The sequence below is a fragment of the Zosterops lateralis genome (genome assembly GCF_965231275.1).
Source record: "Zosterops lateralis genome assembly, chromosome: 24".
In the NCBI taxonomy this organism is placed as follows: Eukaryota; Metazoa; Chordata; class Aves; order Passeriformes; family Zosteropidae; genus Zosterops; species Zosterops lateralis.
The window spans coordinates 1,106,151-1,330,600 of NC_139784.1; the positions used below are offsets into that span (position 1 = coordinate 1,106,151).

The 224,450-nt window shown below is 50.6% G+C and overlaps 5 protein-coding genes across 7 annotated transcripts; 4 read left to right on the forward strand and 1 right to left on the reverse strand.

Annotated features, from left to right (window-relative positions):
* Positions 1–3,581: 3,581 nt before the first annotated feature.
* FZD2 (frizzled class receptor 2) lies at positions 3,582–6,271 on the forward strand (the record flags this gene model as incomplete). Its single annotated transcript, XM_083877401.1, has 1 exon — positions 3,582–6,271. One exon carries the CDS (start codon positions 3,582–3,584, stop codon positions 5,253–5,255), a length of 1,674 nt encoding a protein of 557 aa, XP_083733527.1. The 3' UTR covers positions 5,256–6,271.
* A 6,984-nt stretch (positions 6,272–13,255) lies between these two features.
* On the forward strand, positions 13,256–32,257 carry PSMD11 (proteasome 26S subunit, non-ATPase 11). Its single transcript, XM_083877529.1, has 14 exons — positions 13,256–13,365; positions 15,165–15,266; positions 20,263–20,387; positions 22,516–22,587; positions 22,897–22,954; positions 24,789–24,983; positions 25,474–25,618; positions 25,854–25,914; positions 27,472–27,534; positions 28,134–28,259; positions 28,801–28,836; positions 30,740–30,791; positions 31,733–31,875; positions 31,992–32,257. Exons 1-13 carry the CDS (start codon positions 13,275–13,277, stop codon positions 31,873–31,875), a joined length of 1,269 nt encoding a protein of 422 aa, XP_083733655.1. The 5' UTR covers positions 13,256–13,274; the 3' UTR covers positions 31,992–32,257.
* Positions 32,258–35,979: 3,722 nt separating this feature from the next.
* CDK5R1 (cyclin dependent kinase 5 regulatory subunit 1) lies at positions 35,980–38,329 on the forward strand. The gene has a single exon (XM_083877446.1). The coding sequence runs from the start codon at positions 36,000–36,002 to the stop codon at positions 36,891–36,893; it is 894 nt and encodes a 297-aa protein (XP_083733572.1). The 5' UTR covers positions 35,980–35,999; the 3' UTR covers positions 36,894–38,329.
* A 996-nt stretch (positions 38,330–39,325) lies between these two features.
* MYO1D (myosin ID) lies at positions 39,326–194,069 on the reverse strand. Of its 3 annotated transcripts, none has more exons than XM_083877442.1 (22): positions 193,850–194,069; positions 158,104–158,312; positions 157,180–157,273; positions 156,182–156,347; positions 154,397–154,450; positions 153,444–153,539; positions 152,230–152,346; positions 150,848–151,051; positions 149,539–149,684; positions 149,343–149,457; positions 148,539–148,709; positions 143,847–143,917; positions 141,931–142,005; positions 140,357–140,489; positions 130,274–130,440; positions 126,265–126,472; positions 110,833–111,056; positions 109,358–109,502; positions 108,791–108,895; positions 101,605–101,718; positions 95,303–95,457; positions 39,326–41,010 (listed from the first exon to the last, which is right to left on the reverse strand). In XM_083877442.1, the coding sequence occupies exons 1-22, from the start codon at positions 193,942–193,944 to the stop codon at positions 40,854–40,856; spliced, it is 3,021 nt and encodes a 1,006-aa protein (XP_083733568.1). In that variant the 5' UTR covers positions 193,945–194,069; the 3' UTR covers positions 39,326–40,853. The 3 variants fall into 3 exon arrangements, with proteins under 3 accessions (XP_083733568.1, XP_083733569.1, XP_083733570.1); XM_083877443.1 differs by lacking the exon at positions 193,850–194,069 and adding an exon at positions 171,083–171,331 and having other exon boundaries at positions 39,327–41,010; XM_083877444.1 differs by lacking the exon at positions 193,850–194,069 and adding an exon at positions 171,247–171,265 and having other exon boundaries at positions 39,327–41,010.
* A 2,563-nt stretch (positions 194,070–196,632) lies between these two features.
* LOC310918582 (uncharacterized protein) lies at positions 196,633–197,315 on the forward strand (the record flags this gene model as incomplete). Its single annotated transcript, XM_083877482.1, has 2 exons — positions 196,633–196,800; positions 197,115–197,315. The coding sequence occupies 2 exons, from the start codon at positions 196,633–196,635 to the stop codon at positions 197,313–197,315; spliced, it is 369 nt and encodes a 122-aa protein (XP_083733608.1).
* Positions 197,316–224,450: the final 27,135 nt, after the last annotated feature.

Sequence of the window (224,450 nt, forward strand, 5' to 3'; positions counted from 1 at the left end):
GGGGATGGTGGTACCCATGGGTGTCCCCCTGGGGACCCTTGGGTGTTGGGAGCAGGGGACTGGCAACACTGGGTGCCTACAGCATCCCCCAGTGCTGTACTGGGATAAAGTGAGAGTAGATCAGTGGGAGGATTGCCCCACCCTGAGCAGCTCTGTGAGGACACGAAGGGGGCCTGGGGGGAAGAGCTGGGTTTGGCCCCATACTCCCCGTAAAGCCCAGTCTGGGCAGCACCCACTTCGTGCAAGGGTTGGTCCTTGTTTTCACAGTGTCCCCTCCACCCAGGACAACACCCCAGACCCCCCTGGGAAGTTTTGGGGAGAGGGCAGCACCCCCTACCACCCCTTATGCCCCTGACAGGGCCTGGGGATGGGGCTGGGCACCTGGTGACAGGGACATGTGGTATTAACAGGATTCCCTGGCCACCCTGAATGTCCCTGTGAGGGGACACCCCTGACCAGGCAGGACCCCACTGGCTGCTTCCCTGGGGTGGCCTCTGACACCCCCAGTCCACTCAGGGGCTCCTCTCAGGCCTGACTGGTGGGTCTGCTCTGGATTTTGCCCTCCCCAGGAGGGCTTGGCATCTACTCTGGGTGGAACCATGTCCCAGTGTGTCCCTGGAGGCTCTGGGGAGTCTCGTCCTGAGCCACCAGCACCCAGGAGGACAGGGAGCAAGTGGACAGCCTCTGTAACCCCTTCCGGTAGTGAAATCCCCCCATCTCCGGAAAGAAGCCAAAATCCGAAATGTTTAGGAAGCCAAGATCCACGTGGCTGTGCAGACACTCTTGCACCCCTCTGTCCCTGTCCCTGCGAGTTTGGGGGTCACCAAGCAGACCCTGCTGCCACAGGGCCGAGAGGAGCTGCGGCCGCAGCAGCCACCCCGCATTCCCACTGCAGTCAGGGAGCGGGAATGGGAGCGGGAAGGGGCCGGAGGCAGCGCTGGCCGGGCCTCCGCGCTCGGCCCCCGCCGCCGGCGCTGTGCCAGCCTCTCTCCGCCGCCTCCCGCCCGCGACCACCGGGCACCCACCGACCCCGGCCGTGCCCGGGCACACGGCGGGGCCTAAAGGCAGCACCCCTGGGTGCCCCATCGGGAACACCGGCCCTGGCTTCCATCTCACCGCGTCACCCCACAGCACCTCCGGAGCCTCCGCCATCCCCGGGAGCGGAGAGAGCCCCCGCCAGCCCCGCCGGGACACCCGGCACGTCCGGGCCGGGGAGGCTGGGGGGGAGCGGGCGCCGGCAGCATCGTGTGTCCCCGTCTTTCCCCCCAGGCTTTGATTTTGGAGCCCCCCCCCGCCCTTCCCCCTCGGCCAGGAGCCGCAATGGTTTCAATTACGCTGTGAAAGGCGGTGGGGCCCCCTCTTTTCACGGCAGCCCGGGTCTCCTGCTCACAACAAAAGCTTAAGTTACAGGAAAGGGAGAGAAAGGGAGGGACAACGCGGAGGGAGGGAGGAAAGGGGGCTGCTAGAAGCCCCCCAGCCCCCCAAAACAGAGCGGATGGGGGCAGGGGGCTCCCCACCATAGCCCCCCCCCGGTTGCCCTTGCCTTGGGAAGGGCAGCTCCCCATCCTGGTGCGGAAATTTGGGGTGATCGCCTACAGTTTTTTTCTCTGATGAGGGTCTCTAGTGCGTCCCAGTCTCTCCCAGTGTGTCTCAGTCCCCCCAGTGTGTGCTTGACTCCCTGGTGTGTCCCGTGCCCCCCGTGCTTGACCTCCCCGTGTCCCAACACTGTCAATGTGTCTTGGATGGCCCTAGCACGTCCTGGATGTCCCTGCTGTGTCCCAGTGTCCCCCCTAGTGTGTTCCAGTGTCTCAGATCCCCCCAGCGTGTTCTGAATCCTCCCAGTGTGTCCTGGTTCCCTCCAAGCATATCCCTGTCTGTCTCTACCATGTCCAAGACCCCCCCAGTATGTCCCCATCCCTGCCAGTGTGTCCTGGTCCCAATATGTGTCCCAGTTCCCTCCAGTGTGTCCCAGTCCCCCAGGCCTCTCCCACTGCCCTGTTTTGGAGGACAGAGGTTCCCTTCACCACAACCCCAGTTGGGCTGGGAGGTATGGGATTGGAGGGAGACAGGGTGCAGGATGTTTCCCACCACCCCCCAATGATTTGGGAACATCCCTGGCTGTGCAATGGCCTTTTGGGAGTGCAGCACCCCAGGGCGGCCATTGACAACCCATGGGGTGGTGGCACTGCCTGACTAACACCTGAGGACATGGGATGTTGGGGCCAGTGCACCCTGTTCTGGAGGTCCCCACAGGGGCATGGGAGCTAATCCTGCTCCACTGCACCCTAAAGTGGGACCTGGGGACAGTGGGGGACCCCCTGCAGCACGACAGGGGGGAAGAGCCCCACAGGTGGAGGATCATGGTGGGGGGATTAGGAGACGAGCAGCGGAGAGGACATAAGGGGGGCACAGGAGACACAGAGGGGGCAGAGGACATGGAGGGAAGGCAGAGGCGACAGCAGGGCTAGGGAACAGAGTGGGGGATCCAGGGGACACACGGGCAGGGGACATGGGGGGTGCACAGCACTCGGGGGGCACATGGGAGGCGCAGGGGACAGGGGAGGGGCACAGGACAGAGGTCCAATGAACACGGGGGTTGGCAGGAGGCACGGGAGAGAAGTAGGGGGCACGGGGGGACACAGGACAGCAGAGAACACAGAGCGGGGACACAGGGGACAAGGGGGGGGGCGTTTCCCCGCGGCCCCGGCCCGACCCCACCCGCGGGGGGAGTTTGCCCGACTCGGAAAAAGTTTGCGGGGGGGGCGGTGACCCCCGGGACGGGGGCGTGACCAGATGGGCGTGGCCAGTGGCCGGTGGGGGCGTGGCGGCCACGGTATTTGAATGTGATTGGCTGAGCGGGCGGGGCGGGCCCGAGGGGGGCGTGGCGCGGGGCGCTGGCTCCGCCCGGCGGGGACGCGGCGCTGCCCCGCACAAAGGCGGCGGGAGCGTCCGGTGCGGCCGCTCCGCTCCCCGCGCCCCGGGACCCCGGCACCCCCCCCGGCACCCCCCCGGCACCCTCCTCCCGCCACTCTCCCGGCGCCACCGCCCGCCCGCGGCTCCGGGACTCGGCACCGGGAGCAGCAGGAGCGCCAGATTCGGGCAGCGGGAGCAGCGCCGCGAAGCACCGGGAGCGCCACGTCCGAGCACCGGGAACCGTCCCGCCACGCACGGTAGATCGGGACGCCGGGAGCCGTCCCGCCGGGCACGGGGTAGGCGAAAAGCGGCCAGCGGGAGTCCTTCGGGCAGCGCCGGGTACGGGGGATCCGGCACCGCTAGCCATCCAGACGGGACCTGAGAATATCCAGTCACCGGGGATCGTCCAGCCAGCACCGAGCACGGCAGAGTTGATCCCTGGGAACCATCGAAGCAGCACCGGGTACGGCAGATCAGGCCACCGGGAGCCATCCAGGCGGGACCCCAGTCTATCCAGTCACCGGGAGCCATCCAGGCAGCACCGGGCACGGCCGATCCGGCTGTGGGAGCCATCCAGGCAGCACCGGGCACGGCAGACCCGAACGGGAGGACTGGCCGTCCGGCTGGGGAGCGGACACGGTAAATCGGGGCACACGGCTCGGGGCACCATGGGCCCCCCCGGCGTGCTGCCCGCCCTGGCCTGGCTGCTGGCGGGGCTGAGCGTGCCGGCGCCGAGCCGGGCCCAGCTGCACGGTGAGAAGGGCATCTCCATCCCCGACCACGGCTTCTGCCAGCCCATCTCCATCCCGCTCTGCACCGACATTGCCTACAACCAGACCATCATGCCCAACCTGCTGGGTCACACCAACCAAGAGGACGCGGGGCTGGAAGTCCACCAGTTCTACCCTCTGGTGAAGGTGCAGTGCTCGCTGGAGCTGAAGTTCTTCCTGTGCTCCATGTACGCGCCGGTGTGCACGGTGCTGGAGCAGGCCATCCCACCATGCCGCTCCATCTGCGAGCGGGCGCGCCAGGGCTGTGAGGCCCTCATGAACAAATTTGGGTTCCAGTGGCCGGAGCGGTTGCGATGTGAGAACTTCCCCCGGCACGGCACCGAGCAGATCTGTGTGGGGCAGAACCACTCGGAGGACGGCGGCTCCCCAGCACTGCTGACCAGTGCCACACCTCTGGCCGGCCAGGGCACCCCTGGCGCACCCCGCTATGCCACCCTCGACCACCCCTTCCACTGCCCGCGGGCGCTGAAGGTGCCCAGCTACCTCAACTACAAGTTCCTGGGGGAGAAGGACTGCGCAGCGCCCTGTGAGCCCACCCGTCCTGATGGCCACATGTTCTTCAACGAGGACGAGATCCGCTTCGCCCGCATCTGGATCCTCATCTGGTCCGTCCTGTGCTGTGCCTCCACCTTCTTCACCGTCACCACCTACCTGGTGGACATGCAGCGCTTCCGCTACCCCGAACGACCCATCATCTTCCTCTCGGGGTGCTACACCATGGTGTCGGTGGCCTACATCGCCGGCTTTGTGCTGGAGGAGAGGGTGGTCTGCAACGAGCGCTTCCAGGAGGACGGCTACCGCACCGTGGTGCAGGGCACCAAGAAGGAGGGCTGCACCATCCTCTTCATGATGCTCTACTTCTTCAGCATGGCCAGCTCCATCTGGTGGGTCATCCTCTCCCTCACCTGGTTCCTGGCCGCTGGCATGAAGTGGGGCCACGAGGCCATCGAAGCCAACTCCCAGTACTTCCACTTGGCTGCCTGGGCAGTGCCAGCCGTCAAGACCATCACCATCCTGGCCATGGGGCAGATCGATGGGGACCTGCTGAGCGGTGTCTGCTTTGTGGGCCTCAACAACATCGACCCTCTGCGGGGCTTCGTGCTGGCCCCGCTCTTCGTCTACCTCTTCATCGGCACCTCCTTCCTGCTGGCCGGCTTTGTCTCCCTCTTCCGCATCCGCACCATCATGAAGCACGGCGGCACCAAGACAGAGAAGCTGGAGCGGCTCATGGTTCGCATCGGGGTCTTCAGCGTCCTCTACACCGTCCCGGCCACCATTGTCATCGCCTGCTACTTCTACGAGCAGGCGTTTCGCGAGCACTGGGAGCGCAGCTGGATCAGCCAGAACTGCAAGAGCTTGGCCATCCCCTGCCCGCTCCACTTCACCCCCCGCATGACCCCCGACTTCACCGTCTACATGATCAAGTATCTCATGACTCTGATAGTGGGCATCACCTCCGGGTTCTGGATATGGTCGGGCAAAACCCTGCACTCCTGGAGGAAGTTCTACACTCGGCTCACCAACAGCAAGCAGGGCGAGACCACGGTGTGACCCCCCGGCCCCGCTGCCCTTTGGCCTGAAATATTTTTTGGGGGGTGGGGGGGAGGAGTTATTATATATTTTTTATTTTTAGATTTATTAACGTCTAAGGGGTGTCTCTCTCTTTGAATTTTTTTTTGTAATTAAACCTGTAAATAGCATTTGTAAATTTAATTACATATTTCTATTTAAAAGTGTGAAAAAAGAGAGGGAGAAAGTAGGAGGAGAGGGAGGGAGAAATAGGAGGAAAAGGAAGGGGGAAGAGGGGAGAAAAAAGGAGGCAAAGGGAGAGAACAGTGGAAAAGGGAGACAAAAAGAGGGAAAGGAAAGAAAAAAGGAAGGATAAAAGACGGGGAAAATGAGCAGCAAAGGGTGAAGAAAGGAGAAAAGCGAGGAAAAAGGGGGGAAATGAGAAAAAAAGGAAGAAGGGGAGGAAAACAGGAGAAAAGGGAAGAAAAATGAGAAAAATTAGAAAAAAAAGGAAAGGGAGAAAAAATAGGAGAAAGAGAGAAAAGAGAAAAAGATAAAAAAGTAGGGGAAGAGATAAAAAGGAGATTTAAAAAACGAGGAGAGAAAAAGAATTGGAGAAAAGAGAAAGAGGTGGGAAAAAGGACAAAAAAGGGGAGAAAAAGGGAAATAGCCTTGCCAAGCCTGGGAGAGGACCCTCGGCCCCCTGCTTCCCCCTTCCTGCTTCGTCCTGGCTCCCCCCAGGCCCTGCTTCCCTGGCCCCTCAAAAAAAGGTGAAAAAAAGGCAAAAAAAAACCCAGTAATGAGCCCATCTTTCTCACTCTCCTTTCGAAACTCCCCAAGAAAGTGGATTTTTTCTTCCCCACCCCTTTGCTCCCACGAGACCCTAGGCTGAGGCTGCCTAGGGAAGCCTAGGAAGGCCAATGACTTTTCCTTCCAAATCCCTTTTTGAACAATCCTTCTCAAATACAAACGAATCAAAAATTGTCAGATTATTCCTGAGGGCTTTTTTTTTTTACCCAAAAAACCCCAATAATTAAATTCTTGGGATCCCCATGGGTTCTGCTGGGCCCCCCACTTCCACCAGCCCGTGGGGATGAGCCAGTGCCTCCCTCCAGCTGGAACAAACCACTTTGAAAGGGGAAAAAAGATACTTTTAACCCCCCAAAATGAGGAATTTTCAGTTTGCAGTGAGAGGGGGGCCCTCTCCTGTGCTTCCCCCCCCCCCCCCCTCCCCGGGAGGAAATAGCTCACATTTTCTTTGGGATTAGGGGTTTGGCTGGGGTGGGCCCCCAATCCCGAGGGTCCGGAGAGAAGCGGGTCCCGACTCCAGTTCGATCTGTCGGGATTTGGGGGATGCTGGAGGGGGGATGGAGGGGAGTTTCAGCTGGAGGGGGACAAGCTCAGGGCAGGGAGCGGGGGTGGAAGGATGGATTTAATCAGCTGGATTTAATTGGAATGAAAAAAAAATACTCTTCCCAAAATGGAGAGGGAGACCTGGCCGCGAAGTGCTGGCCCCAGGGGTGCCCCAAAACCGGCCCTGGGGAGCCTCAGCACTTCTTGTCTCTCTCATTCCAGGGGATTTGGGGATCCCTGGAGCACAAAGAAGAATTGCCAGAGCATTGCACCATTTCCCTTCCCCCAGCAAAACCCAGGAAAATCCCCAAACCCCCTTAAAAATCCCAATCCTGCGATGAGGGCGAGGCGGGAGCCGAAGGGGTTAAGGCAGCGCCTCTCCAGCACATTTTGGAAAGGAAAAACTCTTTGGATCCGGTTTAATTTTCCAGCGATGACTTGGAAGGGGGAGAGAAGAGGGGGAGAAACTTATCCAGGACTTCTTTTCCCCCTCCTCTGTGCTTTGGAGAAGCAGTATGGGGGTCGGGCTGGGCTGGTCGAGACCCCCCCAGCACCCCCTTGGCACCCACGGCATCCCCCAGGACACCCCAACACCCACTGTTACCCCACCCCCGGCCTTGGGAGCCTCTGGAAATGGGAATTCAGGCGGGGTGATTCCTGCTCTCTGTTCTGGTGGTAGCATGGGCAGGATGAGCCTCTGCCAAGGCGTCAGGGGATCCCCCTGCACCCCTCAACCCCACCCCAAGGCTGCTACTTCAGGGGGTCACCCTTGCCATGGAGGTCCCAGGCCTTATCCATCCCTGGCTCTGGGTGCTTCAGCTTTGGGGCGCTGCCCTCAGGGTCCTGGCTCTGGCTGGAGCGTCCCACTCCCCAAAAAGCAGGTCCCCCCCAAGGCTGCTTTGTTTTCTGGAGGCGAAGCGCAGATCACGGGGGATGGGGGGAATGTAAACTCTCCACCCAGGAATGCAGGAGCTCCGAGAGGAGATTTTTTTAAAAGGATTCATGTCCTGGCTTTGGAAAACAGAGCTGGGATCTGGGATTGCCGGGCCTGCTGAGGGATCTGGGGGTTCTGGGCACCCCACAGGCACTGCTGGGACCCACTGGGGGTCCTTGGCCCCCTCCCTGGCCCCACGGGCTCCTGGGATGGAGTGGGAATAGGAGGAACTGTGCCAGGTCTGTGCCATGTGGCCCTTTCCAAGCAAGTTTTGTGGGGTTTTGGAGGTTTTTGGCTCTCAGGGCTGTTTGCAGCCCGAGCAGGAGGAGCTGGAGGGTGTCTGCAAGCAGCGATCAGTGCATGTCCCCTCTGTTCCCTGCTCTGACACCCCAGGGATGGGGCATCTTGGAAACCCCAGGGACAGGTCTCCCGAAAGATGGATCTCTCTGGGAATGGATCACCCGAGGGATAACTAACCCTGAGTACAGGTCACTGCGGGAATGGGTGACTCTGAGGATGGGTCACCCCAGGAGCCGGCGATCAATCCCTGGGGAGAGATCACACCAGATCCAGCTAACCCCAGGGATGGGTCACCCCATGTCCAAGGAACTTTGGGGATGTCACCCAAAGAAAGGGTGCCCCCAGGTGTCACTAACCCCAGGGACAGGGGACGAGGGCCCTCCCTCCTCGCTGAGCACGGCTGTCCCCAGGCCGGTGACTCCCTTCCCCTTTTAAGCCAAGTGAAGAGGGAGCAAACGCCAGCGGTTTGAGCCGTGTCCCCGCCCGGCCGTGCCGCGGGGGGGGGGGGGGGGGGCAGTCCTTTGATCTCCCCTAATGAGCCCCGCTCTGTTTTCACAGCTGCCACCGCCGCGGGAGTCAATTAACGCCCAAACCCGGCCCGGCCCCAGAGCACCCTCAACTCATCACACCAGTGCCACCAGTGCTCGCGGGGCTCGTGCTCCTAGGGATGGGGACAGGGGTCAGGTCAGCCATGGGGTGACAGCCCTGGACTGTCCCAGCACAGGGACAGCCCCGGCGGTGAGACCACTGCAGGGAAGGGAGAGAAGGAGGAAGGAACGGGGAGAAGGGTGGGTCATGGGGTACCCCCAGCACTGGTTGTCCCAGTGCTCCTGGGACCCAGGCCGTGGTCACTCCTGTCCCCTCCTGCTGGCTGTCCTGTCCCCTGGGCCATGGGCTGTCCTGGCCACAGGCTCTCTTGTCCCCTGTCCCACATGGGGCTGTCCTGTCTCCTGGAGCTGTTCTGTCCCCTGTCCCCATGGCCCCCAGGTCCCTCTGTCCCCAGACTGTCCCTTTCTCAGCCCTGGGACACAATTCCCTCAGGGCAGTGGGATCCCCTGTCCCCTCCCCTGCCACTGCCCCTCTTGTCCTGGTCTCCAGCAGTGACACGGAGGTGGCAGAGGGAGGTGACAGGGCGAAGGGATGTGACAAGGGACATCTCATCTCCTTGCTACAGTTCACGTATCTCCATGATCACTCGGTATGACAGGTCCTGAGACTTTGTGGGGACACCTCTGGCTGTCCCCACCTTCTGGCTCCATGTGCCTTCACCTCCACGGGGACAGAGCCAGCAGGGACGCAGGGGAGCAGCACCAAACGGTGCCAGCGGGGCCCCGGGTGTCCCTGACCCCCCCCGGCCCTGTTGTCCCCGCCGGGCGGGCGCTGGAGCGGGATCTGGCTGCGGCCGAGGCCGAGCCCTGGCCGGACGCCAGCGGGGACAGGCGGCCGGCGGCTGAATTCGGCTCCGGCCGCGCGGCTCTTAAAGGAGACGGAGCCGCCGGGATGGGACCTGCGGGACTGGACCCGACACCTCGGGGGGCCCTGGCGGGGAGGGTCTCTCAAGGCAGGCTCAGGATCCCGTCCCCACCCCGCAATCCTGCCCAGGTGTGTGCGGTGGGGGTGGGATCCATCCCTGTCACTGTCCCCGGAGCCGTGTGGGATCCTGGCTCTGTACGGGGTCACACCTAAAGGGTGGGGGAGTGGGGAATGTGGGGCGGCCTCCACATCCCAGCATTGTCCTGGAGAGCTTGGCATCAGTGGGCGTGATGAGCTGTGTTATTCCGTGTCCTCCCCTGGACCCAGGGATGTGGTGTCCTGGCTCCATCCCAGCACTCCTCCTGCAGGGTAGGGGATGGATGGACAGAGCTGGAGGGGCCTGGGATCCCATCTCCATACTGGCTAACTACTGGAGAACCTGGGATGGATGGACACACCCCAGCACCCCTCCTGAAAAATAAGGGATGGATGGATGGATGGATGCAGGATGGGTGGGCACAGGCTCCCATCTCTATCCTGGTGCACCTCCTGGAGAAGCTGGGATGGGTGAGAGTGGGACCCCACCAACATTCAGAGCTCATCCAGAGAGTGGACAAGGGATGGATGGGCATGGATGAGGGGATGGATGGACACAGGGTGGATGGACACAGATGTGATGGGTGGACATGGAATGAGTGGATGGATGGATGGACATGAATGTGGATGGACACGGATGGGATGAGTAGGCACAGAATGGGTGGACACAGATGGGATGGATGGACACAAATGGGAGGGATGTGTGGACATGGATGGATGGATATGATCTCCCCCAGCCCCCCCCCCCCCCCCCCGCCCCCCGGACCCCTCCCTGCCCTGTCCTGCAGGGCTCTGCCCCGGGCTCTCCCTCGGCCACCCATTTCCGCAGCTGCCCCTGCCGGGGAAGGGTCCGGCCGGGGGGCCCAGGGGGGCTCCGGAGGAGGGTCAGGCCAGGGGGCCCAGAGGGGGTTCGGGGGAGGGTCTGGGCGGGCGCGGGGGCGGCTCCGGAGGCGGCGGCGGCTCCGAGTGCGGGAATGTTTGTGCAGCTGGAGCCGATTATGGGGCGGGAGCGGGAGGGGGGGCGCGGGGGGCGAGAGGGTCGTGCAGGGGGGAGAGGGATGTGCCAGGAGAGCAGAGCGTGTGTGCAGGGGGCTCCCCACCTGTGTGGAGCGTGTGTGGAGGGTCCCCGAGCACCCCCGTGCCCACATGGGGTGCCACCCACCCCGAACTGTCCCGTCACAGGCACCCCGCGTGTGCCCTCCCCACACGTGTGCAAACCCCACACGCCAGGGGCACGCCAGGGGCACGCCAGGGGCACGCCAGGGGCATGCCAGGGGCACACCAGGGACACGCCAGGGACACGCCAGGGACACGCCAGGGACACGCATTCACACCCTCGGGCTGTGGATGCCCCCCAGGAGCTGCGGGGGTCACTCCATATGCCCCATACTGGGGTCCCCAGCCCGACCCCAGTGTGGAGTTCTGGTTCCTGTGTTCACTCCGGTCCCTGCTGATGCCCCGAAGGCTCTTGGGGAGCGCAGCCACATGCGGGCAGCGAGGTCTAAAGGCCGTTGATTGTCCCTGTCCTGTCTGGATGGATGAAGGAGCCGCCACCAGGGACATTGAGGATGACCCCTCGTGCCTGCCCAGTAACAGGAGAAGGGGAGGATGGCACCCTCAAAACAGAAAATTTGGAGTGCCCTCCCATGGCACCTGGGGCCACCCATCAGAGGACACCCAACACCCTGCATCCCCCCATCAGGGTTTAACCCCTGCACTCCCAGGACCATGGTGCTGCCTGATCCCTAGTCCCCATCTCCACTCACTGCTTTTACCCCAAAACAGCTGGTTCAGGTTGTATAAATTATTCCCTTGGTCCAATCTCCCAATCTTGGCCCATTATTCAATATTTTTTATTAATTGTTGTAATTCTTATTAATAAAGGGAAATAAATCACCCCTCAGCATGGCAAATGACCTGCTTGCCTTTGCCTGCCTCCTCCGGGAAGGGAGGGATGGATGGATGGATGGATGGACGGATGGATGGATGGACCATGTCTCTGCCTGCACCACCCTCTGCCACCACACTCACCCTGTGCCCACTGGGTTTCAGGGGTGAATGTGGTGTTCAAAACTTGTTTAATGTTCTTTTTTGGGGGTGGATTTATTAAATCCACTGGCTGGTTCAGTGCCAGGGTGGGCAGAATGCCAGGATATGCCTGGTGCACATGGACTCCTCCTCATGAACCCCGAGGTTCACCCTTGCTTTTCTTTCATCAAAATCCCTGCTTTATTACCCACTTGAAGCCTCCTTTTGGGGTTTTTATGCATCATCCTTCAATTTTTGAGAGTTTTCTTCAGTGGTATTTGGAGGAACACGGGGCTGGATCCACCCCGGTGCTGCAGGATCTGGCTGCCATCAGTGTGATGAGTTGGGGTTGGGTGGGTCAGGTCTCAGTACCAGCGATCCCAGTGTCTGCTCCCCTGGCTTTTCCCACTGCAGGGAGGCAGAGGAAGGGGTTGAACGGCCCCCTCAGCTCCACACAGACACCCCGACCCATTAAATCTCACCTACTGGGCACCAAAACTTGGATGCTGAGGGGGGCATCAGTCACTGCTTTCGTGCCACCTCCCTGCTCCGTGTCCCCAGGGCTGGCATCTCCAGGGGGATCCCACTGTGATATGACTTCCCAGAAACAACCAGGAGCAGAGTTCTGGTTTTATTCCCCATTTAATATAAAACTGACCCTTTCAGGCAGTAAATTGGCTTTTCCAGTGACAGAAAGGTGCTGGTCTGGGGAATGCTTGTCCTGACTTGCTGGGGACAGCAGCAGGACAGGGTGGGGCGTGGTGGGTTTGGGGAGCTCAGCGGTGATTTGGGGGGCTGTTTTCTGACCAGCTGAGGTGCCCCAGCCCAGCCCGTGTGTGCCCCTGCTGCCGGCAGCGCTCCTGGAGCAGGATAAGGCTGGGAGGGGAGGTGTGAACAGTGTGGGAACACAACGGGAAAGGCCTTTCCCACCATGTGCAGCCTGTGAGGGTGGATCGGGCAGTGGGATGGGGACAGGGTCCTCCTCGGGGACACAGGGACAGACTCCCCTAGAGGTGCTGTGGCCCTGCTGGGCTCTCCTCCTTTCCCGAGGGTGTCTGGGGCGCTGAGGAGGCGGTGGGGATGTGGATCCTCGGGGACCCTCCAGCAGGACGTGGCCATCCATGTGATCCCTACACTCCAGCCCCCTCCAGCATTGGGCCCACAGCTGGGGAATGTTCCGGGTGGGACCCCCACGCCCCCTCCCAGCCCCAGCGGCTCTCCCGATAGCCAGGACCCCGCACAGGTCAGCTCGGGGCCCCTCGGCCCGGTGTCCCCCGCTCCTTCCCGGGAACGGGACCCTCGCGGGACGCACCAGACACCGCCAGGCCCCCGAGGCGCGCCCTATTGGCCGCGCCCATTCAGAGACCCACGCCCACAATGACGACACCCTTCCAGTAGACCACGCCCACATCCTCGGCGGCTCTACAGCCTATTCAAAGGCCCCGCCCCTCCCTCAGACCACGCCCCTCCTCTCGGTATTTGCCTGCTACGCCCCCTGGCCACGCCACGGCCCCACCCCGGACCACGCCCCAATCCTATCACTGTGCCCGGCACAGGCCCCGCCCCAAGCCCCGCCCCGCCTCGTCCCCGCTCTCCCCTCCAGACCACGCCCCGTCTCAGACCACACCCACCCAACTGCCAAAACCGCTCATTAGGCCACGCCCCTTCCTCTCACCCCGCCCTCAGGGCTGACCACTCTCTCCTGCCATCGGCGCAGGCGTCGTTCAGCAGTCCCGCCCCAGCCCCGCCCCCTCAGCAGTCCCCGCCCCTTCCGCCGCCCGCGCGCGGGGACTGCAGTTCCCACCATGCCGCGCGCGCGGAAGGGGCGTGGCCGCGGCGCCGCTTCCGTGCTGGCGGCGAGGCGGAGAGGCGGCAAGATGGCGGCGGCGGCGGTGCTGGAGCTGCAGCGCGCGCAGTCCCTGCTCTCCACCGACCGCGAGGCCTCCATCGGCATCCTGCACTCCATCGGTGAGCGCCGGCACGCCTCCCGCGCCGCCCGCGCCCCGCCGCGGTCCGCGTCGCGCAGAGCCCCGCGCCGCCGCCGCTGCTGACTCACCGTGCGCGCCGGGCGGGAGCGCGGCCTGGGCCCGGCCCCGCGGCGCTGCACCGCGCCGGGACGGCACCGGCGGCGGCCCCCGCGCGTGGGGGCACGGGCGGCAGGAGCTGTTGGTGCGGGGCGGAGCGGGGGCCGCGCTCCGGGAGCCCGGCGGCGGGGCCGGTGCCCAGTGCGTGTCCGCCGAGCCGCTCAGAGCAGCCCCGGAGCCGGGCCGGCCGCCCCTCCCCGTCCGGCTGGAATGAACCTGCCGGCCCGAGATCCCCGATCGGCGTGTGCGGGCCGCGGCGGTGCCGGTACCGGCGGCGTGTCGCGGCTCTTTGGGTCGGGGCGGTTCGCGGCGTGTTTAGGGTTCGATGTCACGGCCCGGTCCGGCCGTGCTCGGGGCAGGGAGCGCTCCGCCGGCAGCGATGTTTCCTCCCACAGCGCTGACATTCCGCCCGTGCTGACTCGCCGTTCCAGCGCTGCTGTCTCGGAGCCGGGGGAGGTGTCCCGGGTGCCGCGGCCGAGCTCCGCTCCTCGCTGGAGAAGTTCCCTCGGGGTTCGCGTCTCTATGTCCCAGCACAGCCCTCTTTGGGCTGTGGTGCCGGGGAGGTGTCGGTGCTCTCAGGGCGTTCAGAGGTGCTGTGGGCACCCTGCCTGATCTGAGGGTTGAGGCTGGGGCGTGTGGCCTCGAAACTGCTTTTTAAACCAGAAGTTGTTGATTCTTGTGCTGTGTGGTGACCTCTGCAGAGATGCTCTGACCTGCTGTCACTCGGCTGTGTCGGGAAAAGTTTCTAGAGTGTACCTGTTAGACCTTAGAGGTGCTGTGAGGGCTTTCAGAGTTGTTTGTCCCTCAGTGTTTTGCTGGTTATTCAGTGGGCGGTGCAGACCTCAGTCAGGACTCACGGAGCCTGTTGTGAGTTGGGAGGATCAGGAGTGGCCCAGACAATGTTGCTGTGATGCTTTTGTCCTTGAGAGCAAAGTTCCCTCACTTTTAGTAGGGAATTGCAGGGGATGAGAGCCACAGTTTCAGTTCCCTAGAGCCGGGATTTTGGCTCTGTTTATGTGGAAGTTGGAGGAGCTCCCTGCGTTGGGGGTGGTAGCAGGGAAGGAAGGGCACTGTGTGATGGATAATTCATGAAACTGGTGCTCTGCTGGGTTGTGCTGCTGGCTGTCGTTTGTCCCTTTATCTGCCTCGGAGCAGAGTCACTCCCTGGAGCAGAGGGTGGTGGCACTGCCAGGACTCAGCACTGGCAGCGGGTGTGACACCAGAGTGGGGAGGGATGTACCCACCTCACTGCTTATCTGTGCTGCATTTTGTCCACGGGATCTCAGCTTAATACACAAAGCAGCAACATCAGCAATCCCAGAGTGGAGTATCCAACCCCAGAAATGCCATTAAATGTCTCTTATTTGGTTCTGTGGCTCCAGTGTGGTCTGGTGTGTGGGGCTGTTTGTAAGTGACACTTGCACAGCTGGGCAAGCTGAGATTGTTCAAACCTGGAGCTGGAGTGAGCAGGAGGGTCTGTGGGCTGGTAAAGCCGCTGTGGAGCACAGACAAAGGACTGTAAACTTCCTGCACTGGATTTAAACTTCCCAGACCTCTTGGGCCAGGCTGAAGTCCCTGGTGCCGTATGGAGCAGGTCCTGCTTTGGGCACCTCTCTGGGAGCTGTGATGATCTTCTACCTGAAACACCACTGAAGGCAACTTTCCTGCTCTTTTTCTTCCCAGTGAAACGTGATGTCCAGGAAAACGATGAGGAGGCGGTGCAAGTCAAAGAGCAGAGCATCCTGGAGCTGGGGTCACTGCTGGCCAAGACTGGGCAGGCAGAAGGTGAGCCTGAAATCAGGAATTGAAGTAACAGGCAGGAGATCCTGCAGCAAATGGATTTAGTCTCCTTACTTAGTGAGATAGCTGGAAAAACAGCTTTTGGCAGGAAACGTTCTCTCAGAGACAAGACAGAAACTGAAAACTAAATAAAGAACATAAATATTAATCTGGTGTTGCTTGGCCCAGTGTTCCAAACAATGCACAGTTCAGTCTGTGGCTCTTTGATGTGGGGCTGTTTCAGTATGAGTGACTAAAGTTTTGCTAAGTTGTTATGTTTGACATGAGAGGTGTTGCCTGGTTGGTTTCAAATGGGAAAGTTTGTCCCATAAAATACTTTTTCACCAGCAGCTCCTCTCACAATCAATTGATTTATCTGCTGTACCATTACATCAGCAGCCCCTACCCAGCTCTGCATGGGACAGTCTCTCTATTGTGAGTGTGTGAGGGGACAGGGATGCAGTCGAGTTCTCTGTTCAGTGCTGATTTTGAGTCTGTTCCTGTTTCCTGGAGAGCTCAAGGCAGCAGTTGGTTGTTTTGCACTCAGCAGTTTAGGGCTGTGCTGTGCCTTTCCCCTGGAGCATTTCAGGATACTCTGTGTCTGTACTCAGAGTGTTCTGTGGTTGGGTGCAGCCCTGGGCAGTGGGAAATGTTTGCTTGCAAGTCTGCACAGAGTAGGGAGAGCACCCAGCAGAAGGTTCAGTCCTACTGGAAGTGTTGAGACACCAGGCCTAACTTTGGAGTAGCTCATGGACAGCTCTGTGAGGGCTCAGCCACGGGTCCAGGTCACATTTTTTATCTGTTGTAAAATGTCCCTTGGTGTCCCACTGGGCTTGGGAAACTCGTGTAGGGCTGGGCCATTTCCCCGCTGTGCCCACATCACGTGTGCTGGAATGAGCATTCCACTGATCCCACTGTGGATTGCAGCTGGACAGGGCTGGGGACAGTGGATGGGTGGCCCTGAGAGTGTGCTGGAAACAAAGGTGCTGTTCTTGTCACCTCACTTAGGTGCCCACCTCTCATTCCTTCTGGGGGCTGCTTTTAGAGTCCCTGGGGAAAAACAAACCCTTCCAGCACAGGATTCAGCTGCTCCTGCAGCACAGAGGAAGTGCAAGTGCCCCTTTCCTGGCTGAGGTCAGGGAGCTCAGTGAGGGTGTCTCTGCTGTGCCGGTGCCCTTTGCACCCTGGTGTTTGCTCACCAGAGATCACCAAACATGGCTGGGCCCTGCAGCAGGGGAGATGTGTGTGTTTGGGTAAAAAGAGGGAAATCCGAGTATCTTCAGGTCAGTGTGGATGTGCTGCTGGTGAGCAGAACTTGAGGGCAGAGTTCTTGTGACCTCCTCACCTCTGCAAAGCTTGGGGCAGTGTTGAGTTTAAGCTGAAGTTTGGCACAAGGATAAAGAGCTCCAGGGTTTTCCCAGAGGGTGGTAATTGATAGATTTATTTTCTGTCAAGGGGAAGGCTGAGGAATTGAAAATAACAGTGTTAACTCATCAAACTCAGGGTTGTGAGAGGGCAAATGTGGAATGTATTTGTGGTCTATTAAAGGTACCACTAAACTGCAAGAGTGAGTGTGTTCTGGAGGGAAGAAAATGGACTTAGTGCCATTCAGAAGCCAGGTGTGTGTGTATGTGCAGCTCAGAGGGAGATCAGCAGGATCTGGCAGTGTTTTCTGGAGTTGTGGAACTGGGAGATGAAGGAAAGGGTATCCTGGCTTAAGGTGGTGCTGCAACTGTGGGAAGGGCTCTGTCCCTTCTCCTCCTGTCAGCTTTCTGGGTAGGAGTGACAAGTCAGGGGCAGCAGCACTATCACCAGGTAGAGCTGCTCTCAGAGACCCCAGTGCTGGGCAGACACTGGGATTTCATCCTGTGCCTTTCACTGCACAGGGTTTGGGTTTAGTCAGTGGAACTTCTTGCACAGGTTTGAGTGGTTCCAGTGCCCAAAGAGATGGTGACTGCATTGTCCCTGGAAGTGGATATTGGGAAGGAATTGTTCCCTGTGAGGGTGGGGAGGCCCTGGCACAGGGTGCCCAGAGAAGCTGTGGCTGCCCCTGGATCCCTGGAGCTGTCCAAGGCCAGGTTGGACAGGGCTTGGAGCAGCCTGGGACAGTGGAAGGTCCCATGGCAGGGATGGCACTGGATGGACTTTAAGGTCCTTCCAACCAAACTATTCTGTGATTCTGTGACTCTACTGAACTGCAGTCCTTGTTTACAAAAATGACAATAATACAAGTGACCCCCTTAAATCCTTAATCTTTATCAAGCAGATAAACTTGTAGATGGGTTAGTTTTCTTTATGACAGTTCCAGATTTTTATAGCATTTCACAGAACTATAGGGTTGGAATAACTTGGATCAGGAATTTGGATATGTGGAGTGTTACCTGGTGGAAGCACTTCCCTGAGGATGAGCTGCAGGCTTCATTTTCCAGAGCTGCTGCTCATCACTCCTGCAGAGCTGTCAATCCCACCCATTTACCAGGCATTGCATTTTCTTTAGAAAAATAAAATCCTAAAAATAGTTGGTGGTTATGTTGGTAGGAGAGAGAAATTTCTGTGGGAACTTTGAGGCTGCTTGGCTGAATGTGGAGTTTGCAGAGTGCACAGCTGCATTCCAGCTGTTGACTTGGGATCTGCTTTCTGGGGAGTTCTGGGGCTGCTCTGGAGTACATCAGGGGGATGATAAACAGTGCAGTGTGTTCCACTGGAGTTTTCCTTCTTTGTTCTGAAGTTCCTATGGGAAAGAGTGTGTTGGGCACTGATTCCATGGGTCCTGAGGAGCTGGTGGAGTGCAGGGATGCACAGGAGGAATGTTCTTAGTAGTGCTTGAGAGCTGATGGATCTTGGAGAGCCTCAGTAAGACAGATTCAGAGTCCACCTTTCCCAGCTCCCACTGAGATGCTGGAGAGGAGTTCTGTGCAGGTCTGATATGTTGGATTGTCTGTGGTTGTCTGTTTGCTGTGTGCGAGACCAAAGTGTTTGCCTTGGATTAAAATGATTGGGATTTGCATCCAGGAGTTGTACTGGAGATTAAATGGACCTCAGAACAGGATGGTGTGAGAAAAATCATGGAGCAGCAGGTTCCTTGTGGAGGGAAGACTGTCAGCCTGCAGGTTGCACTCTGAGATGTTAAAGTAGCTGCACCTTTAGTGTAGAAAAAGCTGCCTGTTTATGCTCTGGCAGAGAGAAAAGCAAACTTTTATGGAAGCATCCTGTGATGTTCTTGTACTGAGTCCAGGTGTTCTGCTGGGGTCAGAATCTGTGGTTTGCTGGGATTGGGATCTCCTGCACTGCAGTTTGGGAAATAAAGGTGAGGATCACACTTGAGATAAGTTCTGTTTGTTCTAAATCTGCACTTTGAGATGTTTGGAAACCTTCCAGTGCCTTGAGGAGCTCTAGGAGTTGGAGAGGGACTTGGAGAAGGGCCTGGAGGGACAGGACACAGGGAATGGCTTCCCACATCTAGAGAGCAGGGTTAGATGGGAGGAATTCCCTTACTGGGAAGAAATTCCTCCCTGTGAGGGTGGGGAGGCTCTGGCACAGGCTGCCCAGAGCAGCTGTGGCTGGCCCTGGATCCCTGCAAGTGTCCAAGGCCACGTTGGATGGGGTTTGGAGCAGCCTGGGACAGTGGAAGGTGTCCCTGCCCACGGCAGGGGTGGCATTGGATGGGCTTTAAGGTCCCTCCCAACCCAAACTATCTTGGGATTCTATGATCACTATGAGTGATTGGAAAAAAGTGAGTTCTACATGTTAAGAGTGTGATAAATGAGGTGTATCAGGCTAGATTAAACTTAAAATAAATAGGTTAAAAAAGTAAAAAATAGGAAGAATAATTTTTAGATATTAATAAGATGTTGTTAAAACAATTAGCATTGTTCAGCATTACTGCTAAATGAAATACAGAAGAACCCTTGTTTACATTTGTTTTTATTGGAATCCTTCCAAACTGAAATTCTCCTGATACTCCTCCATATACTAATAGAAATAAAATTAGACTAATCTCTTATTTTAGTTTTGATTCGGTACCAGTTTGGTGTAGAAGATTTCTGAATTACTCATTACCAGCTTTGTTTTGATTTCTCTTTTCTGTGGAATCTTGTAAACACAGTAGTGTGAGATCCACCTGATATTTGGGTGAGACTTGGAAATCTGGGGCAGGGAGGTGTGATTTCAGTGTGCAGCCCCAGTGCTGATGAGTCAGCACCGAACCCTGCCCCTCTGCAGGATCATCTTCCCAAAGTGGGAGCAGCTCTGGCCAGGACCTCCCCAAAACCACGTGGTGTTTGTTGTAGGAGACTTTTCACTTGTGCTCTGCAGTTCCAGCACGTCCAACATTCCTGAGTGGCTCTGAGTGCTGGAGCTGCTGTGCTGTGACTGCCACATTCCTCTGCTCCCTGGGAATGACAGTGTTTCTCCATTAAAAAAAAAAAATTTCTTTTTCCACCTCTTGTAAAGACAGGTTTTGTAACTGTGAATTAATGAGGTGACTTAGAAGCAGAAATGTAGTTAAGTGAGGCCAGAGCTGGTCTGGTAACGGTGAAGGTGGAGTTGGAGTGTTAAGGAATATGTAGTGGAGCACAAGGTGGATCCAACATCCTGGGCTTGGCTTAGGTGGGGCAGATTAAAGCATGAAACTGAGTAAATAAAAACACACCTAAATTATAAACTCCATCCCTTATTTTATAGAAAAACCTCAAAGCATTTACCAGAGCATTACATTTTAAAACATGCCTGAGGCAGTTACAGCTGGTGGTCACTGGGGAGCTTCAGTGACAGGCAGTGCTGTGGTGAGGCTGGAGCCCCCAGACCCCTGTGCAGGCCCTTGTTTGCTTCAGGGCTGCCCTGCAGGTGGCATTTGTTGCTCTGCTCTGTGCATGGCACTGAAAAACCACCCAGGCAATGTTTGGTGTGACGTGCCCTGCTGGTACATGTGATGTGTGGCTGCTCCAGCTTGGTGCAGCTCTTGGCTGGAGGGGTTGTGTTTCATGTTTTGGGGTTTTTGCAGAGCTGGGAGGACTCCTGAAGTATGTCCGGCCCTTCTTGAACTCCATCAGCAAAGCCAAGGCCGCGCGCCTGGTCCGCTCCCTGCTTGACCTCTTCCTGGACATGGAGGCAGCCACAGGACAGGAGGTGAGCCTGCACTTACTGCACCAGGCTGTTCCTCAAAAGCCTGCAACACCATTATCTGACCTAGTTTGCTTCTCAGTGAAGAATTATTCATGTCAGGAGGCAGACTTTTAATGCATTTGGATGTATTTTATAAATAAAACATCAGATAATTGAATTCATAACCATGTTTTTCTGCAAGCCTCTCTCTGCTGCAGGTTAGGAGTGGCTCCCACCATGGGCATTTGTCTTAGATTCATGTTGCTTCCTCAAGTTGTGCCAGGGAAGGTTTAGATTGGATATTAGGGAAAATTTCTTTACTGAATGGGTTGTCCAGCCCTGGCACAGCTGCCCAGGGCAGTGGTGGAGTACCCGTCCCTGGAAGGACTTAAAAGCTGTGTGGATGTGGCATTTGGGGACAGGGGTCAGTGGTAGCCTTGCAGTGCTGGGGGAATGCTTGGACTCCATGATCTCAGAGGGCTTTTTCCAACCTCAGTGATTGTAGGTGCAGCACTGGGAGTATTTTGTAGTGTGGTCAATGCTGGGGATGTGTTCCCAGGGAGCTTGGAGCAGGAATGGTGGGGATGGTGTGAGATGGCACAGAACTGGAGGAGCTGCTGCTGGAGGCTGGTCAGGATTGCACATGGACGCACCTGTGATGGGTGTTTTAGTGCACAGAGACAAAAGAGTTACTCGTGAAGTGGGAATGGAAAGGGTTTTGCAGCTACCAGGTGTCAACTGCTTCAGTGGATGAGTTCCTCCACCAGAAAGCCAGAGACAGCCTAAAATAAATAGTGCCCACTTAGTATTCACTCCATTCTTATCAGTTCCATAGGATACATTTGTCTTAGTTTTTCTTTTTTTTCCCTCACTTGTTGTTTTTTTGGGAGTGGGATAAGGACAGGAGCACCTTGGGAGTGCTTCCAGGCTGTGCTGCCCTGCAGAGGGTTTTGCTGGCACAGGAGGGGTCTGAGCAGCAGGTTAGTGGCAAAATCCACATGAAACCTGCACTCAGGGACTGGCAGATTGCAGGCTAGAGAGGTTCTGCCATGCTGAGGGGCAGGTGATGTTCTCATTAACCAAATTAGCACAAAATCAGCCAAATTAGAACTGTCATCCTCTAGTGCAGGTAACCCAGCCAATGCCCCTTGTTTGCTCTTCAGTCCTTGTGGCTGATGAATGGTGACAGAATGTTTTCCCCTCTTTCTTTAACAGATAAGGTCAGAGGAAGTGGGGTGGGATGTGCAGGTGAGAAGGGAGAACTGCTAAAAGTGTCAGGAGGAAATGAGCAGCTGCAGGCTTTTCTCAAGGTAATTTGGTGTAAACTGCATTTGGATGCAGTTGCAAAGGAGGAACAGGTTGGAGTACTAGTGATGGAAATAATAAAAAGTCAGTCAAAATAGTCACTTAGAGCATATTCTGAAGCTAAACCCAAAACCTTAAGGAGGCATGACATCAACCTGTGTGGTCCTTGATGCAGCAATCTTAAATCTTTTCAGAAATGTTCCAAGGATTGTCTACTTCCTCAGGGTAACTCACATCCAGAATGCTCCCAGGAGCCCAGTAAAGCAGTGAAATTGGAGATTTCTCCAGCTCCTAATGCTCTAGCTATCAGCCTGTAATAAATTGAAACTTCATAATGGCTTTTCATAAAATGTTCACGTTTAATAAGCAGTGAGAAGGAGCTGACAAGGCTCGCAGTGTTGAGCTGCAATCCAGAGGTTTTGGGAAGAGGCATTCCTGAGCCTGGCACCACAAGATGACTTACTATGTATTATTGGCCAGATAAGATACAATAATATCTAATTGAGATGGAGCAGTTCTGCCTTATCCATCAAGGGAGTCTCAGCCTGAAAAATATGGGAAGATTCTGGATTTCTTTGCAATGCTTTGAAATGATGGATGAGGCCCCCAAAGCAGACCGCAGCACCTCTGCTGCTTTATACAGATTACATGATCTATCTAGGCCCTAAAGCACGTGAAATTTATTTTTCTTTATTGAAAATACACCATGATTGTGGGTTTAAACTCTGGGAAAGTATTAATGCCTACCCCAAATGCCATTTGACACCTCTTATGTCGTTGGGAGGCATTTGGGGTGGGCACTGACAAAATGTCTAGAATTGACTGATTTCTTTCTGCTCCCTTTAAGGTTGACCTGTGTTTAGAGTGTATTGAATGGGCCAAATCAGAGAAGAGGACTTTCCTACGCCAGGCTCTGGAGGTAGGTCTCAGATCCCAAACACGTGGAACAGCATCATCCCCTTGTCACATTTAATACTTGTTAAAGTAGAGCACTTGTGTGCTGTTCAGATCTTTCTGTGTGTCAGGGGAGGGCATTAGTTACACTGAAATTCTCCGTAAAAATGCAGGGGTTTACTCCTTGTGCAGTAGGCCTTGCACAACTGGACCACACAATGTGACAAATAGAGATTAATATAGTGAAGTCTGTGCAGAGAAGAATGCAAAGCTTCATTTTACAAAACAAATCTGTTCTGGCTTTCCTCACAGCAGTTCCTTTTCTGTTCTGCAGGCGAGGCTGGTCTCTCTCTACTTCGACACCAAGAGGTACCAAGAAGCTCTGCAGCTAGGTGAGGCTCCCACTAGGTGGTGGTAAATCTTTGCTTTTAATTTACTCCTGACAAGGAAAGCCGTCGTCTGTGTCTTGTTCCTTGAGAAGTTTTGTAGGATTTGGGTCTTAATTTCTCAGTGCTGATCCAGTTCTGCCACCTTTTGCTGTAGCTGGATGATAACAGCTCTAAGAGTTGTCTTGGTTCTCGCTGTTTCACTATCCTTACTCATCTCACCTGGGCCTAAGGCCAGTTTGGATGGGGCTTGGAGCAACTAGGAGGTGTCCCTGCCCATTTGAGAGTGGAATGGGATGAACTTTAAGGCCCCTTCCTACCCAAACCACTGGGATTCTGTGATTTGTTCAGTGCAGATAATTTTGGGAGCTTTATCCAGCTGAAGGCCACAGGTTTGGCTCCTGCTGGAACGTGCTGGGATACTCTGCTGTGGCCACAGAGGCTGAAGGGAGAAAGCAGCTTTTTTCCAATTTGCTCAAACACAGCCCCAGTAAAAACAGAAAATGGCAAAACCTCTGTGGATATCATTAGCCAAGGTCTTATGGAGGCTTTAAGTATTTGCTCCTGCATCACCCGAGGGATGGTAATGAACCAGTGAACTCCTGCTCTGCCCCAAAGCAGAGTAAAACAAGGCCTCTTACAGCTCCCCTGGTGCTTTTAAAATGCTCATTTTGCATATGACTGCAGTGCTGTAAGTGAGGCTTAAGCCGTAATTGAGATTTAAGCTTTAAGTGAGGTTTAAGCTGTCAGTGGTTTAAGCTGTGAGGTTGAAGCTGTGTGAGGAGTGTTTGCACAGCCTGCACTGCCAGGGCTGAGGCTGAACTGCTCACCTGGGACCCAGAACCTCTTAACCTGTGTGGTAGCACAAGCCTGTGTCGTGTCCAGAGTCACAGTGACACATATCTCATCAAAATGCTGAGTTCATGGTACATGGAATTCAGTATGGAATTAGAATTAGTTTGCACAGGGATAGGTAATGAACTCAGGTTTAAACTGATCAGAGGCCACACTCCAAAACTGTGCTTCATTAGTTTAATCCCTTGGCTGGTGTTTGGATAGCTTGAGGAGTTGGGAAGGTCTGTACCTCTAGGGGAGGCTCTGATGCTCTGTCAGGATGTCAGTGTTGTGCTCAGCATTCCTGTGTGGCTGAGGAGGTGGTTGTGTCCATGGCTGTGGGGAGTAGGTGCGAGCAGAGTCTCTCAGGGATGTTTCCAGGGAGAAGTTCTGCAGTTTTAGATCTGATTATCAGCTCCTGAGCACAGCAAGGGAGGAGGAGGTTTTTATATCTGCTCACCCTAAGTTACCTCTTTAGTGGGGGAAAGAAGGGGACAAGTTTCCTCTGGGACTGACTCATTCTGTCCTCACAAGGCTGTGATGTGGCAGCTTGTCTTGGCATTTCTTAGGCTGTCCCTTCTTGCATCTTCAAGCTCACCTCCTGTGTTAAAATCATTCCTTCCTCATCCCATGTTCTCAGGAGTTTCTTGAGAATGCTCTGTGATGCACAGGGGGCAGTTCTGCAGGAGCTCCCTGCAGAAGGGAGAGGGAAATCACCTGGGAAACAGGTGCCGTAGTGACCATCCCAACTGCCCAGCCCCTCCAGGACACTCTGCTGCCCACACACCACCTCTGACACAAAACTGCTTCATCCTCCTGCTGTAAACTAGCACTGTCCCATTATTCCCTCTCCTGGGCTTTTTCTTGGAAGAACAGGCTGTGTGAGCCTCATGTCCCTCCCTCAAAGCCCTGACTGCTGGGGGAGGACGGGTGGCCCCTGGAGAGGCTTGGTTTGTGTGGATGCTGATGCAGAGCAGGTCACAGTTTTGTCCTTGCCCTCTGCCAGGCTCGCAGCTGCTCCGGGAGTTGAAGAAGATGGATGACAAGGCACTGCTGGTGGAAGTGCAGCTCCTAGAGAGCAAGACTTACCATGCCCTGAGCAATCTGCCAAAAGCAAGAGCAGCCTTAACCTCGGCACGTACCACGGCCAATGCCATCTACTGTCCCCCCAAGCTGCAGGCAGCACTGGACATGCAGTCAGGTGAGGCCTTGGGGACAAGAACAATGCCCAGGACTCCTCCTGACACATCACATGGCTGATACTTGTTTATTCTGAGGGAAAATGGTGCTTGGGGGGGCCTCAAGATACTGCCAGGTCTGCCTCAGGTGGTATCAGCTGCAGTGACATTGTTCCTGACACTGGTGTTTTCAGCCCATTTTTGGAAGCTGCCGGTGGTGGAGGGTCCATAAGCTCCCCAGGCGCTGCAGTTCCAGCCTCACACTGTGTTCCTGACCCATTACACGTTGCTCCTGACCCAGTTTGCAGGCACTTACCTGAAGTGCTCCAAAGTTGTCTGTCTAAATGTCCTCGTAAGAGAGGGTGTGGATTTTCTCCTGATAGAGATGAGGCAAAGGGGGGCACAGGAGGAAAGGGTTCCCTTCACTGAAGTTACAGATAAAGCACTGAACAACCAAATTGTTTTGTCCTCTCCCAGTCATGCTCAGAATTAACCTGTTTGTGCCTCTCCCAGGTATTATCCATGCAGCAGAAGAGAAAGACTGGAAAACAGCCTATTCATATTTTTACGAGGCATTTGAGGGCAATGATTCAATTGACAACCCCAAAGCCATCACTGCTCTGAAATACATGTTGCTGTGCAAAATCATGCTCAACAGGTAGGTGCCAGATGGTTCTGGGAAAAACACTTCCTGCATTTCCAGGGGAAGGGCTTTTTGTTTGAGACTCTGAACTAATGGGCTCAGGGAGTGTCTTTATCACCTGATCAATGCTCCTGTGTGGTGGTATTTGGGTTGTAGTATTTGCTCTCAGTTGGGGATTTTTGAGGTGCTCTGGGGTTTAAGTTGACCATGTTGCTGTATAAATGCTCTGCTCCCTTCCCTCTGTCTGCAGCCCAGAAGATGTGCAAGCATTAGTGAGTGGGAAGCTTGCTCTGCGGTATGCAGGACGACAGGTACATAAACTTAAGCCTTTCTATCTTCCTCTTACTTTTCTCAGTGCTGGTTTATTCTTTTTGTCAAACATATTGCTCTTTTCATACCAAAATACCCATCACTCTTCAGTGTCCTGAACAAGATCCAGAACTGATTAAATTGCCATGAGTCATTACCTGAAGTCAGTTGCCTTCAAAGAGTTTACAGTGTGTAGGAGCAACAGTGATTTTTCACAACCAGAGAATTTGGGCTGCTTGCTTCATTTTCTGTTTTTTTTCCTTCCTGCTTTTCTTCAGCTACAAACTGCCTGATGCCATCAGGTCCTGTGTCCCTGATCTCACCAGCTGCTGCAGTGTTTAAATCCGAGTTACTGTTTTTACTTCATTGTAGCCAGTCCTGAGAATCCATTCCTGGCAGTGCAGCTGAGCAGGTGGGGACCTGGAAGGCTGCGAGGTGGGAGCCAGACAGTCAGGGAGGTGTTAAATCCACTGCTTATTCTGACATGTGAACGTGCCAGGCTGGGAATGTCACCCCCAAATTAAATCCAGGGTTGCCAAGGTGCAGGGCCACACTCCAGGTGTGCCAGGGGCTGGGCCAGGCTGGGATCCTGCTGCCCTCAGAGGCTCAGCCTGGGCTTTGCTGTGACGCAGGAGCTGCTGCTCCCCTGCCCACAGGGGATTGGGAATTAGCAGAGCTCAGTGAGCAAATGTGTGTGGAAAGTCTGACGTGGGGATATCCCTCCTGGATTAGGAAGGGCAGCTCCAATCCTGCCTCATTGCTTTGCCCTGAGTGGCAGCTGAAGGCTTCTCTCCAGAGTAGGGGATCCTGGCTGTTCCCACACTGTGCCTCTGAGCCAGCATGACCAGCAATTCCCACAGCCACTGGAGAGCAGGGAGAGAGCAGCCCTAGGGCAATCCCAGAATATCCTAAGCTGGAAAGGATCAAGTCCAGCTCCTGGCTCTGCACGGGACAGTCCCAGAAGAGGGGGCAGCAGAAGCTCTGTGCACTAGAGGCACTGGGCTGTCCTTGTTCTGTCCCCCTCCCCCTAGGGCTCTGTTCTGCTGTTCCCTGCTGGGATTACCTCTGTTGGGTGCAAATGTGCTTCTTTGGGGATGTGGCTTTGGCTGCATTTCAGTTACAGGGTAGAAAAGACTCATCCCTATTTCTGTCCATGTTGGGGTGTCCATAGGAGCTGCTGCCCTGCCCCTGTCATTCAGCAGAGAAGTGGCTGTGCTGAAGGGGAGAGACTTAGCTGGATGGCCCAAAATGGCCACATTCATTAAGCAAGTGCCAAAATGTGCACTTCCCTTAAAAACAGCATCAAACTCACTCCCAGCCTGCAGCTGGTGCTGTCAGACCTGAGTGCTTTGTCTCTCTGGAGATGTTTCAGGTCATGTCCTGCAGCTGCCCAGCTTGTTCTCCCCTCAGCAGCTGCTCTCCCTCTGCCTGTGGCAGTGACAAGGAACATTCCTGGTTTGCTGTTTAAGCACGTTCCCAGGGTACTGCACAGTTGGCATATTCACCGTCAGAGGAGAATCCAGAAAAAAATAACCTCCTTTGATTCTCTTTCCCCACAGACAGAAGCACTAAAATGCGTGGCACAGGCCAGCAAGAACCGGTCGCTGGCAGATTTTGAAAAGGTGAGTCAGGGACACAAAAGGTGGGGTCTGGCTGGGCAAAAACCAGTCAGAAATGCCAGGTTTGAAAAGTTGTAGGAGCTGTTACATCCCACAGCAGGAAACCATGGAAACATTGATAGAAAGTAACAGTGCATCAAGAGAAAACCCCCCACCCAAAACTGGTTGCGTTTTCAGTGCGTGGGGAGTAAACTTGGTTGAACCCATATTTTTTCCTTTTTTTTTTTTTTTTTTTTTTTCAAGAGCCAACTCAGAAGCAGTTTTCCTTTAAGGTGCTAGGTACTGGGATGTGTATCTTCCTAAAATGTTTCCTGGTTTCAGCAGGAATTCTGCAGAGCTCAGGGAGAGGATTCCCATGTCAGGATCCAATCCTGTTGTGCTCTGCTGGCTGTGAACAGAGGCTGGGGCTCACGGAGCTCCTGGAGGGTGAAGATAAAAGATGTTGGAAAAGCTGCTGGGCTGTCGTGACCTGCTGGCTTTTAGCTAAGTTAGGGATTGGATTAGCCATGGTACTTGGCTGGGCAGGGAGGGGATCTCATCCTCAGAGGACCCTTGAGGAGCTGTTACTACCAGAATTATTTCTTCCCACCATGTCCCCACAGGCTCTGACAGACTACAAGGTGGAGCTCAGGGACGACCCCATCATAAACACTCACCTGGCTAAACTCTATGATAATTTATTGGAACAGAACCTGATCAGAGTCATCGAACCCTTCTCCAGAGTACAGGTAAATGTTTCCAGCAGCACCTGGGCGGGCTGGTCCCTCTGTCCCTGCTGCTGGGGGTGAGAGGATTGTTCCCATGAGGAACACTTCTTACTCTGAGCTGTTCAGCATTTTCAGAGCTGAGGGTTAAAATTAAAAGGGGGAGGCTGAGGAGGCCTTTGGAAAACCACATTCCAGAGTCATTGCCCTTTCCACCTGTTTCTCTTATGCTTCCTGCAAGATGACTGGCTTTTAACCCTGAAGGTGACAGCATTTGGCTTTGAAGGTCTCTGACAGGGAAAGGCTGTGCCATAGTCTTGGAGAAGACATAGAAGACTATTTCACCTTTCAGAGTAAAATGGCTTTAGGGGTTCAGTCCATCTTAGTTAAACTCAGATGTGAAACCTGAAGGACCTGAAGCTGCAGAGTGGAGAAAAGCCACTGGAGATTTTTAGGCCAGAGCATTTCCAGGTCCTTGCGCAGTTCCACGGAAGAGCCCCAAACATCTGTGTTGTGTGTCCAAAGTGCAGCTAAAGATTTACCTAAATGTTGGTCTTTCTTATAGATTGAACACATATCCAGCCTCATCAAGCTCTCAAAGGTAAGAATGTCACCAGAAATCAGTGCCATGTGTTCAGAGGGCAGAGGAGTTGGGTGTTGCTTCGCGTATCTGTCTCTCAGGCCAGCCCAGCGTTCGGCTGGACCACCCTGCTAGCTCTGATACGCCTCAACAGTACCTTTGCGTGGGTCTTGGCTCCGCAGTACCTTCACCTTCGCTGTCACGGCCATGGTTCGAAAGAGGGGACACTCGAGGCTCAGGAAGAAAGGTTTTATTCGGGGATCACAGGAGCAGTCCTTGGTCCCAGGCCTGTGCCTCAGGAGAGTGACCCAGGGCCTGGTCAGCAGGGAGTTTTTGTTCACCAGAAATCTCAGGGGTGGGCACAAGTTACAAAACCAGTGAAACAAAGCAAGGTGGCTAATGCCAACTGCAATACACAAACATCAACAAATCAGGTAAATTGGGGTGGGGTCTTTGGGTGATCCACCAACCACTGTCCGACACCTCTCCGAAGGTTTCGGGCCTGGGAAATTGATGGACAAGGGGGAGAATATACATTGGGATGGGGGAAAAGACAATGGGATGACCAAACTCCAGGCAGAGGATTAAGTTGTCTTGGAAACTCTTATCAACTTCTGATAAGAACCATTCTAAGACAGGAGCTTTACCTAGCTAGGGTTAAAGTCCAAACCACACTAAACTTCTAACTAAAATCCTATAAAACAATTCCAGCACCCTCACAGTTGGGGATTAAATAGCATTTGTCATTGGGAACTGAACATGAAGGGTGACAGATGAGATCCATAGCATTTCCAGGTGAATCTCATCCTTGGGAACTAAACTCTGACACAGGCAGCTCCTGGGGGGCACCAAGGCTTCCTGTGCTCCAAACTTTGCTGTGCTGTCCCCTTCCCTCCCATGGGTTTTACTCCCTGTTTTGGCTCTTACTTTTAATTTGAGGCAGATTTTCCTCTCCTCTGTCGTGACTAACTCAGTCTTCCCCCATGCCCTGTGTTTAATCCCCTGAGTGTTCCCAGGGGAACCTTACTTAGACCTTTAAGATCCAGGATCCAGTTAATCACCCTGCAGTGTCATTAGGGATGTGTCTGTCACACTGACTGTGCAGTAACTGCTTTACAGATAATCCCAGACAGATTCAGTTTGGGGAAAATCCGCTGTAATCCCGGCCAGTTGCACCCCAGAGTGCTGTTGTCTTGTACTGGCATTAAGGCCAGAGGTTGGGAAGTAAGCTGAGCTCAGCCTTTGTGGTCACAGAATCATTGAATCATTCAGGTTGGAAAAGGCCTCTGAGATCATAGAGTCCAAATATTCCCCCAGCACTGCCAAAACCACACATGTCCCCAAGTGCCACATCCACACATCTGTTAAATCTGGTGATATCACCTCTGCTTGGGCTGGACAACCCTTTCCATGAAGAAATTTTCCCTAATATCCAACCTAAACCTCCCTTGGCACACAGTCTGTTCCCAGACTAGCTTGTGGTGTTTAACACATCCTTAATATTCAGAGTAAAAGCTGCTTTTTGCCCCCTCTGCCCAGAGAGGAGCTGCCTCCTGTGGGCCCTCCTTGGTGCTAGGCAGGAGTTAAGCTGGGTCCTGCATGGATTGATTCAAACTTGGCCAGCTCTTGTCTAAATCCTTGCTGAATTGAGATAGAAAGTTCCAGAACCCCCGCAGGTAAAGCCTGTGTGAAGTGACATACAGTGTCCCTTGTGGGACAAGGGACATGCTGGTGCTCCCTCATTAACAGCTGCTCCCTAATTTCCTGAGGCCTCTCAAGCAGGTGTTGGTGTCCAAGCCACGTTCAGGGAGGAGGAGCTGCTTGAGCAGTGCTCATGTCCCACCAGGGCTGTCAGGCATGCAGCCGTAAAATTCATGTATTTTTGTGTTCTGGGAGACTTCTAATGTTTCTGTTTCAATTTCAGGCTGAGGTAGAAAGGAAACTGTCACAGATGATCTTGGACAAGAAGTTTCATGGTGAGTCTCTGCATCCCTCAGCTCTGCCCTGTGTTTGCATGAGCTGTGACTGGACTCCCCTTTCTCCTCTGAACCTGGCAGTCCTGCTCAGACAGCAGATGTGCAGGTGACAGTCAGGAGTGAGTCAGGAGTGACAGTCAGGAATAAGTCAGGAGTGACAGTCAGGAATGCTGTTCCTGCTGTTCTATCACAGGTGACAGTCAGGAGTGACAGGAATGCTGTTCCTGCTGCTCCATTGGAGGTGAAAGTCAGGAGTGACAGTCAGGAAGGCTCTTCCTGCTGCTCCATCCACCTTGCTTAAGCCAAGGATTAGTTTCAGAAATGCTGTTGGGTCCTTCTTGCTGTGACAGCATCCAGGGACAGTGTGGGACCCCCAGGTGGGATCCCTGGCCAGGCTGGCCTCTCTCCAGGTTGGAGCAGACCAGAGGTGTGGTCACCTTTCCCAGCTGTTTGTGTCTGGAGCGTTCTGTGGGGGCACCCCATGACCCAGTAGGGTGCTGTGGCTTGGCTGGGCCCACAGCAGCTGCTGCCCCAATAACTGCTCAAGGAACCAGCTATGCTGTTGGGTCTGTTGTCCCTGGATGTGGCTGAGCCAGGGGAATCTCTGGGAGCAGTACGTTGGGCACAGAACACTGTGGGGAGGCAGAGCCCACCTGGGCACAGCTGCAGGATGAACCAGCTGTGCTGAGCCATCCTGCTGGGCACAGGGAGATGGTAGAGGATGGGCAGGAATGCTCATCTCCTGGATGGTTTCTTAGGCTGTTCTCTGGAATGTATTTTTTTCTGGGAATGCTAAAGCAGTCCTGACCAAAATCAGTCAGACCAGCCCAACACATGAGCACTGCTGATTGGGTGTTTCTGGGGTAGATCCCTAAATTCCTGCTGTCTGGAAGCTGTGATCCATCGAACATCCCAGTGCTAACAGCAGCTTGTGCCCACAGGAATCCTTGACCAGGGCGAGGGTGTCCTGATCATCTTCGACGAACCCCCCGTAGACAAAACTTATGAGGCTGCCCTCGAGACGATTCAGAACATGAGCAAAGTAGTGGATTCGCTCTACAACAAAGCCAAGAAGTTGACATAGGTAAGTGGGACCTCCCTGGAGGCCGCAGAGCTCTGGACCCGCTGCCAGGCCCCGCTGTGTCCCTGAGCCTCTTTCCCTCTCCCGTCAAGTGACGTGTCTCTGTTTTCTCTTTGCAGAGTTGAATTTGCTAGCTGTCATTTGGAGAGTGTGTGTGACAGGAGAGTGAAACCTTTGGGAAAATGTTAGGAGACTTTTTTTTTTCTTCTTTGTTCTACTTTTCGCTCGGAAAGTTTTTAAACTTCCTCATCCGGTGCATCTTGTATTCCAGACGATGCGTGTTCCAGTTTCCATGTAATCTTTACTGGCCGAACTTTGTATCTGGGGGGGGAATATTGTTTAAACAAAGAGGGTATTCTAAATAAAAGGAAAAAGGCTTACACTACCTAAACATGTGCTTTCCACTTCCTGAGGGACGGCAGAGTTCAGCAGGGACAGCGTTTCGTTACCAGTAGGTGCCCAAAACCAGTTTGTTTCATCTCCTCCGCCCTGAAATCGGAGACGTGCTGGCGGTGTCCAAGCAGCCAACTCGATTCCATTTGTACTGAACCAAACAAACCCAAAATGTACAGACTGCTGGTTTATTTTCCACCCTCAAGGCCTCCGACCCCCTCGAAAGCAGCTCCGCGATGATTTTCCTGTGGGCCGGAGCTGTCGGCGCAGCCCCGGCCCCGTCCGGCCGCTCTCGGCGAAGGGGACGGCGCAGGTTTCCCTGGAGCCTGACTTGCATGCTCTTGTTTGCAGATAGACTTAGATTTTCAATGTTTCCTCCCTCCCCACCTGCGCTGGTAGGAGGAGCAGCTGACCGACAGAGCCGCTGTGCCTGTGCTGCAGCAGCGCTGAGCTCTGGTTCCCCACGCGAGGTGGGACAGCCTGGCCCTCTGGAACAGCCCAGTGGGAGCTTCCTCCTCGCTCCCAAAGTCCTGGGGCAGGAGCACGGTGTATTCCAGCATGCTCCATTTTCTGGTGAGGTTTCCAGTAAGTTTTAACGCCATTTGGGCAGTGTAAGCTTCTGCGTTCTCTGTCCTGCTCATCTTTATTTTTCCTTTCCCCTCTGTCTTTATTTCCCTCTCCACGTTTTTCTTACAAAATTTATATTTTGTAAAAGGATTCTGTTTTATCAGGAAATATTTTGCCTTCACGCTGACTTTTAGACTGGCTGATTTTTCCCCTTTCTGTTCACATTTTGACCTCTCCGACCTTTTATTTTATTTTATTATTTTTAATTTCCATCTCCTTCCAGTCAGTCGCTGTTTGGGTTTTTGGCACCATCAATATCAAATGTACAAACGGTTCTTGCTAACCAACACCAGGTATATCTGATGTTCAGATGAGTTCCAATAAAGAATTTTTTTTTCAAAAACCTCTGTCTCCTGTCTTCAGCCGTGAGGGCAGATTCTGGGCTGGGTGCAGCTCTCCCTTTGCTTAAGGAAGGGTGGCACCATCCCCTCACCAAAGCATCGTTAGGGAAGATGTTTTGGAGACACCAGATGTGAACGTTCACCAGAGGTTTATGGATTGTGATGTGTTCCTGACACAACAAGTTCTAGTGCTAGTGAATGTATAATAATAATTATTATTAACACTGTTATGGTGGAAATTTAATTTAATGTGGCCTCTCATCCCTCCAGCCTTCCCAATCATGCCCTTTCGCCACGCTGGAGTCTCTCATTGCACAAGGCCAGGCCCAGATTCCTTGGAAGGCTGGGGAGGAGGTTTAGGGTGTCATTGATACAATATCTTGAATTTTCATGTCTGAAACTCCTGGGACACCAGGTGTGCAGAAAAGAAACCTGCCCTCAGAGGCAGGAAAATGTGAAGGTTTTCACTGTGTTCTTACATCTCAGGCAGCAGGGAAGTGCATTTCTAGTTTTAATAAGTTTTTTTAAAATTAATCTAATTCCTGAGATAATTCCCCAGAAATCTCTGTCCAGTTCACTGTGATGCCCCTGAAGTGGCATTTTCCTCGGGGATGTGTCATTTGGATGGGATTTGTTGAATTAGGTGCTAAGTGTGGGTGAATGAAGGGAAATTCATGCATGGAAGCAGAGATGGGGCAGGGACAGGGCAGAGTCAGGGGCTGGGGTGGAGATGGACGGGGAGTCACAAAATCCCAGGAGAACCTGGGTTGGAAGGGACCCAAAACCCCACCCAGTGCCACCCCTGCCACGGGCAGGGACATCTTCCACTATCCCAGGCTGCTCCAAGCCCCATCCAGCCTGGCCTTGGATACTGCCAGGGATCCAGGGGCAGCCACAGCTGCTCTGGGCACCCTGTGCCAGGGCCTGCCCACCCTCACAGGGAGGAATTTCTTCCCAGTCTCCCACTTAACCGTGCACTTCTGTCCTGTGTGCCCTTGCTGGGGACTGTGCTGAGCTCCAGCTGTCATCCCCCAGTGGGGACAGAATTGATCCTGACCCCACAGGTGACAGTGCTGCCAGGCTCGAGGCTGAGGGGGCCTGACCAGGAGCTGGGATGATGCAGCAGGGCTGTGCTGACACCAGCTTTGGTGCATTGTGTGGGATCAGGGAGCTTTATTGAATTGGAATTGCCTTTGGAACAACAGTTTTCTGAGGCACCTCCAAGCACATTAAAATTAGGACCCAAACCCCTCAAATTGTAGAGCCTGTTCTTTAATCCTTTTGACTTAAACTTCTTAAGGCTGAACTTAAAAGCTGACTATTGCTGTGTGGATCTGGGAGATGTTTTAATGGACAAAGGGAATTCTCAACAACAGCAGTGCCCAGGCTGGGCTGTCACTGTCCCCATGGTGCAGCAAAGCCTTCTTTTGAGTGGAGAGCCCTGCAGACAGTCCTGACCACCCCCTAAAAACCACCTTCCACAGAGGATTGAATGTGCTCTGAAGGACAGGGAGGTTTTTCAGACAAGTCTGTCCTCACGGGAGATTTTCAGGTTTTTTTTTTTGAGATTTCCCTGCTGTGGGAGTGGGATTGGCAGCGGCAGGTCCGGGGCAGGGCATAAATAGGTACAAACGAATATAAATGGATTTGGGTCATTAGCGCAGGGCCGGTTTGTGCCCGACCTTTCCTTGCCGCTGCCGGCAGCAGCTCCAGGGCCACAGGGACCCCCGGGGGCGGCTCCGCTCTCCGCGGCCGGAGCTGGTCCCGGTGGCGGCGGAGCGGCCTCTGAGTGTCGCTGCAGGTCTCGCAGAGCCTGGCGGGGCCGGTGCTGCCCGGTGCCTCCCGCCAGAGCCGGCGCCGCTCCGGTCCCGGTCGGAATGGGATCCCGGTCCGGGCGGGGGGCGCCGGGCTGCGGCTCCAGGGGGACCCAGGGGACCCGGGGGGGCACGGGAGCTGCAGGCACCTTCCCCAAAACCGGCCCGGCCCCCGAACGCCGTACCGGGCATTTCATTGCCCCGGTACCTTCGGGACGAGTGGTGGCCCCCGGCCCGGAGCTGGGCAGGCACCGGCGGGCGGGGGGAGCGGCGGTGAAGGGCGGCCGTGGGCGGTGACGGGTTCCGAGTGAGGGATGTGGGGCTCAGGCGCGAACCCAGGGTGCCGGTGGAGAAGAATTTTAAATCTTAATTTGGGGATTTTAAAAAAATTATTTTCGTTGCTTTTTATCCCCCTCGGTGTCGTGCCCGGCCCCGCCCGGGGCTCGGCGGCACCGCCGGGACCCCAACGCGGACAGCGCGCGGGGAGCGGGGCCGGGGGCGGGGCTCACGTCATTCATAAACAGAGGGAGGCGGGGTCTGGGTTGAATGGGCGGGGCCTGGTGTGCTGGGGGCGGGGCAAAAGCCATTCAAGGCCAGGGGGGCGGGCCCAGAGCGGCTGGGGGCGGGGCTCTAAGCTCCGCGGCCGCGCGGGGGGGCGGGGCCTGTGCCACTGGGGGCGGGGGCCATCTTCATCAGTGGCCGCGGGGGGGCGTGGCCTCAGCTGTCGCGGCGGGCGCACGTGTCGCGCGGGGCGGAGCGGCGGGGGCGGCGGGCGCGCGCACTGCGCCGGCGGGAGCGCGCGCGGCGCGGGGCGGGTCCGGTCCGGGCGCGGCGCTGAGCGGCGGCGGCGGCGGCGGCGGAGCAGCGAGAGCGGGGCCGGCCGGGCCGGGCCGGGCCGGGGCCGGGGCCGGGGCCGGGGCGGGCGGCGGGGGCCCGCCGGGCGGCCGGCGCCATGGGCACGGTGCTGTCGCTGTCGCCGAGCTACCGGAAGGCCCCGCTGTTCGAGGAGGGGGCGGCCACGGTGGGGCACTACACGGCGGTGCAGAACAGCAAGAACGCGAAGGAGAAGGGCCTGAAGCGGCATTCGCTGATCTCGGTGCTGCCCTGGAAGCGCATCGCCGCCGTCTCCGCCAAAAAGAAGAGCTCCAAGAAGGTGCAGCCCAACGGCGGCTACCAGAGCAACGTGACCCACCTCAACAACGAGAACCTGAAGAAATCGCTCTCCTGCGCCAACCTCGCCACCTTCGCCCCCCCGCCGCCCCCCGCCGCCGCCGCCGCCGCCCTCGCCTCGGCGCAGAAGGCGCCCCCGGCCGCGCCCGCCGCCGCCGCCGCCACCCCTCGCCGGGTCGTGGTGCAGGCGTCCACCAGCGAGCTGCTGCGCTGCCTCGGCGAGTTCCTGTGCCGCCGCTGCTACCGCCTGAAGCACCTCTCGCCCACCGACCCCGTGCTCTGGCTGCGCTCCGTGGACCGCTCGCTGCTGCTGCAGGGCTGGCAGGACCAGGGCTTCATCACGCCGGCCAACGTGGTCTTCCTCTACATGCTGTGCCGGGACGTCATCTCGGCCGAGGTGGCCAGCGACCACGAACTGCAGGCAGTGCTGCTCACCTGCCTGTACCTCTCCTACTCCTACATGGGCAACGAGATCTCCTACCCGCTGAAGCCCTTCCTGGTGGAGAGCTGTAAGGAGGCCTTCTGGGACCGCTGCCTCTCCATCATCGACCTCATGAGCCCCAAGATGCTGCAGGTCAACGCCGACCCGCACTACTTCACCCAGGTCTTCGCCGACCTCAAGAAGGAGAGCGGCTCCGAGGAGAAGGGCCGATTGCTCATCGGCCTCGACCGGTGAGCGCCCGCCGCCCCCCGCGCCCCCCGGACACGCCGCGCCCGCCCGGCCCGGAGCCGCTTCCCGGGGGGATTTGCCCGGCGGGGAAGGGCGGGAGCCGCCGCCGCCCCTCCTGGGGGGACACGGGGGGGTTCGGCCGGACCGGAGCGCAGACCCCCGGTTCCCTCTCGAGCCGCCGCTTTCCAGCCGCCGCCCCCCCCCCGGCGCTGCGGGCCCGGGGATGCTGCGGCTCCGCCACCGGATTGATCCCAGCGATTCGTGGATGGGGGGACAAGAACCCCCCCAGCCGATATCCCCCGGGAGCGGAGCGGGGCTCCGCGGGGCCGGTCACCGCATCACCGACACAGAGCCCAGGTAGGGAAAAAAAAAATTTAAAAAAAGGAAAAAAAAAATCCTGTAAAGGCTCCAGCGGAGGCGGCTGAAGCGGCCCGGTCGGGACTCACTGGCAGTACCGGGACAGAGACGCGGGCACGGCCCGGGGCCCCCCCACCTCCCCTTCCTCCCTCATCCCTCCCCCCCCCCCCCCCCCCCTCTTTATTTATTTTCTTTGAAGAGACTCAAATTCCCGAGCGGGTCCGGGTGACGGGAATCACCGCTACTGTTCATGAGATCAATGTGAAATGTCTTGTTCCCATCGTGCACTGATCATGAGTATTGTGTAAAGGATCTACTTGAGTGTGCAAGCAAGGGGAGCCGCCACATGCTGCTATATGAATTCTTCTAGAACAAACCCAACGAACTGCAAACCTGCGGGGGGGAAAGAGAAAAAAACCCTTCTTTCTTCTGTCATTGTTGCTTTTCCAGTGGTATTGCGCATGCAAACAGGAGCATTTTGTGTCTTCGGGGAAACAAAAAAGGAAAAAATGCATTAAAAAAATAATAATCAAAAGAAAAACCTTAACGAGAGATGGCTGTAAAATTACACCCATGCACAAAGACCCGCCACCACCCCGACACCGCAGTCTCGAGCCGGTATTCCCGTATCAGGCCTGGGGACTGAGACCTTCTTTTTGGGTTTTATCGTTTTCTTTTCTCCGTGTGCTCAGTTCTAGTTTAGTTCTGGTCCATCGGGCGTTAAACTGGCGAACGAGAGGGAGAAATAACGTGCCATTTATTTTTATTTTTGATTTTTCACTTGAAGCTCTTCATGGCTGTACATTGGACCCTGCTAATGATACATGTGTACGTACGTTTTTTTAGTGCAATCTCTTCTGTAGATCTTTGTTGACCAAATTGGTGGGTATTGTTACTTATTAATTTATATTTGTCTCATTTTGTATGTATGTGTATAGTGTGTTTGTAAGTATGTGTGGTTTATAACCCGACCGACTGTGTCATGGGGCTCAGTGTGCCTGTAATTTAATCCCCTCCCCTTATTTTTATTTATTTTTGTACTGTGCTGATTAAATAAAAATGCACTGACCATCCATTACACGGCAGCGGCTCGTGGCCGAGTCTTTCCTGCGCTCGCAGCCCTCGGACGCCGGGAACGGGATTTGTGTTGACGACAGAGGGTTTAACGCAGCCGCCGCTTTAATCGCGTTACCGGCGCTGGGGTCACCCCGTGGTGGGAGAGCGGCGGGGCCGGCGGCGGCCCGAGGGGAAGGTCGGGATTGGGATAAACTGGAATATTGGGACACCGATCCCGCTGGGCATCATCAGCCCCCGCGTCGGCAGGAACGGGCAGCGCCATGCTGGGATGCAACTAATGGCTTTCTTTTATTATTTATTACAGTGAATTATGTAAACAAAACCCAGGTCCATTATAGTAGGTTTTTTTCTGCTCTTTTACACATAAAATACCAGCGATTTATTAAAAAAAAAAAAGTTCATTGCATTATCGCCCCCGGCTGAGAATCAAAGTTTCAATTTAGAAATAGTTAATTTATGGGAAAACCAGGAATATATATATTTTATATATTTTTATATATATATATATATATATATATAAAACCAGAGCAGGAACAGATAATATATTTTATAAGACACATCTCATCACATACAATATTGCCATCTCATGGTAGGAGAAATTTCTCAAGCCTGCAATTTGTTGCTGTCCATCCCAATTCCATCCGAGCATTCTTTTGGAAGGACAAGGGTACAAAAGTGCTGATCCCACCTGCAGCACCTGCCCGGGGTTAGCGCGGCGGGGGACGTTTGCACCGGGACACGGAAAGCGAGAAGTGCAAATCCAAAGGCACAGACCGGGGGCTTCCCTCGGAGCGGCCCCGGCAGGGCGGGAGTGTCCCGTGGCTTTGGCGTTGGCCTCGCTCCTCCCGAGGAGCCGATGGGGGGGTGAAAGGAGGCGCTAGAGGGTCCGTGGAGAGTCCGTGGTGGCCCCGGGGTGTTGTGTGAGCGTGGAGGGGTCGGCACTGCCGGTGTCACCTCCCGGCCAGCGCTGGTGCTGCCTTGGGGCGTCCCCTGCCCAAGGGCTGGGCAGAGCCCCCGGCACAGGAGCCCGCGGCCATCCCAGGGCTGCACACCGGGAGGGGGCACTGGGGGCTGCCATGGGGCTGGGGCTGCTCCAAGGCCAGGGACAACGGGAATGGGAGAGCTCCAGCGTGAGGCCTCCCTGTCATGGGCTTGTCCCAGTCCATGCAGAGCCAGAGCTGCTCTACATCCGTGTCCCGCCCTGGCCTCGGGGATGGCAGTGGGACACCAAGGCTGCAGCGACCTGTCCCCATGCCCCTTGTCCATGGCACAGCTTCAGGAAACCTTTTGTTAGTGAGGAGCCTCTTCCAGGCTTTCTAATTCCCAAAATGCTCCATTGAACAAATGCTCCCCATTTGCCAGCTGGGCTGGGACCCCGAGGTGGGGTCCCCACACAGCTCCCCCATCTCCAGGGCTGGGAATCCTGACCTGACCAGCAGTGCCAGGACAATCCCAATGCACAATCCCAACAGCCTGGGCTGCTCGGGAACCACAGCAGTGCCCAGCACAGTGGGAATAAACCACGGGGGAGGATCCACGTCCCTCTATCAAGACAGAGCTCGGGGTTATCTGGGCTGGGCAGGACGAGCCCAACACCCACAGCCCACTGCTGGGAAGAGCCAGGAAAACTCTTTGGAGGGAGGAGCCTGGGCGCTGGCAGCTGGGGCTATGCCAGGTCAATGTTGGATAGTGCAAAGCTTGGCCCCCCAGAGCTCCCCCTGTTCCTGGGCTCACCCCTGCCGTGGGTCCTACTGGCCCTCCCTGACCCCAGCGCTGGCACAGACACGAAGCCAAGTGGATCATCTAAAAATTCAGCAAGGCCACATGGTCCCAGTGGGAACCCGCCGGCTTTAGGCTCTTGGAGGGGGTAATTAAGGCAAAAAGCAATGCAGGATTAACAAAACCATGCCCTGCACTGGGGAAGTCCCCTCTCCAGCCAAGGTGCCTCGACGGGTTAATGAATTCCCGAGGGAAAGCAGCAGGTCTGGAGGTGTCTCCATGTACCTTCCCAGCCCCGTGTGCCCGGAGGGGCTGGAGGAGTGTGGAGTGTCTCCGGCGGGGGAAGCCAGCCCTCCCTGCCCAGCCTGGCTCTGGTTCCATGGGGATTTGGCCCTACAGAACCTGACTCCCTGAGCCGGGTATCTTTGGTTCCTCTGGAGGAGGCTGCATCATATTGCAAAGACTGACACGTGGGAAAGGAACAGGGAAGGGAAAATTGGAGAGGGGGTGAGGAATCAATGTGGGAAACGGAAGAAAGGGTAGAAGTACCTAAAAACTCTTTTTTTCAGACTAATTCCAAAGGAAGCACTTTCCAGATATTCCAGCCTGGTTTGTAAGATGGAGAACAGGTCACTGGCTATTTTAAGCCTTCATTCCATGTGAATTTGGCTTTTCTAAACCCCCAGATTTTGGGTTTCCCAAACCTTGAGCTTCAGAGGCTGCTTTAGGCAAGTTGCTACCGAGCATCTCCCGAGGAATCTCGGCGAGTCCCGGGCGCGGGGAGGGCGGGCCCCGGTCCGAGGGGTGGGGCCGTTAATTGCCCGGCACGCAGAGGACGAAGCCGGAGCGGTGCTTGGTGAAATCCGGTTGGGATTGATTGATTTTGGTCTCCACGGACACGGTGCATTTCCTGCCGTGCAGGCTACACTGCACTGGGTTGGTGACAGTGACGTGCAGAGCGCGCTTCTCCCTGCCAGGAAAGGGACACGAGTCAGGAGGGGTGGGATGGGATGTGATGGGATGGGACGGGATGGGATGGGACGGGATGGATGGGATGGGATGGGATGGGATGGGATGGGACGGGATGGATGGGATGGGATGGGATGGGATGGGATGGGATGGGATGGGATGGGATGGGAGGGGGTGGGGTGGGATGAGGTGGGGTGGGATGGGGTGGGATGGGTTGGGATGGGATGGGGTGGGGTGGGGTGGGATGGGATGGGATAGCCACAGCTGGGAGACGTTTTTGGCACATCCCACAGCCACCCCAAAACTCTGTGTTAAGCCAGGCCTGAGCTCTGAGCCCAGCTTTGGGCTCCTGCTAGTGAAGCTTCACACTCTGGGACTGGGATTGGTGCTGGTGGGAGGACTCAGCTCCATGGGCAGAGCACAGGCCGGGTCAAAGGGTCCAGGGGCTGCTGCCAGCTCAGCCACTGCCCAGGAAATGACCCCACAGTGACCCCTCCTAGCTCTGTGCCTGTAGCAGTGACAGGGACATCCCTGGGCTGAGCTCAGAGACTGAAATACAGCCTGGAACAGAAAAAGGAATCACACATGGAGTGATGGCTGTTCCCAAGCCCTTCTCAGATGGACTGAGCTGGCTGGGACAAAACTGTGTCCCTGCAGCTCTTGAACCCCCAAACCCAGTTTTGGCACTAAAAATGATTCCCAGGAGTGAATCAAGACTTTCTGTCCCCCATGTCAGTTTGTCTGTGGCGGTTGGGGTTGCTGCCAGTTGGGGACATGAGGACAGCAGGGCCAGGATGCCTAGCAAGAATATCCTCCTTTGTTAAAGGCCATAAAGGTCCCTGCTCTAAATCCCAAATAATGATCCTTGTGCCATAAGCAGAGAAATCATAAACCATGGAATTCTTCACGTTGGAAAAACCCTCTGGGATCATCAAGTCCAACTGCTCCCCCAGCACTGCCAAGGTCACCACTGACCCATGTCCCCAAGTGTCACATCCATGTGGCTTTAAAATCCCTCTGCCACTGCCCTGGGCAGCTGTGTCAGGGCTGGACAGTCCTTTCCATGAGGAAAGTGAAGAACCCAGTGCTGCCACGGCCCCACTGATGGCCTGGCTGCTCTGGGGGCTGGGATGGAGCTGAGGCCAAGTTGATGCCCCAGCCCTAGTCTCTTTTCCTTGGGACCAGCCAAGAACCTCTGGAGATCCTCCAAGAGAGGGGATCTGCAGGAAAAACCTGGGAAGCCACAACCAATGGGAAGAACCATCCAGGGACTTGGCCTTTGGGAATTCTCTCCTATGACCTCACCCACACTTCAAATTCCCGTATTTCCAGTATTTTTAGTATAATACTGAGTGGTTTAGAATTGTTGACAGTGACTCTGCTGCCTCTCTGGATGCTCCAAATACCCAGGGGGGATGTGCTGAGACCCCATTCCCTGTGTTTGGCTCCCAGACCGCAGGTCCTGCCTTGTCTGAGTCATTTCAGCATTTCCACTGCCACAGCCCAAGTCCTTTGTGCTGTTTTTATTCCATTTCCATCAACAGACCATTCAGGTCCTGTCACATCCTTTAAGCTGCATTTTTATGTGGTTCCCAAATAATTCAGATTTCCACCATTTCCATAACAATGCTTGGTTGGTTGAAGGAGGCTGGCAGGGTTGTCCCAGGTATTTAATGTTATTTACTCCTGCCTGGGTGAGCTGAGGCTGCAATCCCAGCTTAGGTTGCTATTTTTGCCGTGTCTTAGTGAAATGAGCTGCACACACAGAAGAGCCTTGGAGATCCCTTCCCCTTGGGAAGAACTTCAGGATCAAGTGTCCCCAACAGGGATAAGGGTGAAGGACTTTCCTCTCCCCTGCCACAAGTTCTAGGTGACTAGGCAGAGGAGCTGGGGAGAGGAATGTCAATAACCTGAATTTTGATCCCAAGCAGGACCTGGGCCTGGGAATCCAAAGGTCCTGGATACCTGTGGCTGTGGGACCTGCAGGAAGCTGGGTCAGTCTTGGTCTCAGCTCCTGCTGGGATGAGGAGAATCAACTGAACACAGGTCTGAGTGATGCTAACGCTGCCCTGAGATGGAGAGATGTGGAGAAGATGCTTTGATCTTTGCCATGTGTGACAATTCCATTAAATTGAGGTTTCCCTCCCCCTCTCTCACTTCCCAGATCCCACCCTGCCAAAGCTCCTTCACTCATCACATCTTGCTTTTCTTCATGTGAGGGTTCAGCCTCAAAGCCTTTTGCTGGGGGAGCAGGGCAGCTCCTGGATGGAGCAATCCACAGGGATCTGTGAGTGCACAGGGATGACAAACCCCTCCCTGGTGTCCCTGCTGGGCACCCCAGGACACCACCCCTGCCACCAGCTCAGGAGCAGCTGGACCTGCTGGGACCTTGGGACTCTTGGCTGCTGCTCCAGCACTTGGTCTGAGGCCAGCGAGGGAGAGGGGGCAGGAAATTCCCGTTTGGTTTCCAGCCCACCAGGCAGAGCAGCCTCGCTCCTGGAGCAGCAGTGGCAGAGGGGTGGCAGCTGCTGCCTGCCCTGGGGTCCTCAGGTTTGCTGAGGGGCCCAAGGAAGGGAACAGCTGTTGCAGCAGCTGGAAACTGGACTGAGACCTTCCCAATCTCACTGCTACAAACAGCTTGGCTGGGGAGCTGCTTCCCCAAGCTCCCGCTGAATTTACATCCCAAAGGAAGGGGCTGAGATGGAGATGGACCAGAACAATCCTGGAAGACAACAAAGTCTCATAGACAAGAGCAACGCACAACAGAAATACACTTTGGATATCAATGCTGCTCAGCAGAACTCTGATGGCAGAAAACGCAGAGACAAGTCCCACTTCCAATCAAACTTGAGCTGAAAAAGGAATTTTCATGGCATAAACCTGGCCCAGTACCTTTTGGGGACAAGGGATGGAGGGACAGGACACAGAGAATGGCTTCCCAGTACCAGATGGCAGGGATGGATGGGATAATTGGAAGGAATTGTTCCCTGGGAGGGTGGGCAGGCCCTGGCACAGGGTCCCCAGAGCAGCTGTGGCTGCCCCTGGATCCCTGGGAGTGTCCAAGGCCAGGCTGGACATTGTGGTTTGGAGCAGCCTGGGATAGTGGAAGGTGTCCCTGCCCATGGCAGGTGTGGGTGTCACTGCATGGGCTTTGAGGTCCCTTCCCAGCCAAACCACTCTGGGATTCCCTGTGGGCACCAGGCACTGCTGTGGCTGAGTCCAGCCCTGGCTGATGGCAGCTCTGGCTCTTCACCAAGCCCTGGTGTCACCAAACCCTGATGGATGTCAAGTCCATCAGGATAAAGTGATGGATGCTGCTGCCAGGCTCCTCCTGGGAAACAATCCCACTTCTTATCAACAGTAATCCCATCAGAAGTGACAGCAGGGTGTGAGTGCTGGCTGAGCACTGCCAGGGAAGGAAGTCCAGCCCCAACACCCCAGAGTGAGGCTGCTGGGGAACAGGGAAAACAGATTCTGTGGGAAGTGGGGATCTACCCCAGCACTGCTCCCATCCTGCCAGGGAACCACACGGGAATGTCTGTATGTGATGAACCATAGAGTAATTGCTGTTTATAATAAACATCAAGGTGTCAGTGTTTTCTGCAAACTCAGGTCTTCATACAATACAGGGAATATTTTTGGGTGGAAATAGCCTCTCCTGACAGCCAGGCAGTACCAGCCACAGCTGCTGATCCCAGGCTGGGGCTGCTCTTTTGTCTTTTCCTGGCTCAGTGAACCCTGCAGGACTGGGGAGCACTTCTCCTCCATCTACCCCAGCCCATCCCAGCACCCAAAGGGCCTTTCCCACCTCCCCTGGCTCTCCTGGCTCACAGGAGGAGTTAAAGGCTCTGGTGGGAGCCCCCCATGAGCAAGGTCTGTGTGTGGGAGACACATCCTACAGCCAGAGCAGCCCCTGAGCACTGCAGGAGCTGAGCAGGCACTGGGGGGACACTGGCAAAAGGAAAACCAGCAGAGAAAGGAGGACTCCAAGTGGAAGCAGATCACTGGCCCATGAAATACGAGAGTTTTGACTGAGCATTTAATCCAGGACCTCAGGGGAAACACAAGGCAAGTGGCACAGAAATGGCCACAGACATCTGTCAGAGCTGCACACAGCACAGAAACATCCACAGCACCAACGTGGTGGGAAGGAAATGGGGAAGGGAAGGAGTGCAGAAAGATCAGAGGGAGTTCTGGTGAGGACAAGCAGTGTAAGGCTGAGAAATTAAATTAATATATTGTTAGATAAATGTAAATAAGGAGATGCCAAGTTGGATGGAGCTTGGAGCAGCCTGGGACAGTGGGAAGTGCCCCTGCCCATGGCTGGGGTAGAACTAGATGGGCTTTAAGGTCCCTTCCATCCCAAACCATTCCATGATTCCGTGCTTAAGAACAAGCCCAGATGACCTGGAATGCCCCATAAGGAGCTGTTATGGGCATGAAAACACAGCAAAGACTCATTGATGAGATATTCCCCACTGGTGGCTGTGAGCTCCATCTGGGAGCACAGCGGGATGGGGAGCTGGGAACATCCCAGAGACAGCAGCACCAGCCAGGGATGGGGAGCTGGGAACATCCCAGGGACAGCAACACCAGCCAGGGATGGGCAGCTCCAGAGCTGCAGCCCTATCCCTGACAGGGCTGTGATGGAATAGGGCTTTGTGCAGCTTTCCCAGGATCTTTAAATGAGGTGCTGTCCCATGGATGCAGCCAATGCCGTCACAGAGGGGGAAATAAGCTCTTTTCAGAAGCAGAATTTGGGTAGAGATGGCAAAGCCAGCACAGTAATTGCCTGATTTTCATGACAACAAACCAGAGGGATTCCAACCAAGCGTGCAACCAAGTGTGAAATGAGGGCTCAGCAGCAATGAACCCACTGGGATGGATTCCAGAGGGGATTGCTTTAAACCTAATCAAGCTTGGTCTAAACCTTTCCAGAGTTTAGACCAAGGCCTCCTTCTGGAAAGGCAGGAGCACTGTGGGCTCCTGGTTGGTTTCCAGCTCAGGATGTTCTGTGATTCTCTGGCTCCAAGAAAAGCCTGCAGCTGCACACAAGATGTGAGGATGGTGAGGGGCAGGATGGAGAATACTCCATAATGGTAACACCTTATATAAGTCAGTGCTGCAGCCTCATCTGGATCTCGGCTGCAGCCTTTGAGAGGGTTCGGCCATGAAAAAAACATTAAAAAGGTTCCCAGATGAAGGGAGGCTGCAGAAAAGAGCCCAAAAAAGCAGCAGCTATATTCTGCATGAAGAAAACACACAGGAAGTGAGGAGAGAGAAACTCAAGAGGTCTAAAAAAAGGCAGTTTTCAAGGTTCTGCTTCCTAACAAGAGCCAAGGAGACAAACAGGGATACTGAAAATTTCAAGGAGGGTTAAATCAGCTTTCAAGGCTATCTGTGGTGTCACTGCTGGGGGGAACTCCAGGCTGTGGCGTCAGAGAGGTGACAAGCATGGAATCATAAAATCATGGAATGCTTTGGGTTGGAAGGAACCTTCAAGACCATCAAGTTTCAACCCCATCCAGTGCCACCCCTGCCATGGGCAAGGACACCTTCCACTGTCCCAGGTGGCTCCAAGCCCCTTCCAACCTGGCCTTGGACACTGCCAGGGATGGAGCATCCATGGAAAAACCTGTGCCAGGGCCTCCCCACTCTCACAGGGAGGAATTTCTTCAGCAGGGTCTAAAAAGACACTGGATATAAGATGGGTAGTAAACAAGGACATATCTGAGTTACAACAAGTGTAATTTGGGGACAGATAAGTGTTGTCTCAAGAGGGTTTAGGGCCCAGGGTGGGTGTCTGGCAGGGCAGAGATCAGGATGTATCTCACCCAACCACTTGTGGGTTTCTGCAGCTTGCAGGACAGTGATACTGAGGGGAATGGGCTCAAAGGAGAACTTAGAGACCTCACTGAGAAAATTATTCCCACAGCAGCTTCAATGGATAAAAATGGGAATAGCTGGATTCCCAAGGGGTACAGGAGCAAAACCTGCACTGAAACCTTGTGTGCCTTTTGTGCTCCCCCTGCACAACTCAGCCTGCTCCCAGGAAGGGCTCACACTCTCCATGGGAAGGACTGACACTCTTCATATGACCACCAGAATCCTCAAAGCCAATGTCCCCAGGGAGCCAGGACACAAAGGCCACCACATGTCAATAATCCTAGGTGGATATTTCATTCCAGAGTTGCAGCTCCAGCACCTCAGCTTTGCCTCTGCCTCTCCCAGGGCAGTCACATCTCAAGTGTGGCAGCTCCAAAGCACCAGGTCCCACTGCCAGAAGAGATTTACACACTCAGAGCATAAATTTCCCTATGTAAGACTCAGATGATTTTGACAGCATCATCCCTGTGACTCCTTGGCACTCTCCATCCTTCTCAGAGGGAGAAAACACCTTTCCCATCCAGCTCTTGTTATAACACTCTGGCTCTTGTAAGAGGTTAAAAGCACTGATTTACTGTCCTGTGTGATCCAGAAATGATTTAACATCCTCTTTAACATCAATACAACTGGACTGTATTGAGAACCCCCCTCCGCCCAGGCACCCCTTTTCAGGAGAGCCCCAAAGCCAGAGCAGGCAGCTCTCCTCATCCCATGGCTTTCTGAGGAGGGGAGGAGATGAACCGGGAGCTGTTTTTGGGTGCAGTTCTCTCCCCTCTGAAGGAGGCAGGGGATGCACACAGACACACAGACACACACACACACGGGCAGTCTGTGACTCACACGTGCCATGAGGGAGATGAAAACATTTGAAACCACAAGGGCTTTGCAGAACCTGCCTTGTGAAAGCCTCTCAGGGCTCACAGGATGTTTTTCTCTGAGCGTCACTGCTTCTCAGAGCTCTGGGCTTGTCGAGCTCCTCAGAGCCAGGTGGCCTTGGCAGACATCAGACATTAAGATGGATCAAAGTGATGGAAAAGAGACTACAAAGAAAGTCAGACACAAATCAAGGAGATCTCAAGTCAGGATCAAAAGGAGAATTTCCATAGTCAAAGGTCAGGCAAGTGCTCCAGGCATTTTGATGCTGGGAAAGGTCACTGAGCTGAATACAGCTGCCAGGTCCTTCCTCACTGTGTGATTTTTCTCAATTATCTGCAGTCAAGTGACAGTTGAGACACTGAAATTATTTTTTTTCCATCTTCAAAACCAGCAAATATTTACAGTATATTTCTTTTGTGCCTTGTTGTTCTGCTCAGGCAAATCACCTCTTCAGAAGCAATTTGTTAATGTGCAGGAGAAGCACCAGGGTTAACTGTGACCTGAGAACTCAACCCCTCCACTTAAGAAATGGCTTTCAAGCCTTTCTGGTTCAGCCTTGCCCATGTGTTGTCTGTACAGCTCATGCTGACACTGAGTTCCCACAGCAAACCACAGCCTGGTTTTGGGAACTGCTCAGTGACACATATTTCATCATCACGCTGCTGAGCTGTGACAACAATGCTGGTTTTGCCCCTTTAATGAGCAACAAGAATTGTTAATATGTGTCTCTTCCCAGTGCAGAGCGTCACACACATCCCATGGCGCAGGGCAAGGCAGAGCCAAGCCAGCTGCACTGAGATGGTTCCTTTGAGTTGTGTCTGAGCCGTAAAAGCCACTTCCCTGAGACGACAGCAGCTGCCACAACACTGCTGGGCCTTTTCCATTATGTGTCTGCAGCACATCCAGGTGTATTCCTTCCCCTCTGGCTGAGATGCAAACCCAGTCCATTGAGTATTTGGCTCTCTCATTCTTAAATTGCATTTATTCCCATTGATCCCTCCCATTGAGGCTGGGAGGTCCCAGAGCAGGTGGTGAACTGCACTTCCTTCCTCACTGATTTAGGACCTGGGGTGTTTGTGCATAGGGATGCTCAGGAGCCAGGGAGAGCTGGGAAATATTTCTGTCTTTTCCAACAACCCCCTTTGGTTTAGGTGCTCCTGGGCAGGGGACCTTGAAGTGATGGTGCAGGGGCTGCTCCTCCCCTTCCCAGAGCTGCTCTCCAGCTTTGGGAGCTTGGGCCAACAGCCAGGTTGCTGTAAAACACCCAAAGAGCCCAAGGGCAGCTCAGTGGGGCAGGTTCCAGCCATGGGGCTGCACCCCAAAGCAGTATTTTATGGTGGGAAAGCCCCAGAAGTGGCTCGAGACATCCCTTTGTATGTCCCTGCATGGTGTGTCCCTACTCCCCTTCCTCCAGCCTGGGAGGTGTGGGAATACAAAGGGAATGTCACTGTGCCTATTGTGTGAGATCCAAAGGAGGGATCACAGCCCCGCCCAAGCTCCATCCTCCTGAACCAGGGCCAGCCCCCACTGCCTGGATCCCCAGCCCCGAGCTGAGCCTGGTGGGGTTTGCATGAGAGGCCCTGAGCTCAGCTAAAACCATGCCTGGACCTTGTTACCCCTCTGGGTAATTAATCCATCCTAGGCCAGACTGGACAGGGCTGGGAGCAGTCTGGTCTGGTGGAAGGTGTCCCTGCCCAAGTGAGATGATCTTCAAGATCCCTCCCAACCCAAACCATTCCTTCCATGTATAAATTTACCTCTTCCCTGCCCACCCCAGCACAGGAGGCTCCAGACTCCCTCAGTTCTGCTCCTTTGGGAGCTGGGAATTTATCTTTGTCATTCAAAGAGAGAGGTCTCAGTTTTCCCACCCCTTGTGCCATCAACTTCCAGTGCCAGATGCCATTTATCCCCCATGAGCACTCCCTAAAGCTCGTCAGGGCTTTTGTGGAGGAAAAACACAGGCTCACTCAACAGGGCATTTCCTGGGAACCTGCAGTAATGAACAAGCTTTAAAAAAACAGTAATAAAAGCACCAACAGTGTGTTAAATATTTCATTTCCTCCAGCAGGCAAAACAAAAAATTCCCAACCCCAAGAGGTGGAGCTCCCAGCCCCCATGGCAGCCAGGGTCTATGGATGATGGATGGAACATCCTGGCAGAGGACCACAACCTGCCACTCACCCCCCTGGAGTGAAATCTAAAATCCACAAAGTGCTCCTTCCCTGATCCCTGTCATACCACAGCAATGGGGGTTGGATTAAATGACCTTTAAGGTCCCTTCCAATCTAAACTGTTCAATTAAATTCATTCAGAATTCAATGTAAGTTGAATTTTTGAAGAGAATGAAGAGAATGGGCAGAGTTGGGCCAGGGCACATGGGGCCTGTGGCTCCCAGTGACAGCAGGGAGGACGAGGGGACACGTCACAGTCCAGCAGCACATGCTGCTCCCCTTCACCTCACCAACCCCACCTTCCTCTCAGCACTGACAGCACCAGGGATAAACTGCAGCTTCTTCTGCAGCCTCCAATTAAGTCACATTTCAGAGCTATTCTGAGCCTGGCAAAGCTTTGGGGAGTCAGAGCTCATCCGGCTCCCGGCTCTGCTGCGGCTGCGAGATGCTGGAGTGTTACATATTTTATATAAACCACCACGCCAAAAATATGATTCCAAGTCCTTGGCTGGAGCAGAGGAAAGCAGCACATGGGGGTGATGCCAAGAGCCTGGCATTAGAAATGCACCAGCACATAAATAAAATAAGAGCACTTAGGAAGATGAACACAGAGCTGCCTCCTGTTTGGGACATCATGGACTCAATTCCTGGGCAGGTTGAGAAACAGCAAAAGTCTTTTCTTGTATTCTGTTCCCAGTTGCTAGTCCTTGCCATGGCCCAGCTGGGGGAATGCATTCACTAGCCCCATGTTTACTGGGGCACATTTGCAAATCCCCCTCTCAAACGATGGTCCCGCCCTGTTTGGCAGCTGCTGATCAAATCCTGCCAACTGAAGCTTAAGAAAGGTAGAAATTCCCCCAAAAAAGCACTTCAAAGGGAATCCAGCACCTTCCAAGCATCTGGAATGTGTTTGTTCAACATCTGCAAGACTGTGAGGTACAGGTGGATGATGGAGTGGACAAAAGTGTGGGATTATTCATCTATCTTCCACTCAAATTTACAGGGGCAACAATTTTGGAGTAGCAAGAAGTGGTTGAACAGCTGATGGATGCTTCACCCTGGAAAAAGGCAGCACAGAGAAGCTCTGCTCTTGCTTTGGTACAGAGAAAACCTCCAGCCATCCCAAGGGATGAGCAGCTCTGCTTTTCCCACTCCAGGGCTGTGAATTAAATGGGTATTTTTAGAGCCTGGCAGAGGTCTGGAGCCACAACAAGGGGGAAGCTGCCATTGAGCTTCCCAGAGATCACCCAAAATCATGACAGGAAAACAAATAGCATGGACACTTTTGAAGCTCTCTGGTTTTTTTCTCATTATTCTTTGGGATCAACCTGTGCCAGTGAAACTGCTGGGAAGCAGCTGGGATAAGAGAGAGGACAATTTGCTATGGTGAAGTCACCAGCTCGGCTTGCCTGGCTCCGGGGGCTGGGAGCCACAGGGATAACAGCAGCAGGGCTGTGCCAGGCAGAGGGGATGGGGAGCAGGGTTGTCACATCCCACCCATGGCTCCAGTTGGGTGTCAGCTCCACAGGGTGGCTGTGTGGGGACCAGGCAGATGCTGTCCCATGTCCCTGCCCCGTGCAGAGCCAGGGCAAACAGCTCAGAGCTGTTATATTCCATGCACATCCCTGCTGAGCTCATTAAAGCCAGAGCTGGAATGTGCCAGGAGGGCTCTGCCATCCTGGGGAACACCCAGGGCCAGGAGGGTGGGCACTCCAGCCTCCAGTGCCGGCCGTGTGTGCTGGACGTGGGGGGGATGGACGTGGGGGGGATGAGAGGTGGCTGGGGCTGCTGGAGAGGTTCTAGAAGGATGATGGAGAGCGGCTGCTCCCAGCGCCGCAGCTCCCGGTCGCTATAGCAACCTGGATACCCCTCATCCCATCTGATGCCTCATCGCTGCCAGCCAACCGGGGCTGCTGCAGAGCAGCGGGATGGGTTCATTTACTGTCTCCGATCGCTGCTCCCCGCACCCGGCTAAGCCCTGGACAAGCACAGTCCTATCCCAAGTCCCCTCTCGGAGGGGTTTTTCACGTGCCCTGGGGGCGGCCCTCTCTGCAGCGGCAGAGCGCGGGCGCTTTCGGGCGGGTGTCACCGTGACCTACTTAATGCAGGACGCGGTGACATCATGTCCAATTGCCAGCGGCTCCCCGGCCCTCCGCACCGCTGTGTCCAGCAGCAGCGCTGGGCTAATCCGGCCCCCGGGGCACATTCCGCCGAGGAGGCACCTCCGGCCGCCGGGGTAACCTTGCTCTGTCCGCGCGGGACACGTCTCCCCTCCGCTGGCCTGGAACAGCTGCGCTGCCTCCTGCCTCTAGTTCCAGAGTGATCCGAAAACCCAGATTCCTCTCCTTTCCTAATGGAGAGAGAAATTAGCTAAAGCTTCAGGGGACACAGAAACGGCAGGAAAACAGAGCCGCCGTTGTGCTGAGCCTCTGCTGCGGCTTTTCCCAGAGAGCGGCTCCGTCCCCGCGCCCCCTCCCCGTGAGCAGCGCGACTTCGGTCACGGCGACCCCGACCCCGGGTCACCCCCACGGGGACACAGGGACACACACACGGGCATTTCCCCACGGCTTCAGGGCCGCGACCCCCGGCTCGTCCCTGGCTGTTAACTCATGGATTCCTGCGGAACGGGAGCGCAGAGGGAGCGGGTGCTCGTGGCTCGGTGCCAGCGAGGAAGGCGGCTCCTCCTCCTCCTCCTCTCCCAGCATCCACACGGTGACACTTCAGCTGAGGGAGCTGAATCATCCTTCAGTTAATGACATTTAACCTCATGCTGAGGAGCCTCGCTGAGGTCTCTCCTCTTAAAAAACGCCCCTCTCCACGACCAGAAGGAGAATTGCGGGGACACAGCGATTGTTCCACCGCTGGGATTTCTGCTGTCCCTCCCGGAGCCGTGTGATGGGAAGGACGTGGCAGAGGGACGCTGCGGGCAGCTCCGTGCGCCCTGCAAACACATCGTCCTGGCAAAGCAAGGGCAGCTAAAAACGCGTCCCCAGCCCTGCGGAACAGGGCACGGAAGGGTCAGGACGGGGCTGACGGACAGGAAAGGGAAGCAGCCCAGTCAGGGTGACTCAGGGCAGACCTCTCATTGCTCCATCATCGCAGCCAGGGTTTAGTTCTGACCCTGCTGCTGCTTCCCTCTGATTCCTGGGGCAAGGGCACACCCAGCACCCTTCGGAGAAGCCTGAAGAGAGACAGCAAATGTGCAGGGCTTAAAAAGGGGGTTAAACACACGAGGAGGTCAGAAGAAAGCCAAGGAGCAGCTTGCACTGAGGTTGGTGCTGCTGAAAAATCCCTGAGCAGAGCCCAGGGGTCTCAGCAACATGAACCCAGACCTTGAAGTGACACAGAGCACTTGGGTTTGGCTGCTCCTGGGATGGTGTTTTAGGGATGATGTCTGAAAAGGTTACAGCTGTCTGTTCTCAGGGTGTTGAGGGCTGATGAATCTGATCTACACCAAACTTCCCCAACAATGTTGGTTTGTAAACAGTCCGAGGAAATCTGGCCTCTTTCCCAGCACAGAGGATGGGGATGGCTGGTCATTAAGGAGAATTCCACGGCAGAAAAGAGAAGAGGAGCAGTAACTGCAGCAGGGAATGAGGACGTGGGTGGGTTAAGGAGGAAGGGCAGGAAGGAAAAGTGAGGATGATTGGGCTGCACAGTCCCTGGTCCTGTAATGAAAGGAAAAGTTGCTTCCTCCACCAGGTAAAACTGTCCATGAAGGAAAGCCCAGCTCGAACCAGCACTGACATCACCTCTGGATCAGCATTACAGAACCCCAATGACACACTTGGAGTCTAATCAAATTTCAGGCATGATGGAAATCATCCCTGTTCCACTTGGGAGCACTGGGGTGAGTCAGGATTGAAGACACAAAGCCTGGGGAGAACAGAGGCTGGGGCAGTTTTGTAAGGAAGATTTTCCTTCCATCACAAGACTTTAAAGTCAAGGAACTAAGTCCTGCCATTAGTGCAGATATTTAAAAAGGTGAATTTCATTGTGGATTCCTAATGTCCTCTCCAAGGAGCAGGAGCAGTGAGATCAGCCTAAGCTGAGGTGACAGCCGGCCTGGCAGGAGAGTGGCACCAGCCACAGGCACTCCTGGAACACAGACCCAAGCTGAGAAATCCAAATCCACCTCAAACGACCAAGGGCAGACTGTTCTCTGCATTTCAAGCCAGATGATTGCTGAGAGCACCCAAATTTCCCTGTGTTTCCTTCATATTATGCATTCATGACACTGCAAGGCACCAAGGATGAGGCTCGGAGCCAGGAAATCAATTTTTTATGTGACAGCAGAATGACAGGCAGGATTTTAAGTGGATTTTGTGTATTCAGAGAGGTTGAGAAGACAATTTGGGGGGTTATTATTTCAGGAGCATTTGCTGAGATGTTCCAGAGTGGTCTCAGTATCACTTCTGCAAAGTAAAGGGCTCTGAAGCTGCAATCCCACAATGAAAACGCTGCCACTTCTGCTTCCCTTTGTTCTCTTTATTCCCTGATACATTAGCACAATTCACACAGGCAGGAAAAAAGGCAACTTGCTGTGAAGAGAGACAACTATGTCTTATTTAAATACCTGACCTATTTCTAGTTTTCCTTTGCCTCACTCCACGAGGAGTCTGGATTTGCAGAAATAGCTGAAAAAGTGTGTCGGATCATGTGAAAAATGCTCTTCCCTGTGGCAAAGCTGGCATGAAAAACAGGTGCATAACCAAAGAGATTCTTACTTACAGAAGTGCAGAGTTTGGAGGGGAAATGCACATTGCCAGCCTGATTCCCACTGTCACAGAACGCTGGGAAGGGACCTTAGAGCCCATCCATTCCTACCCCTGCCATGGGCAGGGACATCTTCCACTATCCCAGGCTGCTCCAAACCCCAATGTCCAGCCTGGCCTTGGACACTGCGAGGGATCCAGGGGCAGCCACAGCTGCTCTGGGCACCCTGTGCCAGGGCCTCCCCACCCTCCCAGGGAACAATTCCGGCCCAATATCCCATCCAGCCCTGCCCTGGGCAGTGGGAAGCCATTCCCTGTGTCCTGTCCCACCATCCCTTGCTCCCAGTCCCTCTCCAGCTCTCCTGGAGCCCCTTTAGGCCCTGGAAGGGGCTCTGCGCTCTCCCTGGAGCTTCTCTCTAGGTGAGCACCCTCAGCTCTCAGCATTTGCACAACATTTTAATTTTCTCGTTGGGTGTTACTGCAGAACAACAGCTCCATAAACACAACGTGGACACACAACACCCACATGTCTGTCACCAGCTGCCCCTCCTGGAATCAGCCAATCCCACGGGATGTGCCCCAGACCCAGCTGGCTCAGCAGGCAGCTGATCTCGTGCTGGACATCACGGGCTGAATCCACATCCCTGCCCTGTCAGACAGGGTTTTAATGATGGGAGGAGAATCTCGCCCAGTTTTTGACAAGGTGATACCTCAGGAAGGTGCAAGAAGGGCTCAGCCTGAAGGGAGAGGGACAGTGAAGGGCTGGAGACTTCCTGTGACCTGGCAGTGAGGCCACTGGAGCCTCCATGTCCCTGGAATAACCACAGAGAGCTCCCGAGCAGGCTTGGGATGCAGCTTGAGAGCAGAGCCACGTCACCAGGCACAGGAAAATGCCTTTAATGACTGTCTGGCACAGTTTGCATCCTCAGCTGCAGGAGAATTGATCCTTCTTCCTATCTCTGATTGCAGGGAGGGTGAGTTTTCCCTGAAATGCTATTTTTGAGCCTCTTCCCTTCCCACACGGGACCTGCTGCTCTGTGTGGATCAGAGCCAAGGCTGTGATTCCTGGCATTGCCACTGCTGCAACTCCAACAGCATGAGCATCATCCCAAACAACCTGGGACCCTCTGGCCCTCTGGATTCACTCCTCTGGATTCACCCCTCTGGATTTTTACCCCACACCTTTCACAAACACCCCACAGGGATTTGGTGCTGCTGCCAAGGTTGCAAGAAAATGGACCTGGTGATGTGCAGGGTTTTATGCTCCTGTATCAATTCCTCCACACACAGATAAATTTATCTAAGAATATGACACGGCATGAGATACCCTGCAGTTTTCCAGCCCAAGAGGGACACTGGTCACTTCCCAGGGCTGTGGCAAGGACAGTAACAACAATCCTGAGCAGTGTCGGATCCTGTCTGTGGTTACCAAAAGCTGGTGCCCATCAGCAGCTCCATCTCTCAGCAGGCACAATTATCACTATTTCTGCCTCCATATTTTGAAGCTGTGCTGAGAGAAATCAGCACTTCTGCACATGGCACTGAGAAATTTGCTACATCAACCAAATGCCTGCAAAGCCAAAGCCATTAACAAATCAAACATCACAGCTCAGGCATTCAGCATGAATTTATTTTGCTGTACTCATTCCAGCTGGGCAAAATATCTCCCTCCACCCCAGTTCCTAATCAGCCTCCATCCTCCTCCAGGCTCACCACAGTTAAATCTTTCACACTGCTCCTGAAAACTTGAGAAATTGAGCCATGGACAGAGAAAAATGAGCTGTGGAGCAAATGTTTCCCTCAGAAGCAGATGAACTCTTTGTTCCAAGGCTGTCATGTCAGTTCATCTGCTCCCTATATGTTTTCTGAAGAGCCTTTGCAGTGACAAGATAAAATGCCAGCACTGTGAAATAATCTCTGGGGAAAGAGCCATCCCTTGCTGCCTGAGGGCTCTGCCCTCACTGGGGCTGAGGTGGCTGCAGAGCTGGGGGGGCCCAAATGCCAAATTAACCCTTCAGCTGGACACAACCTGCATGGGGAGCATCTTCCTCCCATCAGAACTCTTCCAAACACTTCCCACTGACATCCTAGACATGGAATATTCCTCAGTCCAGCTGAACCACTGCACCTCAGGATGTCAGCTTTTCACACCTCAGGTTTTTGGTGCAGAGAGAGGCGGCTGATGGGGTTTTCAGTACAAAAAAAGATAAACCCAATCTTTTTGCGAAACTGTTGTCTCATGACTCTCCCTTCCTGTGTGCAGCACAGTGAACTGACCTCTTCCTCTTGGCAGCCCAGAGCTTCTCTGCTGGCAGCTCCAAAGGCAGAACTCAGTGATGGGAGAAGAGCTGACGACACCCAGAGCAGAGGACAAAGGGACACGGTGACACCACACTCAGACCTGTCACACTCATGAGCACAGGACAGGGAAAACAAAAACCCAGTGGGAAAGGCCAGAGGATCAAAGGGAGTAAGCACAGGTGTGACCCTTGCAAGGCAGTGCTCTCTTGGCACAGATCCTGCTCTTACCAAACACTGAGTGAGGTTCTGTTACACCACAAACTGGGAATTGAGCAACGCTCTGCCTTGCTGGGTGAACCTCCATGGCTTGGCAGGGCAAACGATTTGTTCAGATGATTAGAGAGAGTCTGCCAGACCCTGAGAGCCGGGAAAACCCTCCTTAAGTCATGCAAATTTCTCCAGCGCTAAAATCCTGCCCCAGCCCCAAAAGCCAACAGCTTCTTGGGATTCCTGAGGAACAGAGGGCACAGAAACCTCCTGCTGCCAGCCCAGGTGAGCTGCTCAGTGAGCCAGGCTCTGAAAAACCCACCTGAGAATGACCTGGCAGCTTAGAAATCCCTCCTGGTCTTTGGTGAGATGCTGCCCCACAGCCTCACAGGGAGGTCACACCTGTGGTGCAGCATCAACCTTGCAGCAGATGCTGGAAGGAGATTACAGAATCCCTCAATGGTTTGGGTTGGAAGGGACCTTAGAGCCCATCCAGAGACATCCCTGCCATGGGCAGGGACACCTTCTAGTATCCCAGGGTGCTCCAAGCCCCATCCAACGTGGCCTTGGACACCTGTGGGGATCCAGGGGCAGCCACAGCTTCTCTGGGCACCCTGTGCCAGGGCCTCCCCACCCTCACAGGGAAGATTTTCTTCCCAATATCCCATCTGGCCCTGCCCCCTGGCAGTTTGAAGCCATTCCCTGTTGTCCTGTCACTGCATCTTTTTGGACCAGGCTTTCCCAAAGGTGATGACACTCACCTGACTCTCTGGGTGGATGCATCTTCCCATGACTCCACTCAGGGAAGAACCAGTTACCCTCAAATTGCTGCCTGTAATTATTGCAGGGTTCCTGCAGCATGAGAGGGGAACAGTTGGAATTACTGGCTCCATGTGTAAACACAGTGACCAGGAGAAAGGAGCTGCTGACAGGTAATTCTGAGCTCCTTGGGCAGAGAAGACACTGAGGTCACTCACTGGAGCTGCTCTTGGCTCTTTCTGTCCCTTCCACAAGAGCTGAGCTGCTGCCAGCAAAAGGCAGAGTAATTGAGGATAATTAATCCACTAATCTGCAGTTCTGTGCTGAAACCTTTGCAAGGGTTTCCCATGATCTTAGGGAGTCTTTTCTAACTGAAATAAACCTGTCATGTTTCACATCCTCCATTGCCTCTGAGCTCTCTGTAAGTGTGACCCTCGTGTGCTACTGCAGGGGTGAGAGCAGAGTTCAGTCCTAGGGGAAGACCTGAGGATGCACGAGCAGGACCTGGGAATGTTGGGATCCCATGGAGCAAGGCTGCAGCCAACACTCATCAGCTGCAAGTATGTCTATGACTTTAAAAAGCTTTGGGTTTTTTCTTAATACGATATTTAAATTAATGCCAAGTTCTGATTTTAACCTTTGCTGTGCACACAGGGAAAAATTCCCCAGCCTGAGTCAATCACTGCAATCACTGTTTTTTTCACTTCACTGTCTGCAGGTACTTCTGTCTCACCCCAGCAGGGGCTACATTAACTCACCCCATAAATATCTTGTCCTGTGACACCAAATCCATCCGACTCTAACAGGTACTTGATGCTCTTGTGCCAAGAGGACGAGTCACACATTCAAACTCTTCCCATTATTGGGATTAAGCATTTGAAAGCAGAGATGTGAAGTGAGCGGAGGAAGAGGCTCTCCCTGAGGATTTCATGGTTGCACTTGATGATTTTAAAGGACTTTTCCAAGCTGAAGGATTCTGTGATTTTGCCCTGCCCCTTGAGTAACCACTGGCTAATTATCACATTCCCCCTACAAAGACAAACGGTGCAGCTGAACCCTGAGCACTCCAGATCTGCTCCGGAGATAACTCCCACTTGAGATAAAGGAGCAAGTGGTAACAGGAGCTGATTAACAGCCTCACATGGAAATCCAAGCAGCAGCATGGGCAGCATCGTGTCCCGGGATTTACACACTGCACTAGGGGCCCGCAGAGCCAACAGTTGGAGCAGCTGTTACCAATAGGCTCAGGAAGCACATTGAAGGGGGGGGTATTGAATTTCAAAGGCATCCTGGCTGGAATTGGGCTGGGCAGCAGCAGAGCCCGGGCTCCCGTTCCCATCAGCGATCCCCCTGGATGGGAGCACAGCAGCTGCCGGGCCGTGGGACGGGAGGTGTGAGGCAGTGAAATAAATGAGCAGAGGAAAGGAAAGTCACCTTACTGCTAATTTACACGGAACTCACTGGTACCTTACTGGTTAACTCAGAGCTTCTCTGCCCCAGAGACAGGTTTGAGAGCCCCCAGCCCCCCACCCAAGCGTTCCCCAGAAGGCAGGATGAGAAAACTCAATTTATGCAAAGCCCCTCTTTCCATGCACTATCGATTTCAAAGCAGCCAGTTGCTGTTTGGGAATGGGAAGCTCCCAAAGCAGGCAGGATTTCCCTGGGGAATTATCCTGGTGCCTGTCTCCAATTCGCAGCCAGGGGCAGGAGGCCCCTGAGTTGTCCCACAGCACTGGGCTCTACACGGACCTCAGGCTTCCCTTCAGTTCCCACCGACATTTAACAGCATCAGGGAGTGCAGGAGGGTGCAGGGAGCTCATCTTGGCCTGAAAGGTCCTTGTGCTCTCCAGCCAGAGAGCATCCCCACTTCTCCAGCGAGAACCATCCCCATTGCTCTCTTCTGGGCTGTTGGAAAAATCCCCGATGTTTCCTGCTGACTGAGCTGAGTCTGAGAGGAGAACTGGAGCCTCCTACGCTGCAGAGCTTTACCTGGAGAAGCTGCAGAGCAGCTCCTGTCCCCTCGAGCAGCAGCTCTGTGTCCTCTTTCACACAGGAAACCACAGCCCAAATTCAGCCCTGGCCGTGGACTCGCAGGCTGCAGCCTCTGGAGGCAGCTGGATCCCACCTTCCCAAAATGTCCCTGGGTATGTTTCTGTACAGGAGTACTGTAAGATCATGGAATGGTTTGGGCTGGAAGGGACCTTAAAGCCCATCCAGTGCCACCCCTGCCATGGACAGGGACACCTTCCACTGTCCCAGGTTGCTCCAAGCCCTGTCCAGCCTGGCCTCGGACACTTGCAGGGATTCAGGGCCTCCCCACCCTCCCAGGGAACAATTCCTGCCCAACATCCCATCCAGCCTTGCCCTCCCTCAGTTTGAAGCCATTCCCTTGTCCCATCACTACAGGTGTGATCACTGCACTATTGCTCTCATTATCACCATCACCCCACTACAGATGTGAGCTGGTAAAACTCCTGCTGCTTCTGACTGTATCTGCCTCCACCTGCTTCTCCTCCTCAGATTTATTTGATGAGGGAAAGCCAGAAGGCAAATGATGGGATGGTTTGGCCATGAACAGAATGACAACTTTGAAAAGGATTTTCCCCAAATTCCACTTTTATGTCTGAATGCAGCTCCTGAAGAGCAGCTGTTGCCTGTGAGGTGCCACTTCACAGCCTTTAGGGACAAGGAGATGTTAATCCTAATCCAGATGAATTTAAGATTTTTCTAGAGGCTTCCAGACACAGGACCACAAGACATCAACAGCTCCACAAATGCTGGAATCAGAATAGAGAGAAAAGCTCCAGGAACACCCCCCTGCACCTGGGACTGTGATCAGCTGCACACATCCCAGTCCTGGGACACAGGGAAAAGCAAAGACTGGGAGAATGGAAATGGTTGATAGATTCGCTGCTGAGCCAGGGACGCGCCAGTGCTAATTCCTGATGCCCTGAGCTCTTCCTGAAGCAAGAGCAGCAGGAAGAGCAGGAGCAGGGAATGACTGTGGTGCCTGGAAAAGGGGGACAGTCCTGGTTCCAAACCCCAGGGCAGAGCCTCTGGCTCCAGGAGCACTGCAGGACATGGGATGGTGCTGCTGGAACAGAATTGTGGCACCTCCTGCCTATGGAACTCTGGCCTGGGGCTGCTCCTGCCTCTCCTCCTTGCCTTTATCTCCTCATCTGCAGGATCCAAAGGAGAGGAAAGCCAGGGATGAGCTGTGTGCTGCCTGCTTGCACAAGGACATGGAGAAAAGGGAGAAGAGGGTGCTGTGCTATTTTGAGCTGCCTCCTCCTCAATTCCTAGGGGTGGAATTTTACCTCTGGAGTGTTGATTGCTTTGTAGGAAGGATTTAAAGACTACTTACACAAAAATGATAATTAAAACCTAAATTAAACCTAGGCCTAGTCAATACTTCCCATTTCCATTGTTCTCAAAATCCAAAATAACATTTCCAATTTGCCATAGAGATTTACTGGCCTTTTTCTACCATTTCACTAAAACAAACTCAAAATGCTGGGTTTGAAAATGATAAGTCTGTAGAAAGCTCCACTGGCAATAAACTTCCTGCATGACTCCTTAACTCTGCAGCATCCAAAGTGACTTCAAATTAAAAAAATTTTGAAGCACTGTCATTACTTTGATTATTAAATCAACAACTTGATTTAGTAAAATTACTGGCAGCTCACAAAGTATTAACAAGAACAATTACCAAGTGCTGGCAGTTATATTTAGTGTTTGGGAACTATATTTACAAGCTGAACTCAGCCTAGAATCAATACAGCTGAAATCCTAGCTCAAGCCATTCTTTTAACATTTCTGCTTTTACTTTGGAAAACCAGAAAATGCTCAAAATAAGGGGAATGTCCTCTGAAGTAGAGCCCAAACCGATGGTTGGACTCAATGATCTTGGAGGCCTTTCCCACTCTCTGTGGTTCTGTGATAGTTCAATGCTCATTATCTGGTGCAAAAAGCCTTTGGTAAATCAAGAGTCCAGAAAAATCATCTTCCAAACAATCTGTTCCAGCCCCTCTGCCCCTGTGCCAGTAGACAGAAGAAATTAAATGAATAAGTGAATATTTAGAGCTGAAAACTGGGGTCATCAGCCCCAGCAGGGCTTGGCAGGTCGGGAGTAGAAAGGGCTCTGACACAGCTCTGCCCAAGCTCTGGTTGATTTTAATGAGTTGTTGGGTTTGGATAATGTCAGGCAGTGCAGACTGTGCCTCCTTATATAATCTTAAGTGCAAACAGATTTTGTGAATAAGCACTTTCAAGTCATAAGTGGGGTTTTTGTTAATAAATGTCAATAATCAGTTGCTGTAGCAACGTGGATTGATCCCCCTGGCTGCAGAAAGGGGGGGAGCAGGCAGCTTGTTTCTTTGCACCATTTCTACCCATCTGCTCTGCCAGAAACCCAGTGGAATTGAGGGGTTCTTGGCACATGGGTCTGGGATGGCTTCACCCAAACCCTGCTGGGGCTACTGGGAGGGGATGGAGCCAATGCTCCCAGGGGTGCACCCCATGGGGCAGGAACATTCAACTGCTCCACTCCTTTCCTGCTGGAAAACTCCTTGGTGCTGCTTGGGAGCCAAATAAACCCAGAGCTTCAAGTGACACCTCACAGGTGCCAGGGCCAGGCTCATGTTTGGCTCCATCACCTTCGACCAGAGCTGCTCAACCCAAGCACCAAACCAGCTTGTGGCCAGAATCTGTTCTGGGCAGAGCTAAAGCAGCACTGCCGTGGTTTAACAGCTCAGCTCAAGGAGCTCCTCCACGGAGTGAAAATGAAAGCAGGCACAGAGCCAAGCCCTGACAGTGCTCAGGTCCATCTGTGCTCCTGCCAGCCCCAGGGCAGTGCAGCAAATACTCACAAACAGGGGTTTAGAAGAAAAGAGTGAACGTGGCTGTTGGCCAGCAGGAGATGGAGCAGAGGGCAGCAAAACGCTGTGAATGTGGTGGGAAGGAGGAGAAGAGGGACAGGGGGACACCTGGGTGGCTCCACCCCACATCCTCCCCCTCTGCTGTCCTGACAGGAGCTGGGCAGGAGTGATTCACCCTCAGCTCCTGTGGAACCACTCAGATGGCACTAGGGAAGAAAAAAAGGGACAATTTTATCCCTATTCTCCAAAGCTCTTAAGCTCCATCAGATTCTGCTCCCTCCATCCCACCTCTCCTGCAGTGATGGCTCTTCCCCACAGCCCCATTTCAAACACAAACCAGGAGGGGTTTGGTGAGGCAGCACCTCCTGCCCCTTGGTGCCTGTTCCAGAGCCAGGCACCCCCTGGAAACTTCTAAGACCTTTCCTTTGTCACCATCCCTCAGCATTCCAGGCACATCTTACCTGAATGAACAGAAAAGATTCTGCTGGAGCTTGGCCCCAAGGTCCAGCAGGGCCATTCTCACCCCTGTGGCTGTCTGACATTCCCTGGGCTGTCCATTCCCTGGGCTGCCCATTCCCTGGGCTGTCTATTCCTTGGGCTGTCTATTCCTTGGGCTGTCCATTCCCTGGGCTGTCCATTCCCAGGCCCTTCTCCACCTCAACAGCAGCAGCACATGTGGGACATACAGAACATGGGATGGTTTGAGGTTGAAAGACTGGGCAGTGAACAAAAATGTCTTGACTTTGTCTAAGTTTCTACCATGGCCCTGAAGAAATGGTGACAAATATTGGACAAACAGGGAGGATGTTTTTGTGTGTTCACAGATAACATTCAACCCAGCTGGGAGAGGAAGCAATAAACTGACAGACTGACCTGATCAAGTGCTAACATGGTTTGGTTTTCTGCATTTTAAATCACTTTTGTAGCTCTTCTGTGAAAGCATTTTCATCACATCCTTTTCTATGTCCCTCTGTGAAGAGAAGCACTCAGCCCCATCCTCTAGGAAATGTTACTGGGATCAAATACTCTGAAAATCCCCCATCCCATGAATACACAGAATTCTTTGGTCATGGTGTCAGGAGATCCTTTTTTGCACCTTGAAGTTGCAGGGGCACAATGCTGTGATGGGGAATTGCTGGTTTGAGAGATCACAGATCTCTGACCTGCCACCATTTTCCTCTTTGAGGATTATCAAGAGCTTCCCAAATCACACATCTTCCCAGAATTATCCTTCTCTGATGGGATCTCTCTGGATAATGTGTTTAAGTTCTTGCAGCTCTGTTGGCAGCATCTCCCTGGTTTTATCCTTGCAAACAGCACATGCTTTAAGGAGATGTTCTACTTAACATCCTCCTGTGATCCTGAGAGTGATTCAGGGTTGCCTCCAGACAGCCCCGAGAGATTCCCCCTCACAAGCCCTGACTCAGGCAGGTTTAGAATTTCTGATGAAATCAGCCTGAGAATGAGGCAGGAGCTGCTTCTGAAGGCCTTGGCTGGCCTCAGCTTTTGAAGGAGCTGAAGCTTTAGCAGAGGATGTTCACAGAGGCCAAGGAAGCTGGAAGGGCTTTGCTTGAACCACGGGAAGCTTTTGTTTCCCAGCCCAGGGCCTGGGCTCCTGCACTCCCTCAATCACCTCCACACATGGGACACGAACCACCCTGAGCTGAGGGACATGAGTGACCAAACCCAAGGGCTGCAGGGGACAGCTGGCACCAGGGAAAGGACCTCAGTATCATCCACCACCTTAGTCTGGGTCTGAACACAGCCGGGGAGCAGATTTTTCCTATGGATATCACCTGTGAATGCTTCCAGCAGCTTCCCTGGCTTGGAAGAGCCCTGGGAGAGGATCTCAGCTCCTTCTTCCTGCTGCCTGTGGAGCCACCTCCACACTTGTTCCTGATTCTTATGTAGAAGAAACTCGATAAAAAAGAAGTTGGAAACACCAGAGAAAAGATTTTGGCTGAAAAGCAGAACTGTGAAAGCTCAGTCCTGGAGGAGCCCAGTTGGAAATCTGGAGGCAAAGGAGTCTGGAGGGGTTTTTCCAAAGTACAGCAAACACTCCTCCAAGCCCAGATGTTCCCCAAGCATCCCCAACACATCTATTTCCAGGGTTGGGATGCTGAAGCAGTAACTCCTGGTGGGAGCACCAGCAGTGTGATATCAGAGTATTATCATTTGTTTGAAAAGAGCTGCAGGACAGGAACAAAAAGCCCCCATCAGCTGGGATTTTTCAGCCTTTCCACTTCTAATTTACTGGGAAGTTTCTGTACCACAAACTCTGCACTGATTGCACCACCAGGGATAGCTCACCAGGCTCTCAGCCCAACCTGGGAGGATTTTGTGTATTTTATATATTTTATGTATATGTATTTTAATTTCCATCATCCCAAAGATGGAAATTATCCCACTTAGTTACCTGAGAAATTGGACTTCATGAAGACACTGGAGAGAAGAAACCACTTCCTGGACATGTCTCTCCTAATGCTGGGGGATTATAAAGTGGGAATCTGTTATCCTATCTTCTTGTTTGATGCTGGTAATTAATATTTATCATATTAACTGCAGAGAACCTCTCTGTCATGTTTTACTTCAGCTCAAACAACCGCCTCCAATGCCAAGAGCTGAGGTTGTTCCAGCAGCAGCTCCCTGTGGGCTCACCCTGAAGATACCCCTGACCATCCACATGGGATTTTGGAAGAGGAAACCTCCAACCTCGATCCCAGTCAATCCAAACTGAGACTGTTGTGTACCCTGCAAACAGCCTGAGTTTGTTTCCAGCAGAAATTCAGAATCAAGGATAGGAAACAAATTTCAGCCTTTTCTGAGCTGCCCGAGCAATCCCAGCTCTGAGCACTGTACATCCCCAACTCCCCCAGGCAGGATCTGGGGAAGGAGGGAGTGTGAGCACACTTTGGGAGCTCTTTGGGAAGCTCAGAATCCTGTTTTGACCAGCTGAGCTCCTATTTGCCTCAACAAATGGACACTGGCAGTGTCCCAGGCCAGGTTGGACGGGGCTTGGAACACGCTGGGATAGTGGAAGGTGTCCCTGCCCATGGCAGGAGTGGTACTGGATGAGCTTTCAGGTCCTTTTCAACCCACACTGTTCTCTGATTCTGTGACATTCAATCATTTTTACACATTCATGTCAGTTGTTGCTAAGCAAGTAACAAAATATCCAAGATAAAATAATTTATTGTGTTTTTTTTTCAAGCCTTACTCCACTGGCAAGCAACCAAACAGATTTTGGCTGCTGGTGTCTCAAACCATTTCATTTTGGGGGTTTCTCAAAGGATCATTTTGCTCTGGAACACGATGGTGGCCCCTCGTGGTCCTCACACACAGGGTGAGGCTCATCCTGGCAGTGCTGCTGTGCCAGGGACAAGGACAAACCCCAGGGCTGTGCCAGGAGGGATGATCCAGAGAGGAGCACACAGAACAGTCCCACCAAAATCCTTCCTGGGAGAAAATAAACCCAAAGGGAGGCACAACTGCAGAGAGATCACAGTGATGGGGGGAATGAGCACTGCCCATAAAGGAAAAAAAAATCACAAAAAAGAGAACTTGGATCATCTTTAGGGGACACAGGACACTCTGCTGGAGAAGGACCTTCCACCAAGAGCTGTCCAATGGCCCTGGCTTGGCCAAAGGGCCACTGTGGCCATGTCTGAGGCAGCCCAGACTGTCCTGTGTCTCCCCACAGGATGTGCCCAGACCTGCAGCTCCAAGGGTTCCAGGCAGGAATTATGATGCATCCCAGGTGCATCCCTTCCCCTCCAGCAAACACTGCTGCTTTCATGTCACACCTCAGGTCCAAGCAAACACGCCGAGGTAATTGCAGGGACACAGAAAATCACCCAGGAAAAAGCAGTGCTTGGCCAGGGCTGAGACAGAGGTGGAGCTGTCATCAGACATGAAAATCATGTAGAGAGAGCTGGGGGCATGAGCAGGAGGAAAACCAGGACAATAAAAACATAATATGGTCTATAGAAAACCAGATTTTAATCTCATAGAAACACAGAATATCCTGAGCTTGGAAGGGACCCATCAGGATCAGCCAGTCCAACTCCTGGCCCTGCACAGACACTCCAACAATCCCACCCTGAGAGTGCTCCTGGAGCTCCCTGGAGCTGTGACCATTCCCTGGGCAGCCTGATCTCTGTTTATCTGAGCAGCAGTTTCCTCCTGGCCCATGTTTCCTCCTGCTCATGGACACAAAGCTCCCACTGAGCCAGACCTTGGGCAGAGCTGTGACCTGGGGGAGGGCAGGGAACACTTTGTGTCCCAAACAAGGGCATCACACATATGGAATGAAACAGCAGCAACACAGGGAGGAAAATATTTCCACCCTGAAACTCAGAATCCAAGTGAAAAAGAGAAATATTCCTACACCATAACCTGCTGTGAGGTCTGGGCCATGGCAGGGGACAACGGGGACCAGGAGCTGGCACCCACAAACAGGGAGGAGAGGGAAATTTGTGAATTAAAATCTCTTTAGTCTTAGGCCTGAGACTGAATTCTGAAGTGAAATAAGTCAATTAAATAGAGTTCAAAGTATTTATCCTGTCTTAGCCTAAATCAGTTTTAATAACAGGTTTGTGTGCCAAGGGTTTAATGGCTTCAGCAAAAATATCTCCAATGTACCAGATGAAATAACTCTGTGTAGGAGCCCTACAAACTCCAACCCACCTTCTAATAATAAACTGTTTCAGGCTTTCATTTTCTAAATTGTTCTGTGTCCTCTGGAGAGGTTCCCTTGAACCTGCTGCATAATGAGAGATTGCAATAAATCTTGTCAAACCAGACAAACACCACGAAATTTTAATTTTACTTTTAAATTGCAGCTGAGTGCTCCAGTGGATGTTATTTTTTGGTAACTGCCACATAACTAAGGCGGAGGAGCTTGCTTATTTTTAACAGGAGAGTGTTATTGTCTCCATGTGTTAAAATATTTAGTTGTCTATAAAAAATTCAGCCTTTATAGATGCAGAGATGGATTTGCTTCCCCTGCTGTAGGCCAATAAGGGAGAGAAAAAACAGGAGATAATGGGGGAAAATACAATAATTGGAAAGGATGCTTTACTCCTGTGGTAAGAGAGGCTTCTTTTTTTAATTTGGAAATTTTTCTGTACCAAAAATCAGATTTTCAGCATGGAAAATCCCTCCACACCTGTCCCACCTGTGGTGCTGCACAGCCTGAGCCATGGCTAAAGCTTGGCAGGGGGCTGAGAAGCAAAATTACTTTTGTTGTTAAACCATCACTACAAACCCCTCCAGATTGTTGGGACTTGTCAGAAATGGGCTTTTTGGTGCTGTTCCCCCATTTCTGCTGAGGGGACTTTGCAGAGCACTGAGCAATCTGCACACTCAGGGTTTCTCTCCATGCTGAGCACATGGAGCTAAAAATAAGGGACAATGCCCTCCCTTGGAACCCACGAGGATTCAGGAGGGCACCTCCTCCTCCTCCTTCTCCTCCTCCTCCTCCTCCTCCCCCTCCTTCTCCTCCTCCCCCTCCTTCTCCTCCTCCCCCTACCCCTCCTCCTCCTCCTCCTCCTCCCTGCTCTAGGAATCCCATGTGTGGCTCCCCATGGAATAAGGGGAGCAATAATAATTGTGCAGCAATGCCCCAGCCCCTTGCCCACCAAGAATTTCCATATTATTATTGTTATCATTGCTACTGTTAAGGATTTGGAGATGAACTCATTCAATCACCGAGGCAGTGTGACAGCGACTGCCTGGGATGCTGCTACTGTTGCCATGGTGACTGTGCCTGCTCTGGGGACCCCAAAATCCCCATCAGCCCTCCCAGGCACCCCTGTCACCGTGTGCTGCACAAAGGATCCCATTTCCCCTCCTCTTTGCCACGGGAGAAGCAGATCTGCGCCCCCAGCCCCTCTGTCCCTCCGCGTCCCCTCTCCCATCCCGTCCTCCCTGGCTCTGCTCCAGCTGTTTCCTAGAAAGGCTGAAACAAAAGCTGCTCTGGCTGTCACAGGAGATCCCTGCAGGGCATCACCCTTGGCCCAAGTGACAGGGTCACCCCCGAGGCCACCAGCAGCCATCTGACCCCCTGGGATACCTGGAGGAAAACATCCTGAGTTTTAACTGGCATGGCCTGACCTCCTGTGTCTGCAGAGTTAGGAAAGCTGCTTCAAATATTCCACAATATTAAGCTTTTTTATTTTAAAACCCCAAACAACCAAGCACAACTTGAATTTGTGTTTACATTTAAGGGACCCTTAATTGAGTCACTTCAATGAACCTGAGCTCCCCTGGACTGTGCTGGGATGCTGTGGCCATTCCAACACATCCCTGTGGGCAGGGGAAAGGACAAATGCTGGAATGGTCACACTGGAGAGGAGACTGAGCTGGGCAGGACAGGCAGGGCCAGAGCCAGGCATGCTGCAGGCAGGACAGCAGGGACAGGCAGGGACAGTGAGGCACAGGCAGGGACAGACAGGGACATTGCAGGCAGGGACAGTGAGGCACAGGCAGGGACACTGCAGGCAGGACAGGCAGGGACAGACAGTACAGGCAGGGCCTGAGCCAGGCTGCAGCTGCTCCATCCCAGCCCCTGCCCAGCCCAGCTCCCATCTCTGAGCTGAGTCAAGGCTGTGAGAGACAATTCAGTACAAGAGAGGAAGAGCAAATCCCATCTGTAGGGGCTGATCCCCAGCCCTCACACACTGTGTGACAGCTAACAGCTGGCCTGGAGGCCTCACAGACACAAGTGACTTGGACTTGATCAGCCTGTGCTCCTGAGCACCAGCCTGCATATCAGCCTGTTCCTTAGGGAACCTTAGAAAAGGAATTTGCACCTGTGTGACAAGGGACTGGTACCCGTGAGAACTGATTCTGTACCACGAGACAAGAATGTAAACATCTTTAAAAGAGAAAACCTTTAGCAAGTACATACATGAGAAACTACTAACCAATGAACTGAGTAGCAAAAAGTTACTAACCAATTAGAATTAAACACAATGCTTTTATAAACTATATAAATATAAATAATAAAGTGGAGCTATTTGTTGCATGAAAAAAAGGTGTCTTTGTCTGTCTCTACTGCGACACCAAAGGAGTCAGCCCCACGCCAGGCTACAGCTCCAGCGCCTGCCTGGATTATTCCCAGAGCTCAAGGGCACTCTGGCTCTCAGTGAGTGGATGTGAGGAGCTGCTCACAGAACCATCTCCGGTGCTGGCCTCGGTGAAGTCACCATATGAGGAGGAAGTGAAACATTTGCATGAGCTAAAAATGTTTTCCTTTGCTGTGCGAGGCTGTGGAGCTGCAGCACGCCCCCTCTGCCACCCTCCTCACCACGGGAACGTCCTCTCCTGGCTGGATCATTCCTATTTGTGCTCCCAATCCCCAGGTCTGAGTCATGACAGAACAGAACAGCCTTTCTTTGCAAAAATATATTTCTCCAACACATGCAGTTACAGGATGTGCCCGACTCCACAACCTCCCTGAATACTTTTAATGATGCTGAAAGGAATCATTAAATCTGGAGTTAGGATTAGGATGCCCTCATTCCTAATTCTCACTGTCAGGCAGGCCTTGACCTCCAGTTCCTGCTCTCTCAAGCTCAGCTGACAACACTCAGCAAACCCAGCAGGATGTGGCTGCTGTCAGCAGGTGAAATGAAAACAACCCCCCAGGATTCCTCAGAGGTTGCTGTTCAGGAGGGAATTTTAAGACGTGGCAGGGCCTGGGGTCACTGTGCTGCTCTCCAGGGTGGTGACAGCCCCTCCTCGGCCCAAGGCAGGAGCAGGCAGCAGCCTGGCCTCAGCCTGGCTCTCTCTGCACACTGAATCTGGTCACTCCCTGACTGAACAGCCTCTTCCAGCACAGCAATGCTGCAGGGCTGTTTGCTGGAGGATGCTGCTGCAGAGGGATCTGTGCCTCCCTCCCAGCTCCTGGGGGAGGAATCTCTTCAAATGAATATTTAAACCCCTGGAAAGCCCAGGATTGATTCCAGAGTCATGTCTGTACTGCTGTGATTGTTATTCCAGCAACAGATGGAGGGAGCATCTCTCAAAGGCCTGTGCTAGCAGCCACAGTGCAACAGCAGCCACCACTCCTTCTCCAGCCTGATGCTGCTCCCCTGATCCTCTCTTCAGCACCTTCGGTGAGCCCAGTCCTGGATGTCCCTCAGCACTGTGAAATCCCCAGCCTCAGTTACAGTCACTCCTGATGGATCTGTCCTTTCCCGAGCTGCTGCTCCTCTTCCAGGCTGGGCTGCTGCCTTTCCCCAGCCTGCTGAAGTACCTGAGGATTTTAGGATATTACAGCCTGTCTCCAGATCCATTTTATTTCTCAAGACAAAAGGTTTTCCACTAATTTGTGCTCTCCTCCCTCCCCTACCTCCTCACTCTCATCATTTCAGCCTCTGCAGACCACGTTACACAAAAGCAAGGGACTAAAGCCGTGTGTGAGGTGGTTTGTGTTTAATGCTGCTGTATTTAATTGCTGCATCCCAGGGATCAAAGAGGCTGCAGTGGGAAATCCAGGAGGCAGCAAGGAAGCGTCACCGTAATTTGATGGCTGACTTTCTGCTCATTAACCCAATTCCTTTGAACTCAAGCAGGAGATGCAGTAACACATCACTGGCAACGACCTCGAAGGGATGTCAAAAGGGATGAGTCCTGGGTGAGCTGCAGAGGGGCGAGCTGATGATGCTGGAATTTCCCAGCCTACATGGAGGAAGATTTCAGGAGTGCTGATCCAGTGTCAGTCTGTCCATGGGGAACCTCACACCATCCCTGCATTCCAGGGACTCTCCTTTGCATCCCCATCTCTTTCTTTGGAAAAGAGCTTGTAAATTTGATAATCAGATTTATTGGTATTCTGTATCCTCATCTACAAAAAGGCTGGAGAGGAACACTTCACACGGACTTGAAGGGACAGGACAAGGGGGAATGGCTTCTCACTGCCAGAGGGCAGGGTCAGATGAATATTGGGAAGGAATTATTCCCTGGGAGGGTGGGGAGGCTCTGACACAGGGTGTCCACAGCAGCTGTGGCTGCCTCTGGATCCCTGGGAGTGTCCAAGGCCAGGCTGGACAGAGCTTGGAGAAATCTGGGATGGTGGAAGGTGTCCCTGCCCATGGCAGGGGTGGCACTGGGTGATTGTTCAGGTCCCTTCCCACTCAAACCATTCCAACACCCTGTGAGATCAACAACCACTGTTGAAAAGTGATTTGTGAATCCCTGCAGAACTGGCCCCACTGCTCTCTCTGTACCTCAGGGCGAGCACTGCAGGCCCAGCCAGGCCCATGAAATTGTGCAGAAACCTCCTTCCTCCCTGTGACACTGTCCTTGTGTCCCTTTGGTCTGAACTGTGTGACACAGACCAACAGGAACCCACAGTGGTGCTAAAACTGTCCTGCATTCTGGGAAAAGAAATAGGATTAGAGATTGGTTTTCGAGTCCAAGATCATTTAATCATGGAACCCCAGACTGGTCTGGGTTGAAAGGCAGCTTAAAGATGATCAATCCCCACTCCATGCAATGAGCAGGGACACTTCCCACTGGACCAGGCTGCTCCAAGCCCTGTCCAGCCTCGCCTTGGACACTTCCAGATGGGCAACTGTGACTTGGCATGATCTGCCCTGGCAACCTGGCTCACTCCACAGGATCAATGGCCAGTCTGGGATGCCAGTGGGAAGGGGGCATGCAGTAAGGTGTGGCTGGATAAAGCTATTTTCCTTTCAACCACTCTGCAGAAAATGTCCTCTTTATTTCTCTGTTTGAAATTCATGACTTGGCTAAACCAGCAGAACTGCTCTGCACAATCCCCTGCCCACAGCTGAGGGATGAGCAAAGCCCACAGTCAGCACAGGGGTGACACAGAAAACAGTAGCTCATTAGCACTGAGGGTGCTTCAGACCTGGAGAAAGGGCACTCACACATCAGGGATCTCTTTGCTTCTTTGCTCACTTTCATTTCATCACCTGCCACCTCTTCCTTGGCTTGTTTAAAAATTTATACAGGCCCTGCTTAAGCATCCCTTGTGCTTTGCTTGTAGGGACTGCAGAGATGTGGCTTGGGACTCGATGCATATTTAGGGATATTCCAGCTGGGCAAGTACCTTGAAAAAGCAGTTCTGAGTCTGCTGGAAACAAAACAAGGAGGATGACAGTGCTTTAGGTGAGACAAGCAAACCCAGCCCATTTGGGCTCTGTCAGCAGGGCCTGGCTGAGGCAGGGCACACCTCAAAGGAGCCGGGGTGAGGCTGTCACCCCACAGAGCTCCAGGCAGGTCCTTCACTCCCTGCCCTCACACTGAAACCCACCCCACTCACCTGTCCAGACACAAAGATCAGGTTTATCTAACCTGGAACCAACAAATCCCATGGAGGCACCAGTTCAGAAAGACTCAGACTAAAGACAAATTTTCCTAGGAATTGCTCTCAGCAAGGAGTGGGAAGAGGCACCAAGGGACCAAAGTCGTGCTGAGAAAAGACTTTTATCCAGACACAGCTGCACTGGCAGAGCTTTTTGGAGAGGAGGAGGGAGATGTGGGGTTCAACATCTGTCCTCAGAGATAAAGGGCACAAAGAGAAAGGCGAGAGATGGATCTAGGGAGGGGTGGTTGTTGTCCCCTTCACAGCAGGGCCCCTCCACCCCACAGCTTCCAGCCTCCATCTCCCCTGACATTTACACCTGCTAAGTCACTTGGAATCCCAGCCTGGAGGCCCAGTCCCTGTCAGATCTCTGCTCTGAGAAAAGGAGATAAGCTGTGAGTGACAGGATCTTCAAAGCACAGAGAAAACTGCAGTAAGCCAAGGCCTAATGGGCAGGAATTCAGTTTAACCCCTGGGAATTCACCCTGAGGCAGCCCCAAAAGTCAAGGGCAGCTACAAGGCTGGGGAAGGCTCCAGCTGGGAGCAGGACTCTGCAGTGGATTCACAGCCTGGGACAGGAGGTGACCTTTATGAAATGCAGAGGAAAGTCAAGAACCTTCCCCTGGAAAGTTTATGGTTAAAAACAAGCTCTTGGTAAAAACCACAAAGCTGATGCACACTTAACCTCTCCCACCCCAAACTTCCTCTGCTGATGGTTGATATTTGGGACTGAAGGCAGAAATAGAATTCTGTCTTCTGAAAACAGAGGTGCATTTCAGCCTGGTTCCCTCTGCTGTCCCCACTCCACCCCCAAATCTCACAGGCAGGGAGAACACTAATAAATAAATCAAATGCAAAATGCAGTGCCAGGATACCCGAATAAACCCTCTCTGGGGAAAGGCACATCAAACCCAGCCCGTGGCTCTGCCTGGCTCCTGTCACACGTGAATTTCTCTGCACTGACCACGGAACGTAAATCCACCAACTCTTCCCTAGGAAGCTCCAGTGGGAGCGCAGCAGGGAGGAGGAATCAGCTGCTGTGCCAAGGATGGTTTTTAGAAGAAAAGGACCCAATCCTCAGGCAAGGTGCTTTCATCCATCCCCTGCTGCCGGGAGTGAGGGATGCTCTGCTGGAGAGCAAAACAAATCTAACCCCAACCTGCCCTGTGCCTTCTCCAGATTGTATCTGAATCCCTCCTCTCCTCACTCAAATCCACCTCTGACCCAAGACTGAAGATGTTTTTCTCTGGGTTAACAAGCTTTGCAGTTGGAAGTGAATTGATTTCCAAGCTCCCAAGGCTCCTGGTGTGAGTAGCCCCCAATGACCAAGTGCCCAGCTGGGGGTCACAGGGGTGTCTGTGGGGTCCAGCACATTCCTACGTGTTCCCTGAACATTCTGCCTGTCCCAGAGAGGCTCAGGGACCTTCCCAGCAGCGACAACAAAGCACAACTGGGACTAGGACAGAAGACCACTAAACCTCTCAGAGATTTCCTTCCTGTCTGCAGCCAGGTTTGCATTGAGCTAAACGTGGCTGAATTCTTTCACCAAACCTGGAGGAAGTTGCCTGAGCAGGGAACAATCTCCTGCCAACAGAGCATCCCTTGGAAGCTAAGTTGACAGGCAGACAGCTTTTATGTCTTTGACTTTTAGAAAGCCAAGCACACCAAACCCCAGAATTAGGTCAGTGGTGGCCATCCTGCTCTTTCCCACTCTATTTTTAGCTCCAGCTACAACCACAACACAACATTGCTACGAGCTACAGGAGATGTGTGATCACAACTGACATGAGGCTTGCATGACCCTACACAAGGACTCCAGAATCCCAGGGAGTTCATGGACACTGGGCCAGCAGCACTGACCCCTCTGTGTTCAGTCATTCATTTTGCTGCTTTTCTCTACATAAATAGGAACAAAACCCACCTCTGATCCTGTGGGCAAGATCATGGAATGGTTTGGGTGGGAAGGGACCTTACAGCCTATCCTGTTCCCACCCCTGCCATGGGCAGGGACACCTTCCACTGTCCCAGGCTGCTCCAAACCCTGTCCAACCTGGCCTTGGACACTGCCAGGGATGGAGCAGCCACAGCTTCTCTGGGCAACCTGTGCCAGGGCCTGACCATCCTCACAGGGGGGAATTCCTTCCCAATATCCCATCCATCCCTGTCCCCTGGCAGTGGGAAGCCATCCCCACAAAGTTCTTCTAGCACAGCTGAGCACAGCCAGTGCTGCTCCCCTGGCTTGGATTAGGAGTACCAAGGTCATTCTGAGGAGGAGATTTGCCAATGGGAGGATGAGGCAGCTCAGTGTCACTAGAGGCAGCCTGGCAGTGCCACTTAAAGGAAGTGGAACAGTTTGGGGTGTAACCACAAAGTCATCAATCACAGCAGGTGCCTCAGATTTCATGAATACAAAGGCCCTTCCAATTTATTCAAAGTAAATAATGTGGCCACAGCCTAGACAGGAATAACAGTGATGAGCCAGCCTTGCTCACCTCAGTGTCTCACCAAGGTCTGGCACACTGACACCACTCCTCCTCCTCTGGTGTGCCCTGTGGCTCCCTAAGCTGGCACTGAACAAGCCAGTTTGGCTGCTGGGGCTGCTCAGGCTGGCAGTGCTGGACTGTTGGTTGTTCTGGAGAAAAGAAGGCTCGGGGGGGACCTTGTGGCTCTACACAACTCCCTGACAGGAGGAGACAGCCGGGGGGTCGGGCTCTGTTGCCAGGGAACAGGGACAGGAGGAGAGGGAACGGCCTCAGGCTGGGCCAGGGAGGCTCAGGTTGGATTTGGGGAAAATTTGTTCATGGAAAGGGTTGCCCAGCCCTGGCACAGGGCAGGGCTGGAGACCCCATCCATGGAAGGGTTTAAAAGCTGTGTGGATGTGGCACGTGGGGACATGGGTCAGTGGTGACCTTGGCAGTGCTGTGGGAGTGGCTGGACCCAGTCTCAGAGGGCTTTTCCAACCCTGATGATTTTATCATTCAGTGCTGAGAACCCTCAGACTGAAGCCCCCAGCAGAGAGGAGTCACCAGCACTGATCCCTTCCCTTGCACTTCCTCATGTCCCTCCCAGCAGTGGGAGATCCTCGTCACTGTCACTGTGAGGTGACACATCCCAACACCTCCTGCTGCAGGGGGGTGTGAGCTACACCAGGCACCAAATCTTCCTTGAGTCACTCAGGTGTGAGGGTGCACCAGCCTGAGCTTTCTTTAAACTCACTCTCTCACTATGTTTTCTGCCTTGTTCCAAGCTCATCCTCCTCCTGTTCCTTTCTCTTGTTCAGGACTCTCCTGGCCAATTTGCAGGGTACAGCACCAGTGGAGCTGTCAGCGAGGCACAAGAGGATTATTAACATTCAAGAGTCTTCATATAATTCCTTATTAGAAAGCAAATTAATTCCAGCCTGAGCCAAGCCCAGCCCTGACGAGCAGCTGGGCAAACACGTCCCTCACACTGCAAATGTACAACTCAGGCAAACCCAGGCAGGGATGAAGGCTCTGGGAATTGGCACTCCAGTCCCACCTGCCCCAAAATGGGACCTGTTCAGCTGCTGGAGACATCTGCTCTGGTCTGGTTTGAAGGTGGATGGTGGAATGAAGGTCCTGAACAAAGAGCTGTGGTGGCATTTCAGAGACCCTGGGGACACCCCTTGTCCCCAGCTGTCACTGCAGAGGGGCAGGAGGTTCCTGCATGTCCCACCTACAGCCCTTGGCAGGTTCCTGACACACCAAAAGGGATCTAAAAATCACCTCCCCTGTTTCAGTCTACTTAAACCCTCCCTTCACACGAGTCATGCCTGCTGTGGGGATGCACCTTATGTTCCCTGGCTCTGGAAAACAGGATCCTGTCCTGCCTCACTCTCCAGCTGATGCTGAGCAAGGCAAAACACAACATGTGCTGGTCTTTGAGGTGATAAATTTATGAGTAAGTGTTTTAATCACCCATTTTACTCTCTTCAGAAAGTTCCTGGGAAGGAAATGTCACCACCTGGATTTGGATGTGAACACCAAGCCCAAGTGTGTGTATGTGGCTGAAAAGTTTGCAGCAGCCCAGGCTCACTGGGCTCAGGCACCAAAAGAGCTTTGCTTTCCTCTTTCCCGCATTTAAAAAAGGCAAAGGATTTATTCAGCAGAGGCTGCTGGATCCTGCACATGGCTGGAGGCTTCACAGAAGCATCTTTTATGCTTCCATGAAGAGCATCCTGCAAGATGTTCTAGAGTGGAGGAAAGACTACACTGTGCTTTCCCAAGAAATAAATAAACCCAAAAAATCACTCTTGACACTTCTGCCCTGTCCCTCAGCACCTTTCCTATTTCCTTTCCTTTCCTTTCCTTTCCTTTCCTTTCCTTTCCTTTCCTTTCCTTTCCTTTCCTTTCCTTTCCTTTCCTTTTTCTTGGAGGGTGAGGAAGCAGCAAGGCAGTGACAGCCCAGGGGCTGGGGACACTGAAACCCCCTGGATTGCTGAAGATAATCAGGGCTTGTCTCTTTAATCAAAACAAGCAATTTTCACAAAAAAAGTCTCACAGAGAATGATCTTCACTACATCTCTCCCTCACTGTCAGATCTCAGGATGCAGCAGCCACATAAAGCCCCGTTTCCCTGGGAAACCAGGCTAAGAATAGCAGGGCTGGCTGGGGAGACTGGGCTGGGGGTTTGTGGGCTGCATTTGGAGATGGCACCAGGGTCCAACATCCCCCTGCTGACCCTGGGTGCTGAGGGCCCTGTGGAAATCCCTGCTGGCCCTGTGTAACATGGTGGAGAACGACCCTCCTGCCTGGACAGGGAGAGCTCAGCCCCTCCAGCTTCCCTGGGGATGCAGCAGGGCTGGGAACCATCCCTAGGCCAGGCTCAGCTTCCAGCAGCTCTGGGGGGCTGAAATCCCCAGGCAGGAGCTGGACACAAGCAGAGGGACCTGGGGGGACCTGTCCCCATGATGTGGAGGAGGTGACAGCCCAGATCCTGCTGGATCCACAGCTCAGCTTCTGCAAATGTGCTTCCAAAAGCATCTCCGTGAGGACAGGAGCAAAGGATTCTCCTATACCAGGGGCTGGGGGGACTGAGGGGGTCTAAGGAGAGGTTGACCAGAGCAGCTGTGGCTGCCCCTGGATCCCTGCTAGTATCAAGGCCAGGTTGGACCAGGCTTGGAACCACCTGGAATAGTGGGAGGTGTCTGCCCATGGCAGGGGGTGGGACTGGAAGGGCTCTAAGGTCCCTTCCCACCCAAATCATTCCCTGATCCACGATCAGCACAGATGGGGTTATTTGATTGCTTGGCTGTTCTCTAGCTGTACATCAAGGAAACATCACTGTCAGTGAGCTCCATCCCTGCAAACACAAACAAAAACACAGCCCTGGCTGCAGGAAGGGTCCCCAAGGCCTGGCCATGAACATTCCCAGGAGGTGGCACAGGAATGGAGCCAGCCCTGTAAATCTTCCATAACTGCCCTTCAGGCTGCCAGCAGATACCAGGCTGGGGTGATGCACAATGAAAACCACCTTTCCTTCTCCAATATCAGCTCATCTGAGTTCACACAAGGAAAACCACGAAGGGGAAAAAATAATCATCTTTTGTGCATTAATTCAGAATCTAATTACTTGGTATAAATTAGTCAGCTGGCTTCACCTCAGCTCTGCCATGCAACAGCTCATGAATCACAGCTCTGTTACAGGATGTATGGTGCCATTTGGATGTAAAAATGCTTTATGGAAGGCACCCTGTGGCCTGGGAATATTAATTTATACCACAGGCTCTGGTGGATGAATTGAAATTAAAGCAGATGAAGAGATAAGACACAAGCCTTGATCAATATCTGAAACTGAGGAACAGGCTCTGGGTGCTTTGTAAGGGGGAATCAGCCCCTGGAGCTCATGGACAGCTGGGACATGTGGAGATGGTGGCATTAAAATCCACTGACTGTGACAAAGACTCTCTGGACAACAATCGTCGTGGTTTCCTTCTCCTCCTTGTTCTGTGTCCTTCTAAATATTCCATTTACAGTTCCCAGATGAACTCCCATGGACACAGACCTGGACAGACAATATTCCTCTCTGTAATCCCAACTTCCTACCAGCGAGCCACATTCTGTGGCAAGAACTTCTCTGGCAGCTCTTCCAGCCAATCCCAGTTTATTTCTGTGCTTAGTGAGGGGTGAGGGGTCATGGCTGAGAACAGCACACACATCCCAGTTTCCCCAAGGAGGCAGCAACACCCACTCTAAAGGCTCCAAACTCACTTTACAAAGCTCAGCCATCACCTGGGAGTTATCCCAGCTGGAGGGGACCCCGTGGCCATGGACTGAGGGGACACCAGGGATGAGTTCCTCCTCCTGAAGTAGCACTGAGCTTTTCCCATGTTTATGCTCTTGACCAGCTCCTCCTCACCACTTAGAGGAGAACTAAACATCACTTACAGCCTCATTTGGAGGCAGTGCCCTGAAGCCAGAGACTGAATTAATTTCCACAGACACTGAGTGGTTTTACAGTGGAGCTGATTCCCTCTTGTCCTGCCTCCTCCATGGTTACTGTCACCTCTGTGGGGACAACACAGGGTAAGGTCCTGGCCTGGGGAGGGAGCACAGGGCACTCACTCAGAACTGGCTGGGAGAGGGTGGCAAATGTTCCCTCAGCACCTCCAATTCCCTGGCCAGCCTGCGAAAATAACCCCCAGGGCAAGAGTATTTGCTGAGAAAACAGGAATTATCTGAATTAACTGAAGAATATCTGAACAGGCTGCCCAGGGCAGGGCTGGAGTCCCCATCCATGGAGGGGTTTAAAAGTCCTGTGGATGTGGCACTTGGGGACGTGGGTCAGTGGTGGCCTTGGCAGTGCTGGGGGAACAGCTGGACTCAGGTCTTGGAGGATTTTCCAACCCAAATCTGTGATCCTTGTGGACTTCAAGAACCTGAGTTTGTTATTTACACCTAACCCCAGAGCTTGGCTTGAATAACACAGTTCTTAGATGTCAGGAAATGCAGAAGACATGAAGTAGAGTTTATTTTATGCATTTTTATCTAGGAATTCTGCTTGGATTGGTGGTCAGGAAATTTAGGCTGGCATGGAAACACAGCCTGTTCCATATGACTGGGGTATAAACCCAGAAGGATTCTGGAGTCACCAGAAAAGAACATTTCAGGTGTGATCCCTTATCCACAGATTCAGTGGATTCCAACATCCTGATATTCATGGAATTACAGAGCCATGGACTGGTTTGGGTTGGGAGGGACCTTAAAGCCCACCCAGTGCCATCCCTGCCATGGGCAGGGACACCTCCCACTGTCCCAGGTGCTCCAAATCCCATCCAGCCTGGCCTTGGACACTTCCAGGGATCCAGGGGCATGATATTCTTTGCAAAGGTAGGATTAATTTACTTTTCCACAGGCACACTCAATCCTAAATTCCCAAATTAGAGCAAACACAGCCCCGTCCTTCCAACCATAGCAACCATAGCAGAGCACTGGGGAGTGAGTAGGAACATCCAAACCTTCCTCTAAATGAACTGGTAAAGAGGAAAACCAGGAAGACTTGAGAGGTCCAATTAAAAAGCTGGAGTGAGTCCAGGTAAGATCACAAATCTGCTCCAAGGGTTGGAGCCCCTCTGATCTGGAGCCAGGCTGGGAGCATTGGGGTTGTTCAGCCTGGAGAGGAGAAGCTCAGGGAGAGCACAGAGCCCCTGCCAGTGCCTAAAGGGGTTCCAGGAGAGCTGGAGAGGGACTGGGGACAAGGGACGGAGGGACAGGACACAGGGAATAGTTTCCCACTGCCAGAGGACAGGGATGGATGGGAGATTGGGCAGGATTTTTTTCCTGTGAGGATGGTGAGGCCCTGGCACAGGGTGCCCAGAGCAGCTGTGGCTGCCCCTGGATGTGCCCAAGAAGCTGCCTGGGATAGGGGGAGGTGTCCCTGCCCACGGCAGGGGTGGGAATGGATGGGCTTTAAACTTTTTTCCCTCCCTAATCACTCCATGATTCTATGAATATGCAAAATGCTGATGACTTCCCATCCTGCACTGCAAACCCATTTACAACAACCCTACAAAAATGTACCAGAGTAGGTGTAAAGGGTTTGTTAAATAAATAATCACCTCTGCTGGAGTATTCTCACCAGAAAAAAAAAAAAAAAAAAAAAAAAAAAAAAAAAAAAAAAAAAAGCTCAACCTTTGACAACACAGCTCAGACTCTCCAGGAGAGAGCTAAAAGCCTAATTTTCCTGAAAAACAAACAGAAAATTATCAAAAGATGAAGGCATCCCATGATTTAATGGCATCACTTCAAACAATAGCACTGCCTGCAGTCAGAGCACGAAGCAGGGAGACCAAAAATGGGAATAATACATCACAAGTAGGGGAGAAAAAGGAAGTCTAAATGATGCAATAAAAAATAAACCATGTCTTTGAGAGACTCCAGTTAAACAAGCGAGGGGCCACGTTGTGCATTCATTATCATTCCAGCAGCAATTCCCTGGAGACTCGAGCCAGCAGCACTGCAGCACACACCAAAGCAGCAGGAAAGAGCATTTTAAGTAGGTCACCAGTAAATATGATCATGATGGAGCTTTTTTTGTCGTTGTTGTTTTTTGTTTCCTGTCAGTCACTGGGGCCCTTAACTGAGGGAAATGCTGGAGAAGGAAAGAAATGATGGAACAGCAGCATGATGGGCAGAATTCCAGGGGAAAATGTGTGGCAGCTTCCTGAAAGCAGCTGTGTACTCCTGGGATCACCACCAGCACCACACAGAGCAGCTCCCAGTACAGAACTGGGTGTTTAGAGGAAGGATAAGGACAGTGGGGAAATTCAGGTTGGGATTTTAAGGCTCGGGAATTTAATGGAATCAGAGCATTATCCCCCTTCCTTTCAGATTCCTTTTCCCACCTCTCAGGATTTTTGTGGTGAGGAAATCAAATTCAAAGCAGCGACCCCAGTGATTCCCTGTTCAGTTCTACAGTGGGGTTTGGGGGAAAGAAAGGAAGGAAGGAAAAGAAGGAAAGGAAGGAAAGGAAGAGAGGAAGGAAGAGGAAGAGAGGAAGGAAGGCAGGAAAAGAAAGGAAAGGAAAGGAAAGGAAAGGAAAGGAAAGGAAAGGAAAGGAAAGGAAAGGAAAGGAAAGGAAAGGAAAGGAAAGGAAAGGAAAGGAAAGGAAAGGAAAGGAAAGGAAAGGAAAGGAAAGGAAAGGAAAGGAAAGGAAAGGAAAGGAAAGGAAAGGAAAGGAAAGGAAAGGAAAGGAAAGGAAAGGAAAGGAAAGGAAAGGAAAGGAAAGGAAAGGAAAGGAAAGGAAAGGAAAGGAAAGGAAAGGAAAGGAAAGGAAAGGAAAGGAAAGGAAAGGAAAGGAAGCTGCCCTTTGGAGCTTTGGGGAGCATCATGTGCTGTGTAGGGATGGGACAGAAATGGGAGAGGCAGAGGAGGATGCCTGTGGCCCCATGTGCTGGGAGGCCAAGGCCCAGGGAGGATGGCCAAGGGCTGCAGGGTGTCCCAGAGCAGAGAGCCCCAGTAGGGCAGTGCCCCATTCCCAAAGCCCACCCCCTGCACTCCTGGATCCAAATGCTGCTCCCTGTTTGGCACAGGATCCCACTGGCCCCAAAGCAGGACCCCCATCCACAGCTGCTCTGGTCCCACATTTGGGTCACTGCCCCCAGCCCTGACACGGCTCAGCTGGAGCAGGACCTCCAGAGGGGACAGAAGGGGGAACAAAGGGAGCAGCAAGGGGACACCAGCTCAGTGCCACTGTTTGACACCCACAATTTAACTTATTCAGTCCTGCCCTCAAAACCAAAGCAGCTCTTTGCTTCCAAGCCTTGCCTGGAGGAGCCTGTGAACAGCCCCGTGCTGGCCCTCAGGGACATGAGCAGAGACGGACCTTCAGAAAGTGATGCTGCTGGAAAGCTGGAGCATTTCAGGAGTTTTCTGGAACATCTGGCTGTTCTCCACACCTGGTGCATATCCAGAGCTCCTTCCACCCCAGCATTCCCCATTAGTGGGAAGGAAAACAGGCCACTGACAACACAAAAGCACATCCACCTCTGAGGCAGAGCCCAGGCTGGATGGATCTGGATGTGGAAGCTCTTTGGTGCTTTTTGGGCTCTTTGGGCTTTTCCTAATTTGGTTTCTATCACTTGATTTACATCTCCCTCTCAGCACTGCAGCTCCCAGATGAAATCCTTGAAGGAAAGGATGAACTGAAATGGGATGAAATCTATAGTGAAAGCTACTTCCTCCACATCCATTCCAGCCACAGACTGTGGGGAGGTGAGGGGCCCACAAATAAACTCATACCTGTGCCTGCACGGGCAAAAAACCTTAAACTCCCCAAGGAGCTGGACTTGATGATCCTCCTGGCTCCAGTTCAGGATATTCTGTGATTTTGTGACCCCAAGAAGCTCCTTTTGCCAACTACTTATCAACCCAGCGAGGGTGGCACAGAGATAATGGCTCATTGTTCTCCCTGGCGAGGAGCTGAGGGCCGAGCACCCTGGAGGTGCTGGAAGCATCTCTGATTGCAGGAACCCCTCAGGGACCCCCAGGGAAAGGCAGGAACCTCATGGGGACCCCCAGAAAAAAGCAGGATTCCCAAATGACCTCCAGGAGAAGGCAGGAATCCCAAATGACCCCCAGGACAAGGCAAGAACACCACAGGGAACCCCAGGACAAGGCAAGTTGTTCCTGAGTGCCCAGAGGACACCAGGGAGCTGTCCCAGAGCAGGGCTGGGGCTGGTGAGGAGATGAGTTGCTGCAGCCACACCAAAGACCAGGATGTGGATGTGGCACCTCCTGGCAGCAGCTCAGGTCTGAGCCTGGCACTTTGATCACTCCCAGCCTTGCCCTGTCCTCAGCTTGGTGCCAGCAGCACTTTTCCAGGCCAGATCCTTTCAGGTGACATTTTCCACCATGGAATTGTTTCTGGGTTTTTTTTTTTTTTTTGTTTTGTTTTGTTTTGTTTTGTTTAAACCACCTTGAAGGGATCCTAGAGCTCAGCCCAGCATGGCGCAGAAACTGGGAATAACAGTTATTCCGGTTCCCAGAGCTTTCCTGGGAGTGGGACAGACAACAGCACCATCAGGATCCTGCCACCACATTTGGTGGGGAGAGGAGCCCAAACTCCAGTTGGCTGCTCTGAGTGGGAATTATCCCAGAACCTCAGGATGGGAAGGGACCTTAAAGCTCATCCAGTGCCACCCCTGCCATGGGCAGGGACACCTTCCACTATCCCAGGCTGCTCCCAGCCCTGTCTAACCTGGCCTTGGACATTGCCAGGGATTCAGGGGCAGCCACAGCTGTGCCAGGGCCTCTCTCACCCTCCTCTTTTTTATTAGGGGAAAAAACTGGGGAAAAAAATTAGGTTTTCCACACCAGCACTCCCCTTTGTTGTTTTTTTTTTTTTTCCTCACTTAATTCAGCACTAAAACATCATATTTGGATAATAAATTGTTACAGCCAGCTCCTCAGCCCTGGGCAGGAGCAAAGGCTCTCAGCCTGACTCCAGGAACAAAGCAGATTTACAAAAAATTTGCCTCGGCTCATCCTCAATGCATCTGTTTTCAAAAGAGGGGAAAAAAGCAATGTTTAAGCAACAGCAAATCAAAAGTGATTTAAGGATCTGAAGGGCTGAAATGAAGCCAACACATTAAAACTCACCACAAAATTACCATAACTGCACTTATGCAAATCTTTCTTATATTACATCAAAAACCCAACACAGCCTAATTTAGGAATTTGGCAGAGCAAAGGGGAAAGAGGAGAGTCATGGACCAAACACACTCAGAAATCTGGGTAAGAAATGACAACCTGGTGTAGGAGGATTTGTACAGAGAGCAGCACTCCAGGCTCAGTAGATTAAGTTGATCTACTTCAGTTTTTACACCTTCCTGTTCAGTTTACAGGAATAGGATTTTTTTTTTCCAGCCTGGACGAGCCTTAAACCTTTAGCTCACAGATTCAGTTCTGTATCTGTAGCTAAAAACAAAATAAAAACTCTAAAATCTGTCAAGCAATGAACAGTTTTGCCTTTTTTTTCCCCAGTACAGCCACATTTAAATTCTAATTTATTTGACCTCAGCTTCAGAAGGAATGGTTGTGAGCCAGTATATTTGTCAAATATTTAGTATCTGATTAAAAAGGTGCTCAAATATTTCCAAAAATGCCAAACCCCAAGCTCGGGCTCTTCAGCACATTCAGATTTTATCAGTGAGATCCTCCACACCATCCAGAAAAAAACCCAAACCCAAACCTCCCCTCTCAGCATAACACTTGAGTTCTGTGAAAAATCACTAATTGAACCACTAAACAGACTCAATTCATTAAAGAGAATAATTTTCTGGGATCCCAATGACTTCTGACAGAGCAGTCACAGAAACACCAATGCCTTTTGGAGAACAACTCAAATCTGACCTCAAGAGATGCAATGAGCTGGGTCAGGGAACAGTGGGAGGAAAGGAAGCTGAAAAGAACAGTTTTGGCTCTGCTGAAGATGCCACAGAGCAGAAGAGCAGGAAAGCTTTGTTAATGTGTATGTTCATGACACTTTGTTTTATGTAAGAATGTAAAAAGTGGCTGGAACAAATATCCAATATATTAATCAATATCAACAATTAATATTCCCTTGAATATTAAAGAGAAAAATGGATCATTTCCTTATTGTTTCAAACATGACCAACCTACTGATCCTCTTTATTTTATTAAATTTTCATGTCCCTAAAAATGTTAAAGCCTTGAAAATCATTGCTGACCTTGTTTTTACAGAAATCTCTTTGGGACTGATACTGAGAGCTCTCCCCAGACTGAGGGAGTGCAGTTAAAGGCAAAGCTTTTCTAAGCTTGGATCAGGCTCTGGCCCACGGAGAACACCAAGACCTTTATTGGGAATAATGAGAGCCAAGGCGGGAAACCAGGGTGGGAACCCCAGCCTGGAGTGTCTCACTGGGAACAAAGGGGCTGCACAACTCCTGGTAATATTTGAGCATCCCCCACGAGCAGCTCCTGGTACTGCCAGCCCAGCCCAGCCCCTTCCCACAGGCCAGGGAGGACACAGGAACAGTCTGGGCTGGGATCCCACAGCAGAAGCTGCAAAGGTTGGGAGCTTTGTGTTGACACCAAAATCCACCTGTGTCCATTTTGGGTCCAAACCTGGCTGTTTGCAGCAGCAGCTCAGAGTTGCACACCCAGACTGCAGCCAGGGGGGATTTTCCCTCTCCAGGAGATGCTTCCCAGCTCAACATCCCTCTGCTTCAGCACAGAGGGCACATGGCAGGAACCTCAACCCAAATTAACCCAGAACATCCACGTGTGGCTGAGCTTTGGGGCAGTGCCCAGCCCATGGTGCCAGCTGGGCTGTGCCAGCCTGGCAAGGCTGCAACCAGAGCCAGGGCAGGGCAGGACAGCCAGGGCAGGGCAGGCAGGGCCATCTGCTCAGGGAGGGAGAGGCTCTGGAGCTGGCCAGGGCTGAACCAAAGGCAAGATCAGCACCATGGACACCCCTCACTGGGGCAGCCACACACAGAATCCACCCCGGGGGCTGCTGGGGTACAGCTGGGCATGGCCCAGGACATGGGGACAGGGACTGTGCCTGCTAAGGTGAGACCCCACCTGCAGAGCTGCCCCAGCCCTGGGCACAGCACAGGAGGGACCTGGAGCTGCTGGAGAGAGCCCAGAGGAGGCTCCAGGATGATCCCAGGAATGGAGCAGCTCTGCTGGGAGGAAAGGTTGGGAGAGCTGGGATTGTTCACCCTGGAGAGGAGACCAGGGGTGACCTCAGTGTGGCCTTGCAGGGCCTGAGGGAGCCAACAGCAAACATGGAGAGAGACTACAAGAGCCTGGAGTGACAGGACACAGGGAATGGCTTCAAACTGCCAGAGGGCAGGGCTGGATGGGATATTGGGAAGGAATTGTTCCCTGGAAGGGTGGGGAGGCCCTGGCACAGGGTGCCCAGAGCAGCTGTGGCTGCCCCTGGATCCCTGGCAGTGCCCAAGGCCAGGTTGGATGGGGCTTGGAGCACCCTGAGACAGTGGAAGGTGTCCCTGCCATGGCAGGGGTGGCACTGAATGAGCTTTAAGGTCCCTTCCAACCCAAACCATTGTGGGATTCTGTGATTTTGGGATGCAGCAGAGGATCTGGGGCTATGTTTGTACCATCCAACACTTTCTAGGAGATGCTTCCTGCTTCTGTCAGGTTGTTAAAGGGGGTGGGGTGATGGTTTATGGAATCACAGAATCATTAAAGCTGGAAAAGACCTTCAAGATCATCAAGTCCAACTGTCAATCCAGCACCACCACCCTGTTCATCACTCAAGTGCCACATCCACGTGGCTTTTGAACATTTCCAGGAAAAGAAAAAAGTGTGGATTCGTGTCAAACTTTCCAAGTGTTGAATGAGCACCGAGAGCTGCGGCTCAAGATTGAAAATAATAATTTGTGATAATGAATAAATACAGTGAACAGAGCCCAGAGCCAGAAAGAGGGTTGTAATACCATAAACTTCCGTTTTCCTATGCCCACATCACTGCCTGTGCTGGAGGAAATCCCCAGTTCCCAGACCAAAAGAGAAGCTGGATTGGGAAGGGCGGCTGTGGGATGTGGGATGCAGGAATTCCAGATCCTTGGGGGTGATTACCTTGATTGCTTTAATTTCTGATCATAAATATCTCTAGGAGAGCAGGGAGCTGGACAAAGCCTCAGAAAATGACACAGAAATTGTTGAGAGCTCTAAAAATAAAATGTTCATGTTTAGGGGTCTGAGGCTTCTGAAACCCTGAGGGAGGATCAGGAAGAGGGGAAGGAGGAGAAGGAGAAGAAGGAGAAGAAGGATGGCTTGGATGGCTTTGAATTTTCTACTCTAGGATTGTCTCAGCTCTTCTGATAGTCTCAATGCTGTTTTTTCCCCCCAGATCCACAAAAAATCCAGTTTCACCCTAGTGCTTTAGCTTGTCCAAGGATGGAAAGGATTCACCTGTTCAACCCAGCAGATCCTTCAGATGGAGACAGGGAATGAACTGGGAAACTCAACTCTGCAAAAGGTCAGGGAGAACAAACATCATTTGTATAATATCACTCTGGGGTGGTGGGCTGGAGAGGATTTCTGCATCTCTGGGGAGCACCTTTGGACACTGGAGAGCATCTCTGGTCACTGAAGAGGATTTTTAGATCACTGGAGATCTATTTTCGAGGAATTACAATTACTGAGGAAAACTGGGTCCAAATTCCCAAAGTAATCCACGATTTTGAAGTGCCCTGGGGAAGATTTCCTGAACACAAAACAAGTCCAGGAAACCCCATGGGAATATCAATTTCCTTCAGCACCTCAAGCCCCAGTAACTTCATTTTTACCAAGAGCTCTCTCCCAGGAGGACCCTGGACAAGGAGCTTTAGCATCCAGAAGCTGCTTAGAGAAGGGAAAGCACCAAAGTTACACAGGGATGCTGGAATAAAAGATAAAAAGGAATAAAACAAAATCCTCTTTCCAGAGGGTTTGGGGCAAAATTGGTGCTGACACTCAGTGGTAGCAGGGCACAGGCAGATTGGGGAAGGAAAACTGACCAATAAACCTCTCTGGACTCAAAAGAAGGTCATGAAATACAATTAATTGTTACTGTTTATGTTATCAGACACAAGAATTGACTTGTAGATGCAGAGGCTGGGACTCAAATAAAGGATTCACACAAACTCATGGGCTGGTGAGAGCCCAAAGCCCTCCCTTGAGCTCACTGTGTTCTCAATATCACAAATCCAGGACTGAGGGAGACAAATATTTTTTTCCATGACAGGAACACATTGAGAAGTGTAACAAAAAACTACTTTTCCACAGGAATATCAGCTGGGGAGGCTTCCCTGGCCAGGGACCCACTCAGAAAAGGAGGATGAGCACCAGCAGCAGGGGGAAGATGAGTTTTAAGGAAGGGAATGATCCTCTTCCAAGTTCCTTAATGAGTTCCCTTCCCACAGGACAAGTGCTTGGAAAAACTCTGTTGCAACAAGAGTTTTCCAGGATGTAAAAGAATTAAACCAGAGACAGAGTCTCATCAGGGTGCTGTAATTCCACCTCTTTGTGCCCTGGAGTCATTCAAAACAACAAATCTTTAATTTGTTTTCCCAAGGAAAACTAATTTCTCTCATTTCTGTAACCCAAGTTCCAACTGTGAGATTGACAGAAGAATTCCCAGAGATGATTCTTGGGGAATCATGGAATGGTTTGGGTTGGAAGGGACCTTAAGGATCACTCAGTGCCACCTCCTGGGAGGGGCAGGGACACCTTCCACTATCCCAGGTGCCTTCAAGCCCTGTCCAGCTTTATAAACACCATCAACCAAAGGGAAATCATAGCTAAAGCCTAGAAATGTTTTTGAAGTCACGAAGACAAGCAAGAGAATGAGGCCATTTTTCCCACTTTGTTTATTTCCCCATTTGTTCTGTATAAGGAAACTTTTCCCTTTGCCATTGCCCTTCTGCAGGCTCCAGTACCTGGTGCTTAAAAGCTGCTACCTGGGGGTTCAGGCTCCCCCCAAAACCCAGCAGAACTTGCCTGAAAATGGATTATGATTAAAAATGACCCCTCAGCCCTGGCTGTGACCCCATCAGGGATCTCCTCAAAGCTGAAGTGACAGATTAATGTGATGGCCAGGGATACCACCCCCCTCCTCTGAGGGCAGGCTTTGCCCCAGGACATGAATATTTCCTCAGGGAGAGGCTTTGGGAGCCGTGCTGGTGTTCTCCTGAACCAATCTGGGCTCCTCCTCCTTCCTCTGTCCCAAAAATCCATCATTAATTTCCCCATGGTCCAGAAGATGCTGGCTTAGCTCCCTGAATATCAGCAGTTAATCAAGGTTCCTACCAGAGAAAGGTAAACAGCTTTAAAAGAAATGAACAATCTTAAAGTGATTTAAATCAGCCCAGTTTTGATAAAAAGTATCTTTATATAACAAATTGAAGGTTTAACCCCTGATCATCTGATTTCTGGGCCTGAGCCAAAGGTTTGTCTCTCCACATCAGTGGGAAAATAATCAAATAAAAAAATCTTGAATCTATTTTAATCAAATTATTTGTGTTCTAGATCAGGCTCATCATCGAGCTGAGCAAATTTTTCCTAAACAATCAAAATCACCCCAAGTTGAATCTTCTCTGACTTTGTTTACAGACCCAAAATGTACCAAATGCTCCTGCTCCTGCACAGTGGGCTGAAAATGGGTATTTATTGGCTGTTTGTCTCCATCTCCCTGACAAAACCCTGGAAATGGGTATTTATGGGGTGTTTGTCTCCATCTCCCTGACATACCTCTCTGCATTCAGACTAAATAACAAAATCACTGCTCAGCTCTGGGAGCATCACCTCAAACATCACCTCTGAGATAATGGCAACATTAAACCCTCACACTTCACCGTAGAAGACTTGTTTGCCACCACTGGTGCAAAGAGCAAAACAGAAAAAACCATCTGTGAGTTCTTCTCTTTGTACCAAACAGATCCAACCTCCCCAAAGTGCTGCAGTTCTGGGGAGGATTTACCTGACTGACCTCTGCAGCTCAGGGTGTGAGGGGAATAAAGCTTCATCCCCAATCTGCAGAAGTTCCAGCTCTGTGGCTGAAGCTTTGAATACCAGGGAAGCAGTGAAAGTGCTCTTTTTTTCCCCTAAAAAAAGGCATTTCTGAATGTCCTGAGATGTCCCCTCCAGCCCCACCTCAGCCTTGGGTTTCCCTATACCCACCTCAAGGGAAGAGCAGCCTCTGGTGACCCCACTGAAGTGTGACCCCACTGAGGTGTGAACTCTCTTCTCCCCTCCCAGGCTCCTGGTCTGCTCAAAACTGAGAAGAAAAAATTTCAAACCCAGTTGTATCCCCGTGTGCTGAGGGAGGCACAGAGGTGCTTTGGGATGTGCTTCCCCAGGCAAGTCTGGCTTGGAAGGGAAGCCTGGGAAACCTGGGAACCTTCCAGCAAACTTGAGCCTGTTTCACCTGGTTTGGAAAGGCTGAGGGCACAGATTTCCCCCAGGTTTCTTTACATCTTTGTACATAGATGTACATACATAGAATTTCCTACATTTATAAATATAAACATATTTTTCCCCAATTCTTGCAAATATTCTAGGCACTGGCACAGGGTGCCCAGAGCAGCCGTGGCTGCCCCTGGATCCCTGGAAGTGCCCAAGGCCAGGTTCGACAGGGTTTGGAGCAACCTGGGATAGTGGAAGGTGTCCCTGCCCATGGCAGGGGCTGGAACTGGATGGGCTTTGAGGTCCCTTCCACCCAAAGCATCCCAGGATTCTGGGGTATGTGCCTATCTCTGTATATACATGGATTTACCCCGATTTACATATGTAATTTATGTATAAATTCCCCTGCACAGCCATTCCTGTGTTACAGTGACACACGTGCAGGTGACACTAAATCCCACAATCCAAACCTCTCCACTTCCCCAAGCAGAGAAATTGCTGCTGCCTCACTCATGCAATGAGATGCAGGGATGGAGCACAAGGACAGCACTTAGGGCAGGAGGAATGTGCTCTTCCTGAGGATCACCAGGAGCCCTGTGTGCAGCAGGACCTGCAGCCACAGCCCCTAGGGCAGTCTGAGATCCCTCTGTGGGAATTCCTGCTCCATCAGCACCAACGCTCCAGGGTAAGGCCCCAGAACTAAGGAAAATGAATCCAGGGCACACTAATGATTAAAACTGGCTGACAGGTCCCAAAGCGCAATGGAAAATATAAAATTATCCTCAGGCAAGTGATTTTCTGCTGGAGTTCTGCAGGGATTGCTTTTGACTGCTCTTTTAACTCCCCCTTCCCTCCAGGAATCCTGGGAGGAGCCCAAGGGCTGTGGCTGCAGACAATGTGGGGATTAGGGAACAGAGGGCACTGGAGAGCAGGGCAGTGCCTCCCTGATCCCAGCGTGTGGGCAGGCAGACAGAACAAATCCTGCCTGCTCCCTCCAGGCAGGGAATGACCCCTGGGAACAGGATGTGCCTTGGGCACCTTCCCTGGGGACACCTGAGCACCCCCAGGGTTCACATCACCCACACAAGTGGGAGCCACAGCATGGAGAAAGCACAGGGTGGTGATCATGGTTGGGTCATTTCAGGTGAAGGGCACCCAGAAAGTCCTCAGTGCCCTGCACTCATCACTCCAGACATCTTCTAGAGCCTCAGGGGCTGTGAGGATGTCAAATGGAAAGGGGAAATCCCTTTCTCCCAAGGCACAGCAGGGCAGGGAGGCTGTGGCCACACCCAGAGCTCCCAGAGCACTCAGCCTTGGCAACCCGAGGACCAGGGCACTGAGTTACTGCACAGCACCTTTCCTTCCCGCTGGGCACCAAGGGCAGGAACATGCTCCAGAGTTCACACACCTGCTCCTGCAAGGGACCACTGGGTCTTCCCAGCTATTGCAGGCACTCACTGGATCCCAGCTCTCCTCATCCCTGAGGTGGAGACAGCCAGGAAACGCCCAGGGGAGCTCAGGCTCATGGACACCACACACTGCTCTGCAGGCAGACATGAACTTACACTGGCACTACACCAACACCTCATCCAGCTTCCCATCATTTCTATTGGGAATTCAGCTGCATTGTAAAAAAACCCAAATCCAGCTGACTCAGGAGGAGTGTGACTTGAACTCCTGTTAACTCCATTAAAAATGTTACAGCTCACAGAAGCCTCATGTTAGTTTTCCTCTGTATAAACACTTTGTTGTGAACCACAGTCTCAAAGTAAGACAATTCCTATCAGGAATAACTTTAAAAAGACACAGCTTCATCAAGCTTTCATGGGTGATGCAAAGAAATGTGAACTCAGACAAAACATTCCTAAATATGAAGCCTTTGTGCCAAAAGCAGGTGCAGAATGCAGCATTGAGAGATGTCACCTCTGTAATTGTTCTAAAATGTCCAAGCTATTTCCTGCTAAAAATGTCTGAAATTCCCAAATAGATGTATCAGCATTGAAGTTCCTAGTTCAAAGAGTTTGGAATAAAGAAATAGAAGCTGATAGAAAGCATCTGAGTGAGAAGGTTTGGGTGTCCCCAGCTCAGGTGCCACCAGCAGCTTCCTCCCCTTTCCTACAACACAGAATGGCACTGAACTCATATGATTTTATTACACAGATAGTTAAAGGATCACTACCCACCCACACAACCACAGGTGCCTGGGACACCTCAGCCCTGCTGAAAGCTCCCAGGGGTTCAGGATGGGTGCTGAGATGGCTGAAAATTGCTCTGAATGTTCAGAGAGGACCCTGGAACCCCCAGGAGCTGCTCCCACAGCCCGGGTGGTGCAGAGCTTTTAAACTCCACCATGGGTGGGATCTTCCAAGCAATTGAACTTTCAGACTCGAGATTTTCAGTCTGAGCTCACAGCGAGCACCTCCTGTGCAGGACAGAGAAACCCGAGCCCTGCCCGAGGCACACGACCCGCGGCTAATCCCGGCTAATGAGGAATTCCCCCAGCTCCTCTCCAGCCAGGGGTCAGCTAATCCCATTCACTGACAGGAGGTTCTGATGCCAGGAAAATGGTACATGATGGAAAACATGAATATATTCCTGAATGGTTTGATTTACAGATATTGCTTTGAAGAGAGAAACCATGACATTTATATATTTGGGAAACTAAATGCAAGTTGTCCTGTGCATTGCCCTTCATCCAGGAACTTTTATTGGATGTTGGAGGAAAATGGGCTTCTACACCAGCTCTCCCATTTAGCCAGCTGTGCTGATATTTGTCATTTGAAGCACTAAAATAATGCTAATATTGTGTTAAGTGGAGCTGATCAGCCCAGATGTGTATTTAAGTGCCATTCTCCTATAGACAGTGATTAGATTAAACCTAATTATTTTTAAGGATAGAAATGTCATTGTTTAAATCCGTGTAAGAAACTGGAAATCAGCAGTTTCCACCCTTAGGATAGTGGTGCAATGTTTCAGGCTGATGGTCACAACATCCTTTTTTAAAATGAAGCCTCTCTGCCTGAGGACACAAGGACTGGTGCTTCGGGGACCCATCTGAGCACAAGGAAAAGTAATTTTGGGTATTTGGACACTGTACACGGGAGCTGGAGTGTCACCAACAGTGTCACAGCCTGTCCCCACATCAGAGACCTGGCAAGGCCCCGAGGAGCATCAGCCACATGAAGAACAGCAGGGACTTTCAGGATTTCCAAATAAAGTGCATTACATTACAGAACCTTCTGAGCCTGCAAGAGCAGCTGCCTTTGACATGAAATGATATTTCAGTAAAAGCAAAACCAGAGAATGTTTTCTGTTGTTTTGCAGTGCTGAATTTCCCCAAACAGGTTACACCAATGCTGAGAACTCATTTCTATGGACTCAGCCCCTGCCTCTGGAAGCTCAGCCAGTCCTGAACTTCACACTGTAGTAGTGAGAGGAGGCTGGACCAGCACAATTTTCTCAAATTCATGGAAAAATATCCAGGGACCTAAAGTGACCAAAATCCCCTCTCACTTTGCTGCCACTCACAGCTCTGTATGAAGATTTACCCATAAAGACTCCACTTTATCACTCCTGTGGAGCTTGTGAACAGCAAAGCCAAGGCTGCACATGCTGAGCAGCATCATTCCTCCTGGGAATCTCCTCTGGAGGAGCCAGGGAACAACCCAAAGGTCTGCTCACTCCATGCCCTGTTTCTCCCTGGAGTTCCTTTCTGTGGCTGCAGTGCAGCCACTGCCAGGTGCTGGTGTGGGCAGCCTGAAATTCACTCCTGGGATCCAGGTGACTCCTGCTGCTCCAGGAGCTCAATTCCAGATATCCCCATACCCAACCACCAGCTCTGGCTCAGGGATTTACAAGACAGACAGACTTCAGGGAGCAGAGATGACATTGCACAGCTCTAGCAATAAACCACCTGCTGGTACTGGGGCAGGGGGGAAATCTGAGCAAAGAAGATTGAATTCTTAATTTTAAATATGAAGAGTTTGGCTGTAGGAAGCCCTCAGGAGCCATTGTGACACACTCCAAGAGCACCTTCAGTGATATTTAACCCCCAAACACCTGTGGCTGTCACACACATACAGGGAAGGCAGAAGAGACAATGAAGTGTTGTAGGTAAAAAGTATGTCCCAAAAACGGCAGGAAAAAGGTCACTCTGGTATCCCAGGACTGCAGTGAAGCACCACAGTTCCAGCTGGAGCCCAGCACCAGTGACTCCAGGCACTTTGGAGTGGGTGTCCAGCAGCTCCAGCCCCAGCCCCAGCACTGACCTCTTGAAGTGACTGGCCAGGACTCCCACGAGCTCCCCAATCCTGCTGTCGTTGGAGGGGTCGTTACTGAAGAGACAAACAATGAGATCCTTGTTGTCTTTGGTGTGGAACACCACGAGCTGGTCCTTCCCATTGGAGACACTCAGCCCCACCAGCTGTGGAGAGAAAGGAGGACAGTGTTGGGTGTGCTGATATAAAGATGTTGATGCCCCATCCATGGAAACATCCCAGGCCAGGCTAGACAAGGCTTGGAGCACCCTGGGACAGGGCAAGGTGTCCCTGCCCATGGCAGGGGTGGCACTGGATGGGCTTTGAGGTGCTTCCAACCCAAACCATTCCATGATTCCATGATTCCCTGTGCCTTTGCCACTGCCAGGCTGGTTCTCTCCAGGACACTCCCAACCTCCACCATGGAGCTGAGGGGTGGCAGTGGGTGGGTGCCCCCCAGCACCTGAGCAAGGTGAGACAACAGTGGCTTTGTGGAATTCAGCAGCCTGAGAGGTGGGAGGGAGTGTCCCCACCCAGCCTGGACATGTCACCCCCAGCGTGAGCTGGCTCCAGCAGCTCCTGTGTCCCTGCTGTGCCCCTCTCCCTCCCCAGGGCCATGGGGCACCCACCAAGGACGGCACCAGCTGCTCTCCCAACAGCCCCAGGTAAAAGCTGTGCCCAAAACCTCCTCTGGATGACACCACTGAACCCCACATTCATCAGGAGTCTGCCCAACAGCATCTTCAAACCCACACATGCTGGGAAACCAAAGGGATCTGACAGCCTAAGGTTGTGCCAGGGGAGGGTCAGGTGGGATATGGGGAGAATTTCTTCACTGAAGGGGCTGTTCAGCCCTGGCACAGCTGCCCAGGGCAGGGCTGGAGTCTCCATCCCTGGAAGTGCCCAGAAAATGTGTGGATGTGGCACCAGAGGATGTGGTTTGGTGATGCTGCTGATGAGCTTGATGATTTTACAGGTCTTTTTCAAGCTGAATAACTCTGTGCCCCTGTGATGTGCAGGTAACACAAGAATTCAGGAAGAATTTGAGTTGCAAAGCCACAATGATTACCATGTTTAGGCATGGATTAAGGTCTGGCTGTTCTGACAAAATAAAAAGTTGCAAGGGTTTGGGTTTTTTTGTTTGGTTGTTTTTTAATTTTCTCGCATTTTCTTTTTGTCTGTTAAGTAACTGCACTTGGCTCATCAAAAGCTTTGTCATCATCTTACAAAGGAAAAAATATAATTTTTAGGAGGAGCAATTTGGGACCATAGGTTACTCAGATGAATATAAGAGAAAGGAAAAAAAGGATCTGTGCTGGGGAAACAAAGTGTGAGGAGGGCAAAAAACACCTCAAAAGGCAAATACAGCAGAGCAGAGAAAGGAGAAAGGAAAAAAAAATAAAACAAATAGAATATAATAAATGGGATAAAATGCATAGAATATAACACATGGGACAAAATAAATAGAGAGAGTATTTTACAGAGTAAAACAAAGTAAATAGAATATAATGAATGGGATAAAATAAAATAAAATAAAATAAAATAAAATAAAATAAAATAAATAAAATAAGGTGAAAGGATGATAAGTACAGAAAGAACAGAGAGGACTTCTGTCCATTAAAGGCCTCCTTTGAGCCATCCAGGGATTTGCAGAGGGAAACCCCATTACCCCACAAGTGAGAGGCAAACATAAACCATTTTATTGAAATTAAAGTCTCATTACTCCCTTGTTTAGGGGCAAAGGCTCCTGTGTCCCCCAGAGCTGTGTGAGCGCCAATCCAGCTGGAGATTCCTGACCCCTGTCAGCTCACAGATCCTGGGGGCTCAGGCTGCTCCCTGTGTTTGCTTCAGCAGTCACAACGTGTTATTTCCAAGGAAGCTGTTCCTGCAGCTCTGGAGGCCTCACACATCCCAGGAAAGCTCAGCCCACAGCTGTGTGGTCTGTGCCCTATTTTTGGGATGAGGCTCCACACAAGGTCCAGTCCCTGGGATTTTGTTGGTTACCCCAGGAACTGAAGGGCAGCAGCTGCTGATCCTGGAACCCTGGGCAGGGCCCTCCTGCTACCAGTTGCACCAGCACAGGTGGAGTTTATTCCCTGTTCAGGCTATTTTGGGGTTATGAAATGCTTTCCAAACAAGCTCCACCTCATGCACAGGCATTAACAGCTGCCTGGCTTTATAGTGTCCCTTAAAATTAATTTGCATGCTTAAATACCCTCCTGTGAGCACAATAGCACCACAGGGACTGCTGCCATCAAGGTTTTAAATGTGCAGCCAGTGTGAAAGATGAACAAGTCGCAGTGTCGGATTTGAAAAGGCAATTTAAACATTAATTATTCAACAGAACCCTGTTAGGAGGCCAAGAGCCCTTCAAAATCTTCCCATTTCACCCCTCCCCACAGTGAGCAAAGACTCTGTGAGCGAATAAGTGCAACACAAAAGAAATCATTTCAGAGAAGGTGCTTATCTCAGTATTTACCAACATTAATATTGGCCCTGCTTGAAGAGCAGGAAAAAATCCTCAGCTTCTGCAGAACATCCTTTATTACATTCACCACTGCAGGGGAGACGTGGCTGCAAGAGCCTTTCTGTTGCTTGGGTGCCTTTTAATTCCTCTCAGCCATTACCTGTTTGGTTTTAATTCAGGTAAGAACAAAAAGGTCACAGTGTATTGGCACTCTGAGGCAATGTCACAGTGCTGGCAGATGAAAAATCCACACAGAGAATTCCCCAAAGCAGCATCTCCACATGGAGAAACCAGCAGGGCTGGCAGGGAAGCTGTTGTTTGTCAGGTTGTGTAGAGAATGACACATTCCTCACCCAGAGCCCATGGGATGCTTTGGGTGGAAGGGACCTTAAGGACCACCTAGTGCCACCTCTGCCATGGGCAGGGACACCTTCCACTGTCCCAGGCTGCTCCAAGCCCCATCCAACGTGGCCTTGGACACTTGCAGAGATCCAGGGGCAGCTACAGCCGCTCTGGGCACCCTGTGCCATGACCACCCTCACAGGAAAAACTCCTTCCTTCCATCGAAGCCAAATCAAACATGGTTTAGTTCCCAGCCCTTCCCCCTGTCCCAGTGCAGGGACTCCAACCACGGCCAGGCAAACCTGGCTATGGGAGATGGGAGTGATTTCTTTGGCTGAAAACAAGTTTGTGTCTGTGCAGCCATCAGCTGACTGTCTCCATGAGATCTCCATGGAAACACCACTCCTGAGGATGCTGCTGTGTTGACAGGGTGCTTCTGAAACGCTGACAGGGAGCAGCAGAGAGAGCAGCCAGAGGATTCCAGCTGGGTTCACCTCTGTGCATGGGCAGGATGATCCCTCTTCCCACAGAACACTCATCCACACGTAGGACAGGGCTGTTCCATGGATACACATCACTATTGATGTTATTACTGTCCATTTGCTCCTCAAAAAACCTTCAGAGCATTTCAAACCATCGCTCTTTTCCCAAAAAGGAGGACTTTCTGTATCACTGATCAGCTCCTTCCACCTCACATAGTGGAAGGGCTTCTATGAAAGGAGGGATCAGGCACAGAAAAATGGGGAGAGTGTGCAAGGCAGCTCAGGAGTGGAAAGACAAGACAAATATAAACATTAGGTAACAAATATAAAATGTAACTACAATAAGGAACAAACAACTGCTCGATGGGATTGACTGCTTGCCAGAGCTCAGTCTGAGAAATCCTGGCAAGAGCAATAGAAATGGAGTGGCTTCAAACTGGAAGAGATGAGGTTTAGATTGGATATTGTTCCCTGGGAGGGTGGGGAGGCCCTGGCACAGGGTGCCCAGAGCAGCTGTGGCTGTCCCTGGATCCTTGGCAGCGTCCAAGGCCAGGCTGGACGGGGTTTGGAGCAGCCTGGGATAGTGGAAGGTGTCCCTTCCCATGGCAGGGGTGGCACTGGATGTGCTTTAAGGTCCTTTCCAATCCAAATTCAATTCCATTATTCTATGAAATATTTTGTGTCCTGTGTATAAACCAAAGACACCCCAAACTCTCTTCCTGTCCCCTTCCTGCAGCTCAGGGGACTCTGGATCCAGCAGCAGGATCAGTGCCCACCCCAGCCCTGGAGCTGGGCACGGGCAGGGCTGGGGCTCTTCCCCAGGACACAGGGCAGGAACAGGGAGAGGCTGTGGCCAACAGAGCTGCAATTTTACACCACAGAATCTACCAAAGCTTGTTTTAATCAAATTTCCATCCTGGAATGTTACCTTGACAACCTGTATGGGTCAGCAGAGGATCTCCTGGACCCACTCCTCCTGTGCCAAGCACTCCAAGAGCCCTGGAATCTCAAGGACTCAGGTCGAAGAAACTGTCTGGCCAAGAATCCCTGTGGTAGGTTACTGAAGGGAATAGCTGCAGATCTACCAATAAAACTGATTTATAGCTGCAGAAATGTGAGAATTCTCAGAGCAAGAGACCTATCTGCACAGACCATTAACTGCTCTTGTCCTGAGGAACTGCAAAGCAGCCACATGACCAACACAGAGCCAAAATTCAGCCAAAAATACAACAAACATTGAGCCAAAAATACAACCAACACTAAGCCAAAATACAGCCAAAACAGCCAACACATGAACACCACAGAGCCTGCCCTAGGGGTCTCTGTAGGAATGGATATTCTATTTTAGACACACCTTTTATTGATGAAAAAGCAACAATAACTGCCATTTCTTAGTAATAGATATTCTATGAGTAACCTGAAATTGTACCTGACTTGCTCACCTTTAATTTTTAAGGCATTAAGGCATTAAGGATTTAAGAGGGAATGTTCAGGTGACCAACAAATGATCTGGTCTTATACTGTCATAAATGTACAATGTGCACCTTTACACCCATCAGGCACACAGGTAAAACAGACATTGTTCTAAACCTGTGATAAACACAGATTTATCTCTCATTAGTCCTGCAGTCAGCGAATTTCAGTGACCTGAACACTCTGGTTAAGGTAGAGAAACCAACAGTAAGAAATCCTGATGGACAAAATCCCACCTTGTCCACATCACCTGTCTAGGAACACCTGGAAAATCATGTGTGGAAAACCCCTCTGCTAAAAGACCGTGAGTGTGTCTGAGCTCTGCTGGGAGGATGGGGGTGTTTGCACCCAGGTTTTCACCAGGCTGGGGGTGTTTGCACCCTGCTTTGCACGGGCACACAGCCCCTGGGTACACAGCAGGATGTGCTGCCAGCCCCTGTGAGCACGGAGACACCAGTGCTGGGACAGAACAGCAGCCAGGAAAAGCTTCCACAGCTGCTCAGGGCAGCTTCCTTTCAAAACAAGAGGCACTGCCATGGAGACACTGCCTGCTGCAGCCAGGATTCCTACTGGGAGTAGCTACTCCATGGATATGCTGTGCTGGCTGCCCAGCTGAGGCTGGTGCCCAGCAAGGAGGGCAGGAGGAGACTCTAAACCCAAAATTATGGATGCAGTCAGAGCTAATCATCCCCTCCACATCTGCAGATGAGATTTCACCCTCACCCTAATCCCATCTCTGGCCTCCCAGCAATACAGAAATGCTGGGTTTGTAATTTCTCCAAAAGCAAACATCCCAATAAAAACGTGCAGGGCATTTCCCAGCAGCCAGGCAGGCTCTGGAGGTTGGAGATAACCAGAGCACTGTCACCTCAGGCTCAGGGAGATGAGCAGGCAGCTGAATCCCGGCTCCAGGATGCTGGGCAGCAAAGCTGAGGTGCTGCCCACCCCCTTCCATCCCTGATAATCCACTGGCAGCTCCACCCTGCTACCCCCAAGGCCAGACCTCACCGTAATTCTGAGTATAGCTTTGGCAAGATTTACATCACACATGAACAAATAGAAAAAAATAAAATAAATACATTTGAGCATGACTGGAAGGATCAAACAAACCCTCAGAGACACGGGAATAGTGCCATAAGCTGCTGTGAGATGCCAACCCCTTCTGGGCCAGGATCCTGCACACAGCAAAGGAAACTGAAACAGAGGGAGCAGAGAAGTGTAAGAGTGTTTGAGGTTTAGCTTTTATTTAATGCACCAAAATTAAAAGCTAATATGATCATAGAATCATACAACCATGGAATATCCTGAGTTGGAAGGGACCCACCAGGATCATCCAGCCCAACTCCTGGCCCTGTCCAGAACACCCCAAAATTCCCACCCTGATGCTTTGGTGTTGCAATAACTGCACTGTAATTGTTATAAAGACATTAAATATATTAGAAACTGCAACCCAAGGACTTTTTCCATTTTATGGATATGAAAATGGAGCTACAGAGTAAAGACACTGCCCTGAAAGAGGCCCAGAGGAGGATCCCCAGTGCTGTACTCACGTTGTAGAGGGGGATGGTCTTCATCACTTTGTACTGCTTCATGGGGTCCATCTTGTACAGGTGTCTGTCAGTGATGAAAATGGCCCTGTCCTCCACCTTGTTAAAGCGATTCACCTGCAGAGAAACACCTTGTCAGTCCCACTGATCACTGCAGGAACACAGGAAACCAAACTGTGCAGTGCTGAGTGCCGAACTCACACAAAAATGTACAGTAGTACAGCAAACTCATACAAAAATACCCCAAAGTCACAAAACGAACATCCTAAACTAATACCCCAAACTCACACAAAAATGCCCCAAACTTACACAACCACAAACTTGTACAAAAATACCCCAAAGTCACATAATTAACATTCTAAACTTACAAACAGCCAAAACTCACACAAAAATACCTCAAACACATAAAAATACCCCCAAACTCAAAAAACATAACACCCTAAACTAACAAATACCTCAAACCCACACAGCTCCTAAACCTAAATCTGAGGTTTTCTCCTCAGATTTTGGACTGGTGAAAAGGGAACATGGTCCCTGTAATCCCATTTTACAAACAGACAGAGAAGTAACATTCCCAGGTATCCAGCAGAGCTGTGGCACCCTGGGAAATTCCAGGGCTTTGCTCAAACCAAGGTCAGATGCTTCCCCCAGCCATGTTCAAGCCCTGTCCAAGTGGAGCTCAATCCCAGGCTGCTGTCCCATATTATCCCTGAGCCTTTGGAGAATCCCTGAGCCACCACAGGCTGGGACAGTCCAGACCTGAAGCTTTGGGCTACCCTTGTTCTGTGTCCTGTCCCTCCATCCCTTGTCCCCAGTCCCTCTCCAGCTCTCCTGGAGCCCCTTTAGGCCCTGGAAGGGGCTCTGAGCTCTCCCTGGAGCTTCTCCTTTCCAGGTGAGCACCCCCAGCTCTCCCAGCCTGGGAGAGCTCCAGCAGTTCCACCTCACCCAGGCTGTTGGATGCCCCTGAGCACTAAACACTCACCATGAAGGATGCAAAGTTTTGGCAGAAGTGTGTAAGAAAGTAGGACACAAAGTAGAAATTGTTTTTTACTGAAGCAAAACCAGAGTCATCAGTGTATCGCAGTCACTGAGATATTTATTAATCAACTGAGAAGGGGAGACAAGGGTAAGATGTGACGAGGAGGATGAACATAAATAGGATTTTCCAGGGTGAAATCAGGAGACAACGGGAGAACTTAAATATCCTCAGTCAGGAGGCAGCAGAGTGACAAAGTTCAGAGCAGATAAAGGCAAAAAATGCAAATTGGGGAGCTCTGTGACAGCTTTACATTAACGGCACTGACTCAGAAAAAGCAACCGAGGATGATTTCAGACAGCTCTGGAGAGATCTTGGCACAACGACATGAGGCAGCTCAGAAAAAGCAGAATGTTGGCATAGGCAAGGAATAACATGGGAATAACGTCCTGGGAGCCATGGGCTCACCTGGAACAGCCTTGTGAAGGACCAGGGTGAGTGTGAAGGAGATCCAGGGGTTCAGAGAAGACGAAAAACATGATTGAGGGCTTGGGAAGTATCACAGGAAGAGATGCTGAGTAACCAGGATTATTTTAGGAAGCAGATGAATGGAGAAAAAAGCCTAAAGGCCAAGAAACACTGAATGGCCCAGAGAAAGTAGGTTAGGAGTGCCTGGTGCCACATATCGGGTGCTGGAGCAGAGCAGCACCGGCTCCTCGGCCATGATCTGGGGAAGCTCTGGGCTCTCCATGCTCCACATCCTGGGAGTTGAACCAAAGTCCAGTCCCTGGGGCTGGATCTGCCCCTCAGAGCTCAGATCAATGCTGGGGGCATTGATTTACTGTGATTTGTTTGAAGTCTGACACAGTGAACATTCCCTGTGCACTGCCATGACCCTGCCTGGCTGCTGCCCACGCTCACCCCCAGCCCTGACCCCAAGTGACAAAGGGAGTAGATTTCTGGTGCTGTGACACCAGAGCCACCCCAGGACAGGAGGTGCTGTGGCTGCTGCCTGGGAAGCAGAGATGGGAAGCACACTCAGTTCTCACAGAGTCAGAAGGGCTGGAGAAGCCCTCTGAGATCACTGAGTCCAACTGTTCTTCCACTGACCCCTGTCCCCAGGTGCCACATGGCTTTGAAACCCCCCAGGGATGGGGACCTCCTGAGCAGCTGTGCAAATGCCTGTCCACTCTCTCTGTGAAGTAATTTTCCCTAATATCCAACCTGAGCCTGCCCTGGCCCAGCCTGAGGCCGTTCCCTCTCCTCCTGTCCCTGTTCCCTGGGAGCAGAGCCCGACCCACCCCGGCTGTCCCCTCCTGTCAGGGAGTTGTGCAGAGCCACAAGGTCCCCCCTGAGCCTCCTTTTCTCCAGGCTCAGCCCCTTTCCCAGCTCCCTCAGCCTCTCCTGGGGCTCCAGCCCATTCCCAGCTCCATTCCCTTCTCTGGGTACATTCCAGCCCCTCGATGTTCTTATCATGAAATGTCCAGAAGTGATCCCAGGGCTGGAGGTCCCCAGCAGTGCCAGCTCAGGGACAGTCACTGTCCTGCTCCTGCTGCCACACTATTGCTGATACGGTCTAGGTGTCCTTGGTCTCTGGGAGCCTGGACTCACCTTCAGCCACTGCTGACCAGCACCCCAAAGGTGTATTTCAAGCCAATGCAATATTGGGGGAGTTCTACAGGCATGTTTTAAATTCCACTTCTTTTTCATGGCTCCCCTCTGGTTTTAGTTTTAAAATTCAGCTAAAGAAATGTTCCAAAGGAGAGGCCCAGGACTTCATCTCACCTGAGGACCAAATTCTCATATCCTTCCAGCACTTCCCACGCAAAAGAGACTTCAGGTGCCTCGTGCACCTACAGTGAATTTATGTAAATAATACCTGCTGTGGGATAAAGTAAAAACTGCCCCACTGGGGAGCAGGCACAGAAGGGACTCATATCAGTGCAAATCCCATTACTGGGCTTGTAGGAGTAAGGACAGGCCTTCTGTTCTCAGCTACAGCTCATTCCCTTCCAGAGAACAGCCCTTCCTAGTATTGTGGTCTCTGCACCTTCTGGGCATTCCGTATTTCTATATTGTTCATCCAAATGTGAATCAGTCCTAATTTAGTTTCCTGACAAGCTTGTGGGGGAAATGAAGGTTTGGCCTAGAGCTGAAAAATCTTCAAGGCAGTTTTTCAGGTCTCTGTCAGTGGCCTCTGGACATGGCAGGGCACTGGCCTTTGGAAGAGATGAGCCTCTCAAGGGAGCTTGGTGCCACAGGTGACAAGGGAAAAGTGGAAAGAAAAGCCTTATTCTAAAGAAAATAAAGAGAGAGAGTTGTTTCCTAGGTGATCCAACAAAATCTGGAGGTTTGCATGAAATATGCATTTGGTTTCTCCTAAGGCAAAAATCTTGAAAATTTCCTTTGAAAAAGTGAAGTGCAGCACAATACTCAGAAAAGATAGATTTTTCTGTAGGCAGGAATGACCTGCTTCTACCTGTACCTACTGCAGGGGAGCAACCACACAGTCCATTCCCCTCCCCAAGAGGCTTCAAAGCCTCTTCACAGCCTTTCTGTAAAAACTGCTCCAAACAGAGCCCCCCATTATTATTCAGCTCAAGCTGCTGAGATCAGGCCCCCACACAGGCGAAGAAAACTTTACCAGCAGCTCGAAACTTGGAGGACAGTTCCTGGAATAAATTTACTTCTTTGACTTAGAAACATAAAATTATTGAGGTTGCAAAAGCCCTCTCAGGCCAATCTGAGTCCAATCTGTGCCCAAAGCCCCCGTTGTCACTAGCCCAGAGCACTGAGTGCCACATCCAGGTGTTCCTTGGGCACTGCAGGGATGGGGACTCCAAACCTCGCTGAGCACCCTCTTCTAATGCCTGAGCACCCTTTCCAGGAAGGGTCTTTTTCCTGATCTAGAATATTCTAAATTCTTCCTGAAGAATTCATTAGATCCATGTCAGTCATCAGCTAAAAAAAAATCTGTCTCAACATGTAATGAACCAATATCTGACAGGTCACAGGCTGTGCTCTACTCATGAATGTGTTTAAATAGGTGAGCTCTGGGCTCAGTCTGTGTCTATTCAGGTTGCCCAGTATTTATGCCTTCAATGTGTTTTCTGTGTGAAGAAAGAAGTGCATCAGACTGAACATTTCCAAGAGCTGACACCTGACATTGCTGTTCACACGTGGTTTGGTGACTCAGTACCTGAAGAAAGCCACAAAGGAAGGCTGATGCTGCTTCAGAAATAAAACATTCAGCCCAGCTCACCAAAGTGCCCTTTAACACCTTCCCACTAAGACCTTCCTGCCTCAGGGAAGAGCAGCAGCAGCACAGTTTTTGTTCAAGAATCCTCAAATAAGCTGAATCATGAAAACACACCAGGCATGAACTTGAGCAGCCTTTTTTTGTGAATTGCTGCTTTGTTCAGGAGAATTATTTAAGGGAAGTGATGAAATCACCTGATAATTACAATTTCATTTCTATAATTCACACTTCAGGCCCCTGTTAAAGCTTCACTTGAACCAATTTTCAGCAGAGAACAAACACAACCTGCAAACCCACAAGGAACCAGGTTTAACAAGAGATGTGACAAATCTGCCCTGAGCCCAGGGCCAGGCTGCATGAGCCAGCACCAAGTCCCACCCTGGGCCAGTAAGGTTTGTTAGGACATGAGGAAATCAAGGCTAAAGAGAAGAAAGAAATCTGATGATTTGTTTGTTAAAAATTCAAAGAGAAGAATGCAGCAATGAGGGGAGATTCCCTCTGCCCCAGCACTGAGGGTCACCCAGAGACTATCCTTACTCTGGGGTAAGAGACAGGATGCCAAAACTTCTATTTCTGACAAGAAACATCTTAATTTTAAACAGCTTAGGATGGAAATAGTTTGCTGTGAAGGGCAAAGGGAGGCTGAGGCTGTTCTCAGCCTGTGCTCCTGCAGTCAGAGCGTGGAGTCACCGCCCCAGTCCCACAGCTCTCACTGGTGCTTAGTCTGCAATCCAGTGCTCAAGCCAGAACCTCAAGCCAGATGACCTGAGGAAGTGCCTTGCCTGGAAAGGGAAATGCTAAATTCTCAAATGTCAAATCCTCATCCTGTTAACCTTTAAATTTCAGCATTGTTTATGTTCCCTGCTCTGTTCACATCAGGGTCGCTCAGACATTTCCTGGCTGTACAAGCAGGAAGACAAAGGGTTCCCTTGAGGAGGGGCAACATCCAAGAGTGGGTTTGGATAGGATTGTTTGCATTTGTGATGTGGAGATGCCCTGGAATCACCAGGCTCACACATCCTTGACAATGGCACAGTGCTGCACTCTTGTCCTCAGCAGTGCTGAGGAATCATGGAGTGATTTGTGTTTGGAGGAATCTTAGAGACCACCCAGTGCCATCCCTGCCATGGCAGGGACACCTTCCACTGTCCCAGGGTGTTCCAAGCCCTGTCCAGCCTGGCCTTGGACACTTACAGGGATGGGGCTTCCCTGCTGATGGCTCCAAAGCCATGCCAGGAATCCCTAACTGAGCAGGGGATCAAGTCCTACCTCTCTGTGAGAAGAAAGCAACAACAATTTAACCTTTCAAAAGTTTAAAGAAGTTAAAAGATAATTTAGAACCCACAAGGCTGCAAGTGTATTACCCTGCAATATCTGTGATTTCAGCTGAGCTGCCTTTTTAATGCACCCACAGTCAGCTAAAGCTGTGCCTCTGAGAGCAGTGAAAGCCTTTCAGTCTCAGGAGGAATCCACTTTATGGTGGGTAGCACCTATTCCATCCCCATTCTGCTTCTACTATTGACGTGCTGGCATCTCAATGTGAAAAAAAACCACAAAAAAAGGATTTCTCCAGCACAGTCACAGTACAGAAACATGGCCTGTTGGAATGCTCAGGGATTCCTCCATACACCAAAATCAACAAATGCTGCTCTGGCACTTGTCTGAAGACAGGAGCTCTATCCTGGCAGAAACAGGATAAAACGTGGATCGGTGAATCTGCTTTGCCCTGTGCTTGCACAGGAGATTGTTCTTGAGAGCTGAACCAGGAGCAAGAGAAACAGAAGGGACTTAAAGGCTGGAGAGCTGCATAACAATGAACAAGATAAAACTCCCACACCGCGTCCATCACACACAGACCCCCAGGGATTCCCCTCACCATCATTCCATTCCCATCCAAACTCACAATTCCCATCACCACATCTCTAACAACTGAATATTGTCCTTTCTACAGTTATCCCAGTTTAGCCAGAAACTGCAACTGGCTTCAGCTCATTAAATGAGTAAGAAGAGGAATTACTTTGTTTTCAGACTAACCTGAAAAAAGCCAGAGGATTCTGCATTTCCCTGGCCCTCAGGGAGGTTCAGCCCAAGTGCAGTGAGGTTGTAAAGAGAAGTTTGGATTCAGACTCTCCTGCTCCTCCTTTAATCCTGACACCACCACTCACCCAAACCACTCACTGCAGCAGTGAACCCCATCCTCACAGAGAACGTGGTCACAGCAGCATCAAACTCCACCGAAATATTTTTGCTTGGAAAGCAATTAGAGATTTCTATTTTTATAAACACGAATCACTGTTGAATAAACAATACAACTCACTACCACTTGCGAAGTTTTACTTTAAAGTGAGATTTTGTGCCGCAGAATGAATTGTGTAGATCTGCAGAATCATAAGGAACAACCGTGCATGTGGGGGACCAACTGCAATATTTACAGATAAAAAGAATATACAGCTTCTTAAAAACACCTGAACATCCACAGTGCTGGCCTGCCACTAAAACTGGGTTTGTCTGTTGGCTTTGTAAAGTTCAAAATATTCTTCTCTGACAGATATTTCAAACCAGCATCGTTAGCAGCTGCCTACAACAATTTAGCAAGTCTGGTTTTTTAATTAGTTGCTTAAACCTTCCAACCAAATTAACAAAAAAACCCATTCTGCTATGAAAAATGTCAGATCCAAACCAGTTACGCAGAATGAAGTGATTTTATCATGAAATCATGGAATGCTTTGGATTGAAGAGTCCTTAAAGACCATTCACTCCCAACACTCTGCATGGGCAGGGAGTCTACAATTTACTTGGGCCTCTGACACAGTGAGGCCCCAGCAGCCACCCAACCTTTCCCCACCCAAAATTCCCTGATGTAGCTCCTTGGAACTGCTCTGAACTTCTGCCCAAATACCCCCAGGGTCAGCTCCTGGTCCCACTGGACAGCCAGGCCCCCCCAGCCCTGTTACCTTGCGCACGTGGCAGGAGAAGAGGATGTTCATGTACTTGTCCTTGCGCTTCAGCTCGTTGGCCACAGGGGTGAAGGAGCCTGAGTTCTGGGGGCTGTCTGGTTTCTGGAAGAGCAGAGACAGGCTCAGGACTCTCCTTGGGCTGAAGGAAGAGGGACTGGCAGAGGCATGGCTGGAACATGGCTCCCTCTACCCTTCTGTGCTTTGGGGAACCAAACCTTGACACACCAAAAAGCTCCAAGGAAGGATGGAGCAAAGGGAAGCAATCAAACCCGCCCAGAGAGAATTTCTTTGTTCCCCTTCTGTCTGCTGTTTTCCATTCTATCCAGCATTTTCATCTCCCAGTGAAGTCTGGCTCTGCCTGTTTGCAGAGCCAGCTGATGGCAGTGCTTTAATGTTGCTGGTGCCGCTCAGGATTCACAAAAATCACTCCCAGTGCAGTGGAAGTCAAGGATTTGAACCCACATAAACAGGAAATTTCCAAGTACTTCTCCTCCCCCAAAACCAACACTCATTTCCCCGAGTTTCCCCCTTTCAGCACCCTGAGCCCAGGTCCCCCTCACTCACCAGTGCGATGTAGTTCCCCTGCCAGGCTCTCTGGAGACCAATGTCAGCCCTGTGGCCCTTGAGCAGCTCCATGGCAGCGACCTTGGCCCTCAGCTGAGGCAGCACTTCTGGGGGCACACTCCGGATGAGCTCGGCCGCTCTCCACCTGCCACCAAAGCAAGGCCTGGCTCAACCCCACAGCCTGGAGCTCGCCCAGGAAGGACTCCTGCTGCAAGGGCAGCACCACAAGGACACCCTCAGAGTCCTGCCTGGGCATTCCCAAAGCTGCAAAGGTCACTTGATGGTTTAAAGTCACATCTTACCTCCAACCCTGACAGGCCTGGGTGCCACACTCCCCACCCCACACCCACAAGTCAACCACTGGTGCATCTGTTTGCAATGAAGTGTTTGCAAGCCAAATTTTGGGCTCATTTACAGCACCATTCTCCTCTAACTGCTGAATTTGGCCCCTCAGTTCCAACTTCCAACCATGGAAGAGAGCAAGGCAGCCCATCCATTGCTCCACACCCCAGCCTTCAGCAGGAGCACCAGAGCTCCAGGATTAATGCTACACAAAGACTTTTTAGCAACTAAAATTCTGTAGTTCTGGTAACTGAGCTAATTCTGAAAGCAGGACTCTCTCCCCAGACAGGCTGTGGGTGGATGGATGTCTCTCCTGAAAGAGACAGCTGGGGAAAATAACAAAGCTGACTTGATCTAGAGCTGCTGGAACCGTCCTGCAAACTGATGGCTGGACAGAAGGTCCCTGAAAGCCCCTCCAGCCAACATTTCTCTTGTTCCTCCACTTTCAGATGTCATCATTTCTCAAACTGGAATGGTAACTAGTTTGCCTACAGCTTCCCAGAGAAAAAAAATCACCAGCCTTTAGATATTGGAAGGTTTAATGAAGGTACAAACACCTGTTCTGCACACAGAACATGGGTGACAAGGGAAACATCGCTCACTTTACTGCAGAAAAACATTGGCTTACTATGAGAAGCCTTAAGGAAATCGAGAAGGTTCTTTTTCTCCTCCCTCTCATCCAAGAGCACCTGCTCTTTCTTTTCAAAACCAGCCAAAAAGGCCAGGAAGGGGCCAAGGAAGGAAACACAATGTTTATATCACAATGGAACAACCTGGTCTGACAGGAGGTTGTAGAGTCACCATCCCTGGACATGTTTAAAAAAAAGACTGGATGTGGCACTTGATGCCATGATTTATTTGAGGTGTTAGGGCTGGGTTGGACTCAATGACCTTGAAGGTCTCTTCCAACCTACACATTCTGTGATTCTGCGATTCTGTGAAGGTGCCTTTGCCCATGGCACGGGGTGGAACTGGATGGGCTTTGAGATCCAAACCATCCTGGGGTTCTGTGAGCCAACAATAAATCTCTGGATCAGAATTATCTACACGGTCAAGGGAACAAAGCCAGCGACACCCACCCAGCTCACGGCGCTGGGACAAGCAGCGGGTGTGACACGGGGCAGGGGCAGTACCTGTGATAGATGTCCTGCAGGGCCTCCTCGAAGCGGTGCAGCACCTTGGGCGGGGTGGGCCAGGCGATGCTGCGGCCGCGGTCGGGCAGCCGGCGCACGTCGCGGAAGCGCCGCAGCACCTCGCGCAGGTACGCGCGCACCTTGTGGCGCCGGTAGTGCTGCACAATGGTCAGCGCCGCCCTCGTCCGCCGGTAGCGCAGCCGGGCCAGTGTCCCCCTCCACACCTGTGCCGGGACACAAAGCACAGCTTCAGTGCGACTCTCGGCTTGCCAGACTCTCCCTGTACTACGTGGGTTTATAGTTTTGTTTCCAGGGAAGGGGCTTCCCAGTGCCAATCAAATTCAGGTAGAACATGACTTAAAAACTTTGTGTTTATGACTGAGATCCCCACATGAGAAAGGCATGGACCTGTTGGAGCAAATCCAGAGGGGGCCATGGAAATGATCAAATGGCTGCTCTGGCTCCCCTCTGCCATGGAGCCAGCCTGGGAGAGCTGGGAATGTTCACCTGGAGAGAAGCTCAGGGGGACCTCAGAGCCCTTCCAGTGCATAAAGGGGCTCCAGGAGAGCTGGAGAGGACTTGGGACAAGGGATGGAGGGACAGGACACAAGGAATGGCTTCCCACTGCCCAGGGCAGGGCTGGATGGGATATTGGGAAGGAATTGTTCCCTGGGAGGCCCTGGCAGAGGGTGCCCAAAGAAGCTGTGGCTGCCCCTGGATCCCTGGAAGTGTCCAAGGCCAGGCTGGACAGAGCTTGGAGCAGCCTGAGACAGTGAGAGATGTCCCTGCCATGGCAGGGGTGGATCTGGATGGGCTTTAAAGTCTCTTCCAACCCAAACCATTCCATGATTCTGCACTAATTGAGAACAATTATTGAGAAACAATTTTAACTCTGATTAAAGATTGCTCTGAAAATATCCTGGGGAATATCTATTCTGGTCATGTGTGGAAAAACAACCAAATATGCAAACCAAAGGATGTCCCCCAAATTTCTGGGATGGGGTCCAGCTTCTCCAGTGTCATAATGAGTTGTGTTAATGCCTGGAGAGCACTACAAGCAGAACACACAGCAGCTTGTGGGCTTCTCTTGGCACCCCCTACCAGGGGACACTCTAGGAAGTTGTGCTGGAAGGCTGCTGCAGTGACTGTGACAGTGACAGTGCACAGCACCAGCTCTCAAGGAGGAGCCCCAGGCAGGAGGAAGGAGGCAGGTGCTGCTTGCATCCTATAACCAGAGGAATGGGCATTCCCAAGCACCTTCCTTAGGGATCCCTCCCCCACCTACACTCACCCTCCAACACAACCCACCAAGCAGAAGACTGTATTTTTTTTTTCCTTGCAGAATTTAACTGGAAGGATAACGAGTCTCCTGCACCTGCCAAGATCCCCCCTGCTCATCCACAATCCTGTCACAGACTTTATTTTTCTCTGAGAAAGATCCCACAGCACTGCTGGTGCACATCAAGCCTTCTATTTACAGAAAGATTAATTAATTACCCGAGGCAGTTTTCAATACCACAGTTGCTTTGTGAAGCTGATGTCAGAGGTTCACCTGACAGCTTCACTGGCAATCCTGCCATGCAGCCGAGAAAAGCTCATGCAGCAACCAGTGCAGAGCTGTGAGGGGCTGCTCCTCTTCAGACATTTCAAAGAAAGAGAAATGCAGAGATTTGGGGTCCCAAAGCCTTCAAAAGCAGAGAACTCTCTTCTTTCAACCTCTGTCAGAGTTCTCTCCTCTCTTTCTCCTTTGGCCTTGTGCTGTCCCTGTGGGGAACGTCTCCCATTCCCTACAGACACAACCCATGGAGCTCTGACAGACCCTGGGCAGTTGCTTGAGCACCCAGCACTTTATGGAGCATCAAACTCATCAGTGGAGCCCATTTCTGCTCTCACACACCAGAACAGAGCCCAGATCCTGCACAATCCTGCCCACACAGAATCACAGCATTATAGAATGATTTGGGTTGGGAAAGACCTGAAAGATCCTCCAGTTTCCACCTCCTGCCATGGCAGTCACACCTTCCACTATCCCAAGGTGCTCCAAGCCCTGTCCAGCTTGGCCTTGGACATGCCAGGGGCAGCCACAGCTGCTCTGGGCACCCTGTGCCAGGTCCTCCCCACCCTCCCAGGGAGTAATTCCTTCCCAGTATCCCATCTCTCCCTGCCCTGTGGCAGTGGGAAGCCATTCCCTGTGTCCTGTCCCCTCTATCCCTTGTTCCAGTTCCCTCTCCAGCTCTTCTGGAGCCCCTTTAGGCTGGAAGGGCTCTGAGGTCTCCCTGGAATCTCCCCTTCTCCAGGCTGAACATCCCCTCTAGTGGAAGTGGTCCCTGCCCATGGAAAGGGGTGGGACTGGATGGTTTTTACTGTCTCTTCCAACCCAAACCACTCTGGGATTCTGAGCACAACCCAATACACTCAAGGTGACTGAAGGCAATGAGCTCCACCCCAGCGCCAGCCCCAGCCCCTGCCAGGGCCATTCTCCCAGGGAGGGTGTAGAGAGCATTTCAGAGGCTGAGGGAAGAGCTGGGGAAGCAAGGCAGGACATGGGACAGTGAAGGGAAGGGCAAGAACAGGAAGCACAAAAGCCACAGCAGAAACCACAGCAGCACTGGACTGAGCACAACAACCAAACCCAGGGAGCTGGGACTGAGAATCTCATCCCTGTGTGCAGATAAAATAATGAACAACACATTCCTTATTTATTCCTTGAGGCCATTAGACAGGGGGAAGGCAGCAGCCCCTGCACACGTACTGTGCTCAGCAGTCACTACTATCACATTCAGTCACCACTGTGGTTTTAGCTCAGTTCTGGTGCAGCTTCAGCCACGCAAAGGCCCTCAGAGATGCTGGGAAGCTCAAGGCTCAAAGATTCCTGTCTAAACCAGACTTGCACAAGGCCTGGATTTCACCCAAAGTGTGTAAGTCTGGATTAAAGCTGACATTTCCCTGTCTGGGGGCAGAGCAGGCTCTGAACTCTGAATCTGACAGAATCACCAGCTAAGATCCAAAAACGGAGCATCCAAAGAGTACTGGGATTTTTATTTTTTTTTTAAGGAAAGCAAAGAAGATTTGGATTGCTTGAGATAGTTAAGCATAGATTGAAGAGGCATAAAATGTACCTCTAAGGGATGTATGGACAACAAACAAAATCACCTGGGCAAAACCCTACTGCAAACTTCTCATTTTTGAATTTAGTAAGAACAGAAATGAGGATCAAAGGGCTCCAGGCCACAGTGAAACAGTCCTTGGGCATTACAGAGGGTCTCAAGAAAAGAACACACACAGTAAATCTGTGTAAGCTGCTCAAGACTTCGCAGAGCTTCACTTCTGTCAGCTGTTCCCTGGATCATCTGAGACACAGAACAAGGTCTTGATTTTGCTCCCTTGGGCTGGAAGCAGACATGCTGTTGAGGGAAGTCTCTCGCTGTGGTTACTTTTTCCACCAGTCAGACATCCCTGGAACAAAGGCTGGAAAAGATTGCCCCCATGTTGTATCAGCTGCATGGCTGCAGAAATTGGCTTCACAGCAAGAGGTGTCACAATTGTACAAACACTGGCCTCCCAAATCCAATTATCCAGCCCAGGCATGCCCCTGGCTACACACACAGCAAACTATTAATGAAAAGCATGTTCTCAAATCAAGTTGTCATAACTGGAGAACCCCCTGCCAGTGAGGACCTTCCACAGCACCACGGCAGAGCCTCAAAGGTGAGGAAACAAAGGAAAGGACAAACTTCTCCCAGGGAATGGGGGACAAATATTTTTAAAATTCACTGTTTTTCTGGCTTGGTGGTTTTGTTTTCCCCTGCAGGGCTTATTGCAGCTCAAAGCAGCCCCTCAGTAATGCTGAGCTGCCATGGTGACGTGGCTGCCTGATGGACTCATGGAGCCTTCCAGAAACAAGGAATGGTCAATCCCAGGGATAAGAGGAGGTGTCAAAGCAGGAAACTCCCTGCTGGGCAGGTACTTTGTGTAGCTGTGAGCAGCAGGATATAGACCAGACAAACAAGGATCACAGAATCTTGGAATCACAGAATGGTTTGAGTTGGAGAGACCTTAAAAATCATCCAGTTCCAACCCTCTGCCTTGGGCAACCTTCCACTATCCCAGGCAGCTCCAAGCCCCATCCAGCGTGGCCTTGGACATTTCCAGGGATCCAGGGGCAGCCACAGCTGCTCCGGGCACCCTGTGCCAGTGCATTTCCAGAACAGTTCCAGGATGCTGGCGTGCTCCTGCCAACTCACACCTTCTTCAGGTTTGAATATGGGGAGAGCTCTACCTAATGCACCTTTTCAATTCTCCCCCACCTCCAGTTCATAACTCAAGAACACTGAGCCCTGTAAAATGAAATTGAACAATTGCATTTCCAGAGGGAGGTTTGTTCACACAGCATGTAACAGATTCTCCTGTTGCAAAGGTACTGCTCAGATGGATTTGTGCATCCAGGATTCTGCTTCTCTCCTTTATGCCTCTGCACCCAAGGTAAGATCCAAGGGATTTTCATGCCCATTTCCAAAGGGATTCAGCAGATCATCCCTCTGAGACCTGACAGCCACAGGCACCTCCTAATTCCCACTTCAGTCCGGCCACATCCCAGCCAGCTGGGGGCTTCAGAACTGGCATTTAGTGAGTCCTTACAGCCAGAGTAAACCAGCCTGGGATGGCAGAGGCCTGTGTCATCCCTCCTACAGGCAAAAATAAATCCATACTCCCCTTTCCCCCCTGCTGTGGCTTTCCCTGCTGGTTAACCTGATTTCCCATGGGAATGAGACTGAAGATCACCTTGTCCTTGCCTGACCTCCTGAGATTGCCCTGACAGCTCCTGAATCCTGAGCCAGCTCCCACCCAAGCTGACAGAAGAGCTGGAGCCTCCAAGAGGCAAAGTCCCTTTATCTTTCAGGAAAAAATCAGCCACAGGGCAGAAGGAGCCTGAAATCAGAGTGACATTGCTGGAACGGCTTCAGCTCCAGTTCCAGAGCCATCTGCCTCCCCAGATCCCAAATCCCAACCAGCAGACACAAAGCCACTGACTGCCAGCCAAGTGCCACAGGCAGAGGAGCCCAGGAGGATCTGGCAGCTTTCCAGAGGGATGAGGAGGTGGAAATGTGTGTGGGGCACAAGGGAAGGGGTGGAGGATACCACAGTTCCCAAAAAAACAGTCTGATGAGAGTTTTAAAAGTGACCCCTCTGGAGCAGACTCCAAGGCAGTCGACTGTGCCATGGATCAGAACCAGCCTAGGGACTGAGCAGGAACAGAGGGACAGGACATGGGATGGATTGTCCCTGTGAGGAGAGCCCAGGGAGACAGGGCAGGGGAGGGATGGACAGACAGGGCAGGGGAGGGAAATAACCAGCAGCATGTGCTGATTCCTCAGTGTGAGCAGGCAGGGAAGGGCCCATGAGCATCCACAGACAAGAGCAGAGACATAATGATGATTATATTGAAAATGGAAAGAAAATGAGGTGGTTTTGGCTTAAAAAAAACCCCAAAGAGCACCATAAACCAAACAACAAACCAAACAACATTCCCCCATCCAGCCCCCACCCATGGTCTCTCCTCTCCTCTTTCAATACTTTTGCCTTCTCTATGCTTTGTCCTCCTAAAATGCAGGGGTGGAAAAATTAAGAGGGAAATTGGAAATCAGGACTAAATGGCTAAGAGAGGGATAGAGAGAAAGGAAAAGGTTGGAAAAACAAAGTCTGAACACAGCTCAAACTCTTGACCATTACAAAGAATATTTGTTTCTACAGCTGCTCCCAGTCAGGAAGTTCTTTGCTGTTTTTTCTTCACTCTCCAGAGACCTCTACCAATTCCGCAGCCTTTTAAATGGGATGTTTCATAGAAACATCAACCATGGAATCCCAATCCCCAGCTGGAAGAGTCCTTCAAGCCCATCCAGTCCCAGCCCTGCCATGGGCAGCTTTCACTATCCCAGGCTGTTCCAAGCCCTGTCCAACCTAGCCTTGGATACTCCCAGGGCTGGGGCAGCCACAGCTTTCCTCCAGCCCCTTTTATTCCCTCAGTTAAGGCTACCCAAGAGGTGGAAGTGACCCCTGGGGACATGAAAAGCTCCAGACCAAGGGCTCTACTCCTGCACAGCCCTGGGTTCAGTGATCCCAGCAGTGTTCTGAGGGATGATCCCACTACTCCCAGTGCAGCAGCTGCTTGGGCAGCTTCTAAAACAGGGACTTGCACAAACAGCACTCAGCCAAAGCAGGAGACACATCCCAGCTTAAGGGATGCACTGATTTTTTTTTTTTCTAAAGAATGTTTAATTTGCGTGTTTTTTGATTAAAATTTAATAAATTAAAATTCAGATGAATGGCAGGGGAGATCTGAACACACCTTTAGACACTATTTAAAAACCTCATTGAGCTTCCAACAGAGTTTCTAAGATTAAAGAAAGCTCACCCAGATCACATCCATCACCTCAGCAAAACATAAATCCTTCACACCAATCCTATGCATTACAACCTTATCTGCAGGCTGTTCCATGCTCTGAATGTGCCATTAAAAAAATGAGAAAAAAAAAAAAAAAAAAAGAAGAAGAAATAAATGAAAACAGTTAAATAGGCCTTGCAGAGTAGAGGGAAAGGCAGCAGAGCAGCCAGGGTGGGCCCAGGATTCAGTGACTGCCTTGCCTGTCCATCTCCCATGGAAAAAGGGATAATCTAGATTTGACCTAGATGCTGCAATCCCTGCGAGTGCAGAAGAAAACCCACACAGCTCCCAATCCAAACACATGAGTGAACAAACAAATGCCCAAGATTCAGCAAACAACCCCAGCCTGGCTAAATTAAACCCCAGAGTTTTATTTTGGAGCAGTTCTGCAAGGAAACAAACCTTGGAAAACTCCTCCATTCCGGCTGTACCACAAACACCTCCTCCCACCACCCTCCTTCGGCCCAGCCCAGACTGCTCTGTGATCAATATTCCATGTGCCCCAGCCCATGGTTTGCCCTCCAGGCAGCCCCACTGGTGAGATTCAAACAAACCCCACAGCTCAGGCAGGCAGAAGCTCCCTGCTCAGCTCTGAAGGCTCCCACATGGGCAAGGCTGTTAAATATTCATGTGCGAGTGCAGGGGAGCCGCACGTGGTGGCCATGGGCCTCGAGAAATGCTCCCATCTTCAGTGATCCCAGTCCTGATGCTCCAAAAGGGTCACCTCATCCAGAGCAGGGCTGTGATGGAGCGGCTCAGACCTCACTCACAGCCCCAGTTTGTGATCTGCCTTTTCCCACTTTGAGGAAATGAGGATCCCATAAATGTTTGAGGCAAAGGGTTTAAATCAAAGGCTCCCTGTTCTCCCAGGTCACCTCAGAGAGCAGCAAGGGGCAACAGCTGCTGCATTTGCTGAGAGCTGTTTTCTCTTTTCACAGAAATCAGCTGAACAATGTTCATTCTATTGCTTTGCTTAATAGCAACAATATTCCACAGGCTGGAAAGAGAGAAAGTTCCCACTCCGAGATTAATTAGCTGGCACTAACAAGGTGTGTTCAATAATGAACATAACAATCACCAAAGGAGCCACATTTCAGCAGGTCCCAGGTGTGGGATGCAGCCACATCTCAGCTCCAGGTTCCTCCTGCAGCTCCTTCTGCAGTTCAGCCACAGCTGCAGCAAACGTCCCCCCGTGCTCTGGGACAGGGATGAGATTCCCGGCCCAGGGAAAGCTCCTGATCATCCCCCCACATGGAGCTGCTGGTCCATGGGTGCCCTTTGTGGTGTCCCATTGGCCTGACAGGGCACCTCGTTAATTCTGGCTGCACCCTGCAGGATTTCCTGCCTCTGGCAACATCAGGAATCACAGAATCTCCTGGAGGAGTCCACAAGGATCGTCCAACCCTGCACAGACACCCCAACAATCCCATCCTGTGCATCTCTGAGTGTTGTCCAAAAGCTCCTGGAGCTCTGGCAGCCTTGGGTCTGTGACAACCTCCCTTCCAGGGAAGGAAAATGTGGTGGATTTTATGCCTCAATGCTGTCACTGGAAGCAGACAGGGATGCTCCTGGCCCAGGGAAGGGGAGAAGCACAGGAGGAGACGTGGGATCAGTCAGTGTTTGTGCAGGGGACAGAGCCAGCTCTTCCTCCTTCCCTCCACCTGGTCCTGGCAGCTCCCAGCTCCTCAGCAAGGAGCCACAGCATCTCCTATCACAGCTCCTCCCTGCCAGGGGAAGGAGAAGACAACTTTACACCAACAGATTATGGGAATTGCCAAAGCTCCAGCATCAGGGAAGCAGGGAAGTTTCCAATCACCAGAACAAAACTGCTGCCACTAAAATGAGGCAGGAACATTCTCTCATCCCCCAAAAATTCAAGGGAGAGTTTTTCATGTTGAAGGTATTGAACTACAGCCCATCTTCCCACCTTCAGTGTTTAGTGCTGGCAAAGGCTGCAGGGACAACCAGAAACACAGAACAACCTCCAAACTTGGAGAAATTAAATTACCTGGAACACTTCTCATGGGAAGAGAGGACTGAGAAGGGATATTACAGATGTCCACAGAGACATGGAATCACAGAATGGTTTGGGTTAGAAGGGACATGAAAGGCCACTCAGCTCCACCCTCTGTCACAGATAGGCACATCTTCCACTATCCCAGGTTGCTCCAAGCCCTGTCCAACCTGGCCTTGGACACTTCCAGGGATCCAGGGGCAGCCACAGCTGCTCTGGGCACCCTGTGCCAGGGTGTGTCTCCATCTTCATGTCCAATATAATTCTTCTCTCTTTCAGCTCAAAGCCATTCCCTTTTGTCCTGTCACTCCCTGCTCTTGCAAAAAGGCCCTTTCCAGCTTCACAATGGGATTGAAGCTGGAAGTCCCTCCCCACCTCCCCTCTCTTGCACAGCTTCCAGTCCTGAGTGAAATCCTGCTGTGTTGGGGCAGGACTGAGCAGGTGCCATGTGAGGCTAGTGCCTGCAGGGACCCAAACTTAGCCAGCTCCCTCCCTGCAGTGTCCAGCTGAGCTGGCCAGGGGTGGCTGCAAAACCTAAAACCTGGTGGGACACATCTGCAAGCTCAGGGAAAACAGAAATCCGGGGGGTGATGTTGAATGGAAAAACCCATCCCCAGCTCATGTAATCCCGAATCCAGATATCCAGTGGGACTGAGAAAGTGCCCAGAAGAGACGGTGCAGCCTGGCCCTGCTGCTCTCAAGGCACTGCCTGGTTGTTCCTCTTGGAGACACAACCATGGTGTCCATGGACCTTCCATCTGACAGCAGCTGTAGCAGCCTAAAACCTGCATATACTGTGGGAAAAACCCTCACCCACTGAGGGGAAAATTCTACATCTATTGAGGGAAAAACCCTCATTCATTGAGGGAAAAATTCTACATCTATTTAGGGAAAAACCACACATGTATTGAGGGGAAAACCCTCTATCTATTGAGGGAAAAAATCAAACCAAACATCTATTGAGGGAGAAAAAGAAAACCCTATATCTCTTGAGGGAAAATACCTACATCTATTGAGAGAGAAAACTAAACCCTGTATCTCCTAAGTGAAAACACCCTTGAGTGAAGCAGTTGAGGATTCAGCTCCACCTCTGGAGCTGTGGCAGCCCAGCTCTGGGGAGAGCTTTTCCAGAACAAAGCAAACACAGGGAAACCAACCATGCAAAGACCTGGGAAATGTTACACAAACACCACTAAGACATGCTCTGCTGCTGTGGACAGCAGTTTCAATGATGGGGAAAAAGAAATTAAACCCCCAGAATCCCAGAACAGCTGGGGTTGGAAGGGTCTTCTGGAGATCATGCAGTCGAACCCCCCTGGAACACTTCAGCAAACACAGATCAAGCACTATACATTTATTTTTCCCTCAAAGCCCCATAATGAGCACAAGCAACAAACTCCCTTCCAGCGACTGTGATTTATCCCTAAGTGTCCTGTTGGGAATGAAGATCCACACAGAAGTGATCTTGTTACAGGTCCCCCTCCTGTGACCCTGGTATTTTTGCTATCCCCTGGAACCCAGATCTTTCCCAAGTTCAGGTCACTGACTCCTAATTGTGCTTTTTGCCCTTTTTTAAACCCCCCTGGCAGCTCTGTCACAGCTCAAAACAGGTTTAAAGACACCTTGAGGAGCAGCAGATCAGAATCTTTGAAAAAGTGGGAAGCTCAGGCACAACCAAAGCTCATTCCCTCCTTCCATGATAATGATGTGGAAGCATCAGCAGCCATGGCTGAATCTGCTCTTCTCTCTTTGCCTGTGGTACATGTGGATGAGTATGGGAAAAATCCTCTCCAACTGTGAAAGGCAGAGATAGAACCTGGAATGATTTACAAGATCAGAGCCACCAAAGGTTGGTTTAGCCAACACATCAGAGCACAAATGTTCTCTCTGATGCTGGCAACAGGCTCAGGGAAGAGTCTGGGGTTTTCTTTGTGTTTTGTTTTCCTCCACCTGTATTGGAAATAATAAGCCAAGCTTTAAGGTGACTCCAACAGCCATGAAGCTCCAAGGTGGGACACCAGACCCTGGAACAAGCTGCTTCCCTGCTCTCCATACTCTGTATTTTACACAGTGGTGGACACCCACAGCACCCTCTCTCTTTCTCTCCTGCTCAGCAATAATGGACATTTACACTTGTTTAGGTTACAGAGTGTTTCCACAGCATTTCCTGCAGCAGAAGGACATCAAGAAGGTATCCAGGTGTCTCCAGGCACCTGCTACTGAAAGGGCAGGATATAGCTCTCCTGCTCTTCCCCCACAGGCAAGTCCCCAGTTCTTGCCAGTAGGACCATTCCTCTGAAGGCAGCTGAGTCGTTGTGGGGCTAAACTGGCAGAAAATTCCCTCTTTTCTTTCAGTTTTTTGGTAAGAGGTAAAGCATTTTTAAAGTGCTTTGGCATTTTCTGAAGTGGGCAGGGTGGATTTTTTTGCCTCAATGCTTTCACTGGAAGCAGACAGGGATGCTCCTGGCCCAGGGAAGGGGAGCAGCACAGGAGGAGCTGTGGGATCTGTCAGTATTAGTGCAGGGGACAGAGCCAGCTCTTCCTCCTTCCCTCCACCTGGTCCTGGCAGCTCCCAGCTCCTCAGCAAGGAGCCACAGCATCTCCTATCACAGCTCCTCCCTGCCAGAGCCTCTCCAGATTAAAGTCTGGGTGCAGGACACAAATCCATATATCATTACAGACCTGTTCCTGCTGCTAGTCAGCACACACAAACATTGCCTCGGGATGGAAAAAGCCTGGAGCCCAGAGGCAAATCCACTGCATCCCCTTTATCTGGGTCACTAGCCCAAGCCCCCACTGGATTGCTTCTGTCCCTCCATAACCTGACAGGAAACACCTCCTGTGTCCATGGAGGAGCTTTCCTGTGTCCCAAGCTCCCAGGGCTGGTGGGGCTGGAGCAGGAAGGTGAAACACAGAATGATGACACATCAGCCACGGCTCTGTGCTGCTCTCCCTGCGGGTTGGGGAACGTTGCCATGGTGATGGCAGCTCCTGAGCCTCTGCAGAGACCATCCAGGCTCCACAGACACACTGGGATGCCCGAGGACACCTTGGGATGCCCGAGGATACCTTGGGCTGCCCAGGGCACATCCCAGGGCTGGCACTGCCCCTCCCAGCTCCACTCCCCCCGGGCTCCCCCTGCTGCCTCCCGGGCTGTGTCCCAGGAGGGGCCAGGCTGCACTCAAGGACATTCCTGCTGCCTCCATGCCAGGCAGGAAGATTTCAGGAGCGATTTCCATACGCAGCTGTGCCGGCCTGATAAAATGACACGGAAATAGTGCAGTAAATTATAGTGACAGGAGCCATCATCTGCACAGCCCGCACGTGCCGCCTGCCCAGGCTTTCTTCCCCGAACAAAGCTCTGCTCTGCACAGCTAATGAGCCTGTGGGAGCCTTTCCAAGGGCAGCAAAAGCAGCAGAGCTTCATGGCAGCGTGTTTTTTTTTATTTTTATTTGCATGATTAACATTAGAGCTGCTCCATTTGCATTCAGGGTAACAATCACAGAGCTGGCAGGAGCACAGGTACAGCAAATAAACCCTAAAGCACCACGGGAAGCAACCTCAGCTGGGGCTTCAGGAGTGACCCTTTGGTGTGATGTCCCTGCTGCCATATGGGGTTTGTGACACTGGACACAGCTCTCACTTGCTGAATTCTCCTGGAGCCAGCAAGTTGCCACGGTTAAATCACATCACATCTGCTCACTGACTGCGTTGGGGCAGAAGGAAAATTACAGCCTGGAATCTCACTGACATTTTACCACGGAAAAAAAGGAGTGTGAAAGATAAATCTAAAGGTGAAGACACCCAGAGATGTGGAACAAAAGAAAGTAAAATTATCTATTTAAACTAGAAGTCAGTTTTAATTCAATTTAACCAAACTCGTAAGCACCATTACACAAAGGCAGCAGCACTGTTTGAGGGTTAAGGGTCACTGGATGATGAAGCTCTCCAGATAATTACTGAATCCCTTCTGGAAAGCCTCGTGATTTGCAGGAGAGCAATAAACCACAGAATACACATCATTAGAAAAAGAACTGCTAAATGTGGTTTCTTTCACTTACACTCAATCCAGTGCAGAGGAGAACACCCCTGGGCCCCAGGCTGGGATCAGCTGCTCTAAGGCTGCCCCTCATATCTGCCTCAGCTTGTGTCACATAAATGCCCGTTGTCACAACACCACATTTCATCTCCTGTTGTCTTTTCCTAAATTCAAATTTGAGGAACTCCAATGCAACAGAAGGCTCAGTTACTTAAAAGAAAATCAAATCCTTCTAGATGCGCTCACAGTTTGCCTCCCTCAGCCTTTGATGCTCACAGGCAAAACTACAGAAGGAAAAAGGAGCACGAATTACATTTCCCTGTGAGTTGTTAATGAACAATTGAAAGCAAGTTGAGAACAGAAATGACAGGCAAAATTGCCTTGATGCTTTCAGAGCTCAGAGAAGGCCTCATCAGATCCCTCCTCTGGTTTGATGTTTGATTGCTGACTGCACCTTTCCCAGCACTGCCTGACTCCAGCGGCCCCATCTGCCGGCAGTGGAGCACGGGAGGGATCCCAGCCAGGGCTGGCACCAGGGTTAACGGGAAACAAGAGAAACACTGAAAATGGAGACAAAGTTAAGCTTTTTCCAGGTAGATTAACACTGTACAAGGTCTCTAATCCATACCTATAGATACCAGCTCAACACCTGCTTTTTAGCTGATGGGCTGTTTAATAAGCATTTAATGATTCATTGAGTGTTTCTTGGTTTAGCTGCAAGTTCCAGGACTCTGAAAAGCTTCTCTGCATGGTTGAAGAACTTCCAGTGAAAGCAGAGAGGGTTCAGCTACAGGAAAGGAGCTCCAGGAGGACATCCAGATTTCTACAGAGTCCTCAGTGCCTTCAGCACTGGAGAAGGAGTTTGTCTTTTCCCCACAAATCCTTTATGAGGTAAATTAGAACTCCTTGAAGATTTCTCACAGAAGAATAAAAATATGCCTCCATGTCCTGCTTCAGTCCTCAGGCAGACTCATATTGGTTCCTCCCCACCCCAGGGAGACCAGAACACAGGACAGGGAGGATTGTGAAGCCACAGGACAATGTGTACCAGCATTTTAATTTCTATCACTTTTGCTGACTGTGGCATCAAGGAAACCCCCAGAAGCACCACAGTTATTTTATACCTGATGCCACACAAACTCACTGCAGCAAAGCCCTTCGTGGAGCAAAGGAGTTGATCCATTACACCTAAGCAGGTATTTACCTCTGAAGGGCAAAGAAATCCTTTGCCCTGCTGTCTGTGATGCTGAGCCCACTCCAGATCCCAGCCCAGACAATGTTATTCTGGAGCTGGCAGCAAACTCACAAAACTGCTGAGTTGCTGTTAAAATTGTGTCTCTCACTGGATTTATCTGAAGGAGGAGTTTGGAGCTCACTGGGCCATGATCTGCTCCTGCAGCAACACAGCCCAGGGCTCTGAAATTATTCTCCAGTAGCTGCACCTTGCAAAAAGGTCACCCCTCAATTGTTCCCTGGTTTAATATGAAAGCTGGAGTCACCTGGGAGCAAGCAGTCCTCCCTGCAGCTTTATTCCACAAGGAGCTCATTAGCTCACCCCACTCCTTGGGAAGAAAGAGACTCTGGGTTAGAGCTGTGACCTCCCTGAAAGCACCAAAGTGGCTCCAGGCAGGAGATTCCTCCTCATAACCCTGGTGAGCACGGGGGAAGCACAGCTAAGGATCCAGGAACACCTCCCAGGGGGTGTGAGGACCCCACAGATTAGCATAAGAGAATAAGCCAGATGAGCTTCTGGAAAAGTGCTCCCCTTTCCAGGGAAGGAAGGTAGGAGAAGATGTTGAGTAGTCCAAGGAAGCTCAGCAGCAGGACATGCTCAGAACTGGGAACAAAAATCAACCACAAAGCTCAGAGAAAGGCAGGGCCTGCATCCTCCACAGCTTGAGCCTGGCCTTTCCAGAAAAATTCACTGCACACAAAACCTGCAGAATTCCCCACCAACGACAAACCATTCAGCACAACAAATACCAAGAGACCAACCCTAGACTCGACTCTTTCTGCTCCCACACTGGTCAAACTGGTTGGGTTTCCAAGAAGGGAAACACCCTATGCACTGCAGACACCACAAGTGTGAGTATTCCACAGAACTCAGAGCTTCCAGTGGAGAACTTTCCTTCAGGCTCTTCCCCATTCAGTCCACCAGGTGTGGAGAGTTTGTGCAAACCTGTGTTCCCTGGAGAGCTTTTGCTCTGTCAAGTTTTTGTACTCATCTGTCAGCAGTTTCTATTTGTGAGGGACAGGAATGGCTTCAGAGGTTCTGTTCTTTCCCAGGTTCCAAGAATTTCACAGAAGATAAGCATTTTAAGAAATTTGTTTCTAAAGTCTTGAACTAATTCACTTTGCCTAAAAGGGCCAAGTCAGCCCCACCATTTCTGCTCTTTCCCAGACACATCTCGCTGGGACAGACAGTTTTCAGCAAGTGCTGACATGTAGAATCATGGGATGGTTTGAGTTAAAAGGAACCTGAAAGCTCCCCCAGTCCCATCCCCTACCATGGACAAGGACACCTTCCACTTGACCTCATTCAGCCTGGCCTGGGACACTTCCAGGGATAGGGCAGCCACAGCTTCTCTGGGTATCCTGTGCCAGGGCATGGTTGGGCTAGGATTTAAAGTCCCTCCTGATCCAAACCAGACTGGAATTCTGTGATTCCACACTTCAGCCATGAAAGTCCCCACGCTCCCAGGCATCCTCATTCCACTGAGAAAAGAATAAGTTTTGAAACAGTGGTGAACAACTTTTTAGGTGCCAAAGCTCCCACCACACCAAGGCCACAGAGAGTATCATGGAAAGAGCCCTGAAAATACCCAGCAGTGAACAAAGTGCAGAAGTCTGGAATCTGTGCAGCAAGAGAGCCAGAAAGGAGACCAAGGGTGGTTTAAGGATCTTGAGCTGAATTTCTGAGGCAGATGAAGCTTTACCTTCTGCAGGAAAAGGACGATCCTGACGAGCATCTTGGCGTGCAGCTCCTCCAGGGTGAACAGGGTCCGTGGCGTGCGGATGAAGAGTTTGGTCTTGCCATAGGCCACGTCGTGCTGGAAGCCGTGGACCTCAATGAGCTTCTTCACAGCGTCCTTGTCTGAGGGCAGGTCGTGGTTGGGCCAAGTGAATTCAGATATCATCTTGTACCTGGAATTAAAAGGTACCATTTACAAATGTGAACTTGACACCAAGGTGCCCGAGAAGGCCAAATTTCAACCCGTTTTAGAATAAATTATCAATTAAATTGTAATAAAACTGAGATGGAAGAGTCTGAAGATGTCCTCTGTAGGAATCATGATCCTCAAAATACAAGGAAAATGACTAAAGGAGATGCATGATTTTGTGAGATGCTGTAAAATAACATTGAGAGGAGCTCAATTCAACAGCACTGGACTGATGCAAGGGGACAAACTCAGCAATGGCCTCCTGCCATTGTCTGTTGTCTGTTGTCATTTGTCTGTTCCATTTTTCACACCTCCAGTATCCAATTTTGATTTTTATTTGTTTGCTTGGGTTTTGTTTGTTTGGTTGGTTTGGTTTGGGCTTTTTTTTTGTAAGGAAGGAAAGCTTTGTTTTGTTCACATTCTGCATGAGAAGCCACCCGCAATCAATTGCTTTGTCAGAAAACCTCGATTTAAAAATTCTGCAAATAATTTTTTCCCTATGAATCACTTTGGGAGTAATTTCTACCAAACTCTGTCTTTTCCCTGCCCAGCAGAGCTTTGGCTGCCCCAGTCTGTGCAAACACTGCCTGTAACTGTGGGCCAGCCATTCCTCCCATCCTCTCCACCCAAACTCTATTTTCCACTACAGAGAAATGCAGACGGCAACTAAGACATCTACAAATCAAGCCCAATGTACTGGGATCAGCCCGAGCTCTGTAAGATTTACCAACCCAGGAAATGCTGATTAGGGGAACAGGCGTTTGCAAAAAGCAACAATGAATTTTCTGCAGAAGATTTATGGACACAATAAGAACTGTAATAGACGTTTCCCCTGGAATGGAACCTGCAGCAGTGTTCTAAATAAAACAAGCACTCAGCGAGCTCAGCCACTTCGTACTTCAAAGCCCCCAGCCAAGGCAGGCATCAATCTCAAAGCTTCAGACACTCTCAGCTCCCAGTTACACTTAAACAGCCTCACAATCACCCTTTTCCTGGGAGCAGCAGCACCGCAGGAGGCTCAGAACAGCCTCAAAGAGCCTGAATGGAAACACATCCCAGTGAGTTCATTCATCAAATTAGCCTTTGGAATCTGCTGTGCAAGAGGGGGAAAATGGAGGTGCACACTGCGCCTAAGCAGGGAACACCATCCCCGGGGGTTACAGGGAACTCACTGACAAATAAAGAGGATTAAAAACTTCCCTTCAGACTCCCAGGAGAAGATTTAGCACGTGCTGGCAAAAGCATTCCTGCTCTCACACACATGGACACACGAGACATCAATCCAGCACACTGGATTCTCTTCCCTGCTCTCATCAGGAAAATGTTCCTGCAATAATTCACTCACTGGGAAAAAGCTCTCACCTTGAGACAGTTATGTTAGGAAAAAAAAAAAAAAAAGAGCAAAGCAGTGGAAGTGCAACCCCCAAAGCTGAGAACGAAGCTGGGAAAGAGGCTGGAACAAGGCTATGGATCAGGCTGGGATCCAGGCTATGGAAAGGCTGGGTCCCAAGCTATGGATCCAGGTTATGGATCAGGTTTGGATCCATGCTATAGATCACGCTGGGATCCAGGCTGTGGATCATGCTGGGATCCAGACTATGGATCAGGCCTGCCCCATCAAGTAGCTCAGGAGAGAAGGGATGTCATAGTACCAAAAACCTGCCCCAGATATTAAGCCCCCCTGCTCTATTCCACAGGCATTAAAGACACCCCAGTGCTGATGCCCCCCTCCCTCCCAGGCACAGCAGGTGGAATGTCCCAGCTGTCTGGCTGCTCCTGTTGTTCCCACATGTGTCATACAATGCCACCAACTCCTTCCCCGCAGCACAAGGGCATGGCCTGGATACCACAGCCACTCACGATCCTGGCCTGGTGCTAATTATAGCCAGGCAGAGTCTGGAATAAATCTGCTCCCTGACACCACAGCCTTGCCCCTCTCCTGCCTGCGGATCCCCACATCTTCCAAGGTCACTCAGACACGGAACACCCCCTTCCACACAGCTTTGTGTCTCCTTCCCTGCTGTACCTCCCTATGGAAACACCCAACAGGGATGAGGCTGCTCCTGGAGTTAACATTTCCCAGTCCAGCTCTCCTAAGGACCAAGATTTCAGCAAGCCAATAACTGGTGAAGCTTTAATGAACAATACTGGGTGTGCAGCTGCAGCTGGGCCCCACGGGTCCTTCGCAGCCTGCTGTTCACAGCTCTCACTGTTGATTCCATGCTATATTTGACATGGTCTGGGATAGGCATATGGATACCTCCGTGTGGAAAGGGTTGGATTACACTCACAAACCCCTTCCTGAAACCCAATCAGCTTTTTTTTTTTTTTTATGGTAATTTATACATTAAACCAAGAGAATGCACCCCATCTGTGTAAGTGCCACGTGTGTCACCTAACTGGACGCTGCCGTGACTGCATGAAGGGACAACTTCTCCCGGTCCAACAGAAAATATTTCACATTAGAAAGGGCAGCCTGGCTTGCACAGAGCTCAAAGGAAGGTTTTCTTTATCCAAGGAAAGCTTGAGAAGGACATTTATAATGGTCTTAACTGTGCTTCACTTCATTCCCTACTAAGAGAGAGGAGATATCAACTACCATATAGGATTTAGGGCTAAATATCAACAAACTCTTCTCCTACAGAAAGAGAAGTTACTTTTCTGGTTTTATTTTTTTCCTTTTTTAATTTAGAAAAGCCATTGCAGACCAGGCTTGGAGCAACACCACACACAAACAGTGTCTGATCCCTCACTCTGGATGTCAAATCCCACTCCAGGGCTGGGCAGGACTCCTGCTCCAGCAGCCCAAAAGCTGAAGCAGTTGCCATGAGCTGATTTGGTTTCCTGGCTGCAAACACTGTGGGGCTGCAGCTCACGGGAGCTCATCAAACATTCATTAAAAACAAAGCAGGTGTTTATATTAATAGTGATTACACAAATTTTAAGAGTAAATTGTAATGAATTCCACATGTGAGGTGAAAGTACACTCTATCCACTGGTTCAGGAAACTGATCCCCAGCGCTGCAGACTGGATTTAAGAAGTCAGAGCCTTTCATTCCACCTTGGGTATTATGATATATCCAGGCAAATCTCCACTGTGAACAGCAAAAGATCTTTCACCAGCACTTTGTTTCTTACTCATCCCACCTGCTTGGATAGTTTAATTTTTTTCTACTCTCACAGCCCTTTTCTCACCTGGTTCAATAACAGAACAAAAACTCCATTCACTGTTCTATCAGAGCAGATTGAACTCGTAGGGCCCACGTTAATTTAGTGAAGCCTTAAGAAAATTTTCAATCTAAAATATGTAATTTGTCACAAATCTGGTAGGAATTAAGAGGGCAAGAAGAATCAAAAACACATTTAATGGGGTCATGATACCATCCCCCTTTTCAGACTTCCATTTTTAAAGTCCAGGGATTTTTCCCACATAATGCCACCATGTGCCATCGCATGCTCCCCCAGACACACCACGGTCTTGCTGCAACAATTAGACAATTCAGAGAGAAAACACCAGTTAATTAGCTGAGGTTTTAGGGTGATACCCAGGGGAAGCTCCTCATTACATATTACTGCTGCAGAGTAACACAGCCAGCGAGTTTCAGCAGACAAGGAGTTGAGCCTGAGCAGCACAAGCACCTCAGCACAGCTGAACCAGAGCAGCCACCTTGGCACAGGTGAACCAGAGCATCCACGCTCCTGTGGGATCTGTTCCAGCTTATCCAGGAGCTGATTTAAAGCAGCCCCAGCCCGAAGGGCCGGGCAGGGCGTGGCAGGCTCTCACCTGTGCAGGAACTTCTCGTAGGTCTGGCGGTAGGCGAAGCCAGCACGGCGCACGCGCACGTTCTCCAGCAGCCCCAGGTACTCGACCTGGTGCCGGCACCGCTCCTCGTCAAACACCTGCGGGGACTTCTTGTCGTTGGGCTTGATGCAGCGCACGTAGTAGGGCTCCTGGGGACAGAGCACAGCACTGTCACCCCGGCAGGACACTGCAGACACAACCCCTCTGCACTGCCGGGAGCCCAGCCCACCAGGCCTGCCTGCTCGGCAGGAATCACAAGGTGAAAACAGAAGGGACAATGACAGTGTTAAAGGAAAGCCTGGATGTGGCACTCAGTGTGTGGTCTGGGTGACAAGGTGGTGTCAGGTCATAGGTTGGACTCCATGATCTCAGAGGTCTTTCCCACCCTGGCTGATTCTGTGATTCAATGTTCCCCTCCTTCACACCCTGCCATCACCTCTTACAGGAGCCACATGTTCCCCACTGGAGCTCCACTGGCCTTTGCTGTGCACCCACCCAGCACCACATGCCCCTCCTCCCCTACTGTGAGGATAACAACATCAGTCCTCAGGAAAGATTACAAACATGAGGAATTCATGGAATTCACTGCTCTGTTGGGTATGGCTTTGCCTGCAGCACCTCCAAAAGCCTCCTGGTCACTCCATCACTTTTATCTATGCTGAGCCAAGTCAAACACCCCCAATTCCAACATGGCTGAATGATGGAAATGATGGAGCCTCAAACTCAGCTGCCTCCAGCCCACCCCTTCCTCAGAACAAACACAGGCCACCAGGACATGGGTTCCTCTTTCTGCACCATCTGGGACTTGCAGGGGGTAGAGAAGGTGGAATGAGGATGGGTGGCTTTACTCCACCCTGCAGAGGTCCTGCCCTGTGCTGGGGCTGACCCTGAATCTCCAGGAGAGTCCCACAGGGTCACACTCCTTTCCCTGCCAGCCCTTCTGCACACTCAGATAAGCCCCACACAGGTCTGTTGGACAATTTTGACATTTCCTTTCATTTTTATGAGATTAAAGATAGTTTTTGTTTAGACCAATATGATCTATAACCAGCATCAGCCTGTGAGGGGTGGCTACAAAGCCTTTAAACTACTCTACTTTCACCCTACCGGCTTTTGGAGTTCATTCATTTCTTCCCACCACAGCTTTTCAAGTTGTATTCTTCTAACATTAATAGATAAAACTTTTTAAGTAGCCCTTGCAAAAGGAGTGGCACAACCTGCAGGCTGGCAGAGCCCACCCAGCCTCAGACAGAAGTCCAAGAGGACCCCAGTGAGCTCAGAAGGTCCCAGTATGGCCAGAGACCTTCAGAGGACATCACAGATACACACAAACTGCAGCATTCCAAAGGCAGTTCTAACATGGGGATAAAGGGAGAAAAACAGCCTGGGTGACATCTTAACGTGACAAAATGTGACCTTCGATAACAACAACTGATAACCAGCAATGACCTTTCAGCAATCTGGACCAGATGAAGTAAATGGCTGTGGAACCACTCTAACACTGCCCTGAGGAACCTGAGGGATCCCAAAAGGGAAAGCCCAGGAATTCTCCAGAGCAGCCTGTTCTGTTCCAGCACTCCTGGATGGCCTCAAGAACCCACAGTGGTAACAAAGGGGAGGAATGGTCTGGAGGGAAAAAAAGGGATTAATTTAGTGAGGACAAATGCAAAGTTCCACATTCAGCAGAAATAGTTGGCTAATAAAGAATGAAAAACTGATTCGACCCTGGTGTTAAAGAGATCCAGGAGCTCCAACTGATGTGAGGCAAATCTATGTTTCCATGTTTTCTAGGAAGGGGCACAGGAACAGGAAAATTGCAAGACAAAAAACCCAACACATTTCTAGTTCCCTGAGGGCACTGCAGTTCAAGTGGGAATGTGAATCAGGGCAAGAAAGAACAATAAAGATCTGTAAAGATCAAAAATCCAGCAAATGTGACTCAGGAATTGCGGGTTTAGCCTAGAAGGACCAAGGAGGCGCAGAACCCCCCTGGTGGAAGAATTCGTGTATTTAAAGGATAGATATGAGGAATGCAAACTTTCACCTTTAAGACAAAGAAGTCATGGATTTAACTACGTATAAAAATTCAAATTAAGGTCCAGGAAAACAAGTAGTGGGAACAGAATGCCTGTGGGAAGGAGGGAACATCCATCAGTGGGGAGAAGAGCCTGCAAAAGGAAGATACAGGCAGAGGTATCCTCAAACAGGAGGGGAATTAGGTGCACTCCCAAGGTCCCCCTCAGCCCTATTTTCTATGCTTTATCTATTCAGCCTTATTTCTGTGATTTGAGGTCACTTACCCAATCTCAGGATAATATGAAAGGCCCCATATTGCCATTTCCCTTCAGTAATGCTGAGGGAACAGGATCATCTGTGGCTGTCCTGGCTAGTCCTGACACAACCTGAAGCTTTGAAGCACCATGGACCAGCTCAGGTATCAGTGTGAGCCATGAATGGGCCAAGAGAGGGAGGCCTTGGAAAGCAGAGCCTCCTGTCCTGAAAGCTGACAGAAACCACTGGATCTTCCAGGGGAGCAGCTGGGCTGGACGGTTTCCCTGCTTTCCTAAGGATGGGCTCAGCAGCACCAGCTGTGATTTCTCCACGAGGGCTGTCCTTGGGGTGGGAATAGACAGCAAAAGCTGAGCCAAGCACCCACAAGGAGCTGGCAGCACCCTGGCACTGCCCACCCTCCCAGCAGCAGCCCAAAGCAGGGATGGGTGTGAGGAGGGCAGGAGGAACAGGAGGGTGTGTGGGCAGCATCACACAATCTCCTTCCTGCACCATCTCCCTTCTCCCAGCAACTCCAGTGCTCCCCAAGTGTGTCAGGACCTGCTCATCTCCAGCCTTGTCTGGCTCCTCTCCCTCACACAGGGCAGCAGTGCCCAGTTCCCAGCTGAGCCCCAGGGCAGTTCTCTCCCCCTCCTCAGAGCAGAGGGTTTGGGTGAGGAAGGAGCACCATGGACACGCCTTCCCCAAGGCGAGGCTGCACAGGGCTTGGAGCAACCTGGTCTAGTGAAAGGTGTCTCTGCCCATGGTAGGGGGTGCAATGAGATGATCAGGCACTGCAACACCCCCCCAGGGAATGGACAGGGCCCAGGGAGCTCCAGGAGCATTTGGATAACACTCTCAGGAATGCACAGGGTGGGATTGTTGGGGTGTCTGTGCAGGGCCAGGGGTTGGATCAGTGATCCTTGGGGGTCCCTTCCAACTCAGGATATTCCATGATTCTGAAATGAGCTTGAGGTCCCTTCCAACCCAAACCATCCCATGATGATTCCTCAATGTGACACCATGCAGCTGAGGGACAGCTCCATTCTGTGCAAGGTTACCTCCAAGGTCAACACCACTGAGCACTTTCCTCTGCCACAGCAATCCACAGACTCAAAGAATCATTAAGGTTGGAAAAGATCTTTAAGATCATAAAATTCAACTGGTGACCCAGCACCACCATAGTCAGATTATCCCTTTTTCTGACCCAGAGATGGAGCTCCTGAAAGGCATTTTAAAGAAGAGTGAGACAATACAGGTGTTACAATTCACACCATCACAATCAGAAGCCAAACTATTTCCTAATTACCATCCATTATAAGTGTTTCTTGGCCTATCAGCTGTTGCCACACAATGCTGTAAATGCCTTAAAGCAAATAATCTAAAATCACCCCTGTGGGTCCTACTACAATGCCTCTTTCATAGTTTTATTTCTCTAAAGTATCCAGTCTTACTTGCAAGGCCATCATTTGAAACTTGTCCATTTCTCTCTCAATGTCCGTCCTATTCCATGGCCTTTCTAGCTCAGCATGTTTTATCTCCAAGTTTGCATACAGATACAGACTATGTGAGCCTTCTTGTCAGGCTTTGAGAATTCTCTACAAATCCATTTCCCACACACCATCATTCACCACAAAACCACGTCCTCATGTCCCACATCCACATGTTTTTGACCACTTCCCGAGTTGGTGACTCCACTGCCCTGGGCAGCTGTGCCAGGGCTGGACAACCCTTTCAGTAAAAAAGGTGAATGGGCAGCACTTTTCCCCTTCCTCTCCTGCTGATCTTCACTCTGGGCCACTTCCCTATCCACACCACAAGGGAAAAACCTCTCTCCATGTCAGGAGCAGGGTCACCAACACCAGATGGTGCCAGGCCAGACCCGCCCTGTGCTGCATCTGGGGGCAGGATGAATATAAATCATTTAAATCCCTTGAGGGGATTGATATCACAAATATTCCACATTCAATCCACAAGAACAGCACTGCCTTGGGAACAGAGCATCCAAATTAAAGAACCATGGAATGGTTTGGGTTGGAAGGGACTGTGAAGATCACTGAGAGCCACTCCCCTGGGCAGGAACACTTTCCACAATCCCAGGTAGCTCCAGCCTGGCCCTGGACACTTCCAGGGACGAGGCAGCCACAGCTTCTCTGGACATGTCATTAGGAGCATGAATTCCAGGAAGTGTCACTGGTTCACTGCTGACACAAGAGCAGCCAGTTCTCAGCTGTTCCTCGGTGCTCAGAATCCCCCAGCACAGCCTGGGCTGTCAGGCACAGCTCTGCCACTCAAAAATGCAAAATCCCTCAAACCTCCTCAAATCTGTGACTTCAGGTCCAGCACAAAGGGCACTGAATGTGCCTGCATTTGATGTAAAAAGGCTGAAATCCTTTGGAAAGCAGGAATTGGAAGTGCCTGCACAGACAGGAGATCATCTATCAGAGCAATTACAGTGTAATTAAAGCCTCTCAGAAACGACAGCTCCTGAAGTAAATTCTAAAGTAGATTATTCCATGCTTCCAATCCCCCCAGCCCCAGCTCTTCAGGGGGATAATTATGCAGCTCCCATTCTTGCTGTCAGAGAACTGCAGTTTGTAAAGGGAAGAACTGAAATGCACAGACACAAAGGCCCCAGCTTTGAAAGCTCTTTAGATGTCTAATTGCAGCAATTTTATTTTTTTCAATCAAGCTGAGCAATTTTTAGATTTTTAAGTGTTAAAAAGAAACCAAACCAGTTTTAAACCATTGCATGCTAAACAAATTCTTTCTTGAGGGGTTTCTTTTCTGTACTTTATAGCTCCTTACATGAGAGAAGGGATGGGACAGGACTGACAAATCTGTGCTGGATGTGTCCAATCCATCACAGAGGTGACATTGTAACTTGGCAGAGGTGAAGCCTGTCAGCCTGGATAGGAGAGGGGAGAGATGGAAGGAAGAGTCAAACAAAAGGAGTTAGAGAGGAGGAAGAAAAAAAGGGAAAAGAAACAAGGAGGAAATGTATGTCCAGAGAGTTCCCAGAGAAGATCATCAGTCACAGCTGAGGCAGCCACAGGGTTTCCCCTGTCAGGATTTATAAAACAGCCACCCAAAATAATCCACCACAGAGAAAAGAGCTTGGGCAGTAAAACATGTTCTTGAGAAATGGAACATAGCAACTGGAAAAGCCAGTTTTTGTTTTGAGTGGTTTGGTTTTGGAAAAAACATAGCACTTTTTTCTACCTATGGGAAGTTTTGCCTAAAAGATTCTGGAGATCTGCAGGATTTCAGCAGCATTGAGATATCAGTGCTGATAAGCATGATTTAAACTCAGTATTCTCCAAAACCAGATTTCATAGAGTCACAGAATTCTTCGGGATGGAAAAGCTCTCTGAGATCATTGAATCCAGCTGATCCCCAGCACTGCTGAGGCCACCACTGATCCCTGACCCCAAGTGCCACATCCACATGGCTTTTAAATCCCTCCACAGATGGGACTCCAGCACTGCCCTGGGCAGCCCCTGCCAAGGCCTGAGCACCCTTTCCATGGGTAAATTCTTGCTGATGTCCAACCTGAGCCTCCCCTGGCCCAGCCTGAGGCCATTCCCTCTCCTCCTGTCCTTGTTCCCTGGGAGCAGAGTCCAACCCCCCCCGGCTGTCCCCTCCTGTCAGGGAGTTGTGCAGAGCCACAAGGTCCCCCCTGAGCCTCTTTTTCTCCAGGCTGAGCCCCTTTCCCAGCTCCCTCAGCCCTTCCTGGGGCTCCAGCCCATTCCCAGCTCCATTCACTTTTCTGGGCACGTTCCAGCCCCTCAGTGTTTTTTTTATGGGAACCCCAAAACTGCCCCAGGACTGCAGGTGTGGCATTTCCAGCCACATTTCCAGTGTCTCCATATGGGTTTGTGTTTGCAGAAGCTGAAATTAAAACCAGATTTGAGCACAGCCCCTGCACTATTAACAACACCAGTGCCATGGCACTGACCCTAGGAAAGCTCCTGAGACACCCCAGTAACCACAACACCTGCCCCTCCCCTCAGAGACTGCAGAGCTCTGCTTCACCAGCAAATTTCAGGTTTAAACCAGAGTTGCAACAAAAGAGAATTTTAAAGGTTGTAATTTTATACAGCAGAAAAGTTAAATAACCACTAATGCTGCAGCTACTGTAGCCACAGACTTTGATATTCTGGTGGTGCTGGGCTGATGGTTGAACTCAATGATCATAATTAAATGTCTTTTCTAGCCTTAACAATTCTAAAATTCCAAGATTATTGTTATTGCTGCCCACCAAATTGGCACTTTTGGAGACTATTCCCCCAAAGGACAGGTTCAAAGATACTCTTGCTACAGCCAAAAACCTTGCAGCTCCCCAGGGAGGCCAAGCATGAATATCAGTAAAGAGGAGCTCTTGGGCTGCATCCTGTTTGAGGATTACAGAAATTGAGCACATAAATGTGGTCTGAAGGAGTTTTCAGAGAAGCACTGAGGCAGAACAGCCCAGGTGAGACAAGGAGCACTGACTGCACTGGGCACACCAGGTAATGTCAATAAACCATCAGCTCAAGCAGCACAAAACTCAAGCCTATCTGAAACTTGTTTTTTTGAGAAACAGCTGAGAATAACATGACCTGGTGTTACCTCCTCTGAAGAACCTAATTCCTCTAACATCCCCAGACCTCAGCAGTTTGTGCAACCCTATGTTCAGAGCTATTTCCATCAGTTGTGACCACAGGCTTCCCAAAAAATCCTGCAGGGTCCAAGCCACAGCCAAGACACATGGAGTGTCACTGTTGATTCCCCACTAGTGCAACTTCATTCCCAAATTCAGCACAGGAAAAATGAGTAACAGCCCCAGGGAAGGATGAGTGCACCTGGAACTGCAGTGATGGTGTCCCCAAAACACAGAGTGGCTTCACCAGCCCAGCAGAAGAAGAGCCAAGTGTCCAAACTGGCAGTGACCTGAGGCAGAGCATCCAGTTCTTTGTGCATAACCAGCATCTTGCTGGCATGGCCTGAATACCCAATTATTGGCTTGCTAATGACATGTGCATATCATTAACTGTCCCAAAAGTCACCTCACAGAGATGTTCAGGGTGGAGCAGCCAGACAGAAGCTCTCTGCACTCTGATTTACTGCTTGAAGTACACAAAGGTTGTGTTCAGGAGCCTTATCTAAGGAACCTTCCCAAAATTTAGACCCTCTAAAGTGACACAAGCCTGGCTGCAGGATGGGTCTCACCAACACAACTCCCTGACAGGAGGGGACAGCTGGGGGGATTGGGCTCTGCTCGCAGGAAAGAGGGACAGGAGGAGAGGGAGCAGCCTCAGGCTGGGCCAGGGGAGGTTCAGGTTGGATACTGAGAAAATTTCTTCATGGAAAGGTTTGTCAAGCCCTGGAAGAGGCTGCCCAGGGCAGTGGTGGAGTCCTCATCCCTGAAAGTGTTCAAAAAAGGTGTGGATGTGGCACTTGGGGTCAGGGATCAGTGGTGGCCTCAGCAGTGCTGGGGATCAGCTGGATTCAATGATCTCAGAGAGCTTTTCCAGCCTGAACAATTCTGTGACTCCATGGAATCTGGTTTTGGAGAATACTGAGTTTAAATCATGCTTATCAGCACTGATATCTCAATATTAATGAAATCTTCTTTTGTTCATTGCTACTTAACAGAAAATCAGGAAAACACCAACAGCTTCAATATAAGTTTCTCAATGGAAAATAGGACAGGTAAAGAATGGGAAAGGACTATACAGACTCACACAGGAAACTCCTAGTGATTTGACTTGGAAACAGCTCCTGGTTGTGCCTACCCCTGGAAAAGGCTGGTATTTGTGATGGAGATACTGATGATAAATGGATTGAAGTAAATTAATTCCACCCAAGCCAGGCAGCCTTCAGTAAGCATTGCTGGTACCCCACTGATTCAAGATGGATAAGGTGGGATTTAAACTCTCCATGCCCTGCTGGGAGCTGCGGGGATTGTTCAAACCACCACAGTGCACAGCTTTCTCTGGACTATTCTATTTTTACACCTACCAGGTGGCCTGGAATAATTTTTCCAATAAACAAGGAAAAAAAGATTTTCCATGGATGCCTGCTGAACCTGCCCGCTCCCAGCTCCCTGCTGTGGCCTGATCATTGCCGTCCCCACAACACCCCCAGTGATTTTTGCTGTCCTGAACCCCTCCTGGGTTGCCTCAGGCTCCCCACATTGGACTGCTGTAGGACCAGACCTGCAATAACACAGCCAGCAGCACCAAGGAGAAACTTTTCCGTCCACAACTGCTCCTTTCACAACACAAAGCAGCTCCCTGGGTTCCTGGCAGCTCCTGACACCTGTACCAGACTCAGGTCAGGGCCAGCCAGCAGATTATTTGGAAGACAGACAGATCAGACCAATCTTGACTCCTTGGGAACCAGACTGAAGTTTGTCCCCATCCCCACAGGGTCACAGCCACCTTCCCAGCTCCCACCACTCATGATTTGTCATCCAGGAAAGTTCCTCTCTGCCTACACAGGCACTCTCAATTTTGACTGCTGGTGCCTGTTTTAGCAAGGCCTGGCCTTGGGCTGGGCTCACAGGGGCATCTTCTCAGGTGCCCTGAGGCAAAACATTCTGGGGGGAGCCCCAGGGCTCTGCTCCCCTCTGGGGTGGCTCAGCTGGTACCTCCAGGCAGCTTTGGGGGGTCCCAGACCCTCCTGCAGAGCTCTGATCAAACCCACTCCAGCACAGGAATGCAAAAATCATGGAATCACAGAATATCCTTAGTTGGGAGGACCCCCAGAGATCATCCACTCCTGGCTCTGCACAGACACCCCAACAATCCCACCCAGGGCATCCCCGGGAGCATTGTCCAACTTCTCCTGGAGCTCTGGCAGCCTCAGGGTTGGAACCACACCCTGGGGAGCCTGGGCAGTGCCCAGCACCCTCTGGGGAGACCCTACAAACCAGGTGTGATTTCATGTCCTAACTCTGGAAACAAGAAGTGAGGGCAGCTGTCTCCCTGTGCACAGCCAGCACTGGGTGGTCGTGCTCTGACCTATTTGCTTTGCTCCCACAACCCCTGAGCAGACACTCAGAGCACTTTGCTCTCCATTGCTCAATTATTCTGAATGTGACCACACCTCAGCACCCTGGGCTCTCTGTTCATCTCTCGTGAGCTGTACCCCAGAGCCAGGACTCCAGCAAGGCCACCCAGCTCCAGTAACACCCCAATATTCCTCAGGGATCTCAGCTCACATGAGGGATCCCAGTGCTCACTCAGCTGTGCTGCTCCAACAGCCCCTTTCCAGAGCATTCCCTTCCCCACCTTCCATCATACAATGTGGTGCATGCCCAAGCAATGCCTTCCTACCATAAAACTGAAATATTTGGTGAAATAAAAGCTTTCCATCCTCACCCTCTGGCATGGCAAAGAGGAGGAAAGAAGGAACTCACACAGGTCTGTCTGTACTGTATTCCCATTGACATGGGAAGCCAGAGAGAATCTCTCCACCATGAACAGCATCCTCTGTGCCCTCTGCCCAAAGAGCTTTGCTAAAGGTGATTTGATGTAATAACTATTACCTAGGACAGACTAGCTTTCCTATGAGTGAAAGATGCACTGGTCATTGAGGAGGCAAAAATCCACCTTCTTCATGGGGGCTGGAGGTGACCCTCCCTCAAGACCTGCCCAGCCAAAAGCTTGTCTGGCACAGACAAGGCCCCTCTGCCTTTGACCAGCTCAGCTCCTGATGGATGGCAGCAATGGGAAGGTGGGAATCTCTCCAGGGAGAAGCCACACTCTTCTCATCAGAAGTCAGAATCAATTTTGAAACGGGAATCTTTACCTTCAGTGTCAGGTTGTCCACCAGTGCAATCATGGAGTTCTTGAACAGAGTAGCTGCTGTCAGAGGTCTCTTGGTGACCTCAGTGATGCTCAGTTTCCCTTCAGGCCACATCATCTTCAACACAGGGTTGGAGCTACAAGAGAGTCTCTTTAATTGCAGTGTCCCATCACTTCTACCCCACTGACAATCCAACAGCTGGCTCCTACCCAGAGCCACTGCAGCTTCCAGCTCACAGGGCACCACCCAAGCCAGGGTCACACTCATGGGCACAGCATTTTGTGCTCTTCAGAGCAAGTTCAAGCTTACAACTGAACATTCTGGAAAAACAACCAGCACATTCTCCCTTCAGATCAGGGCGTGCAGGAATAGGACAGTGAAAATCCCACAGGGTGATGCATCAGAGGCAGGGACTGCCTCACTGGCACAACAGAAAGAATTTAATCAACACAGAGGAGAGCGAGACCCACACCACCCTGCCTTAGAACCTATCACCTGTGTTCAAGCTGCATTTCTCCACCTTTCCTGATATATAAAGCAATTTATACACTTTAGCCTGTATTTTTGAAGGTTTCAGGCTGAGGTAAACTGGCCCTGATGGATGGCAAGAGTTCAGGAACAGACAAAAAATAAGCACATTTACAGCAATCCAGTGGCCAATCTGTCACAGGCTTTAATGTGCTGGAAGTGGTGTTTGGGAACAGGATTTTCCAGAGACTTTACAGAAAACAGGCTAAATTTGATAAAACCACACAGCAAATATTTTGCAAGGCTTCTGGTCAATGGGAAGTGTTGAAAACAGGAACAGTGAGACTGCTCAGGGGAGCACAGCCAGTCAACCCAAAGGACTGCAGACAAATTTAACAACTGCACAGGTCAACAGTGCTCACCACTACAGGGTGTTCGTGCCCACTGTCCTCCGAGCAGAGCCCCTGAAAGCTGCAGATTACAAAATGAGGACATGTTTAATGCCAGGTGAAGAAAAAAAAGCTCTGTGAGCACTTCCACCCACATTCTGGTAGGATTTCAAATCTGCTTCTCAAGGCAACTTTCGCTTGCCCAACATGTGACCTCACGGTTTGCACTTGTCACATCACTGCAGACATGAAAGGATTCAAACAGACCTCCCTCCCCATTTTCTTTCAAAACAGGGTGGTTTAGGTGAGGCCAAGGATATCTGTTGTTGACCAAAGCTTCCCAGTATCTTTAGCACTGATTACAGACAGAGCAATGATGGTAAATCTGCAATGGGTTAATGACAAATCAGGCAGCACAAGCAAGCTCTGCACTATCTTGATTGCACAATCAGTTGGTTTCAAAAAAACCCACTTTAAATTCTGTTCAATTAAAGGCTGCATCAGAACAGAAACAACATGTACAGAATAAGGACTTTAACCTGAAAAATCCAACTAACAGCCTCTGGGTCACAGATGTACAAAGATCAAATCCCAAAGCAATGTGTTTATTCACACACACTGAAGACAGAATCACTGAAAACCTGAGTCTCTGACAGCATCACTCCACAAAAAAAGGATTCCGACAAATCAAACTAAAATTCACCTCATTAACATTCTTACCTGTTGTACATGAGGCGTTTGAAGTCTTGAAATAAAGTGTCCTTGTTTTTGTCAATAAATCCAGTGACTGAGTAACTAAAAAATAAAGGAAAAACAGAGTTAACTGCAAAGTAACAAAGTCCCTCTGTGAGCTGCTGGTAACTGTGGAATCAGCATCCCTGCACTCCTATAGACACAGCAGATCCTAATCCAGCCCTGCTCCCAGCCTATCATTAATTGCTGCAGGAGCAGAGTGAGAGACTTGGCTCCTTGGGCCCAGCTCCCATCTCCAGCACAGGAACAGCACACCTGGCTTCAGAGAGCTCCAGGTGCTGCCTGAGACACCTCACAGCAACTGGACAGGGGCTGGATGGCCCAAATTCAGGAGTTACACTCAGGATTCTGTCTCCAAACTGAGTGTGTGTGTTTGTGTTAAATCCTAGAGAAATGCAGGTTTGTTTTTCAATCTGTGCAGTCTGCCCCTCTCTTGGTGGAGAGAGTCTGAATTCCAGAGCAACCTCTGAGTAGTGACTGGGAAGCTCCCCTGGAAATCAACACACAGAGAAATACACACACTTTAGATTCCTTTCTTCCTCTATTCCCACAGGAACACCACTCCAGGAGGTCACTGTTTCAGGGTTTCATCTCTTCTCCAAGTATCAAGGCAGGCAGTGCTGTGTCCTCACAGAAAAGGTCCAAAATCTCCCCATTCAGTGACTCCCACACAGATGATTCCTGAGCTCCAGATCCCACCCTGGAAAGCTGCACCCAACCTGCAGGTTTGGGATCAACCCACAAGCTGCAAATCCCTGCACAGAACCATCCTCAAATCACAGAGTCGTGGAATAGGACCTTTTAAAAGGCATCCAATTCCACTCCCTGCCATGGCAGAGACACCTTCCATTATCCCAGGGTCCTCCAAGCCCCATCCAAACTGCCATTGGACATTTCCAGGGATGGGGCAGCCACAGCTGTGCCAGGGGAGGGTCTCCCCACCCTCAAGTCTTAGGGCTCCATGTAAGATCTGAGCCTGAACTATCTGTGATTTCTTCCACATTTCAATTTTCTTTTACACCATCTGTCAGCCACTGGCAGTTCAGAAGGTTCAACCACTAAGACAGCACCTTGTATTTTCTCCTCCAAAACCCCCTGAAATCAGGAATGTCTGTCAGGAATTGCTCAGCAAAGACTCCAGAAGATAACCTGCTTGTGCTACATGGGCTCCAGTCTGATCGCATTAGCTGTCCTTGGAAATTAAAGGTTAAAATAATCCCAAGGTAAAAGAAATCATGAATTATTCCCTCAGTAGCTCCCTTTCTTCTGACATGGCAAGTTATACAAATCCTAAACCATTAAATAACTCCAGTGATATTCCACACAACAGCTTTCCCAGCAAATGGTTTCTACCACGTGCATCCTTCATTTCCACTCACTCTCCCTTTCCACTGCTGTCACCTCCTGCACTTGTTCCTGCAAGCTCCAGGCAAGCACTTCCCAAGCCTCCTGTCCTGATCCCTCCTGCAGGTTATCACTCCCCTGTGCTTCCAGCCTGCTCCAACTGATTGGAGAATTTAAAGCCAGAGTTATATAATCACACCAAACAGATGTCTAAACCAGATTTTATTAGCTCAGTGTAGCTTTCTTGCATAAACATTGATGTCTTTTTTCCCTTTTTTTTTTCCCCCTGGAGCACTGCTCTCCCCTCACCCCCCATGCCTCGCTCTCCTTTTGTTTCACTCCAAGTACAAATTCCCACTCTGTAGAGAAAGGCACCAGCAGAAGATTTAATTGATAAGCAAGGGCAGCACTCTGTAATTGTGTGTGACAGCTATTCTGGCTTGCACCAGAAGCAGCAGTAAATCAGAATATTGTACCACTTCAGAGCTGCTGGGAAGACAAAAATAGAAGGTGCAACTTTATTTCTGAAGGAAACTCACATCACATCCCCGGCGTAGTGCCTGATCCGGAAGTCTCTGTCGAACTCCAGCGTTTTGTCCGTGGCACAAAGCTGAAATAAATTCACATACATTAAAATACCACCCATGGAATGATATTAAAACACCACCCCGGAATTTACAAGCTCCATGGAAGAGCAACCTGCCCTCAAAATAGCACTGGGAACTACAGGAATTCCATTTTCTATGTGCATGTGCAGAGTGAAACCCACTGCTGGAAAATGTTTTCATGGATGCACTGTAAGAACATGTGCTTTGTACAAATGAAGCTGCAAGAGCCTATAATTTAATGAAGAAATTGATATTATCTCAGAAACACCATTATGCAAAAAGAATACTCATGCCTGTAGAGAAACATTGCACCCACGACTTTTTTTAAGTCTTCCTTTCTGTTTTTTTGCCATTGCAGTGTAATTCCTCTGCAGAGAAATGGGCCAACTGCTGTGACAACAGCAAGGCTTGTTCAGTCCCAGATCCCTCCTGGTCATCTGACACCCCTCAAACAGGGACCCCCCTGCAGATCCACTGCTCCAGGCTCAAATTCCCATCCCATTCCTTCTGTACAACAGAAGATGTCCAGTGCCCACATGGCAGCTGTTCAGCTGTAACACACTCATCCCTTCAGGAATAGCAGGAGCCAAAAAATCCATCAGGGTTGGCTTAATTAAAAAAAGTGTATGAGATAAGAATGAGGATTTTGTTATAGGCAAAAGGAGCAGGAGATGAATTAAGTCTTTGCAAGCAGCATTTAACAACACCGAGGGCTATGAGCAGATATCTGCTATCCACAAAAAGTCTTGGAGAAATAAAAGAGGAAATTAGCATGGTTGAAATGCAGAGCAGGAGGAATGATTATGAATAGGGAGATACACTCCAAAAATTCACCTGTGTCCAAGAACATAAAACAGATTGGCTCAAACTGTAACAACAGGTGAAAAAAGCAGAATTTATTTTACACAGAATTAATCACACAGAGGAGCCTAAGGAGTGTGAGTACCAAGGGCCCCAGGAGGCCCCAGAGGTGTGGAATGTCCAGCATGGCAGGAGCAGGGAGCACCAGGAGCTGCAGAGCTGATGGATGACCAAGGTGCAGCAGAACACAGAGGAAATGAAGAAACGAGGCAATACCAGGAAAAGAAAGCCATTTTTCTTGCTGCAGCTTTGTTCCCAGCACAGGGCTGGGGAGTGCCTTCTTCAGCCACCCAAACACACAGCTCAAACCAACGAGTCAATAAAAGGGGTAAATACCAAATGGCAAAAGAAATGTGTCTGTGCTACCAGACAGGGCACAGCTGGCAGCACAAGCTCCTCCTAAAGGTCACACAGCTCTGGAGAGGCTGGAAGGAGTCATAACACAACAACCAGGGATTTTGTTCTTTGCTGGTTTGGTGTTTTCCAAAGGAGTGATTCTCTCCAAACCCTGTGTTTCCTGGACAAAGCAGTTGAAATTAGCGAAAAAACGACCAGCAAGTCCATTGGATCATCTGTTTGGGTTTCTATGAGCCCTTCCATGAGGCTCCTCACTGACAGCTCACAGCACTGAGGGTGAGTAAAGACAGGAGAAAAGTGTTGGAAAGATGGGAATCCTGTGGGAGCCTGCCCTGAGTCTGTGCTTTCACAGTATCTGAAATGAGCCATAATCTGAGAGCAATAGGAAGGTCGTGGGGCTGGGTGGGGGCACTTAATCATTGAGGGGTGGCTGGGAAGAGCTGCAGGAGACACCCGGAGCTAAATGAGGGCAAAGCAGAGCAAATGAAACTCCTCAGCACGGCAGGGATTCCCACTGAGAAAGGGCAAAGTTCACAGGAACTGATGGGCTCCAAACAGTCCCTTCCTGACTCAACAGAGATCTTAACTACCCTCCTCCATCTCAAAAAGGACACAGAGAACTGGGAGAGGCTTAAAGGGCAAAACCCATCCCCTGCCCTGAGATGGGTTGCCCTGAGAAGATGGGGCAATGAACTCAGCTTCCCCAGGTTAGGAAAGAAATGCCCAGAGATGACGGCAAAAAAAGTGGAGATGATGTAGTGGAAGACAAAGAGAACTGTGTTTTGCCATTTAAAAACTAGGAGACAAGAGGTGTAATCTAAAATGGAAAAGAGAGGAGGGAGGGAAGCAGGGAGGAGGAAGCTCTTCACTTAAGTATCTGAGCTATGGAATTCTTTGTCAATTTAAAAACCAAAAAAACCAAAAAACCAAGACTCCTGGTTTAGAGGTCACCCTAGGACACCATGCAAAAAAAAACCAAAAAAACAACTGTTAAGGAGACCAAGAGGTTCCTGGGCTGCAGGGCCCTGGAGAATGGGCGCATGCCAAGTTATCAGTACACATTTGTCCCATATTGGGCTCTCACTTGGGCATTCACCACTGTCCAGTGTCTTGGGAGACACATCAGGTGGACTGGAATGGACCTTCTGATACTCTTCCCTTTACAACCAGTTTGTTGAGATTGATGCTCTCCACAATTTGAAGATTGAGGTATTCACAGACTGTCACTACACTTGATCCTTCCAAAGTATAGTATCAACAGAAAAGAAATAGAACTTGGAGAGGTTGAGGATACAAATGGTAATGTTGGGAAGGGCCTCCAGAACAGCTGGCACATCTGCACATCCAGATTGGCATTAGACAAATCCGAGGAGGACATCCCAAGCTCCAGGAACACAACACTGTGCCACAAATTCTGCTGGTGGAAGTGTTAACCAGAATTCTCTGGGCTCATTTGGCCTTCCCCAGGACAAGGGCACCGGCAGCACGGAGCAGCCGGGTACACAAAGTAGGACACGACTATTTAGGGCACCACAGCCCCCTAGAGCTTCTCCACATGGAGCCTGTGTGCAGCAGGCTCTGTAGGGAGCAGTGGAGCATGAACTGGGCTGAGGGATGGAAGCTGCTCCCAACACACACACTTTAACTCTTCGGGAACAGCTCCTGTCTGTGTGGAACTTTACAGGATCTGCATGGAACCACTGCAGTCTGCAAAGGCAGGGCACGAGATGGAATCAAGTCCTTTGTTTTAATCCAGGTTAGAAGAGCTGGCTCAGAAAGCTCAGGCTTCCCACAGCAGTTTTGGGTGGGAGTGAGGAAGAGCTCCGAGGTGCTGGGACGCTGCAGAGATGCAACGGGGAGCAAAAATAATAATTATGCTGAGAGGTTTATGGATCAATGTTTTTGAGGTTCTATTGATTTAACTAGAAATTAGTAAGCCAGGCAGATCCATCAGCCCCTCCATATACATTATTTATAGCAGGATTCCTTGTCTCCCTCTTAGCCTGTGCAGGCAGTTTGTGACAATGCCACCTCCTGCTGAGGAACACTGCAGCTGGCAATGCTGCCCTTTAATGTCTCCTTGCTGGGAGGGGACTCCCGAAGGCAAAGACTCGAGCAGATTTTATTTTTAAATGTTCATTTTATAGCCGCCCATAGCACCTCCTGAAATTCCATCCCCTTCTGCCACTGCACTAAAGGACCACCTGCTCCCTCTGTGGCAGAGCCCCTTCCCCTGGGCAGATGTGGGAGCAAAGGCAGAACAGAAACCAAACTTCTCTCTCTACATCCAGTGACCAGACAGCTCCAGAAACTGGACCACTCCCCCAGCACCACACTGCAGAGGATCCCAGACTCCATTCCACCAGTACTAGCACTGAAGGAAGCAGTTTGCATTCAAACAGAAACCCAGGCCAGGCCTCACACTTGTTTTCAAGTGGGTTTTCTCAGAATGTTCCATGTCACTGCTTGGGCACGTGAAATCTGGGTCAACACTGGAATCAAGCTCCCTGTCCCCCTCCCTGAGCTGGTGTGCACGTGGCAGGTGAGACATCAGGTGTGCTGCAGCAAAAGGGCATTTAAGGAGAGCAACATCTGGGAGGAAAAAGTGGTTTTGGTTTACTTTCATCCTGGCCTCTTCTCAGACAGCCCCAGCCAGATCCATTGTTTATCCCAGGCCTCCCCGAGGCAGCCTTTAGCACATATCTTACACAACCAGGCTAATTTGGTATTTCTGACCTACATAAAATATTGTGCTGGGGTGGGAGGGAGCAGGGGGGACCAGCACTCTGAGCCATACATTTCAGACAATGTTTCTGAGTAGAGAGACATCAATAAACTAAAGGCCCTTATTTGATTACTCAGTGTGAAAGATTCTCAGATTAATCAGGCTGGTGACCATTTTGCAATCTGCTGCCAAGTGAGGAATAAATGAAGCCTTTTAATTTGCCCATTGTAACCCAGACAAAGCCAGGCGAGGGGCCTGGGTGCTCTGAGGTGCAGTGGGAGACGAGCATGTTCTGCAGCCAATGACGATGAAAAAAGCCCAAATCACAGCGCTGTAATAATGCAGGAGTGTGAATAATTTCACTGTCACTATGTATTAGAGCAGCCTGGGAAGAACAACACGTGGGCCGAGCCGGCGCATCGATTGGTTCCAGATGACATCATGATATGTCAAGGCACGAGCTCAGGCTCCTTTTATCCCGGAATAAAAGGGATGAGGCACTGGACGTGCTGGAGCTCCCTCTGCCGGGCTCCTCTGTGCCTGGAGCTGCTCCGGGCTCCTCATCTCACACTCAGTCGTCGTGATTACAGCCCACCCAACACTAAACCCCTCTTCCTCATTCCATTCCACCTCAGGACATGGGGAAGGGATGGCAGAGGAGAGGAGGTTCTGTGGGTTACCTTCCTGCTGGAGAAGTGTGCATGCTTCCCCAGTTTGTTGTTGAGCGCCTCGAGGAACATCTCATCCGTGACTTTCCCCACATTCATGCAGGCATCGTCCAGAATGGCAATGATCCCTTTGTGCTGCTGCTCCACCAGGTCCACGATAACCTGGTTGTTGAAGTAATCAATCTGCAGAAAACAAAGGACAGAGGTATTGGTGACCTTGGCTGCAGAAATGGGAGGGTCCCAGTGCTGGTCATAGCAGCCAGTGTGACAGCAAGGAGCAATCAGCTCTGAATGTGCAGATCTCTGATTCCAGATAAAGCAGGCTGCTCTCCTACACTGAACAGCAAAGAAAGCAATTTTTCAAACCCGTCAGAGACATCTCAAGACCTCTGCAGAGGTCCTTTATGCAGAATGCCCTTTAAAATGTCTTTTACAATTCAGCAGTGTGCAGTCACCACAGTGACACTGCACATCCTGTCCTTGGCATTCTGAAGAGAGTTGAACAGTAAAAGTCAAGATTTTTACATGTTATTATCAACAACTAGAAAAATCCATAAGCACTCAGCACAGAAACCCACAGTAATGTGAGGCATCACTGAGGTGCCACAGTAGGTTTCATCCCAGACCTGGAGTCCCTTATTTTCCCAAGGAGACACGTGGTGAGGTGACTGGGGAGCTCCTGCCTCAGCCTGATCCCAGGCCTGGCAGGGACACAGATGTCCCATCGACTGTGCATGTGCAGCAACTTCAGATCTGGGACTTGTGCTGGTACACTGACCTCACACCGACCTCTCCCTCCCCTGCCAAAGCACTCACATGCTTCCAGGGAATTCCCTCTCGCTGGTACTCCTCCTGCTCCTGCTTTAGAACCAGCTGAATGAAGAGCTGCTGCAGCTTTTCATTGCAGTAATTAATGCAGAATTGTTCAAAACTGCAAAAACATGAGAAGAAAAGGTGATGAGTGTTCTGGGAAAGTCGAGGGCACAACACTGGGCTTTAGAAGGTGGTTCACCTGTTATTGTCAAATATCTCAAAGCCATAGATGTCCAGGACCCCAATGACTGTGTTCTTGCCATGCACTGTGGTGTCGTAGTTCTTCACCTCGATGACATCGTTGATGTGTGTCACAATCCAGCAGAAGAGACGCTCGTAAATGGCCTGCAGGAAACACAGACTGAGGGCTCCTGCCTGCACCTGCCTCAGCTCTTCCCAGGAAATTTAACACAGCTCATTCCAGGCCTCCACCAAAGCCGCAGGTCATGTTCTGCTGAAAATCAGCAGCTACTGACTGCAGAAAATATTCTATGGAAGTATTTCTTTTCTTTCTTCCAAAACTCATTTACACCAAGTCAAAATCCCAGTGAGGTCACTGGGTGCAGCAGTTCCCTAATTTGATTCCAGTCAGCTTTTCAGCAGCCTAATAAGTACCATTCCTGAGAATTATTTAACAATAGGGAAGAGCAAGAGAGAGGTCAGTCGTAGAAACCCAACAACTGAACACAATGACAGGAAAATAATCCTGTTCACCTTTCACAAAGATCATGTTCTGTAGGCAGAGGTGTCTTCAAAGTCTTCATGTTCAAAATGTGCTGTGAAGCTGGATAAATACATTATCTCAGGAAAAGAAGTCAAGTTAATAATCAGTAACCTTCACAACTTCATCCATTCCTCCCTTACAATTTGATTTCTTAGCAGAGGAGGAACAATTGTCACTCCTGCCATCAGCACTCACTTTTCCTGTGGAAGGTGCACATGGCGCACATGGCAGGGGGTTGGAACAAGATGGTCTTTAAAGTCCCTTGAACCCAAACCATTCTACAATTCTTTAAAAAAAAAAATTAAAAATAACACTTTGTGTTTCCAACCTGAATTCTAGATGTTACAGTTCCACTCTCTACTCCTTGATTTTAACTTCAAAATGAAGTTGAGGATCCCATTTCACAGCAAATTCCTCCCTGTATAACCAATTTGCAGATGCCAGCCCAGCCTGCAGCCCATCCCCTCCTCAGTGTGCCTGGCACTGCTGGCTGTGGGAGCTGGATCCTTGCTGGAAGGTGCTGGGGAGCTGCCACAGACCCCTAGAGAACACAGGAGCACATAGATTCAGAGAGAAATATGCAGGATGTACAGCAAGGCCTGTGTTCACTGACCCACCCAGGAATCCTCCTGGGACTGAGCACTGCAAAATGTGCAGTTCTGGCAGCAATGCCTCCCTTGGGCACGGCCGTGCTTTGCTGCATAGCTCAACCCACGGGCCAAGGCAGCAGAGATGTGTGTGGGTGGGTGTCACACTCCTGTGCACAGGAAGGGACAGAACTGACCTTGGCAAAGGCGTCCCTGCCATAGGTGGCCTCCTGCTCCGTGTGCTGTTTGTCGATGACGTCCCTGCCCGTGGCCACCGTCCGGAACAGCAGCGCCTTCTCCACCAGCTCGGCCTTGGTGGACAGGAGCTCAGCGATCACCGACACCACCTTGCTGTTCTCAATGATGGGAGTGTCTCCATCCACTGAGAACTTCAGGTTCCCCTGCAATCAGCAGCATTTCTCCGTCTACCCTTTACTAACAGGGATCAGCACACCCCAAGCCCATCCATTTTCTACCTGCTATTCCAGGCTGGAAATCTCCTGCCACCCTGGAAGGTGGGTCATGCATATCTCCACCCTCAAACCTCCCATGTCAGTGGCAGCAGCAAAGGCCTTTTCAAAGCAAAGCCTTCCTGCTCAGTATTGAGCTCGGCTTTTGGGACAAATGACATCAAACACTTCCCAAGATTTAATCAAACACCATCCCAAGATTCAGAGTCCAGGGATAGGGAATTGCACTATGTATGCAAAGGCTGGATGTAGCATTTCTCTTCACTGTAGCTCACCATGAAACCACTGGCTGCAGTTCCCCTGGCAGTGCTACTGCCACAGAGGGAGTGGGAATGGCACAGGGAAGCTGAGAGGTCAGTGCCAGTGAGACTGGACTGGCAGCACCCCACAGCTCTGCTCCTGGGTACCTTCTGTGCCAGGATTAAGCAGTGGCACCCCTTGGAGATCCACAGCAGAGGGTTATCCCCCAGCCTGCCTGAATGGCCCCACTCTGCTCTGTCTCCCTTCCTTCCCAGCACTGCCATCCCAAGGAGGAGAAGGAACTGGAACAAAGTTGTTCTTTGCTGCTCTCCTCCTGCCCACCTCCTTCCTCAGGGAAACACGAGAGCTGAGCTACAGAGACACTGTGCAGGGGAGGAGGCTCTGTGGCTTCCAGGAGGATCCACGAGGAAGAAGGATCTCCTTAGCCTCAGAACACAAAGAATTAAGAGGTCTCCTGTGTTTCCTGTGCTCAACCTTCACCACAAAGTGAAGCAGAATCATTGTGGTGAAGGTGTGAGACCTCAAAGGGACAGAAGCTCCCTATCCCCTCACTGCCAAACCCCAACAGTTTCTTCTTTTTCAGAACATTCAACAGCTCCCAATACTTAGTGGTCTGCCTGGTTTGGGATCTGGAACATGCAGGAATACATGTGATCATCACTGCAGTGCCCTGCTCCAGCAAGGACTTCCTCTCAACCCTGGAGCTGTGAAATGGACACACCTTCCCTACCACCAGAGCTTCCAAGGGCTTCTGCAGCAGGAAAATCAGAGCTGCTGGCAGTACAAGCCCTCCTGAGGAACAGCCCAGGGATGGATTCAGGAATGGATACCCATGGCAGGGAGCTTACCAGGTGCAGAATGGCTGCCACGATTTTGTAGACAGTCTGGATCTCCTCCTGCTTGAAGCCAATCACCTTCATGGCATCAGCAACTGCCTTGAACTCAGCCCCGTCATTGATGGAACACTGAGGGAAGAGAGGCGTTTGGGATGAGGGGGTTTAATGGAAGTCAGCTGTGAGGAAGCAAGGATTTCACAAGCCCATGGGAAACAGATGCACTTTGATGTTTCATAGAGGCAAGACACTGTCATGAGGTTTCCCAGGTTATTCCAACGCCATCTTGCGTGCTTGGACACTGAACCCTGCATTTCACACACGTATTCTGGCAGCAGGAGACACAGAATTCCACCATAGCACAATAAATTTCCCAGTGGAATTTGCTGAGAAAGAGTTAATTTAAAAATCCCAGAAGAACAGGGACAATTTATGCAGTCACAGACCCTCTGAGCAGAGGCTGCAGAACACCAGCAGGAAATCTCTGTTCTCCAATTCTCTCAAGATCAGCCTCTCTCTCCCTCCCTGCAGCCTCCTGGGTTTGTTTTCAATGCACATTTTCCTCTCTTACAGAGAGAATCATCTGGCATGGGAGAAGGTCTCTGGGTTTCTGTAGCAAAGTGCATCTCACAAAAGCACCCAGGAAATCAGGGAGGCTTTGGTCTAGACCCTGCTTCAAAGAGACAACACTAGGGACAGCTCCAGGTATATCTGAAGTGTTCAGGATCTTGCTGTCTAAAACTTTATGGGTTTGTTCCCTTCTTCCCTGCTCAGAGTTCCTCCTTAAGGACAAGTCAGAATTGAAGACTCAGTGTTTCAGTTACTCAAAGACCCTGCTTCAAAAAATGAGTCCTTCTGACTTTTTGCTCCAGAAGGAAATTTAAGGTACCCATTAAGGAGCATGGAATTTCTGCCACTGGTAATGGGTCAAATATCCATACCTGCATTTATTAACAAAACATTTTATTGCTGTTTATAAGCAGACACATGCAGCACGCACAGGTGTATTTGTATATTTTAAGCAGCATAGAGGTATATCTTTTCTATGATTCTAAGTACACTCATGCTTTATCTGTTAGTGCCAGAAATTTCATTACAAACAGCACACCAGTGTCACCTTTCCATATTCATCCTCACTGATCTCAACTTCTGCTAGCTCAGCAGTGCTTGGAACATTTCCAGCAGCACTTCCAATGTTAAGCTGTCCCTGGGTCCCTCAGACCCCTCACCTTGAGCTGTGCCCCAGGGCAGATGTAGCTGTAAGCTGATGGATCCTTCTGGAGGTGCAGAGAACGCAGGAGCTGCTCAGAACCTCCCTGCAGGAGCTGCATGAAGAGAGTTTTAATAAATGGTGACTGAAAAATATAAAACCCTTATTTTTTCTGTCTCTTATTCATATGTGCTTGACGTGCAAAATAATGAAAATATTACTGCTGCAGTATCTGGAGCACAATGCGCAAGATGCAGGGCTTGCACTGGTGCAGGGCTCTGCACCCAACATCACTGTCCTTTGGAGTCACAACTGTATAAAAACCAATCTGAACCCCTCAGAGACCTGATCACACCTGTGCCATGCCACAGCTGTGCCTTGGCAAAGCACACTGCCCACACAGAGACTTTTCCTCCTGGAAATGACACATCCGTGAGGAAAGTGCTAACATGCCATCATGGAGTACTGAAAAAGTGGGAAAAAAATAAACAAACCTTCCTTTCCCTCAGTGCAGAATCAAGGTTATATTAATTGGCTGACCATAGCCCCCAAAGGACACACAGGGAAACACCACACAATGTGGAAGACATTAAAGAACATCCAAAAAACCAAAAAAGTCAACTTGGTGTCATAAAATTACTTCCATATGGACTAAAGGCCTCAAGAGAAAATAGAGGGATTAGGCTTGCTACAAATAAAACAGTGAGTCAAAGTCCAATGCCCTACCATATTTGTTTAGTCAGCCTCCCTTTCAGTTTAGAAATGTGTTAATACGGGACTGGAGGACAGAAAACAATCCATCTTCCCAGGCTCCCTCCCAGCCCAGGCCCCCGCAGAGGAACCCAAGATCACCCAAGATGCTGCAAAACGGAACCCTCTGCAAAACACATGAGAGGGAGAGAGCCATGAGTGCTCTGCACAAAGTGTCTGGGAAACTGGGAAAAGTCACCACTCCAGCAAAGGAACACACACCTGGTAGAAGGAGTGGAAGCTTCGCTCTCCAGGCTGCTGCACAATCACACGGGACTGGGGGAACAAAGCACAGAGCTGGGTGTTAGTGGGACATCAGCACCTCACCTCAGACACCCACATCACCAGAACACCCCAAATCCATCCCATCTCACACTCAGCCTCTTGGGAACATCATCACACATGTGTGACCCTGGAGCTTGAGGACTACAGTCAAAAGCACCAGCTTGTGTAACAGCTGCAACATCCTACCTCCACCCAGGAATCCCATGTAAGAACCACAGTGTTGTGTTCATGGAAGAGTAAAATAAAACATCATTTTAGCTTTAGAATGAGTTAGTCACTGGAAATGAAAACCAGGACTCTGTGACTACAAATAAATGCTCAGGGCCTGGTGGTCACTACTCCTACACCCCCAGGACAGGCTGCCCACAGCACCCAGCTGTACAAGGGAATGCTCTGACACAAGGACCTTGTTTTTGGGAGCTACAGCTCCATTCCAGAATCCTCATTCCAGATCAGAGTAAAACATCACAAAAAAGGGTTAAATGCAGCAGACATTCAGTCAACAAGCAACGTGTCCTTATTTCATGAAAGTTTGAACTATGAAGAGTGATGAGGAACAAAGCTGTCTTGGGGAGGTTTAGGCTGGATCTCAGGGAAAAGTTCTTCCCCTAGAGGGTGCTGGGCACTGCCCAGGCTCCCCAGGGAATGGTCCCAGCCCAAGGCTGCCAGAGGTCCAGGAGTGTTTGGACAGCACTGCCAGGGATGCCCAGGGTGGGACTGTTTGGGGGCCTGTGCAGGGCCAGGGGTAGGACTGGATGATCCTGGTGAGTCCCTTCCAACCCAGGATATTCCATGATTTGATGTGTTCCTGCTGTAAAGCCACTGTCTGTTACCACTTGTATTTGGGCCAGAGCCTCCACTGCTTTCAAATGGAAACAAATTTAACTTAGGAGAAGTCAAGAATATGAAATAAACAACCAGGATAAATAAATCATCAGGATTTAAGTCACTGCAGCTGCAGTCACAGTCCTCTTTTTACATCAAAGTATCCCAAGTTAAATGTTTGGGTTTGTTGTTTTGTTTTTTTAAATAAAGTGTTTATTCTGAAAATAGACTTCAGGGAAATTAAGGGAGAAGTAAAAAAGAAACACAAACAAAAAAGGGTGTTGGCAGATGTGGTCAAACACATAATCAAAGCCAGACGTGTCTCACACAGCAGAACTGTTAATGGCTCACGCCTGAGTTCTCCAGTTTTGCATATTCCAATGTTTTCAGACACCACTTAACGACACGAAAAAAGTAATTATGCTCAGGATCACTTGGAATATATTAAAACAATGCTACCAACAGCTCACCCAAGGCTATGGTGATATTCCAAAATAACACTTCTCAAGCACACTTGCTCCCTACAGCCTTGGAGATCTCCTTCTCCAGGGAGAGCTCAGCACAGGAATTACAAAGCAAGAGCTGTGTGGAGGGTAAATTGTATCCAAAAGAATAACTGAGATTAAACTTCAGACACCCACACACATAAAATCCTTTGGGTAACACAGCCCCATTGCTGGTGAGCTCTGGAAGTTGTGGTGCTCCAGGAGCAAAGGGCTGCCAGCACTGCAGTGGCTTTCCTGACTCCTGAGGAACAATTAAGCCCTGGATTTATTTTCCATGCCCTCATACTTCACCTGCTGGAAATGTTTGACCTGAAAACTTTCTACTGGCAAAGCCCAGATTGCAAAAGTAACTCCAGCAAAGGCTGTAACTGTGGAAGGGAGAGTGCCTTACCTTTTCTAGCAGGTAATTATTGATGTGCCCTCCTATGGGGTCTCCCTTGAAATCAAAGTTGATGTCCATGTATTTTCCAAACCGGCTGGAATTGTCGTTGCGGTTTGTTTTGGCGTTGCCAAAGGCCTCCAACACACAGTTGGATTTCAGCAGGATGTTCTTCACTCTGCAGCAGGGATGGATGGATGGAAAAGGGAGTAGAATAAGACTTCAACGCTCACACCACAGGATTTTTTTTCACAGCCATTTCTCAGAAGAATTCAATGACAGCAGTGATGCTCTTTGATGGCAGATTTGGGCAGATGTGGATGACATCAGCAATCCCATTGGGAAATCAGCTGGGAGCTGTCAGCAATGCTCCTCAGAGGAAGCAAATGCTCTTTGCTTCAAAGACCAGACCCCACCCTGAAATCAGCACCAGAAATTCAGTTTCTATATACATTTGAATTCTGAAACCAATTTTCTGAACTGCTTCTCAAGTAATTTTCAAAAGTTCATTCCGGGTAGGTTTAAGTCTGTTTCTGCAGAAAGTCAAAGCCTTTTCTTTGTTTCAAAACTTCTACTCCAGGACAGAGAGGGACATTTTGCAATTCAGAATCATGTGAGCCTGGAAGGTCATGGAATACACTCCTTGCACTCCACATGGTGTTCTAGCCCACCCAAATTTCAGGCAATTTGCCCCAGGAAAAGCAATTTAGAATCATTTAGGTTGGCAAAGATCTCTAAGATCATTGAGTCCTGCCATTAGATGGTTGATACTGGCTGGATGATAGCTCTAGATGCTGTTTTGATTTTGAATATTTGAACTTTCAAAATAAACTTTTTAATGTGATTTCAATAAGTAAAACTGCAAAATTCCCAGAGTAAAAGCAGTACCTGAAAAAGTTAAGTATAAATCAGCATGTACAAGAGACCATCTGATAACATGGTGCTGCAGTGCCCACAGAAAGAGATCCACAAGCAGGAGAATTTCCCTTCTTTTCCAGCCCAGGCCTTACCTCTCCACCTCAGCCCTCTGCCCAGGGTTGGTGATGGCTGCTATGTACTGCATTATGTATTTACTGGCCTCAGTTTTCCCAGCCCCGCTTTCACCTGGGGGCAGAAACACCACGGTGACCAAACAGATTTTAAAAAGCAAAACAAATCATTGGACAGAAGACCTCAATTCTACCCCAACAGCGCTTGGGTGGTTTGATTTTTTTCTTTTTAAAGCAACCTTTGTGTGCACTTGGGACGTTTTCTAAACACAGCCATAACCCTGCCTGGCTGCTGTTGCTGGGCTGACTTTGAGCAATTGTGCTGTGAGATTCCACAGGTCGGGAAAAGGGCTGGCACACAGAGGATCAAAGGAATATTGTTAGAGGAGAAAGCCTGGCCTGCAGCAGCACAAGAGGCCACTGTTCAGCACCCCAGCCCGGGGCTCTCTCCTTTCAGAGCTGCCCGAGCACGGGGACATCAAGGAAACCAAGTGCCAGGATCCAGCCAGGGACCACTCTGGTACCAGCCCGGCTCCCACTGCTGGGAGCCATGGCCCTTCCAATGGAGCAGGGAACAAACAGTGGACAGTCAAGGCAGTGGCAAAAATCAGCAGCTCCTGAGGAGAGGCGAGCCCAGTTCTGCTGATCCCAGCTCTGCTGATCCCAATCCTGATCCTAGGTCACTCTCTGGAGCAGACACAAGGCTTCTGCTCACATTATCCCTCTGCAGGCACAGATCCAGCTCCTGGCTGGCACCAGCTCTTGAATGAGATAAGAAATAATTGTGCCGGTCTCCACATATGGATTCAAATGCAAATGAGCAGCTTTAAGATTAATGAAGTTTCTTTTATAAAACGCTGTCATTAGCCAAACCATTATTCTCCTTCCGCCTGGAATTTCACACAGATCAAGTGCTCATCACCATGCAGAGCCCTCCCAGCCTACCTGAGATGACAATGCAGGTGTCTTTGGATCGTCTCTTCATGGCTTTGTAAGCAGCATCAGCGATGGCAAAGAGGTGGGGAGGCCTCTCATAGAGCTCCCTACCCTTGTACTGCTCGATGGTGTCCCGCCCGTAGATGTTCAGGTTCTTGTAAGGATTCATGGAAACAACCACCTCCCCGATAAAGGTGTAAATCCGGCCTTTCTCGAACCTGTCCAGAGGAGACAAAAGGCAGAAATCAGACAAAGGCAGAGGTTCAGGACTGCCCAGGCCGTCGGGTGAACTCTTCCATCCATCACCCTATGGACACAGGACAATAAAACCCTGGCTCTGGACATTCCCCGAGCAGGGATGGTACAGCAGCAGAGACCTGAGGGTAAAAGGACAATGACCCAGGGCTGGCTTGGGTTTCCACCACTTACAAAGGACATTTCTATCTCTGTTTCACTTCCAGATACATGATATGGAATTTACAGTTTCTACAACTGACAATAAGTGAACACGAGTGTGAGGAGCACATCTAATCTGCTTCATAAAGGGGATTTACAGGCAAAATCTTTTTTCACATTCTGTGCCCGTGGCCCAGCTCGGGCCAGAGGAGCAGAAGTTCTGAAGCCCTCACTGAGAGGTCTAATCACACTTGAGGGAATTGCAGCCTCTCAGCTCCAGCAATGAGTCCTTTTGGCTGGAAGGGCACTTTGGTATCATCACTGCTGCCGCACCAGAGAGGAAAAATTCTTAAGAATGTGTGCAAACAACCCTAAACTACACCATTCCTATCCATACCCGGCTCTTCGATTCTTTCTGGAAACAAGACAGAAAATAACTTAATGCTAGTTAAAAAAAAAAAAGTTTAAGTCAGAAGATGTTTCCAAACAAACGCCCATTTTATTGAAAGTTACCTATGAGGAGAGCTCAGAATAATCCCAGGTTAATGGCTGAGGAATTCACACAGCATTTGTTTGTCAGGAAGAGAAAGGAGAACAGGTTTAGGGATCAACACAAGGCCGGGATTTCCAGCACCAATACCTGTCTGCAGCTGTATTTAAACCTCAGGACAGTAGATGGCACCAGAACCCCTCCACAGAGCCCGGGAGCCTCGAATCCTGATGGACTCCGGCACAAATTCCAGCATTATTTTATTGAATTTATTGCCACCCCCATGTGGTGACAGCCCTGACATTTTCTATTGTTCATTTGAGAATTTTCTGCAGCATCTTGGCAGCGTCAGTTTTTAGCAGGTGTAATAAAACTCAAGAAATATCATCCAGCGAGCAGCATTCCACTTTCTAGAAGTGTTGGTGTCTCCCACTCCAGCTTCCTCCTGGAACACTGCACCGGGAAGACACGAGAATTGCAAAACATCCTCTTGTTCCTACATCACTTTTAACTGAAAGTGTCCTGGTATGCACTTCCCAAAACAATAATGAGCTTAAAATGCAAAGATATTTAACATTTTTGAGATATATGCTGTTTGAAAGGTACCAGTAATGTTTTAGAAAAGATAACATCAACATAATTAGCAATACCAATACCCCTAATTTTAATTTTTTGCAAGATCCTGAACAGGTAGAAATGCGAAGGGATTAGATACCAGGCTGGGAGCCCATGAGGGACTCTACATACAGAGAGGAGAGCTTGAAAAAACAAACCCACATAACACTGTTGGTATTGAGGAGATCAAGTCACACTGGGACATCAACATGTAATGGAAACCACAAGGACATCACAATGAGCAGAATCATTCCCTCCTTCTGGAGATGGACACCCGACAAAGGTGAGTTACCCAATGGAGAACAAGGAGCCTGCTCTCCCCAGTCCCGGCCCAGCAGCACAGAACTGCTGCTCGAGGCACTGCTGATGCTGAAAATAAAGATCCAGCAGATTGTGGATGAGGTTTTAAGCCCCATGAGCAGCTGGAGGGTTCATGGCCACAGAGAGGGTAAGGGGGGTTATTTGGGCTGAGGAGAAATAAAGAAATAAAGGCCCTTCCTGCTGCAGTGTTGTGCCAAGCCACCATCATAGCACCCAATACTCTGACCTCTTCCTTAAGTAATGAATTATGTAAACTTGCATTGCCAGAGCCCAGTTTAAGTTTCCTCCCGCGATAGTACAGTGTCCCTGAGTGAATCAGAGAATCAGGGAATCCTGAGTGGGAAGAGACCCCCAAGGATCATCCAGTTCCAGCCCTGGCTCTGCACAGACATCCCAACATCGCACCCTGGGCATCCCGGGCAGTGCTGTGCAATCACTCCTGGAGCTCTGGCAGCCTCACAGCTGGGACCATTCCCTGGGCAGTGCCCAGCACCCTCTGCCTCCAAGCAGAACCTTCAGATCTGGCCCTGCCAGCCTGTCCCTGCAGAGCCTCTGCTCCAGAGGGGTTCCAGCTGGGTTGCTGGCACAGGCAGCAGACTCACATCCTGCCTGCCACTTCCCCACAGCTCAGCTCAGATGGCAGATCCCACACTCGGCCTCCAAGCCAATTTCTAAAAGGTTTTACTGGGCTCTGTAAGCTGTGTCTTCAGGTCTGTGGCAAAAGGCAGATGGAGATACGGGGGAAGATGGATCTGTCTCCAGGCTTGACAAACAGGCACCTCTCCAGCCTGCCTTTGGGGATACAGAGTTTCTGAACAAGTGACGTCCCCATTTACATCTCAGTTCATTTCTCTTTATTTCCGAGCACCAGAGTTAAAATTGCAGAGCTGTGCTCAGATGTTTTCCCCAGGAGCTCCAGCTCCTCGCCCCTCATTGCTGATAAAGCCCCTTTTCATCCCTGAGCGTGGCTCAGCACAGCAGCAGGCCAAGAACAGCAGGGCCTCTCCCTGGCTGCACAGCTCTGCTGGGAGAGACGGGTTTGCCTTGCCCATGGAGAGCTCAGGAAAGCTTAAGAAAACAACCCACGAAGGCAGTGCAAATGGGGAGCTTTGAGCTGTGTTAAACCCACAACTCCTCTGCAGGGGAAGGTCACAAAACAAGACCACTGATCCCTCTGGTGATTTTCACAGCCAGCACAAGCATTTTAGTGCTAAGGTGTAACACATAGAACTGGGGTTTCCTTAGTCAAAGCAACAACAGTGCAGTTCCTTGAACATAAAAAGTTCCTTAATAAAAGGAACTCCATGGTCCACTCTGGGGGCAATACCCCTATGGTCAAACCTTGCTTTGTATCTCATGGAAGGAACATCAGCTTGTGCTGCAACAAAACATTTCCCTGAAATAGTTCCCTTGGAATCATTTTGGTATCAATGTCATAGAATCTTGGAATATTCTGAGTGGGAAGGGACCTCCAAGGATCATCCAATCCAACCTTTGTCCCTGCACAGATCCCCCAACAATCCCACCCTGGGCATCCCTGGCAGTGCTGTCCAAACACTCCTGGAGCTCTGGCAGCCTCGGGCTGGGACCATTCCCTGGGGAGCCTGGGCAGTGCCCAGCACCCTCTAGGGGAAGAAACTTCCAAAATCCAACCTAAACCTGCCCTGGCACAGCTCCAGCCATTGCCTGGGTCCTGTCCCTGTCACAGGGGGCAGAGATTGGAGCTGCCCCTAGGGAGGAGCTGCAGCCCCAGTGAGTCTCCCCTCAGTCCCCTCTCTCCAGTAGCTCAGCAGCCAAAAAGCAATTCACAGTATTTAATCCTTGTGGGTTATTTTGAGAAGGAACATCAGCTCTTTCATGAGAAGTTTTTATTACCTCATTAAAACATCAATTGATAATGAGAAAATAAAAACCAGTGAGTCACAGAATATAAATCATTTTAAGGGAGACAAATTCTTCTCTAGGAAAAAAGTCCACTAAGGCAAGAAAAAAGCTTTTATTTTGTTTTGTAGTTTTTATTTTTAGAGAAAGGAGTTGAAAAAAAAAAAAAAGTATCTGTAAGTCCAGACAAGGTATATTCACATGCAGTTGCTCCTGGAAAATACACTGCAGAAATGGGAACACTGAAGCAGAAATCTCCACCACCAGAGAGCACTCCCATTTAGGATTTCCCCCACCTGACAAAAACTCCAGTCAAAAATAAAACTTCTTACCGAGGAAATGATGCAACTTCAAATGCACTCAGTACAAATAAAGAAAAGTTAGTTGGCAAGACTTGGAACCCACACTCCCAAACACCATCTGCAGGACCTGCAGGACGGACCGTTACACAAAGACGCCCGATGAGGCCACCCTGCTCGGGCATCAGACAGGGAATTCCTAATTAAACATTGACATGTAACTCCTCTGCTCCAGAAGCCAAAGAGCCCTTGGGGGAGCACTGCAGCCCTGAGTTGGGCAAACGACTCCTCACTAACCCAGTTTGCCCCTCCAGGCCCATCTGTCCAACATTCAGACAGAGCATCTGCTGGACAAACACGACCGGGCACTGGTTTGTTGTTCTTTAGGAGAGCTGAAGTGTAGGAATTGGTATTCTGGATCATTTTCTACTGGCAAAAGCCCTTCTCTGGTCCTGAACTGCTCCATTCTCAGCACTCCTCACAGACTGGCAACACATTCTGCTTTACAGGCACACCAAAGCTTTACCCCTTAGCAGGTGCTCCCTGAAGCTCTGTGGGATCAGCCCTTCCTGCTGCTCCACAGGTCCCCCAGGACAGACTCTGCTCAGTCAGTCACAGCACAGGCATCCACTGAGATGGGCTTTCAGTTTGGCTGGGCAGAAGTGCCTTAAAAGACAGGAAATGTTAAGGAAAAGGAAATAATTCAGGACAGAATTGGGAGTGCTACAGCTGCCTCAGCTGTGCTAGCCAGCAGCAAACCTAGTCCCACTGAAGACCAGGAGAATCAAACCTGATGGTTTCAAACTATTCTCTATTTCCAGCTTATCTGTGAACTCCAAAGCACAAAGTGAAATACTTAGTATGAGCACAAAGCTTTTTCTTCTTCCTCTGTGCTTGGGAAGAATGATTCAGGAGCTGCACACCTCTAGTATGTGGAGCAGGGACAATTCCTTTCCCTGTTCTAAATACCTCACGTGGTTTGGGTTACTCTCCCAAATGGGGTAACAAGCCTCAGATATTTTTTTCCATGAAATATATACATTATAAATCCATGACTGCAGGCTTTGAGTCCATTCTCTTTGCAAATCTGTGTGGAGACATTTAATTAAAACCTGTCTTCATGAAGAGCCAAGAATGAGCCTTTAGGTTGTGTTCACTAAGGAAGGGAATTTAAGCAGACTTCTGGCAGTGAAATCATATTTACCTGGTTTGTAAATGCAAGAATGAGTAGCTTACACTCACCCAAGGGAACAATCCCATTCTCCTCGTGCTTTGGGAAGAGAGTGACTTTCCTAAAGCAAAGTTCACACTGTGCCTCAGGTACTTGGGCCTTTCCTATGTGATACCAGGTCTCTCTACTGAGAGTTCAGTGCTGCTTAAAGACTTTATTTTATGTAAATCTCAAAATAAACTCAGCTGTCAAGCAGGACTTCAAGTCTTTCAGTAAATCATTTATAAAGTGTCTCACAGCGAATCAGCCTCTCACAAGAGCACTCAGATAAACAGGATTTGCCTTGGCAGAACTATGGCTAAAATATTCCTTCTGCTCTTGGAAAAACAGACCAAAAAACTGTCCAGTCAGTATAACCTCCCTGCACCAGGAAAACGATCCAAGTCTGTCCTGATCATGAATATGCATGTCTACAATATTCAAAATATGCATGTCTACAAGGTTCTGATCCACCCTGAGGGCCAGAAAAACTGCAATTAAATTCATGTCGGGTGCAGGTGAGGTTTTTGCTTGCAGCTGGCCTGCATGGACTTGGTGTTCAGATGCTGCCAGTTGAACAAAATAGGAAATGCCATTTGGAGCGCGTTCTGCACCACTCCTTTCCTGTATGGAGGAAGCAGACAGGGCAGGGTAAGGAATACTCCATTCATCTGTAGCCTCCAGCCAGCTTGGAAATTAGGTTAAAAGAGTTCTTTGTAATGATGTCACCTTTTTCTGAATAAAATTAGCAAACTACGAGTGACCACTGCCACATCTTCCTCAACAAACCAAGGTTTAAGCAAATTGTCTGTAATTTGATGGGACTGATTCAGTTCCAAGCCAGCTGACCCTCGAGTCATCCACTAGCTCTGCAAACCCACTGGGTAAGGTCAGAGGAAGGAAAATGGGAGATGGACGCTAAGCCAGCTCTAATGAACATTGAAAAAAGTCTAAAACTGGGAGATGTAGGACCAGGAATAACATTAAAATCCCTCTCCTTAAATATAAAGCGCTAACCTTGCACTGGAAAAACGCCAAACCACTAAACACAGGAGTCACTGAACTTTCATTTCTATTTGCGTCAGACTGGCCGAGCTCTCTCTGCAGCAGGGGAGCCCTGCACTCCTTTTCCAGCTCTGGAGCACAGCAGAAGGCACAAGCAGACTCCACACAGATAAGGAGTCAAAGGGAAGTTCTTGGAAAAGCCTCCACACAATGCTTTGTGGTTTATTCCAACCCTCACAAGGGAGGAAGTTGCTGCCAGCACAGGTAGAGGGAAGCAGTTTGCTCCCTGCGTGTGGAGCAGTAAAACACTCCCAGTTTCCACGTGAAAATCTGCCTGGGACATGGTAAAATCTGAGTGCAGTAACCACGTTGCTGTGCTCTGGGCAGGACGGTGCCCTGAGTGCTGTTCTGAGGAGGAATTATCCTGGGAGCCCAGATCTAATCAGGAAAGAGCAGAACAGACTTGGGATAGCAGCAAACAAGAGGCCGCCATCTGCCCATAATCTCTAACTTTTTATCTGCCAAATAAAAGCACATAACCTCTAAAGGGACAGTAAAAAATAAAAGAAAGCTCAGCAGTCAGGTAGGGTCTCCTCTCTGCTCCCATCACACCCAGAGCCAGCTGGAGCACTGAGCCTGTCATGCAGAGGAACTCATTTAAATGAGACTCACAAAACTACTGAGGAGGAGGAAAAAGTGGAAGAGATCACCTCTAAATACCTGGGGAGATGAGAATCATCCTGCCAGGCAGTGGGAAGAAAATATTAAACAGAACACAACACAGGCCCATACAAAAGGAAAATGGGAATGGAGGATCCTGGTCAACACAGGCTGGAGACTGTTCAGTGAAAGCTGCAGATCAGTGGCAGAGCAAAGGACCAGGGAGCCCTGATGGATATGGCTGAGCTTATTTTATGGATGTGTTTAGAAGATTTGGCTTCCTGCACTGACCAACAACTAACTTTACGATCCATTATGCTCCTTGCACTCTGATGTTACAGCACTCAGGCACTTTAAAAGGACATTTCACCTCCATTCACCTCCTCTTTCCAAACCCTGTGTCCATATTAACTGTAAGGTGCCACATCATGATTTTCCCAGTCTTCAATATTGGGAATTCAGCTTTGCATGTTGGACTGTACACCCTTGTGTTAAAGGATTTGCTACCTTCAGGCATTTCAGGGGACAAAACTGCAAAAACACCTGCCCAAAAGGCAAACACCAGGGCATTGCCTGGTGGATGGACAGATTTGCACCATGAGGAAGATCCTGACTGATTCCCTTGCCTTGGTTCAGTGGGGTGTGAATTCTGCAGCTGTGGCTTTGTCCCAGTGGTGTCCAGGCAAGCTGATGCTTCCAAATAACCTTGTGAGGGATGCTGGAAGGGCTATAAAATCCTTCAACCCAACAGAAAGAGCCAGAAACATGCAGAAAAACAAAGCCCATGACTGAGCCCCTATTCCTTGCTCCCAACTCTCCAGTAACTCAGGAAACAACAACCACTCACAAATACCATCACCTGAAACTGCATCAGTCTCTGCACTGATGATTTGCAACCTTATTTTCTAAGTCATGTTCTATCACACACCTGGTGTGCCACTTTCCCAACTCTGTCCACACTCTGGCTGAACTGGGGAAGGAGTGTTTGGTTTTAAACTATCTGGTTTAGACGGGATGAAGGGGAAGCCCTGACAGGTGTTCAGGTATGGGAAGGACCAAGCTTTGGAGAAAGGGAGAGACAAGCCATGGTGGGCAGGTGAAGGAGGAATGGATTTGTGTGGTGGGAAGGGCCCTGCATGAAGCCCTGGACAGACTCAGCCCCCTCTCCTCCTGTTGTCCCTCAAGCCCTTGGAGTGTTGCTCAATTAACAGAACCTTGTGATAACTACACCTCCTCTCACTCCACAAGCCCAAGTGCCAAGGTACAGTCCCAGGATTCCACAGGTTTTCTTTGGAAATTCCTGGAGACTCCTTTAGCAGTCAGCTGGCTGGGAGCTGCTGATGTTCAGCTGCTTCATTGTTCTGCTGGGAAGGAATATTCTGATTTGTTAAGCTCGTGGTCACTGCTGATCTGTGGATGTTACTGGAGCCCCTGAATGCAGCATTGTTTGGGACAGGGATCAGAAAACCCAAGAATCATCTTGCAGCATTAAGATACAGAAGCCCATCTGCCAGCACTCCAAAAGAATGGCTCTGTGCTCTGGTAACATTACATCTAAAATAAAATTGGTGCCTTATTTATGCAAATACAGGCCACACAAACCAGGCAAAAATAATAATGCAAAACATGCAAATAATGACTCGTGTTTCTGCACTGTTAGAGCTTCCTTTGGAGTTGTTGCAGTGATCTGCACCATGGCACCCCAAAACAAATAGTGACACTCCTTACATGGGCCTGCGCATTGCCTGGCTGCAACACTGGGCTGTGAGTGACACTGGGCTGTGACATCAGGCTGTGAGTGACACTGGGCTGTGACACTGGCTGTAATACTGGACTGTGACACTGGACTGTAACACTGGGGTCCTCCAGGCAGCCTGGCTTTCACAGCACGTGGTGGTGACTCAGCTCTGTGGTTTGGCCCACAAGCTGCCCCAGCCCTTCCAGTGCCAGCCAAGGGCTCTGCTGGACAAACCACGGAGTCTCCAAGCAGCAAAGATGAGGACATTCCACCTCCAGCTGCCCATCCTGCCCCTCAGGCGAAGAATCCCTTCTGCCACGTCTGCTGTGGGGACAATGAGGGACAGCTGTGAGCTCGACCACCCCTACAAGGCCACCAAGTCCTTCCAGACACCAACGGCCTCAGCCAGAGCACGTGGACAAACAATCACAAGCAGTGGAGGGGAAAATTAAGTTCACAAATCACAAAGCAAGTATGTTTCAACAGAATGTCCATGAACTGCTCAGGCTGAAAGGACTTTTCCCCGTGCTCCCTTGAAAGCATGGCTAGTCAGGAAAAGCTTCCCAGTTTGAATATAGATTTGGCTCAGGTTTGTTCTAAGGCTTTCTTTCAAGTATTTTCTGTTTTGTACTGGAAAAGCTTCATGTCCCTAATGGAGATTGGAACAGAACTGCACTGAAACCCCTCTTCTCCATCTCCCAGTCTCCCCCATCACCAAGAGCAGAGCAGAAGGTGCCCTGGAAGACAAAACTTCAGCTCTGTAAGGGACCAGATCACGTCAGCGTGAAAAGGCCCAGTAAACACGGAAAGTTTGTTCTTCCAATTGAAGAGCAACTAATATTTCACAGAAAGTTTGAGTGGGAAACAAAAGGGTTTTTAACTACAACCAAGTGCAGTGGCTTCACTTAAATTCATGAGTGTGACTGAGCTGGGAGATTCAGTATCAGGATCTTTCTCCCTCTCACTGAAAGTCAATTTCAAAACCAGAAAAAGAAAGGGAACAACACAGGGAATGCTTCAAACACCCTTGTGGGATATGAAGTGCAGGGCAGAACTGGCAGATAAGCAAATGAATTTGCACAGTGGCCTGAAGTACCTCACTTTACATTCTTTGCATGGAAAAGCAGCTGAGCAGCAGGAGAGCTGCTATTTATGCATTCATCATCCACTGCAAAAGGAGTGAATTCCTAAATGGCAACTGTACACAGATAACCCAGGGGAACATTAGCAAGATGGAAAAGGACTTAAAAGGTTTGATTAGTAAAACAGATTACTTGATGTACGTGCTGCTTGGTTTATCGGTTCAAATTATCACCGGAAAGATTGGGTTTATTTACTTCCCTTACATTCGACATTTTTTTTTTTCTGTCAAAGACAGCTCCCACTCAGAAGCTGAAAGACTGTTCAAGTAATAGTAATGTGAGACAGCACAAATACCACACAAATCAGAATTAACATGCAGCTAACCTGAAAAGCATCTTCAATTTATCTGCCACAAGCCAAGCTGGCTTTGACCACACCATTAAATTTTTAATCCCAGGCCAGTGGAATTCAGAGCCCTGTGAAATTATTTAAAACAGGACCTTTTGAAGGACAAATCAACCCGAGGATTCAGGCAGGCTTCTACTTCTGTGACATATCAATTGCCAGGTAATGAGCATTAGCTAATTACAATCTCCAAAAGTCAGATCAGTGCTACAGTTTATCAAAAAGTTTAATGAAGATGTTTTCGACCACTAATTATTTAGTGAAAGCACTGATTTAGCCTGGGGTGGTGGTGAAATGCCCCTCAGCTTTGGCAGACCCAGTCATACATTGAGAGCAGCATGATCCCATCCCTGTTACACAGGGGAGCCCCGCTCAGGGCAGGGCACTGCACCCTCCCCAGGGGCTCCCAAACAGCCCCTGCCGAGCTCTGACACACACGGGCAGCTCCGGGTAGCAGCTGAACACAACTGGGAGCTCCAGGAAGAGCAGCACGGGTTTTCCAATTAATTTTGCTATCAGCTTTATTTAGTTGTTTTTTAAAAGAAATTAGCTTAATTAACAATTCAGAGCTGACACATCCTCCTCCAAACACAGCTACCTCCCTCTCTCCTTCCCTCCCCTGAGCAATCAGCTGCTGAGCCCTCACAGAACAGCAGGAAACACAAAAAACACTTGGAATCAACAAGTCTGGCAGTCACAAACCGTTAATCTCTTTACACCTTTTACAAACAGTGAAAGTAATCTACTAGATGGAAAACATATTTTTGTTTTCCATATTGTCTATGCTTTTTTTAAAGTCAAGTGGTTTGTGTCAGCGTTCTTACACTCATCCCTGCTGCACAAAAGATTAATGGATATCTCATTCATATTCATATCATTGGAATAATCAAGATCTTCTTGAATTACCAATAAATATAAACACAGGAATGGTCACTCAGCTCCTCACATACTCAGTGGTCAGCCTCCAGCAGGTAATAACAAATGAGGGGAATGGCTCTACTGCCAGTTTTCCAAGGACTTCTGGAAACAATGGAGTGCTTCAGGTTTCTCAGAACATTTTCCTGTGCCAGTGGGAAAGCACTGACAATCCATACATTTAGGTGGCAATCCACAGTGGAATACAACTGCCAATCATATATCAGCACACACATCATGACATCAGCTTATCCATGATTATCCATGAGCAGCAAAAAGCTGCCACCCTCACCCCAAAGCAGCCTTTGGTGAACTTAAGAAATTCTGCTTTGAATGCCAGAATTTGAACTCACAATATACAGAACTCTTACTACTTGCATTTTAGATATTGTATAAAATGTAATGCAGCACTCACTAATACATGGCTCTCTCACACATCCCAATCCTCAAGGATTACAGCATTTTCATATTCTTTTTGTTTATTGTAGCCATGGCAATAAGGTAAAGGAGGACAGGGTTAGATGGGATATCAGAAGGAAATTCCTCCCTGGGAGTGGGGGGGAGCCCTGGCATAGGGTGCCCAGAGCAGCTGTGGCTGCCCCTGGATCCCTGGGAAGTGTCCAAGGCCAGGTTGGACAGGGCTTGGAGCACCCTGGGATAGTGGAAGGTGTCCCTGCCCGTGGCAGGGGTGGGACTGGATGGGCTTTGAGATTCCTTCCAACCCAAAGCATTCTGTGATTCCATGAGTCTTTATTTTTGATGTATGTATGTAAAATTAACTTCAAAGGTTTACGTTTACACAAGACTCTTCCTAACAAATACTGTCCACACTCCTCTGACTGAATCTGAGGAATAAAAAGGCCACTTAGACAATCCAGTCAGAAAATGCATCTGTAGCTTTGGATTCAATGGCATGACCTGATGGACCTGCAGATAAAAGACAGAGTTCAAGTGTTTCAGTCACAGCACTTTTATGCAGTGCCAATAAAATTACTACAAATCCTGGTTTTGTCAAAAGGAGAGTGGAATGTATTTATGAAATTACTCTTTTCCTCCTAAATATATTTAAGAGAGACTTACAGGAAGAGAAATAAAGCTCAGTTATTTCCTGTTCACATCTCTGTCCTTTGAGCAGGAGAACAAAGGAATTTGACACTTCATATCTACACTCATCTTAAACACCATTCTTTGGCCTCTAGCTGGGTACAGAGTGACACTGACAGTTAAGGAAATGCTCCTACATATAGAAAATCAGCAGCTCTGATAGCTGCACAGGTCATTATGCTGATAAGGACAGTTACTATCACCTTATCTACACTTCTTTCAAAGTCCCAGGCCAGAGAAGGTAAAACGGAGCTAACTGTCCCTCCTCCTTCTCTCTCACGCAAGCATGAGTCATCTTTTGAAGGTATTTGCTTGAGGAGTGAAATGTCTGTCTCAGTCCTAAAATAATCGCAGTTCAGCAGTGGAAATGCCAACAGTTCCAGGAAATGGGCCATGCAAAAACCTTCCTAAACTGTCCAGTAACCTGAGACAAGAAAAATCCTTCCCTTAGTCCAGATCTGTTGATGTAACCTCAAGCAAGACAGACCAGAGATCCAAAACAGTTTAACACCACTCGAAGAGGACTCTGGAAATATCTGGGCTGCGGCTCATCCAGCTCCAGAGAAGAGAACAACAGATCCTCACTAGCTGAGGATGAAGGAATCCTGTGTGGCCTCTGCAAGCACCGAGTGGAAGGCCCAGGACACAGGGTCAGTCTGTCCAAACAAACAACCCACCTGTGCACCCAGCCAGCAAGGAGAGCTCAGCGTTTCCCCTCTTGCACCCAAGGCTGCTTCACCAGTGTTAGGCTTTAAATTCTTTCTCCTTCCCTTTCTTTGGTGGGGATACGGGGAGGGAGCAGAAGTGGGGAGAGAAGGAAGGCTGGGGGAGAGGAGGCAACAGACAGTGTAATTCCATCAACTCACGTTTGGGGGTTTGCTTCCATTTTCAGTTTGTAAATTCAGACTTGACTTACTGTCCTCCACAAACCACTCATAACTCTACACCCCATTAACCATCTCCATTTCTTCTCATTTATCCTGCATTAAGTACAGAGACACAAATCTGTTTATAAGTATTATAACAAAACCTGCTAGTATCTTATGAAGTCATAGGAACATTTCCTCTGCTTTTTTGACTGCATCTTCTCCCACAACATCCAGGCACCTCACGCAGCTCCCTGAGCTGGTGCCTGGTGTCACACAGTTCCTGCGGTGTCCTCTCATCACCCTCTGTGCTGATCCATGACCCTGCCATTCACAGCCCATTACTCAGCTGGAAATGAATAGCTCAGCGTTCTGGATAATTGGGTTGCATCCACTGGGATCCAGCATCTTCGGCAGGGGCACCGCTGATGCTGTGAGCCTCGTTTTTACAAAAGCCACTTCAGCTTTGTGATTGCTGCAGGGGGTTCCTGTTCCCCCCATAGGCCCAGTGTCCTCACCAGCCCCTAGCCCAGCAGACACTGCCCAGCACCAGCAGCAGTCCTCGACAGGGATATGCTGGAGAGCTGTTCACAGTCCCACACTCTGCTCCCACAGGGTACCTGTGTAGGCCAGGTCACATCTCCTCCCTGTGAGTGGCCCTGCAGGCCACAGCTGGTTCACCAAACCACAGTGGAGTCCCTGCATTCCCAGCTGCCAGCCCTGCTCCTGACTCACCAGCCACAAACCCTCCCTGGGATACCTGCATTAGGCAGCTGAACTTTTGGGATTGATTTATCACCTGAACTGACCAGGTTTCCACTGACTGAAAAAGGAGATTTTAACAACAGTAACTCCTGTACAGTGTCCACACTACAGAAGTGGGGATCACCTCCTGACAGATTTCTTCTCCAGGGCTCCTGCTCAGGGAATATGGTGGCAAAAGGCCAAAACCTCTGCATAGAGCCCCCTCAGCTCTGCAGCCTCACGAGCTGGAGCTGCACAGGGTGAGGAAGCAGCTCCCACCGGGAAGCAGCATGGGCAGGTTCTGCCAGCTCCACACCTGGGCTCCTGCACCTTGCCAGGACCCAGCTGCCTCTGAATGGAGCCCACGTGCACCTTTATCAGCACTGCGGTTAATCTGCAACCAGATCATCCACTCCAGGGCAGCTGAGGATTAAATGTACAGGAAATAAAACAGATATTTCTACAACTAAACATTAACTTGCTGCTGAACTATGTTTTAAGCCACTCATCTTCCTCAGTAAGTCAGGAAAGAAGAGGGTGCTGACACCCAGGTGTTACTGAGACTGTAAAGCACCATTTCATTTCAAACAGTGAAATGACACACACAACAGCAACCATCACCTCCATGAACCAGGGGGACTTGCAGAAATGTGGGATTCTTTTTCATCAGTGATTGCCTCCTCACATACTGATCACTGCTTCAAAGTGCAGGGCAGGACTTGTATCCCTGGTTTAACTGGGTAGGTTCAGATTGTTTTGCTCCCAAAGTCCTTCCTGATGACCTGTTTGAACCCTGTTTCCAAAGAGACCTGAGAGAACAGGTACCTAAGATGCCCTGGTATGAACGGCAAGGTAAGACTGCCCTGGCTGTGCAACATTTGTGCCTCCAAAGGCATCAAAGTCTCTCCTGCTGCTCCCAGCAGCCTCTGCAGGGAAAACCCCTCAGTGCTGGGACAGCACTTCATAAAACACTGACCAGCTGCTGATACACAACCCAGCACACACATATGGCACTTGCAGAAACTGCACTGATGTGGGACTGCTTATTTAAACACAGCCTCCTGCTGCACTTTCCCCACAGCATCGATTGTTTGTAAATGTGTAATTACAAGGCAAAGGGCACGCAGGAGGTTTTCATCACAGCCTGAGCAGATAGAAGCAGTGCAGAACAAAACAAAGGGATCAGTATTTTAACAGCTTCCAAACTACAGCACCACAATGGCCAAGCAGTGGGGCCCATTTTCAAATTACAGCTTGTTGGGTGATAATTACATCAACAGCACTGCAATTACTGAGCTTGTGATCGTCCCAGTCTGATCAGGAACAGCAGCGTGCTCTGCAGCTCAGTGTTATTACACAGGTTCTACAACTGGAAAAGAGACCTGGAGAAATAATCCAAAATTCACAAGGGACCAATCCCTCACAGTCAAGCTGAAAGAACTGTCAAACATCTAACCAGACTAAAGGACCGTTATTAAAGCAATGGTATCAGCCCAGTAACCTACATCACCAGATTGGAGCCCTTTACAAGCCATTGCTCATTCATAATAGCACTTTTATTGCTGCTTCTTGAACCCTGAATTGGTTCGTGGCCCCCTCATGTTCCCACCTCTCTCTTTCACATTGTACCCAAGCTTAATTAAAAGGGGAAAAAAAAAAAAAAAAAAAAGGGGGGGGGGGGGGGGGGGAAGGTGGGGGGGGGGAATTATTAGAGACAACTGTCATCACACCACAGCTGACAGCAATGAAGAGAGCAGTCCAGCCAGGCCACGATTGTAGCCACAGTCAGCCAGAATTTGGGCTGCTGTGGCTGGTGCTCCCATCATGAAGGCGTGGTTTGTACCCGCCCCAGCAGAGGGAAGCACGGGAAGGGCAGTTTGGGAGCACCAGGACAGGTTATTTATTAGCTGTGACACAGGGCCAGCCAGGCCAGCAAGAGGCATTTCTGGCAGCACTACTCGCTCTGGGATCAAGGTATTATTTCAGCTATTGACAGATCATTCAGGGTGGCATCCAAACAAGGGCCTGTTGCAAACAGAGAGGTTGACACGGCAGCAGGACACAAGGTGCTGGCACTCCCAGGCAGAGCTGCAATTACAGCAGTGCCTCCCTCACAGCTGGCACTCAATGAATTACAGCAAAAACTAGGACGTTAAGAGCACAAGCATCCTGTATAGATGAAGGAAATGAAGATAATAAAAATAGCTGTAAACTAGGTTCAGTGACTTGTGACCACAAAACCCTCCAGCAGAAAGATTTGCACCTTCCACCACTGCAAAACAAGTGTCAGGCTGGTACCTTCAGTAAAGGGATGTGACTTTGAAAATTAACCCCTCAGCCACTTTGGCCAAGGTGGTCTGTCAGCAGTCACTGCTTTGGTTCATCCCTACACTACCTGATAAATCAGTAGTAAATACATGACAAGTATTTAGACCACGTAATACTAATCTGAGCTTTCCCAAGAGGAGAGCTGATGCCACCTCCCAGAGACATAAACGCTTTAGACAGGAAAAACACTTTAAAGCAAGTTAATTCCTGCACTGCTGGTCACATTCCCTGCTTTGTCTTAGGACTGAGAAGCTTCAGACGTTCACACAGGAACGAAGGACTGTTCTTTGTTGTCAGGACAGAGGGATCTTTGTGCCAGAGCATCCCCCAGGACTGTTCCTGCCAGGAGAGCCAGGGAGCAAGGTGCAGGAGCAGGAGGGGCTGGCTGAGAGGAGCTGCAGGGAGAGCAGCACTGAGCCCCAGGACCATCCCTATCCACTGTTATGGATGTGAATGCTGGAGAACGCAGAGGAAACCACAGTTTATTCTCAACACAGTAGTGAAACATCATGAGAACAGTGCATCTAAACCATAAAATGGCACAAGAGGAGGAAAAGGAAGTGAGTTTCCAAAACAGGATTAGAGACTAAAGTGAAACTGGGAGTTGCACTGACAAGCATAGGCCAAAGCTCCTGATAAAATCAAGCCCTGCCAAGCTCTGCTGTCCCAGAATTCCACGTTTGAGGGAGAGGGACAAAATGGCCCAACAGGGACCTGCCTTCTCCAGAGCCTGAGCAGGGCACACTCCTGTGTCCCCTGTCCCTGTGCTCAGTGTGTCCCTGCTCTGCCCCACACAGCTCCTCAGCACAAGAGCTGCTGCTGCTGCCACCTCCGAGAGCAGCCCACTTTGGAGTATTGGTTGTGTGAACTTTTGGATGACACGCAAGAAGGCAATTTACTATCAGAAAACAAACACTGAAAATTCTGATTCTATCTCAGCCTTCCCCCCCACCAATAATATCCAATAGCTCAAGGATTCCCTAAATGGAAATGCAACTAATGCAAGGCTTAAAGGTCATCTCAAAGGAAAGCTGTGTGTGACAGAACATGGCCTGTCGATTCCACACACATTATTCCAGACTGCCTCGACTGACTCCATCTAGGGCAAAGGAAAAAAAAAAAAACAACCAAGGAAAATGAAGTAGCTGCTTGAAGAGAATTTAAGGAGGTTCCTAACAATTCTTTTCAATATCAGGAAAACATATTTTAAAACATCTCAGCTGTGGCTACTGTGCCAGCAGAACCAGAGTGTTTGATTCTCTGAACACAGCTCTGGTCAGACCAGACAAAAAGGGTGGCAAAGCCACCCAAGACATTCCCCAGGGGCTGCTCTGGAGTCAACCCTGACTGTGGCAGCTCATGTCCATGAGAAGAAGAGTTGCATGGGAGTTAACAGCTGCAGCCACAAAGCCCTTCAGAAAACATGAAAAAAGGTTTTCCTGGTTGTTTTCTGATTTCTCTGCCTGCACTGAGAACAATCAGAGGCACCTGGAGGGCAATAGGACACATACACCAAGGAGCCAGAGCCGTTATGGGCACACCTCACCTGTGTCACTTGCAATGCTGCTGCCACAACACAGCCCACAGCCAGCTTTACACTGTTCCCTGGCTGAAATCACCACTTTGAGGCCAAATAATTATATCTTACATAATGTGGCCACTAGCCAAACTAACAAAAGCTTTCTGAGGAAATCAACATGCCTGAAATTAGACTTGCCATAGGATTTTAAGTAAACTGAATGAACTCTTAAGCCAGTCTGTGGGCTGTGTCAGACGTGGGCTGGGCCTTCATACCCTGTTAAAAACCAAAGAACAATGTCTGCCAGCTGGTTCTCTGCACTAGGAGCTGCAGCCATAAAATGTGACTTGGAAAATTATGTACAGATGGGCCTAGAAGTTTAGCATTTATAAGTTCTCTTGATAGCATGTATTTGCTATAGATAAAAGCAAATCACAATCTTTTCACAAATATCCTTTGCTTGAATTACTCAGAAAACTACCTTAGAGTCAACATCAATTCAGCACAAGAGCAGTGACGAGCTGAAGCACAGACAGGCCAAAAAGAAATCAAACTACTCAGGAAAATGAAATTACATCCTGCCAGACTAACAGCTCGTCTGTGTGCAGAGAGATTGTCTCAAGTCTGTGCTGCTGGGCTTTTTAAAGGCAAACACCAGCTCAGGGTTTTCAGTGGTGTGCAGTTCCTGCCTGTTGATGTCTTTGCTTTACCACAGGGTTGGAAGCAACAACAGTACTGCTCTTGCTGGTAAAGAGAAAATTAATTTAATAACTAAAAAAACTCCTATAACCACTGCCAGTGTGGGCCACATCTTGAGCAACAGCAACATGATAGAAACAGCCATTTTTAGTCCTACCTAACCATTGCAATCTGAAAGAGAGGCTGAAAGTTTTCGAGAGCATATGAAATTCAGGTTTAGGTATGTACTTTCTGCCCTGAACAGAGCCTCAGTAAAATAAACAAACTTCCGTGAAATTTATGGGTACACCAACAAAACTCACGTTGGCCAACAAGATTAAAGAAGAAAAAAATCCAGCAAACTATTCCTCGAGTTAAAACTGAATTCTAAATCAAAATATACAGAAAAAATGCTGAGAATTTGGAGCTTTTGAATAAAAATAATTCACATATTATTATTAAAATTTTCAGAGTAATCAATTCTCCTTTATCCATAGCTTATGAAGGATCTTTTAAAGGTAGATTATTATCTCACTAAATCTAAACCCCAATCGTAATCCAGTGCACTCCTAAAGAACTCTCTCAGATGAACCCAGTTACTTATTCACCTTCAGAGAGATTATAACAAGAATATTTGAAATATTTGGTCTGGCAGGCTGGTACATGACTTCATCCTGCCCAGTCTCCCAGAGGACATCGGGGATTATCTGCAGTGCCAGTTCGTAAGGTTTGGAAAGAGCACAGAGCTGTGGCTGTCCCCACATCACTGCCCAGGGACACCTCACCCACAGGTACGGGCACTGCAGTCCCCGGGGCAGGAAGCAATGGCACTTCTGCAGTTCACTGTGGGGCTGAAAAAACGTCACCCTTGACCTGGAGTGGGAATCATGGCACAGAGATGTGTAAAAAGGAGATTTCAGTGCACTGGTAAAAGTTTGAGACCGGAGACAGTGTTAGGACAAACAAAATGTGATCTGAGCACTTCAGACCAACGCTCCCTCCGTGGAGCAGGGACTTTCTCAAGTCTCCACCTGCCAAAATAAATTTGCTGCCATTTAAGGTTGTTAGATGTTTCCCCGATTAATCACCGCCGCTGAGTCCCGGAGCCGGTTCTCCTGCAGGACGTTACACAACCCAGCCGGCCATGCCAGCGCCAGGGAAGGGCAGCGGCAGGAGCCGGAGCTTCCAAAGGTGGCGTGGAGCTCAGTGCCCGGGCTGCAGAGCTCCTCCCTCCGCGGGACTCCACCGCCGCAGTCCAGGGGAGCCGGAGCACTGCTGGGCAGGTGGGATCCTGCTAGAAACCTTTCCCTGTCCAAGGAATTATTCCTGTTTCTACAGAAGGAATTTAAACTGGGAGGAGTGAAGCCAATTAGGTCACCCTGTTGCTGCAGCCCTGAGGGGGCACTAAAGCATTGATAACAATCTACTTTTAGGAAAGTAATATCTGTAAATATTAGGAAGTAACTCTATAAATTAGCAGGGGAAGTAGGGGGGAAGCAAAAGAAGCACCATAACCAGGGCAATTTCATCCTGGGAAATGCATAGCTCACGCTTTTGTTTAGCTTTAGATCCAAGTGTTTAACTTCACCCACAGAATCCGTAAGTGGAGACAACCATCTTCCATTTAACCTCGCATTTATTTCAAAAGGAATTCCGTAAACACCCGTGATACAGACACGGCAAAGCAGCTGCTCCTGGCTCCACACAAAGTGTTTAAAAAGGGCCGGAGGCCGGTGGACAGAGGTGTCAGCAACAAAATGCTGGAGAATAGAAAAGAGTGGAAATAGCGAAAAGAGTGTCTTGAGCTGAAAAAAAATTGCAGCTACAAATCTTTTCAACTTCTATTCCAGTTGTGTGAAGTCCATCACGGTTGTATTTGACAGCTGCCATCCCAGGCCCAACTGCAGATGCTGCTACTGGTGAGGAAGTTTCTGCAGGAAGATCTTGCTTTGGATAAGGCATGAGGAACTTTGCCCTCCACCTCTGCACGCTTCAGGAGATGTCGCTCTCAGAGGAGGTGGCAGCACTAATCAGCTGGGGACTATTGTCTGGTCCTGATCAGAGCAGTTCTGGCTCTCTGGGGAATCCACAGGCACAGACTGCAGACTGAGAACGTTTCCCCCGGTTCTCTCAGCCCATCCCATCAGCTCCACGGCTCCTGTGAAACGCAGCTACCACCAGTTCACCACCCACAACTAGCTCCTTGCTGCAGCTGAGGTTTTGCAAGGCGAAACTCTCACTGAAATGGAGATAACCCGGCACTATCTAGGAAATTAACACTCATTAACCACCAGGACTCCCACAGGCTGCTGCAGCAGGAGTCCCAGGCCTACAGAAACAAGCCAGGAGGCAGAGGACTGTCAGCAACAACAGTGTTGTTTTCTCAAAGGTGACCTTGGGCAATTTCCACTCCCGGTTACAAAACCAAGGCAGACTGGAGGGCAGGGGAGCCTCAACACCCGAACGGAGACACCCTCCACCCTCACACTGGGGTTCTGATGCTCTTTGGTGGACAAATAGCAAAGAAAAGCAAACTGACCCATAGAGGCTACCAGGGAAAGTTCACTGGCTACTGGATAAAATATTCAGTAGCCTAAATAATACACATTATAATGGCCTGGCTTATTTTTGCTATAGGTGGATCTGGCAAACATGAGTCATCTTTGGAGGAAATCCCAAAATGCTCCCCTACCACACAGTCATATCTGTACACAGAGAATAAGGAACTAAGTCCAAAACCAAAAAAAAAAAGCCACCTTCACATTGCCACCGGTGTTGGACAAATTTGCCAGGGAGGTAATTTCCAGCTGGAAAATTTTAAAGCAAATACTGATTAAGATCACAGGTTTGTTATATTTGGAATTAGGGGAACAAAGCAGCTAAAGTGTCTACATAAATGTGATCTAACAAATGAGTTTTCATGAAATCCCACAATACACTTGGTAAGAAAGCAAGGCATAGTGAGACAAGATGGTGTCTGCTTAATAGGAAGTGGGTTTTATTGCTATTTCAACTTCTCTGTGATGCCATTCAAGGCAAATCTTACAAGAAAAATCCAAGGCACGTTTAAGAGTGGCCAGTTACACTCTGCAAATGTGAAACCCCTGAAGCAAATGAGGGACAAACACTGCAGTGGCATCCAGAAGCACCAGAAAGTGATTAATCCTGAACATAATTATAGAATGGAAGAGCTCAGCAAGGACTGGCACTGGGGTAAGACTGTTGGGTCTCTCTGGCTCCCAGAGGAGCGAAGACTGGCTGAGAGCAGGGCCCTTCAGCCCTCCAAGGCTGAACCAAGAAAATTACGCTAGAAAGGAAACTTTAACACAATTAACACAGCCTGGGGAAGGGAAGGTTGTGTGGAGACCTCACAGCACCTTCCAGTGTCTGAAGGGGCTACTGAGAAGCTGGAGTTGGACTCTTTGTCATGAACTGCAGTCACAGAACAAGGCAGAATGGGTACAGGTTGAAAAAAGAGAAATTCAGGTTAGATATTAGGAAGAAATTTTTTCTTTGCAGATAATGAGACAGTGGAACACGCAGCCCAGGGAGGTTGTGGATGCCCCAACTGTGGAAATGTTCAAGGCCAGGCTGGATGAGGCCTTGAGGAACCTGGTCTGGTGGGAGGTGTTCCTGCCCATCATGGGACTAAATGATCCCTTCCAACCCCTTAACACTCTATGATAAAACAGCTAGAAAAGAAGGTGTCCATTGAGACCTTCTGTAAGATCTCTAATGGGACAAGTAGGAGAAGGGAGGGGGTCAGTGGGAATTGAATGTTGAGGAAGTTTTGTCACCCTGTGCCAGCGGAACCCCCAGCATCACTTTGTACCACCAGTTCCCACCCTGGAAGGCACTTGGGGATCCTGAGCAGAGAAGCAAAAGATTCTTTTCCCTGGCAAATCAGTTCCCAGGCATTAACACCAGCACCTGAAAGCACCTAAGGGCAGAGACATTCCTCCTCAAACCCCTCCGTTCTTGTGTGACAATACAATTCCTGTAAAAGGCAAGTCTGACATTCCCCACTCCATAAAAATCCATCTGCTGCCTTTACTTTCTCAGTGTTCATTCAAAATTTCTGTGGGAATGAAAACTACTCCACTTTTCCCCTCTGAATGAAAGATGCAATTTCAGAGTCAAAATCCTTGGTGTAAAAACCCCATGGCAGGAGAAGTTAATCCCAGACAACCCAAGGGGACAGTGGCAGTGGCAGCAACACTGAACAAGGAGGGAAAAACAAGTCTGAGAAATAAATTTCACCACTTGTGATTTATTCCATGTGTATCATGATAACTATTGTTTTTTCTTAAAATACACCCTGTTAGAGTAAAAAAAATACAACCACCCTCACCTTCATTAAGGGGTTTTTAGCTTTCATCACTGTGAAGTTGGAAACAACCACAGAATAACGGAAAGGTTTAAACATCAGAGAGCAGAACAAAACCATGAAATGCTTGCACGAGCCTGTGCTGTTCCATCACACTGTTCCTCCCCTGTCCTCATGGAAAAATGGATGGTTTGTAGCTGATGTGGGATTCGATGTTTTTTCAACTTGCTTTCTCCCCCGATGAAAAAAAGAAACTATTTGGCACTCACAGCAGTGGAGGGTACGAAGAGTATCAAAACCCAGGTCAAAACACAAAGAAATCTCTGTCCTCAGTGATAGAAACTTTTAGTTTGCAAAATATCCAGTGCACTCCCTTACTCAAGGAATGAATCAAAGGCTCCCACTCTCCATGTGACACCCAGGGAGGACCAGATGGGTGGGTACAGTTGGGCAATTTTCTACACAGCAAATTATTCGGGATCTGGCCATTAGTGCTATCAGTTTCCACATCAAGTACCTCATTAGGATAAACAGAGACTGCTCCTTTGTCTTAAACACGGCCAGCCAGCACATCTCCATATGAAAGAAAGGAGGTGGGGATATTTTCCCCTGAAAGCTTTCCCAGATTGGTTCTGGGGCTTACCCTGCTCATCAAGACACGAGAGAATTTGGCACTTGAGGTGAATCGTCCTTTGGCACGGCACAAAGGATGGGAAGGTGCTGTGGGAATTACTGCCAGCACAAGATTTATGTCACATAACCAGGGACAAGTAAAGAGGAGCCTTCAAAAAAGGCAGCAAAGGTGTCTTGATTAAAAAAACCCAACAAATACTGATCCGACTACTTAATTGTTTGATCTTCCCACATCCCTTGTACAACATAAACCTGACACTGACCAAGCCAGTCTTTCTGTAAGAACCTGTTCACTTATCCCTCCTGTGATTCACTGTGGTTTAAGTGCACATTAATAAATGTAACCCTGGCAAATGATTCCTTTCATTTGGTCAAGGTGCCACAGAACCTCAAATTCATCAAGTTTACTGCATTTAACTTCTGTTATTTTTTCTAGGTACAAGGACAATCCAGGAAAGGCAGAAGGTTAAAATGTATCAGATGGAATTTAACATTTTGAAATATTATGTCCCAATTCTACAGTTTCCATGATTCAGCTACAAAGTTTGCAACACAACACATTTTTGTTTGTCCACTAGAACAAGTGATCTGTCCATCTGCACTGGGTCTGCTCACTAACTTCATAAACAGCCTTTCAGGAAAGCAGCTGAGCAGCCAATTACCAATCGGTTAAAGACAGAACTCCTGGGAGAAGACCAAGACTGACACAAGTTTTTTCCCTAAATTTATTAGGAACACATCTGGGCTGGCCCTGAAGTCAATCACAGCCTGTGGTGTGAGATCAGAGCCCCAAACCCACATTATCCCCTCAGAGCAGCCCTGAGAACAGTGAACATCTTCCTGCTCCAATGGCTCATCCAGAGAGCAGAGGGTGCCACCTTGGCTCCTCCACGAGAGCATCCAAGATCCAGAAACCCAGCAGCAAAACAGGACAGAAACAATCAGGCATTCTTTAGGTTGATGAAAGATTTGTGATTTGAGGCTTCCTGCATGGCAGGACATGATACAAGTAGCATCTTTTAGGAGCTGGGTGTCTCCCATCACTCTTTCCTGGGTTTCCCACTCCTGCCAGGCATGTGGAATTTGGCACTGCTCCTCAGGGCACAAGGACTCTTATCCAAACTCCACAGCACCCACGATTCCAGCATTTCAGGTGACAGCCTGGCACCAGTTGCCCTCACTGCCTGCAGGGATGCTGGGACAGCATCAAAAATCAAACCAGGCAGCCAAGATATTTGGTGAAAAACAAGACTTGTTTTGACAACAAGCAGCGCCCCCTTTAAGTTTCCAAAAATGTAAGTCCATAATGGAAAACATGTTTTCTATCGACTGATTGGGAAAATGAAGCCAAATAGTCCCAATAATTTCAAAACTGTTTAGGTTTCCTTCAGTTTCCTACCAAGCCCAGCTCTCTGGGTTTCATACCAGGTTTCAAAGCTTTGCACTTCACACAGATCTGCCTTTCCCTGGCGTTTCCTCAGAGGGGTTTAAGTTCCGTAACCAACGCGAAGTCAGAGAAGCAGCTGCCAGACACTGGAGATGTCTAGCTCAGGAATGTCTGCATCCTTGAAAGCCAGGATGCAGCACGGCCCAAAAAACAAGAACAAAGACAAGATTTCCACTGTTTGTTTTGCTGGAGACACAAACGCTACATTTATCAGGAAAATAAGGGAAAGGGATACTTCTGTTTCTCTCCCAGTACTGCAGCACAGGCATTGTCTGTGTTCTTCTCACCTGGAACAGGTCAGAACCACACAAAGCAAAGCTCCTTTCTGACTGCGACACAGGCAAACTCAAAAAAGGAAACGCTGATTATCAAGCAGCACTGTCCGCAAAGTCAAACATCCAACCTCGGGCTTATTTTAGAAAGGCTCCCTGGTAATTTGCCTGTGCTTTTGAAAAGCAAGGAATATGTTTTGAATTATAAGAGGTTACAGGGACATTTTTGTGGTAAAGTTGGACTTTCATTTGCAAAAAAAAAACCCTCGATGCTACAGAGATCCTTTCGGAAATAACATTTTTTTGTCATTGCTAAGCACTTTTCAACAAAGTTTAACAGCTACTGTTCCAAGGAGGTGTTTACATCCAGCTTTAAAATAATCTGGGGGTTCTTCTGTGCCTGGAAGCACAAGGAAAAGCAGCACGGTGTCCTTCTGACAGTCTGAGAAGCAAACAAGGGAGGACATTCTCTGCAGGGTGCAGGGCCAACAATTTTTCTAAGCAAGTTCACTGGAAGACTCCGGTGCTCCAGGTCTGGTGTTTTGGGATTCCTCTGGGGCCTAAAATGTATTTACAGCTCTTTGAGTCTGTTTTCATTCGCTCCCCTGGTCTTTACAGCCGGCATCAAGAAGCAACAACACACAAAGAAGGTGGTATTAAGGAGCAGTGGAAGGCACCATTTCCCGCCTCGGAAGTTTATAAACTCCATATCCAGTTCCTTTATAAACAGTGCAGGGGAGGGGAGGCCTTCAAAGAGCCAGAGCTGGAGTTTTCTTTTGAAGGTGAAATTTACTTTATCATTCATTATTGTAAACAAAATAACCTATTTAGCTGCAGCTTAGCAATCTGAATAACAGCAAAAGTTTTAGTGTAAACATCTCAGCGATGTGATGTGGAGAATGAAAGCTTCATTGTGCCCTTGATGGCCGTGGTGTGAAGGCTTTCACAGCCACCGCGGTTTTTACCCCTCCAAATGCCATGGAGGAGCTCTCCCCACAGAAAGCCGTGCAGTTCCTACAGTGGGAAAGGGGATTTTTTGTTTCACTTTGTTTTTCTTTGCTGTTCATGGTGAGACAGCCTTTGCTGCCGTGCAGTAGCTGTTAAAAGATGGGTTCTCATTCCTACCCGGCTGTTGAGCTCCCTGGGCTGCAGTGAAGTGCTGGAGTCCCCTTTAGTTCCCTGCTGCGAGTTTGTCCTGGGCACCATAAACAAACCCCAGGGCAATGATGAAGGCGCTGATGCTGTAATGGGAGACAGATATTGAAAGGGAACCAGTCCTGAAAGTTTCAGCTGGTGCCTCAAAGCATAATTCATTTGAGGAGTAGCCATGCACACCTGCTCTCCATCAGAATGGGACAGAAAATCTTGATGGGGGCCCCAGAATAAAGGGATTAATTCTGTCAGAACTTCCAGTGAAACATGGCTTGAGCTGGCTTGATATGAATACAGATGCAGGGGCAAGGACAAAAATCCGTTATGTCTGGAGGTGGAGTTAAGCCCATCAACCCAAACAGCACACCCAGCCCCAGGAGCACATACACCCCACCTATTGCAGAGTCCTGCCACAGATCTGCAGTTTTTGTTTCCCAGGAAGATGGAATGAGCATTCAGGTTTCCCAAGTTAAGTTACATCAACCTTAAACAGGAACATATCAAGATACCCTGATCAGATAATTTTCTACCTGAACAACCTCAGGCAGGATAACATCGGAGCAGGCTCTGTCCAGACCCAAGAGAAAAAGAACTGTAGTGGGCTGGGATCTAGCAGGGAGCCAGGAAATGACTTGAGCAGATGGACATGATAATCAGTGATTGCAGCACTGCAAACCTCCTGCCATGGCACACTTTGTGTGGGCTCCATAATTTACACATGGAAGGAGGAGGAGGCAGTGTCTTTGCTGGAAGTTATATTTCTTGCATGCCAAAAGGAGCATCTGAGGGAAAAGCACGGGAATGCTGGTCAGAAAGTTCTGAGACAGACATGGCACAGATCAGTCCTGCAGGAGAAACTGATAAACACGGAGAGGAGATAAGCTGTTCTGAGGTGGAACAGGAGGGAGGCAAAGAGATAGGTGAAGGAGATAGAACTGAGAGCAAAAGCAATCTTTGTAGATAACTCTGAACAAGCTCTGTGGGAAAGGGGGTTTGTCAAGGCACAAGAGAAGGAATGAGCACAAAAATCAGTGTGAGGTGACTCTGGGCAAGGCTGGGCTCTGTGTATGGCTCAGGCTTGGCCTGACACACCACAGGGGAATAACAACACCTGGCTTGGGATGCAAAAGCTGGAAAGGATCAAGTCCAACAGTGCAGGTGGAACAAGGGAACTGCTGTCCAGAGGAGCTCAGTGCTCCAGCCCCAGGGAATTCCAGCTAACAGACAGGGCAAAGCTGGGAAGATCAGCCCAAATCAGAGACTACACTGAGGAGCTGAAGGGACATGAACAGCAGGGGAAAAGCTGGGCAGAGGTGTCCAGCTGCACACAGAAGGTGCTGAAAGAGGAGAGAGGAGACATTCAGGATGACCAGGAGGGTCCTGCAGTTACAGAAATATGGGAAATCAGCAGGAGAAAGGAAGGTCAGGTGGGACAACACTTCTTGGAGAGACAGTGGGAGTCAATGCCTGACATACCAGAATAGAGCAAGAAACATACAAGGCTGAGAAATTACATTGTGGCTGCCCAGGGACATGGAACTGGTTTAATGCCACATTTTCACCCAATAGTACATTTTCCTGGAATATAAAGCTCTGGATCAGACCAGCCCAACAGTCACACAGAAACTGTTCTCTGAAGTGTCACTGGGCAAGTGGCAGCCATAGGGCACGTCACTGCAATTTTTAAACCCAGAAGGGAAGGTCAGCAGCATCTCAGCAGCCAGGAAACATGGGCAACTACAGCAGAACAGGACAGAACTGATGAACAAATATTGCAGCACTGTTCAAGGAGAAATTTTGAAGTCTGCACAGAAAAATGCTCCGAAACTATTGTGGGCAGAATGGAAAATACCACCAACACCAAGAGTCAGAGCAAGAGCTTGGTATGTCCCAGTCAGTTCTGCTGCTGAGCCTGAGAAGTTGAGCACTGCAAGACCACCAATGATGATATGGTTAGGTCCTCTGGCTTATCATTGATAAGTATTTTATTTAAAAGGTCTTTCAAAGATATCCCCCTCCTCCTGCCTCGGGCTCTGACAGGACAGTATCTGCTGTCCATCTAAACCACCACCCAAAGGAACTGCTCTGGGTGCTGCCACCACACACAACTCAGAGACCAGAAAAACCTCATTCTTAGCCAAAGACAAAGGTTATCTCAGGAACAGTTTAATGGCTTAGATTTGAAGAAAAATGAAGTCTTTCAAAAAAGTTAAGTCTACCTAATGCTCCTTTTTCACTCCCAAGAACAGAACAGCCTCACAGCCAGGCTGTTTCTTTCAGAACTTGAAAACACTTGAAAACACCACAAGAGAACACTTTTACACCTAGTGCATGTGACAGCAGCATCAAGAGCTGAGATCTCATCACATCTCACCAAAGAAGCCCTTAAAGAAACAGAAATCTTCTTTACAAATTGTATTTTTGCTTCAGAGAACTGGAAATGAGCATTTACCACCAGGGGACACAGAGCTCCCCTGCTTCACACTTACAAGGCAAAACTTTGAGCAGACATCTGTTTCCTTCTCCCCTCCTCAGAATTGCTTCATTCCATAAGAAGATCCAATCATGACCAAGGGATGCAGAGAGAGATGATACAACTCCAAATACTTTGTGAGATCTGCATCTTTAAAGGAATTCCAGTAAATATCACTAAGTTCAGGTGATGTCAAAGCCTGCTCAGTCAGAAGAAATGCCAAGAGTTAAAGAAATGCAAAGACTCGTGAGTGTTAGATCAGCAAAGCCACCTGGAGAGGCAGATTTTTGAACAGAAGTCAATGCAAAGAACTCTTGTCTAAAGGAGGCCACGAGACTTACTGGAAGTATTAACAAATATTTACTGCAGGAGTTTAGCAGATCTTGGAGTCAATGTGCAGCTGGTGAAACTCAGCAGGTGATGACAAATCTCTTCAGTTAAGATGGCGCAGGTTACACGAGCCACCTCAAACATGGGGTAGGCAAAAACCAGAACAGGATTCCACTTGACAGCATCCCAAACAGATGCCCTGCAACTCTGAGGAGCACCAGGACCCACAGCACTTCATCAGAATCTACAAAATTATTGCAGAGTAAGGATGAAAGCCAAATGACTGCTGAGGAATTCCTAAATTACCAGCTGGCTTTTGGAGATATACTTTGTGTAAACAGCAGGAAAAAAGACTTTTAAAAATGCAAGAAAGAGCATTTCTTATTGACCTAATCCCCCACCGTTCTGGTTACTTCATTGATTCTGTCAGGTTTTTGTTTCACACCTGATGCCAGGTGCCATGCATGTCCCTCCCCAAGCTGCTGCCACCTACCCACAATTAAATGTTACCTGTGCTCTGGCAAGGACCAGAGGCAGCTGGAGGAAGGACCAGCAGGTCTGGGGCAGAGCATCAGCAGCCCCAGAATTTAGAAGTATAAGGCACCCTGAAAGACTGATCTCATTCATAAATCTAACCTCATATATTATTCAACACCCAGGTGGCTAAAATTATTAAACACTCCCCACCCAGCTGCTATAAAAAGACTCCCATAAAACTTCCCTCTAAGGAGGCTTTCATCAGGCAGGGAGGGCAGATGTGCTGAAGAAGGTCCAGTGAAACCAGATAAACTCAGCACATACGGAGGCCAAACAAACTCCAGGCTGGTCATCACCTCGTTCAAAGCCTGGCTCATGGGAATTCCAGTCAGGAATCCTGGAGCAGCAGCTCCAGGTGTCCATGGGCTAAGGAGTCCCTGTGGAGTTGGGAAGCTGGCCTGGATTCTCCCTTTGCTACTAGTCTGGTTGGGATTTGCTGTTCAAGTGAGATCAATGGCCTTTTCCAAAGCTGAAGATCAGGCTGGCCCCAGGCCAAGCTCATAAGTCAAATTTTGATGGACTAAGGGGAATTTTCATTCCATTCATTCCCAACTGTGACACGAGACAGCTTCTGCAGGTTGAGCAACTCTGAGGAAGCCAAGAAGGGCTGATGAGACTCAACTGCTGCTGGCCTGAGTAGAGCAAGGAGTGTCCTGCAGCACCCAGAGGCAGATGCCCCTCTCCAGGGAGAAGGCAGCCTCCTCCCAGCAGCTCTTTAATCCAACACCACATGAACAATTCACATATTTATAACTATTTAAAATGAGGAAATTAAAATGGCTTAAAGGCATGAAAGCTTGTTTATGAACCATGAATATTTCATTAGGAAAAGCACAAATGAAACCAAGCATTCACATAATATTTCCTCTGTTGGGATTAAATACGGTTTATTATCTCATGGGAAGCCAAACCTCTCCCACCGCAATTTCAACCCCAAATATGAATGTTTAAGATGGTGCTCAAAAGATAAGGAATCAGTGTAAAAATATCAGTGTAATACAGACAGCACTCTTCACTCCAAAACTGCAACTGAGGTTTATCAAGGGAAGAGCAAAAAGGGCATAATACTGAGCAAGAACAAATGAGACCCACAGCTGGGCTAAGAATTGTTCCTAATGGGTCATAGGGACATCCATTTCCTGAAAATGGGGACAAATTACAGCATTTGTTCAACCCCAGAACTTGTGCTTGCTTTTCCAGACCTGAAAAAGGAAAACAACACAGTCTGCAGATCTGGGGGACACTGAATGGCAGAACAGAAGTCTGGCCTTTCAGAAATTGAAGCTCTTCCCTGGAAGTGTCCTAGGCCAGGGCCGTGAAGCAACCTGCTCCAGTGGAAGGGGCATGGGGGTGTCCCTTAGGGTCACCTTCCAATCCAAACTATTCTGTGATTTTAGGATTCTAAAGAATGGCCTTAACTCGCCACATCATCCAGAAAAGCAACAGGGTTTTTTTGACAGAGGCCCAAAAGGTACAACCTCCACACAACTACCTCAAGAAAATTCCTTTGAGATATCCCTCTGCAGCATTTAAACCCCATTCAGTTTGCTCCAGCCTTTTTCTAGGACTCCAGCACTTGCCTCACCCCTGCCTGCACAACAAACACTTCCCTCAGCACCAAATTCTTTCTCAGGAGAACTAGATTTCAGTATAGATTCTTGATGCCAAAACTATTAATAATCATAGCAAATATCTATGATTCAAATGGACCTGCAATAAATACAGACAAAGAACTGTTGACTTAATCTGAAAATGCCAGGGTTTGTGAGATAGTTGAGAAGCGTTAGAAAAATTACTTTTGTGTGTTTTTAAGTGAACACAGAACTGTGTTTTTATGAAATGCTGCTTTGGGAGGCCAGAAGTCATGGCGTGCACAGGGAGACAAGTGCAAGGACTATTAACTCATAGTTCTTGTACCACTCCAGGCTCAGGTGAGCTGGGATGACCAGGAGCTATCTGAGTAGCAAGTACAGCCTTCCACAGCTGGTTTCATGCTGGAAGTACTTAAAGAAGAGGAAAACAACCCCAAATTCATTTTACAATCATTACACATCACCAGGTGCTCTCACTGCCTTCCTTTCACACATCCTTGAATTCTTTAATATCAGTGACACAGATCAATTGTGTTCCCGGGGGGATTTGCACAATGCTTATGAAAAATGAGCAACTCACTAGAAATCAGCAGAGGATGAGTCAGGTAGCACCCGCAGATGTGGGAACATAAACACCACGAGCACACAGCTCACATCAGACCCCCTCAAACTGCCCTGATGCTGCCCTGTGTAATTGTCTGCTTCGCCCTGCATTTCTCTGTGGTTTCCCACTCTCAGTGGGTCAGGAGTGCTGGGTTTGCCCCCACACGATCCTACTGCCCAACACAGAGTGGATGGGTCACATCTGACTGTCCTGGCACACACCTGAGACTCTGGGAGGAGTAACTGCTCTGCCAAAGGCATTGCTAAGGCTGCACAACAGATAATTCAAGAACTCCCTCTTTGCACTCCACAGATCCCATTTTTAACACTCAGAGGTTTGATCTGTTTGTAAAGGCAAATGCAAGCGGCACAGAACTGTGAGTGGTCTTTGCAGTGTAATACAAGAAATTACCTGATAAACCAGAATATTTCATACTTCTGAAAAATAAGCTTCCTTATGAGGAAGTAAATTAAAAAATGTAACTTTTACTACTTGAAATTTTCACTATGGCACGAAGAAAATGAGGTGGTGGAGTTTCCTGCTTCTCTTACTCAATAGTTTCATCTACACCACAATTTCTGCAAAAGCTAAGCAGCTCTGGCCAGACCAACACTCCTTTTCCATGAGCACCATCTCACTCCACCTGCCATGGACTAGGCACGGGCATGTGAAGTCAAAAGCAGTGAAATAAAGAGTTTTACCAAGTCCAGAGTCTTCTCCCATCACTTACAGCAGGTAACACTTGACTACAGATAAACACCTGCCTGCCAGTGGCAGGACCTGAGAGTTGCTGGACACAAAACGATTCCCTGTTATAAGGAGTCCTTCAATTAATCTGATGTCCTGAGATTGGAATTGCCAATCACTCCTGCAGCAGTGCAGAGATGAGCAGGCACTCACTGAAGGGATGATGGGCAACTGACACAAAAACCACTCAAATACAGCTATTTTAATAATTCCAACTTATGAGCATTCCAGAAACAATTGTCTGTTCCAGTTTTGGAGGTTACTATATAGAAACAAAGCTACTGAGTCCACACAGACCATTCCCACAGTCCTGCCTTTTTTTTTTTTTTTTTTTTTTTTAATTATTCTGATGACTAAGAATCACAACCAGACATTTGGATGAAGCACACTCAAGACTAAGGAATTCAAGGACAGGATGGGTTTTATTTACAATAAAGTGTAACACACAGTAACTGCTGAGTGTCCAAAGAAACGTTCATTGAGTAGCTGTAAGAAACAGCCATCAAAAGGTACTGACACGGTGATATCCCTGCTGAATCATCACTCAGACCTACAAATAACTAGGCATGAGCACTGGGTCTGGGAGATGGGTTATTAAATTCACACTGCATCACTCACCTACACAGGCACACTCATCCAGCCCATGTCAACACCACTAAATTCAAATACTACACTAATGAAAAGTGCAGCTTCACCATTCCTCTTTTTCCCACTAGAGACATCCTTGGGGAAATATCCTTGCATGCACTGAAACTGGTATGATTTCAATTCCACCCACATCTGGGCCGACTTGGGAACTAAATCCAGCACAGCCCGTCTTGGGTCAGCCAGTGACCCCAAACAAAAATAGCTCTGGCAGAAAGCCGGATTTATGGAATAGGGTGGAGCCCATCCAAGTGTAAACTGAACAAACCCTCCACGGGCACTCAGGGATGGAGGAGCAGCAAGTCGTTCCCTGTGCTCAGCACAAAGGGGACTCTGTCACCTCACAGTGACACAACCAACCCTTGAGCAGGTCCCCAGCTGGGTCTCACACAGGTCTCACGTGTCAGCACCAAGAGGCAATTCCCTCTCCAGAGCAGTAAATGTGAGCAGCAGGTGTTGCCTGAGTGTTGTAAAACACCAGCAGCAGGGTCGGGGTGACAGCCCAGGGCCACCACACAGCGCCCAACACCAGCAGAGCTCAGCAGCTTTCCTGAAAGGCCACACTCTTGGGAAATTCACATCAGCTTTCCCAAATGTCCCAGTGCACACAGACCTAAGGCAGGGGATGGCAGCACCAAGGTTATAAAAATTAACAGTATCAATTAACTTTTGACAAAAGCTTCTTCTGCCCACAGCACAGACACCAGCTGACCTTGAAGCTCAGGCAGAGCTCTCGGCTGGGTGAGAAGAACTTGAGTCTGAACTACTGTCAAGAGGATAAACCCGGGTTTGGGTAGGTTTGAGTGCCAAGGACCAAGGCACTGCAGTTTAATGGGGCCTCCACGGTGTATCAGACACAGCAGGGATGTCCTGGCAACACCCTCAGGCACCATCAGCAACAGCGCAGAGAAAAAAAATAAATGAAGTTGCACATTTATTGTAAGGATCCAGGACTGCTGGCTTGTTCTTCTCATCCCTTCATACAAAATTAGCAAAGTCTGTCTCTGCAAGGCACCTCTCAATGGATTCCTAAAGGCAACCAACACATCACATTGATTTTTAAGCTATCAATCAATTTCCAATATTTCATTTAGATTTCTAGTACACATTATCCAAAGAATAAAACCCCAAGAATAAACCATGACACACAAATTTCCTGCTAATTACAAACATACTGCATGCAAGCCCCTTCTAATACAATTACAGTGTCATAGAGTGTACAAATGAGAAACAAATTTAAACTTTTAGAGGCACTGCAAAATTAATTTAAATCTGAAATCACGTTCAAAGCTCAACCATTCTCATTACAATTGTCTTATATTCAAACACAAATGCCCTCTCTGCCCAAAAAGAAATCCAAAATATAAAAGGAAAGAAGCATAAACCATGCTGGCTGTTATTGCACCCCACAGGATCTGAGCCCTGACCCTGCAGCATCTCAGGGCACAGGTACACCCTGTAGCTCTGTAGCACAGAAACTCCTGAGCACTCAGTGGCTGAAGCAGCCAGATCTCAAAATCTACAGATTTTGTCCAGAGGAGGCAACACAATTGTCTGAAAAAGCTTAGTATTCTCCTTCCTCAATAGCCTGAAGCCTGCTGAGGGAGATTAGCCCACCTCCCATCTAATTGCCAGAGCCACTCTCAGGTGCATCCAACAACACCAAGGGCCTGACTAGTGACTCATTCCAACACCCACCAGAACACAAGTGAACAGGCAGGAAAACCTGAGCAGAACAGGGGTGAGACACAGCCAACAAATCACATTTTTATCCCAAAGGCTTCCCTTTGGCAATTATCAAATCCTTGCACAAGCAGGGGCATAGGAGTTTATCAGGAGGAGCTCCCATGAATGTTTTATAACAGAAAGTGAAAAGCAGCTGCAGACTTAGGGTCCCCCGGCTGTCCTCTATCACTGCTGCCCAGGATTTAGTTGTGCTTGAGAGGGAACAGGCAGGAAAATGTGGATCTTCCCAGCACCCACAACGTCTACAAGGGAAATAAAACCATAAAAATCACGAAATGTTAACACAGCAAATCCACAGCAGCGAGCGGCTGCAATGCCCCCCACGGGATGGAGCAACCTTGGACTTGGTGACTTTTATTGCTCTTTTTTATTTTTTTCTCCAAAGCAACTTTGCAGAATGTCAGCATAGGCGAGAACCTGGCAGAGGGGAGTGGGACAGGGTGCCCAGAGCAGCTTGGGCTGCCCCTGGATCCCTGGCAGTGCCCAAGGCCAGGCTGGACAGGGCTTGGAGCACCTGGGACAGTGGAAGGTGTCCCTGCCATGGCAGGGGTGGCACTGGGTGGGCTTTAAGGTCCCTTCCCAAACCATCCTGCGTTTCTGTGTTACAGGGGAAGATCAACAACATATTGTTCCTAAGGAAAGTCCTTAAGGTCCCTTCGCTCCTAAACCATTCCATGATCCCATGAGGGAGGTGGGCACTGAGGCAGGTGACTCCGGAGGAAGATTTCCCAGAGGGGGCACTGAGAGTTCCCGCAGCCCCCAGGGCTTGGTGCACCCTGAGCACCCGCATCTTTACCCGGCTCCTCCACTCCATAGAAAAATCCACACTTTTGTGCGGGTTTGCTCAGTCCCGGAGGGGCAGCAGGCGGAGGAGGCTCAGGGAGGGTTTCGGTTCCCTCGTCCCCATCAGACTCCATCCAGCCGAGCCGGGTGTGAGGGGAAGACCCGCCGAGCCCCGGGGCAGGGGCGCCGCGCCGCCCGCCCCTCACTCACCGCAGCCGGAGGTTCGCCATGAACTCGGGCATAGTAACGGCGTCCATCAGCACGAAGTCGGCTTTGCCGAACTCCAAACTCTCCTGCTCCGCCATGGCGGCCACTGGCACGGCCGGGACGGGGATGCGGGCCGGGCTAGGAGCGGGATCGTGACGGGACCGGAGCAGTGACCGGGACCAGGATCGGGACCGGGAGCGCTCCCGCCGCTCCCCGGGCGGGGTGTGGGGGTGTCACCTGCGGCGGGCGGGGCCGGGCAGGGAGGTGGCTCCGCTCAGCGCCCCCTGGCGGCCGCAGCGGGTACGGCGCCCCCGGGCCGGGGCGGGCCGAGAGCGCCCTCTGGCGGCGGGAGCCGCGCGCTGCAGGCGGGGATCGCGGCCCGGCTGAGGGGGATCCGGGATGGGGAATGTGTGCCCTGGAGCAGGGGCTGTGCTGCCTGGGGATCCGGGATGGGGAATGTGTGCCCTGGAGCAGGGGCTGTGCTGCCTGGGGATCCGGGATGGGGAATGTGTGCCCTGGAGCAGGGGCTGTGCTGCCTGGGGATCCGGGATGGGGAATGTGTGCCCTGGAGCAGGGGCTGTGCTGCCTGGGGATCCGGGATGGGGAATGTGTGCCCTGGAGCAGGGGCTGTGCTGCCTGGGGATCCGGGATGGGGAATGTGTGCCCTGGAGCAGGGGCTGTGCTGCCTGGGGATCCGGGATGGGGAATGTGTGCCCTGGAGCAGGGGCTGTGCTGCCTGGGGATCCGGGATGGGGAATGTGTGCCCTGGAGCAGGGGCTGTGCTGCCTGGGGATCCGGGATGGGGAATGTATGCCCTGGAGCAGGGGCTGTGCTGCCTGGGGATCCGGGATGGGGAATGTGTGCCCTGGAGCAGGGGCTGTGCTGCCTGGGGATCCGGGATGTGGAATGTGTGCCCTGGAGCAGGGGCTGTGCTGCCTGGGGTGTGTCCTGCACCCAGAGCAGCCCCCCTCACACCCCAAATATCGGGCGCTTTCTACCTCCTGCAGGACAGGAGGGAGAAAGCGGATCCTGCACCCAAGGGAAACCCCCCCCCCATGACCACACTGGGCAGGGTCAGTCCTGCTCCCCCCCACGTGGGTGCCCCCCCAGACCCCGCTCACGTTGGCGTTTACTGAAACCCCAGAACGCTCACAAATTAATCCAGAATAAACCACACAAGAAGTCTCTCTGCAACACCCAGGCACCCCAGAACCAGAACAAGCCTTGGGCTACTTCCATTGCCCTGCACACGGGGAGACCCCCAGGGTGGGGGGCCTGCAGTGTGCTCTGTGGAGGATGTGATTGAGAGTGGAACAATTCCTTCCCGGGGTGTATCCTGGACCCAGGAGAGTCCTCTCTCCAACACAGCCTGCAAAGGGGTCACATCCTGCACCTGAGGAGAGACCCCCTCACCACAGCACAGGGTGCTAAGGGCCCACATCCTGCACCTGAAAAGACCTCCAGGATGAGAGACTGCAGAGTGCTGTCCCTCCCGGAGGAATCTTCCTTCCTGGGGTGTATCCTGCACCCAGGGGAGCCCCCCACACCCCCCTCACAAGGTGCTGAGTGGTCACATTCTTCATCAGGAGAGACTCCTCCTTCCCACTTCAGGGGCAAGGCCTGCACTAGGATGTGCTACTGGGCCACATCCTGCACCCCATGGAATCTCCATAGCAGAGCAGGGCTGGATCCTGCACTCAGGGGACACCTTCTCCTTCCCCTCCCTCTGGGACAGATCCTGCATCCCAGGACTGCCCACCCCTCTCCACAGTGCCCTGCAGGGACATCCAGCCCCACCCCATATCTTGCAGGAGAAGATGCTGCACCCCAGGGACCTCCCCACAAACACCCTGCGGGGTGGGGGCTGCACCTGAGGGATCCCTCCCTCAAAACCTCATCCTCCTGAGGATGGGGCCACATCCCGAAGACAGTGACACCCTTTTGCTGTACCCCGATGCCACAAACACCAGAGAACAGTGTTCTGCACTGAGACCCCCACCAGGACAGGGGGGAGGAGGCAGATCCTGCAGCCACGGGAACTGCACCCCAGGGCCCCACCCAGCAGGGTCAGGTCCTGCCCCCAGCATTCCTGAGTGCCCCCCAACCCGTGCTCACTCTGGTGCTCGGTAAAGACCTGTAATCCCCTCAAATTAATGCAGAATAAACTACACAAAAAGTCCCCCCAGATCCAGCATGGCGGGCTATCATGAATTACATTCATGATACTAATTAAGGCAATGAGGCTGGTGGGGACCTGGGAGCAAACCCAGCCTCACATAGAAGAATTTTGGGCAGGAATGGCTGATTTGAGTGTCGGAGACAGGGTGCAGGTGTGAGGTGGTGTAGCCATTCCTGTCCTTGTCTCCATCCCTGTCTCCATCTCCATCCCCACCCGGGCAGCTGCCCCTCCCCTCCCAGCTGAAGGCAATGATCCCCCCTGGTTATAGGCAGCAGATCCCCGCTCCCTCTCTGCTCCTGGGGGAGGACAAGACTGGAGGGCCTCTCAGAGGTGAGCTGGGAAGAAAAGAAAAAATGTCTCTTAAAATGTGTTATTTGTGCTTTGCTTTTCTGATGTGTTTAGCTTTGCAGAGGGGGTGGTTTCTGGCCTTGTTTGTGCAGCATACTGAAGGGCTTTGGTGGTGTTGTAAGTGTCTAGTTTGTCTTAAGCTAGTTAGCACCCATGCAGGGACAGCAGTGTGTTCAGCCCCTGCTTGGCTCTCTCTCAGCAGAGGTTTTGTAGCCACAGGCAGTGTGTGTGACTCCAGCACTTAGTGTGGGCAGCAGCAATGGAACCAGGACCTCCTGCTATACACAGCCCCTTAGATCCTCTTGCCCTCCCTGAGCCCCCGAAGGCAGCAGAGGGATGTGCCTGGCAGAGCCTCCGCTGCCTCCGTCTCCACAGGCAGAAGAAGAAAGTGGCTTATTCTGCCCACATCTGCAAGCTCCTAAACCGGGTGAGTCCTGAGTGGGCTGGGGAACAGCCTTCTGCTTCCTGAGTTCTATCTGCTCACCTGTGTATCCCAGGCTGGGTGCTGGGTGGTGGCTGCACAGGGCAGTGGTGTCACCATCCTTGGAGGGGTTTAAAAAATGTGTGGATGTGGTGGGTTAATGATGGCTTAGTAGTGCTGGGGGCATGTTTAGATTTGCTCTTCGTGAGTTTTTCCAACCTGAGTGATTCCATGATCCCAAACTGAAGCTGGGGCTGGGCAGTGCTAGCTGTGTTGCCCTATGATGGCTGTGCTGATGCTGTTGGTTGCTCTCCCCACAGAGGTGTTCCAGTGGGGATTCCTGCCTGGTTCCATCTCTGCTGGCCTGGCTGGGCAGTCCCCAGCTCCTCAGGGACGTGGCCCTGGAGGCCTCCCGGCTGTCCCGCTATGGCAGGAGGAGCCACCTTGGCCACCGTGAAGTGCTGCTGGCCACGAAGCTGGTGCTGCTGCGTGAGCTCTACAAGCCTCCTCCAGGATCTTGAACTTGTGAGCTGAGGAATGATGGGACAATCTTTGTAGTATTTTAATGTGGTTTTGGTAAATAAAGTAATTTTTTTTGCATTGTTTAATGGAACTTCCTCCCTGGGCTGGCACTGAGAGCAGTGGGTGCAGGGCTGGGTACCTGTGTGCCCCAGGAAGGGGGTGCAGGATGAGGGTGGTCACACACACTTGCCACAAGAAGCACTCACAGGGCAGCCTCCTGGCTCTGCCGGCCCAGGCTGCCTTGGGGGAGGGGGCTGTTGGGCAGCTGGGTGCATCTTTGCACCCTCTTTAGCCAAGAAAAGCAGAAGGAGGAAAGGTGGATGTTATTCCAAGCACTGGGGGAAATGTCACCCTTGGAGCAGCATTCCTGGTGATGCTGTGCCAGGTGTTGGCACTGAATGACCTCTTTTGTTCCCAGGCTCTCCATGGAGCCCCTGCACCTGCCAGTCCTAGGGATGGCTCCAGGTGCTCCAGCTTCCTGCCCTCAGCTCCATGGGGATGGGCAGGGTATATGGCAGTGCCCAGCCACCTGCCTTCCCAGAGAGGGTTCTCACTCCCAGTCAAGTGCCAATAGCTCCTGGCAGCACTGGGACACCCTCCCTGGGGCAGCTTCTCCTGCTGCAGCCTTGCCCTCCCAGGAGCACAGGCAGGAGGCTAGAAAAGGGATGGATCCTTCCCCAGGGATTGGGCCTTGTAATGCTGGTATGAGCTGAAGGCTGTGAGGGTCCCATCTGAGGGACCTTCTGAGGTGACAGCTCTGCCCTCCCTGGAGGCTGCCTCACCCAGTGGGCACCCCTGGGCTTTGGGGGGATTTGCTGCACTATGTGGTGGCAGATCTGATACAGTGACACTCCAGTGCTGCCCACACAGGTGCCGTGGGTGTCACTGGTGGGATGAAGCTCCTGGCTGCAGCTGTTGGTAGCTCTGGCTGTGTCCCCAAGCTGTTCCTGTTTGTTCTCTCCACACTCCTGGGTGTACCCAAGGTCTTACAGTGCCCTTTGGCTGTTTCCTTGTTACATATCAGGATAACAGCTGCTCTCAAGGAGCAAGTCCTGCCCAAGGCCTGAGGGTTGAGTTTTGATGCCCCTGCTGCCTGCACTGCCCCATTGTCACACCCCCTGCTGAGGGTATGAGCTTCAGCTCAGTGCTGTCCCTCTTCTGGTAGCCCTGACTCTTTAGGTTGATTAGGATTGGCTCAAATCTATGGGTTTGGAGCCAAATCCTATGGGAAAGTCCTAGCCTTTGTAGAAATAAGAGCTGCAGCTGAACCTGAGGACACACCCAGGCTTCTGCACAGGAACAGATAATGTTTTCACCTCTAGCATTTCTGGCTGGGGTCTGTTCAACCTGCCCCAAAAACTCGGGGGAGAGTTCTGTGCCTCTGATATATCTGGTTGGGAGCTTCATCATCCTGTCAGTGTTTTCTCTTGTGTTACAGCAAGAAAAACCAAGAAAAGCATTCATTCAGTGCTTCTTGTCCCTGCTGACAGCCTGAAGCCATTGATATCTTCCTTCTCTTTATTTCTGTGTTTGGAGCCCCAGCTGCTGCTGGGAGGGTGACATGTGGAGCTGCTCTTGTGCAGTGTGGCTGTCTGACTTCTTAACCCCTGCAGAAATGGTGTGGGATCACAGCCTGGAGCCATCGCTAGCTCTCAGGGGAAGCAGCTGGAGCAGAGGAGGTGCTGGGAGAGATCACCAGGGAGGTTCCTGGCCAGGGCAGAAGATTTGGTGCTATCAATCGGGCCTTTTCCTACTTGAAAACTTGTAGCTCAACTGCGCTCTAGAGAGGCAAAGTATCAGCTGGCACAGGGTGCCCAGAGCAGATCTGGCTTCCCCTGGATCCCTGGAAGTGTCCAAGGCCAGGTTGGACAGGGCTTGGAGCACCCTGGATTAGTGGAAGGGGTCCCTGCTGTGGCAGGGGGTGGGACTGGGTGGGTTTTAAAGGCCCTTCCAATGCAAACCCTGCTGAGGTTTTCTGGTGTCTCAGGTCTATCTCTTTGATCTTACTTTGCCTCACCACTGACTCAGTGGATCCTCAGCTCTCCAGAATCTATTCTTCAGTATCTTTATTTGGTCTTTTTTTCCTGTTTATCTTATCCTTCCTTCCCCACACAACCCCTGCCGCTCCCCTTTATTTTGTCCTGATTGTCCTACTGATTTTGGAATTGAGAGTTCTTGTGTAAGAAATATCGTGTTCCCAGGGCAGTGAGGGAGTCTCTATCCTTGGGAGGATTTGAAAGCCCTGTGAATGTGGCACCTGGGGACATGGGCCAGTGGTGGCCTTGGCAATGCCACAGGGAATAGTTGGGTCTTATGATCTCAGAGGGCTTTTGCAATCTAAATGTTACTAAATAGGGATCTGAAGCACAAGAAGAATCAAGTGATCTCTAGAAAGATTTTTCTAGAGTCCAGTTTGGGGGAAGAGGGAAATCTGTTGCCACAAGATCAGTGGAGCACGAATTTCTTGTGAATGGGCAGCTCCTGGCACAGCAAGGGATGGGCAGGAGCCCCTGTGCCAGACCCCCATAAAAGTCGATATTTATGGTCTCTTTAGTACTTGCACTTTCTGTTCACGAATTCAACCTCTTCCTCCAACCTATGGGAAACACCTGGGTTAAAGTCCTGGATTAAAAACCTGAAAATGATGATTTTTTTTCCAGAGGGGAAGTGCCTGCTGAAGCTGCACACACCATGTGGATACCCTTCCAAAAACTGCTTTCATCTGTCACCCCAAAAGGCAGCTTTGATAGAAGCAGGAGGATGAGCCCACAAGCAGCTGGGCCTAAAAGGGTTTTTCAGGATGATTTTTTTTTTTGTTCATTTCTTCTAGTATCTTTTTTAGCTCTCTTGGTAATAGAGGACAGAAGCCCAGACAGGCTGAGGAAGTGGAAGGGTTGGTGCTTTTATCAGTCTGTGGATCCAGAATAAACCAGACTTCCCAGCTCCTTTGGGAGCCCTGGAGGAGGACCAAGGCTCTCATAGTTTGCTGTCCTCAAGGGTGGACTTGTGCCATTCCTGTTGCCTGTGCTCAGGGTGCTGTTCCACCCTGAAGGAATCTTCCTTCCTGGCCTTTCCAGAACCCAGATCTGAACTCAAACCAAGTCACTCGTCTACAGGACACAGATGTGGGATTTACAGCTCTGGCTGGAGGCTTGGTAGTACACAATCCTAAAAGCTTTTGGGAAACAAGGAGTGGAGCTGCTTTGTGCAAAATGGAGGAAAAACCCATTAGAAGCTGCTGCTTCTTGTCCCAAGTGTGATGAGGGATGAGGAGGTCTCCTCTCACTGGGGTGCTGCCAGTGATGGACTGAAGATGGGCTGTGGCTGATGTCCCTTTGCTCGGGCAGGACACCTGCCAGGTGTCCAAATCCTCAAGGGTTTGCTGTTAGGTATTGGATTGAGCTTTACCTGATCCCAAAAACAGTGGGGTGGGGTTGGGGCTGGGCTTGCTCTGGGACCCAGAGCAGGTCAGTGTGGGGGGTATGTGCTGGCCAGGTGTCAGCTCCAGGTAGGGCACAGAGCTGTGGCATGGCCAAAAGGTCACTGAGGACAGCAAAAGGGACATGGCTGACGTCCAGGCAATGGAAATGGGAGCCTGGCTCAGCCAGGGCACCTTGCCTCCATTGCTGTGTCCCCAAAGGAGGGGCTGTGGGGGCTCCAGCATTCCCCCCCACCTCTGATCACTGAAATCCCCCCAGACCAGGTTCAGGTGCTGGTAGGGGTGAGCATGGCCCTGCAGCAGCACAGGGCTGGGCACACGATGGCAGCTCTGTGCCAGAGTGTGCCCAGGTTCAGGTGGGACATCAGCCACTAGGGCCACCCAGCTGGGTCTGGACACCTCCAAATCACAGCTCTGGATCATGAGGCTTGCACAGACAGCTCTGGGGTGTAGCTTCTGCCTGGGATAGAAGGATGGAAATGAGGACAAAACAGATAAGCACAGATATTTCTCTGAAAAATGCTCTGAGGGCTGGAACTCCTCTGCTCTGGAGACAGGCTGAGAGAGCTGAGGGGGTTCAGCCTGCCCAGAGCAGCTGTGGCTGCCCCAGCCCAAGGCCAGGTTGGCCAGGGCTTGGAGCAGCCTGGGATAGTGGAAGGTGTCCCTGCCCATGGCAGGGGGTGGCCCTGGATAGGTTTAAGGCCCCTTCCCACCCCAACCATGCTGGGATTTTATCAGGTTGTTCTCTGATGCTTTAACTGCTCATCTGCTTGGTCTCTCTTTAAAAAAATGAATTTTGCTTTTTATCATTTATATTGATTCTTCATTTCTTCTTTCTTAGCTTCCTCTGGTATTTTTTCTATTTCATGAGGCAGGGCCTCTTCCTCCTTTCCACAATTCCCCTGCTGGTAAATGGCTCTGTGGGCTGCCTCAGCAGTAACCGTTTGTGAGGGGATAACTGTGCCCTTCCTTCTTCCCTATTTTTTCAAAAAGGGAAGTAATAAAGAAAATTAGACAACATATCAAAATTTCCAGCCAAACGCACACATTGCTGTTCTGGTCTCAAGCCAAGGAGGAGGATGTCAAACTGTAAACAAACTAAATATTCACTTCCCAGGCTTTTGTAATTAAAGTGGACACAGTATTTTCTTTTATGGAGTTTTCCAGGAAGTTTTATGAAGACTGAAATGAGACTTTCCAAGACTGCAATGTTCCTGTTGCACAAATACATGAACATTTATAGAGGGAGAACATTAACATCCCCTCTAAGGTCAGTGTGTGAAGAGAAAGATACCCTGTGAAAGAACCCAGATGAAGCGGAGTCCTCAAGGCCTTTGCTTCTCATAAGGGGAAATCTTTCCCAAAGCTGTTCCTGAGAATCCTCTTGAGGATGTTTGTCTTCCTGGGAGCAGAGGGTGGAGGAGCCTGAGGCAGCATGAATGGTTGTGGGGCTGCCGTGTCCCTCAGCAACATCCAACAGCTTTGTTTCCTCTCAAGGAAGGAATTACCCCATGGCAAAGCTTCAGTACAAGCCACTTCTATTTACATCCAGGTCTGTGATTCCCCAGGCTGACGAGGGCTGGGAATCCAGCCAAAACCACCAGACTCAGTTGAACAGAAGGGAAACATCTTGAGATGTTCACCAGGTCTGACTGCAACTGATTCTGCAGCTTCCTGGATAAAAATCCATCCCTGCTCTCCTAGAGATGTGGTGCTGAGCCATGGCCAGCCCCAAACAGCAGAAAAGAGGTTGATCAGGAGAAAAGAGCTCCAGGCAGACCTTAGAAACCCCTTCCCGTGCCTAAGGGGGCTCCAAGACAACTGGAAAGGGAATTTGGACTAGGGATGGAGTGCTAGGACAAAAGCTTCCCACTACCAGAGGGCAGGGTCGGATGGGATATTGGGATAAATAGTTTCCTGTGAGGGTGGGCAGGTCCTGGCACAGAGAGCCCAGAGAAGCTGTGGCTGCCCCTGGATCCCTGGCAGTGTCCACGGCCAGGCTGGGTGGGGCTTGGGGCCACCTGTGATAGTGCAAGCTGTTCCTGCCCATGGCAGGGGAGTGGGACTGGATCATCTTTCAGATCCCTTTTGACCCACAGAATCCTGGGATTCTATGACAAGGGATGGAAGCCCAGGCTGACCACTGAAATCTCAGGCTCCTGTACTCTGGCTTCACAGCAGAGTGTTGAGGAGTTGTTACCCTGTTAGCCCAATGCATAACATTCATTAAAATTCCTTAATGGAACAAAAAGGAAGTTTTTATAATGTGAAGATCTTTGATGACACTCACCCAGCCCTGTGGTCCCTCCTCACTGTCCCCAGCACGGTTCTTCATCCTTCCCCACCTGCCATGGGCCTGAAGCAGCCCAACAGTGCTGCTCCTGCATCCAGGCAGCTGGAAAGTCACAGGAATGGGAGCAAACCCCTTCTCCAAACATCCAAGCTTGGAGAGGAGGATCTGGTTCCAGGCCGAGGGCAGTTTGCACCTGCCTGGAGCCACAACACTGTTGGGAACAGCAGCAGAGAAGCAGAGCAAGCAGAGTTGGAGGGGTGCCTGGAGCAATTGCTGCTCACCCCGATCCAGTGCAGGGTAAGTGCAGCTTAAACTCCTCACGATTGATGTTTGTTTAATTTGTGCTCTTCCCTCCTAAAACTCTCACTGATGGAACCCCAGCACAGCCGCTCTGTCCTGGCCCAGTGCTGTGTTTACACTCAGCCAGTCTCCAATGTCTGACTAAAGCTCTCACTGCAGCCTCACTTTGTGGTTCCTCATCCTCTCCAGGCAGACATAGAGCAGTTTATTCCCTTCTTTTCCATGGCAGTCTTTTATTTATTGGAGGAGGGTTATGCCAGAAGGGCAGGAAGTGCAGCTGCAAAGGGGAGGCTGGAGGTCAGCTCATCCCCAGCTGTCCCAGGCTCTGCTCCTCTGCACCAAACAACCCAATTCTTTCACTCTTCCCTCAGAAATCACATTTTCTAGGTTTCTCTAATCCTCACTGATAGTGAAACAAGTGAAGTTTTTCAGGATATGTTGAAAGAAGGAAGGAGCAAGTTCCCATCCCAGTTCTTGGAGGTAGGATCTGCATTGGGATCTACTAAGGAATTCACCTGACATTGTGTGAGGGTTGCAAAAGCACAGGATGGGAAGCAAAGGCAGCACAGCAGTTCTGGAAGGACCAACCACCTTTGTCTAAGCTTCAGAAACCAAGAATATTGCATCATATAAATATCCAGCTCCATCAGAATTCCTCATCCCTACCAGTGTGACCTAAAGGATTCTGAGCTTGGTGGTTTTCATGAAATAGGTGATTTATTAGGTCTTCCTTGTCCATCAGCTCTCTTACTTCTGCAGCTGTCTCAAGCAATGACACAGAATGCCTTTACCTGCAGCAGCCCCCACATTCTCCTGGGCCAAGAGAGGAGGTGCCAGACCACACCATGGCCCCTGGATATGATGCTGCTTATCCTGACCATTAAAAAAAAATCAGCTTCTAATTTATCTATCAGTAAAAAAGCTTTGAAGAATAATTACAGTCTCCCTGTATTGCTTTTTTTCCCCCTGAAAGTTATTATATTCTAATTTTAATTTTAATTTAAATTTTACTCTTCTTTATTTCTCTTCTATTTTATTCTGTTCTGTTCCGTTCCATCCCATTCCAGGTTAGGCCAGCTGCAATGATGTGCCATTCCAAGTGGGAATGCTAATTTAAGGGGCAGGTTTCCAGCTATCTAAAATGCAGTGAAATGCTTGGGAAAATCCCTCACAGACACCTGGGCTCCCAATGCCAAAAGATTGTCAAAAAATCTACATAGGCATTTTCTTTATCTCAAAATCTTCAAACTCCCTGGCTCTAACACAAAGTGGCACCCTGAGCTCAGCTGTGTGGTATCAGCAGAACGCAGAGTGACAACCATGCGTTCATCATCCAACACCGTGTTATCTGAGCAAAAGGACTCCTGAGGGCATGAACTTTCTCAATCAGTCATTAAAAAATGTGTTGAAAATGTTAAAAAACTTCTTCCCAGCCACCTGAGTGCAGCATCCAGGGCCTGAGGCTCTCCTGGCTGTTTGAGAACTGTCCCAGACAGGAGCTGAACATGGCCAAGTGCACCGGAACCTTCAGTTCCTCTGTGCTCCAGTTCCTGGGAAAACTGTCAATGGCTGTGCAGAAGAGCCAAAAAAACCCAAGATCAAGGGTGGAGAAGCCCTGACACAGGGTGGCCAGAGCAGCTGTGGCTGCCCCATCCCTGGAAGTGTCCAAGGCCACGTTGGATGGGCCTTTGACTGATCTAGTCTAGTGGATGGTGTCCCTGCCCATGGCAGGGGGTGGAACTGCTGATCCTTAAGGTCTTGTCCAGCTCAGATCATTTTGGGATTCTGTGGGCATAGCTCAGCAGAGATTCTAAATAAATAGAATAGCCGAGCAAAGGTCCTGGATGACCTCTTGAGTGGTTTCCAATCAGGTTGGCTGGAAAGGGTTTTGCCTGGACCCTTAAGTCCAGGACTTGTCTGACTTCACTTCTGGCTACCAGAATTCATGAACAGCAAATATTTCTGCCTGGGCCCAAATATTCTGGGCCTAGGCAGAAAAGAGTTCTGTGGATTTAAAGTGAAGTGATCGAGGGCAGTTGTTTGAGAGGGAGCTGGGCTCAGCCTCCCCAGGTCTCTGTGTGCATGAGACAGCCAGAGCTTGCTGAAGTAAAGCAAGAACAGCGTGGCACAGAAAAGACACAAGGACGGTGAGTCTGACCTAGAAGAACCCAAGGGCCAGACGAAAATAAAAGAGACATTGAACTGCATGAAGTTCCTGTCAGCTCATTTCCTCGGGTCCCTCTGGATGGCAGCACAACCCTCTGCTCCGTCTGTGGCTCACCCAGCTTTGTGTCAGCGGTAAATGCTGTGTCCCATCTCCAGATCGTTAATGAAGAGATAATACCAGCAGGAAGCACAGGGAGAAGAGCAGCAGGTAAATGTTTAAGGTGGAAGGAGTCAAGAAGCAGGTGCTGACTTGCTGGGCTCCAAACAAAGCCAGACCCATTCAATTGTTTGGTGTATGACTCTTACTACGGCTCAGCCAGCAGCTCCTGCAGCCTCCCTGTGCCTCCCACGGGTGTTTGGGGTTACAGGGTTGGGATCTGCCGAGCTGTGATGGCAGCACAGACAGGATGGGCAGCTGACACTCCAGTGCCCTGCCACCAGTGACTTCTTCCTGGTGTCCCCATCCCTGCTCACTGCCCTTATCCTAAGGCTTGCTCTAGTCAGCGCAAGGCCTCCCAAAGAGCTCAGGAAGTCATTAACTCCCAACAAAAACACACAGGAAGTATCTCCTCAGGTTATTTCCTCTTCCTGTCCCCTTTCTCCTGGTGCCACCAGGCAGCAACGACTGGAAAAGGTTCAGGGCCCCTCCTCCCCCAACTTGCCCCCACTGCTCCACAGCTCTGATCTCCCCTCCCTACATTCTTCCATGCTCAGGGAAGCCAGGAGAGCATCCTGCATGGCTGGTGGCCTTCATCCTCATCAGAAAAGTCAGGAGAAGCTTGTGCAGCCTCTTCCTTGGCACCATCTTGCTCTGACATCCCTGGTGCCTGCAGGGATAGAAATCGTGGATAGTGGGACCTTCTGAGGGGATGAGGTGCTGAATGTGTCCTGGCCTGACTGCAGTCCTTGGTGTGGCCACCCCACTCTGACACCAGCACTGGGGCAGGGCTGGGTTCATGCTGTCCCACCTGGCTAAGGATGGCACAAGATAGAGTTGTTCCATCAGGGAATGGAGCTGGGATCCTGCCCTGGGATCTCCTCCAGCTCAGCCCCAGGGAGGGGGCTGCAGCCCAGGGCAGAATGGGGCAGTGGGGATGGGGATGCTTGGAGCTGTGTTGAATCCATGCTAGGAGGCAGCCAGAGGCTGTACACGAGACCAGGGCCACTGCTGTCACTTTGGGAGCTGGATGTGAATGAAGAGAAAGTGTTTGAGAGGGTCACACAGATGTTTATGTAGCTCAGAAAAGAAGATGATAGGCTAGGATAGGATAGGATAGGACAGTCTGAAGGGATCTACAGTGACCATCTACTCCAACTGCCTGACCACTTCAGGGATGACCAGAAGTTACAGTACATTGTTAAGGCACTGTCCAAATGCCTGAACACTGACAGGTTTGGGGCATTGACCACCTCTCCAGGAAGTCCATCCCAGTGTCTGACCACCCTCTTGGTAAAAATGCTTCCCAGTGTCCAGTCCAACCCTCTCTCTGGGCAGCTTTGAGCCATTCCCAGCCATCCTGTCCCTGGATCCCAAGGAGGAGAGCTCAGCATCTCTCTCCACGTCCTCTCCTTGGGAAGCTGCACAGAGCCACGAGGTCACCCCTCAGCGCCCTTCTCTCCATGTCTTCCAGCCCATCACCAGCTTGGTTCTCCTCCTTTGGACACATTCCAGGGTTTTCTCATCCTTCTCAAATGTTGGGACCCAGAACTGCACACAATTCCTATGTATAGGATAAGAATTACTGTATAAATTTGACTTAGGATGGGAAAATCAGGAGCTAGAAATGGGATGAGGGACCACAGCCAGCCTTAGGGAGCTCACGTCAGTAGGCTGGGAAACCTGAAGCAGAACTGGGATCCCACACCTGTGGTGCCACCCATGGCTCAGGAAACACTGGAACCCTGGCAGTTCCGTGGGGGAGCAGAAGTTTGACATGGGAGGGTTCTTCCATCTGGCAGGGAAAGGGAAGAACGCACACCAGAGCTGTTGGCCAACAGAGACATGTGGAACTGAGAAACAGCACATTCTTCACAGGGGAGGTAATTAATTGTTGGAGCCACTCATTAAGGCATTGGCAGACTCAGTACTGACAGTCACAACTGGGGCTCCAGGCCTTTGCTATAAGAGGTTTTTCTTCAAGTATGAGTAATTTCAGTGCTCTCCTGTATGACCCAATATTTTCTTCAGTCAGTCCTGCATTGGAACACCGGGTTGAAGTGTGGCCTTAGGAGCTGACCATGATGGTCCTGCAGGTGTGACACCTGAGAGGGCAGGGTGCTCCAGTGATGGCTTCAGGGCAAACAGGTCTTTACTCCATCTCTAAGGGAGGGAATCATCTGGAGTTCTCGCCTAGTCTCTGTATGGTTGTGATCAAATCCTTACCCAGTAACAGGCTGGGAGAGCTGGGGGTGTCCAACTGGGAGAAAGGAAGGATCCAGGAAGAACTTGGAGCCCCTTCCAAAGCCAAAAGGGGCTCCAAGAGACCTGGAGAGAGACTTGGGACAAGGGATGGAGTGACAGGACACAGGGAATGGCTTCCCACTGCCAGAGGGCAGGGATGGATGAGATATTGGGAAGGAATTATTCCCTGTGAGGGTGGGGAGGCCCTGGCACAGGGTGCCCAGAGCAGCTGTGGCTACCCCTGGATCCTTGGAAGTGTCCAGGCCAGGTTGGACGGGGCTTGGAGCAGCCTGGGATAGAGGAAGATGTCCCTGCCCATGGCAGAGGTGGCACTGGATGGGTTTTAGGACCCCTTCCCACCCAGACTGCTCTGGGATCTCATGACAGGTTAGGTCTTCTCTCATCTCACTCTCCTGATCCCACACAGCAGCTCCCAGTGCCACAGCAGGAACTCTTGGCCACTCAGGTCTGGACTGACCCTTGATCATACATCAATTTCTATTGTGGTCTTTCACATGTCTTACACCTGGCACCAGCAGACTTTGTCTTTACACTGGTGGCCATGGTGTACTTGGAATTCACAGGTACGGGAGCAGCATCTCCCAGGTTAACCCTTTCACTCCTCCTTTGTAAGAAAGGGAGAGAAACAAAATATTAGTGTTGTTTCAGGGATGCAAGTTGAAGCTGTGTTGGCCCTGCTCGGGCTGTTTGCAGTTAACAGCTTCTGTGTGAGTGTGAACACTCAAGTGCCACTGAGAGGTGACCTGTGCTCCCCCCACACGGAGCGGGTGCCAAGAGGCTGCACCTCGCCAAGTGTTTACAGTAATCCTTGGCAGGGACCCAGGGCTCCAACAAAGACATCTGCTAATCTACAGAGAGGAGCTTTCAGGAAAGAGAAGCTTGAGGGTTTCAGGGAAACTCTGCTCCCAGCCAGGCTCTGCGAGTTACAAACTTGCCTGTCCTGGCTGGAGAAGCACACCTGAGACTCCCGAGACTGGGATTTGTCTCAGACAGCAGTTCCCAGTAGGTTCCCTCTCTTGGATTAATTATTCTGCAGTGCTCGTGGCCTCTGTCCTCGTTCCTGGAGCCTCCTGGCTGTGCTGGGATCAAAGTGGATCCTTGTGAGACATCCACGTGGGACCTGAGCTGGGCCAGGAGCTCAGTGACTGAGCAGAGCTGCTCCCCCCTTCCCTCCCCGAATCACGAGGCTGAGGGAAAAATGGGACAAGGAATGAGGTGCTGGCAAGAACCTGGCAGCAGAACAAAGCCTGATCCTGCTGCCATGGAGCTCAGCCACACTGCCTGTCCCCATCAGAGCCAGCTGCTAGGTGCTGTATGGAGTTTGGGGCTCACCAAGACAAGATTTCCTCACATTCCCTCACCTCAATGTGCCAAGCCAGGCAGGTGCAGCCTCTCTACCTCAATTCAAACTCCCTCTTTGGAAATATCCATCCATATTTTTACAGCTCTGAGAGAAATAAGCCAATTCCCCAGGAAATGAAGTCAAAATCCAGGCAGATCTGAAGTTTTAAAGTGCTCAAAATCCAGGAAGATCTGAAGCTTTAAGGTGCTCAAAATTCAGACAGATTTGAAGTTTTAAGGGCTTTCCTTCTCTGAAGGGTGCAGTCTGCTCCCTGCATGGTGCCTTGGCAGTCCCATCTCCTGGGCAGAGTCCTGCTTGGACACCATGTCATTGGAGAGAGGATAAAGCCTTTCCTGCTGAATCCCAGCTGGCTCCTGCACAGCTCCTCTCCCTCTGGAGGAGGGAGGCTCTCAGTGTCGGGCTGGGAAATCACATGCTCAATGGCTTCAACATGAGGTAATTGTTTTTGGAAGAGACCTGGGCGCTGGTTGGGTTTGCTGGTTTGTCAGGCACACATGGAACGTGGGGCAGGGGCAAGAGTGACCAGGACCAGCCTGCCCCCCCCCCCCCCCAGGCACTGCTGGGTGCAAATATCCAAATGCTCATTTGCAGCATTAATAATTCCTGCAGAAATTGCTCAGAGGGGCTGGTGGGTGCAGTGCCACAGGGGTATCCCCCCATGGAGGTCACAGGGACCTATGAGTCCGCCCTGTGCACTTGCCCTCAAACCAGGACTTACCATGGGGGCAGCACCAGTCCAGGGACAGCAGCCCCAGAAGTGACTTCAGCTCCAGAAGGTTCTGCTGGGGAGTCCTTGCTCTGATGCCTGCTGGTGCCAAGGTGCTTTGAGGGGTGATCATTGATCTACCCCATTAATGGATCTGGTTCAAGCTGCCTCATTAATGAGCATTTTAATGTCAAATAATATGAACTGGGGCACAGCCCCCCATCTATGTCTGTCCACAGCTCCCAGGGTATTGGATGTGTTTGTCCTCACCTGCTTGAGATGTGACATAGGGGAAGCATGTCCAGGACAGCCACTGGCCATCCTTCACCTCTCTCTGGCCCAGAGCCATTGCAGTGTCCAGAAATTCAATATCCAGCCACCAAATGAACCCTCAGTAGCTGAATTAGCCCTGCCAGCTCCAGCTGACCTGTGGTTGAGATCTGGGGTGGACACAATCTCAGAAGCTCAGGCAGATTTTCCAGCACCATCCTGCCCAAATCTTCCTTAAGGATCACAGAACCATAGAAACATTTCAGTTGGAAAAGCCCTCTAAGACTGAGTCCAACTGTTCTCCCAGCACTGCCAAGGCCACCACTAACCCATGTCCCCATATGCCACATTCACACACCTTTTAAGCCGCTCCAGGCATGGTGACTCTGCCCCTGCCCTGGGCATACTGTACCAGGACTGGACAACTTTTCCATGATTAATATTTCCCCAATATCCAACCTGACCCTTCCTGGCACAACTTGAGGCTATATCTTTTTGTCCTTTCCCTGCTCCCTGGGAGCAGAGCCCGACCCCCCTGGCTGTCCCCTCCTGTCAGGGAGTTGTGCAGAGCCACAAGGTCCCCCCTGAGACTCCTTTTCTCCAGGCTCAGCCCCCCAGCCCCTTCAGCTGCTCCTGGTGCTCCAGACCCTTCCCCAGTTCTGTTCCTTTCTCTGAAATGCTTTCTTTGGAAGGTGAACCCTTTACAGTTTTTTGAGGAAAACTCAAGGCATCCTCTGGACAAACCCTTGTGCTACGTGCAGATTGGAATGGTCATAGCACAGGTGATTCAAGGGTCAAGCTCCCAGACCAGCTCATGAATCAAACACATCCCAGTGGATGATGCTGCAGGAGGGTGGGAAGAGGATCCATCCTAATGGATGCAGCTGTTTGTAGGTATTTGCTGGACCCTTCATTCTTAACTGGACAAATATAGACGTAACAGAGATGCTGTTCCCAGTGCCCAGGAGCTGAGGGCACACTCTCACTGGCAAAAGTGATCTTTGCATTTTGAAAATGGCCTGTGCAGCTTTGGTGAGACAGGCAGGGAAATTCTGCATCCTGCTGAAGGAACTTGGGACAATGCATGTGGCTTCAGGTGACAGAGCCCTGTCCAGGCTCCTTACCCAGCTGTCTACAAATGCCTCTGGAAGGGGGGGAGAATTGAGTGTCCTGTGAGCAGGAGGGGATGGAAGATTCTCCTCAGACCCATTTTTCTTAAGAAAGACATTGATTTCTTATTTTTTTTAGAAGTTATTTTTAAAAATGTGTATTTACATTAAAAAAAAAAAAAAGAACAACCTTTTCCTTAACCTTACAGGGTAGGAGCTGCTTCTATCTAATACAAGAGTGTCTGTTCTTATCTATGACAATTATTTGATCTGCTAAGACATGTCTGAGCCTGGTGCACAGAGAAGAGAATCAGGTCCCCGTCTAAACTTGGCAAAGCAGCAGCTTTTCCCCGTGATGTTGCAAGAGCATCTTGGGATCCCGTTGATGAATGAGCTCTTTTTGTGTCTGGTGTTACATGAGCCAAACTGGAGAGTTCGTCTCCGAGTCAAACCAGTGACAGTGTAACATGACACGAGTGGGGAGGGGACACAACCGTGAGCGTATCCTGTGCTGCAATTTCAGGCTGTGGCAGGAGCTGTTTATTTTAATGCAGAAATGACTGTGGGAAGTGTTCAAGCTGAGACAGACACCTAATTTTGGTTCACTGATGGAGTTAAAGTGGTTTCAATGAGCCTTTCCTGCTCTTTGTGCCAGCCTGGATTTGCCTCCTTCCTCCTACTGGCTGTTGGCATTGGTGTTTCTGTTGTTAAAATAAATGTCCCTAACATCAGAATCTCCACTGGAGAACATGATTGAGTCACTGCTTAACCTTTTCTTAGTTAAACTCAGCCTAGAATCATAAGATGGTTTGGCTGGAAGGGACCTTAAAGATCATCTTATTCCCACTCCCTGCCATGGGCAGTGACACCTTCCACTCCTGCCTTGAGCACTTCCAGGGATGGGGCAGCCACAGCTGCTCTGGGCACCCTGTGCCAGGGCCTCCCCATTAATTTCACCCCAACATCCCATCTACCCTGAGAGTGGGAATCCATTCCCCTTGTCCTGTCAATCCAGGCCCTTGTCCAAAGTCCCTCTCCAGCTCTCCTGGAGCCTCTTTAGGCACTGGAGGGGGCTCTGAGGTCTCCCTGGAGCCTCCTCTTCTCCAGGCTGAACACCCCCAGCTCTCCCAGCCTGGCACCATACTTGAGGACTTCAGATTTGTAACAGTCTGAGCTGACTCTTTCCTGCATTCATTAAGTAACCAATATTTCAGGCAACCTCCCGATGACAGATGGAAATATTTTTCTGACCAAGAGCTCCCCAGGAAGGGGAGGAGTGTCTAACCAGAAGGACATGGGTTTAGGACAGCAGAAGCCCTGGAATGGACTGGTTTAGCCCTGGAGCCAATGGTGTGTCCTGTGCAGAGTGTGAATTTGTTTGTCTGGAGACCCAGCAGATTCACCACGGGGGTCCTTGTGGTGTTTTTCCAGCCCATTACTGTTTTGTTGCTCTTGCTACTGGGCTCCTTGGGTGAGCAGCACAGCTTGTTCCCTGCAAAGCTGGGAACAGAGGGAAAGGTGTGACTTCACCTGAGTGTGCTGTGGGAAATCAACAACTGTACTCTGGGTAAAGCCCCACTGGGCTGGACTGGAACTGTGGGCTGGAATGCGCCAGCTTTAACCCATTAGGGGCGTGGACCTGCATGACCTTTATGGCCCTTTCCAAACCATTCTGTGATTGCATGATTCTTCAGAGGCACGCCCAGCCCTGAGCTTCCCTGGAAACATGACAGGTCATGGAATCACCTCTCTGGTGCATACACTGTTCCCACCACGAGCTCTCATCTGTGCAACCAACAACAATGGCAGAATGTCACACCTGAGCTCCAGAGAGCAAGTGGAGGAATCAACAGGTTCCAAAGGCTGAGACATTGCATCCACCTGGCAGGTATTGGCTGTGCTGAAACATGCCTGGGCTGTGCCATGGAATCATGGAAAGATTTGGGTTGGAAAGGACCTTTGCAGGCATGGGCTTTGCATGGGTAGATTTTGGTAGTGAGGGGCTGCAGGGATGGCTTCTGTGAGAACCTGCTGGAAGCCTCCCCCATGTCCAGCAGAGCCAAGGCCAGAGGGCTCCTTGTAGCCAAGGCTGAGCCCAGTAATGATGGTGGCAGCACCTCTGGGAAAAGAAAGTTAAGAAGCAGAGAAAAATATCCACCTGCAGAACAGCAGCCAGAGAGGAGTGGGAACATGTGAGAGGAACAGCTCAGCAGACCCCCAGATTAAAGGAGAAGGAGGAGCAGGAGCTGCTCCAGGCTCCAGATTTGAGATTCCTCTGCAGCCCACAGTGAAGCCTGTGGTGAGGCAGCTGTGCCCCTGCAGCCCCCAGAGGGCATGTGGGGTGCAGAGATGCACCCACAACCCCTGGAGGAGCCCAGGCTGGAGCAGGGGTATGCGCAAGAGAGGCTCTGTGTGAAGCCCATGCAAGAGCAGGGTCCTGGCAGAGACCTGTGGCCCTGTGGAGAGCAGAGTCCACACTGGAGCAGCTTCCCTGGCAGGACTTGTGACCTTCAAGGGGAACCACACTGGAAAAGCTGGCTCCTGAAGGACTGACCCTGTGGAAAGGGACCTTCACTGGAGCAGTTTGTGAAGAACTGCGGCTTGTGGAAAAGACTCATGCTGGAGATGTTCCTGTAGGATTGTCTCCTGTGGGAGGGACTCACATTGGAGCAGGAGAAGAGTGTGAGAAATCTTGCCTCTAAGGACGAGGAAGGAGCAGCAGAAGCAACGTGTGATAACCTGACTGTAACCCCCCATCCCCTTGCACTGCTGGAGGGGAGGAGATGGAGAATTGAGGAGTGAAGTAGAGCCTGAGAAGAAGGGAGTAGTGGGGGGAAGGTGCTTTATGATTTGTTTATATTTCTGATTTGATTTGTAACAAATTAAACTCATTGCCCCAGGTCAAGTCTGTTTTGCCCATGATGGTCCTTTCTGAGCGACACCTCCCTGCCCTTATCTCCACCCATGAGCCTTTAGCTCTATTTTCTCTCTCCTGTCCAGCTGAAGGGGAGAAACAGAGTGGCTTTGGGGACACCCAGTGTCCAGCCAAGGGCCAACCCACCATATGCATGACCCAACCCCCTGAAAAGAGCAGGGACAACTTCAATTGCATGAGAATCATATAATAGAATCATGGAATGGTTTCAGTGGAAGGAACCTTAAACACCACCCAGTTCTACCCTCCTGCTTTGGGCAGGGACACCTTCCACTATCCCAGGGTGCTCCAAGCCCTGTCCAACCTGGCCTTGGACACTTCCAGGGATGGAGCAGTCACAGCCTCTCTGGGCACCCTGTGCCAGTGCTGCAGGAGCCCAGGTATGGGGCTGTGGGAGCCCAGGTGTGGGGCTGTGGGAGCCCAGGTGTAGCCAGGCAGTCCCAGAGGAGCAATCACAGGGAGGTGGCTCCGTGTTACCTTTGCCATTTAGCTGAATTTCCTCTTTATCTCCCTACAGATCCCACCTCCAGATGGAATCCCCATCCCACAGAATGCTTTAAAGGCTTTGTTATTTTGACCAGATTATTATATAATTCCCTTTAAAGCATCACATACAAATTTCTGTTGGATTAATACCAAATATCTGATGGAATTTTTAGCCCATTTCCATTTTTACACATTTTTTACAGTCTAGTTCAATTTCATTAGAAATTCCAGTCTCTGACACTAGTTTTATCTTAATAAACTCCCAAAGCCAAGGCTGAGCTGGCTGCTATTGCTGGAGAACTGCTGCTATAGGGGTCTGTGTAAAACTGACTTTGTGCCCTGCCCCTGCTCCATCCTGGGCTCCGGCTGACCAATTCTGATGAATTGTTCTTACCAGGATTTACTGTCACAGCAGCTGAAGGTGCCCCACAGCACAGGCCCTGCATTTATCAGGTGTTGGGGTTTTGCAACCTAATATTAATTGTGATTCTGCCTTCAGCTCTGATGGATCTGTCTGTGCATATCTCCCCAGTGACCCCACATCTTGCTGTCAAACTTGGTGAAGGAAATTGTTCTCCTTTTGAGGCTTGAGGAGGAATGGCTTCTTTTGGCCTCCAGCAGATGAGATTACTTTGGACATGCTGCCTGTGTTCCAGCTCTGTGGCCCAGCTCTGGGCCTCTGGATGTATTTCTCTCCATCTCTCTTCACACATGACAGCAGAAACGAGGACCATGCCAAGCTGGGCTCCCTCCACCAAGATTATCCTTCTCCTGGGAAGTTAAAAATTAATCATAAAGAGTTAAAGCTCTGAGGTTTGTGATGGCATTCTGTCTATGGGCAGGGGAGTCACTGGGAAATAAAGGGAGGGAAGGACAAATGGATGGATGGATGGATGGATGGATGGATGGATGGATGGATGGATGGATGGACCTAAGACTTTTAACAGCAGGAAATCAGCAGAGTTGTGGGAGAGCACCAAGGAAGATTTCAGTGGACTAAGGAGCTGTGTGGGAAGCTGGGGACATCAGGAGAGGAACAGGACACCCAGAGTCAACACTGACTAAAGCTCTGGAGCTGGAATGTTTCTAAGCAGGACTGTAGTTGGGAGGAATGGAAAAGCCTCTGGTTGTTTTTTTGTTTCTGTTTCTCATTAGCCTTTCCCACCACAGATGAGAAACAGGAGAAAATTTGTATTTCCAACATTTTCTCGTATTTCTAATCAGAGAAAATTAATGACTGGCATTAAAACTGCAAACAGTGCTAGGTCCCAGGTGGTGGTGGAGGTGTTCAGGGAGGTGACAGCCTGTAGTGGGGCATCCCCTGGGAACAGGATGTAGCAGCCAGGTAAAGAAATCTGCTCGGAGGATACCGAGCATGGCAGTTCCACGCCCCTTCTGCAGCTCCGGGAGGGGCTGGGAGGAGGTGCGGGCAGAGGAACACGGAGATATGCCGAGCTCCTCACAGGGCAGGGGATGAGCACCGGGCAGAAACGGCGGAGAAGTGCCTCACACAGGCGGCAGCTGCTGGGGTTCAGCTGAGACCATCTGAATGCCTGTAAGAGCAAAGAGCTTCTCGGCTGCTCGCGATTTCAGACGGTTCAAGTGGAGGCCAGAGGCTGGGATGAAAGGGGACATTCCAGAGGGGAGGCTGCAAACAGCAGCTGCCGACAGCTGCCCCCGCAGGGCTCCCTGTGCCGGCGCTCTCGGGATTTCCTCTGCTCTTGTTCCACTCCGCTGGGGCCGTGCCCGGCGCAGGGAGAGTGTCCTGCTGCCCACCCTGTGTGAGGGCCCGGAGCATCCCAGCCTCGCAGGAAGCTGAGCAGGGATTCCAGGAACCTGGGGCAGGTTTCCCCGACAAGGTGAGAGGGTGTGCACAGGCAGGGGATCCCGCACACCTGGCAGACACAGAACTCAGGACGTTTCGCAACAGGATCTCACATTCTGGCACAGAGGCGGAATGCCTGGAGCTGTGTGGGCTCAGTCCCGCGCTGTTTGTCCATCTGAGATTTGTTCCAAAGCCCACATCTGCAGTGCTGGGAGCAGAGGGGTTCCCAACGCCTTGTCCCAGAGCCAGCCCTGCTGCTTCTCCAGTGTAAGCAGGGGATGAGTGAGGGCTGAGCTCAGCCTGACCAGGAAGGGAACAGCAGTGAGAAGGATGGTGGGCTCTGGTCACGGTGCATAAAGCCCCAGCCCAGGGCAGCTGCCCTGCCCTGCCCACAGACACAGCTGGGTCTGACACCCAGGGCACCCCACACTGCCCAAAGCTGCCTCCTTCAGCCTCTGGGCTGGGGCTTTGCTCCAGGTAACACCAGCCCTGCACACCTGTCCCTGGGATCCTGTCAACCACAGAATCCCAGAACGCTTTGGGTGGAAAGGGTCCTAAAACACCATCCAGTCCCACGCCCTGCCATGGGCAGGGACACCTCTCACTGTCCCAGGCTGCTCCAAGCCCTGTCCAGCCTGGCCTTGGACACTTCCAGGGATCCAGGGGCAGCCACAGCTTCTCTGGGCACCCTGGGCCAGGGCCTGCCCACACCCACAGGGAAGAATTCCTTCCCAGTATCCCGTCTATCCCTGCCCCCTGGCAGTGGGAAGCCATTCCCTGTGTCCTGTCAATCCAGGCTGTTATCCCAAGTCCCTCTCTAGGTCTCTTAGAGCCCCTTTAGGCACTGGAAGGGGCTCTGAGGTCTCCCTGGAGCCTTCTCCTCTTCAGCTGAACCACAGCTCTCTCAGCCTCATAGGAGAGGTGTTCCAGCCCTTGGCTTCATTGTCCAGCAAGAATCAGTCCCAGTAAGATGACAAAGTCTTGTCTAAGATGCAGGAGCACAAATGTGATGTTGTTCACCTTCCTGCCCTCCCTCTGGACTGAGGAAGGAGAGAAATGGACACGAAAATGGTAATTTATTAATATATTGTGTCATTATTGGTGATATGTATTCATATAAATAATATTTGGACATACATACTTTGAAACCCAAGTAAGCCACTCAGTTTGTGTCCTCATCCTGTGGCCTTTAAAAATGGCTAATTGGATTAATTCTTGCAATCAAATGTGCCTGTACCCAGCCTGCCCAGTGAGTGCTGTCTTGTGCTGTGGAAGGAACAAACCAGCTGTAGGGAATAAACCCAGTGCTGTCCAACACGAGGAGCTCTGCAAAACTGTGTGGCTGCAGCCAGGTAAGGATCAGTCCCTTCTCCCAGGCAACAAGTGATGGGACAAGAGGAATAGCCTCAGGTTGTGCTAGGGGAGGTTTGGGTTGGATATTAGGGAAAAGCTATTCCCAGAAAGGGCTGTCCAGCCTTGGCACAGCCTCCCCAGGCCAGTGGTGGAGTCCCCATCCCTGGAGTGTCCGAAAAGCGTGTGGATGTGGCACTTGTGCCTGTGGTTTAGTGGTGACCATGGCGGTGGTGTGGGGTTGATAGCTGGACTTGATGATCCTAAAGGTCTTTTCTGACATGAATGATTCTGAGATTTTGTGAAGTGCTGCCACAACCTTGCAGTGGAAGCTCAGCCACCATCTCACTCAGATGAAACATAAAGCCAAATTCCTTTTTCAGGGTGTCTTGCTTGCAACAAGCCGTGGGTTATTTTTGGAATGACCTGCACACCTTGGCTTGGAATCCCAGCAAGCCAGGGTGGCTTTTGGACCCTGCCTGGCACTTCTCAGCTCAGCTGCATGTGACATTGACAGCAAACTTTTTATCTGCTCATAGTGAAACCACAGTGGGATGTGACCAGAGCAGCTATCTAGGGACAAAGTTCTCTTTGTACACAGAGCAAACCTGCAGGGAATGTCAGCACTGGTCCCTCCTGCTGCTGAAATACTCCATGGACTATGAAAACTCCATAAATACTGTGCACAGGAATCTCCATTGACTTCCCATCCCTGATCTCTTCAGCAAAGTCCCTTGAGATGCTGGTCACAAAATCCAGAACACTTTTCCCTCCCAAATGGATGGATGCATGGATCCAAGTGATAATGATAAAAGTTGTAGCTGGGACATGTTTTTGACAAATGCCTTCAAAGAGTTCAATTAGAACCAGCTCCCTGAGAGGAAGGTATTGCTCATTTTGGATTAAGAGTCACCAGTTAAACCAAAGAGTATTCAATGAAATAGAAATATCAACCTCTTGATTTCTCAAAATTCATGATCCAGATCTCTACAAAGTACATACTTTTCAAAAAGTAGTATTTGAATTTTTCACTTACTGCTTAATTATCAGAGCTGGAGCTTAAAAAGAAAACCACCACATGTCTATTGTAATATACTTTCAAGATTTGGGGCTTATTCTCTAATATATTCCTAAATATCTGAGGTGAGTTACATCTGTTTCTGATGCAACCTGTGACTTCCAGAAAAGTGAATTTTAGGGAGCTGAGTTTGGAAAGTCATTAAGGAATGATCACAACCAGAGAAATCCTGTAATCTACAAGAAAAAGAACATTCAAATTTCCTTAAACTGAGCACCCATGACCCAGAATCAGAGGATACTTTTAATAATCTCAGCTTTGTCTTCCCCAGCGCTCATTTCCTCTTTGATAAGGGCAGTGCCGGTGCCACTGCAGCAGAACCTGATCAAGACTCAGCTCCACACGAGTGGGTCAGAGGAGCACTGAAATCCCCAGCTGAGCTCGCAGCAGAGAGGGAAAATCGATGTTTACTCATCGTCCTGCCCATAAACAAGCACCCAGGAGGAGCTGCGGCCCCGCTCCTGTGCCCGCCGTGGCTCCCGGCAGGACGTGCCGAGGGAGAGCCCCGCCAGAGCCCTGCCGTGTGTTTCCTGGTGATAGCCCCGCGCTGAGGGCTGAAAGCAGAACTTCATCAGAAACACGAGAGCCGGATTGTGTTTTGGCAAGGACAAGAGGAAGCTGTGCAGCAGCATATTCCCTGCAGGGCCAATTCTGATTAATTGGAACTGCTTGGCATTCAGAAGAGCTGATGAAAAACTTTGGGAAGCCATTGAGGCATTTTTACTGGCACAAGCACTTGGGAGAGATCACATCTATGTCATGTAACTGAGATTAGAATCGGAATCAAACCCATTCTACAAAGGCCTGAATTTGTTTAGTTTTCATATCCCCCACCCCAGGGAGATGAAACCAGCCCATTTCTAATGCTAGGATTCAGTTCTCATATAAAGCCATGAATATCCCAACACATCCTCTCACAGAATCATGGAATATCCCAAGTTGGAAGGGATCATCCAGTCCAACCGCCGGCCCTGCACAGACCCCTCAACAATCCCACCTGGGCATCCCTGGCAGTGGTGCCCAAACGCTCCGGCCTTGGGGCCACAACCATTTCCTGGGGAGCCTGGGCAGTGCCCAACACCCTGTGGGGGGAAGAAGCTTCTCTGACCTAAACCTCCTGGACACAGCTTCACATCAACCCTTTCTGCAAAGTTTTTCAGGCACCAGACAAACACTCACATGCCAACATCACACACCTTTAAAACCTTGGGCTGCATTACCCACAGAGGAGCAGCAGCAGCACTGGGCTGCTCTGATAATCATGCTCTTGACTTGCCCTGACACACCTTGCTTGAGGTGAGGTTATGCAAGGGGATGAGATAAGATGACCCACTAATTTTAAAGTCTACCCATCTAGGTGACTTCAGCTCTTTCTCAATAGGAAAGATACAAACATTACAAACCTATGCCCATTGAGCTTATGTATACAGAGAGACAGACAGGATATTAATGTATTTCTATAGTACATTTATAAAACATCAGCACCCCAGCACTTCAGTCAGTGCACCCTACAGAGCCTTATGATTGAATTTCTAGCATATATCTTTATTCTATCTATCTATCTATCTATCTATCTATCTATCTATCTATCTATCTATCATCTCATATACATATGATCTTTAAGGTCCCTTCCAAGCCAAATCGTTCTCTGATTCTATGACAAGAAAGAAATTGTTCCTGTGGGGAGGCCCTGGCCCAGGGTGCCCAGAGAAGCTGTGGCTGCCCCTGGATCCCTGGAAGTGTCCGAGGCAAAGCTGGACAAGGCCTGGAACACCCTGGAGTAGTGAAAGGTGTCCCTGTACATGGCAGGGACTGGATGGGTTTTCCATCTTATTTTGGGTTTCCATCCCAGACTATTCCATGATATACATACACATCATGTAAAGAACAAGAGAAAAGTAGTTATCATTTGTTTTATATGGAAACGAAACCAAGGAAATAAGAAATTTGTCAAGGATCATAAATCAGTTGCAGAATCAGATGTTAAACTAACTTAAGTACTTCTTTGGTTTGAACAGGAAAGTGCTCCGAGATCAGTTGATAAGAGTGGAATAAAGCACTAATATTCCTAAAGCAACATCTTCACTCTGTGATGTCCAAACAGCTGGAAGAAGTGAGTTTTTCCAGTCCAACTGCAGTAACTCTGTTTGCAATTCCCCTCCCGTTCCCTCTCCAGCAGCCCACAGCAGCTCCCAGGCTGCAACACGAGCCTGTCCCACAGGCTCCTTACCTTGTGTTCACTCAAGGGTTAAGGAGTTTGCAAGTTACAAAGCCCGCTGTGTCTTGTGTGGGAGTAAATGTCATATCCCACTGCACAGGGTATTTATAGCACAGCACTATTTGGGAAGTGAAACTTCTGAATGGTGAAGTTTTCAAGCAGTTGCTTCAGGATGAAGTTCTGAAGAACGGAACAGCCGAGACCCCATTTGTCACTCTGGCTCGAGGTGGCTCCAAATGTCACAGTGAGAGCAGCAGACTCTGAATGGGGCCACCTCGGCTCTGAGAGTTGCAGTGCCCACTCACAGTGAGGGTTTGTGCACATCAATCCCATGTCCCCACCAGAGGACAGAGCACTGCTCTGCCATCATCATCACACTACTGATGGAGGAGGTCTTCCCATGGATATGGTTCCCAATGTTCCCTGTGAGGGTCACCCTCCACACAGATTCTCCAGTGTGGCTGCCATGGCCAGATACCAAACTCCAACACAGCCTGAAGGAGGGGAGACCCTGACCCAAGAACAGACTCTGGGAATGCCGGCACACAGGGCATGGGGCCCCCACCCTTGCTGTGCTCCCAGCTCAGCAGCACCAATCAGGGCTGGGCCTCAGCTTCCAGGTGAGGGATTAGGACAAGAGAGCAGGGACTGGAGTGGCAGGGGGGCAAAGTGGTCAGAATTCTCCTTTGTTAAAATGGTGCCATGTCACTGGGGTTGGTGGGATGATGCTGGAGGTGAGCCAAGGTAGAATGAGCTGTCTCTGCCTCTGGATCCAGACCGAGGCTGCCAAAGCCCTGTCTAGCTCAAGTCCTTGTATTGTAACACGCTGCTCTTGGCTCAAACACATGCAATGAGCACCAAATGTGGAGTAACAGACCAGGAACTCCCAGCTAAGAGTTTTCCTGACCAGTGGTCCCAGAATAGATCATCATAATCAATTCAGGCAGGAACAAAAGGTTTCTTTGAGGCTGTGGGTGCTCTCTCAACTGTAACTGTAATCACAGAAGTAGGTCTTGACACTGCTGGGGCACCCAAAAGGAGGACACTGCATATTTCACAGCAATTATTAATGCAGCTATTTGTGCTAACTCTCCAAACCAAGTACAGATACGCCCTGTGCTATTTCCATAAACAGCAGCACAGCTGTATTTGCTTTCTCTCCATGTGTGCTGGTGCTCAGAGCTACTTGTGGGTTTGATTGCCACACGAGAAACCCAAGCTGCCCATAGGAGCCCGTGGAACCAGGACAGAGGGGCAGAGCAGGGCCCGGAGGGGCAGAGCTGGAGGGACAGAGCTGGAGGGGCAGGGCAGCGCCGGAGGGGCAGAGCAGGGCCCGGAGGGGCAGGGCTGGAGGGGCAGAGCTGGAGGGGCAGAGCTGGAGGGGCAGGGCAGGGCCCGGAGGGGCAGAGCAGGGCCTGGAGGGGCAGGGCAGGGCCCGGAGGGGCAGAGCTGGAGAGGCAGAGCAGGGCCCGGAGGGGCAGAGCTGGAGAGGCAGAGCAGGGCCCGGAGGGGCAGAGCTGGAGGGGCAGAGCAGAGGCGGGAGGGGCAGAGCAGGGCCCGGAGGGGCAGGGCAGGGCCAGGCCCAGCGCTGCTCGGGCTCCGGTGGGTGGGACAGGCGGTGCTCTCACCCCGCTCCAGGCACTGCTGGGGCTGCAGAGGTGTCGGGAGCTCCGAGTGGTCAGGACGTGCTCTTGCTGCTCCCAGCGTAAGAGCCCTTCCCATCGCTGAGCTGTACCTGTGCCGCGGCCGTGGCTCGCTGACTGCAGCATCATTGTTACACCAATCTAACTTCATTCATGCCTTCAAGACATTCTTTACAGCTCCAAGAGTGACACACTTCTCCGCCAGTAACACTGAGATCATTGATTCATTTCACACAATTTAACCACAAGAAAATAGCAGAGTGTTCTGGATTTCAGTGTTGAACCTGGGCTTGTGAGAAGCTCCACATGCGCTTTTCTCAGTCCTGTCCACCTCCTGTCCTCCTTCTTCCCCAACAACTACAGAACATAACTCCAATGGAAAGTGTGGCTTCTTCAAATCCACAAAATGGGTATTAAGGTCTTTTATAATTTGTCAAAAGCTTTGTTTGCTTTTGTTTCCACTGTGATAAAAATATCAAGCTCATAAATGCCCCTAAATGCAACACCACAATCACCTCGACTACTCTGGCAAAAATAACCTCAGACTTCTAAAAGCCAAATTATGTCAAATGTTGTGACCAGCTATTATCACAACTCCTGCCCTCACTTCAAGGTTTCTTTCAGCTTGAATTAGGAAAAAATGCTCCCCTGGGAGGGTGGGGAGGCCCTGGCACAGGGTGCCCAGAGCAGCTGTGGATCCCTGGATCCCTGCAAGTGTCCAAGGCCAGGCTGAACAGGGCTTGGAGCAGCCTGGGATAGTGGAAGGTGTCCCTGCCCATGGCAGGGGGTGGCACTGGATGGGCTTTAGGGTCCCTTCCAATCAAATCCATTCCGTGTTTCTATAGTTCTCTAAGTTCATCAGAATCCTTTCTTGAAAGCTCTGAAACTATCTGTGAAACGATCTATTTCCCATGGCTCCCCCACTTCACTGAGTCAAGGACCGAGTCACCCACACCCACCCCTTCCTTCAGTGTCGAAGCAAAACATAACCGTACTTGGGCAAAGTAGGACCCGAATAATAAAGTTTACTGGGGAGATCAGAGTTATCATAAACTTCTACTGCACGAAAACCTCCCCACAGCAGGTCTGACACCTCGCACTACCCATCACCGGGAGGAGCGCCGGCATGGGAGGACACACTCCTGTAGCCCTTCCCTTGCCATTTCACCGGAAAGGGCGATGGAGTCTTAGACAAGAAAAAAAAATAAAATCCGTAGTAAGTCTCAGCTTCCGGAGGCAATGGCAACGTAGTGGGCGTGTCTCTGGAGAGGCTGCTGACAGGGAAAACGCGCTACTGCGGCACTGAGGTACCTCCGAGGTGACTCCGAGGTGATCTCAACACGTCTGTCGCCCCCTGCCCGAAGGAACCGAGGGACCCTGCGGGACCCGGCACCGGCCAGAGCCACGGCCAACATGGCGGACAGTCGTGATGGGAGCGGCGGCCGCTCCCGACCCCGCCCCCCGCGGCCGAACGCGCATGCGCAGAGCGACAGCCCCCGAGATGCCGCGGGGTGGGGCCTGCTTGGCAGAA

Bases quoted from the DNA above. Each gene is read 5' to 3' on its own strand.
- CDK5R1 (XM_083877446.1), top strand. From the start codon at position 36,000: ATGGGCACGGTGCTGTCGCTGTCGCCGAGCTACCGGAAGGCCCCGCTG.
- MYO1D (XM_083877442.1), bottom strand. From the start codon at position 193,944: ATGGCGGAGCAGGAGAGTTTGGAGTTCGGCAAAGCCGACTTCGTGCTG. The intron at 153,540-154,396 runs GTGTGTGTTCCT...CTCTTCATGCAG, and splicing joins GCTTCCACTCCTTCTACCAG to CTCCTGCAGGGAGGTTCTGA. The intron at 143,918-148,538 runs GTAACCCACAGA...AATTTATTTCAG, and splicing joins CACACTTCTCCAGCAGGAAG to CTTTGTGCCACGGACAAAAC.
- PSMD11 (XM_083877529.1), top strand. From the start codon at position 13,275: ATGGCGGCGGCGGCGGTGCTGGAGCTGCAGCGCGCGCAGTCCCTGCTC. The intron at 20,388-22,515 runs GTGAGCCTGCAC...GCTCCCTTTAAG, and splicing joins AGGCAGCCACAGGACAGGAG to GTTGACCTGTGTTTAGAGTG. The intron at 30,792-31,732 runs GTGAGTCTCTGC...TTGTGCCCACAG, and splicing joins CTTGGACAAGAAGTTTCATG to GAATCCTTGACCAGGGCGAG.